Raw genomic sequence first — 269,064 nt, 5'->3', positions numbered from 1 at the left:
GTGGAAATATTGTAGGCACTTTACTTGAGAGCTTCAAAGGACATTCGACAGTGAGGAGACCTTTTCAAGGGGAAAAAGATAGAAAGGGACAGTCTAGGCAAAGAAGTCAGTATTTGTGGAGGGAAAGACTGATGTAAGAGTGTGCCACGTTCATGCAACAGTGAGCTCGTTTTAGCCACGAAGTAGTACACTCCTGGAGTCAATACCAGTACTTGACGTTTGGAAGGAAAAACTCCATCTGTGGTCTCCTGAGCAATGCAAATCTGTAATTTCTACTAGGGACAGAGGATCCCCAAATCACTCCAAGGTCATGGTTTCCTCCTGGCAGAAGGAGGTAATGCTGTAATTGGGAGTATTCAGGAAAAATTAACACTGATGAGTAGAGGCTTTGGACAGCTCACCTGGATTCATGAAAGGCTTAAGCAAACGCAGATGCTAAGCACTCCCATGGGAAGCAACTGAATCCCCATTAGAGAGCAGGATTATCCCAATCACAGACTGGATAGGCCCAAATGTCTCATTGTTTCTGTTTTTTTGTTTCTTGGGAGTTTTTTTTCCAGGTTTGTTGAGATATAATTGACATGTAACATCGTGTAAGTTTAAGGTGTAAATCATGTTGATATGATAAACTTATATATTACTATATTATTACCCCCATAGCATTAGCTACCACCTTCATCACATCACATCACATGATTAACATTTCTCTTTTGTGGTCCTCATTGTTTCTTCACACAGAGACCTCACAACTTCCTTACACTTCCCATTCAATCCATTAGAAGGTAAAGACAGGATAATAGAAAGCATGAGGCTTTAATCAGTGAATCTGAGAATTTGCTAGTCTCTATGAAATGAATGGAATGAGAATGGTGCTAGGAGAAGATTAATCTAAAAATCCATTTGGTATTTTGCTGGGATCTATTGACTTTACTGTACAATATCTCCCATTATGATAAAGCTCAAGCCATAAAAGCTGTCACTCAGGTATTAATCAGACACCTAAACACCATGACAGAAAAGTTCAAAACAGAAGTAGTTAACCACAGTAAAAGTTTATTTAATTCTCATGTCACAGGCCAATGCTGGTCTACAGTAAGAGTTGTGTCACACATTCATTTAGAGAAACAGGCTTCCGTTTCTTCCATCTTTGGCTTCACTTCTCTCCAGAGCCTCACAATGCTTTCCATTCATCCACAAAAAAAGGAAAAAGAGAGAGGATTAAGAATTATGAGGTAAAGAGAGGGATGGTTATGGGCCAGTCATGAAAGTAATGTGTATCACTTTTGACCACATCCACTGGCCAGCTCATAGTCCTATGGCCTCAACTGACTGCAAGGGAGTTTGGAGAATGTGATCCTGCTCTGTTCCCAGTAAAAAGAGGAGAACATGAAAACTGATGAACTCCAGCGATTTCTTCCATACATATAACACATTATTAAGAAATCACAATTGGATTAGATGAGAAGGACTAAGACTTTATCTCTAAAAGGATTCTCTTAATACCTAGAAATATTTGCCGGAAGTGCTACTGGATCATTTGGATTCACAGAGAACCAAACTGAAATGAAGCAGATAAGAGGAAAGAAAATTTAATAGAAAGGATGGAATGGTGATCAAAGTAAGCCTGGAAATAGCATGATAATAGGCTAGAAGGTCAGGATCCAAAACATAGAACACTGGAGGAGAGTGTCCAAAGAGGACTGGTCAAGAAGACAACCCTCACTTAGCCTCATACTTTCTAAAGGCTAGTTGTAAACAAACATCTAATCATCCAGAAGCTCCTATAGAGATAAATACCATCTTCTTTGTTGATTGCTCCTCCATGTGTTCTGTTTTTTGCCCATCACCCAAACATTTTCTGAATTATTATCTAATATGAGACTTACTTGCTCAAGCATAGAATTGAACAAAGACATAGGTTTGTCTTCAGCTGTATCCATCTGCAGACCAAATGACTATTTACTGCCTGGCTCCCTCTTTGCTCTGGCATCATTGTTCTTCAGATCCTACCTACTTTTCACAATGATTCCTCTTTCTTATATTTCTGTTGACTTGACCTTGAGAAAAACCTTTGTGAATGGGCAGAATTTTAAGTAACCAAAGATATATGCAATCAGAGTTTATATTCTCAACTGTAGGACCCTGCAAATGATAGAAACCCAGCAAAATCCACCCAGGAAGTTGCCTTGGACTGTTTACACGTGCAAAACAACCTCATCACACACAGAGATGGAAAGCAATGGAATTCAGGACAACACCATTAAATTTACTTCTCTTTCAACATGACACCAATTAATTATTTGGATTAATCTATATCTTTCTCAAGGTGGAGACATTTTCTTTGGAATTATTAGATATTAAACTGATTCTAGCTTATTCTACACAGGTCATATATACTTGGTCCTACCATCTGATTTTTTTCTATATAAAGAAGGTTGGTTTTAAATCTCCACAACATTTTTCATAAGCAGATAAATGTATCTACATACACAAACTGGCTGGTTTAGGAGTGATCCTGCCATTCTGGACTTGTTTGAGAAATTCCAGAAGGTTCAGGTTGTTGAAGCTTAATTTCTAGGACTCTAGGATAGTCAGCAAAACAGAAACTACATTTAAGCATTCATGAAGTTTCAGCCACAAAACTCTGCCCTGGAGGGATATGCAGAGTTTTGTTGTTGATATTGTTGAGGCATGACTGACATTTCAAGTCAGAAAGGGAATGTTACCAACAATGCTCTTATGCAATAAAGACAACTATTAGTTACTACTTTATTAGTAATCTATTTCTGTGTAACATATTAACCCACAACACAGTCGCTTAAAACAACACACATTCCTTAAGTCACAGTTTGTGTGGGATGGGAATCAGTCAAGACCTAGCTAAATCTTCTGCTTCAGAGTCTCTCACATGGCTATGTCAAGGTGTCAGCTGGGAGCTGCAGTCTCATATGAAAGTTCAACTGGGGAAGGATCCACTTCCAAGCTCACTCACATGACTGTTGGCCAGAACCACAAGCTATTGGACGGAGGGCTCAGTTTCTTACTGGCTGTTGGCTGAAGGCCTTCCTCAGGCCCTAGTCCTATGGGTCTCTCCAACATGGCAGCTTACTTCATCAGAGGGAGCAATCAAAGCAAAGGAGAGTGTGTCAACTAGATAGAAGTCAGTCTTTTATAGCCTCATCTTGGAACTAACATCCTATCACTTTTTTGATATTCCCTTAAGAAGCAAGTCACTAAGTCCACTCTACACACAAGAGGAAGGAATTGCACAACTTCGTTAATATCAGGGAGGAACTGCAAATTTCTAGAAGTAAACTATGAACAATCATTGAAAATCATGAAATAAACCTAAAAGTTATTTATTCAGGAAGGGTTACAAAAGACTAAGAAAAAGAAATAAGTGGTAAGTGAGAGTCTCAAAGATAATTCAGATATACTGAGCCCTTGTGACAAGAAGAATGATAGTATCAGCTAAGAGAAGTATTTAGTTCTTGATAACAATGCTCAAATCGATTTTAGACATTTTAAGTTACAAGTGTGCAATATATGCAAGTGAGAATACCCATAGACCTATGGTTAGACAAGGTTTCAAAAATGACTTTGGGAGTGAGACAAGGGGGAAAATGGAATTCTTTGCTTTTAGGATCTCTGGAACCATAGGGTCTAGAACATGGAGGTGCTCAGTAAATATGTCACAATTAAATACTTGATGAATGAATAGTACCTACACATCATTTGTCTGCTTATATCTCCTCTTCATGTGAGCAGCTTGATGGAAAACAAGAGCAAATGCATTTCTCAGTCTTTATGGTGCTTCTGCTTACATATCTTAATAGGACATAAGCACTCAATCTACCTAGAAATAAAATGGAATTGGCTGCCACACTGGGAGCTCTATTCATTTTCCCTCAGTTCCTACCTCCTAAGGAGACAGACTCTTGTTTGTCCCCTGTAAGCCCTTCAAGCAAAGATATCTGGGCTTTAAGCACAAGGTCCATGAGGATTCATCTTCTCCTCTACACTAGCAGAATTTCAAAACCAAAACATGCATGTCTGCACACATCTTCTAGTGCATCTTTGACTTTTCAATAACATTCAAGGAAGCTTCATCACAAATGGAAAGTTTGGCTATTCAAGTTCAATAATTCCATGAAAATATATTCCGTTTGGTGATTCTTCTACCAGATCTGGGGCTGAGATGCTGATTCTCATGGGGCAGTGTGGCAGGACAATGCATAGACAATCAAGTATAACAGGATGGCACAGACACAAAGGATAGGAAACCTGGAACACTGTCATTGAGAAGGAACACCTTCAGGAAGTTAAGTAGATTGAACATAGTCCTTGAAGAGTAATTGAAAGCAAGAAGGGCACAAATGTGAAATAGAGCAGAAGTTCTTGGGTGTCCATGCAATGGCGTAAGCATAGCACTGTGATGTGCAGACAACCAGTAGGCAGCTGGGACATCTATCTCAACATTGTAGGGATCTAGCAGCTAGTTCCCACTTCAGTAATAGTTACCCTATGTCTACTTATTAAGTATATACTTACATACTAAACACTGTAAACCTTCTTCTCTATTACTTCTGTTGTAAAAGCAACTTTGCAGCTTCTTTTTAATCAACTCACTTATAAAATACACTGGCACAAACCCCCACAACCATTCAGTATGTGTAAAGAGTCTTAACTTTTAAGGATCTCCATTGCCTTTCACTCCCTGTGACTTTGTCCAAATTGGATGTGAACTGGGACTTCTATAGTTGAACTTTGTGTAGTTGGACTTTGTTTGTCCCATGTATAACTACAGCAATGGCCACAATCTAGAACTACAGGTCCTTCTGTTCATACCACTGCCTCAGGTATGAATTAGTTCCACTAGTTGAAGAAAGAAAAGGCTATGTCCAATCCAATAAATAATTGTATTTTTCGTATGTGCACTATTTTGTCATTTCCCTTACAATGGTATATTAAAATACCCCATAAAATTTCAAAGTAGATCTAATTCTCCTCTATATCACCAGTGTCTGGAAGAGTGCCTGACATGCAAGAATCTAGAAGGAAGTGTTGGTTGAATCTGTAGAATGGAAGGAAATGAATGTATCTTAGAAATGATACCAAAATCTACTTAATCTTGGATTTAGTACTTAAAATTGACTGTATCTCTTGAACAGATACCTCCACAAGGAAGCCAAAGGAAAAGGAAAAGATTGAATCAGAGTGTCTGTTATTATACGCAAGACTTTAGCCTCTATGTGGGTCTTTTTGAGATCACCAAATCAAGTGTTAGATCCAAAAACTTTTGTTGAGACTGAGGTACACAATAGAATAGGAACATCCTAGGACAAATGAATGTTTTGCGATATTCATGGCAAATGAATGTACAAATTCAATCACAGTTTTAAAAAACCAGTGCTCTGAGTATGTCCAGACAGACACTTGAAATGAATGGTAATCATATAGAGGAGGATGGGATTTATTTCCACTTTCCTCCTTCTGGAGCATGGGATGTAGTAAGACTAAGTAAACAGAGTCATTGAAATGTAACTATAGTCTAATAATTACAATAATAATACTAATAATACAAGACCATGTTCTCTTATTTTCACTTATTGTAAACAAATAGGTTTGAGAATTTAAAATTTCTTAGATTTTAGAAAGATAAAACAGTGCATGTATTGTATATTATATCATTTCTCCCATGGGGAGCACATGATACCCAAACACCATAATACTTCTTCAGGAAAATGTATGAATATTCACAGTAAGTGCAATTAATAAAATCTAGGCATGGTCTCACATTAATTCAGATCTGATTTTGCCACAAAATTAATTCAGGTCAGATCAGATTTTACCACCAAATGGCTTTCTAAAAATCTTCCAGAATTCAGAGTTTAGAGACTTCAGAATGACTGGCAACAAATATGGACACTGAATAAGAGGGGATTGTAGCAGGCAGAATAATCCCCCAACAAAGATATTCACATCTTGATCCCCAGAATCTGTGAGCGTACTATGTTAAAAGGAAGGGAAATTGAGTTTGCAAATGGAATTAAGGTTGTTAATGAGGTGACCTTTAAATAGGGAGATTATCCTCGACTATCTGGGTGGGCCCAGTGTAATCACAAGGGTCCTTAAAAGTGGAAGAGGTAGACAGAAGAGGAAGTCACACTAAGGCAATGTGAGGAGTACTTGACTTGACGTGGCTGGCTTTAAAGATGGAAGGTTCTACAAGCCAAGGAATGGGGCCAGCCTCTAGGAGCCAGAAAAAGTAAGAAAATGGATTCTGCTGTAGACCCTTCAAAAAGGAATGCAGCCTGCTGACACCTTAATTTTAGCCCAGAAAGAACCATGTTAGACTTCTGACCTGCAGAATTGTAGGATAATGAATTTGTGATGTTTTAAGCCACCAAGTGTGGTAATTTTGTTACAGCAGAAATAGGAAACTAATACAAGGCTAATGCTTCAGTTGGAGATGAAGAGGCTGTTGGGGCTAAAACAGGAAAAGAAGAGAAAGACAGATGCAAGGAAAATGGGTCATGGGTGTGAGAGGGACCAACCAAGGGAGGGTGGTCATAGGCTTCACCCAAGAACCTAAGAATGAGAACCACACCCATGCACAAATCTCAAATAAAGAGCAATCAGCTAGAGAAGCCAGACCCAACCTGTCACCACTTTTTGAACTCTGTATAGGATGGAATAGACATTTGAATCTAAAGTAAAGATCTAATTTAACACTATCTGAAATTCCACTTGTAACTGATGAACAGGAAGACCATTCGATGCCCCTACACTTTATGAAAACAGACCCAGAGATTGAATTTCAAGTGTTTTGGATAGCGAATATACTTAGCATAGTGGAACTGAAAATGTCAAGTGCTGTAAAATGCATTTGCCACTTTAATAACAGCTAAGTAGTAAAAATGAAGCACTACCATATTACATGTAGTCATTGCTTGTAAGACATATCTCAATTTCAGGGACATTAAAATGTGAAAGAAAGAAAGGTTTATCTTTGAACTTAGAAATTCAATTTTTAAAAATAGAGTCATGCACCGGATAACAACATCTTGGTCAATTTGGGCCTCATTGACAACAGTGGTCCCATAAGATTAGTACCACATAGCCGAGGTGTATAGCATGCTGTATCATCCAGGTTTGTGTAAGTACATTCTATGATGTTCACACAATTACAAAATTGCCTAACAACGCATTTCTCAGAACACTTCCCCATGGTTAAGCAATGCGTGACTGTATGAGATAATCTGTCCCTGTCACACTCATGTATACACACAAAAACACACACACTCAAACACTTTTCCAAAGAGAGACAGATAAAAAGCAAACAAGTTTTATTTTTTCAACAACAGGTTTTAGGAATACAGAAGACTGCCATCAACTCACAAGTAGAAAAGAGACTTTATATAATCAAATTCTTATCGTAGATAACATTACATTATTTACATGCAGTTCATCATTGTCTTGATATTAAAAGAAAGTGTAAAACTCCTAGTTTTCCTCACTTTAGGGGACCAAAGATGCTACTGCAACAGTTTGTCACTTTGGAAGCCATGGAGATATTCATCTTATGCCAACCTGATAAGATATTCCCTTCTAGAAACCCTCCTTTTGTTTCCCAAAGATCCAGGTACATTCAAGAGTTACATTTTCCTGGTTGAACATAAAAACAAATGCACTCTGTGGACTTGCAACCTATCAAGAGAAAGAAATAAAGACAGTCCATTGAAATATAATTTTAAAAATTGACAGGATGGGAGCCACTCCCATGCCCTAGTGATTTCATTCAGCCTGCTCCACTTTGGGAGTCCAGATTCATTTCCTGAGCACAGACCTACACCAGTTGTCTGCAGCTATGCGGTGGCAGTGGCCCATATACAGAATAGAAGATTGGCACAGATGTTAGCTCAGTGCAAATCTTCCTCAAGCAAAAAGTGGAAGATTGGCAACAGACATTAGTTCACAGTGAATCTTCCTCAGCAAACAAACAAACAAACAAACAAACTGACAGACTGGAAAAGAGCATATAGTTTTAATGGAATATATACATTACCAAGCGGCTCAAAGAAAGGAAAAAAATCTTAATAGATCAATAATTGTAGATGAATTGAAAAGGTTGTCAAAAATAGACTCTTTGAAAAGGCACCAGGTCTGAATTGTTTTGTGGGTGATTTCCAATAAATATTTCAGGAGCCAGTAACTCCCAATTTGCTTATGAATTTTAAAAGCTTCTTAACTCATTCTATAAGGACAGCATAACTCTATCCATGAATTAGATAATAGCCCATAACGTATGTAATACTATTACATATCTGATATATGTATACACACCAATTACATCTTTGAACATAGTTGTAAGTTCTCACAAAACATTAGTAAATTACACAACAATGAATTAAAACAATGAAAAATCATGATCAAGTAACGTTTTCCAGAAACTCAAAGAGAAATCCAATTCACTAAAATAACAGATTAAGAGGAGAAACAGTAGGATTATCTCAATGATGCAGAAAATACTCTATACAAGTCAACCCAAATTCCTAGGAAACAAAACACCTTAGAAGCCAGGAACTAGAGAAAAAGTGTATTATTTGAAACAATATATATAAGCAAGAACAACATAACAAATATTATACCTAATGATTAACATTAAAATAATTTCCATTGCCATCTATAACTAAACATGGATGGCCATTATCACCACTAATATTAATCTTTAAACTTGAATTCCCTTAAAATACTAAAACACAAGAAAAAAATGAGAAAGTATATAAATTTTTGAAAGCTGGAGGAAAAAAATCCATTATCCTCCATTATTGAGGGTACGTATCCAAAATAATACAATGAAATTTCACTGAAAAATTATAGAAAATAATAAAAGAATTCAGAAAGGTGGTCACATACTAAGTCAAATTACATACATCCTTAGTTTCCTATCCACCATCAATAAGCATGGAGAACATGTGATAGAGCTGTTTCAGACAATATGAAAGGCCACATATCCATGAAATAAAGTCTTGATTTAAACATGCACTCACATTAGAAGTGCTTATAGCAAATATTAACTTAAGTGCATGTCAAAATTCACAGGAAATGAAGGGAAGGACTCAGAACCAAAGGTAGATTTAATGCGGGAAACCAGAGAATTGAATACACCTCCATCAGTGAGAGCGTAAACTGGAAATAAATCCACCTACCAGCAAAGAAGATAGCAGTAAAACTTCTATCCCTCAGTCCAGGCTTTGAATGGAATAAAGATAATCACTTCTAAGAATTCAAAACTTTGACATGAGTTTGGGATTCAAGTTTGTAATGCCTACATGGAATGGGAAGCCCCAAAAAGAAAAATTAACTAAGAGTGATGCAGGGTTAGTAATGCCCTATTATGCCCAAAAGAAACAAATATTTGCCCTCTTAGAAGGAATGCACACTAAACACAAGCTTTCCAAACTTTCCACATAAATAGCTGTGCATAAATTCATAATTCACAATGACAAAAACTGTGCCAAAACAAGCAATTATTAGGAAAAATCGAAAGAGACAACAAAAACACAATCAGACTCTCAAGGAGTTTGAGTACTGGAGTACTCAAATACAGAATATAGTATAAATATAGGAGTGAAAAGAAAAAAATTAAAGTAGATACTTTAAAAACATGAGCAAGAAGCAGGATAATAAGGAAACAAAGGAGATTTATATAAAGAGCAAAACAGAACATCTAAATTACAGGCCAATATCACTGACTAACATCGATGCAGAAATCCTCAACAAAATACTAGCAAATCGAATACAACAATACATTAAAAAGATCATACATCATGATCAAGTGGGTTTCATTCCGGGGATGCAGGGATGGTTCAACATCTGCAAATCTATCAACGTGATACACCACATTAACAAAATAAAGAATAAAAATCACATGATCATCTCAATAGATGCAGAGAAAGCATTTGACAAGATACAGCATCCATTTATGATAAAAACTCTAAATAAAATGGGTATAGAAGAAAAATACCTCAACATAATAAAGGCCATATATGACAAACCCACCGCAAACATCATTCTCAATGGAGAAAAATTGAAAGCTATCCCTCTAAGAACAGGAACCAGACAAGGATGCCCACTGTCACCACTCTTATTTAACATAGTATTGGAAGTCCTAGCCAGAGCAATCAGGCAAGAAAAAGAAATAAAAGGGATCTACATTGGAAAAGAAGAAGTGAAACCGTCACTCTTTGCAGATGACACGATGATTTTATATCTAGAAAACCCTAAAGAGTCCACTAAAAAACTTTTAGAAATAATAAAGGATTACAGTCAAGTTGCGGGATACAAAATCAATGTACAAAAATCCGTTGCGTTTCTATACACTAACAAAGAAGTAGCAGAAAGAGAAATTAAGAATACAATCCCATTTACAATTGCAACAAAAAGAATAAAATACCTAGGAATATACTTAACAAAAGAGGTGAAAGGCCTGTACACTGAAAACTATAAGACATTGTTGAAAGAAATCGAAGAAGACACAAAGAAATGGAAAGACATTCCGTGCTCTTGGATTGGAAGAATTAACATTGTTAAAATGTCCATACTTCCTAAAGCAATCTATAGATTCAACGCAATCCCTCAACAGTTCCAACAACATTTTTTACAGAAATAGAACAAAGAATCCTAAAATTGTATGGAACAACAAAAGACCCCGAATAGCCAAAGGATTCCTGAGAAAAAAGAACAAAGCTGGAGGTATCACACTCCCCGATTTCAAATTATACTACAAAGCCATAGTAACCAAAACAGCATGGTACTGGAACAAAACAGACACATAGATCAAAGGAACAAAATTGAGAGCCCAGAAGTAAACCCACATGTTTATGGACAGCTAATATTCGACAAGGGAGCCAAGAGCATACAATGAAGAAAGGAGAGTCTCTTCAATAAATGGTGTTGGGAAAACTGGACAGCCACATGCAAAAGAATGAAAGTAGACCATTCCCTTACACCATGCGCAAAAATCAACTCAAAATGGATTAAAGAATTGAATGTAAGACCCAAAACCATGAGACTTCTAGAAGAAAACATAGGCAGTATGCTCTATGACATTGGTCTGAGCAGCATATTTTCAAGTGCCATGTCTGACCGGGCAAGGGAAACAAAAGAAAAAATGAACAAATGGGACTACATCAAACTAAAAAGCTTCTGCACAGCAAAGGAAACCATCAACAAAACGAAAAGACAACCTAACAATTGGGAGAAGATATTTGCAAACCACGTATCAGATAAGGAGTTAATATCCAAAATATACAAAGAACTAATACAGCTCAACAACAAAAAAACCAACAATCCAATTAGAAAATGGGCAAAGATCTGAACAGAGATTTCTCCAAAGAAGATATACAGATGGCCAACAGGCATATGAAAAGATGCTCAACATCATTAGCTATCAGGGAAATGCAAATCAAAACTACAATGTGGTATCACCTCACTCTGGTCAGAATGGCTATAATTAACAAGACAGGAAACAACAAATGTTGGAGAGGGTGTGGAGAGAAAGGAACCCTTGTTCACTGCTGGTGGCAGTGCAAACTGGTGCAGCCACTATAGAAAGCAGTTTGGAGTATCCTCAGAAAATTAAGGATAGATCTACCATATGATCCAGCTATTCCACTGCTGGGTATTTATCCAAAGAACTTGAAAACACAAAAGCATAAAGATACTTGCACCCCTATGTTAATTGTGGCATTATACACAATAGCCAAGACTTGGAAGCAACCTAGGGGCCCATCAAGGGACGAATGCATAAAGAATATGTGGTATTTATACACAATGGACTACCACTCAGCCATAAGAAATGATGAAATCCAGCCATTTGTGACAACATGGATGGACCTTGAGGGTATTATGCTGAGTGAAATAAGTCAGAGGGAGAAAGTCAAATACCATATGATCTCACTCATAAGGAGAAGATAAAAACGACAAAAAAAATCCACATAACATTGGAGGTTGGACTGGTGGTTACCATTGGGGAAGGGGGGAGGGGGGAGGGCAAAAAGGGTGATTAGGGTCACATGTGAGGGGATGCACTATAATTAGTGTTCGGGTGGTGAGCATGATGTAATGTATACAGAAATAGGATGTACATCCGAAAAAAATAAAAATTAAAAAAAAATGGAAATGAAAACTATAGCGAACCGAAGGAACTCCCTGAAATGGAAAACATATAGACAAATGGATAGAATACACAAGAAAAGTGGCTAGGAGACATGGAGAAGAAAACGAACAAATTTAATAAATAATACATCTGACATGAGTTCCAGAAGAAGAAATTTCTAAGAATAAGGAAGAAACACTGCTTTATGAGATACAACTGAGAAATTTCCACAATAGATGAAAACTACAAATTAGATTCAAAACATACCATGAGAGAATACATAAAGAGTAATCCACATATAGTCACAATGTAGCAAAACTGTGAAGCACACAGACAAAAAAAGTCATTCCTATACACTAACAACAAACTTTCATAAAAAGAAATTAAGGAAACAATTTCAAACTCTGGGATAACATCAAGCACACTAACATTTGTATTATAGGTGTCCCAGAAGAAGAAGACAGATACAGGGGCAGAGAATCGATCTGAAGAAATAATAGCTGAAAACTTTCCTAACCTTAGGAGGGAAAGAGACATCCAAGTAGAGGAAGCACAGAGAGCATCAAAAAAGGTAAACCCAAAGAGGCCTACACTAAGACACATTACAATTAAAATGTCTAAAATTACAGATAAGGAGAGAATCCTAAAAGCTGCAAGAGAAAGGCAACAAGTGACATACAAAGAACACCTCATAAGGCTATCAGCTGACTTCTCAGCAGAAACCTTACAGGCTAGAAGGGAGTGGCATGATATATTTAAAGTGCTGGAAAGAAAAAACCTACAGCCAAGAATGCTCTACCTGGCAAGGTTATCATTCAGAATAGAAGGAGAGATAAAGAGTTTCCCAGACAAGGAAAAATTGAAGGAGTTTATCACAAAGAAACCAGTTCTACAAGAAATGTTAAAGGGACTTATTTAAGTGGGAGAGAGAAGGCCACAAATAGGAATAACCAAATTATTGTTTTTAAAAGAGGCAACAAAATCACTGGTAAAGGCAAAAATCCAGTAAAGGTGGCAGATCAATCACCTATGGAGATAATATGAAGGTCAAAAGACAAAAGTACTAAAATTACCTAATCAATGATAAAAGGGTAATGGATACACACACGCAAAATAGGAGGTTAGACATGATATCAAGAACTTCAAATGTGGGAGGAGACGAGTAAAAGAGTAGAACTTTTAGAAAGAGGTCAAACTAAAGAGACCATCAACTCAATATAGATTGCTATATACGTAAACTGTTATATATGAAACCTCCTGGTAATCACAAACCAGAAAACTATAATAAAGACAGGAAAACACTGAGAAAGAAACTCGAACATAATAATAAAGAAAGCCATCAAACCACAAGGGAAGAGAGAAAGAGAAAACGTAGTGAACAGAGAAAAACTACTAAAACACCGAGAAAAAAGTAACAAAATGGCAATAAGTACACATTTATCAATAGCTACTTTAAATGTCAATGGACTAAATGCTCCAATCAAAAGGCATAGGGTGGCCAATTGGATAAAAACCAAGACCTATATGTATGCATACAAGACACACATTTCAGACTTAAAGACACTCAAATACTGAAAGTGAAGGGATGGAAAAAGATACTCCATGCAAATGGCAAAAAATAAAGTTGAGGTAGCAATACTTATATCAGACAAAATAGACTTTAAAACAAACACTGTAATAAGAGACAAAGAAGGGCACTACATAACAATAAAGGGAACAACCCAACAAGACGTTATAACACTTGTAAATATCTACGCATCCAATAAGGGGCACCTAAATACATAAAGTAATTATTAACAGACATAAAAGGAGAAATAGACAGTAACACAGTAATAGGACAATGACACTCCACTTACACCAATGGATAGATCATTCAAACAGAAGGTCAACAAGGAAACATTGGCCTTAAAGAACGCATTATACCAGATGGACTTAGTGAATATATAGAGAACGTTCCATTCAAAAACCGCAGAATACATATTCTTTTCAAATGCACATGGAACATTCTCTAGGATTGATCACATATTGGGGACTAAACAAGTCTCAACAAATATAAGAAGATCAAAATAATACCAAGCATCTTTTCTGACTACAAAGCTATGAAACTAGAAATCAACTACAGGAAGAAAATGAGAAAAGCCACAAATATGTGGAGATTAAAGAAAATGCTATTGAACAACATCTGGGTCAATGAACGAATCAAAGGAGAAATCAAAAAGTACCTGGAGAAAAATGAAAATGAAAATATGACATGCCAAAATCTATTGGATATGCAAAACCAGTTCAAAGAGGGAAGTTTATAGCAATACAGGCCTACCTCAGCAACCAAGAAAAACCCCAAATAAACAGTTTAACAGTGCACCTGAAGGAACTGGAAAAAGAAGAACAAACACAGGCCAAAATTGGCAGAAGGAAGGAAATAAGAAAAATCAGAGTAGAAATCAATGAAATAGAGACCAAAAAAAAAAAAAAAATAGAAAAAATGAGTGTAACCGAAAGCTGGTTCTTTGGAAAGATAAACAAAATGGACAAATCTTTAGCTAGACTCACCTAGAACAAAAGAGAGGAGGCTCAAATAAATAAAATCAGAAATGAAAGAGGAGAAATTACAAGAGACACCTCAGAATTACAAGATTATAAGAGAATACTATGAAAAGCTATACACCAATATATTGTATAATCTAGAAGAAATACACAAATTCTTAAAATCATACACCTTCCAAAAGGAATCAAGAAGAAATAGAGAATTTGAATTTTAAAATAAGCAGTAAGGAGATCAACAGTGATCAAAAACCTCCCAAAAAATAAAAGTTCAGGACCACTTGGTTTCCCTGGTGAATTCTAGCAAACATTCAAAGAAGAATTAATGCCTATCCTTCTCAAACTCTTCCAAAATATTGAAGAGGAGGGCAAACTACTTAAGTCATTCAATGAAGCCAGCATTACCATGATGCAAAAACAAGACAGAGACAACACAAAAAAATAAAATTACAGGCCAATATCACTGATGAACATCGATGCAAAACTCCTTACCAAAATACCAGCAAATCGAATACAACAATATTTTTAAAAGATCATACACCATGATGAAGTGGGATTTACTCCAGGGATGCAGAGTTGGTTCAACATCCACAAATCAATCATCATGATACACCACATTAACAAAATGAGGAATAAAAATCACATGATCATCTCAATAGATGCAGAGAAAGCATTTGACAAGATACAGCATCCATTTATGATAAAAATTCTGAATAAACTTAGTATAGAACGAAAGTACCTCAACATAATAAGGGCCATATATGACAGAGCCACAGGTAATGTCATTCTTCATGGAGAAAAACTGAAAGCTATCCCTCAAAGAACGGGAATCAGACAAGGATGCCCACTTTCACCACTCTTACTTAACATAGTATTGGAAGTCCTAGCCCAGAGCAATCAGGCAAGAAAAATAAATAAAAGGGAGTAAAATTGGAAATAAAGAAGCGAAACTGTCAATATTTGCAGATGACATGATTTTATTTATAGAAAACCCTAAAGAATCCACTAAAAAACTTTTATAAATAATAAATGAATATGGTCAAAGCAGGATACAAAATGAACATACAAAAATCAGATGGGTTTCTGTACACTAACAACAAAGTAGCATGAAGGGAAATTAAGAATACAATCCCAGAGTGATGTCAGCAACATGGCGAAGTGAGCAGTTTTCTTTGTCTCTCCCCCTTCAAATCTACAACTAATTGGACATTTGTCAGTCAGCAAAGAATATCCACACAGCACCTAAGGACACCTGAGAGATCAGCACTGCTATACATCAGAAGGTGGACAGACTTCCCCCCAGGAGGATGTGGAGACAGGTGAAAACTCTCTGACTCCTAGACAGCCTTGTACCTGCAAGCAAATCTCTACTGGCTGACAAGCTCATAGCATCGCCACAGCACCAGGGGCGGGCATGCATGTGCATCAGCAGCACAACTGTGGAAACAGGTGACTATAGCCCCAAGACCCCTGCAATTGCTCCTTAGCCCAGTGGTAAAATCCATGGTCCCACAGCAGCCGCAGGGAGAGCCTCTACTCGGCCTTAGCAATCAGACCTCTGGGAGGCCCTGGGGCAAAAGAGGCTTGGCAGCTGAGCAACCCACCAGCCGCATCTAACACACAAAGCCCTGCTGCAGCCCTGAGGAGACAAGGGACATCCAACACACAAAGCCCTGCTGCAGCCCCAAGGAGGCAAGGGAGACCCAGTGGGATGGTGCAAGTGGATGGTGACAAGTTGGAGCCCCAGTGAGACTGCTTCTTGGTCCAGGGGGAAAATTCACAGTCCCACAGCAGCTTCAGGGAAAGCCTCTGCTCAGCATTAGTGGAGAGGCCCCGCCCAGCAATCAGAAGGCTTGGAGGCCCTGGGGCACAAAGGGGCCCTGCTGGCTGAGCAACTGTCGGCTGCATTTAATACACACAGCCCTGCTGCAGCCTGGAGGGGGCAAGGGAGACCCAGCAGGACTGCACGAGTGGGTGGTGACAATTTGGAGCCCCAGCCTGACTACTCCCTTGTCTGAGAGGAAAATCCACAGTCCCAAAGCAGCCACAGGGAAGGCCTCTGCTTAGCCTTAGTGGAGAGGCCATGCCTGGCACTCACAAGGCTGGAAGGCCCTGGGGCAGAAGTGGCACAGCTGGGTGAGCTAACCACAGACTGCAGTAGATACCCATAGCTCTACTGTGGTCCATAGTGGACAAGTGAGATCTTGCGGGACCTGACAGTGGTAGAGCTGCAATTCTAGGTGAACCTGCTCCCGGCCACTGAGAAAGAGCATAACACCACTGCAGACCCGAAGGAGGGAATGTGTCTAGGCAGTCTGTGAGAGTAGGCACCAGCAACCCAAGGCCCCCTTGCGATTGTCCCCACAGTTGATGAAAGACCCCACAGGGCCACTACAATAATGAGGAGGGGCCCAGGCTCAGTCAGGAACAGCTGACAGGGATCCTGGTTAGTGCAGATTAAACAGCTGTGTTCCCTCCCCCCACCCCACCAGGAGAAGCAAGTGGAAGCAGTAAGAAAAGTCTATCTCTATGCAGAGGCACAAATCCATGCCATCAAGCAGTATGAAAAAATATACTAAATCTCCAGAACAGAAGGAAAATGGCAAGTACCCAGAAAACAATCCCAAAGAGACTGAAATCTACAACCTAAAGGACAATGAATTCAAAATAGCCTTCATTAAAAAACTCAATGAGTTAAAAGAGAGTACAGATAGACAAATCAACGAGTTCAGGAGCTATGTCGCAAAAGAACTTGATACTATAAAGAAGAACCAATCAGAAATGTTGGAGATGAAGAATACAATGGAGGAGATTAAGAAAAATCTGGACTGTCTGAACAATAGGGTCAATAATATAGAAGACAGAATTAGCAATTTGGAGGATAGGAATATAGAAATGCTGCAGATAGAGGAGGAGAGAGAACTAAGACTAAAAAGAAATGAAGAAACTCTCTGAGAAATATCCAACTCAATTAGGAAATGCAACATAAGGATTATAGGTATCCCAGAGGGAGAAGAGAAGGAAAAGGGGGCAGAGCACCTGTTCAAAGAGACAATGGCTGAGAAATTCCCAAATCTGGGGAGAGAGATGGGACTCCATGTGACAGAAGCTAACAGATCTCCAAACTTTATCACTGTAAAAAGACCAACCCCAAGGCATATAGTAGTGAAGTTTGCAAAAGTCAACGACAAAGAGAAAATATTAAGGGCAGCAAGGCAGAAAAAAATAACCTACAAAGAAACCCCCATCAGGCTGTCAGCAGACTTCTCAGCAGATACCTTACAGGCTAGAAGAGAATGGAATGATATATTGGAAACTCTGAAGGACAAAAACTTGCAGCCAAGAATACTCTAGTGAAAATATCCTTCAAATATGATGGAGAAATAAAAACTTACCCAGGTAAACAAAAGTTAAGGGAGTTCATTGCCATAAGACCCCCCTACAAGAAATGCTCAGGAAGACCCTAATACCTGAAAAAAACAAGAAAAGGAAATGGGTTACAAAACCCAGAGCAAAGGAGATAAATAGAAAGTTAAAGTAAGAAAGTTGCAGCTCTCCATTAGAACAGGTTAGCAAATGCTAAGTATAACGTTAAAGATAAAAGGAAGGGAAACACCAAGAATAAATATAATCTTGTCATTTTAACCACAAACTCAGAACACAAGAAGGAAGAAAAAAATCTGACAATTATAACCTAGAAGGGGAGAGGAAAGGGATGGAATGGCTTAATCTAAGGAAATAAGAGGCTATGAGAAAATGGACTGTCTCATCTGTGAGATGTTTTTTACAAACCACATGGTAACCACTAAACAAATAACAAGAATAAAGACATAAATTGCCAATAAAATATAGAAAACTTCTTACCAGAATTGGTAGTACAAAAATCTTGGGACGAGAAACAAAGGAAATGCAAGAGAACCAGAAAACAAGCAATAAAATGGCAGCATTAGGACCCCACATTTCAATAATCACTCTAAATGTAAATGGATTGAACTCTCCAATCAAAAGACACAGAGTGGCACACACCAAAATAAACTCAAAATGGATCAAAGACCTAAAGATTAGGCCTGAAACAATAAGTCTTCTAGAAGAGAATATAGGTAGTACACTCTTTGACATCAGTTTCAAAAGAATCTTTTCAGAGACTATAACTCCTCAGTTGAGGGAAACAATAGAAAGAATAAACAAATGGGACTTCATCAGACTAAAGAGCTTCTTTAAGGCAAGGGAAAACAGGATTGAAACAAAAAAACAGCTCACTAATTGGGAAAAAATATTTACAAGCCACTTATCCGACAAAGGGTTAATCTCCATAATATACAAAGAACTCACACTGCTTAACAACAAAAAAACAAACAACCCGATCAAAAAATGGGCAGAGGACATGAACAGAGATTTCTCAAAAGAAGATATAAATATGGCCAATAGACACATGAAAAGATGTTCATCATCGCTAATCATCAGGGAAATGCAAATCAAAACTACACTAAGATATCACCTTACACCCGTTAGATTGGCAAAAACATCCAAAACCAAGAGTGACAAATGTTGGAGAGGTTGTGGAGAAAAAGCAACCCTCATACACTGTTGGTGGGAATGCAAACTGGCACAGCCACTATGGAAAACAGTATGGAGATTTCTCAAAAAGTTAAAAATAGAAATACCCTATGACCCAGCCATCCCATTACTGGGTATCTATCCTAAGAACCTGAAATCAGAAATCCCAAGAGTCCGTTGCACCCCTATGTTCATCGCAGCATTATTTACAATAGCCAAGACGTGGAACCAACCTTCATGCCCAGAAACTGATGATTGGATAAAGAAGATATGGTATAGATACACAATGGAATACTACTCAGCCATAAAAAAGGACAAAATTGGCCCATTTGCAGCAACGTGGATGGACCTCGAGGGTATTATGTTAAGCAAAATAAGCCAGTCAGAGAAAGACGAACTCTATATGACTCCACTCATAGGTGGAAGTTAACATATTGACAAGGAGATCTGATTGGTGGTTACCAGGGAAAAGGGGGGGTGGGGGGAGGGCACAAAGGGGGAAGAGGTGTACCCACAACATGACTAACAATAATGTACAACTGAAATCTCACAAGGTTGTAATCTATCATAACGTTAATAAAAAAAATTAAAATAAATTTAAAAAAAAGACACAGAGTGGCAGGATGGATTAAAGAACAAGACCCAACAATATGCTGCATCCAGGAAACACACCTCAGCCCCAAAGACAAACACAGACTCAGAGTGAAGGGATGGAAGATGAATCTCCAAGCTAATAATGAACATAAGAAAGCAATTGTTGCCATACTTATATCAGACAAAGTAAACTTCAAAGCAAAACAGATAAAGCGAGACAAAGAGGGGCAGTTTATAATGATAAAAGGGACACTCCACCAAGAAGACATAACGCTTATCAATATATATGCACCCAACACAGGAGCACCAAAGAATGTAAAGCAACTATTAACCAAACTAAAAGGAGATATCAACAACAATACAATAATAGTAGGTGACCTCAACACCCCACTAACACCAATGGATAGGTCATCCACACACAACGTCAACAAGGAAATTGTAGAATTAAATGAAAAACTAGAGCAGACGGACTTAATAGATATATATAGAACACTCCATGCACAAACAGCAGGTTACACGTTCTTCTCAAGTGTGCATGGAACATTCTCAAGGATACACCATATCTTAGGGAATAAAGCAAGCCTCAACAAATTCAAGAGGGTTGAAATAATATCAAGCATCTTTTCTGACAATAATGTTATGAAACTAGAAATCAACTACAAGAATAAAGCTGGGGAAGGGACAAAAATGTGGAGATTAAACCACATGCTACTGAACAACCAATGGATCATTGAAGAAATTGAAGAAGAAATCAAATATTTTCTCAGACAAATGAAAATGAAGACACACCATACCAACTCATTTAGGATGCAGCAAAAGTGGTCCTAAGAGGAAAATTCATTGCAATACAGGCTCACCTCCATAAACAAGAAAAATCTCTATAAGCAATCTCAAACGACACCTAACAGAATTAGAAAAAGAAGAACAAACAAAGCCCAAAGTCAGTAGAAGGAGGGAAATAACAAAAATTAGAGCAGAAATAAATGAAATTGAAACAAAAAAGACAGGAGAAAGGATCAATGAAACAAAGAGTTGGTTCTTTGAAAAAATAAGCAAAATTGACAAACCCTTAGCCAGGCTCACTAAGAAAAAACAGAGAGGACTCAAATGAATAAAATTACAAATGAAAGAGGAGAAATCACAACGGATACCACAGAAATACAAAAAATTATAAGAGAATACTATGAAAAACTATATGCCAACAAATTGGACAACCTAGAAGAAATGGATAAATTCTTAGACTCCTACAACCTTCCAAAACTGAAGCAGGAAGAAATACAGAATATGAATAGAACAATCACAAGTAAAGAAATTGAAACAGTAATCAAAATCCTCCCCAAAAATAAGAGTCCAGGATCACATGGCTTCTCTGGAGAATTCTACCAAACATTCAAAGATGATTTAATACCTATCCTTCTCAAACTATTCCAGAAAATTGAGGAAGATGGGTCACTTCCTAACACATTCTATGAAGCCAACATCACCCTGATCCCAAAAACCAGACAAGGACAACACAAAGAAGGAAAACTAGAGGCCAATATCACTGATTAACATAGATGCAAAAATCCTCCACAAAATTCTGGCAAACCGAATACAGCAATACATTAAAAAGATCATACACCATGATCGAGAGGGATTTATACCAGGGACACAAGGGTGGTTCAACATGCACAAGTCAATCAACGTGATACACTACATTAACAAAATGAGAAACAAAAACCACGAGATCATCTCAATAGATGCAGAGAAAGCTTTTGACAAGACCCAATATCCATTTATGACGAAAACTCTCAATAAAATGGATATAGAAGGAAAGTACCTTAACATAATAAAGGCCATATATGACAAAACCACAGCCAACATCATACTCAATGTACAAAAACTGAAAGCCATCCCTCTGAGAACAGGGACAAGACAAGGATGCCCACTCTCATCACTCCTATTCAACGTAGTACTGGAGGTTTCGGCCACAGCAATTAGGCAGGAAAAAGAAATAAAAGGAATCCAAATAGGCAACAAAAAAGTGAAACTCTCACTGTTTGCAGATGACATGATCTTATATACAGAAAACCCCAAAGAATCCATAGGAAAACTGTTAGAAATAATCAACAACTACAACAAAGTTGCAGGGTATAGAATCAACATACATAAATCAGTCGCATTTCTATACTCTAACAACAGACTAACAGAAAAAGAACTCAAGAACACAATACCATTCACAATCACAAAAAAAGAATAAAATACCTTGGGGTAAATTTAACCAAGGAAGTGAAAGACCTATACAACAAAAAAAAACTACAAGACTTTCCTGAAGGAAATTGATGACCACATAAAGAGATGGAAAGACATTCCACGCACATGGATTGGAAGAATAAACATAGTTAAAATGTCCATACTACCTAAAGCAGTCTACAGATTCAACACTATCCCAAGCAGAATCCCAAAGGCGTTCTTTACAGAAATTGAACAAAGAATCCTAAAATTCATATGGGGCAATAAAAGACCCCGAATTGCTAAAGCAATCCTGAGTAAGAAAAACAAAGCCAGAGGCATCGCAATCCCTGACTTCAGAACATACTACAAAGCTACAGTGATCAAAACAGCATGGTACTCGTACAAAAACAGGTGCACAGATCAATGGAACAGAATCAAAAGCCCAGAAATAAAACCACACATCTATGGACAGCTAATCTTTGACAAAGGAGCTGAGGGCCTATAATGCAGAAAAGAAAGTCTCTTTAACAAATGGTGCTGGGAAAACTGGACAGCCACATGTAAAAGATTGGAAATTGACCATTCTTTTTCACCATTCACAAAAAGAAACTCAAAATGGATCAAAGACCTAAAGATTAGGCCTGAAACAATAAGTCTTCTAGAAGAGAATACAGGCAGTACACTCTTTGACATCAGTTTCAAAAGAATCTTTTTGGACACCATAACTCCTCAGATGAGGGAAACAATAGAAAGAATAAACAAATGGGACTTCATCAGACTAAAGACCTTCTTCAAGCCAAGGGAAAACAGGATTGAAAAAAAAAACCCCCACCAATTGGGAAAAAATATTTGCAAGTCATATATCCGACAAAGGGTCAATCTCTATACTATATAAAGAGCTCACACAACTCAACAACAAAAAATAAAACAACCTGATAAAAAAATGGGCAGGGGACATGCATAGACATTTCTCCAAAGAAGATATACTGATGGCCAATAGACACATGAAAAGATGCTCATCATCACTAATCATCAGGAAAATGCAAATCAAAACTACACTAAGATATCACTGTACACCCGTTAGAATGGCAAAAATAACCAAAACAAAAAGTGGCAAATGTTGGAGAGATTGTGGAGAAAAAGGAACCCTCATACACTGTTGGTGGGAATGCAGACTGGTCCAGCCACTAGGGAAAACAGTATGGAGATTTCTCAAAAAGTTAAAAACAGAAATACCATATGATCCAGCCATCCCATTACTGGATATCTACCCAAAAAACCTGAAATCAACAATTCCAAAAGTCCCATGCACCCCTATGTTCACCACAGCATTATTTACAATAGCCAAGACATGGAAGCAACCTAAGTTGTCCATCAACTGATGATTGGATAAAGAAGATATGGTATATATACACAATGGAATACTACTCAGGCATAAAAAAGGATAAAATCATCCCATTCACAACAACATGGATGGACCTTGAGGGTGTTATGTTAAGCCAAATAAGCCAGATAGAGAAAGACAATCTCTGTACGACTCCACTCATATGTGGAAGTTAAACATGTAGACAAAGAGAACAGATTAGTGGTTACCAGGGGAAAGAGGAGGTGGGGGGAGGGCACAAAGGGTGAAGGGGTGAACCCACAATATGACTGACAAACAATAATGTACAACTGAAATCTCACAAGGTTGTAATCTATCATAACCTTAATAAGAAAACTTTTTAATAAGAAAACTCATCTGAGGAGTTATGGTGTCCAAAAAGATTCTTTTGAAACTGATGTCAAAGAGTGTACTGCCTGTATTCTCTTCTAGAAGACTTATTGTTTCAGGCCTAATCTTTAGGTCTTTGATCCATTTTGAGTTTCTTTTTGTGAATGGTGAAAAAGAATGGTCAATTTCCAATCTTTTACATGTGGCTGTCCAGTTTTCCCAGCACCATTTGTTAAAGAGACTTTCTTTTCTGCATTATAGGCCCTCAGCTCCTTTGTCAAAGATTAGCTGTCCATAGATGTGTGGTTTTATTTCTGGGCTTTTGATTCTGTTCCATTGATCTGTGCACCTGTTTTTGTACGAGTACCATGCTGTTTTGATCACTGTAGCTTTGTAGTATGTTCTGAAGTCAGGGATTGCGATGCCTCTGGCTTTGTTTTTCTTACTCAGGATTGCTTTAGCAATTCGGGGTCTTTTGTTGCCCCATATGAATTTTAGGATTCTTTGTTCAATTTCTGTAAAGAACGTCATTGGGATTCTGATTGGGACAGCGTTGAATCTGTAGACTGCTTTAGGCAGTATGGACATTTTAACTATGTTTATTCTTCCAATCCATGTGCGTGGAATGTCTTTCCATCTCTTTATGTCGTCATCAATTTCTTTCAAGAAAGTCTTGTAGTTTTCATTGTATAAATCTTTCACTTCCTTGGTTAAATTTATCCCAAGGTATTTTATTCTTTCTGTTGCGATTGTGAATGGGATTGAGTTCTTGAGTTCTTTTTCTGTTAGTTTATTGTTAGTGTATAGAAATGCTACTGATTTATGTATGTTGATTTTATATCCTGCAACTTTGCTGTAGTTGTTGATTGTTTCTAATAGTTTTCCTATGGATTCTTTGGGGTTTTCTATATATAAGACCATGTCGTCTGCAAACAGCAAGAGTTTTACTTCTTCATTGCCTATTTGGATTCCTTTTATTTCTTTTTCCTGCCAAATTGCTTTGGCCAACACCTCCAGTACTATGTTGTATAGGAGTGGTGAAAGTGGGCACCCTTGTCTTGTTCCTGTTCTCAGAGGGATGGCTTTCAGTTTTTGTCCATTGAGTCTGATGTTGGTTGTGGGTTTGTCACATGTGGCCTTTATTATGTTGAGGTATTTTCCTTCTATACTCATTTTATTGAGAGCTTTTATCATAAATGGAAAATAAAAGAAAGAAGCTGTAATTACTTTTTGAAGAATTCAACCTCTTGTCCTATTATGGGTCTATATATGGGCCTCAAAGGCTGAATGCAGACAGTAAAACTTCCTTTAAGGGCTTATCAACCATGCCACATCCACTATTTTTTAAAATTTGTACATAATAATTTATAAAACATGCAGGGAAATTTCTTAAAAAATGAGAAAGTAACATCCTGGTCAAGTCAATTAGCTCTAAGCTAGCCATTATATATTTTATTGGTGAAGAATTCACATCTCTTATGATTTCTGGGCAAGGTGTGCTACCTCAAAATGTGTGGGGATTTGCATTTAACAGAATCAGAAAAGACTGTCCTGGTTTTAAAGTGACCTCCACTATCTGGCTGGGGCTCTATTTACTATGCAGCACAAAGAAACATTGTTATTGGACACTATTTTTATAAATCTCTAATTCTCTGACTTCATTATTTGTAATAAAATTTACACAGAAGTGGATATTGTTAGTACAAATATGTCTAAACTTCACTTTTTCCCCCAAATATATGTCAAATAACCTGAACTTGTAATTGGGAATCTTAAAATTTGATTCAATTATTTCTTTTTCCCAACTGTATATCTGATGTTTGCACTCAAGTCAGTCTGTATTATTTAAAACCATCCATGTCGGATAAAGAAGATGTGGTATTTATACACTATGGACTACTACTCAGCCATAAGAAATGATGAAATCCAGTCATTTGTGGCAACATGGATGGACCTTGAGGGTACTATGCTGAGTAAAATAAGCCCGAGGGAGAAAGTCAAATACCATATGAACTCACTCATAAATAGAAGATAAAAACAATGACAAACAAACACATACCATCGGAGATTAGATTGGTGGTTACCATAGGGGAAGGGGGGGAGGAGGAAGGCCAAAAGGGGTGATTAAGCTCACATGTGAGGGGATGGACTATAATTAGTTCTCGGGTGGTGAACATGATGTAATCTACACAGAATTCGAAATATATTATGATGCACACCCAAAAATAAACAAATAAATGAGAAAAAAATTTTTAAAATAAATAAATGAAAATAAAATAAAACCATCCATGTTAAACCAAAATATAGATCAAAGCAAAAAAAAAAGAAAAAGAAAAAAGAATACAATCCCACTTACAATTGCAATGAAAAGAATAAAATATCTAGGAATAAACTTAACCAAAGAGGTGAAAGATTTGTACTCTGAAAACTATAAAACATTGTTGACAGAAATTGAAGACACAAAGAAATGGAAAGATATTCCATGCTCTTGGATTGGGAGAATTAACATAGTTAAAATGTCCATACATCCTAAAGTAATCTACAGATTCAAAGTCATCTGTATCAAAGTTCCAACAACATTTTTCACAGAAATAGAACAAGGAATCCTGAAATTTATATAGAACAACAAAAACCCTGAATAGCCAAAGGAATCCTGAGGAAAAAAGAACAAAGCTGGAGGTATCACACCCCCTGATTTCAAAATATGCTACCAAGCTATAGTCACCAAAACAGCATGGTACTGGCACAAACACAGACACACAGATCAATGGAACAGAATTGAGAGCCCAAAAATAAACCCACACATGCACAGACAGCTAATTTTCAACAAGGGAGCCAAGAACATGCAATGGAGCAAGGAAAGTGTCTTCAATAAATGGTGTTGGAAAAAGTGCACAGACACAAAAGAACCAAAGTAGACCACTATCTTACACCAAACACAAAAATTAACTCAAAATGGATTAAAGACTTGAATACAAGACCTTAAACCATGAAACTTCTGGAAGAAAACATGAACAGTACGCTCTCTGACTTCGGTCTTAGCAGCGTATTTCCAAGTACTATGTCTGACCAGGCAAGGGAAACAATAGAAAAAATAAACAACTGGGACTACATCAAACTGAAAAGCTTCTATACAGCAAAGGAAACCATCAACAAAAGTAAAAGACAACCTAACAAGTGGGAGAAGATACTTGCATACCCTATACCTGTTAGGGTGTTAATATCCAAAATATATAAAGAACTCATACATCTCAAGACCAAAAATCTATGAACCCAATTTAAAAATGTGCAAAAGATCTGAACAGAGATTTCTCCAAAGAAGATATACAGATGGCCAACAGGTGCATGAAAGGATGTTTAATGTTATTAAATATCAGGGAAATGCAAATCAATATGAGCATGAGATATCACCTCACTCCAATCAGAATGGCTATAATTAACAAGACAGGAAACAACAAGTGTTGGAGAGGATGTGGAGAGGAGGAAACCCTCATACAGTGCTGGTGGGAGTGCAAACTGGTGGAGCCACTAGGGAAAACAGTATGGAGATTCCTCAAAAAATTAAAAATGGATCTACCATATGATCAAGCCATTCTACAGCTGGGTATTTATCCAAAGAACACGAAAACATGAATGCATAAAGATACATGCACTCCTATGTTCATCGCAGCATTATTCACAATAGTTAAGACTTGGAAGCATCCAAGGTGCCCATAAAAGGATGAATGGATAAAGAAGATGTGGTATGTATACACAATGAAATACTACTCAGCCACAAGAAACAATGAAATCCGGCCATCTGTGACAACATGGATGGACCTTGAGGGTATTATGCTAAGTGAAACAAGTCAAAGGGAGAAAGTCAAATACCATGCGATCTCACTCATAAGTCAAATATAAAAACAATAACAAACACATAGAATGAGAGATTGGATTGCTGGTTACCAGAGGGGAAGTGGAGAGTGAGGAGGGCGAAAGGGGAAATTAGGCACATGTATGTGGTGATGGATTGTAATTAGTCGTTGGGCGGTGAACATGTAATCTACACAGAAACCAAAACACATAATGATGTATCCCTGAAATTTATATAATGTTATAAGCCAATGTTACCATAATTTAAAAAATTAAAAATCAAAATAAGTGAAATATGTAGAAATACCATAAGTTTAAAACCAATTTAAAAAAGGAAAACAATTCAATTTACAATTGCGTCAAAGAGTAAGAAACATAACCAACATAAGCAACAAGGTGAAAGATCTGTTCACTGAAAACCATAAGACATTGATGAAAGAAACGAAGAAGAAACAAACAAATGGAAATATATTCCATGCTTATGGGTGAGAAGAATTAATATTGTAAAATGTCCACAATACCCAGAGATCTACAGGTTCAATGCAATCCATATCAAAATTCCAATGGCATTTTTCACAGAAATGGAAAAATAATCCTAAAATTTGTGTGGTATCACAAAAGACAACTAATAGCCAAAGTAATCCTGTGAAAGAAGAACAAAGCTGGAGGCATCACACTTATGATTTCAAACTACATGCTACAAAGACATAATAATCAAAACAATATAGTACTGGCATAAAAACAGACATATAGACCAATGGAACAGAATCACAAGCTCAGAAATAAACCCATGCATATACAATTAATTATCAACAAAGAAGCCAAGAATATACAATGGGAAAAGAACACTGTCTTCAACAAATGGTACAGGTAAAAACTTGATAACATGCATAATAAAGAAATCAAGCTCCTATCTTACACCACTCACAAAAATGAACTTGGAATGGATTAAAGATTTAAGTATAAGACCTGAATGAGGTATCACCTCACTCTGGTCAGAATGGCTATAATTAACAAGACAGGAAACAACAAATGTTGGAGAGGGTGTGGAGAGAAGGGAACCCTTGTTCACTGCTGGTGGCAGTGCAAACTGGTGCAGCCACTATGGAAAGCAGTTTGGAGTATCCTCAGAAAATTAAGGATAGATCTACCATATGATCCAGCTATTCCACTGCTGGATATTTATCCAAAGAACTTGAAAACACAAAGCATAAAGATACTTGCACCCCTGTGTTCATTGCGGCATTATACACAATAGCCAAGACTTGCAAGCAACCTAGGTGCCCATCAAGGGACGAATGGATAAAGAAGATGTGGTATTTATACATGATGGAATACTACTCAGCCATAAGAAATGACGAAATCCAGCCATTTGTGACAACATGGGTGGACCTTGAGGGTATTATGCTGAGTGAAATAAGTCAGAGGGAGAAAGTCAAATACCATATGATCTCACTCATAAGGAGAAGATAAAAACGACAAAAAATAAAAAACCCACATGGCATTGGAGATTGGACTGGTGGTTACCATTGGGGAAGAGGGGAGGGGGGAGGGCGAAAGGGGTGATTAGGGTCACATGTGAGGGGATGCACTGTGATTAGTGTTCGGGTGGGGAGCAGGATGTAATGTATCCAGAATTTGAGATATGATGTACATCCGAAAAAAATAAAAATTTTTAAAAATTTTTAAAAATTAAAAAAAAAGTATAAGACCTGAAATCATAAAACTCCTGGAAGAAACAATAGTGACAAGTTTCCTAGACATTAGTCTTGGAAACAAGTTTTTGGACATGACACCAAAAGCACAAACAACAAAAGAAAAATTAATAAACATTTCGTTGGGACTACGTCAGACTAAAAATCTTCTGTACAGCAAAAGCAATCGACAAATGAAAAGACAACCTACAGAATAGGACAAAGTATCTGCAAATGATATATCCAGATAAGAGGTTAATATCCAAAATATGTAAAGAACTCAAAGCAAAAGGACAAACAATTCGATATAAAAATGGACAGAGGGGGGCTGGCCCCGTGGCCGAGTGGTTAAGTTCGCGCGCTCCGCAGCAGGCGGCCCAGTGTTTCGTTGGCTCGAATCCTGGGCGCGGACATGGCACTGCTCATCAAACCACGCTGAGGCAGCGTCCCACATGCCACAACTAGAAGGACCCACAATGAAGAATATACAACTATGTATCGGGGGGCTTTGGGGAGAAAAAGGAAAAGAATAAAATCTTAAAAAAAAAAAAAAATGGACAGAGGACCTGAATAGATATTGTTCCAAACAAGACATACAAATGCTCAACAGTTATATGGAAAGGTGCTCAACATCACTAAGCATCAGAGAAATGCAAATCAAAACCACTGTAAGATATTACTTAATACCTGTAAGAAGGGCTATCATCAAAAAGACAAGAAATAATAAGCATTAGCAAAGATGTGGAGAAAAGGAAACCCTTGTGCACTGTTGGTGGGAAAGTGAACTGGAAAAGCCACTACGGAAAACAGTATAAAGGTTCCTCAGAAAATTAAAATTAAAACTATCATATGAGCCAGCAATCGCCTCTCTGGCTATTTATCCAAAGGAAATGAAATCAGGATCTTAAAGAGGTATTGGCACTTTCATGTTCATTGTAACATTATTCACATTATCCAAGATATGGAAACAGTCTAAGCATCCATCGATGGATAAATGGATAAAGACGTGGTATATATATACAATGGAATATTATCGGTCACAAAGAAGAAGAAAATCCTGCCATTTGAGACGGACGTCGAGGGCATTATGCTAAGTGAAGTAAGTCAGACAGAGAAAGACAAATACTGTATTATCTCATATATATTTGGAAGCTAAAACGCTAAACTCATAGAAACGGAGAGTAGAATGGTGGTTACCAGGAGCTGGGGGCTGGGCAAAATGAGGAGATATTGGTGAAAGCATACAAACTCCCAGTTATAAGATGAGTAAGTGCTGGAGATCTAATGTACAGATGGTGATTATAGTTAACAATACTATAATGATACTTGAAAGTTGCTAAGAGAGTATATCTTAAATGATCTCACCAGACACAAAAAAAGTGGTAATTCTGTGAGGAGATGAAGGAGCAAGCTAACACTACAATGATAATCATTTGCAGCATATAAATGTATCAAATCAACCATTGTAGACCTTAAACACCCATAATGATACATGTCAATTCTATCTCAGTAAAGCTGGGGAATAAAAAAAGAATTACCCATCTCAAACACAGAACCTGTGTCACGCGATTTTTAATCTGTGTAGACTAGTTTAATGTACTAAAACAAAGTGGAAAAGCAGGTAAACCCAAACCCATCAGCATTCTGGAAACAGTGGAGGTGAGTTCTACACAAGAACAACCCATTCAATAATCTGAGTTAATCATGAGTAACTATTGTAATATTGTAGACAGTTTTACTAAAGTAACTTAGCTTGCAGTAATCCAAATTGAGAGATCTCATATGAATAGAGTGTTGGAAAACAGGAAAAAATTGCCTTCCTCAAACGTCATCTGTCCTGTGTCTCTACATATGGAGACTTGTAGCAACATCATGAGACTATTACAATTCTGCGTATAATTAGAAATTGGACTAGGAGCAAAGGATTTGAGGTCCAGTTCTCTTCTAGGTGTTTGACAATCAAATTGAAACTCATTTCTATATAGTGTCCTCTGAGCTTTACAAGTGATGAAAATTGGACCCTTAGTAGTCCCTTGGGCACAGTATATGGCACGTTTTAAAATAGTTATGATTGAGCTATAGATAAACAGAAAGATTTCCTCTACTCCTTCTAAGTAATTTGGACACCAACCAAAATGTGTCCATCTGTGTGCGGGTATGTGTGTTTACACATGAGCATGTCTCAGTAGCTTCTTAATAACTCCCACTGAAACTTCATCACCAACAGCAGAATCAGGCACCGACTTCCACTTCCTTGTCCAGTAACACTCCCTTTGTAGGTCTTATATTAAGCCTCAAACTGAGGGATTTGCACGTAAGACAGGGATACAGTGGAAATTCTTGAAGATGTGATTCTTTGAATCTGCCCTTTCTCTCCTGAAAGGGGAGTTAAGACACTAAGATATTTAGTCTTCCAAGAGGCTGTGTCTTCAGAAACAAAGTTTTCAAGAATTAAAGTCACCAGTGTTCTGTCCTGCTCTGTACCCAATAACTTACTGTTTGTAGTTGGAGTTTCAGGATCAAAGGATTAGGTAAAGACGTTGAGCTTTTAGCTAATGTAAAGGTTATGGATAGTGAAATTGAGATGTCTTTATTGATTACGTATAAATAGTTTGACTTTGATATTTTCCAGGTATATTAAATGCTTCAGAGCCAAATGATCTTCTCAGTGACAGAAACAGCAAAGGTGGGTGTTAACTGTTTGGAAGAGAGATGAAGTGGTAAGAGAGATTCAGAAATGTGTTCCACTCAGTGGGAGAGAAGGCATCATGCATTTGTTACATCCTTTGAGCTGCTTATTGGTGAGTCCACCTCAAAACAAGGTGAACGTATATTGGGTTTCCAGAGCCTCTTTCTGCCAAATTCTTGTCTTCAGGCAACATTGTCAAACATCCTTGTTCTGCAAAATTAGACCCTATACATGTAAGATTGAAGGGGGACAAAAACAGTTTATTCCACTCTATTTCCATCGCTTCCTTCCTTTCAGCCAAGTATATATTCATCATACATTCCATAAGAACACAAGTATAACATTAATACTCACTAAAGGATTGTGGGGAAAATTGAATAAATCAGCGTTCATAAGTCTTCAAACATAGTAAATCCTCAAAAACTAGTAGCCTGTGTTACTGCTGGAAATCATGATATCTCCTATCCCCCCAAATCTACCTCTACTTTTCTCATGACACATTTCACATTTTATCCTGCATTATGTCCATCAATTTATACAAATCATCTGCTTGTCTTAGGCTGCAAACCCTTTGACAATGTGGTCCAACTTATCCACATACATTTGAAATTGCAGGAAGTGTGCACTAAGAACAAAGAGGAGCAAATAATAATTGTAAAATTTCCTAAGAATGATCAACAACAGATTCTTGAAAATAGGCGTTATTGGGGCCAGCCCAGTGCTGTAGTGGTTAAGTTCACGTGTTCCACTTGCCAACAGATGTTACCTGAGGGCAATCTTCTTCACAAAAAAAAGGTGGGGGCATTATTCTAATGATACCATTGTCTCTCCCTCCTATCGGATCCCTCCACTCTCTTAGCTTAGATCCACAAAGGGAAAAACACAGAGGAGAGTGTGGTTGGTACAGTATGAACCACCTCTCAAAAGTAGGTCACTATCTTTATTCTCTCCCCGACACTCAAGCAAGATCACGTCAAGGATGACATCACATTATGCAAGATGAACAAGCTCTAGAGAATTGCTGTACAACATTGTAGCTATACTGTATTGTGTACTTAAAAATTTGTTAAAAGGGTAGGTCCCATGTTTAAGTATTTTGATATCAATAAAAGAAAGTAAAGATATTCTGTGAGATTGGGATTTACATATTGTTTCAATGTGTTTCCCAATCATAAATTGTAAATATTTTAAAATAATTATTAATCAAATAATCTGTTTAGTATAAAGAAATCACAATGATGAGTTACCTACATGGAATAATTCTGCAATTTTAAGAAATTCAATGTAAAACAGCCAACAGCAAGGAAACTGACTCATGTCACAGCAAGATTGCAATAAGAAACTGAATGAGATCCTTTTATTCAGAAAAACAAGACCTCTTGAAGCCACCAGAATATTTGCTAATATGAAAATTCAATTTGTGAACAATAAGTTCTCAATGGCTGGAGCCATGTCTTCCTTATCTTTCTATATAGTGCTTTAGAAAATTCCTGACATTCAATAAATTTGCGTGGAATAAAAAATAATAATAAAATTTTAAAACCAAAATAAATTAATTAAATAAAATATGTTAGGCCAATGTGACTACTAGACGTAAATGATATTCTTTTCAAAAATAGATTTATAGGAAAAGAATTATTCAATGACGTTTCATGTGATACTTTGATTTGATCATGAAACTGATCATAATCTTAAAAACTGGGAGAACTCAACAAATTGCAAACACCACAACCGCAGGAGGAACAATCTGAATTGCGTTCTTAGTGCTTAGGAAGGAAACAAAATAAACAGCCAAGTATGATATGAAGTAGCTTGAAACAAAAGTGAGAGAAAGATGACTCAATGGAGCTGAAAAACTGCACCAGGGTAAAAGAATGTGTTTTCCTTGACCAAACCCAGAATCAAGAACTGAACTTGGTCTTCTACTTTTCCTATTGTGGGTGCATGTGACAACTCTGCTGGGAAACCTCCTCATCATGGTCACCATGACCTGGGAATCGTGCCTTCAACCCCCATGTATTTTTTGCTCCGTAATTTGTCTATTGCCGACATCTGCTTTTCCTCCATCACAGCTCCCAAGGTTCTGGTGGACCTTCTGTCACAGAGAAAGACCATCTCCTTCAATGGTTGCTTCACCCAGATGTTTTTCTTCCACCTTGTGGGAGGGGTGGATGTATGTTCTTTGTCGGTGATGGCCTTAGATCGGTATGTGGCCATCTCCAAGCCCTTGCACTACGTGACCATCATGAGCAGAGGGCGATGCACTGCCCTCATTGTAGCCTGCTGGCTGGGGAGCTTTGTCCACTCCATCGTGCAGATTTCCCTGTTGCTGCCCCTCCCCTTCTGTGGACCCAATGTTCTTGACACTTTCTACTGTGATGTCCCCCAGGTCCTCAAACTCGCCCATACTGACATTTTTGTGCTTGAGCTGCTGATGATTTCCAACAGTGGGCTGCTCACCACACTGTGGTTTATCTTCCTGCTTGTGTCCTACACAGTCATCCTAATGACGCTGAGGTCTCAGGCAGGGGAGGGCAGGAGGAAGGCCATCTCCACCTGCACCTCACTCATCACTGTGGTGACCCTGCACTTTGTGCCCTGCATCTATGTCTATGCCCGGCCCTTCACTGCCCTCCCCACGGATAAGCCCATCTCCGTCACCTTCACTGTCATCTCCCCTCTGTTGAACCCCTTGATCTACACTCTGAGGAACCAGGAGATGAAGTGAGCCATCAGGAAACTGAAAAGAAGATTTATACCTTCTGAGAGGGTGTAGACTGTTTGCTAACTCCTTCTCACCACCTTTTAAAATGATTGACCATCAAATAAACCGGATTGACTAAAGGATTTCTAAATAATTTTGATATATCTACTAAGATACACATGACTTTCAAAGATTCTGATTGGCATGCAGTAATAATGTAAAAAGATACATTTCATGTTGCAAAAGAGAAATCAAATTGTTAGCTGGAGAGTTGCATAATGCTTATGCAATACAGCCTTGGAAGAAATAAAGAAAAATGAATCTGTATGCACTCAGACAATTTTATCACATTGGAATTGTTGTGGGGGTTCGTTCAGCTCTATTGCTTATAATTGAGAAATACAAATGTTGTTTATTTCAGATGTACAACTTGATGTTTCGATATACATATAGATTATGAAATGATCATTGGGGGAAAATGGATTAAGGTGGGACCACTCTTGGTTATTACTTACAACAACATGGAAATCTCCAATTGTCTAAATAAAATTAACAATAAGAAAAAGCAAATATATACATACTCAGACATCTCCACTATATTCATGTTGCCAGGAAAGGGGCTGAGACACATATTAGAAACATAACAAAGCTTGGGCATTGGATTACTAAGGTCTTTCACGAAATAATGTCATTTTAATGAAGTAAACACACTCAAATTAAGTTCCTCCTCTGACTTTCTGATATGAATAAATTAAATAACTATTACCTGATGATTTTTCATCTAAAGCCTCAACTCCAGTGGTTGAGTGCAGGTGCCTTGGAGCTAGCACAGTTTGAGTTAGAATGTGGACCCCAATAACTACGGGTTCTGTGACCTCGTGTAGGTCATTGCCCTGACCTTCCTCTGAACCCCACACCTACTGGCCACATTTCCACCACATTGCCTCAGCGACTGGGGCTCAGCTCAAGCACTGCACTCAGGACCTTGTTTCCAATTCCCTGTCCTCCTTCTTCCTATTCCCCCAGTAGCACTATGCTTTCTTTATTCTACCCCCGGCACCTGGCACAGCAACTGATACAGAGAAAACATTCAAAAGATGGTTGAATTGAAAATCTCAGTGAATGGAAATTGCCTCTCACTCATTTCTGTTCCTCAAATCATTGGAGAATAAGGGTAAGAAAACAATTGATTTATTATTATTGTCTGTTAACATGACTAGCTAAAAATGACAGAAACTTGTGAAGCTGCTTCAGATTACACATATACATTAAAAAATGTTGGTATGAAGTGAAAAACATTATTCAATATGAGTTTGGTTTTTATTTGTTTATTTTTCTGCCATTTACAGCTGTTGGGAGGTTTTCTTTTTGGCCTCTTATTTCTGAAGGTAGATCCTAGATCCTAAAATTTTTGAAATAAGAAAAATGTTCATGTCGCAGTACAAATGTCAGTTCAAAAATCAGACATGCAAAGGTCCTCAGTTGGGGCTGTGCCCAGGCCTTCATAAGAAGATGAGAGGAAGCAAGGAGGAGCCAGGTAATGATTGAAGTCAGAGAGATAATGAGGCCATGGGACCAGGTCCTTAGGACCTTTTAGACCATTGTGAGGATTATGACTTTCACTCTAGATAACATGAGATGCATCTGAAGGGCTTTGAAGAGCAGAATAGTGATGCATGTTTCAACAGAATTGCAGGGGCTCCTGTTACAAATAGAATGAAGAGAGGTGAGGACGAAAACAGGGAGACCAATTAAGAGGCTACAACAATAGTCCTATGAAAGAAATAATGAAGACATGACTTAGGGTAGTAACAGTGGAGGTGGTGAGAATGGTGAAAAACTCTGAAAGTCGAGCAAGTAGGAGTTGCTGATGGATCCAGTGTGGATTTCCTGGTGACGTGTGTCCTGTGCGAACTCCATCACCCACTTTCTTCATCTGCCCATTGAGATCTCCTTCACTCTCGTCTACATAATCCTTTCAGGTCCAATGGCTCCTTCCAATACTTGTGTGTCACACTTCAGGAATTACCCTACATGGGTGAAACTGCTAAGGAAGTTGTGCAGAATCCCTAAGAATAGGCATTTATGTCCCAATAGAAAATCTACTAAGAGGTAAGGTAGAATTCTGGTAAGCTGACCTAACAGGATTCTTGCTGAAGGCAGGCCAGGGTGATCAAATATCACTTGGGGGATGGAGAATGGTGAGGAACCTGATAAGATACTGAGGGTGATCAACATGGAGGTTGGGGGATTTTGGCTAAACTGAATTAGCAGAATTCTTGCTAAAATTGGACAATGCAGAGACAAGCATGGAGATCTCAAAGTGGAGGCCTAGTTGAAAAGTTCAGGGGAGTCTGAGTAGAGTTTGGTCAAGGGGAGAATCTTTGTCACTGCTAAAAACTTTTAGATCCTACACAAAAAGTGTGTTCCTAAGGACATGTGCCTGAGTCACATCTTGATTACTCCCACTGAAACCACCTCTCCATCAGTAGAATTTTTCCACAGCCACATCCAATTATATGCCCTCTGATAATTCTCACACTAGTTCTGGGATTGACAAATTGGTACATATGATGGAACACTGTGAATCAGTGTGGAAGAGCCAAGGAAATATTATTCCCTGAGTCTGCCTTTTTCCACGTAAAGATAGATGGGAAGCCACTGAAATCACTGGCCTTCAGAGGGGTATTTAACAAAATTTCCTGAAGCTGAATGACTCCCAAGGTTCATGTGAACATTATTCAAGATGTTTGAGAAGGAGGTTGGAAATTTTAGGTAAGACACATAACTCTACATGAGTGTGAATGACTATGGTGTCTGGGTGTTGATGAATAAGTGTGAGAAGAGAAGAGTGAGAAAAACTGAAATCTAGATGGAATTGTAAGATTCATAAATACACTTTGACTAAAAATAATGAAATATATACACAAGATGCTGCATTCCAAGGTGAACTATCAGTGGCAGACAGCACAGCTAAGAAATATGAACAAAGAAGATATTGTGAAAGGAGAGTCATAGAAATGAGCTTAGTTTGGAAGTAGGCAGAGGAAGCTCTTTTTTTCCAGGATCCTTTGAATTGCACAAACAAGAGATTTTTCTCAGGCTTACTTCCTATAGATGGATCTCTTGAAACTGAAATCTACAGAGGTATTTCTTATGCTAAATTCAAAACTAGAAAGAAAATAAAATATTTCCAAAAAGTTGAAAGAATAATACAGTGAACACCTACATACCCTCCCTTGGATTTATCAAACAATAAAAATTTTGTAACAATGATTTTCTTTTGCATGTCTTTCCGTGCCTACATATTTGGATCCTTTCTTTCCAGCCAAACCTCCCACTCATCAGCAACTGTTATATATTCAACTGGTCCCCTAAAGCCAGATCTCCCATTCTCTCCACTCCCATGTGCCCCAAACAGAAATGTCACCTCCTCCATGCAGCTTCCTCTGAGCCTCTTGGAGAGAAATCACCCTTTTCTCACACACACCTCATCTGTCTTTAGACGGTCCCCATCAATGTCATATTATTAAATTTCAGTTCTTTCTCCACTGGTTTTGGATTATATTAATTTCTCTCAAATAACCTAGAACTCTGCCAACTTTCTATCAATATTTGTTAAATAGATGGAGTAAAAATAGCAGAAACATGGAGCAGAAGGCAGAGGATGCTGTCTGAATTACCAAAAGTATTTTGTGAATGTAGGACCTATTCCTCTCTGACAAACAGTACTGACTCGGGGTCTGAGGTACTGTGCCTTCTACCCTTCTGTGTAGACCATAGTCTACTATTTACAATTCCATAGTCCCTGTGGAAGGATATCACAAGTAGGTAAGACCTCCTCAATATCTTTAGTAAGTATATTGAGTTGGTGTTTTATGGTGATTATTTCCCCACTTTAACTAGTCAGAATTGATAGCTCAGCTACTATTTGGTTCAACACACTCCATTTCCTGATGAGCCTCCCATGTTAAGGTTACCCAACATAGTACTAATCATAACAGATAACCAGTCATGGATGTTGAGACTCTATGTATGTTAATTCACCTAATCCTGATAACTTCCCTGTGAGGTGGGTATTACTATAATCCCCATTCCACAGATGAAGTGGAGACTCCATGAGCTCTCTCACTTAACCAAGTCACACATGACAAATCCAGGACTTGAGCCCAGATGGCTCTCACTGCAGAGACCAGCACTTGACTTCTCTGGTCTGCTAAGATGTTGTCAGATAAGAAACCAAACCAAGCAAGTGCTCTCCTTACTACCAAACGCTGTCACCACCCTCTGGGCCACTCTCATTGACAGTAAAAGAAAAGTACCTCCTATTTTCCCCAAAAAAAGTATGTTCTGATGAAGCTGTTTTAGAATACACATTCTGGAAAACATACAACTCTTCTAAAAGATCGTCAGTACATTTAAGAAGCTGTGTGCCTGAGACAGTTACTAACCCAGCGTTTTACTTTAAGGTAACACACGTATGAGCATACTTACTATTGCTTAGGCAATGCTCTAAGTATTGATGCTTTTGCATATATTAATTCATTTAATCCTCACAAAAATCACATGAGGGAGATGCTATTGTTTCCAGATACTGATGCAGAGCCTGAGGCCAAAGGGGTAAACTAACTTCTCCTGTAGCGTAAGCAGTAAGTACCCAGCTGGGATTGCAACAGGCTGTGCTATGCCAGAGGCCCCCAGGTATCTGCCTGCATGCTCTGATAACTCTTGGTAGCTTTTTTAGTTTTCCATATTAAGTAGACTTTCGACAAAATTGTATACAGAAGAAAGACAACTTGAATGGAAAGTGAGCTAGGTGAAAAGAAATATCTTCATTTGAACTGGAAAACACCCCAAAAAGTGAGAGAAGTGACTTTCACCTTTCTTTTCTTTCTGATTATGGTAAGAAAAAGGAGATAAACTGCAAAGAAAGAAATTAAGTCCATTCCAAGGATTCGCAAAATAAGAAAAGAAAGGAATTCAAGAGCAAAATGATTATATTGTAAGCACACGCCTAACATTTTAAGAAAGTGACAAATTGTTTTCAAAAGTGGTTGCATCATAACATGGATGGACCTTGAGAGAATTATGTTAAGTGAAATAAGCCAGTGAGAGAAAGATAATCTGTGTATGTCTCCACTCATATGAGGAATTTAAAACTATGGACCAAGAACAGTTTAGTGGATACCAGGGGAAAGGTGGGGTGGGGGGTGGGCACAAAGGGTGAAGTGGTGCACCTACAACATGACTGACAAACATTAATGTACAATTGAAATTTCACAAGATTGTAACCTATCAATAACTCAATAAAAAATAATAATAATAATAATAAAAAGTGGTTGCATCATAGCACATTCCCACCAGAGTTACAGTTCCTCTACATTTTTGTCAACTCTGATATGTCAATCTTCTTTTTTTATTGCAGTAACACTGGATCATAACATTATATAGCTTTCAGACGTACATCGTAACATATTTCGAAGACTGTGTAGATTACATCATGTTCCCCACCCAAAAACTAATCATAATCCATCACCACACATGTGAGCCTAAATCATCCCTTTTGCCCTCCCCTCTCCCCTCTTCCTCTGTGGTAACCACCAATCCAATCTCTGTTGCTATGTGTTTGTTTGTCGTTGTTTTTATCTTCTACTTATGAGTGAGTATCTGACTTTCTCCCTCTGACTTATTCCACTCAGCATAATAACCTCAAGGTTCATCCATGTTGTCACAAATGGCCGGATTGCATCATTTCTTATGGCTGAAGAGTATTCCATTATGAATATATACCACATCTTCTTTATCCATTCGTCCCTTGATGGGCACCTAGGTTGCTTGCAAGTCTTGGCTATTGTGAATAATGCTGCAATGAACACAGGGGTGCATGTATCTTTATGCATTTGTGTTTTCAAGATCTTTGGATAAATACCCAGCAGTGGGATAGCTGGATCATATGGTAGATCTATTCTTAATTTTCTGAGGATGCTCCATGTTGCTTTCCATAGTGGCTGCACCAGTTTGCACTCCCACCAGCAGCGTACGAGGGTTCCCTTCTCTCCACATCATCTCCAACACTTGTTTCCTGTCTTGTTAATTATAGCCATTCTGACCGGAGAGAGGTGATATCTCATTGTAATTTTGATTTGCGTTTCCCTGATAGCTAATGACGTTGAAAGTCCTTTCACGCGCCTGTTGGCCATCTGTATGTCTTCTTTGGAGAAATCTCTGTTCAGATCTTTTGCCCATTTTTAAGTTGGGTTGTTGATTTTATGTTGTTGAGATGTATGAGTTCTTTGTATATTTTGGATATTAACCCCTTCTCTCTTATTTTAGCCATTTTAATAAATGTGCACTGTTATCTCACTATAGCTTTCATTTACATTTCCCCACTGATAAATGACATCGAGCATCTTTTCATATGCTTAATTGCTAAACCTGTATCTTCTCGTTGAAGTATCTGTTCAAACCATTTGTCCCGTTTTTTTTTTAATTGGGTGGTTGGTTTTCTTATTGAATTTTAAGAGTTACAGCCATTCCATTCCTAGGTACTTACCTAAGAGAAATGGAAACATATATCTACATGAAGACCTATACAAGAATATTCATAGCAGCTTTATGTGTAATAGCCAAAAAATAGAAACAACCCAAATGTCCACCAACAAGTGAATTGATAAACAAAATGTGGCACATCCGTACAATAAAAGGGAACAAAATATTGGTACACACAAAACATGGATGTATTTTGTAAGTGAAACAAGCCAGACAAAAAGAGAACGTACACCTTTTAGGATTCCATTTATAGAAAATTTTAGAAAATGCAAACTAATGGATAGTGACAGAATGCAGATCAGTGGTTGCCTGAAGAAAGGGGGCAGAGGGGACATATTACAGAGTCACAAGGACACTTTTGGAGTGATATATATATTAATTAACTTATATCTTATTATATCTTAATATATATTAAGACATATTAATTAATTATCTTAAACATATTGATGATTGCATGGGTATATGCGTATGTCAAAACTTATCAAAGTGTACACGTCAAACATATGAGTCTATCGTATGTCAATGATAGCACAATAAAAAAAAATAGCTTTTAGGAAAGAAATTTGACCAGTGAACAGAAGAGAAGCTCTGAGTTACCACTTTTCTTTCATAGCTGAGGAGTTATTCAACATCCAGGGGTTTTGGTACCTAAAGTATATTAAAGAAAGAAACAAACAAATCTCCTTAAGGAAAAATAGAACGATAAAGAAGAATTGTACAGCTTTAAAATTGTCTGATTTTTCATAGCATTAAATCTGTGACCTAAAAAAGAGAGGAGTGCTTCTGTGAAATTCAGTCCAAAGACAATCATTTTGCAGATAGGAGTTCTTAAAGTATTTAAATGGAGCACCCAGTCTGGAAAAAAACCCACATTTGTGTAAAACCTCAAAGGACCCCAGTTGTACCAAATAGGCATTGTCTTATCTACACACCAAACTGCATCCATTTTTGTATCCCTTGTGCCAAAATATTCCCTTTCTGATTATTTACTATTCACCTTTTTATCTTGGATACTTACAACTTCTATTCTGAGAACATTACTTTTATGCATTTTCTAAAATACATATAATTTACAGAAGAAAACAATAATTAACTGCATGCTTATGGAAGAAGATGTCATGTAGGATGTGTTAACAATAACCTTGGAAAGAGTCTTCATGTGGTGATAATGCCTCACTAGTCTTCCGACCTAATACCCAACTGTAAACCTGAATCGATTAAGGGGGAGTAAACCCTTTCTGAAATAACACTTTTAATTTTTTCCAAGCTACACAAAGAAGAAGAAACATGATTCAATGGAGTTGGGAAATGGCACCAGGGTAAACGAATTTATATTTCTAGGACTTACTCAGTCCCAAGATCTCACTTTGGTCTTATTTCTTTTCTTGTGTTTTGTGTACATGACAACTCTGCTGGGAAACCTCCTCATCATGGTCACTGTGACCTGTGAGTCTCGCCTTCACACCCCCATGTACTTCCTCCTCCGCAATCTAGCCATCCTTGACATCTGCTTCTCCTCCATCACCGCTCCAAAGGTCCTAGCAGACCTTCTGTCAAAGATAAAGACCATATCCTATATTACCTGCATGATGCAAATATTTTTCTTCCACCTGCTTGGTGGAGCGGATATTTCCTCTCTCTCTGTGATGGCATTTGATCGCTACATAGCCATCTCCAAGCCCCTGCATTATGTCACCATCATGAGTAGGGGGCGATGCACTGCCCTCATTTTGGCTTCCTGGGTGGGGGGCTTTGTCCACTCCATCATGCAAATTTCCCTATTGCTGCCCCTCCCTTTCTGTGGACCCAATGTTCTTGACAGCTTCTACTGTGATGTCCCCCATGTCCTCAAACTCGCCTGTACAGACACCTCTGCACTTGAGCTCCTGATGATTTCCAACAATGGCTTAGTGACTACCCTGTGGTTTATCTTCCTGCTTGTGTCCTACACAGTCATCCTAATGATGCTGAGGTCTCAGGCAGGGGAGGGCAGGAGGAAAGCCATCTCCACCTGCACCGCACACATCACGGTGGTGACCCTGCACTTTGTGCCCTGCATCTATGTCTACGCCCGGCCCTTCACTGCCCTCCCCACAGATAAAGCCATCTCTGTCACCTTCACTGTCATCTCCCCTCTGATGAACCCCTTGATCTACACTCTGAGGAACCAAGAAATGAAGTCAGCCATGAAGAGACTGAAGAGAAGACTCATGCCTTCTGTGGTGGAATAGAATAAGAGTTTCCAACCTCTTCATCACCAAGGACTCCTTTCATCATTTTTCCCACAGAGTCCTATTTATATACTCAAATATATTATCAATAAACCAACTACACGTATTTTTTTTTATTTTTCTAGTAAGTTAATAGGTTGCTGGTAACCCTAGCTTCTGGTAAGCATAAAGTAACTAGTGCTACAGGATTGAGCTGATTGATGTATTTCCATTCAAAGAACAAAGTAACAATGTGTCAGGACAACTATATCGCAGGTGAAGAGATTGATTAAATCCAACTCCTTTTCCAGAGGTAAGTACACAGAAGCCTAGAGTTGGAGTGATTTGCTCAAGAACTCATATCCACTTAATCACAGAGATAAGTCTTCAGATACCCAATTGATTGCTCTTAAACCATTTGGATGTAATGTATTACATTACTGGACCTGTCTATGCCAAACTGTAATCCTGTTCTAGAAAGATTTCATGATCACTGCAAATGCAGCACCCGTATATGGGGACAAATGGCCCATCACAGATTAAGACATTTTTTTTTGCTTAGTTGAACACCACATGGGCTTGTGACCTCTTGAGAACCTCAAAGGCACACAATGGTTGTCCTCCTGGATTCCTATAAGGAATGAAGAAGCTTTGAAAGACTTCCCATAATGGCCTACAGGGATTTATCTTATGCAGAACTGCACGTGCCAGATTCACATTCTTGTGATAAGTTTAGACAAAGGCAGAACCTCAGAGATCCTACACAACGAGCAAGCCATTCTCATTATTCAAGAACTGATCTTGTAGTCCAGCCTTACCAGGGCCAATCTCAGACTGGGTTCTCCATTGAGAATTTACACTCTTTTCACTTCCCACTTCCTGAGAGAGAGAGAGGAAGGGTTAAAGAAGATAAAACTCTAAACAATCCAGTCTTCAATTTGTTGGTGTTTGTGAAGAAGAAGTAAAAGGTAGTGTTTTTGTCTGGGAAAGCATGGTAAAAGTAAACCATTATAGCTGAATGCTCTAACCTCAGAGTCATACGGCCTTGGGTCCAAATCCTATCTCTGCCATCCCTCAACTGTGTGATCTTGAGCAAATTATTTCATGTCTTCACAGGTCATATGTCACTTATAAAAAGGTACTTATAATATCCATCTCACGGAGTTGTTGTCAGGGTTAAAATGAGATGGTATATGTGAAACATTCAATGCCTGGCAGATAGTAAATTCTCAGTGAAAGGCAAATATCATTATTAATACCATCCAAATTGCTCTACATTATGCACATTCTGACCTGAACCCTAACCCTAACCCCCAATGACCTGTTACACTCTCCTACTACAGGGCCCCTACTCCTCATTATTGGAAAAAACTGATGGGGTAGCAAAACATAGGAATATACATTGAATTCAAAGCATTTTTCATCTTAAAATTTCCAGCTTTCTTGGGCCAGCGCCATGGCCAAGTGGTTAAGTTCGTGTGCTCTGCTTCAGCAGCCCAGGGATTAACTGGTTCAGATCCTGGATGCAGACGTGGCATCACTCGTCAGGCCACGGTGAGGCGGAGTCCCACATTTCACAACCAGAGGCACTCACAACTAGAACCTACAACTGTGTACTGGGGGGCTTTGGGGAGAAGAACAAAAAAAAAAGATGGCAACAGTTTTAGCTCAGGTGTCAATCTAGGAAAAAAACAAATTTCTAGCTTTCTGTCATTAAAACATGACTATAGCTTTGCTGGTTATTTTTATAGCTTAAAAAGTCATCCTGAAGCTGTTGACATAATGCATTGGATAGTTTCATATTAAAAGAAAGTAACAGATCAAATATAAACCCTTGGCTTTTCTGGCAGGGATAAGGGATCAGAACAAGAAGTCAGATCACCCAGGACAGAGAAGAGCCCAAGTAGAGTTAGCCAAAGGATACTGAGCATTGAGGACAAACTTTACTTATGTCCCACTTTGGATCTGGAACGGCACCATAAGCATTGATTAACTAACTGGTTCATTGCCATTTCTTGTCACCTGGTCTATAAATTCTAAATGTTTACCATATTGACCTACTTCCCCTAACATGAAAATTCTAAGAATAATTCACATTTGTCAAGTCACCATTCATAAGGTCCTGCTACCTTTGCTCAGGTAGCACTGGTCACGAGTCTCTAAGCTTTTCTATGTGAAATTGCCTATGAAAAATGCATGCCACAAACCACCTTACAGTCTATTTCATGCCAATTTGTCCTTTTCTGTCCTTCCTATCTCTTGTGAATCACTCAAATCAGAGCTTTATCACTATGTCAGAATTGGATGGCACCAAAGATCTATGGGGACTGAATCACTGATTGTATCTCAGAGGCATAATCCCAGGAGACCAAGGACCAAAGAACTCCTGCCACATCACTGTCCCTGAGACTTTCTCAAGCCATGTTTAAACACACAACACAATCTGATTCAATATTTCAGGAGAAGGAGAAAGAATTACATCTGATTACATAAACATTATCATTACTCTGGATGACATAAAATCTAAAGCTGGGTTGCATTTGTTCCAATTAAATCAGCTTTTATTATTTTTAAGCTCTGTTCCTAATAGCCATGGAAAGGTTGACTGGCTCTGGACACACACACATAGCTTTCAAACTACCCTTTCTTACATTGTTCCCTGAATCGAATATTTCAATGATCAACATCTCTGGGTACCCGTGAACCCAATAACATAAAATTATTCTGAAGTAATTAACCTGATGAATATCAACAGCTGTCACTGTGCTACCTTCCTAGATTCTAAGGGAGCTGTGGATCTTAGAGATGTAGATTAAGATAATTGTATAGCCTCAATGAATATATTGCATTCAACAGAAATTGGACATATAAATCTACACCATTCAGTCTCTAACAGCTGCCCTGACAGTAGCCACAAAGATTTGATTTTTCCCTCACTACCCTTTTATTTAAGCTTTATTTCCCAGCCCCCTAAGCAAAGCAATTTTGGTTAGAAGGAAGACAGCACAGTCCTTGGTGTGGTTTAACACACTTTCTTTAACACACATCTGCCACATTCATTTGGTCAACCAAGTCACTGAGGCTGGCCAAGCTGCAGGGGATGAGACCCCACCTGTCAGTGGGAGGAGCAGCAGAGAAGCTGCAGCCCACGTGAAGTTTTGTCGTACGCCATAGTTCATCAAGTCTAAGATGCCATCGTTTGTAAGACACATCCTGACTTCAAAGACACCAAAATGTCACAAAGGAGTCACGATAGAATGGATGAAACGTAGTGCGTGCATGCTGAGTTGTGGTGTAAAATGGGTGGGCTGCAGTTAATGTTCAAAACTTGGGTAAATTACATTCCAAAGTGAGGACCAAGAAGCAATTTTTCCAGACATCTAAAGACTGAGGGTTTAAAACACAGAGGGTCTCCCTAAAATAACTATTAAAATATTATCATAGAAAATGTCACACAAATGCAAAAAGAGAATACTATGATAAACCCTCATGAATCCATCACCCACCTTCAACAACTATCAACCCACACGGTCAATTTGGTTTGACCCATATCCTGACCTACCCCTCCACCAAGATTATTGTCAAGCAAATCCCAGACACGGTCATTTCATCTGTAAATACTGGGCACACAACACGTGCCCTCCGTTGTAATCATAGTAACCCACTTGGCCCAGCAATGAATAACACCTCCAGCCTTCCTCACGGCAACAGTGAACACGGATTCAGCTCTGCTGGGAGCTGGGGAGGAGAAAGGGAGGTGCGGGAAAGCTGAAATTCTCATCCCCCAGAAGGAGATGCCAAGAGGCAAAGTCCACACTGGAGGAATCGAGAGGCCACATTAAGCACGTGTTATGTAGGAGCCCGGGCGTCACGGCTCCCTCTCTCGGCTCACCATGTTCCCACTGGGGGGTGGGTCCCTTGGGGTAGAGCCAGGTCTATCCATCCGGGTATCTCCCGGGCAGGGCAGCTCTTCTCCAGAATGTCGAAAGGTGGAATGGGGTGAACGGGGGCCCCACAAGCATGTGTCTGTGTGCAAATCGCAGGATCCTGTGAACGTGAGTTTATTTGGGAAAGGGGTCTTTGTAGGTGTAACTAAGTGAAGCGTCTTGAGGTGAGACCATCCCGGATGACCTAGGTGGGCCAGTGACAAGTGTCCTCGTAAGAGACAGAAGATAAGACACAGGGTGGGGCCACGTGAAGACAGAGGCAGAGACGGGAGACCCGGCTCACAGCCCAGGAGGCCAACAAGCATTGAAAGCGGGAAGAGGCGAAGGATGGATCCTCCACGCCAGCCTCCCGAAGGAACCGGCCCTGCTCCTCCCTGCACTGGGTGTGCCCTCGGCGTGTGCCAGGTGGAGGGGCGCACGCAGTGCTGGCCTCGAACAACAGGACTCCAAAAGGTGCCCCACTGAGTCAAGGACACGCGGTTGCAAAACCACTGGCTACTTCCTCCTCCTCACCGAGGAGTTAAGCTAAGGAAATGTCAGAAACAGAAGCCTCTGAGCTATTTGGGAATGCACTCGATGACACGTCAGCGGTTAAGACAGCAGCCACAGCACCCGGACGCCCACCTCGCTATCCACCTGCCGGAGATACAGGGGAGACACGCTCCTCCCCAGACCCTGGGGAGCCCATCCCCATGAGCACAGGACTTAGCCAGCAAAAGAGCAAAGAAAACCCCAAACCCACAATTACCTTAAAGTGCATGATGTGAGACTTGAAAAGAGAAACTTAAGGGCAGCAATTATGAGGCTAAAGGAGGCTCGACAGAGATCTAGCGGTGGGAAGGGTCCAGAGAGTCTTCGGTGTGGCCACACCTGGCCTGCGAATGGCTCCCATCCCCGCCGACTGCGGGCGAGCCCTGGGACACTGCAGGTGGGGCGAGCAGACCCGGGAGGCGCGGCTGAGAGTGCGCCTAGCACAGCAGAGCTACTGCAACACCGGCCTGTGCTCTCTGGGTCGTTCTGAGCTGACTTTTTGTTAAAGGCGTAAACGGAACCACCGAATGAAGTTTTAATCAAACACCTGCAACTTAAAGAGCCAATGATGACCTGGTCTGCTTCCAGAAGCTTCAGGCTACCCAAGGCTTGCCCGGCTTTGGTCAGGCAAACGGACTGGTGGGTGAAAAAGCAGGGAAGCGCTATGTGGTTTTGAGTCTCACGCTTAAGTGAACCCAAGAACGAGGAAATGCCGAGAAAAGGCTGCCCCCAACAAAACTGGAAAACCAGCCAGCACAGGCTCTCAAGAGAACACCAAACCACCGGATCGCTGTGCCCTGATGGACACCAGCTGGAATGTATTCACCCGAATAAAGTAAAGACGTCACTCAGGAGAAGCGGCCATCAGCCCTGGAAGGACAGCAGAACAGGAAAAGGAAAACCGAGGCGACAGTCAGCAGCGCCCACCCAACACAGCGCGAGGCATGGGGTCTGCCTGGGCATCGTGCACCCCCAGACCTGATGACAATACTGTGGTGGCGGGAGGGCGGGCGACAGCACGTAGGGGCTGAGGCATCGGGTGCCCTGCGCCTGGCGCTGCCAGCCACGAGCGCCGCGCCTTGCCGCCCTGCAGCCCCTCCCCTCTCGCGCCGGACTGCTTCATGACTCAGGACTCCGTCTGAGCGCTCAGAGACCAGGCTCCCTGGGAACCGGAAGGACACAGCCCAGGGCGGGAGCAGCAGGAGAGCAGGGCCCCAGTGCGCGCATGGACTGACGCGCCTCCGCGCCTCCCTGTGGCCTGCGGTGCCTCTGAGCGCCAGGCTGCCCGGGCCTGGTCCCCCAGGTCTCAGCGAGAGAGGGTCTGGGCCTCGGGGGCCGAGGCGGGAAGCCCCTGGGCTTCCTGGCGGGGACGCCCCCATCCTGTGCTTCCATCCCCAGCTTTTTCATTCTGTCAACTGATTTCTACCCAAGAAAGTCCACTCGACGACGCTGCCGCCACTGAATCAGCCTGGAGCCGGAGATGAGCCAGCTGCGGCCGATTTGTCACAGAATGACAGCTTATTCTCAGTATCCTTTATTGGCAGTGGAAAACGCCTCAGTACTTTATTGAAAGAAAGCAATAATACTGTGATAAAAATAGTTCAAAAGGAGACTGTACATACTTTGTTACATAATCAGGAAGTTCACAAAAGATTAACAGAAAACAGAATGTAACAACGAATGAATCGTACAGGGAAGTTAAAAGCAGAAACCGAATGTAAACCGTCCACCGACAAAATGAGCTGTATAATAAATAACGCACCGTGGTGGGAACACATTTCCTGCTGGCTCTTTAATGTGCCATTTAAAAAGGAAAAGTTACATCTGCTACTTAGACAGTCCAAAACGGCTATATCGTCAAAAGCTAAAAATGTACCACTAGGTCCCTCCTTTCAACATGTTTACAAACAAATGTAAAAAGATGATTTACATAAGAAAAAATAAGGCCTTTAGTAGAGTCGCACTGCGTGGTTTCCTGGTTTCCGGGAGCCTGCGCCTTCCTCTTCCGGCACCGGCGTCCCTGCGGAGTGCGGTGCTTCCTGCTTGGTCCTCAAAGAGCAGCGGGGCGGGGGCCGGCGTCCACCCGTCGGGGCAGAGCCCAGAGAGCCCCCCAGCCCTTCCTGCGGCCGAGAGAAGTGCTCCCGGCTCGGGCTCGTGCGGGTCCCCAGGGACGAGCTCTGCAAGCTACTGAGAGCCACCAGAGATGCTCACAGTTCTGACGGCCCCTTCAGCCCAAATTTTATCAGAAGCTCATATTTAACACCAGGTACTTTCAGTCTGTTCACGCTGCAGAGTAAAGCATTTCTTGCTAGAAAAAGTAGAGTAAGGTCAGTCATTAAAACGCAATTGCTTGAAATTAAGTCTGCTTGTTTCAAAATGATTGTTGTAGAGCTGGTTACATTTGTCAGGATAACGCCCACCATGTCATGATGATCTTACAAATGCAAATGCAGTAAAATCCTCTTCTCTCTCGCCGATTATTATTAAAAAATTAATGATAATTACAATAAATGCATAATTTACAAAAGCCCTGTATCTTTTCATAGGATTTATACATACAAGCATTACAGTACATTCGTTTGAAAGACTAAAATTAGATAGAAGAACAGAATCGATTTGAAAGGATATTTATAGCCTGGATATACATGAAAAAGTAAGTAACTATATAAATGAAGTCATACGTTTACATAAATATAAGAAACATTAAATTCTAAAATATTTTCTCTATGGTATTCGTGAATTTTTCACTAATTAAAAACTCTGTAATAAAATATCTTAGGGTCCATATAACAAGTATCAACAGATTGCAGATCCACTGAATTCTGAAAGGCCGTCTTCGCCGGGTCCCGAGCGCTGCGCGGTCATCTGTAGAAGTAGTGTGGGTAAACTGGAAAGGAAGCACAAACAGGACAATCAGCCTTAGGACGGGCCGCCCGGCACACACCTGCGTCCTGAGGCCCAGCCCTGCCTCCCTGCCCCTTGCGCTGTAGCTGCTTGAGAACTGAGATGAAACGTCAAGGAGTACGCGTATCAATGAGAAAATTCCTTGCTGACTTCCTTTTGGCGTATGTCTAAAAGTTACCAATTAAAAAGATTAGGAAACCAATCAAACCTTCTGGCGGAGACGTGAAAAGTGGAGAGCGGAACAGAGCCCCCGGCCCTGGCGCCACGAGCAGGGGCTGGGCTCCCAGCCCCACGTCACCCCTTCAGCGCGAGCGGGCTGCTCGTAACTGCACCCCTGAGATGGCAACGCAGCTGTGTGTTTAACACCAGCCGCGAGGCCCTCAGGGTCGCACGACAGCGTGGCCCCAGGAAACCTGGCCGTGCGGGGTGCGGCTCATTCAAGAACGTGTATTTCTAAGAAAGCCAGCGGGCGCCGCTGACGTGGGAGCGACATCAGCGCGGATGCCAGGGTCAAGGCGGAGAGCCGCCGTGCCGGGCGCTCTCAACCACGGGTGGCCGCCAGCCAAGAGCTGAGCTGGTGAGCTCCTGCCACGCGCTGCTCTCCTGCCTCCCCACCCCCAAAAGACATTAGCAGATACTGAAAAGAGTCCAGCACTTTCAGTTTTAAGGAAAAAATGCAAATACACTTTTTTCCTTAATAAATGAGGATACACGAACCCCTCTGTGACCAACTGTGAGCATACAGAACACCAGAACCACGTAATGGGTGCAGCCGGGCTTGCGTGCGTGTTCCTAAAGGCCTGGAGGAACGGAAACGGGCTCTCCGGGCCAGGCAGCGTCCCCGTGCGGTCACCCGGCCGCCTCTGCGGCCTCCGGGCACGCGGAGCCCTCTACTCACCTCGGGGCTTCAGCAGGAGTAAGTCCTGACCGTGGCGGCGTCCAGCCTCTGCGCTCCCGACACGCTGCCTGCTCCGACACCGGGGAGGAAGCGTGCAAACACAGCGTGCGGTTAGTCTTCAGACGTCACACGGGCACACGTACACACACATCTGCACACCTACAACAGCACCTACTGAGGGCTCCCAGGGAAACTTCTAGATGGGAGCGGACGAGCCAGGGAAAGAGAACCTAAGTGTCGCCAGGAGGGGGTTCTCTTCAGCCCCCAGCAGCCCTGGGAGCCACTGGCAGCTAATCTCACGACAGCAAGGACGCGTCAGATGGTACAGACTTCGTGATGTCCTCTGTGTAAGTGACAACTACTTCAGCTGGTAACTTTGTTTCTCCTGAAACTCTCTAGATTTGCAGAGCAACTAGACTTTTCTTCGGGGCCTAAACGTGATATCCCCAAGGCCGGTGTGAGGTAGATAACCCGGGGCAGCGCTAGACACCACGGGGTGCAGGTGACCGGAGTCAAATGCAGGCCTGGCCTGACGGGAGACGCGCCCTCGGGCCACCTGCCCTCCACGACCGTCTGAGGGAGCGTCCAGGGCACTCCTCCCCAGGGCCTGGCTGCAGGGGGTGGGTAGAGGACAATGACTCATCTAAGAACACTAAAACCCAGTCTCAGTTTCTGCCGGAAGTGATGTGTACCACTGATGCCTTGTTCCTGTCGAGAAACACACGGCACGGCCCAAGAGGTGAGCCCCGACTCTCCCTTGCAACCTGGACAGGAAATGTGCGAACACCTGGAGCAGATATTCCCGACTGCCAATTACACAGTTTGCGTTCCCACGGGTCCAGCAGGAACACATTTTATCAAGAAGGTGCCGTGGTTCCAGAAGAGACGGCACGACAGCCGGCACTGTTGGTGAGCATGGGTCATCTTTCCAAATCCTGACCCTAAGGTCCCAAGAGGCCAGCTGCAACTTCCCCGACGCCCCTTATTTAAGAAGGCATTGAGCAGTCCACTCTCCCGGGGTTAGGCCTCAGTTTTCCTACAAGGGTCAACAGCCGTCTTCCCTATAATATATTCCCTACACCTCTCTCTAGGCTTCTTTTTAATTTATCTGAACTCTAATCTCAATGTCGCCGTCAATACTTAACACGGGAAGTGTGACTGATTCTGAGGAAACTGGGCACGAAGCTGTGAAGAAAATCAGAAGGCGCTCCGTCAGCCTATTCAATAAGTGGAGGGCCGAGTTACCGTTAGATTTATACAAATTACCGCGCTCCGGTGACGACCTGCCCAGGCTCACCTTCTTCCTCCTCTCCGTCCTTACGGTGCGCAGTGACAGGGACCAACGCCAGCAGGGGTGGAGGGAGGAAAGGGAAGGCTCACAGAGGGGGAAACTGTGTTCTCTAAGATGGACTCAGTCACCTCTCCAGGGGGAGAGACGTCCCGGGAGCACCCGGCGTGGCCCGAGAGCTGCTGCACCACCTTGCGGCGGAGCCTTCCAGGGCTGCCTGCCACACACACAGGCTACAGGACGTACACTCAGCACGCCGAGAACACACGCGACGCTCAGCTTTATTAGTTGGAAGGATATGCTAAGATTCAACCAGACAAGACTCTAAAAAACCTACATTATTGTTAAACTGTTATGCACAGATGTTAGGATTCATTTTAAAACACTTCACCTGGGCATGCACCAGTACTCAATGCCTTGTAACACATCCAAGAGGCCATTCTGGATCACTGTTAACATTCCAGCCACAAAGCTGCTCATGCCGCCCACAGCGGCTGGCTGCCCCTGCACACCTACCGTCCAGCTGCGTCTTCCTCGGCTGCATGGAGGGTGAGGACAGAGAGGAGGTGACCCGGAAGTTGGCGGGGAGAGTCTCTGCGGACCCAGCAGCTAAGCCACGAACATCCTTTGGTCTAAATTTTTTTCTCCAAGAAGGTGCTCTCCTAAAGCTTTTATCATGGTCCTGGGAAATTAAAGGACAGAAAACAAGACTGATTTTAAAATAAAGGACAAATATAGACAGTCAAGTTACCAGCCTTGAACCTGACTGCTGAACTTGTCACTGCATGTTTGTTCACACCTATTTAACCCGTTCCTGATAACCACAGGATCTACTGTCCCCACCGGGAACTTCTGAGAGTGACGGGCCCAGTAACACTATGTGGGGCCCTCGCTGGGCATCGATGAGGACGGCCCTGGGCCGCCCAGGTGCATGTGCCTCCTGTTCATCACCCCGTTTCCCTTCTTATCTTGGAGAAATCATCTTCTTGCCATGTAAGATAATACATTTCTATTTGTCTTAAAATAGTTTCCAAGCTGTAAGCAGTTCTGCCTTAGAGCTGGGGAAGAGCCAGCGAGCGCTCCTTTAGCTGTCCTCCTAGTCACCAGGCAAACTCACGTTTTCTTAAGGGGCAACGAAGGAAAGAATAAAAACAGTGTGGGAACAAACGAGTCACGACTGTGTGAGGGGAAATTAACATGTTGCGTTTCTCTAATCTCCTTCTAACAGGTTTCTCCAAAGCACAGGGACTCTGGATTGGGGTCAGACATCCAGCGGTCCCCAAACATACCCCATGGACGCCATGCCTCGGCTGCCACCAATGTTGATGGGAACAACATTTTTGAGGGCTATCAAAACTTCAATAGCAAATATTTTAAAAACAGAAAACCTCAGACTGAAAATACGAGTTTCTTACTATCTCATTTGTTAACACATTTTTGAGAGCAAAGCTTAGCTCAGGAGGTAAAATCATCCCCACCCTTAGAAGAGAGACTGCCGACGGGGCTCACGTGCATACAAACAAATAATTCACACTGAATGCAAATTTAAATAAAATTCATTAGGCTGAAAACTCACTTCATCAAACCTTCTGTCCGTCCCCATGACCAAAAGGTTGTGAAATTCTCTTTCCAAGACAGCGCGAGCCTGAAATCATAACAAAACAACAATACCGCAAAGCTTCATCAATCTAATCTGAAGGACGTTAGCATATCACAACTGTTTTTCAAATCAAGACTTTTAAAAAGCTCAGGCTATAAACACCTTGAGCCTTGACAGCATTTAATTTAATCGAATTAATTAATTTATTTGAGGAAGATTAGCACTGAGCTAACACCAGCTGCCAATCCTCCTCTTTTTTGCTGAGGAAGACTGGCCCTGAGCTAGAATCCATGCCCATCTTCCTCTATTTTATATGTGGGACGCTGCCACAGCATGGCTTGCCAAGTGGTTCCACGTCTGCACCCGGGATCCGAACCGGCGAACCCTGGGCTGCCGAGAAGCGGAACGTGCGCACTTAACCGCTGCACCACCGGGCTGGCCCCCACAACCACATTTTAAATTAGGGGATTCCTGCGGAGCCCATGGATGGGCTTTCAGGGAAAGGGACCCATGACCGCTGGCAGACTATCTACGAAAGTGTGCTCTGTGGGTTGGTGCTGGTGGGGGGATGGGGGGTATTGGCAAAAGACATACAATCTTCTGTAGAAGAAGAATAAATTTCCTGATTCTCAGGTGAGCCCGTGTGTCAAAAAGAATCACACAGGGCAATAGAAACAAAATAAACAGAATCTCCATCGGTGTACCTATGAGCATTTCTCTTTCCACGTAAGAACTAAATACACGTCATCACTCCTACGAGCATATGGACTTGAATGAAGTTTCCCCTTGTTTTTTGTATTGCAAGACTCTCATGCTGACAACAGAAAATGGAAGGACAAGCAAAACTAATGAAGAATTAAGCATTGCTGGTTTGGAACCAGTATTTTGTGGATTAGGGATAGTTGTCTGAGGTACTGTGAAGTTTTGTGTCCACTCAGTTAACCAGCTAGACGTCTCCATCAGGAGACCTGACTGAACGCTGAGTGAGAGCCGGGCCGGCTCTGCAGCATACCTGTGTGTTCTGCTTAGGGATCCGTAACAAGAGCGCCAGTGCACTGAAATCGAAGGTTTCATCTAAGGCCACAAGTGCACCGTGAACGCCACTCTCCACCAGATTGTTTGCATATTCTTTAAGACCAATTGAGAGGATCCAGCGAATCACTCGATCGTTGCTCCACACAAGCACGTCTACAGGTGAACAGAAACAATTAGAACGGCGTCTGCACAAAGCTGTCTTCATCATGCACACCTGTAACAGCACACAGAAGGTGGGCAGGCAACCGCTGCTGTATTTAGAGGTCATGCCTCGGCCCTCCTCCATCGAAGGGAAACTGTCCCACTAGAACTCATGCTGCCAAAGAACCCAAGAGCAATGAAGTTCTTACAGACATTTATTTTCTAGAGAACAGAAAATGAGGAGGATCCAGGGTCAGAAACCAGAAGGACAGAGAAGAAGCTGAATGCCCACCAGGCACGAGCGCGCTTCCTCTACAGCCTTCAGAGTTTCTGAAACACTTTCTTTTCGTCAGAGAAGGAGTTGGCGCCCTGCTCGATTCAACACAAATCTCTCATTTGTAATCTTGAAGCTTGTTTCCTTGAAGCCTTTTTTGTTGTCTCATTTTAAAAAGAGAGAAACTTAAAGATACTCTCCAGCATATCAGAGACTGGGGGGAAGATCTTACACCACACAAAGTGATACATTATTAAACTCGCTCTAGTAGAGATCTAAAAATAGCCACTCCATAAAAATATCTCCGGATGCTCACCAATCACTTCCAAAGACAACTTTTGTCAACTATAAAAAGATTTAAAACAGATACAGAAAACAGACAAAACTGATTTACCCATTTTATTTCCAATGCCCTTTTATACTATACACACACACACTATATATATATATATATAGTATAAAATATACGCACTACATATATAGTATAAAGTGTGTATATATATATATATATAGTATAAAAGCTGGCTTACGGTTTTTCTTGTGATTCACGTTAGCTCAATCATGACCAGACTATCCTTTAAACGGGCTGTGTCCTCAACCAGTTTTGTCTTCAGTTTCTTTCTTCGTAAAACCTGGGGAAGAAGACAGCACTCACACGCACGGGGTTGTGGGAAGGATTAAATAATTAACCTCTGAAAGTGCTTCGAGTTCTTAAGTCTTACCTATTATTATGACTGTTGTTAGTGATTTCTTTATTCTGAAAATTCTGGGAGATTTTACTTTGAGCTTAATCGTTAACGTCTTACTTAAAAGCAGACTATTGTAGTCGATGCTTTCGAGGCATGCCGGGTGAGAGGCTCCCATTGCATCTCCCCACCTGCGCTCTCACTGAGCCGCCTCTGCCATCGTCCCCTGCTAAGGAGCTCCTCCTCCACCTCCAAGGCCCAGCTGAACCAGCGCCTCTGTGCTGCCCCCTGAGCCCTGGAGGCAGAGCCACAGGGCTCCGTCTGTGCTCCTGAAGCCCTCTGATAAGTGGCTAGAGCAGAATCGCCACACTGGAGTCCAGTGAGCCGACAGCAGAGTCCTGCCCGTCTGTGCCCTGCTGTTACCCAGCAGTGTGGCAGGGGGTGGCATTTCTGAGTGAAGGAGTACACACGTCAGAACAAGTCACAGGAGGAGTGTTCCCCTTGAGACGGTTCGCGCAGACTGACGTAAGCACAAGAAAGTAGGCACAGGTGCTGTGGCTCAGAGGAGGACCGTGCTTCCTCCCAGAGCCGCAGGGCGTGGTGGCGCACCCTGGTGGTAAGTCACGAGCTGCCCCACAGCACGGCCGCAGACAGACAGGTGCTGTGGTGCTGTGGCCAGGGAGTGAACCTGGGCCGCTGAGTGCTGGGGGCCAGACTTTAACCACCAGGCCATGAGAGGAGGGTCTTCAAAGCACTCATCTCCAACCCTCCCTCCTCTGTAAGGATGCCAGACTAGTTTTCTCCACTTAACAAATTTCCTAATATTTTTAAAAATGGGAAATCACTAACCCACAGCCAGCATCATACTCAACGGGGAAAAACTGAGCGTCATCCCCCTGAGAACAGGAACAAGACAAGGGAGCCCACTCCCACCACTCTTACTGAACATAGTACTGCAGGTTTGGGCCAGAGCAATAGGCAAGAAAAAGAAAGAAAAGGAATCCAAATTGGCAGTGAAGAAGTGTAACTCTCACTGTTTGCAGACGACATGATTTTATATAGAGAAAACCCTAAAGAAGCCATGGCGGGGCCGGCTCGGTGGCTGAGTGGCTAAGTTCACGCGCTCCGCTGAGGCAGCCCAGGGTTCGGATCCTGGGCACGGACATGGCACTGCTCATCAGGCCACGTTGAGACGGCGTCCCACATCCCACAACTAGAAAGACATGCAACTAAGATATACAACTATGTACGAGGGGGGTTTGGGAAATAAAGCAGAAAAAAAAAAAAAAAAAAGATTGGCAACAGTTGTTAGCCTAGGTGCCAATCTTTAAAAAAAAAAAAAAGAAGCCATGGGAAAACTATTAGAAATAAACATCTACAGCAAAGTTGCAGGATACAAAGTCTACTTACAAAAATCAGTTGCATTTCTCTACTCTAATAACAAACTAACAGAACAAGAACTCAAGAATAGAATCCCATTTACAATCGCAACAAAGAGAATAAAATATCTAGAAATAGGGGTGACGTCAGCAACATGGCAGCGTGAGCTCACCCAGGACTCTCTCCCCTCCAAATTACAACTAAAAAGAGCAACTGCTTTCCAACCAAAAAAAAAAAAAATCCCAATAACAGAAATCCTCACAGACCCACAGCAGCCAAACGACGGAAGGCAGAGAGGCTGGAGCCGCCCTCAGAGGAGCTGGAACGGGGTCTTCGCTCCCTCCCCTAGAGACTGGGATCGCTGCCGTGGGTGTGAGAAGGAGCAAGGGAGGGGCCATGCATTGGGAGATCGAGCAGGACTCCCACCGCTGGAGCAGCGGAAACCCTCTAACAGGGGACAGCTTTCGCGTGGGGGAACCCCAGCAAGCCAGGGCCCTGGGAGACCAGAGAGCGAGAGCTGTGCCAATCCAGGTCGGCATGAGAGAAAGTGTCCCTCCTCCCTCAACCCATGCTGGGCGCCACCATCGCGGCTGAAGGCGCAGGGCTCAGAACCAAGGCTCTCGACCCCCATCTAGTGGCGACAGGCTGTCCCTGCAACCAAATAACAGCATCATGCGCAAAAACCTCTCCTCTACCATCCAGCAATTTATAAAAGTTCCAGTCCAAAAGGAAACAATAAAAACACAGAATTATGTCCTGAGGGCTTGGAAATGGGTAAAGTAAGTGAAGAGGAGTTCAAAATAGCTATCCTCAAAATACTCAATGAGGTAAAGGGAAATATAGAGAAACAAGTCAACAAGTTCTGGAGTTACTTCACAAAAGAGATTGAAATTATAAAGAAGAATCAATTAGAAACACTAGAGACGAAAAACACAATGGACCAGATAAAACAGAATACAGATTCCCTGAATGCCCGTGTAGACACCATAGAGGAGCAAACTAGCATAATCAAAGACAGGCTGAATGACTCCAGACAGAGGAAGAAAGACAACTAAGAATTAAAAAAACTGAAGAAAAGCTCAGAGAAATAGCTGACTCAATGAGAAAATGCAACTTAAGAATCATCGGAATTCCTGAGGGCGTGGAAAACGAAAATGGAGCAGAAAGTGTGCTCAACGAAATCATAGAAGAGAACTTCCCAAATCTAGGGATTGAGAGAGAAATGTGTGTGGAGGAAGCTTTCAGATCTCCTACATTTGTCAATGTAAAAAGACCTACTGCAAGGTACATAGTAGTAAAAATGGCAAAAATGAAGGACAGAGAAAGAATACTCAGGGCAGCAAGGCAGAAGAAAAGAACCTACAAAGGAACCCCTATCAGACCTTCAGCGGATTTCTCGACAGAAACCTTACAAGCTAGGAGAGATTGGAGTGACATATTCAAAACTTTAAAGGATAAAAATCTTCAGCCAAGAATACTCTATCCAGGAAAAATATCCTTCAGATAGGAGGGAGAAATTAAATCTTTTCCAGACAAACAAAAGCTAAGGGACTTTGTAGTCACAGGACCTTCACTACAAGAAATCCTCAAGAAGGCTCTCATACCTGAAAAAAGAAAAAAAGGGAGTAAGCGGTCACAAAACACAGAGTAGGGAGACAAATAGACAGAAGCTAAATAGGATAGCAAATATTCAACTATAGCATTAGGATAAAGGGAAGGAAATCACCAAAGCAAAGATAATCTTATCACTCTAACCACAAACTCACAACACAAGTTGGAATAAGAGATGAAAATAATAATTTCGGAGGGGAGGAGGAAAGGGACTGAAACAATCTAGGCTAAGGAAGTAAGAGACCACCAGAAAATGGACTATGTTATACACGAGATTCTGAATACAAACTTCAGGGTAGCCACTAAACTGAAAAACAGAACAGAAACATAAAACATAAATAAGGAAAAATCTAAGAAACCCAGCCTAAGAAACTGCAGAAGTCAATGGGTAGGCTAAAACACACAGGACAAGAAACAAAGGAAACACAGGAAAACCGGAAAACGAGCAACAGAATGACAGCATTAAGCCCTCATGCATCAATACTCACCCTCAACGTAAACGGATTGAACTCGCCAATAAAAAGACACAGAGTGGCAAAATAGATTAAAGAACGAGATCCAACAATTTGTTGCCTCCAGGAAACACACCTCAGCTCCAAGGACAAACACAGGCTCAGAGTGAAGGGGTGGAAGACAACACTCCAAGCCAATAGCAAACAAAAGAAAGCAGGGGTCGCAATGCTTATATCAGACAAAACAGGCTTCAAGATAAGGCAGGTAAAGAGAGACATAGAGGGCCAATATATAATGATCAAAGGGACACTTCATCAAGAAGAAATAACGCTTATAAATATCTATGCCCCCAACACAGGAGCACCAAAGTTCATAAAGTAACTATTAACAAACCTAAAAGAAGCTATCAAAAATAACACAAAAATAGTAGGGGACCTCAACACCACACTCACATCAATGGATAGATCATCCAGACAGGAAATCAACAGAGAAACAGTGGAGCTAAACGAAAAGCTAAAACAGTTGGACTTCATAGATATATATACAATGCTTCATCCAAAAACAGCAGAATACACATGCTTCTCAAGCGTGCATGGAACATTCTCAAGGATAGACCATAGGTTGGGAAACAAGGCAAGCCTCTACAAATTTAAAAAAATTGAAATAATAACGAGCATCTTCTCCGATCATAATGTTATAAGGCTAGAAATTAATTACAAGGAAGAAGCTGAGAAAGGCACAAGGATGTGGAGACTAAACAATACGCTATTGAACAAGCAATGGATCATGGAAGAAATTAAAGAAGAAATCCAAAAATACCTGGAGACAAATGAAAATGATAGCATGCTATACCAACTCATATGGGATGCAGTAAAAGCTCTATTAAGAGGAAAATTCATCGCCATTCAGGGACATCTTAACAAACCAGAAAATCAGCAATCTTAAACTACACCTAACTGAATTAGAGAAAGAAGAACAAACAAAGCCAAAAGTCAGCAGAAGGAGAGAAATAATAAAAATCAGAGCAGAAATAAATGGTATTCAAACAAAAAAGGCAGTAGAAAGGATTAATGAAACAAAGAGCTTGTTCTTTGAGAAGGTAAATAAAATTGACAAACTCCTAGCCAGACTTACAAAGAAAAACAGAGAGAAAGCTCAAATAAACAAAATCAGAAATAAAAGAGGAGAAATAACAACAGACTCCACAGAAATACAATGGATTATAAGAGAATACTACGCAAAAACTATATGCCAGCAAAATGGATAACCTACAGGAAATGGATAAATTCTTGGACTCCTACAACCTCCCAAAGCTCACTCAAGAAGGAGGAGACAATCTGAACAGACCAGTCACAAGCAAAGAGACTGAAACAGCCATCAAAAGCACCCAAAGAATAAACCCCCAGGACCAGATGGCTTTCCTGGGGAATTTTACCAAACTTTCAGAGAGGATTTAATACCTATCCTTTTCAAGCTATTCCAAAAAATTAGGGAGGATGGAACACTTCCTAACACATTCTACGAGGCCAACATCATGCTGATACCAAAGCCTGACAAGGACAGCATGAAAAAGAACTACAGGCCAGTATCGCTGATGAACACAGATGCAAAAATTCTCAACAAAATTTTGGCAACCAGAATACAGTAATTCATCAAAAGGATCATACATCATGATCAGGTGGGATTCATACCAGGGACACAGGGATGGTTCAGCATCCGCAAATCAATCAATGTGATACACCACATCAACAAACTGAGGAATAAAAACCACATGATCATCTCAATAGATGCAGAGAAAGCATTTGACAAGATCCAACAGCCATTTATGATAAAAACTCAACAAAATGGGGATAGACGGGAACTACCTCAACACAATAAAGGCCATAGATGACAAACCCACAGCCAACATCATACTCAATGGGCAAAAACTGGGCACCATCCCCCTGAGAACCGGAACGAGACAAGGATGCCCTCTATCACCACTCTTATTCAGCATAGTACTGGAGGTCCTGGCCAGAGCAATCAGGCAAGAAAAAGGAATAAAAGGAATCCAAATAGGGGCGGAAGAAGTGAAACTCTCGCTATTTGCAGACGACGTGATCTTATAGATAGAAAACCCCAAAGAATCCATTGGAAAACTTTTAGAAGTAATCAACAACTACAGCAAAGTAGCAGGATATAAAATCAATTTACATAAATCAGTAGCATTTCTATACTCTAATAACAAACTAACAGAAAAAGAACTCAAGAACACAATACCATTCATAATCGCAACAAAAAGAAGAACATACCTCAGGGTGAATTTAACTAAGGAAGTGAAAGACCTATACGATGAAAATTACAAGGCTTTTCTGAAAGAAATGGATGACGACATAAAGAGATGGAAAGACATTCCATGCACATGGATTGGAAGAATAAACAGTTAAAATATCCACTCTACCTAAAGCAATCTACAGATTCAACGCCATCCCAATCAGAATCCCAATGACATCTTTACAGAAATAGAACAAAGAATCCTAAAATTCATATGGGACAACAAAAGACCCTGAATTGCTAAAGCAATCCTGAGAAAGAAGAACAAAGCTGGAGGCATCACAATCCCTGACTTCAAAACATACCACAAAGCTACAGTAATCAAAACAGCATGGTACTGGTACAAAAACAGGTGCACAGATCAATGGAACAGAACTGAAAGTGCAGAAATGAAACCACACATCTATGGACAGCTAATCTTCGACAAAGGAGCTGAGGGCCTACAATGGAGAAAAGAAAGTCTCTTCAACAAACGGCGCTGGGAAAACTGGAAAGCCACATGTAAAAGAATGAAAATTGGACCATTCTTTTTCACCATTCACCAAAATGAACTCAAAATGGATCAAAGACCTAAAGGTAAGACCTGAAACCATAAGGCTTCTAGAAGAAAATATAGGAAGTACACTCTTTGACATCAGTATTAAAGGGATCTTTTCGGACACCATGTCTTCTCAGAGAAGGGAAACAATACAAAGAATAAACAAATGGGACTTCATCAGACGAAAGCGCTTCTTCAAGGCAAGGGAAAACAGGAGTGAAACAAAAAAACAACCCACTAACTGGGAAAAAACATTTCCAAGTAATACATCCGACAAAGGCTTAATATCCATAACAGATGAAGAACTCACACAACTCAACAACAAAAAATTAAACAACCCGATCAAAAAATGGGCAGGAGACATGAACAGACATTTCTCCCAAGAAGATATATGGATGGCCAATAGGCACATGAAAAGATGCTCATCATCGCTGATCATCAGGGAAGTGCAAATCAAAACTACACTAAGATATTACCTTACACCCATTAGAGTGACAAAAATAACTGAAACAAATAGTGATAAATGTTGGAGAGGTTGTGGAGAAAAAGGAACCCTCATACACTGCTGGCGGGAATGCAAACTGGTGCAGCCACTATGGAAAACAGTATGGAGATTCCTCAAAAAATTAAAAATACAACTACCACACGATCCAGCCATCCCACTACTGGGTATCTATCCAAAGAGCTTGAAGTCAGCAATTCCAAAAGTCCTATGCACCCCAATGTTCACGGCAGCATTATTTACAATAGCCAAGACATGGAAGCAACCTAAGTGCCCATCAACAGATGACTGGATAAAGAAGATGTGGTACATATATACAATGGAATACTACTCAGCCGTAAAAAAGAACAAAATCGTCCCATTTGCAACAACATGGATGGACCCTGAGGGAATTATGTTAAGTGAAATAAGCCAGATAGACAAGACAATCTCTGTGTGACTCCACCCCTATGAGGAATTTAAACCTGTGGGCAAAGAGAACAGATTAGTGGCTACCAGGGGAAGGGGGGGTGGGGGGGTGGGCACAAAGGGTGAAGGGTTGCACCTACAACACGACTGACAGACAATAATACATAACTGAAATTTCACAAGATTGTAACCTATCATTAACTCAATAAAAATTTTTTTAAAAAATAAAATAAAGTAAAAAATCTCACAACATGAAAAAAAAATACCTAGGAATAAACTTAACAGGGGGAGGGTGAAAGGGGTGATTAAGCACACGTGTGTGGTGATGGCTTGTAATTAGTCTTTGGGTGGTGAACATGATGGAATCTACATAGAATTTGAAACATGCTATGATGTACATCTGAAAGTTATATAATGTTATAATCAAATGTTACTGAGATAAAAAAATAAAAAATAAAAAGATCTATACAAGGAAAACTATAAGACATCACTGAAAGAAATCAATAATGACAAAAGAAATGGGAAGATATTCCATGCACATGGATTTGGAAGAATAAGCATAGTTAAAATGTCCATTCTAGGGGCCGGCCCGGTGGTGCAGCGGTTAAGTGCGCACGTTCTGCTTCTCAGCAGCCCGGGGTCCACCGGTTCGGATCCTGGGTGCGGACGGGGCAGTGCTTGGCAAAAGCCATGCTGTAGAAGGCGTCCCACATACAAAGTAGAGGAAGATGGGCATGGATGTTAGCTCAGGGCCAGTCTTTCTCAGCAAAAAGAAGAGGATTGGCAGTAGTTAGCTCAGGGCTGATCTTCCTAAAAAACAAAAAAGTCCATTCTACCTAAAGCAATCTATAGATTCAATGGAATCCCAATCAGAATCCCAATGACATTCTTCATAGAACAAAGAATCTTAAAATTCACATGGGTCAACAAAAGACCCTGAATAGCCAAAGCAATCCTGAGAAAGAACAACAAAGCTGGAGCATCACAGTGCCTGACTTCAAAACGTACTACAGACCCATAGTGATCAAAACAGCATGGTACTGGTACAAAAACAGGCACACAGATCAATGGAAGAGAACCGAAAGCCCAGAAATAAAACCACACATCTACAGACAGCTAATCTTCGGCAAAGGAGCTAAGAATATACAATGGAGAAAGGAAAGCCTCTTCAATAAATGGTGCTGGGAGAACTGGACAGCCACATGCAAAACAACGAAAGTAGACCACTACCTTTCTCCATACACAAAAATAGACTCAAAATGGACCAGAGACTTGAAGCTAAGAGCTGAAACCATAAAACTTCTGGAAGAAAATACAGGCAGTCCACTCTTTGACATCAGACTTAAAAGGATCTTACTGAATACCATGTCTACCCAGACAAGGAAAACAAAAGAAAAAAATAAACAAGTGGGACTTCATCAGACTAAAGAGCTTCTGGAAGTCAAAGGAAATCAAGATTAAAATGAAAAAACAACCCACCAAATGGGAGAAAATATTTGCAAATCATATATCCGACACGGAGTTAATCTCCATAATATAGAAACAACTCACACAAATGAACAACAAAAAAAACAAACAACCCAATCAAAAAGTAGGCAGAGGATACGAACAGACATTTTTCCAAAGAAGATAGATGGATGGCCAATAGGCACATGAAAAGATGCTCAACATCACTAATCATCAGGGAAATGCAAATCAAAACTACATTTAGGGGCCAGGGCCGTGGCCGAGTGGTTAAGTTCCCATGCCCCGCTTTAGAGGCCCAGGGTTTCGCTGGTTCAGATCCTGGGTGGAGATATGGCACCGCTCATCAAGCCATGCTGAGGTGGCATCCCACATAGCACAGACAGAAGGATGTGCAACTGGAGGATACAACTAGGTACTGGCAGGCTTTGGGGAGAAGAAGAAGGGGAAAAAAGAAAAAAAAGATTGGCAACAGATGTTAGCTCAGGTGCCCGTCTTTAAAAAAAAACCCAAAAAGCAAAAAACTACACTTAGATATCTTACACCCATTAGAATGGCTATAATCACCAAGACAAAAAACAACAAGCGTTGGAGAGGTTGTAGAGAAAAGGGAACCCTCATCCACTGCTGGTGGGAATGCAAACCGGTGCAGCCACTGCAGAAAACAGTACGGAGATTTCTCAAAAAATTAAAAATAGAAATTCCATACAACCCAGCTAACCCACTACTGGGTATTTATCAAAAAAACCTGAAATCCACAATTCAAAGAGACTTAGGTACCCCATGTTCATCGCAGCATTATTCACAATAGCCAAGATGTGGAAGCAGCCCAAGTGCCCATCGACGGATGATTGGATAAAGAGTATGGGGTATATAAATACACAATGGAATACTACTCAGCCATAAAAAAAAAGATGTAATCGTCCCATTCGCAACCACATGGATGGACCTTGAGGGCATCCTGTGAAAAGAAATAAGCCAAATGGAGAAAGACAAACACTGGATGATTTCACTCCTATGTAGAAGATAATCTAACTTACGGACAAAGAGAACAATTTAGTGGTTACAAGGGGCAAGGGGTGTGGAAGGTGGCCACAAGGGGCGAAGCGGCACACTCACATGGTGTCTGACAAATATTAATGTACAACTGAAATTTCACAATGCTATAAACTACTATGACCACAATAAAAAAAATATTTTTTTTAATTTAAAGAAACTAGGAAATCACTTAGGCTGCTAATACACTGGGAAGCAGAAATATGCTAAATCAATTAAACGTAATGTACTAGCCTTTTATTTCATTCTGGCTTTCTTCTCTTTTTCTTTCCAGTTCTTTCCGGTCATAATTCAGCCTTCGCAGGCACATAATTCCACACTGGAAGCTCTTTCTATTTACAAAAAAAACAAAATTACAGATGGAAACAGTCAAAAGCCTCCTAGCCAACGAGCAGGAACTGTGTGCAACGACTGACCTGTGGAAGCTGTCCGCCATCTTCAGCTGCCCACGCAGGTCCTTCTTGGTGAGATAGTCCAGCATGCGCGCGTCCACCAGGCACTCCAGGAAGTAGCTGCGGTATTGCGGGAGGCCCAGGCTGGGCAGCCACTCGTTCCCGATCCAATCATGGTTCATGTCCCCGTAGGCGAGCGTCTGCTTTCAACAAGCAAGTACGATCAGTTCAGGAAAAAGAACACCCAAGAGGTCACAAGGGCAGTTTAAATAATCTTTAAACTGGATTTTTAACCTATTACATATCCTTAAAGCTTAAATGAATGACAACACTGTTCTTTATCATTTCAAAATAATTTGATCTCCTATGTACTACCTTTTAAATTTGTCAGTAGAATTTTAACAGAAGGTATTATACCACTGAAAACCTATGACTCATTCGTGTTTATAAATTTAACCTATTTCCCCAACCACAATAAAAATGTAGCTGATAACACATGATCTTTCTGAAGTAATTTTTGTGTATAATAATATAACAACAAAGAATGATCACGACTCATGAACAAGTTTGAAGGATCAATCCAACTGTACACAAAAATATCTGTGGCTGGTTTTAATTTTAACACTTTGTTTTCCAAATTTCCTCAACAAAAAATCTGTTAATTTCAAAATCCGTGTAAAAAGTGAACTGAAGGGGCCGGCCCCGTGGCTGAGTGGTTACTTTGGCGCACTCCGCTTCAGCAGCCCAGGGTTTCACCGGTTTGCATCCTGGGCCTGGATATGACACTGCTCATCAAGCCATGTTGAGGTGGTGTCCCACATGCCCCAACTAGAAGGACCCACAACTAAAAACATACAATTACATACCAGGGGGCTTTGGGGAGAAAAAGGAAAAATAAAATCTTAAAAAAAAAGTGAACCGAAAAATAGTTTTAAAAGAAGAGAGAAGCAAGACCACAACTGACAGAACTGAAAGGAGAAACAGAAAAATCCACAGTTACAGTCACAAGACCTCAACCCTCCTCTGACTCAGTCACTGATTGAACAAAGAAGCCAAAACAGGCAGACAGACCCCCTCAGTAAGGATCCAGAAGCCTTAAACAACACTATTGACCAGCTTGACCTAAGTGACGTTTCGTGGAACACCCCACCCAATAATAGCAGAATACGTTCATTTCAAGTGCGTATGGGATTCTCCAAGACAAATCTCAACAGATCTAAAGGGACTGAAATCATACAAACTATGTTCTCTGACCTCAACAGAATTAAATTAGAAATCAATAATAAAAAGATATCTAGAAAATTCTCAAGCGTTTGGAAATTAGCATACGGCTAAATAACCCACGTGCCAAAGAAGAAGAAAAGAGAAATGGGAAAATATTTCTAACTGAATGAAAGTGAAACACGATCTATTCAAAAATTGCAGGACATGGCTAAAGCAGTGTCTTGAGGGAAATTTATAGTATTAAACACTTATGTCGTAAATGAAGGAAGGTCTCAAAACAACAATGTAGGATTCTACCTTAAAAAACTTGAAAAAGAAGAACAAATGAAATCCAAAGCAAGCAGAAGGAAGAAAATAAAAGAGCAGAAATCAATGAAACAGAAACAAGAAAAATAAAACTATGAAACTAAAATCTGGTTCTTCATAAATATCAGTAAAATTGACTAAGCCCTAGACAGAGTGACTAAGAAAAAAGAAAAGATGTACATTACCAATATCAAGAATGAAAGAGGGGATGTACGATAGGACATAGACACTGAAAGGGAAAACTGTGAACAACTGTAAGCAACTTAGATAAAATGGGCAAAAGACATCATCTATGAGAGCAACTCATAAGAAAGAGATAAGTTGTATCTCATCAGGACTCAAATTTGCAGTTATAAACTTTCTCTCACATACACATAAAATATTTACCTTAAATGTCTTCACTGGTGAATCTTACCAAATATTTATGGAAAAAATAACAATTCTACACTATTATTCCAAAAAAATGGAGAAGAAATGCCTAACTCATCCTATGAAGCCAGCACTATCCTGATACCAAAACCAGACAAAGACATTACAAGAAAACTACAGACCAGTATCTCTCATAGACACAGATGCAAAATTCCTGGACAAAATATGAGCAAATTAAATCAATAATAAATTAAAAGAATAAGCTATCACGACAAGTGAGATTCATCCTAGGAACATAAGGTTGGGTCAACATTTGAAAAATCAATGACATTCATCCTATCAATGGATTCAAAAGAAATACCACTATATCATCTCAAAAGATGCAGAAAAAGCATTTGACAAAATTCATCATTCATTTATGGAAATCTCAGCAATCTAGCAATGGAAGAAAACGGCCTCAACCTGATAAGGGGCATCTACAGCAAACACAGGGCTGACATCACACTTAAAGGTGAAAGACAATGTATTCTTCCTGAGATCAGGAACAAAGGGTCTGTTCTCACTAATTTTATTCAGCGCTGCGGTGCAACTCCTAGCCACGGTAACAAGGCAAGAAAAAGAAATCAAAAGCATAGGAATTGGAAAAAAAAAACCTGTCTTTATTTGCAGATGACCTGATTAGCAACATAGAAAATGCACCTACAAACTGGCTGTGAGAACTACAGCGAGCTTAGCAAAGCGGCAGGACACAAGGCCAGGACACAAACACGAGCTGGGCTTCTAAATACCAGAAGTGAACTGGAAACTGAAATTTACAAAATGCCATTCACAATGTCATCAAAGTCATGAAATCCTTAGGGATAAATCTAACAGAACACAGCCAAGCTTTGTACAATGAAAAATAAGTACACACATTATATGTATCTACAGACATATCCAAAAAAGGCACTCGCTGCCCCTCTGTCCAAGACCAGCTGCGCCCGCAGGCCTTCTGCAGTCCCATCACGGAATCCTTGGACACAGTCCCTCTCAACTACCACCGTGCTCTGCCTTGAAAACACGGCCTCTGGTCTAATTTATCACTTACACCAATCAAGCTGGAAGAAATGACTCACACTCCAACAAGAATGCTCAAATTCGAACAGAAAAAAACATTTTCACTATTTTCTCTAAGCAACCATGAGTGGGAAAAACATCAAACATTTTCGGGAAATCATCACACTGTCATGTTTTTCACTCTTTCAAACCTTACTCTCATCTCATATGCCTGAGACTTACGCATGAGCATCTGGTCTCATTTCCTTGCCTGTGATTACGTATTCTTAAATGGGCACACAACGCAAAGATTTCTAAATAAGAGAATTCCATGGAAGCGGAACCCTCCTCCTTTTTGTTTACTCATCATACACTCTAGTCACACTTCTTAAGTGGTCAGCGTCAGATAACGTAGGTCAGCGACTGAGGATCAGGCCCAGTCCAGGGAGCCCTCCATCTCCCGGGCCGCCATCAGAGCCTTCCGAAAAAGCCCTTGACACGGATCTCCATCATCGGACAACACCTGGGCCAGAAGAGGCAGCCACTGCCCAGGGCCTGCTAATCCACCACTGAAATGATCACAAACACACTTCTGTGATCTCTGTAAACTGTGAGAGCCGGCGGCAGGGACTGTGGCTGTCCCGCTCACTCCTGTGTCTGCAGCAAGCAGCACAGCCTCCCACAGACAGCCCACATGTGCCACTTGCTAAATGAAGGCACCCACGGCTCTCACCACACCTTGATGCTTTCTTCCCGAGGGCCCGAGGAAACGTTGAACCTCCCCTCGGCTTCAGAGCTGGCCACGAGGTAAGGGCACAGGAGAGGAACACTGTGTGACCGCGGCCCTCAGCAGACCGGGCGGCCTCACAGAGCCCAGGAAGCCTCTTCACTCCTCTCATCTAGGGGAGGCGACAGCGAGAGCAGCTCTTGCTTACTAGGAACACTGAGTGTTGGCTAACTCTGCTGCCGCGGGCACAGCTCACCCGTGTTTGCATTTCTACTGCAGAGAGCAAACATTCCGCTTATTTAATTTACACCTCGTGCCCCTGACACAGGGAATTTCCTACTCAAGTGCTGACAAAGTTCTGCTTCCTAGTGTGAAATACACCGACATTTAAGTAATTACGAAATGCACCCTTTTTAATTCACTGATGGTCATTAGTGGCCTTGTAAAGAGCTAGCTGCCCAGGTTAAATCATTAATGAGGATATTTATCTGGCGTAGCAGCACAGAAGGCCCAAATCAGGAGCAGAGGGCTCACACCATCATATTATAGCTTCTCTCTTCTTTTGTTAAAAAGAGAGAGAGAATTGGCTTTACGTTGGGAATACAAACAGAGGGAAACTGGCATTTCAACCAACAACTTGTACTCAGGAAAATTCTGATTTGAAACTATCCTGATTCTTTTCAGACATACAACGATCCCGTGAGGACCCTGAGCGCTCCGCCCTCAGCAAGAGCCTCGGGAGACGCCGCCTGCTCACACCGCGCGGCTGTGCGGGTCCCTAAAGTGCGGCATGTCACACAGCAACGCTGGTGGGGTCACAGGCAGGGACATCGCTGTATTAGTCGAGCTGTCTCAGAGGAAGGCTGCAAGACACGTGTGGCAGCTTTTTGTGAGCTGAAGAGCTGGGGAGCTGAAAACGGAAAAGTACATTAAGCAAGAAGAGGCTTAATTTCTGAGAATTCCATTAGTAAGAAAGCCTTTTGATCAGCACTTAGTAAAACACCAACACGAAGACCCGGACGTGACGTCTCCACAGCAACTCCTGTGCTGGAAAGTTCTCAGAATTCAGTTTTCCCACCGGCAGACCTTGTGGTTAAGTTACCCAAGCGGGTACTTAAATCCGCAATGTCAGGAGCCGCCGAAGCCCCAGGACCGCGTCCAAAAGCCGGTCCTCTACACAGAGCTGTCTACGCTAACCAGAACTGACACCACGGCCCCACAGAAGAGAGGTTCAAAATTGTCCATGAGACGTGCTCTTTAACTCTACGCTCTGCTTCCGACTAATGCTTTCAAATCGTTAACAATATTCTGAAAAAGTTAAGATGTTAAAAATGTCAAGAAAAGTAAATTACGAGTTTTCATACGCCAATTCTTTTTGTTGCTGTACATATAGTGAAGAATATAGTATAGAAAGTCTCCAACCTGAGCCCAGCTTCCCTCCTCATCCTCCTGATGTTACGTGGTTAGGAATGAAAAGAACACAGCTGTTAGTATCGGTGAGCTTAGTAAGGCAAGCAGATCAACTTCAGAAGGTGCAGCGAGACGGAGGGGAAAGTTCGAGAAATCAAGGTATCATGCAAAAGGCATGCAAAACAACAATCCCAGCTTCTCATGCAGGAGCCGAGGCCCCCCCCGACCCCGGCAAGCACACTCAGCGAGGGAGAAAATGGGCCAGACCCTCAAAATGGAGTGTTCGGCCGAGGCCTCTCCCTAAAGGAGGTGTGAATTCAATCTACTCTAAAGAGAGAGGGTCTACCAATGTAAAGTTCCTGGAAAAATCGAAAATAAGACAAAATACGGATCCTATTTTATACATTTGACTAATACCTAGCGGCAATACTTATCAGGAACTGAGTGTAAAATGACCTTTCTGTTTCCCACAAAAAGGCCGGGAATGGCGCCGCTTGTAAGTGGGGTGCCCTGGGAGGAGGACAGGCTCGGGGCGGGACTGACCGTTTGTGGCGAGGCCGCGAGTGTTTCCATCTCCTCATGCGTTAACCAGACATTTCCTGTGGTCTACGGTGACCCAGGGACCACCACATCCAGGGCGAGGGAAGCAGTGACAGAGAGGAAGGTGGCAGACACGTGAGCCACGGGCACACAGGAGGAGCAGGGGAGGCGAAGCCCGTCTCCCCCTCTTCTCATTTGAGATGCCCACGTAGAAAAGGAGAGAACATCGACCAGCTCGCCCTTCTTAAAGAGTGACCACACCTAATTAATGCTGTGTGGTCAGCCACACGAGAAGAGCCCATGATTCCTAGAGCTGGATCTGCCCTGCTGACCCCCTGAGGTATGTGAAATATAAAGAGAAGAAAATACATTTTGCGCCTCTCAAAGTGTGAGTAATTCTCCAGTGCCCATCAACCCGCCCCATGGGAAAGGGCCTCAGCCCAGGAAGCCCACGCAGCCGAGCTCCGGACTGGGGGAGACGGCTCGGGGCAGGCGCTCCCAGGACGGGGCCTCTCGGCCTGCACAACCTCGCCGGGGGGCTCAAGAGGCAGGGAGCAGGACTGAGTGTGTCCAAAAGAAGGCCCAATCGCAACTGTACCGGAACACCGGCCCCACGTCCCGTCCCCGTCACTGCAGCCGCGGACAGCCAGGCCCCGCGGCTCTCAACGCAGAGCTTCCAGGGGGACGGGCTCTTCACCACTGGCCGTTAACCTCAGCTCGCAGGACGCGAGCTTTCTCAAGACAGTTGATAAACACTTGGGGAAAACCACCCCAGCGCCTTCACTTGCAGAAAGGCCACTCTCATGTGAAATGATGGGGGAACAGGGACCAGATCGGATACTGCGACAAAACTTTCCACTGGGAGAAGAGCTGTCTGTGCAACAGGTGAGAACACAGGCTGACTGTCGCTACCACAACTCTTTACTAAGAGACAAAATCAAACAAACAAACAAAAAAGGCTCTTAACACTTTTTGTGCAAAGGAACTGAGGCCTGAATCGGGCCCTGACCTGCTACTCAGAGAAGCATGCCTGTGAGGCTCTTGGTTTCTTAATCAGGGTTTTTCTCTCGAGAGTAAACCAAAAGCTAAAAGCAGAGAGTGGGCACTGGGCCAATGAAAAGAGTCTGCACTTTAGAAATGAGGCGTTGGCCTGCCCTTATCTCCCAGTAACCGCTAATGTTTTCATTAGATTAGTTTTTAACGTTTCAAATAGGAGGACCCTCTTTAAGGACGTTCGAGGTCTCCCCACGGGGAGCAAACCGGATGAGCACAGGTAATGCCTGGTGCCTGCGCACACATAGGCTAATGGACTGCTCAGAACCCTGAGCTCCCAGGGCCCTCAGTGCCCAAAACGGAAGCACCGAGGGGCCCAACGTCACATTAGAGTAAAACACTGCTTATAGCGCAACTGGGGATCGAGGCTTTTTTCCCTTCACTTTTCATGAATTTATGTCTAAATTTGTGATCGCTACTGTTGTTTTCAGAAACTCCTACTTCTACGTTACAATGCAGCCACTGAAGCCAGGCTGTTAAAAAAGCATTCAATAAAGTATTTTTAACCACTCAGTTTTCACCCGTTAGAAGCTGTGACGTTTCTGCAGGCTGAAATTTTAAACCGGAGCCCTGGGTGTGTTTACGAAGACTTGGAGAAGCAACGTCAGGAGGGGATAAACTGCTTTCAGGGAGACGCACCGTTCTTGACGTAGGAGGGGCTGACGGACTCGTGAGGGACGTGATCGCCTGAATGGCCAGCCTCAGCTTCAGCCTGTGCAGAGGGTTGCTGATGCCGATCTCACGCTGGATCTCCGTGTCTGACAGGGTGGACATGATAGCCCCGCTTTTCATGTTGGCCCGGCAAGCGGCCACATACCAGGCTGGCATCCCAACCCAGAGCTAGAGACAGGAAATGTTGAGGCCAGAAGGTTATGCACACTGTGTGAAATGGATTAACACGTTCACATGAGTCACATACTTGATCCAGGATCGAAAGACGGCTATACCTCCAGCCAGACGACAACAGTTGGCCCATCCCATTGTGCAAAAGGTAAACCTTGTCTCCGGGCTTCCTCGAGCAACTCATGCCTACAAATAACCAGACAGTCACAGTGAAAGACTCGATCACACGCATACAGGAAGCAAGTTAGCAGAGTACTCGCTCTATACACTTTCACAAGCACAGTAGCACATATCTCATTATTTCCCTTTAATCTTCTAAACCATCCACTTAACGGTAGTTTGGTACACGTCAGGAAGAACTCCTGAACAATGGAATGCTGATGGACTCGACAAGGTTCTCTGTAGAATCATCTCCTCGCAGAATTAAAGAATTATTACCCACTTTAAAAAAACCCAGCAGAGCCTTTGTATCCAAGCTAGGACATTCAAGCGAAAACATACTCGCTCTTCTCTTTCTAAACGATGAGGGAAAATATGGAGAAAGAGGAAACTAGACCGGGTCTGAACAGAGAAGCCTGCCTCCGTGGGAGCTTCACAAACGTTCAGCGTTCACACCACCAACACCGAGAACAATGTGGATTTTTAACACTAGGAATGGTCTACTGTAGCAAGCAAGTAGTGGACTGGATTTTGGCTGTTTCTCTTCCACGTTGCTAGTTAGCTAACTAGGTATTTGCTAAATTCAGACATTGGGTCATTCTGTGGTTTAACCCACAGGCTTCAAATCCAGAAAATTTCAACCCGGACAGTTTCTACCAGGACCCCAGACGGAGTGTGAGCCTAAGATGCCCTGCGCTGACAGCTACCGTGGGGCAGGAGGCAGGGAGGAGTCCCAGGGCCCTCGTGAGATCAGAAATATTCTGTAGGCCTGATTTTAAAATAGGCGAACTGGAACTTTACCACATTACCATCTTTGCAAATGATTCTGTCTACTGGGAACATGGCTATGTAAGAGAGAACAAAGAAGCTTCACGAATCTTATCTTACTGCTTTGTGCTGTTTACCTCCAAGCCTTTCTAAGACACCCTATTACTTTGACAGGGAGAGCCTCGGAGAGGAGACGGGGCTGCTCACCGCACGCGCCCCGACACCCCAAGTCATTTTCCATAATCATTTCTACAGAACACGTCGTCGAATCTTTTACTTCTAAAGATACGTAACAGCTCTTCAACATATTGAAATAGTATTAGACTTTTCTTAAGACTATGAAGTCTACGGACAATTAAAGCTCAAAACGTTTCACACAGGATCTCAAGTAAGTGTGCCTTAAGTCACCCTGAGGCTTCTGGGGAATAACAGATATCCTGGATAGCAACTATCCAGGATAATTCTACCAGAGGATGCAACAAATATCTTAATAGCTCAAGTAGAGTTAACAAGGGGCAAACTTCTCTAGTTCAAATAAGCAAAGCTACTCATAAATAAAAAAGCAGCCAAGTCCACTGGAACTGCCGTCCCCCTGACACAGGAGGCCAATGCTGGACGGAGGGGAGAGGAGGGCCTCGCTGGGCGGGACCGACCGCCAGTGTGCTGAATTAAGTGCCACTTTGTGTTTCCTGGGGACAAGTTCTCCTCGAGGACAGCGGCTCTATCTTATGCAAACACGTCTGTGAGCCATAGGAGCCATACGAGCAAGACAGACACCTCCTCGGCAGACAGAGCAGGGAAAGACCTGAACCCTGACAGCACGGTCAAGGCCCAAGTCCTGCCCGCCTGGCCCGGCAGAGGGGCGGGGATGGCACTGGTGCCGGGCCAACAGGGCTTTCCGATCCCCACACTCTGAAGTGAACTAAACAGGTACTGAGTCCAGGGCACTTGGCAGAGAGTTCGTTTTTCATATGAAACAGACACTCACTGTACACAGGAACATAGGGTTAAAAATAGTCTGGTAATTCCATCATCTGGGGACTGGTGCACACCCTTCTGACTTCACCTGCAATGGTCATTGGCTTTTATCAACAGCTTTCTCTAGTATGGATTACTTCTGGGTTTCACAGTGCAGGCCCAGCGCCCTGCTGAAAGGGCGATAAGGCAATGGAGGGAGAACGATGCATCTCTTAGATGCCGCCGAGAGAGACGCGAGAAGTGAGCGTGAGGGCAGAGGAGACCCCAGCTGGGCGGCCGGCCCAGGTCTCTGTCTGCTTCCAGCTCCCTCCCCTATCAGGCTAGTTGGTGACCTTGAAGACCCCACACGGAGCCAGATCCCTGCGTTATCACCCCAGGCAGGAACACCAGCACCCCCTTCTTCTCTGGGGGTGACTGTTCTGTCACGTGAAGAAGGCCCCTGCCCGTGGGAGAGGAGAGGGCAGCGCCCCTGGAAGCTGTGCAGGGCAGGGCGAGCACAGGATGCGGAGACCAGACTGGAGACGCCGGGGCCAGCGCCACTCCTGCCCTCTCTGGAGCTCGGTTTCTCGAACAAATATGCTCCCTTCTTGCTCGGTCTAGGAACTGCCTTTCCCTGTTGGCCACTGAGAACGGCCTCAGGCAGACGGCCGCTCTCCTTCGTTTGTGACTACTCATCAGAGCACTTTCTAAGAATCAACAGAACCACCGTGTGGTTCGACTTCACCGCAACCAGAGATCACCACGATAGCTGCTGAGTCCTCGCGACAGCTAACCGCCAGGGCACGAGGTCGTCTTCTACTGGCCCTTCGCTCCAAGGCCTGAAACCCGAGAGATCGAAGGCGGCGGGCCTCTCAAGTGCCGTGCGTTTCTCTGCATCCTAAGTCTACCCGAGGCACCCAGCTCTGTTCTGCAGAGGCTGAGGCAGAAGCTGATATCCTGGGGCAATGAGGTGTATTCTGTGTGCCCAGATTCTACGGCCCCAAACCACTGCCCAGAAGCAAACAGAAGACTCGTCTGCTTTCTGTTGTTACGTATTTCCCTCCTCTGCTTGGAGATACTGCAATCTCTGTCATCGCTTTGTCCACCCTTGGGATCTGCGATCTCCGTTTACAGAGAGCTACTCGAGAAACAAGGGCGGGGCTGCCGTCCCTGCGGAGTAAAGGGACGAGCGCTGGGCCCGCCATGGTCAGCCAGCAACTCGCGGCTGCTTGGCTGGGACTTGACCTCCTCCCTCGAAGATCATTCTAGACCCCAAGGGCAATTTTTTAAATACCTCTATACCAGGAAACTGATGTGCCATGCTTCCCAGCCTTAAAATTAGAGTCAGAGGAAAAAGACATTCAGAAATATGCTAAATCCCCTGGGGAACAGGCACACGGATGAGACAAAGGTCATGTAACCCGTGAGTGACGGCGTGTGTTTTATAACTAGGACAGGACACGATGATGAAGTTATCTTTCATAACGAGAAGCGGTGTGGGCTTTGCTGACCAGACCCCAGATAAGGTGTACCATCCAAGCGACACACGCACCTCGTTTCTCTGAGGCCGACACGTTCAGTACCATGGCACCTTGCACCAACACCTGCTGGGCTCACGTCACAAACACGGCTCCACGGCCCACACAAAGCACTACTCCCGCCATGGGGTGCAGCTCGCTGTCAGAGGCTGGGGGTGGGGGGCGGCCAGGGTGAGGGGACCCGGCACAGCTCTCAGCAAAGCAGCACGACTCTCCCGGAACCTCAGTTCAGAGCCTGAGGCTGGTGACCGCCAACGCCACAGGCTGTAACACACGCTCAGCACAGCACACCCTCCGCCTCAACTTACCCTGTGACCACACTAGAGTCAACCAGGGAGAAACGGGAAAGAGAGCATTAGAACACCAGGTTACTTAAGGCGACGGAGTTCAGACAGCACCAGGGACGCCCGGCAACGCTGTGGGAGCACCGCCAAGCGGACGAACACAGTGATGTCTGATTTCACGCCAGCGGTACCCTCCACGGATTCATTAAGCATGTCCAGCACCGAACGCGCCCACCACTCTCTTTTATGTACCTTTGACAAAACCTGAAAGTCAGCTCTCCACCGAAGTCACCAGGTTCTTGAAAACTCTCTAAAAGTGGATGTGTTTGGCTGTGTGACTTTGGCAGCTAAAGGCACACTTTTGAGGTAATAAAAAGAAATATTTCTGAGGACCGTATTTTGATTCTTACCTCTATAATGCCATAAACGTAAAGCTGTATTCCAATAATACTTTTTCCGGATAACTCAAACATTTTCCCACAATTATAAATAAAGCATTTTTCCTAAAGTCAATTTTATTTCTGGTTAACTGACAGAACTAAAATTACCCACTGTAGTCAGACAAATAACCTCCATACTTTCAATTTTTCCCTACTAACTTACTAGTACATCCTAGAACTTGCCGTGCACGACCACAGAGTTCAGAGAACGGCCTGCCCCTGGACAGTTACAGCTATGGTGACACAGAAGTGCAGAGCCAATGCCATCACGGGGAACCCGGAGCTCCAGAGAAACCCGCCTACCACCCACCCCCACACACGCTCCCCACGCAGCGGGAAACGGAGTCACGTGGCGGGACAAACAATAAAGGCTGTCTCCACACAGCCAAGTGCTCAAGCATACCTCCTGCGAATTACAAAATAAATTTAGAAAACAAGGGTGACCCAAACTTGGGCCAATTTGAATAGTCTGTGACCCTACAGGAACCATGAACTTCCGGGGACGAGGACCGAGGCGCACTGCCACAAACCTTACGGATTTTATTCCAGCATGTGCAAGCGTGTGCACTAGAACACGTCAGCAAAATCTAACGGACACATTTTTCCTGGCAGGGCTCCAGGAGGCAAAAGGCCTGGCTGGGATACGTTTCACAAAGGCAAATGGCAATTACCCAAGTTACTTTAAAACATTTTTATACAGTTCAAAGACAGCAACGTTCAAAGCACGTTTTGCTGTTCAATGGTGTCTGCGGATTTCCATTCACGGGGACCTGAAAGACTGAGTATTCCTAGGGCATGGTGAGCAATAACAGAAACAACGGCACTTCGCCTGAAATAAGACCAGCAGTGGGCCAGTCACGAAGATCAGCACGATTCTGAGAAGAGAACGAAAATGAGGCAGGGTTCACAAAAGGGAACCCAACCGGCAACTCTACAGCTAAAGGCACGTGGCCTCTAGGGGAGAGGGTCCCCGGGCCCCAGCGTGGTCCTCGGGGCGCACTGTAGGCCCGGGTGCCACACCAATGAGGGTGTCTCAGGGTACTTGAGTGGCCAGACGACCTTTCCTATCGTCAGAGTGACCACAGAACCTACCAATCGTCAGCCTGTCCCAAGGCCCAGCTTTGCCATCTGACCACTGGCTCTCGCCCGTCTTCCCCATTCTCAAGGTCAGCGCTTCCCTCTGGGACTGCTAACTGCCCCTTCTGTCGTAGAGGGCGGTTCAGTTTCAGTTTTCAGTCACCAGTTCACTGGGATACTGTCTCTCCCTACCTCATTCATCTACTTAATTCTGGTTGACATACGGTCAACCAACACACAACCTGCTCCCGATCAGAACGAAGCCAGAGAAACACGCACACACTATTCCATGCCCCTACCCCGGGGCTTCGCAGCGTCTGAGCACCTTTGCAGAAAATGATCACCCTGCTATCACCTATTTTCAGAGTCAAGACAAATCGGAATCAAAATTTAATAAACAGACCACAAAATCACGAGTCTATTGAAGATAAAAATACAAAATCTACCGGAGGAGGAAAAAAGGGGCAACACAGCGAATATTTCCTGACAGATCATAGCCCGCACGGCAAACTCTGAATGCTGGTGATCAAGTCGGAGCGGTGGCTGCAATTACACACTCAGTTCTCCCTATTTTAGGATGGCTGGCACTGTTGCCAGTGCTTTACGTGTGTTTATGTAGCGACAGATGTGTGTCTAACACTCACAAAGCCGTGTGAGGCGCATACCGCTGCACTCCCATCTTAGAGGAGGAAACTGGGAGCGCAGCAAGGCTAAGCGGCCCCTCCCCCTAGAGCTGACGCACCGGAGCCGGACTCGGGGCCCCACGCCTGGCGGGGAGCCCTCCTCGTCAGACAGCTCTCCAGGGGACGGGAGCCTCCCCTGAGTCCTCTCCCCCTTCCTGAGCAGAGGCTCTCAGCCCCCCAGGAAGCACAGTCTGTTAAAAGCTTTAGGTTAACCTTTCAGAAGGTAATATAGACACATAAATAGATACTACATTTATTAAATAAACGTTAGTTAAAAATCAGGCACAACTGAGAAGTGTTCAGTGAGATGGACGAATAACGAAAAGCTTACTTTTTTTGAAGTTTTTGGTTTTTCTCCGCCTGTCCTCCCAGTTTGCTGAGTCCCAAGGCATCCTGAGCTGAGTTTTCGGTCTCTGAAACGCCAGCTGTGAGGGCCCAGCGGTTGAAACAGCGAGAGAAATCAACACGGCCACATTAGGTGAGTTCAGAAACAGGTGGAAGAGCACTTGCAGGCAAAGAACACCTCTAAAGGCTAAGTTTCTGACTAGGCAACCAAGGCACGAGAATGCTCGAGAGACAGTGAGCCCCTTCTGTCTGGGACGCCAGGTTGTTCAGGGCCAAAGAACGTCCACCGTGGCTCTCTGGGTCGCATGTGTCCCAGAGAAAACATACGCCTCCTGAGCTTTCACTCCCTGAGAACGCCCAGCGTCTTCGACAGACCGCCCGTGGGAACAACCGGGGGCACACAGTAGGCACACACACGGCAGGCCCCCCGCCTCCATCCTAAGGGTTAAGAATGTTTGCTGGAAGCCACCCACCTTGTCCTAATGCCTCCTTGCCGGCATGTCCAGGTCGGCCCTTTTCTTTCTTGCCAAACAGGCGGCCAATGGAGGACTTGATGCCCTTCTTCTTGGGGGCTTTGTGGAGCGAGTCCTGGCTACTATTACTACTGCTGGGGTTGCTCACGGGGCCGTCCTGTGAGCCTGTGGAGCTTTGGGGACAGAAAACGATCTTGAATGAGCGCCCTCGTCCCAACACAACGTTCCATTCACAGGCACTAGAACACTCCACGCTTTTAATACTTGCTCTTCCAACTACACGAGCATTCCAAGTCTCCTCCAGGCATGTCTCCTTCGCAAAATGCATCGCGTGTAGAAACGAAGGCTCCTAGCCATCCCACCACGGAGAACCGTTTCTGAGGAGCTGAGGCTCTGAGCCGGAGCTCTCCTTCTGAGAAGGCTTCCAGTCCGAACCATGGAAGGCAGAGAGCACCATGAGCCCACCTGAGGGCTGCCCCTCGGCTGTGAAGATGCTCTCCCAACCGGAGGCCTGACCCCAGCGCCCCAGCAACCTCCCCAGTGCCACCGTCCCTGCCGCGAAACAAGAGCCACAGGGCCTACTGCAGAGGCGGCGAGGATGGACACCTTCACCCGCCACCGAGGGCTGCCAGGGCGGGACAAAAGCACAGCCCGTGGTAGTTTGACATAGGAGCACACTAGTCACCCACTGGCTCTCATGGTCCCTGTGGGGAGGCGCTTGGAGCGCTGGGGACGAGGTGGGGCTCTCCACAACTCAGAGGCAGAGAGCGCGTCCCAGTGGCAGGACACGGACGGTCCTGCAGAGCAACGGTCAGAACACGCCACATGCTTAGCAAATGCTCCACAAGAAGAGAAAGTTCTCACAATAGTCAATTTGCAGACTCTGAAGAAATGAAGGCTTTCTAAGATTGCTGCTATCACTGAACTCTCTTTCTAAACTCACGTCGCCCAAACAGACAGCATCTTCTGCTGGGCTCACCTGAGCTCCCAGGGCAGCCCGAGGGCATCATCTAAATCAACTCAACTCAATTAACCGGTATTTCTTTAAAGTCATCATTCTGACTTTTTTCCCCAAGAAGAGAGCAATGGATTTCTGAAAGCTGAGCATGGGAAGGCGGTCTGTTTGGAGCCGGGCTAGGGTGGGACGCTGCCCTCCTTACTTCTGTAAGTCCCTGAGGTCCTCGTGGCCGACCGTGTGCAGCGCCCCTTTGTGCAGCCTGTCCAGCCGAAGGGACCGCAGGGAGGGCAGGGGCGAGGTTTCACATTTTATTGTCGTCTTGTCGTCTCGTACCTCTTCTAGGGAGGTTGGCAACTGAGGGGTTGAGACCAGTGTAAAATTAGTGAACAACACACTGTGACCAAAAAAACCCCACAACACATAGGCTTTAAATTATAACCATAAACTTATGTGGAAATCCATGAGCTATGCTTTCTGCTGAGTACAACCAGCCTCGTTTTAGCCCAACGCCACGTTAAAGGACCGTCTTACTTATCAGGAGCAGGAGCACAGAGCAGAGCCCGACTCCTGGCCTACGAGCACCAGAACGAGTGCAGAGACCCGGGCAGGACACACGGGCACTCCTCCTCCTGAGCCTCCTCGCAGCCCGAGGGCCCGCCCGCCCTAGGATCCTAGGCCACCATGAGGACAGCCACTGAAGGGCACCGAGATCTGAACCACGCCCAAAACCTCGTCCTCACACAGCACGCACGGCACTCACTGTCCCTGATGAGGAGCTGAAGATGAACGTGTTTATCTCCTGATGCATTCAGAAGAAACACCAGAGAGGGCAGAAACCTCTTGGGTAAACTGTCCAGAACTTTTTGTTTTGGGAGAAAAAGAGAAATAGCTTGTACCATGATCCACTATCATTTTGAGTAGTGATGCACCTTCCTGGACTCTGTAACAAGTGGAAAAGCGAAAAGGGATCTAACTCCTCCATCCCAGACACGCCTGTCTGTCTCATACGTCTCAGCGTGCAGAACAGATGCTATAAACTGAGGTCTTTCTACGCGGTTTAAAAGCAATTTGTTCAAGCCGGCTCAAAGCAGTCCTGGCCTTCCACTGGAAGATCCTCTCCTTCAGACTGCCAGTTTTCCCGTGTCGGGGAACGTGAGGACAGGAAGGAGGCGGTGGGGAAAACGTTAACCCCGGCAGGTCTTACTGATCCATGGGGCTCCGTGGTTAAGGCAGGGCTCGAGTTCTCAAAACGTGCGTGGCAGGCGTTTGTACAAACAGCAAGACCTGAGCAGCCAACTTGGGCTTTTTTAATGCGACTGTGTAGACTATCGCTCCACTGCAGCCCCACAGTGGCTCAGTGACAACCAAGGGGCTTAGTGCAAAACGGAGTCGAACTCATTTAAGATAGAACCTTAAGCCGTAGCTGGATAGATTCCGCATGCTCTCCTGATTTCAAATTACAATCTGCAGACAACCAAAGGCTACGACGGCTAGAAACTATCAATACGAAACTGAAACAGGGAGAGATTTCAAACTGAGGTTAAAACAATCACCTATAAAAAACAAAAAAGAACAGGACAGGGAGCAGTCCACGGGACTGAGTTCACTGTCCTCAGCGGAGACAGAGCTCAGGAGGAGAGGCCCGCCCCGGCCGGTGGCTGCTCCCATTGTGCCCCCGTGCTGAGGGGCCCTGCCCAGCCCGGGGCCCGCCAGGCTGGGGCCTGCACGCTCTTTCAGAGCTGACTGGAACGAAGCTCCCCGACAGCTGGGGGGTCACGGCGGCGTGGGCCAGGGATGCTGAGGAGGAGGACAGTGCGCGGCCCATGCCGCCCGTGTCTGCACCATGCCTGCACTCCTGCCTTTCATCCTCACCACAGCCCCACAGCAAGGCCCTCGAAGGAGCCAGCCAGCCAGCCCACAGTGCCATGAGCATCAGGGTCAGGCTGTCCTGCCTGGACGTCAATCAACACGCTCCTTCCTTCCCTGAGAAAGCCTTCCCACCGAGGGAAACACGGATGCGAGTCGGCGGGACTGAGGGCGTGCTGTGCGCCGCGGGGCCGGTTATAAGCTCTCAGCTCCTTGCAGATCGTGCACAGATGGCACCGTCTGCGGCCACCCCGAGGAGCGCGCTTCTGTCGTTGTCTTCACTTAAACAGGAGGGCAAACCAAGGCGCAGAGAGGGCGAGCAGCACACCCGGGTCACAAATCATCACTGACAGCGGGGACTTGAGCCTGCGTTTCGCTGAATCGCCACGGTGCTCTGCGCAGCGGAGGGCTCCCACGGCTGCCGCCCAGCTCATGTGCTGTAAGCGCTGCGGTCAGAGGACAGCTGCCCGAGCATCCGAAGGGCGGCCTACGAGCGCAGGCTCAGGCAGCTTCTGGGTGGGGGTGCAGGCTATGCACATGGCGTGAAGGTTAGGAGGAAGGCATTCTGGTCCACAGATCTGCTCCCCAGTGCGTGCACGTCCTCCAAGAACAGGGAGGCCCGATTCACGACTATCTATAAGGAGAAGAGGCCCGCTGGCCCCCGCTGTCAGGGACGAGTGAGGAGGTGAGAGAATCTGCAGAGAAGTCAGGCCGTGGGGGAAGCGACTCAGTGTCCTGGTTTTGAAATCAGACCAGTCCACACTGCAGCGTTCCCTAACTGTGTGCCCCTAGGCACAGCATGTGGCCTCTCGGAGCCTCTGTTCCACATCTGTCCATGGGGATAACAACAGTAACCTGCATCTCACAGGAAGTCCATGAGGACGAGAGAGCAGACTGGTAGAGCACTCAGCACAGGGCCTGGCATACAGTAAGAGCTCATGACAGCTAGCTATGTTTTTTTTTTTTTTTGAGGAAGATTAGCCCTGAGCTAACTACTGCCAATCTTCCTATTTTTGCTGAGGAAGACTGCCCCTGAGCTCACATCCGTGCCCATCTTGCTCTACTTTATATGTGGGACACCTCCCACAGTATGACTTTCGCAAAGGGGTGCCAGGTCCACACCCGGGATCCGAACCGGCGAACCCCGGGCTGCCGAGGAGCAGAACATGCGAACTTAAGTGCTGCGCCACCAGGCCGGCCCTTCTAGCTATGCTTATTAAAATTAGTTTTTCCCCAAACTAAAATCTGTGGCTCTGCTTCAATAATTTCTCATTGAAAAAATACTATAGCCATTATAAATAAGCATGCAACGATGAGAAGGCAAATGAGTGGAAGAAAGGCACACCCTTACGCCTGTCCCAGCATTCTATGCAAACCACCAGTGACCTGTCTCCAACAGGACAATCGTCATTTGTGAAATGCCAGGTGAGTGTCAACATGTCCATTTAAATGTCAGTGATTCACAGGGCTGATTCATGCCAAATGACAGGTGCCCGTCAATACTTCAGAGAAACAAAGGTATGTTAAATTACTAAACACTTGACCTTTCTACGATGTTTCCTTAAATCACTAGGCTGACGGACGCATGCAAAGAAATGAAGAGAAACCAGATTTACTGCATACTCTGAAGTTAAAAATTCAAGGATCAGTACAGGTAAATATATTAAAAAGAGAATGACAAGACAGATATAAGCGAGCTGAGATTCAGAGAAAACGTAACTGGAAATGGAACATCTTTTTCACCATGAAATTTAAACAGTAAGTTACTCAAGATTTACTAGAGAAACACTATAAATCGTTACTCAGGGAGATAAAATTCTATTACAACATATACAATTTATTAAAATACGGCATTTTATAGAACAAAGGGCCCTAACAGTTGTCTATTCTAAGCCAAACTTCTCTAGAACTTAGTTTGCCCTAATGAAAAACATGTCTCTAAACATCAATTTAGTTGATGAGGAAGTTATTGCAAGACTTACTATAAAACTGAACAAACCTACTTTTAGTTATTAATCACCTATTGGTCATTCATATAAAATTCTTACCTAGAAATTGATTTAAAATTTCTCAAACATAAATTTTTGGATTAAAGCAGGGTACCCTGTGAAAATACGTAAGGATAAAAGCTAGCAGAATAGCAGGTGGAATCTTCACATTCTATGATTCCTATGAGATATACGAATTTAAAAAATAGTCTATTAAAGGCATTAATTGTTTATGTCCAACAAGTTGATGAAATTTACAGTCTTGAATATAAGCATCAAAACCAAAAGGTATACTGTTTGTGTCAAGTTTCCGTTAATTCTATACTTGGTGGATTATCTCTGTATATATCAAAGATTTCATTTCTGAATTACACAAACCCTACACAGTTTGAATAAAAGCACTCTGATCCAGCGATATCATGCCTGTATCCACATCTGTTGTACAGTGACACAGCAGTAAAAACGTATCACTACTGAGGGAAAAAGACACTATTTCATGAGAAACGAAGATAACGCAGAAACCCCACTAATGAGCCCCAATGGCCCCCACACACACACCATGGCCCCCACTATGGCGGTTCCCTGAGCACCCCATGGAGGGGGTGTCACAGCGCGAGCTGAGGCCTGGACTAACAGTGACAAAATAAAGAGAAGGATGACACAGGAAATCAAAACTAAACACGGAAGCAGACACAGCATCAGCCGGCACACACAACTACAAAAACAAGGAAAAAGAAAAACAGAACTGTTTTTACAAATTCTCTGAAAGGAAATAAGCATGAAATTGTCAAAGAGCTTAAAATATCAGCTAATGAGCTAACGATGTAAATTATAAAAATACTATGTCAAAACACCGCGAAATGGACTAGTTACCACTTCGGACGCTACTAAAGCGATTCACGGTTCATTTAATTACGTGCAGGCTAACAACGCAACTAAAAACGAAAATGGGTGGTAGCAGAAGAAATGAGAACGGAAGCGCAGTTAGAAAGCAGAACGCTGTCAACATGATTTCATGCATTCACAAAACCCAGACTAAACACGTGAGAAAGCTAGGCACTATTCTTTAGAGCAGCACGCTGTCGCGGTCCCTGCACTTTCAGAGGCTGCGCACGAACGCAGCCCAGCGCTTCCCGGGGAGGCCAAGCGGCAGCGCGCTCTCACTCACGCCACCCTGGATTCACCTGCAGAACCGGTGCCAAGCATGCCACCGAGGGCATTATTAAGAGGACCGATTTAGCTTTTTCTTCAGTTTTGTTTTTGACGGCATATTCTGTACCCTCCAGTCAGGCATCCCGAACGTAAAGACAGACAGCACTGACTCTCTCTGCACATTTTCCTATATGTTACGATGGCTGCTGTATTTACTTTTGTTACACTGTCTATCGCTGGAAAACAAAAATACCCCCCTAGCTGCCGAACCCTGCAGAGCTGACCACGCTCAGAGCTGAACAAGTGAAAACTTCTCTGGAGTTCAGGCATCACCCCAATATTAAAATTAATTTGTCACCATGCTATTGTTGAATGATTAAATATGAGTTGGTTTTAAAAATCTCAAACCTCTGAGCATAACAAGTGTACCTGATTTTCTTCCAGGTTAAAAATAAAGCATATTCGTGGTGTCCAAGACTTAAATCAGGTGTATCGGGGGCGAGGGGAGACAGCACAAGAAAAGACAAATCCTTACCGGAGTCATGATACCTAGTCTGTCCACCTCCCGAGCTGGGCTGTGCGGAATCCTTCGCGGGGTGGACCGGCCACTGTTCGGAGGAGAGGAGCCGGCGAGCGAGGAGGCAGGGTAGAGGGGAATGGAGCTCACTGATCTAAAACGACGAAGATTGCCAAAACTCCCACTGCCAACTCGAGACTCAATCTCCTCCGCCCGCTGCTCTGTGTTTTCCTTTTCTTCCTCTATCAACCTAAAGTAAAAACAAAACAGTCATCCTTCCTTCATTAGCAGACAGATTAACGGGTTCAGATGAAAAAATCGGTGCTTGCATTACTGTAAGGAAACTCCAATGACGGTTGCTCCAACAATGAACACTTCAGCAAAAACGTTCTACTTTTTCTCTCTTTAACACACACGGCTTCGGAACAGCACAAAGTACACCTTCCACTGAGTCTTACCAACTATCTCTGATCACTCGCGTTTGATTTTATTTACGTACCCCACAAGTCTGGAGGGGCTAGTTGGCAACTCTCTTACCACACAACGAGATGTTTGAATTTTACAGCTCCGACATTCCCACTTCTCAGGGCACAGCTGCACATTTACCTATCGGTTTTTTTGACTGGAAACTGGGAACTCTGATATAATCAAAAAATCAATTTACAAAGCAATCAGGAGTTTCCCAACACTTAAGTCTCTAGACTAGACGGAAACATTGATTTTTTTTTTTAAAGGTTGAGTTCGAACAAAAGTATTTTGTTTGTATTATTTGACAGAATTCTCCACCAGCCTCATCTGAATGAATTCACGTCAACCATGCTGCATTAATTTGGAAATTCGTAATTAAAGCTCTTCTCTCCTACTGTATAGTGGATGCTTAAACAGCAGTTTTAATATTTGACTATGCAAATCATTACTCTAATATTAAATTAGTAGTAACCTTGCAGTAACCTGTCCAATTAAAGTTCTACTTATATATTCTGAAAGTACTTTCTGTTATTGATACCAAGGCAGTGGACAGAATTTACCATTTATATCAGGTCAACTTGCTACCTAAAGAAGAACCCATTTTACTTAGCAATACACTGTGAAAAATAAAAGCTGACGTTTATAATCCTTTCGTGTTTCCCACAGCGATGGGGAAAGGCAGTCTTCCGGGCTCTGCCGGGTTGAACACAGCACACGAACTGTGGTTTACGGAGGCAGACTGCAGGCCGCACACCCCTTCCTTGCAGAGCCTACAGCTCTCCCTGGGTTAGTTCTGCCCCTCCTTCCCTCCCGCAGGCTCTGCGCAGGAACCGGCACTTGGCGTCTGTGTCAGCTTGACAAGAACAAAATGTTGGCAGCAACTCTGCCCGGACCTCCTGCAGGGTCCCTGGCACACGGCTGGTCTCTGTGTGCATGCAGGACCGGACCACGGCTGCCTCAGGCCTGACAGGGCAGATCTTGGGCTCCCTGTCACCCTGCACCCCAGACCTAAGGCCTCTTAATCCCCCCTCGGACGGGCAAGTCTTTGGCTTGATGAGCAGTGCCATGTCTGCGCCCAGGATCCAAACCAACGAAACACCGGGCCGCCTGCAGCGGAGCTCAGGAACTTAACCACTAGGCCACGGGGCCAGCCCCCCAGGACGGGCAAGTCTTTGGATTGAACCCAACAGTCGGCCCTTTGTCTTGTAAATTTACTGTTATAACTGCTAAGAGGCTTTCGAAAGAAAACACCTCTCAAACACTGAGGAGGTTACGATTCAAACCATTCTTTGACCACTGTCTTTTTTTTTTTTTAAAGATGGGCGCCTGAGCTAACAACTGTTGCCAATCGTCGCCTTCTTTCTTCTTCTTCTTCTCCCCAAAGCCCCCAGTACATAGTGCTGGATTCTAGTTGTGAGTGCCTCTGGTTGTGCTATGTGGGATGCCGCCTCAACATGGCCTGAAGAGCGGTGCTGTGTCAGCACCCAGGATCCAAATTGGTGAAATCCAGGGCCGCCAAAGCGGAGCGCGTGAACTTAACCACTCGGCCATGGGGCCTGCCCCGACCACTGTCTTGTAATGAACCAATTTTCACATTCTATTAGTTTAACAGAGGAAAACGCAAGTAGGAGTGGGAATTTGCCAATCTGAAAACCTCGGCTTTCTGTTCCAGGTGGTTGGGTGACACACCTGAAAACGTGAGGCTCTGAAAGACACACAAGAGGGCCCTCTTCAGCGCTGGAGGAGGCACAAGCGGCAGGTGGACGCTGCCCCAGCTCCCTGCCCCCCGCAGGGTTCAGAGTTGGGGGACACTCAGGCTGGAGGGGGGCAGGAAACTCTCCCTCCCGCTTCCTACTGCATGTTTCACCTTCGCTTGCCAGTGGACTGAACTCTGGCGTTTCTCCTCGTAAGTCACCCGCCACCTGGCACTGCCCGTGAAAAGAGTCCTGCTTCTTACCCACAAGGGCGCCAGGCCAGTCCACCTCCTCCTGGCTCTCCATGGTGCCCTGCCCCACACCACAGCTCCCCTCTGCACTTCGGAGCAGGGAGGCCTCCTCCGATGTGCGCTCAGCTCTCTGCACCCCGGCCGTCTCTGGAACCCGGCCTGGGATCCAGAGCGGCACAGGTGGACACTGAGCTCCCCGGCAACGCTCTCCAGCTGTGTCATCGGCTCGTGGGGGAACGGACCGAACCCCTTTCACCCTTCTGCAAGATCTTGTGTACACAAGTGTACCCACACCACAACTGTGGCGAGAACGCCCGGTCAACTGAACTTTCCAATCAAGGGCAACCTCAGAACTTAAAACTATTCAAACAGGATTGAACCAAGTTTACTATCATGGGACGCGTAGAATACGTCCACAGTATTTCTTCCAGACTGTCCTAGGTAGCATACAATTCTTTAGAGACATGCACGGTGTCTGTGGTGCTATGCACAAGCCCACGTACCTGATCTCCTTGTTGATGGCGTCCAGCTGCTCCTGAAGCATCATGGCCAGCGTCTGGGCATCGGCCTGCCCACTGGGGGACAAGAGGCCAGCTGGGCTGAAGATGGTGTCCCTGTCGTCTTCGCCGTCGGACGCGTCCACATCACTCTCGAAGGCCTGCGCCACGTTGGCCAGGACACTCGCTTGTTGGGCACGTTCCCAATCCTGTTCATTAAGAGTCTGTACCTAGAAACAAGAAAATCAAATCTCAGCAAAGATGGAAAATAACAACCAAGTTACAGCAACTTACAGTAAACCTAGCAGAAACTTAAATATTTTTTAAATAGAAGCCCAAAAGATTTTGGAAAAATAGGCCATGCTTGTAAGTTGCTGACACGTATCAAGCAGGCAGTATTTCAGGGGCAGGACAGTCGATTACTTAGACTGCCTGGTAACAGTCACATCTCACTGTGGACACAAGGCATTTCCATGACGTTATTCACAATGGTGACAAGACCGAGTGCAAACAAAAACTGAAAATTAGAAAAATACACCACGGGGGGGCCGGCCCTGTGGCATAGTGGTTAAGTTCGGTGCACTCTGCCTCGGTGGCCTGAATCCACGGGTTTGGACCTACACTGCTAGTTGGCCACGCTGTAGCAGCAAACCACATATAAAACAGAGGAAGACCGGCATAGACGTTAGCTCAGGGCTAATCTTCCTCAGCAAAAACAAAAACCAAAACCACACACACACAAAACATGGCACGATCAGCCACGCTAATGGGAAGTAAAAAGTTCACTAGATCCACGGCAGCTGTGTTCACTGCAGTTGCCACACCACTGTACTAGTGTTATCGAGTAACACACCTCACTGGAGTTCCCCAATCCTCCCTCTTCTGAGCCCGGTGTGAACGAGCACAGACAGCAGCAGGCAGGGGCAGAAGGAGACAGCAGGGCAGCCGTTGGACGCACTCTTCTCAACACCCAGGGAAGAGCGAGCTGGCAGACCACGTTCTCTAGAGAACTGAGGCTCTCGGAGAAAAGCCTCCTCTGTGCCGAGCCACTCCTCTCTCGCGTGATGGAGGGGTACCGTTTGCAATCAGAATGCGCACAGAGAAGGCATGCGCGCCGGGGCCACGTGACCCATCCTGTGCCGCTGTCTCAGCCCCTCTCTCGAAGCCTCCATCTCTTCCTCTCCCGTCCTCACTGAGCCCAGGGCCCTGCCTCCCACTTCACTGACACGACATCAGAGCAACCACAAGACTTGAGATGCCCTGCTGGCTTATCTCCCCGTCCCCCGGGCCTTTACCCATGCACTCCACCTCCCCTCCCAAGATCTGAGGTCGCGGCCAGGTACCTGGGCCCCCACCCAGGCCAGCCCCACCTCTGGGCACGAGGCGCACCCCCTCTGGCTGACTCCAGGCTCGCCTGCTGTGTTCCCTTCCTCTCTCGGGGTAATCGATTCTCTACTGGCCCACTCCCATCAGCCTGAGAAGGTTTGCTCCCTTCTCCCTCCTTCAGATAACACACCAGAACCCAGGGAACCTGGATGCCACGTCTCCTTCCAGCCACCACTGCACTTCCGTCCCGATGAGTAAAAGGTCTCCAGAGCCGCCTCGACTCCGCCTCCACCTCCTCGCCTCCTGCTCACCTCCCCTCCCGCAGAGCTGCTCCAGGATCAAAGCGCCCACCTTAAGAAGTCTGCCACTGACCTCCACTGCCCTCTCGTCTGGCCCATCGGCAGGCCCAGGCCTGCTGCTCTCCCCTCTTCCCTGAGCATCTCGCTCACTCGGCTGCAGGCCCCGTGGTCCCGGGTTTCTGCCTACCTCCTTGTCACTCTTTAGTCTCCTGCCGGTCCCTTCTCAGTCTCCCCAACCTCTCAATTTTGGAGTGGCCCACGGCTCTATCCTGGAAGCTCATCTCTATCAACAGGCACCCACTTTGGACTTGATCTCATCTTACACCTTTAAACACCATCTGTATGGTCATGACCCCCACATCTTTATCTCTAGTCGAGACTTCTCTCTTGGGTTCCAGGCCAGAATATCCAACTGCCTACCTGACACGTCCACCTGGACAGCAGATAGGGCTGTCGACCTGATCAGGGCCAGGCTCCACTCGTCGCCCCTGCCCCGCAGTCTTCCTCATCGCAGGAGACAGCCTCCAGCCTCCAGCTGCTCAAGCCCGGGCCCTCGGGGGCCTCACTCGCCTCTTTGTCTCATACTCTATATTCAACCCATCAGCACATCGTGTTGGCATGACCTTCTAATATCTCCAAATGGTTCCTTCCCTTCCTTGGCTCAAATGTCACCGTCCCTGTGAGACCTCGCTGGCTACCCTACTTAAAACTATCATTCCCCTCCTACAGCTCAGGGTACCCCGGGTTTCCTTTCCCTGCTTATGACCATCGGAAACCCTGTGGTGGTTTAAATATACGTCCACACTTCTCTAACACTCCTCCCTTGGCCCACAGTGAGGGCAGGACTCGCTAACTCACTCTAACGCACCGAGTGCAGGACAAGTGAAGGTGTGCTGCCTCCAGACCAGGGCCTCAGAGGCTGGGGCTTTCTCCTGGCTCTCTCTCAGAATGAGCCCGGAGCAAAGCTGGCGGTCATCTTTCCAGGACACTCAAGCAGCCCCCAGAGAGGGCCCAGGCAGAGCCAGGCGAGTGAGCCTGGAAGTGCACTCTTCAGCCCCAGGTGAGAATCCGGACGGCTGCAACCTCAGGAGAACTGAGCCTGAACCGTCCTGCTCACAGCCCCGAGCCCACGGAACCTGTGAACTCTAACTGCTCCTTGCTTTAGGCCACTGAGCTCGCAGCAGCCTGTGACCGCAGTGAGAGGAAACTGACACACAGCCCGTACTGTACTTCTCACGCACGCTGGCTCCTCACTAGAACGTGCGCCCTGGCGGTGTGGGCATCTTCTCTGCCTGTATTCACTGCTGGAGCCCTAGTCTATAATGACGCCTGGCCCAAACCAGGTGTGCACTGAATACGGGTGCTGTAAATAAAAATACGCAGAAGTAGATAAAGATGTGCTGTTAAACAGACAGAAGTAGGAAGGTATTTAAACTTCCCAATGTGAATTCTTCTCACTAAAAGATGACGGATACACGCATTCATTCACGCTTATCGCTGCTTCCAAACCGTACTAATTACATTACGTTGCACTTAAGAGTAGGTCATATTCTATCAAAACTTGTTCTTCAGAGAAAAGCATGCCTAAAACGAAACTCTTAGCCAGAAAAAGGAAAATGGGGGGAGGGGATGAGAGAAGGCGACCTATGACCATTGGAATCCCCAAAGTCTCAAAGTCACGGGACGAGCAGGAGACGCGCCCGAGGGCCGGCAGCTCACGGGCAGCGAGGACGGAGGGCCTTGCCTTGGATGGCTCATCCCGCAGGGCTGCCACGCGGCCTTTCTGGGGGCGCCGCAACACCGCGCTGCTGCTGGAGGCGTCTGCGGGACCGTCTGCCACAGGGAACCTGAAATCCGAGACACTGCCCAAGTGGGGTCGGCTGAAAGATGGAAAACAAAAGGTCATTATTAGATAAGAAAAGTGAACTAAGTTTGTTAGTCAAGCCAGAAGCTGTCAATTTGGAAAACACGTAATTTCACAGAAAAAGGACTCCAAGGAGGGCACCTCTGTCGTCGCTCCCGCCAGCGTTGAGCCTTTCAGCCCCGCCAGCGGGGACACTCCATACCTAGGAAAGCCAATGCTGCCACTGCAGACCTGGAAATGAGAGGATGGGGTCCAGCTGTCTGGGCCGTGGAAGAGGCATCCGTCACCCATGTCAGGGCCCGCAGAGGGGTGCTCAGCCCTGCCTCTGCTCGGCCTTCTCCTCGACCCACCAGGAAGCACCCCACCCCCACCTGCGGCCTTCCACGGTCACTCTCCCATTTGTGCCAGGCGCCGCAGTGTGAGGCTGGTGGACACCGACACTCCTCTCTCTGCGTGGCACTGTCTGAAGCGCTCCCACAGGCCCCTCGGAGGGAGCGGCTGCAGAAGCCCTTCTGACCACAGCTCGGGCTGGTATGAACCGGGCTGGGCAGGACGCTTTGAGGATTCCGAACCAAAAGCAGAGACTGCGTGCAATCAGACTGACAGACAATCAACACGCCCGGCTAAAACAGTCCCCTGAACCAGTGACTGGGGCCCTGAGCACCCGCGAGGGAGACGCTCAAGAGAGTCACTAGGAGAGGCCCTGGAGAGGAACTGGTGAGCAGAGGCGAGGAGGGCACAGCCCAGCCCAGTGCTCAGCCCTGACCGTGGGCACCCCAGCCACACCTCAGTCCTGGCCCGCCACCGAGGGCCTCCCTGTTCTCTGGAAAGAAGGCTGGCTGCCTTCATTTTCAGGAGGCCTTACGATCTGAGAAGACAGAGTCCATTCATCTGATTAAAGCCAGTTAGACAGGGGACCCCTCGAGCCTCCCCACCCGATCGTGGACAGGGCCAGGCTGACATGCCAACTCATCTACTTTTGGTACACACCTCTCGACATCTTTTTAAAGAAATCCCTTCTTGTAGCGTTACACGAGATTTCCTGCCTGTTCGAAGATCTCCAAGTCTGGAATTCCCCTTGGAGCACACCCAGCCCTACTTCCTCTACCCCTTACTCCTCACGACACTGTCTCTCCCTCAGGGTGACTTCCAGCCCAACTGCTCTGGGGCCGTGAGACGGTTCAACGGCAGATGAAAGCGATGCACCTGAAATCCTGCGTGTACCTCTGGATGGTTCGGGAAGCACAAATGCTTCCCGATTCTGACACCCCTTCCCAGGCTTACCTGCCTCCCGACACGCCACCACCCTGCAGCTGATCACTTGCTGAAGCCTCTCTTCTATATGGCCAATCTGTTTATGGAAGGCCACCCATCACCGTGCTTTTCCACTCCTCAATCTAGACTACCTTTTCTCATGGAGAAGATCACAAAAACAAGATGACCGATCTCACCGTGGAGTCACACCAAATGAGCTGAGCCTGCCCTGCCTGCCAGACCCCTTCTCCTCAGTCCACCCAAGGCCCTTCCACGCCTACTGTGATTGGTCTTCCCCCCGTTTCTACAGCTCCCAACCACCTCTCTTCTAGGCCACTTGACATGCAGCCTCTAGCCTTGCCTCCCTGAAACAAAGCCCTTCCCTCCGCATGCAGCCTCTCCTGCCCACTGTCTTCAGACCACTCCGCCCCAGGTGACCTTGGCCATCCCCTCCTGCCACCTCTGCACTACCAGGGCAAATAGCTCCTTTCTCTCCTTGTCTTTCACCTCTAACATCACACCTGGGACCGGCAAACATGTCAAGACGTCTCCATCGGAAAAACTGCCCCCAGCTCTGCCACCCCCTCAAGCTCCTACACCGGCTCCCTTCCCTTCAGGACTCGACTTCCACAAGAGTCACACACGCGTGTCCACTTCCTCTTCACCCACGTGCCTGTGAGAGCCTCCTCGCACACACGCCTGCAATCCCGAGCAGCGGGTCCGCCTGCAGCGCTCTAACAACACGAGCCTTCCACCAGCGAGGACCTGAAGCAGAAAGCAAGTGCCTGTTCCCTGCACTGGTCCTCCTCTGCACCTCGCTCTCTGAAGCGCACACTCTCCTCCTCGAAACTCCACCTTCCAGCGGGTTCGGCGTCAGGGGAAGCTTCTGGCTCTGCCTCTCTGTCCTCGCTGATTTCTCCTCTAGTTTCTAGGAGTGGGTTAGGCAGGGACAGCCGCAAGATACCCTAAACCTTCAGGATGTCCTAACTTGGCAAATGCCGTAACACCTGCAGAGGTTGGGAGCTTCCTCCTGAGTCGTGTTGGAGGCAGGGGCCCGTCTCCTGTGTTTCAGTCACTGCCACCAGGTAAGCCCTTCGATAACTATTGCTAAAGCGTAACTCTCACTTGATGACCATTTTCTACAAAGAAGTAAATCACCTAAATGAGAATTACCGCCTCTACCACGATGAGGAAGAAAAACTCAGGATGCCGGGCAACTTGGTAGATTCACGCCGAGCCAGGGGGCTCACTCCCGCAGCAGCCGGCCCAGTCACGCCTCGAAAGATCTGCGAGCACCACGCCGTTAACTCTCAGCCTCTTAAAAACATACAGACTCCAAGTGCCGCACCAGACACGCGAACGTCAGGGCATCCTCCCGCTCCAGCAGCGCAGGCTCTCCGCAGCCTTCTCTTTCACCTCAAGGATGCGACCGTCACTCCCAGGTGGATGGGGCTTCCTCTGGCACCCTGGGCTCTGTCCTCCGATCCCGACACCATCATGCCCACACTCTGCCGGGTGCCTCAGACTCATATGCCCGACACTAATCAATCGTCCCCGGCCCCACCTCCTCCTGCAGTTCTGAGTTGAGTCAAGGACGTGACGGGAACCTCCAAGGTACCAGAACCTAACCTTCAGGATGATGTTGTCCTCTGCCCTCCGGCCTGCTCTGAAGCTCCAGGCTCCCTGAGCTCAGGCCAGGCAGTGTGTTCAGTTGGCTGCCCCTGTGGCCTGCATGTGTTCCTGTACACACACGGCAGGGGCTGGAGCGTGTCTGTGAGTGCGTGAGCTCCCCGTACACACACAGCAGGTGCTGGAGCGTGTCTGTGAGCACGTGAGCACCCTGTACACACGTGGCACGTGCCGGAGTGCGTCTGTGAGCATGTGAGCGCCCTGTACACACACGGCAGGTGCTGGAGTGCGTCTGTGAGCACGTGAGCACCCTGTACACACATGGCACGTGCCAGAGTGCGCCTGTGAGCATGTGAGTGCCCTGTACACACACGGCAGGTGCTGGAGTGCGTCTGTGAGCATGTGAGCGCCCTGTACATACATGGCAGGTGCCGGAGCATGTCTGTGAGCGTGTGAGCGCCCTGTACACACACGGCAAGTGCTGGAGTGCGTCTGTGAGCATGTGAGTGCCCTGTACACACACGGCAAGTGCTGGAGTGCATCTGTGAGCGTATGAGTGCCCTGTACACACATGGCAGGTGCCGGAGTGGGTCTGTGAGCATATGAGTGCCCTGTACAGACATGGCAGGTGCTGGAGTGCGTCTGTGAGCGTGTGAGCGCCCTGTACACAGGTGGCACGTGCCGGAGTGCGTCTGTGAGCATGTGAGCGCCCTGTACATACATGGCAGGTGCCGGAGCATGTCTGTGAGCATGTGAGCGCCCTGTACACACACGGCAGGTGCTGGAACATGTCTGTGAGCACCCCGGACACACACAGCAGGTGCTGGAGAGTGTCTGTGAGGGTGTGAGCGCCCTGTACACACACAGCAGGTGCTGGAGTGCGTCTGTGAGTGTGCGAGCACCCTGTACACACACGGCAGGTGCTGGAGAGTGTCTGTGAGCGCATGAGTGGCCTGTACACACACGGCAGGTGCCAGAGGACGTCTGTGAGCATGTGAGCGCCCTGTACACACACGGCAGATGCCAGAGCACGTCTGCGAGCGCCCCGTACACACACAGCAGGTGCTGGAGAGTGTCTGTGAACGCGTGAGTGTCGTACCCGTGGTGAAGGGACGCGCCTCTCAGCCTCGCTTGGTCCAGCTCAGCCCTCAAGGCTTCGATGTCCAGTACGAGCTGATCCTACAAAACAGCAAATGACACATACTGCAGCTGTCTCCTTCAGGATTTAAAATTATTTGCATCAAATGTTGAACATAACCATAATAGGTTAAATTAGCAGTTATAAATATCAAGTATTTTAGTTCTGAGAACGTTTTCTCCGAGAGTCCTATAGTAAACATAAACACTCAGACCACCAAATTAGCTTTATAAACCCTGATGAATAAAAAGTCATGTCTTAGTCAAAGAGAAGTTTTTAGAGGCGAAACACCGAGTCATTAACAATTATTAATTCTGTAGAGAGATGTGGGGACGGGGAGAGGCGAACAATACTCACCTTCTACTGCACATACTTCCCTGTGTTGTCTTTTTCCTTTCTGTATTGTCTTTGTCTCACATCGAGCACACATTCATTCATTCATGAATCATTTGTTCATTTGTACATCCAATCTCATTTTTGTACACGTCAAAACAGTAAGGAAAACTGACAAAAAACTTTTTAAGTCACCTATAACCTTCTAGATCTATGCTGTCCCATACAGCAGCCACTCGCCACACGTGGCCATTGAGCACCTGAATGGGGCTGGTCCAAACTGAGATGTCCTGTAACTATAAAGCACACAGCGGGTTTCAAAGACCCACTATGAAAAAGTGAATGTAAAGCACCTCATTAGCTTTTATATTAATGACATGATAAAATAACATTTGACTCTATCAGGTTAAGTAAAACTAATTTCACCTGTTTCATATTACACTTTTAAATGTGGCTACTAGAAAATTTTAGATTATACATGTGGCTCCCTTTACATTTCTGTTGCACAGCACAGTTCTAGAGGACAGGTTTGTGCTAAGGTTTTAGCTTCCAAATGAACCCAGAAAGGACTCAGAACTCTGATCCCTACCCGCTGCCAGACTTAACATCCACCGCCAACACAAACGCATTCACGCACAACTCTAGGAGTGCCATAAATCTTACAGCAGGAAAGTTTGACTCCACTTCACCCAACGTCTGTAGTAGTTATAGCAACAGTGAACTCGCTCAATTCACGGATTTCTCAATGATTTAGAGATTTAAGTACCTTATCATGTTGCGTTTCTTCTAACTGCTTTTTTGCATTTTCAACTTCTCGTAATAGAGAATTCTGCAAAAGATGAAGAGTCCTTTAGTGTTGATTCTTGAAAACGTTTCACATAATAGTATGGCTACATTTCTGTCTAAGACAATAAAGTACCACGGAAAAGGGGCCACGTGAACGTACTCATGAGCAGTATTAGAGTGAAATGCAACAGTGAGACCATCGCAACTTCTAATGATAATTTGTAAATACAGAACCTACTACCTCCGTGATGGATTTTTCTAAGTAAGCATGTCAAGCCCATGGTGTAGGCCTATCTGCATCCGTTAAACTGGTCTATAGTAGCTTTTAGATTTTACAATTCATCGGTCACTTGGGAAACCTGACATAAGTTTCAAATGTACAGTTTAAATCTAAGGTAAAAGTATTCTTCCCTTAAGGTTGGCCCACTGATCAAGGAGGAAAGGGGGAAGCGCCCTGTGTGGTCTCTGATAACGCCTTTCCTGACGGGCTCTGTGTAACAGGACCCTCACGTCATTAGTAATGACCACTGGTCTCTCTCGAATGAGCGTGACCACGGTGCCCACCTCAGGGCAGGCTCTGGCCGTTATCTTTAGGGACACCCGTGTAGTCGGGACAGGTCGTGCCAAGGCCCAATGCAACTGTCGCCCATGAGAGCTTCTCTGACAAATTCTAGGGCTCTCCTTCACCCTGGGGATGGCTGAAGTGTCCCCATGATGAGAGGAGCATGAGTCCTGCTCAGACGTTTTCCAAACCGAATGGAGGGAGAGAGGGAGGAGCTGGAACACTTTCAGTTGATCCAAGCCTTTATTTTACACCATTCTCCTACACCGTTATGTTTATAAATGAGACAGAAATTAACTTCCGACGCAGGAGCAACGAAGGGGTGAGGGCTGGGCCCAGCAAAAGATTCCAGTGCAGGGGCTGGCAAGCGAGGGCCTGTCCCTGTCAACAAAGTTCTACTGGAACACAGTCACTCACTCACATGTCATCAACGGCTGCTTTCATGCTCATTATTAGTAGGCATGAAATTATTTTGCTCAATTACTCATAATTAGTAAAAGCCTAAAATTTTTACTATCTGGCCCTTGATAGAAACAGTTTGTCAACTCCTGCTCTAGAGAATAAGAATGGTAAACAAGCTTCCATACACACCAATTGGGCAAGAACATAACAAACGAGAAGTTAATTCAGCGAGCGGTTAACAGTTGGCACTTTTTCCTCCTTACGGAGTCATTTCTACTTCCTGTAATGGCTGTTAACCACCATTATGCAGCATTCCCGGGGAGCAGAACATGGGCGATCTCTTTGTAAAGGATGGGAAACCTTCGGCGAGGTGTGTGACATCCCACCTTGTCTTCCAGGGCAGCCATCCTCTCTTTGAGCTGAAGCTGGAGCCTCTCATCAGACTCTGACAGAAGCTTGTCGACGGTGTCGGACAGGCGTTTGTTATGCTCCTCGTTCATCTTCTCTCTCTGCCTTGCCTGGAACAGGAGAAACAAAAACCTGGCCACTGCGAGCAAAGGCAGGATCGTTTCCCCCACCGTGGAGTCACCCGTGCCGCCATCCCTGGGCTGTTCCGGCCCTCCGCCATCAGTGGACGTCTACACGATGACCAGGACTGCCTCACAGGCGCAGAGAAAGGCAGGGCCAAGTCTGCGAGAGCGTTAATGAGAACGTCCACTGCTCCTTAAACGAGGCCCTCACGGGGCCTCAGCAACGTCACCCATCACTGACTGTCGGGTGGGCTCCAGGAGCAGATTTACACCCAGACACAGCAGAGTTTCAAGGGGATCAGCTTATCCACACACCAGTGGAGGAATCTGCCCATGTAAACAGAAGCTTGCGTCTGGATTCAGGAGAAAAAATGAACTCAACTCACAAAGCAAAAGGTAAAGAAATTCATCTGGGGAAAAAACAGTGGAGACAGAGACTTTCACCTGTTCTTTATACTCCTACATCACTTGAATTTTTTGTAATGAATGTTTATGTTGAAAAATTACAAATAATCACGAGTAATTTTAAAACATAAAAATAAAGTTGCTAAGTCTGTGTTTTATAAAACTATCATCAATTTCATGGCTTAAAAAGCTTGTTTTCACCCCTTATTCTGAACAAATACAAAGGGCACGTGGAGGGGACAGGAAGGGCTAACAGGCGGCACCTGTCAGGGTGGGTCCCCCGGGCCGGTGGGCAGCTCCCGGGCAGAGGGCAGCATGGCTCGGGGGCTGAGACCTGCGCTCAAGCCACGCTGCCTGGAGGAGCAGCCCACAGGCAATCGCCAACACAGTCAAGCCCTCCGTGCTTCAGCGTCCTCAGCTGACCACCACGGGTGCCAGCATCTCCCTTTTCTCATGGGTCACGGTCAAATCAAACAGAAGGCTCTCAGAATCATGCCCAACACACAGCAGCTACCACCATCTGGAGAGACCCAGCAGACCACACAATAAGGCACCGGTGTTCAAATATTTTTAAAGCAAAGCAACTTAAACGTTTACTTGGAATTGCCTTACTTATTAATGGCACCCCTATCTCAACACTGGTCCTTCCAAATTCTATCAACAGTTCTGAAAGTAAGGAAGTGCATCCCCAAACGGATAAAAATCTCTGCCTAAGAGCTACGCGTGTGCGTATGGGGGGCAGGCAGAGGACTAAGACACAATCTTCTGAAGGGAGTCAGAATGTTTGAAAGTCTGCGGTCCACGCCCAAGAATACGGGCTTCTGGTGAAAATAAAATCTGACGGCCTTGAATTGGTGTCGTAAGGTTGGGTGCCAGCCGGACGCAGGACGGCCACTCGCTCCATTGCCTGGATGCTCCACACTGACACCTGACCAACTCCTCAGGGAAAACTCTCTCAGGATTCAACTGACACGAGCCTCCACTGCACACTCTCTTCACAGCTCACAGCTCAGTCACGGTCTCCTCTTCCTCGCCAATACCCACCTCTGCACACACCTGTGTGTCTGCAGTCATACTTTGGTACTTTGGGAGACAGTCAGGCCCGTGACCTGAATTTGGGCTTTCGGTGCCATATCCTAAGCAAGTGGACCTGTCATCTAGGACAACACGCCTCACTCTAAGTTTCACGGGGACCCCAGGCCAGCACCTCAGGTTTCAGGGGCGCCTGGAGCAGGTCCCCTGACGAGCTGGTCAGAGAAGCAAGTGGCCTCCTCGGGCTGGGGACCCACCTCCCTGCAGGGCCTACGGGCACCAAGCTCTTCCCCTGCTGCAGTGCTGGCATGACTGTCCCCGGGGTGGATGCACCTGTCAGCAGATGACTCGTACATGAGGCCACAAACGAAACACACATGACAGGATGGAGAAGGGACCGGTGTCCGCGTCGGGACAAGTGGAATCACGAGGTGTTGCTTTCCTCTGCCTGAGCACATCCCCCCGCACCGGGCTCGGCGCTCGGCCTTGTGCCTGGACACGTACCCGCTGCAGCTCTTGATTCTTTTCCTCCAACTGTGCCTCCATCTGGCGCAGCCTCTCCTCAATGTTGCCGTGTCTCTCCTCGGCCTGTCAGCAAACACAGTGTAAGTTCAACCAGTGTCTCCGCTTCACTGGCAGCATGTTGTACGCCACTGCGGCGGCAGCCAGCGGAACATGCTCTGCGTGCACCACTGTCAACCACGTGAGATGGAAAGCGTCTCCTTACATCTCCCGACACAGCCTACGTGGCTTCACGTGCTCATCTGGGAAGCGGTTAATCCTCTCACGTTGGTGACGCTGAGGCAGGACTGGTGTTGGTGACAAATGTGGTGAGAGAAATGTGTTTCCCCGACCCTGTGCCCAATTTCAGTGGATCGTATGCTCCCCACCCTCACATCGCGTTTGGTTAGTCAGCAGGGAAAGCAGGAAGCAGCAAGCGCGAGTGAGAGCAATGCACACGTTCTACCTTCCTGAGCTGGGAAGTAAGTTCGAACAGTTTAGCTTCCTTAGCAGCAGACATTCCAGAAGACAAAGGGTCAGACTATAAGGCCAACCAGGGACAGGAGAGATGACAGGGGAGAGAAGAAACCGACACTTTAAACGCAGATCACGAAGGAAGAGAAGCGGTTCTGCGACAGCTGTTAGCAATGAACTTGCTCTGAGGGAGGCCTGTGGGCACTCGACAGCATCTGACCCACCCAAGGCGAGTTTTCACCAGCAGCAGCCTGTGCCTGTCCTGCCCTTTTCCCACGGGTGCCCTCCCCAGCAGCTCACTAAGCTCGAACCAGGCGACATGAAACCACTGACGGAGGCGCCCACACAGGCCTCTGCCAGGAGGCCCCCTGGCCCGGGGCCGCTTCTCTGCCTGGCTGACTCCCACGGGCACTGGAGGCTAAGCCTTCCCTAGGCCCAGGGAGGCTGGGCTCTCTGTCATCACGTGCTTCCTCCTCCCGTACGGGCCACCTGCTTCTAGTACCTACAACATCATTCTGAAGGTGCCTAGTCACCTGTGGATAGAGAGGGCAGGGCACGTGTCTTGCATACGCCTAGTCAACATTTGTTGAACAGATGAATGAATAAATTGCTTAAAAATTTGTTTATTACAAATTTATTTTCATTGTCTTTAAAAGAAAATGGCAGGGCTAGCCCTGCTGGCCTGGTGGTTAAGTTCGGTGTGCTCCGCTTTGGCAGCCCGAGTTCAATTCCAAGGAGCAAACCTATACCACTCATCTGCCAGTGGCCATGCTGTGACAGCAGCTCACATACAAAAAAGGGGAAGACTGGCAACAGACGTTAGCTCAGGGTGACTCTTGCTTAGCAAAAAAAAAAGAAAAAGTAAAACAAATGAGAATGGTGTTTTCCTATTTCTGGGACCAAGTCTATCCTTCTACACAAAGCTTCCATCCTACACTTTGAGTTGCTGACTAACTCTAAGCAGCAGTGACTCTTAGATCAAGCAGCCTGGGGATGAACAGCACACACCTGACAAAACTGGAGAGAAATTAGTTCAGGGATAACAAAAGAGGAGGCTCACACTGGACATTTAAAAAGCGGTCCAATCTCAGACAACGCAAGACTAAGAACCAATCTGAGCTCTTTCGCGGGCGGAGGTGCACCGACATAAGAACAAAAGGTAAACAAGGCACACAGGGAAATCATCTCAAGATCAAAATCCCGACATTGGCCCCAGAAGGGAACCCAAGGCGGCACCTTGGAGAGCGCGGCCACCCTCTGGGCCAGCTCCGCTTCCACCTCGGGGAGCGTCTCTGCTTTCCGCAAGGTCTGCTGCAGCTTCTGCTCCGCCAACTCCAGGCGCTCTTGTAACCGGCGGTTCTTATCCTCAGTCTACGAAACGAGAGCAGAGCATCAAAATGGACCAAATCTTCTGGCCATCTCCATACTGACAAACTGAGGAAAACTCTAAACGCAGACATCTCCTAAACCAGCTCTGACAGAAGCAGCACTGTGCTGGCAGGCACTTCAGAGTGAACCTCGTCTTCCACTGTTTGGGCTTGATTTCAATGTGCAAAGCCCCTCTGCCAAAGTAGTTGCTTTACCTAAATATCTTTGAAGAAGTCTTTTTTCTTAAAAAAAAAACAAAACAAAAAACAAAGTTCCTATACATGAAAGAAAACCCATTTTCTGTAGAAGCTTGCTCATTCTTATTGACAAGTTAAGGAAGAAGAGTCATTATTAACCCTTTTTAAAAAATAACCAGACCCATGATTTGAAGGTAACACTACTTCCAGCCAACTGCCAGGGGCAGGTAAGCCAAAAGATGGCCTTCTCCTTTGAAACAGAGACCTTCGAAGAGTCGGCCTAAGGAAAAGCTAGTCAAGCTATTTTTGTAAATGTATCATTGTTCTTTTAAAAAGTCCTCCTACTCTAAAAAAAAACTTCAATGTAGGAAATTTAGACAAGAACTTCTTAAAAAAAGAAAATTTTAAAAATCATCTGTAAGTTCAGGTTCCTGAGAGGCGGACATTTGCTCCTAAGCAGCTTTCTCCTCTTCCTGTGTGCACGTATCTCCGTAGACATACAGACAATATATTACGCTTGAAAACCTTTGGAAAACGCATCACACTGTCCACAGTATTTTGTGGTCTGCCCTTTAAAGTCATCCCTGTGAACAACTCCCAAGCTCTCAAACAGTATTCCACAATAAAATTGTTAATGGCTTCCTAGTATTTTATGTTTTATTTTTATTTTGGGTTTAATGATACAATTTATGATACACCAGATGAACTCACTTTATTTTCAAGAAGCTGAATTGGGGTTTCCTGGTTAACTCGATTCTCTGGGGCTACAGAGAAACAGGAGCAAGCGTGGCTCAGCAAACCGCAGGAGGGGCAGACTCTCCCTGCAGGCTGCATTTCTAAACGCGCCATGTATTACACTGACCCAGCTGTTAACAAGCAGCCACTGCCTTGCAGCTCTCTGCCACTCTGCTCCTTTGGTAAAAACGCTAACAAGCAACAGATTAACATTCACTTAAAACAAAACAAAACAGGAGAAAGAAGCAAGGAGTGCAGTTCCATAAAATGGTTAAATCAAATCCTAAGTAATTAAAACTGGCCAGTTGAAGTCATTCACCCTTTTGAACACAGTAGTCTAAGATTACAAAAACTTTACATTGGGCCTTGGTTTCCAACATGGAAGTCACAGGAAAAAGGCCTTTAACTGCCTTAGTAATTATTCAGTGAAAGCCAGACAGAGCTCTGTAAGATCCCCTACCTGGCGATGCACGGAGTCTTTGTGCGCGATTTCGTTTCCGAGTTTGTCGTTGAGGTCGTGCACAGAGGTGGCCTCCCGCTGCGCCGCGAGGTAGCGCTTCTCCAGAGCAGTGATTCTCTCTTCCATGTCTTCCTTTTGGGCCATGGCCTACATTAGGTGTTTCAGACGGAAAAAAGGTGAATGCTAAAGAGAGAAAAAACTGGACTAAACTCTAATTTTGAAATCAAATATAAAATTAGTGTCCTCAGAATTAAGTTGATAGAGATGCCAGTTTCCTTCAAGGTGAATGGCAATGTACCTATCTCAAATATCATAAATATTCATAAATATTCACCTACTCTGTTTGGCCACTCAGTTTACGAAGCTTATCCTTTTCTACATAAGATTACCCAGAAAAATGGATAATAAAATAGCCCAATCTTGCAAGAATCCCAGGAGGTGAAGGTCTTGACAATGAAGACACGACCTCTGTGTGCCTCACAATGCAAGTGCGCTCCTGCAGGACGGGGCGAAGCCCCTCAAGGACACAATGCTGAGACACTAGTCTCATTTTCTTGGCTAGAAGTTGGATGAAACCTCATGCAATTACCACAAAATTAAAGCAATAACATTAACAAATGGGAACAGAAGTAAAAGTTCAATTTAATTGGATGCAACCTTCTGATGCCTCATTCAGCAGCAAAATTCTATTACACAGTATCGAACACTGAAACCAGGACCAGAACTTTCTGATAGCGCCATTCCTGTCCCCAAACCTAAAAGTCCATTTCAGGTCCCTCTTTGTTTACTAAGGAACTCATGTTAGCCACGTCTTAATATTCAAAGTGACGGGTCTTAAAGAAGTTCGAAATCCTCTGCATATTAAACTCCGCCACATAAATAATCTCCTCCTGCTGCCAAAGAACAATATAACTAAACAAGTTCTGTAATAAATGCAGTCTTTTTCTTTGTTTTGAATTCCTACAGAAAACTGCTCGCACCGAGTTGCTGAAGGGGCAGTGCGGCTGCTCCGCACCCACGTGAAAAGGTCTGAAGGGTCTTCCCGACAGGCTCTCTGAGATGGTCTCGCAGGGGTGTGCGCGCGTGTGTTCTGTTTGTTTACAAAGGACGGGCTGCAGTGACAGGAGGAAGCACCAGAGAAAGTATCCAGCCCTCATTTGCTCTTATAACGATGGTTAGACAGATTCTCGTAAATAATTCTACGTGCAGAAACATGTGCTGGAAACGAGTCTATTTCTGCATATTGTTCCAGCACGCTCCTCACGGCACAGTGTGAGCCAATTCCACTCTCGCTGTGGTACGACCTCTGACATTCAATACCGTCACCCATCCCTTCGCAGAGCAGAAGGTCAGAGCGCCGGAAGACTGCCAGGAACGCGCCCTTAACGGTCAGCAGATCACGCTCACATCACTTTCAGGGAACAAGCAGACAACCGATACCAACATTCCCCTTAAGCAAGAAGGAAACCTGAGCATAACGAAGAATAAATTCAGACAGCCTGGAAGCCGTGGACGTTGAGGGACCCACAGACCAGGGCACTACAGCCACACCGCAGCACGGCGGGGAGCCGCGGCCAGCAGGCTAACAGACCAGCTGGACCGGGGGTCCTCCAGCTCTGAAGACCTCAGGGAAAGGAGGCCTCACCACAGAGATGGGGAGGCGCCTACCACAGCCTCACAGTGCTGTTCTGTTTGGCCGTCACTTATACAGTAACCCAAAGGCTGGAGGGTGCTGGGAGTGTGAGGGACAAGATGAGCGAGGATCAAACCCAAACCGCCCAGCCCCGGGACTCCAGGGCAGCGCCGTCTCCACCACCACTCACTTCGCGGACGTCCCGCTACAACTTGGTGTTCATTTCCTCAGATTTGATGAGAGCTTTCCTAGCGGTGTCCAGGTCTTCCTCCAGCTCCGTGACGTGACTGGAAAGGGCGGCCAGACGCTCCTTCATCTGGCTCTGCTCTCTCGACTGCTTATCTATGACTTCCTGGAGCTTGATGACTTTAGCAAGGTCCTCCTCGTGGCTTAAGGAACCATTGGAAGATCGCTGCTGGGGGAAAAAATCCTTAAATAGGCTTGTTTGGTGAGCTAGGAAGTAAAGGACTTCCAGGAGGAAGGTAAAACCAAAGCTGATTTACGAGACCTGCTGGACGGCACAGCGCTCACGACACTCAAGCTCGAAGCGGGGCTCGACAACAGTTGTCAAACAGTGCCGCACGCACACTGCGGGCAGATGGAACTAGGAGACGACAAAGAGAAAGCCCACGGACTTGCCTTTCCATTAGTGCTCCGTGTATTTTCTTGTTTGCGGTTTACGTCAAGCACCCCATCTTTGAGTGTTTTTTTCTGATTATTCTGTTCCTTAAGAATCATTAGCTAAAACCAAAAAAAATTGGATAAGAGCAAAGAAATAAGTAAAGATAGCAAACTTCTTTTGGAAAAACATAACTATAAACTGTAACCATAACACAAAAAGAAAACACATGGTGGTGTCACCCACCCTGAGGGGAACCATCTCTGGCCAACCGGGTACTTAAGAGACTTTTGCAACTTGGAAATAAAAGTCTAGTTTACGAGTCATTCAAATGACCCAGATTCAGAAAGATAAAGAACATGCGATATCCACCACTAAGGCATCATACTTTTTTCAAAATTAAGAAGTAAAAATTAACACCCCTCAATTCCAAGCACACAATGATTTAGCAAGCTTACCTCCTCGTGTGTGGCTCCTAATTCTTCTTCCAACAAACTACATCTTTCAAGTGCTACTCGTAACCGCTCTCTCACCTGAAAACAGCAGGGGTGGAGTGTATGGGTGCACACTTCTCCGAGCCTTCGCGTACAGTGACCCTATCACTAGCAGAATATAACACAGAACACCTGGAACGTCTCTCATTGATGTTACCGTCATGGAAACTTGCTATTAACAGCTTTAAATTTTAAGTTTGAGAAAAATCTTCTCCCTAAATAAATTACACTACCCAATTCTTAACAGCAAATCTATAAACAGGATATAATAAATTTTAAAACATTTATGTCAGGGGCTGGCCCCGTGGCCGAGTGGTTAAGTTCGCGCGCTCCGCTGCAGGCGGCCCAGTGTTTCGTCGGTTCGAATCCTGGGCGCGGACACGGCACTGCTCATCAGACCACGCTGAGGCAGCGTCCCACATGCCACAACTAGAAGGACCCACAACGAAGAATACACAACTGTGTACCGGGGGCTTTGGGGAGAAAAAGGAAAAAACAACAAACAAAAATCTAAAACATTTCTGCCAACTAATACTTTTTAACCATATAGAACTGTCTTCTTACAGAAGAACTTTGTTGACAAGAATTCCAGAAGCTACTAAGAGTAAACTGAAGCTGCACACGCACAACGCCCGCCGGGCGCACAGCGCGCAGCCCAAGGCTGGCCCCGGGGCCGCCGGTACCTTCTCATCCAGAGCTTTGTGGTGCTCGAACAACAATTTCAGTGCCTTCAGCACTACCACCTCACTGGACACGCCAGCGGGGGACTGCGCCTGCCTCTTCACCACCGTCATCCTCAGGGACTGCTCGTGCCTGGAGACGAGGTACTCCAAGTGCTCCAACAGCAGCTGGGAGAAAAGGCCAACACAGACGCAAGTTTAAACAACACCTTCAATTGCACATTGGGATTCGGGGCAAATCAATCCTTTCCATCTCATGCTGAACCAGTGTGAATGCTTTCAATCCAGTAGAAAGTTAGAGAAATTCCTCCTCAAATGGATCAAAATACTAATTCTTAACTATGAATTTCAAGAAAAGCATGAGAATGCTGAACTGATCGATCAGTTAAGTCGTGGGAAAATGTCGAAAATGTGTTTGAAACCAGGTAGAGTGGACGTCTTTCGAGTTTAAAGCCAGCCAGAGTGACTGATAGTGGCCCAGAGGCTCAAGTTCCGGCACCTACTGACCCTGGTGTTGTTTCTCTCTGCCTTCAGTTCGGCAATTTCTTCCTCCCTTTCAAGGAGCTGTTCCCTGCACGTACTGAGGTCTTTACTGAGTGCTGCAAACTCCTAGAAAATAAGGGGGGAAAAGAGATCTTTTAAGGAAAGACTCCCAGCAAGCCACCCCAGTCCTCACATAGGCAACCCCAGCCGGAGGCTCTAAGGGACCTCCGTGGGGGGTCGAGCCACCAGCCCAAGACCGCGCAGACGCCGTAACTCAGACGCCACCCTCCCTCCACCCCTGCACCTGGGCACACGCACAGCGGAGGAAGAAGGGACTCCAAGTCCACCTCCTCAGACCCAGAGAAGCCCTCGACACGTTCCTGAGCAGGAATCCTGACACCAAGTGGACACAGACATCTTTAAAAGACTCGCACCCCGGTGACCTGGAGCCACCGGAGAGTAAAGAGGCCTCGAAGGCCGCCGCCCTGCGCCCAGCCTCCTGCTCTACGCGGATTCTCCCCTGTGGAAGAGCATCCCCAGGAAAAGGCTGATGGCACTCCAACGCTAACGGATTGGCCAAGTAATTACTCAAAGCCAACTATCTAATGTGGACTTTTCACAAATGCCAGTAAGCCTTTGGTAGGAAGGGGAAGTTTAAGAAGACTTATTTCTGGGGCCGGCCCCGTGGCCAAGCGGTTAAGTTCGCGCACTCCGCTGTGGCGGCCCAGGGTTTCACTGGTTCGGATCCTGGGCGGGGACATGGTACCGCTCATCAGGCCATGCTGAGGCGGCGTCCCACGTGCCACCATACAAGGACCTGAAACTAAGATATACAACTATGTACGGGGTCGGGGGGGATTTGGGGAGATAAAGCAGAAAGAAAAAAAAAAAGAAGACATTTCGTTAGCTAAGTGGAAAAAGTTCCTTGACGACATCACTGAGAGGAGAGGTGCCAGGTGCTCCCCTTGTCAACCGTGGGTCACTTCTAACTGCAACACTGAGCACCCTCACACAAACACGATGTCATTAAGCTGGGGAGAAAGGAAAGGATTCACATTCTCCTGTCAGTTTTTCAATGGAGCAAAACTCCTCTGAAATAATTAAAATTATCTGCCAACTGCCAACGTTTCTCAACATTTTAAGAGTTTTCTCTTTACTGGACAAAGGAACGGATAGAGGTTCACCTAACAAATAATCGAGCTGCCAGTCAAAATACGAAAAGAGGCTGATTGAGGTAATTCTAGAAAATCAATTGACAAACAGGTGGCGTAAAGCTCATTCCTAAATTAATCATTTGCAACTCAAAGTCAGCATTACCATCTGTGGTCAATTAGAATTTGACTTTATAAGGCTAGCCCACAAAAGCCTATTTGAGCCATGATGCAGAACTGAAATACTTACCCCTGGGGGATGAAAGGAACCAAGCCACATTGTTACATTCAACAATGGAAAAGAGTAAAGTGAAAACATTTATTTTTTTCTCGAATGCTGTTATTTCAAGGGTAACAAATAGAAGGGGATGGGCATGGAGACAGTTTACAGAGATCTTGAAGGACACGTGAACATTTTTGTGGTTATAGTCAGCTAACGCCCATTTTATCTAATTTCTTCTTCAAGAATCTATGACTGTGGGTGATCAACTTCCAGCCTGACAGCATGAGGAGCTCTGCTGACCTGCTCCCCAGTGAAACTCGTGAGATTAATAGATAAAAACAACTATTCGTGGGGCCGGCCCGGTGGCACAGCAGTTAAGTTCACACGTTCGGCTTCAGCAGAGGAGGACTGGCAGTAGTTAGCTTAGGGCTAATCTTCCCCCAAAACCCAAAAAACAGCTATTCAAAGCCTCTGACCTGGTCCTAAGGGCAAATAACAAATGAAGAAACATCTATTCAAGAAAATCTATGAAGATTCCGTGGAAAGGGACGAGTCTGCGGCCTCTGCACCAAGACTGCTCCCTCCCCCACCCCAGCTCCAGGAGGTAGAGACTCCAATCTAGAGGCTGCAGCCAAGAACACAGGCTTCCTGTCCCCTCGCCCCCATCTCCCCTGGCCCCCATCGGAAGGACTTCCTGGGAGGGGCAGGACAGCAGCATTTCCCACCTGGGCCCCCAGCTACCTGGCGCAGAGGGAAGCATGGTGGAGATGTGCGGGCTCCCAGGTTCTGCCCAACTTCCACTCAAGGAATAGAGGCTCACGCCACACCTTGGGTGGCGCGTGCTGAGAATCCTGGCCCTGATCATCCCCGCCCTCGCTCTCTGAGGCAGTGGTTCCAAGGCTGCAGAGACCCCAGGCTGCTGCCCACCCCTGCCAGTGCTCAGCTCCTAGAGCACAGGTGTCACTCAGAGGAGCCTGCCATTGTCCGCACCAGGCTCCAGAGCCCTAGTTCAGAGATTTTCCGGTGGGGGGGGGGGCGGGGGGGAGGCAGTAAGAGAGCTCCTAATCTCGTCCAAAAGGAGCTGACTCCAGGGGTGAAGTTTAAGCCTAAGGGCGCTCTCAAGAACAGTGGGGGTCAGGTGACAGGCAGCTGGGAGGAGATGACCGGCTTTCCCCAGACACAGCCCAGACAGTACCCCGCTGGTGTGCAGGAGGGAACTGGAGCTTCGGGGAGCTGGGAGGAACCCTCTGGGGTCAGGGCAAATACCAAACTCTGACCTGGAGACAACTCCTAGAAAGGAGGCAGGATTTGACTGGGTTCCTGTGTAGGGGAATTTATGCCCCAGGGCACTGCTGGAACTAGAGCAATTGGCTGGCAATTAGTGGAGTTAACAGCTGGGTGGGTCAGGGACAGAGGGGAAGAGGGCCCCTACCACTGCCACTACCGCCCAGGGTGACTGGGGGCCTGTCCAGAGCCACACCTCCCCCCCCCCAGGAGCACAGCCGGGGGCCACAGACACAGGCTTCACTGAAATCATCCAGCTACTCAATAAACTGGTTAAAATGGTAGGTATATACGTTTTCATTGTACAAAATTAAGGTTTAACTTTATTTTAGTTCAAATGGATAGACAACAGTTTCAACACCAATAGTTACTCAAGTCATCCTTTCCCCTGCTGAAACGAATCGCTTTACTCCATATGGTCTGTATATTTTATCACAATTTACACACACACGGTGCCCTTGGAGAAAAGGCTGCTCCTGAGAGCACAAGACTGGCTAAAGAACACGGACGACTCTGTACTTCAGTATTCCACCGCAGACCTGCAAACAGAAAGAAACTCCGGGAACACTAAAAGAAGTCATTCAATGTGTCTTGAAGCCTGACACACACTCCCTCAAGGGAGATGCTGTGTTCAGAAGAGGTGGTAAGAGGGTGAGGCCAGAAGTGGAGGGACCAGGCAGGTATTGCAATGACGCAGGCAAGACGAGGTGAGCGAGCGCACTGTAAGAGAAGTCGGTGGGCTCCGAAGATGCCCTGGAGGAGAGCCAACAGGATGTGCTGACAGACCCAACAGATCTGAGAGGAAGAAAGGCCCAAGACCATGCCAAGGATTCCGGCAGGAGCAAGGGAGGGACGGAGTCACTACGTTCCGAGAAGGGAACGAGCATGGGAAGAGCACGTTCTGAAGAGAGGGGCGGAAGTCCAGTGTGGACTGCTCCATTTGAGACAGCATCAGACACTCACGCGGACTGGGATACCCAGTGCAGAGCTGCAATTCCCTGTCTGGAGTTCTCGGGAACGTTGGCCAAGACGGGATAGCAATTGCATTCCACGCAAATGGACAAGGCACTGAGCGCAGACAAGAAGAGATGAGGTTCCAGCCCTGTGACAACCTAACATTGGACGGCTGGGAGATGAGGGGCATCAACAAAGCAGACTGGGAGCGGGCAGAGGGCAGGAGGACATGCCGGAATCCAGCGCTCCCAGCAGGAATCAGCCCTATCTCTGATGCTGGCTGACCGATCACTGATAGGTGGATCTGCTGAAAGGCAGGTCAGCGGTGACCGTGAGAACAGCAGTTCTGGCGCAGCGGCAGGGCCGAAAGCCTGACTGGGCTGAGGTCACTAGAGAGCAGGAGGAGAAGCGAAAACTCCTTTGAGGAACTGGGCGGTAGAGGGGGAAGAGAAACAGGGCAGGGGCTGCAGCAGACATGGGTTTAGAAAGACCTTCTGGAGGACGAGACAGTGTGCGTGCTGACTGGCAGGAAGCCAGGGGAGCGGTGGGACCGACAGAGTAACTCCCCTGAGTAAGCGCGAGCAGATCGGGCCAAGCGGCCAAGTGCACGGGTGGCCTTTCCTGGGTGCACACAGTTCGCCCACAGTAAGAGGAAGGGCAGCCGAATACACGGGCACAGATCCAGGTAAATAGGTAGACATGTGGTGAGAGTTTACGCAAAACCTCTTCTGATTTCTTCCAATTTCACTGAGGAAACAGAGGACTTGGCGTTAAGTTTAAGGGTGGGTGAGGAGCGCTGGGGAGGGGAAAGGGGAAGGAAGAAAACAGCCACCTAGAAGAGAAGAGTCGCTGTTTGACAGTCACGTGACTGTGGCGGCATGCGGGTCCACTTCCGGTCACTGGTCACGACAGCGGACGGAGAACGCACTTACTGGATGCAGGCTTCTGCCGGTGAGTACAGTGAAGCGAAAGAGGCGAGGGAGGGGCAGGGCGTGCAAGGCTGTGATGATAACGGACCATGGGATTTCAGGGGGGTGAGGAAGAAGGGAGAGGGGAGAAGGGCGAGGGACCATGACCAGTGGCAGGGGACCTGCAGTCCCAGGAGGGTTGAGTATCAGCGTTTTATTTTTAAGTCTTACTAGCTGTCATGGACAAATTTCGCCACCTTTAAATGAAACGCCTAGTCGAAGCACAACAAGGTGGACACTGGACGCTTCAGGGGGTGCGTCGAAGCTCCCCTGCGCACCGGGACGAGGAGCTGGTTCCTACACGGACTCACACCGCCTGGAAAGAGAGAGCTCCGCCCCGGAGCCCACTTGCGCTCCCATCGAGCCCCTATGCTGGATGCCTGTCACCTCGCTTTCCCGTGACCTCCTCCCGCCCCCCTCCCCGGGCAAGCCTCTGTCTCTTTCATGCAGTTCCCGTAAGTTCTTCCTAACAGCCCAGACTGTCTTCGTTCACCTGTAAAGAGAATATGCTTCATTCCTATCGCTGGGTTATATCTCAAAAGAAATCTGTGACAGACTGCTTTGGCCGTGGTAGAAAACACATTTACAGAACTTGACAATTATTTTTACTCCTTAAAGGAAAACCTTTTCCCTTGGCTCAAAAGAATTCGACAACTGAAAAAGCATCGAAGCAAATTTAAACTTAGGAGTTTAGATAAACATTAGACAGGAAATTCCAAAGTTTAAGATTCCAGAAGCACGTTCATATGTGCACTGTGTATCATTATTGCAGAAAAAACTAGCACAGGCTGAACAAACCCCAAATATGTGCAGTAAATGATCTCCCCTATTACCATCACAGGAATCTAATTGTCAGCATCTACCTTTTTCCTCTTTAGAAAAAAAATGTTTCTCTAAAAAATACTGTAAGCCACATATACTACTAGTCTAAAGTGTCATTCTATTTACTATAATTAAAGTATCTCTGAAACTGAACAGATCCAATAATCACTGGGATATTTTCATTTAAAGTATAAGTCTGAGCAATACAGATTTGCATTTCCCTTTGACACTTTCTAGGATTGAGAACAGGGAAGGTAACAGCCATTAACACCAGCTCAAGAACTTGGTTTCACATAATGCTCAAAAATGCTGACATTTAGCATTTCTGGACAAAAGGTTCAGATCTGGATAATAGCTCCAGATTATGCAAACCAGACATTATTTATCAAAATCCGCCATGAGACCAATTTTAAGTTACGTCCTATGGATCAGATGCGACATTTAGCTCCGAAAGCAAAGAACATTCTTTCTTCCCAGTCATTCCAGTAGCTCCCAGCAACTGCAGGACTCTGGGCTGGAAGCAGCGGCCCTTCCCACTCCCCCAGCCCCACGTGAGTCCTGACCCCTGCCCCCCCCCGCCCTCCCCCAAATTCTTCACTCGGCCATCCCATGCTGCGCTTCAGCATCTTTCACTCTCTATCATCTCCATCAGTAGTTTCGTTTTATTTTTTAGCTACTCTTCATTATTTTCGCTAACCTGCTGAAACAGGAGCGAAGCTTCAGTGGAGGCAAACAGTACCCGTCCTCTTGGTGTGGGGACGGGGAGAGTAATAAACAAATAGAAACAGGGTCTAATTGTTAGCACACCAAACGAACCCCTGAAAAACTGACTTGCAGAACTGACAGATTATCTTGTGTCAGCAGAAGCTACCCGCTTCAGCCTTAGGTTTTAAAGCATGTCAAATTGTGAAATAAGGGAAATTGGAAGTTTATTTACGAGTCAGCAAATCATATGTTTCAAAACTCCAGCATCTTGATTAAAAGTGTGCTTAGAAAGGATATTACAACTATCTATTCCTGTTAACAGACTATGTCTAACTGTCTGTTGATGTCGCATCTAACGATGGGAGGAGAGGGACACTCAGAAGACAGCAAACTTTACGCCCTTGGAAAAGCTGACCATCAGCTCACTGGACTTGTGGAAAGCCACTTTTAAGGCAACAGCACGGGATTTTCAGTCACTGAACGTCATTTGCAAGCAACAGAGTAAAATGCATAAGCAGTTACAAAGTCCCAAAACATCTAATTTCTTTTCTCTTGTCGGTTTCTCTTTAAGAAACGGATACTGACACAATTTATGCTGCTGCTCAACATTTAGGGATTCATAGCAGAGACTGTATAATCCGAACCGAAAAAGACAGTACAGCACAGTATTTCAGCGTCATCTCAACTTGGTTCACAGCAAACACACACCATGCGTATTTTTTACGTCTTTAAGATAACACAGAGACAGACACCCAGCAAACAGCTAATGCAGGTTACCCACCGGGACTGGGAAAGGGGGCTGAAGCGAGACTTCGTTTTTAATTTATATTCCTTTTAAAATTTTTAACTATGTACTTGCCTTGTATTTAAAAAAAAAAAAAAAAAGACCAATCCTCCCTTCTCTTTTTGTCTCCCAAAACCATGCTAGAGCACAAGACGCGACCAGAATATGGACTGTCCACGTGGACACAGAACTTGTTCAGAAACACCTGCCCCCTCAGCCACCACACCCCAATCCTGAATCCTGTTCTTGCTCTCTGCAACCTGGCCTCAGGCCCCGCTGCTGCCCTGAAAGCCCTCTGGCTCAGACACAGCAATCCCCTCGCCTGCGCTAACCCCAGGCAGGCTTCGTGCTCCCTGACCTCGCCAACCACCATCAGGGAGCATGCGATCCCACTTTCCCCTTCTCTTCCCCTCGTCCTTTTCCCTGCTCATCTCGTAACTGCTGAACAAAAGGTTCCTGGGTGCCCTGTTCACTCTCCACACCTGTGTCCTGTGTCCAAGGCTTTAAGCCCCCACCCCGGCAACTGTCCAACTGCCCGTCAGACATCTCTACTTGGACGCTTAAACCACCTTCCCCAAACGGAGTTCATCACCCTCCTCCCTGACCCAGCCCCCAACTCCTCCCAGGCCCTCACTCAACTCAGCAGAGGACCCACCCATGCAGTTGTCCAAGCCAGACTCCCGGACGTCACACCACCCACTTCCTCTCCCCCCACATTAACCAGCTGCTGGGTACTAATTCTGCCTCCTACCTGGATCTTCTGGAGGGTCCTCGCTGCCTCCGCTCTGCCTAGGACACCAGGTCTCCTTGGTCTGGAGGGGTGGTTCCAGAAGTCCGCTCCTGGAGCTCTGACCCTGCCTCTCTCTCCAGCCTCCTCCCTCATCACTCTGTGTCTCCTACTCGGCACGTCAGTCCCAACTCATCTACAGTTCCTAGAACACGTCTGTGCCTCGGCTGTGCCCTCTGCCTCAGGTCTGTGAATCGGCCGGTCTTCCCCTGGCCACCACTCGCCCTGCTCAGTTCACGGCCTAAGGGCCGTGTGCTGCAGAACAAAACACCCGTCCACCTCAGAGGTTTGCAGGCGGCACAGGGAACCGTGCTGTCCAGACCAGCTGCCTAAAAACCACCTGTGCAGCTGATGAAAATACAGACTCCTAGGCCTCAGCCTACTGAATCAACATTTCTGGGGTGGAACCTGGAATATGTATTTTTAAAGGCTTCCCAGGGGAATTCAGTAGCCATGCTGGGAAACAACTGACCTTTATGACCTTGGACTGGTCACTTAGTTCTCCATCTTGACCACTCATCTAAAAATACGGGGAGCAATATCTACGTTCTACCACGGCCACAAGTGTGACATCAAATGAGGACGCTGGAAATGAGCCACTCTGCTGAAAGGCCTCACTGTCAGCCCTCAAACACAGGCGATGGCCGCCACCTGGCCCCGCTGAGCTCCTTCCACAGCATCTCCGGGCGTTTCCACCAGGAGCAGGTGGCTAACAGGGTTCTGACGGGCTGATTTTTGCAATATTGCTAAAACGGATGTCACTTAAGTACCTTCAAACGTTAGCTCAGCTCTTAACAGAAGCATTCCCACCCATGATGGGGAAAACGATCACACGTACACTCACCTTCTTCCAACAGGGACCACTGGCTGGCTTTCCAGCCCGCCCTGTCACCTCCCATTACCTTCGCCACCACACTTCAGAGGCGGTCTGCACTCCGCCCCGCGTCCCCGTGCTCATGCCTGCCCAGGTTCTCGCTGTCCGCCCCCTCTCCCTGCCACTCACTGACCTACCACTCTCCAAGATCAGCAAACCTGAGCGCCACCCAGCCCTCCGCTCTCCCTGCGCTGGACCCTTCGCCAGCTGTCGGCCCCGGGGCCTGCTCTCGTCTTTCAAAACTCGTCTCTGCTAAGTGCTGAGCAGCCACTGCTCCGAACAGCAGCTCAAACCTGTTCTGCCAAAAACCGAACGTGACTTCCATTTGGAGGAGGAAAAAACTACCTTAGTGTTTTTTTTTTTAATGTATGTATGGACCAGGTCAAAAATACACTGTGCCAGATGTTTACAGATTTACCCATAATTGCCAAAACCTGGAAGCAACCAAGAAGTCCCTCAGTGGGTGAGTGGATGAACTGTGGTCCATCCAGACAATGGAGTACTCTTCAGCACTAATAAGAAGGAGCTATTAAGCCGTGAAAAGATACGGAGGAATCTTAAATGCACATTCCTTGGCGAAAGAAGCTAATCTTGGTGAAAGAATCACATACTGTATGATTCCAACTATATGACATTCTGGAAAAGGGAAAACTATGGAGATGCTGGAAAGATCAGTGATGGCCAGGGCTGGGGGAAGGGAAGGATGCACAGGGGGAGCACGGGATTTCAGGGCAGTGAAACTACTCCGGATGACCTATAATGGTGGACACAGGTCCTTACACATGTGTTCAGCCCACAGCAGGTCCAGCACCAAGAGCGAACCCAGACGTCAACCGTGGACTCTGGGTGGTGACGATGCATCAACGTAGGTTCAAGGACTGTAACCAATGTGCCACGCTGGTGGGGGGTGTGGACAGTAGGGGAGGCTGGGGGAGTGGGGGGCAGGAGGTATACGGGGAAACCTCTGTATCTCCCCCTCAATTTTGCTGTAAGCCCAAAATGGCTCTAAAAAATAAAGTTTATTGAAAAAAACCATCCTGTGCCTCTTTCCTAACTGTTGGCTTGGCAACTAGGGAGGATGCATTGTGTGGGAGTCTAATTCCAAACGAGCATCCTTTAGAGCCAAACCTGAGCATCTCTGTAGGATGCGGTCTGTCCACCGGCTGCAGGGGCACTGCCAGGCGGCAATAACACAAACACAACTCACAACTTGGTCTGCCCACTCTGACATTTGATCATTTTTGACATCTTAACTTTTTTTACTCTTGAGAGAACTGCATTACCTCACAGTAATTGAAACACTGATGTGAATTTCTTTTCCCCCCAAGACTGGCACCTGAGCTAACGACTGCTGCCAATCTTCTTCTTCCCTTTTTTCTTTCTGCTTTTTCTCCCCAAATCCCCCAGTACATAGTTGTATCTCCTAGTTGTGGGTCCTTCTAGTTGTGGCATGTGGGACACTGCCTCGGTGTGGCCTGACAAGTGGTGCCATGTCCATGCCCAGGATCCGAACCAGTGAAGCCTCGGGCCGCCGCAGCAGAACGCGGGAACTTAACCACTCGGCCGTGGGCCGGCCCCTGATGTGACTATTTTATAACACTATTTTCAATCCACATCACTCAAATTCATAAAAAATGGGACCACACTGCTTTTCTTTTCTTTTTGAAATTTTTTACTATGACAAAAGTCACTAACATAAAATTCACCATCTTAACCATTTTCAAGAGTACAATTCAGTGATTTTCAGCATATTCACAATGTTGTGTTACCATCACCAGTAATTCCAGAACATTTTGGTCACGCCCCAAAAGCTGATCCATTAGCAGTCACTCCCCATTACCTCCCCCCCAGCCCCTGGCAGCCACAAATCCGCTGAGTCTACGGACTCGCCTGTTCTGGACGTTTCGTATAAATGAAATCACACAATATCTGTCCTTTCGTGTCTGGTGTCTTTCAGTCAGCAGCACATATTTAAGGTTCATCCACATCGTAGCGTGTGTCAGGGCCTTGTTCACTTTTATGGCTGAATAATATTCGACCGCACGGATGGACCACGTTTTGTTTATCCCTTCATTCGCTGATGAACATGTGGGTTGCTTCCACTTCCTAGCGATCACGAATAATGCTGCTATGAACATTCCTGCACAAGTTTTTATGTGGATTTATGCTATGTTTTCTCTCGGGTGTACACAGGGGTAGACACATTTCTTTACAATGGAAATGAGTGAATTATTCCTTTTTTTTTTTTTAAAGATTTTATTTTTTCCTTTTTCTCCCCAAAGCCCCCCAGTACATAGTTGTATATTCTTCGTTGTGGGTCCTTCTAGTTGTAGCACGTGGGACGCTGCCTCAGAGTGGTTTGATGAGCAGTGCCATGTCCGTGCCCAGGATTCGAACTGACGAAACACTGGCCCACCTGCAGCAGAGCGCACAGACTTAACCACTCGGCCACGGGGCCAGCCCCGAATTGTTCCATTTTTGTTCCTCATTTCCAATTTAAATTTCTAGCTATGTTAGCCATCACTCCTTTCTTCTTTGGAAGGCATCTGCTTTTAAGCAAAAATGGGGATTTACTCATGGGCAGTGAGTATAAGTTTTGCTTCACGTATTTTTACCTTTCTGCTAAATAGTAAACCAAAATGTTTTCGGTTGTTACAAGCATGTTGTATTTAAACACAAATAATGTCTCACAATTAGTCAAGACAATGTGAAATATGAATGCACACGTATATTAGTGTGAAAGTATATTTCAGAAGCATAACATTTCAGTGCATAATAACAGCGAAATACTCACAGGCAAAAACATTCTGATTAAATTTTTCAAACTGAGCCTGAGCGGCAGGGGAGAATCAAACCAATGAAATAAAAAATCAAGGGCAGAAATCCTTAATTCAAATAGGAATGAGTGCCTTCTGGAATCTTCTAGGTAGGTTTTGTTTTTAATCATTACTTTTTTACAAAAGACGACTACCTTAAAGAGTTTCAGATAAATTAACAACACTAGATAATAATAAAATGAAAACACAATATGAAGCATATTAATGTCCAGTTTATATTCACACCATGTTTCAAACTTTCCAGTAAAGCAAGTATGTGATTTTTGGCGCTGCTCGTGCTTACTGGAGTATAAAATAGTTTTCATTTTCGAATACTTCATTTCATAGATCTATGCACGTGCCAAAAAACTACTGAATCATAAGGAAACTGTCTTTAAAGTATGAGACCAGAAACTGCCTGCCTGACCTTCACAGCCTAAAGCCACCATTAGGAGCAGCGTAAAATCCACATTTCCACGGAGATGTTTTGGCCATCACAAACTTTTACAAAACAGGGATAGCAGCAGCAACGGAAGGATGCTCAGGACAGAGCTTTTTTTCACACCAACTTTTAAAACTTTGTTTTTTACAAATGGTAATAAAGGTATCCATGGAGGCCTCCCTTCCAGCCCTGGTGGCTCTTCAACTCGGCAGGCAGCTGAAGGCAGATGCTCCCCGTTTATCCCGAGGTTTGACGCGCGGAGAATCCAGTGAGACACGCATTCCCTCTAGTGCCTCTCCAGCAGGGACACAGCCTGAGGAGGGCCGGCCCGCTCGCAGCGTCCTCCTCCTCTCACAGCCGCACTGACACAAAAGCCGTAACGTATTTATTCTTCTCCTACCGATGGACACTTACGACTGTGCTTCCGATCTTTAGCTCTGACAAACAGCATGGCAACAAATAACCTTGTACATGTATCATTCTGCACGTGTGCCAAGTGCATCTGCAGGATAATACCTTAGAATTTCTGAGTCAAAGGTCAGTTGCAATTTTAATAGCTACTGCTAAATTATTCCTCCTGGGCCAGCAGCTTATGAAACACCTGCTTCCTGTAGCTCTGCCACCCTGGTGTGTTATTACACTTTAGGGCCCACTTTCTTCTTTGGATCCATCTTCCATTCCCTGTCGCCCATCAAATAGGGGTCTCCAAAATCTTCTCATATGACAGAGACTGAACGCATGCCTGGGCATTTGGTGAGAGTTCCAGAGGCAATATGTTCTTCGTGACCCTCCGTCACTCCCCTGGCCCTCTCATGACCAAGGGAACTATTCTGACATTTCACCTGCAAAGAAGGCTCAGCTCGTATGCGAGACTGTTGTACTTGCCCAGGTCTCTACTTGACAATCTGTGATACGAACGGCACGCTGTCCTTATTTCAGTCACGGTTATTCATTTTTCTCGGATCAAATACAATTGAGATTGGTCTGTGTTTACTTATCCTAACACACTTTTATGGAGTGGCCACCTCTTCTTTCACATTTCTATATTTTTCTATGGAATGGCTTCTGATCATCTTCTCTTAAACTCATTCATCAGCACAAGGTACAAACATCTGACTTGCGTCTTCGGTGCAGTCATGCCCAAACATTTACAGAATGAAATGTTTCACCGTAAACTAACTTTTTAAATTTACTTTATTTTATAATTAGGATATTGTACTGATTTTTTAAAATTATGTACAAAAAGGAGGTACTGGATTGCTCTGAGGGACAGACCCAGAAATGGACCTGCTGGCTCAAAGAGCTATGGAATTTAATTCTCAACGTTTCTAATGTTATAAATTGCAGTGTACTAAATAAAGATTAGTTTTACTGTTCTTGTCATTTCCTCATACATTTATAATTTAAGAGAGTTTGCAATGTCTCGAAAAAAACGTAACAATCACAAACATAATCATCTCCATCAATGATTAAGATTGCTTTGTAGCGGGCCAGCTGCATGGTCATTTTTATAGTCCCATGCAAAGTGAGGACTGTCTTACTACTTTTTAGAAGATAAAACATTATTTGCAAAAATAATGTTTTATTTCACTGCAATTTCTCTATGTAGAATCTTTGCCCTTTTTTTTGGCCAGGAAGACTGCCCCCGAGCTAACATCTGTTGCCAATTTTCCTCTACTCGGCATGTGGGTTGCTGGCACAGCAGGGCTGACGAGTGGAGTAGGTCTGTGCCCAGGATCCAAACCCGAAACCCAGGCCACTGAAGTGCAGTGCACCGAACTTAACCACTACACCAGGGGGCTGGCCCCAAATCTTTGCCTTTTTTAACCTCCCATGGCAATAAAGGACAGATTAAAATATTACGCTATTACATAACAGTAGAAATAATCACAAACCTGTGATTATTCAGCCTGACACCCCAGTTATGAAGCTTATGTAAACATCACATACATAGTCTGTGTGCCTAAACACAAGGCGACTTCAAGGGGCCAGCCCCCCATTTCCCTACGAAGACGCTGCCCGAAAGCTTGGCCACGTTAACACACCCTTCCAGGAAAGTAGAGCACCAGCCGACTCTGACTCCGACTCAGCCCCACAAATTTACTACAATAAACAGGCAGACAAAAGTGTTCGTGCCAGCTGCACGCTAAGTTACCACATCGGACATGCTTACTCTGCACTTACATCACCAGGCTTTAAAACATCTCCGCGAGACCCTTAAACTATGTTTCCTAGTCTTCCTTGCTTGACAACAGCAGCTCATCTTTTAGTGAGCCCTTGGGGACTCATCTGACACCATCTACCACGAGGGAGTCCCTACGTTAGGACGCTCCACCTGCGAGTCACTGCTCCATCACTCACACTCCGCCACGTTCCAGAACCACCGGTGGTCCCGCCTTAGCATGTGGTGGTATCCCTCCCGGCAATGATGGCTCCACCAAAACACGGAGCCAATAAAGGCATGGAAGTGATGGAGGGTGCCAGTGTTCCAGGCATCCTGACCCTGAGAGGGGAGGACAGTAACCTGATTAACGCCCCCGCTCCTCGAGTAAAATGACGTCATACTGGTCTCCCCAGCCCCTCTCAGGAACAGCTTTAGAGTTCACAGGTTAGCAATTCTCCTGAAAAGTCTTAGGGTATGAGCAAGGTTTCCCCGATTCAGTTACAATTTTAGCATTTTTCAGGCTTGTCAGTAGTTCACACTAGCACTTCAATTCTGCAAAGAAAGCCACAATCCACTCTTTTGCGTGTGATGAAGCACTCTGTGAAGTTATTTCATGACCTTTATTACATGAGGACGTCCGAGATGTGGAAGAGCGTTTGGACACCACCCCCTAGGCCTTCATAGGTACCACCGAGCACAACGGCACAGAAAGGGATCTAAGACAGGACCTGCTCTGTCACACTTTGAGACGCCACTACTGACGGGAACAGAAATGTCAAACAAGACCCCCGCGGGTACTATTCAACAGCCCCACTCTGACGGCAACTGGGTCCCCGCACACTGCACCTCACTGCCCTAGAGCCACCCGCAATTCCCAAGGCAGGCAGGAAACGAGCATGGAGAAGCTGGGCCAGCACTGCAACACATACGGGGAGACCACGCCTGGAAGCTCCAGCTGAGCGCACAGGACACCGAGGACAAGCGAGCAGCCTGCTCTCCTTTCCGTCTCTGACGAGCGTTTTGGACACACGGGACAGGAGGGCATCTCGGGCTGAGGCAGGGGTCTCGACATCAGCCGTGCCTGAAAGTGCTCCATGCGGGATTCCTCCCGCGGCTCCATCACGCCGGGTCAGCAGAAACACAAGTTTAGAAGGAGCACCTACGGCTACCTGAGGCTACACTGACAGCAGCTCCTCACCGCCTGCTAACAAGTCAAAGAAACACAGGAGCTGCGGCGTGCAAGGCCACGCAGCCTCGGCTGACAGTAGTGAGGACAGGTGAGCCCGAAGACGCTGTTGACCCCCTCTCCTGCAGTGTCCACAGCAGGAGTGACAACGGCCCCCGGAGCACACACAGCTGGCTGGCAGATCTCAGGTAAGGGTGCAGCGTCAACAAAGGCGGCCTCTCGGCACCTGCAGGGCCCCCATCACGCTGCCCCACCAGAGCGCTCTCGGAGAACTGACTCCAGCCCTCGGGGACCGCCCTGCCGTGAGCTCACACCCTCGGTGCCCTTCTGTTCCTCTGTCGACCCTTCTCCTCCCACCCGGCGTGCCTGGCACACCACACCCCTCCGCAGCCAACCACCCGACACGGAGCAGGCCCGCCCAGCCGGCCCACAACTGCGCCCTCTGCTCGTGCTCGCGCGCCCGTGGCAGCTCCTCCTTCCCACTGCCGCCCCAGCCCCGCGCCTCCCGCATGCCCAACACGACGTCGCAGCCGGACCTCAACCCTGCCGCTCTGTACAGGCTCCGCCGGCCCCTGAGAAAGACAGCACCTGTCCCTTCCGTGCGGGACCACACTCACACGAGTCTGCTCGAGGGAAAGAACGGCTCTCCTCACTGTTGCAAAATCCCCAGCCCGGGCGAACAATGTAGTGTTCAAACAACAGGTCCCCGTGGATCTGAACCAGCAACGACTACGTCTGACTGTGAATATTACCGCGTTGTAACCTTCTTAAACTGTCATGGCTCCGTGTATTCACGTCTTGCAAACCAGTCTCACACGAGCCTTATATTATAACCAGTTTTACCTACCCTCTAACTTAACAAGAAGGGCGTCTCAGAAAGAACCAAAGGTCTAAGTACAAAACTGGAACGGAAGCTACTTTATTAGGGATTTCCTCTCGAGGCTCCAGCAAGCTCAGGAGACAGCAATACCAGCTGGAGAAGGAGCCGCCCTATTAATTTCGACAATTTACTGAACAAAAAAGTTGGGAGGCACGATGCTAAGTACTCCTAAGACACAAATATTCATTGTAATAACTTTATACGTGCTTAATGCTTGACTGGTTTTCAAAATATTTTCCAGTATTTATCACATAAAAGTAGATGTCACATACGACAGGAAGGCATACATAATTAGCTCACTTCACAGACTGGAAGACAGGCCCGGGCAGGTTAGTGACCTACAAAGGTCACTTGGCTGATAAGCAGCTCGGGACTCAGAGCTCAAGACGATGTCATCTTCAGGGGGAGATCCCACGGTGAGCACCCAAACCAAGCCCCTGCAGGCTGTACGCCCTCCCAGTCACCCGAGTCGGGGTTACGGGCTCTGCAGACAGACACCTCGGATCTAATGAAGGCCCACCTTGTGCAGGGTACAGCGGTGGATGCTTTATTTTAGTTCTCACTAAATCTGCCTATAATATTGGGAAATAAATAGTATCTCTACTTTACAGACGACAAAACGGTCTCAGAAGTGAAATATCTTGGCCAAGATCAGAAAGTTCGTTAGCAGAGGATCCAAGATTTGACACGGGTGTGGAGGGGGAGGTAGAGGAGGAGGGGAGGGTGGGAAAGAAGAGGAAACCACTCAGCAGTCAGTGAAAAAGCAGACTGTTCCACGCTCACCCAGCAAGCCCACCGCCATCATCCCATGGGAAGAAAGAGGCTGGCCACACGCCCCACAGGAGATCTTTTAGTGATTTCTTTTGCCCCCTCAAGAATGACCTTGATCCTACTCTTTCATCTGCGTTTTTCTTAAAGCTGGTGGCATTTTGAAAAACTGGAGAAAAGATAAAAGGAATCACAGTAAAACCAGCCCCAAGCACCAAATCTGTCGTCTCCTAGAGATGGGAGCGACTCTGAATCCCAGTAGGAATCGGAGTTGGTCCGAGCAGACCTCATAGGGTTGACCTCGGCCTGGAGAGGCAGCTGGGGTCTGATGAAAGGGAGGAGAGGGAAAGGCAGTTCCCGAGCAGGGAATCGCGCCGGACGAGGCGTCAGGGAAGGGGAGCAGAGTGAACAGACTGGTTGGGCAGAGTGAAGGGGCATTTACAGAGGGAAAGATGTGGGAAAGGTGAATAAAGCCAGAACACGGAGCCATGAATGCCAAACTGCCAAACACCTGCTGCCATGGATAGGCCCTGCCAAAACCTTCTCATGCCAGAGGTCTGGGTTACCCTGGGAGCTAGCTGGCCTGGAAAGGAAGAAAGCACAAGCAAAGCCACCTCATGTAGACACCGAGGCCCCACGAACGGCCCAAGCTAGGGCACCAGAGCACAAAGGAAAACAGAAACGACGTGAGAGCAGAAAACACCGGACAGAGCTGCGGACTGGCCCTGCAGGATGAGCGAGGAAGGGCAGAGGAGGCGCGTGAAGTGGGGAGGGAGGCGGGGAGACTCGAGGCTGACCAAGGAGGAAGGCGGAGCAGGACCCTGGACTGAGACACAGCAGGACGTCTACGGGCCGTCTAAGGGATACGGCAAAACTCGGGGCTGGGCATGCAGGAGCATCCCAGATGTGGAGCTCCAGACAGAAACGTGGCGATCATCTTCAAAAAGGGGACGGGTGACCCCACAGAGACGAAGGAATCTCCAAGATGACGACTAGAGCAGAGGGAGCAGAGGGCTAGGATTTAACGTATTTCCTAGTCATTAGCACAAAACTTTCGTTCAAATGAAAATAATTACCCAAGAATGTGTGGATAGCAAGTGCTTCCTTTCCCTCCGTCCTTCCCGCAGAGGTTTTCCAACTGGAACGAACCTAATGCCCGCCAGCGAGCGCAGCAAACAGAACCACGGAGACCCGAGCACAGGCGGTTCAGGAGCTCCCTGGAAATTAAACTACTGGCAATGCTTAAAGTTACTGTAAATTAGCACTACGTGTGTCACTATCTCTTTACACGGCATTACTATAAAACTTCCCACCAGAGGCTCTTCAGACGAATTTACAACTGAAGCAACACCGGCAGCGTTTCACAGCACAGAGAAACCCGCATCCCGAGTCCCAGACACGGTGGGCAGCGACGCCCTGCCCTCCACCGCTTGTGGGTTTCCAGGCCAGGCGGGGGCACGGGCTCGCAGCCTGGAAGCCGCGGAAAGAGCGGCTACTGTATTAATGCTTTCAGGTCTGCTGGAAACGGCTCCCTTCCCGCAGCACCCAGCCCTTTGGACACAGTTGGGGAACATGAAGGGGAACGAACTGCACGTTAAGGGTTTGTACAAACTACGCAGAACCTATAATCAGGAATCTGCTTCCACACAATCTCTTAATTCATCGTCAAACTTCGTTAGGAACAACTATTTCTATGGTTAGCACAAGAAAACAACCTCGGAATGCACATTCTCTCCAACTTAAACCCTTTATTCTAACCACCTACTACTTTGTCCTGCATGGGCCTTTCTCCCACTCTGGTGACTGTCAGGCACCCACCATACACACATCAAAAAGACACGCTGTCCAGTTTGTGAAACTTTCTCACAGAAATGGAGTCAAGATCATCAGGAAGGAGAATAAAAGTAAGAAACGGGGGCGGGGGGGCGGGATATAACTCCAAATCCCTAATCCCCGTCTTTATTTAACACGTGTTCTCTTCCCTTCTCGGGGAAGTCAGGGCAGGGGAGGGGGAGGCGGCAGTTGGCCCCGATAATCCCAGCCAGGAGGAGCGTTCCAGCTGCCATGTAAGTAAACACTAAACTGCCTTCTCCAGCTGCAGAGGCACAGCTGCAGTGATTTCAGGCACGCTGTCACAATTTGTCACCTGTTTTGGCTGCCTGGCCTCTGAGCCCCTCCCCAGGCCTGGGAACAGCACCGGGCCAGAGGAGCTGAGAGCCCCAGGCACTTACTCTCCCGGCCTCTCCTGCATTTGGGGCAGCGCAGGACGGCCCCAGGCCTGCCAATCTCAGACTTGAGACAAGAAGCGAGCAGTGTGCAGAGGCATCCTTTAATCGCGGGCCCCGCCGGGCAAGGATGCGGCAGGGGGGCAGCACTGGACCGAGGCACGCCTGGTGAGGATGCGGCAGAGGGGCAGCACTGGACCACAACACACCCCGGGGGGGCCCTCCAGAGCACTTCTCCCACCCTCCCATCGACGCGGGGAACCAAAGGCCTTAGAATAATTTATTTCTCTGCACGGATCACCAGGCAGCTTGTCACTAAGCCCCCTGACTCAGCAAGCTTATTCTACTCATTACTTGTATTCTCACAATGTAGAACTTCACCCATCTTTCTCTACGAAAACGATGAACGCACAGTAAAAACACCACCGCCTTTCAGATAAAATACCCCAGACTGTGGACATACGGGGTGGAGAGAGAGACTGTCACTCCGTCCACCACACATTTGCATACCGTTTGCACTTTTTCTTCGTCATTCTCCTTTTTTCCCTATTGGTCACGGTTAACTGTGGGAGTCAGAGGAAAGCACTCTTCACCACAACCAAACTCCACACTCATTCGCTACCGGCCTCTGAAGGGGCTCCCAAACCTCTCCGTGCCTCAATTCCTTCACTGTCAGACGGGCTGCGGAACAGTCCCCTGCCTTCTAGTACTATTTATAGTAGAGAGCATACTCTACAGTATTGTTACGAGGCTCAGGGAGATAACTCACAGAAAGAGGCTTAGAAGCAATAAATGCTGGCTATTATCTCATTTAATCCCCCAAACATCTGTCTACCCAGCCCTTGGACAGACAGTGCCTAACACATGGCAGACAATCAATATTTGCTGAAGCAAAACTGACAGTTACCGTCCCTAACTGACGGATGAGAATTCCGAAGGCTCAGAGACGAGGTAACTGACGCAGGGAACTCGGCGAGGATGGGGCGCGAGTCCGCCGACTGCCCACCAGGCTGCTTCCTCCGAGCCTTGCCCACTGGGACCGAGGGAGACGGGGGTCTACCTACAGAGACGGACGGCAGCACAGGAGACAGGGCGGCACACACCCACACACCCACACACCTGCTGCCACTGTCCTCTGCAGTCAGTCTGTCCGCCGGAGGAGGGACAGGCACTCAGCACGTTGCGTAAAGCGCCTTCAAACAGCACGAAGAAGGAGACGCCAGCTTGCTGACGGTCTCCCTTCCGTGTGTATCTCTGCCGGAGCTACAGGAGCTGAGCCACAAAACAGCCAAGTAAAATTCTATACAGGACTTCTTTAACTCTGTGCATCAACTGCATTTCACACTCAGTCAAAAATGAAGTCTTTCATATTTTCATTTGCATGAAAATGACACAACAGACTATCCTAGAATTAATACTCAAGACTCTTCAAAATACCCTTGCCCTGCCACAGCTGTTTCTATTGCAGGGCGCGCAGGCTATCGCGACCTCACCTGTCACTCACGTTTTCCCCATGAACTATTTTTAAGGCGGGAGCAAGAGTGTGTCCTAGCTTCTTAGCAGCACCCCGGGATTTCCAGAGATGTTAATGGCTCAGAGATATTGATTAGTCTTCTTCAGCATGGCGCTACACGAAATCAATTTCCATATTACTACTGGCAAAGTTTTAAAAATACATAGGCAGGAGGGATAATTACCCATTTGCAAAGCAGAAAAACTTGGACAGCAGGGATGGAGTGTGTGGGTGCACACTTCTCCAAGCCTTCGCGGACAGTGACCCTACCACTAGCAGGATATAACACAGAACACCTGGAACGTCTCTCATTGATGTTACCGTCATGGAAACTTCCTATTAACAGCTCTAAATTTTAAGTTTGAGAAAAATCTTCTCCCTAAATAAATTGCATTACCCAATTCTTAACAGCAAATCTATAAACAGGATATAATAAATTTTAAAACATTTATGCCAGGGGCTGGCCCCGTGGCCGAGTGGTAAGTTCGCGCGCTCCGCTGCAGGCGGCCCAGTGTTTCGTCGCTCCGAATCCTGGGCGCGGACATGGCACTGCTCATCAGACCACGCTGAGGCAGCGTCCCACATGCCACAACTCGAAGGACCCACAACGAAGAATACACAACTGTGTACCGGGGGCTTTGGGGAGAAAAAGGAAAAAACAACAAACAAAAATCTAAAACATTTCTGCCAACTAATACTTTTTAACCATATAGAACTGTCTTCTTACAGAAGAACTTTGTTGACAAGAATTCCAGAAGCTACTAAGAGTAAACTGAAGCTGCACACGCACAACGCCCGCCGGGCGCACAGCGCGCAGCCCAAGGCTGGCCCCGGGGCCGCTGGTACCTTCTCATCCAGAGCTTTGTGGTGCTCGAACAACAACTTCAGCGCCTTCAGCACTTCCACCTCACTGGACACGCCGGCGGGGGACTGCGCCTGCCTCTTCACCACCGTCATCCTCAGGGACTGCTCGTGCCTGGAGACGAGGTACTCCAAGTGCTCCAACAGCAGCTGGGAGAAAAGGCCAACACAGACGCAAGTTTAAACAACACCTTCAATTGCACATTGGGATTCGGGGCAAATCAATCCTTTCCATCTCATGCTGAACCAGTGTGAATGCCTTCAATCCAGTAGAAAGTTAGAGAAATTCCTCCTCAAATGGATCAAAATACTAATTCTTAACTATGAATTTCAAGAAAAGTATGAGAACGCTGAACTGATCGATCACAGTTAAGTCGTGGGAAAATGTCGAAAATGTGTTTGAAACCAGGTAGAGTGGACGTCTTTCGAGTTTAAAGCCAGCCAGAGTGACTGATAGTGGCCCAGAGGCTCAAGTTCCGGCACCTACTGACCCTGGTGTTGTTTCTCTCTGCCTTCAGTTCGGCAATTTCTTCCTCCCTTTCAAGGAGCTGTTCCCTGCACGTACTGAGCTCTTTATTGAGTGCTGCAAACTCCTAGAAAATAAGGGGGGAAAAGAGATCTTTTAAGGACAGACTCCCAGCAAGCCACCCCAGTCCTCACACAGGCAACCCCAGCCGGAGGCTCTAAGGGACCTCCGTGGGGGGTCGAGCCACCAGCCCAAGACCGCGCAGACGCCGTAACTCAGACGCCACCCTCCCTCCACCCCTGCACCTGGGCACACGCACAGCGGAGGAAGAAGGGACTCCAAGCCCACCTCCTCAGACCCAGAGAAGCCCTCGACACGTTCCTGAGCAGGAATCCTGACACCAAGTGGACACAGACATCTTTAAAAGACTCGCACCCCGGTGACCTGGAGCCACCGGAGAGTAAAGAGGCCCCGAAGGCCGCCGCCCTGCGCCCAGCCTCCTGCTCTACGCGGATTCTCCCCTGGGGAAGAGCATCCCCAGGAAAAGGCTGATGGCACTCCAACGCTAACGGACTGGCCAAGTAATTACTCAAAGCCAACTACCTAATGTGGACTTTTCACAAATGCCCGTAAGCCTTTGGTAGGAAGGGGAAGTTTAAGAAGACTTATTTCTGGGGCCGGCCCCGTGGCCAAGCGGTTAAGTTCGCGCTCTCCGCTGTGGCGGCCCAGGGTTTCACTGGTTCGGATCCTGGGCGCGGACATGGTACCGCTCATCAGGCCACGCTGAGGCGGCGTCCCACGTGCCACCACTAGAATGACCTGCAACTAAGATATACAACTATGTACGGGGTCGGGGGAGATTTGGGGAGATAAAGCAGAAAGAAAAAAAAAAAAGAAGACATTTCGTTAGCTAAGGGGAAAAAGTTCCTTGACGACATCACTGAGAGGAGAGGTGCCAGGCGCTCCCCTTGTCAACCGTGGGTCACTTCTAACTGCAACACTGAGCACCCTCACACAAACACGATGTCATTAAGCTGGGGAGAAAGGAAAGGACTCACATTCTCCTGTCAGTTTTTCAATGGAGCAAAACTCCTCTGAAATAATTAAAATTATCTGCCAACTGCCAACGTTTCTCAACATTTTAAGACTTTTCTCTTTACTGGACAAAGGAACGGATAAAGGTTCACCTAACAAATAATCGAGCTGCCAGTCAAAATACGAAAGGAGGCTGATTGAGGTAATTCTAGAAAATCAATTGACAAACAGGTGGTGTAAAGCTCATTCCTAAATTAATCATTTGCAACTCAAAGTCAGCATTACCATCTGTGGTCAATTAGAATTTGACTTTATAAGGCTAGCCCACAAAAGCCTATTTGAGCCATGATGCAGAACTGAAATACTTACCCCTGGGGGATGAAAGGAAGCAAGCCATATTGTTACATTCCACAATGGAAAAGAGTAAAGTGAAAACATTTATTTTTTTCTCGAATGCTGTTATCTCAAGGGTAACAAATAGAGGGGGACGGGGATGGAGACAGTTTACAGAGATCTTGAAGGACACGTGAACATTTTTGTGGATATAGTCAGCTAACGCCCATTTTATCTAATTTCTTCTTCAAGAGTCTATGACTGTGGGTGATCAACTTCCAGCCTGACAGCATGAGGAGCTCTGCTGACCTGCTCCCCAGTGAAACTCGTGAGATTAATAGATAAAAACAACTATTCGTGGGGCCGGCCCGGTGGCACAGCAGTTAAGTTCACACGTTCCGCTTCAGCAGCCCGGGGTTCGCCGGTTCAGATCCCGGGTGCGGCCATGGCACCGCCTGGCATGCCATGCTGTGGTAGGTGTCCCACATATAAAGCAGAGGAAGATGGGCATGGATGTTAGCTCAGGGCCAGGCTTCCTCAGCGAAAAAGAGGAGGACTGGCAGTAGTTAGCCTAGGGCTAATCTTCCCCCAAAACCAAAAAAACAACTATTCAAAGCCTCTGGCCTGGTCCTAAGGGCAAATAACAAATGAAGAAACATCTATTCAAGAAAATCTATGAAGATTCCGTGGAAAGGGACGAGTCTGCGGCCTCTGCACCAAGACTGCTCCCTCCCCGACCCCAGCTCCAGGAGGTAGAGACTCCAATCTAGAGGCTGCAGCCAAGAACACAGGCTTCCCGTCCCCTCGCCCCCATCGGAAGGACTTCTTCCTGGGAGGGGCAGGACAGCAGCATTTCCCACCTGGGCCCCCAGCTACCTGGCGCAGAGGGAAGCATGGTGGAGATGTGCGGGCTCCCAGGTTCTGCCCAACTTCCACTCAAGGAATAGAGGCTCACGCCACACCTTGGGTGGCGCGTGCTGAGAATCCTGGCCCTGATCATCCCCGCCCTCGCTCTCTGAGGCAGTGGTTCCAAGGCTGCAGAGACCCCAGGCTGCTGCCCACCCCTGCCAGTGCTCAGCTCCTAGAGCACAGGTGTCACTCAGAGGAGCCTGCCATTGTCCGCACCAGGCTCCAGAGCCCTAGTTCAGAGATTTTCCGGTGGGGGGGGGGGGCGGGGGGGAGGCAGTAAGAGAGCTCCTAATCTCGTCCAAAAGGAGCTGACTCCAGGGGTGAAGTTTAAGCCTAAGGGCGCTCTCAAGAACAGTGGGGGTCAGGTGACAGGCAGCTGGGAGGAGATGACCGGCTTTCCCCAGACACAGCCCAGACAGTACCCCGCTGGTGTGCAGGAGGGAACTGGAGCTTCGGGGAGCTGGGAGGAACCCTCTGGGGTCAGGGCAAATACCAAACTCTGACCTGGAGACAACTCCTAGAAAGGAGGCAGGATTTGACTGGGTTCCTGTGTAGGGGAATTTATGCCCCAGGGCACTGCTGGAACTAGAGCAATTGGCTGGCAATTAGTGGAGTTAACAGCTGGGTGGGTCAGGGACAGAGGGGAAGAGGGCCCCTACCACTGCCACTACCGCCCAGGGTGACTGGGGGCCTGTCCAGAGCCACACCTCCCCCCCCCCCAGGAGCACAGCCGGGGGCCACAGACACAGGCTTCACTGAAATCATCCAGCTACTCAATAAACTGGTTAAAATGGTAGGTATATACGTTTTCATTGTACAAAATTAAGGTTTAACTTTATTTTAGTTCAAATGGATAGACAACAGTTTCAACACCAATAGTTACTCAAGTCATCCTTTCCCCTGCTGAAACGAATCGCTTTACTCCATATGGTCTGTATATTTTATCACAATTTACACACACACGGTGCCCTTGGAGAAAAGGCTGCTCCTGAGAGCACAAGACTGGCTAAAGAACACGGACGACTCTGTACTTCAGTATTCCACCGCAGGCCTGCAAACAGAAAGAAACTCCGGGAACACTAAAAGAAGTCACTCAATGTGTCTTGAAGCCTGACACACACTCCCTCAAGGGAGATGCTGTGTTCAGAAGAGCTGGTAAGAGGGTGAGGCCAGAAGTGGAGGGACCAGGCAGGTATTGCAATGACGCAGGCAAGACCAGGTGAGCGAGCGCACTGTAAGAGAAGTCGGTGGGCTCCGAAGATGCCCTGGAGGAGAGCCAACAGGATGTGCTGACAGACCCAACAGATCTGAGAGGAAGAAAGGCCCAAGACCATGCCAAGGATTCCGGCAGGAGCAAGGGAGGGACGGAGTCACTACGTTCCGAGAAGGGAACGAGCATGGGAAGAGCACGTTCTGAAGAGAGGGGCGGAAGTCCAGTGTGGACTGCTCCATTTGAGACAGCATCAGACACTCACGCGGACTGGGATACCCAGTGCAGAGCTGCAATTCCCTGTCTGGAGTTCTCGGGAACGTTGGCCAAGACGGGATAGCAATTGCATTCCACGCAAATGGACAAGGCACTGAGCGCAGACAAGAAGAGATGAGGTTCCAGCCCTGTGACAACCTAACATTGGACGGCTGGGAGATGAGGGGCATCAACAAAGCAGACTGGGAGCGGGCAGAGGGCAGGAGGACATGCCGGAATCCAGCGCTCCCAGCAGGAATCAGCCCTATCTCTGATGCTGGCTGACCGATCACTGATAGGTGGATCTGCTGAAAGGCAGGTCAGCGGTGACCGTGAGAACAGCAGTTCTGGCGCAGCGGCAGGGCCGAAAGCCTGACTGGGCTGAGGTCACTAGAGAGCAGGAGGAGAAGCGAAAACTCCTTTGAGGAACTGGGCGGTAGAGGGGGAAGAGAAACAGGGCAGGGGCTGCAGCAGACATGGGTTTAGAAAGACCTTCTGGAGGACGAGACAGTGTGCGTGCTGACTGGCAGGAAGCCAGGGGAGCGGTGGGACCGACAGAGTAACTCCCCTGAGTAAGCGCGAGCAGATCGGGCCAAGCGGCCAAGTGCACGGGTGGCCTTTCCTGGGTGCACACAGTTCGCCCACAGTAAGAGGAAGGGCAGCCGAATACACGGGCACAGATCCAGGTAAATAGGTAGACATGTGGTGAGAGTTTACGCAAAACCTCTTCTGATTTCTTCCAATTTCACTGAGGAAACAGAGGACTTGGCGTTAAGTTTAAGGGTGGGTGAGGAGCGCTGGGGAGGGGAAAGGGGAAGGAAGAAAACAGCCACCTAGAAGAGAAGAGTCGCTGTTTGACAGTCACGTGACTGTGGCGGCATGCGGGTCCACTTCCGGTCACTGGTCACGACAGCGGACGGAGAACGCACTTACTGGGTGCAGGCTTCTGCCGGTGAGTACAGTGAAGCGAAAGAGGCGAGGGAGGGGCAGGGCGTGCAAGGCTGTGATGATAACGGACCATGGGATTTCAGGGGGGTGAGGAAGAAGGGAGAGGGGAGAAGGGCGAGGGACCATGACCAGTGGCAGGGGACCTGCAGTCCCAGGAGGGTTGAGTATCAGCGTTTTATTTTTAAGTCTTACTAGCTGTCATGGACAAATTTCGCCACCTTTAAATGAAACGCCTAGTCGAAGCACAACAAGGTGGACACTGGACGCTTCAGGGGGTGCGTCGAAGCTCCCCTGCGCACCGGGACGAGGAGCTGGTTCCTACACGGACTCACACCGCCTGGAAAGAGAGAGCTCCGCCCCGGAGCCCACTTGCGCTCCCATCGAGCCCCTATGCTGGATGCCTGTCACCTCGCTTTCCCGTGACCTCCTCCCGCCCCCCTCCCCGGGCAAGCCTCTGTCTCTTTCATGCAGTTCCCGTAAGTTCTTCCTAACAGCCCAGACTGTCTTCGTTCACCTGTAAAGAGAATATGCTTCATTCCTATCGCTGGGTTATATCTCAAAAGAAATCTGTGACAGACTGCTTTGGCCGTGGTAGAAAACACATTTACAGAACTTGACAATTATTTTTACTCCTTAAAGGAAAACCTTTTCCCTTGGCTCAAAAGAATTCGACAACTGAAAAAGCATCGAAGCAAATTTAAACTTAGGAGTTTAGATAAACATTAGACAGGAAATTCCAAAGTTTAAGATTCCAGAAGCACGTTCATATGTGCACTGTGTATCATTATTGCAGAAAAAACTAGCACAGGCTGAACAAACCCCAAATATGTGCAGTAAATGATCTCCCCTATTACCATCACAGGAATCTAATTGTCAGCATCTACCTTTTTCCTCTTTAGAAAAAAAATGTTTCTCTAAAAAATACTGTAAGCCACATATACTACTAGTCTAAAGTGTCATTCTATTTACTATAATTAAAGTATCTCTGAAACTGAACAGATCCAATAATCACTGGGATATTTTCATTTAAAGTATAAGTCTGAGCAATACAGATTTGCATTTCCCTTTGACACTTTCTAGGATTGAGAACAGGGAAGGTAACAGCCATTAACACCAGCTCAAGAACTTGGTTTCACATAATGCTCAAAAATGCTGACATTTAGCATTTCTGGACAAAAGGTTCAGATCTGGATAATAGCTCCAGATTATGCAAACCAGACATTATTTATCAAAATCCGCCATGAGACCAATTTTAAGTTACGTCCTATGGATCAGATGCGACATTTAGCTCCGAAAGCAAAGAACATTCTTTCTTCCCAGTCATTCCAGTAGCTCCCAGCAACTGCAGGACTCTGGGCTGGAAGCAGCGGCCCTTCCCACTCCCCCAGCCCCACGTGAGTCCTGACCCCTGCCCCCCCCCGCCCTCCCCCAAATTCTTCACTCGGCCATCCCATGCTGCGCTTCAGCATCTTTCACTCTCTATCATCTCCATCAGTAGTTTCGTTTTATTTTTTAGCTACTCTTCATTATTTTCGCTAACCTGCTGAAACAGGAGCGAAGCTTCAGTGGAGGCAAACAGTACCCGTCCTCTTGGTGTGGGGACGGGGAGAGTAATAAACAAATAGAAACAGGGTCTAATTGTTAGCACACCAAACGAACCCCTGAAAAACTGACTTGCAGAACTGACAGATTATCTTGTGTCAGCAGAAGCTACCCGCTTCAGCCTTAGGTTTTAAAGCATGTCAAATTGTGAAATAAGGGAAATTGGAAGTTTATTTACGAGTCAGCAAATCATATGTTTCAAAACTCCAGCATCTTGATTAAAAGTGTGCTTAGAAAGGATATTACAACTATCTATTCCTGTTAACAGACTATGTCTAACTGTCTGTTGATGTCGCATCTAACGATGGGAGGAGAGGGACACTCAGAAGACAGCAAACTTTACGCCCTTGGAAAAGCTGACCATCAGCTCACTGGACTTGTGGAAAGCCACTTTTAAGGCAACAGCACGGGATTTTCAGTCACTGAACGTCATTTGCAAGCAACAGAGTAAAATGCATAAGCAGTTACAAAGTCCCAAAACATCTAATTTCTTTTCTCTTGTCGGTTTCTCTTTAAGAAACGGATACTGACACAATTTATGCTGCTGCTCAACATTTAGGGATTCATAGCAGAGACTGTATAATCCGAACCGAAAAAGACAGTACAGCACAGTATTTCAGCGTCATCTCAACTTGGTTCACAGCAAACACACACCATGCGTATTTTTTACGTCTTTAAGATAACACAGAGACAGACACCCAGCAAACAGCTAATGCAGGTTACCCACCGGGACTGGGAAAGGGGGCTGAAGCGAGACTTCGTTTTTAATTTATATTCCTTTTAAAATTTTTAACTATGTACTTGCCTTGTATTTAAAAAAAAAAAAAAAAAGACCAATCCTCCCTTCTCTTTTTGTCTCCCAAAACCATGCTAGAGCACAAGACGCGACCAGAATATGGACTGTCCACGTGGACACAGAACTTGTTCAGAAACACCTGCCCCCTCAGCCACCACACCCCAATCCTGAATCCTGTTCTTGCTCTCTGCAACCTGGCCTCAGGCCCCGCTGCTGCCCTGAAAGCCCTCTGGCTCAGACACAGCAATCCCCTCGCCTGCGCTAACCCCAGGCAGGCTTCGTGCTCCCTGACCTCGCCAACCACCATCAGGGAGCATGCGATCCCACTTTCCCCTTCTCTTCCCCTCGTCCTTTTCCCTGCTCATCTCGTAACTGCTGAACAAAAGGTTCCTGGGTGCCCTGTTCACTCTCCACACCTGTGTCCTGTGTCCAAGGCTTTAAGCCCCCACCCCGGCAACTGTCCAACTGCCCGTCAGACATCTCTACTTGGACGCTTAAACCACCTTCCCCAAACGGAGTTCATCACCCTCCTCCCTGACCCAGCCCCCAACTCCTCCCAGGCCCTCACTCAACTCAGCAGAGGACCCACCCATGCAGTTGTCCAAGCCAGACTCCCGGACGTCACACCACCCACTTCCTCTCCCCCCACATTAACCAGCTGCTGGGTACTAATTCTGCCTCCTACCTGGATCTTCTGGAGGGTCCTCGCTGCCTCCGCTCTGCCTAGGACACCAGGTCTCCTTGGTCTGGAGGGGTGGTTCCAGAAGTCCGCTCCTGGAGCTCTGACCCTGCCTCTCTCTCCAGCCTCCTCCCTCATCACTCTGTGTCTCCTACTCGGCACGTCAGTCCCAACTCATCTACAGTTCCTAGAACACGTCTGTGCCTCGGCTGTGCCCTCTGCCTCAGGTCTGTGAATCGGCCGGTCTTCCCCTGGCCACCACTCGCCCTGCTCAGTTCACGGCCTAAGGGCCGTGTGCTGCAGAACAAAACACCCGTCCACCTCAGAGGTTTGCAGGCGGCACAGGGAACCGTGCTGTCCAGACCAGCTGCCTAAAAACCACCTGTGCAGCTGATGAAAATACAGACTCCTAGGCCTCAGCCTACTGAATCAACATTTCTGGGGTGGAACCTGGAATATGTATTTTTAAAGGCTTCCCAGGGGAATTCAGTAGCCATGCTGGGAAACAACTGACCTTTATGACCTTGGACTGGTCACTTAGTTCTCCATCTTGACCACTCATCTAAAAATACGGGGAGCAATATCTACGTTCTACCACGGCCACAAGTGTGACATCAAATGAGGACGCTGGAAATGAGCCACTCTGCTGAAAGGCCTCACTGTCAGCCCTCAAACACAGGCGATGGCCGCCACCTGGCCCCGCTGAGCTCCTTCCACAGCATCTCCGGGCGTTTCCACCAGGAGCAGGTGGCTAACAGGGTTCTGACGGGCTGATTTTTGCAATATTGCTAAAACGGATGTCACTTAAGTACCTTCAAACGTTAGCTCAGCTCTTAACAGAAGCATTCCCACCCATGATGGGGAAAACGATCACACGTACACTCACCTTCTTCCAACAGGGACCACTGGCTGGCTTTCCAGCCCGCCCTGTCACCTCCCATTACCTTCGCCACCACACTTCAGAGGCGGTCTGCACTCCGCCCCGCGTCCCCGTGCTCATGCCTGCCCAGGTTCTCGCTGTCCGCCCCCTCTCCCTGCCACTCACTGACCTACCACTCTCCAAGATCAGCAAACCTGAGCGCCACCCAGCCCTCCGCTCTCCCTGCGCTGGACCCTTCGCCAGCTGTCGGCCCCGGGGCCTGCTCTCGTCTTTCAAAACTCGTCTCTGCTAAGTGCTGAGCAGCCACTGCTCCGAACAGCAGCTCAAACCTGTTCTGCCAAAAACCGAACGTGACTTCCATTTGGAGGAGGAAAAAACTACCTTAGTGTTTTTTTTTTTAATGTATGTATGGACCAGGTCAAAAATACACTGTGCCAGATGTTTACAGATTTACCCATAATTGCCAAAACCTGGAAGCAACCAAGAAGTCCCTCAGTGGGTGAGTGGATGAACTGTGGTCCATCCAGACAATGGAGTACTCTTCAGCACTAATAAGAAGGAGCTATTAAGCCGTGAAAAGATACGGAGGAATCTTAAATGCACATTCCTTGGCGAAAGAAGCTAATCTTGGTGAAAGAATCACATACTGTATGATTCCAACTATATGACATTCTGGAAAAGGGAAAACTATGGAGATGCTGGAAAGATCAGTGATGGCCAGGGCTGGGGGAAGGGAAGGATGCACAGGGGGAGCACGGGATTTCAGGGCAGTGAAACTACTCCGGATGACCTATAATGGTGGACACAGGTCCTTACACATGTGTTCAGCCCACAGCAGGTCCAGCACCAAGAGCGAACCCAGACGTCAACCGTGGACTCTGGGTGGTGACGATGCATCAACGTAGGTTCAAGGACTGTAACCAATGTGCCACGCTGGTGGGGGGTGTGGACAGTAGGGGAGGCTGGGGGAGTGGGGGGCAGGAGGTATACGGGGAAACCTCTGTATCTCCCCCTCAATTTTGCTGTAAGCCCAAAATGGCTCTAAAAAATAAAGTTTATTGAAAAAAACCATCCTGTGCCTCTTTCCTAACTGTTGGCTTGGCAACTAGGGAGGATGCATTGTGTGGGAGTCTAATTCCAAACGAGCATCCTTTAGAGCCAAACCTGAGCATCTCTGTAGGATGCGGTCTGTCCACCGGCTGCAGGGGCACTGCCAGGCGGCAATAACACAAACACAACTCACAACTTGGTCTGCCCACTCTGACATTTGATCATTTTTGACATCTTAACTTTTTTTACTCTTGAGAGAACTGCATTACCTCACAGTAATTGAAACACTGATGTGAATTTCTTTTCCCCCCAAGACTGGCACCTGAGCTAACGACTGCTGCCAATCTTCTTCTTCCCTTTTTTCTTTCTGCTTTTTCTCCCCAAATCCCCCAGTACATAGTTGTATCTCCTAGTTGTGGGTCCTTCTAGTTGTGGCATGTGGGACACTGCCTCGGTGTGGCCTGACAAGTGGTGCCATGTCCATGCCCAGGATCCGAACCAGTGAAGCCTCGGGCCGCCGCAGCAGAACGCGGGAACTTAACCACTCGGCCGTGGGCCGGCCCCTGATGTGACTATTTTATAACACTATTTTCAATCCACATCACTCAAATTCATAAAAAATGGGACCACACTGCTTTTCTTTTCTTTTTGAAATTTTTTACTATGACAAAAGTCACTAACATAAAATTCACCATCTTAACCATTTTCAAGAGTACAATTCAGTGATTTTCAGCATATTCACAATGTTGTGTTACCATCACCAGTAATTCCAGAACATTTTGGTCACGCCCCAAAAGCTGATCCATTAGCAGTCACTCCCCATTACCTCCCCCCCAGCCCCTGGCAGCCACAAATCCGCTGAGTCTACGGACTCGCCTGTTCTGGACGTTTCGTATAAATGAAATCACACAATATCTGTCCTTTCGTGTCTGGTGTCTTTCAGTCAGCAGCACATATTTAAGGTTCATCCACATCGTAGCGTGTGTCAGGGCCTTGTTCACTTTTATGGCTGAATAATATTCGACCGCACGGATGGACCACGTTTTGTTTATCCCTTCATTCGCTGATGAACATGTGGGTTGCTTCCACTTCCTAGCGATCACGAATAATGCTGCTATGAACATTCCTGCACAAGTTTTTATGTGGATTTATGCTATGTTTTCTCTCGGGTGTACACAGGGGTAGACACATTTCTTTACAATGGAAATGAGTGAATTATTCCTTTTTTTTTTTTTAAAGATTTTATTTTTTCCTTTTTCTCCCCAAAGCCCCCCAGTACATAGTTGTATATTCTTCGTTGTGGGTCCTTCTAGTTGTAGCACGTGGGACGCTGCCTCAGAGTGGTTTGATGAGCAGTGCCATGTCCGTGCCCAGGATTCGAACTGACGAAACACTGGCCCACCTGCAGCAGAGCGCACAGACTTAACCACTCGGCCACGGGGCCAGCCCCGAATTGTTCCATTTTTGTTCCTCATTTCCAATTTAAATTTCTAGCTATGTTAGCCATCACTCCTTTCTTCTTTGGAAGGCATCTGCTTTTAAGCAAAAATGGGGATTTACTCATGGGCAGTGAGTATAAGTTTTGCTTCACGTATTTTTACCTTTCTGCTAAATAGTAAACCAAAATGTTTTCGGTTGTTACAAGCATGTTGTATTTAAACACAAATAATGTCTCACAATTAGTCAAGACAATGTGAAATATGAATGCACACGTATATTAGTGTGAAAGTATATTTCAGAAGCATAACATTTCAGTGCATAATAACAGCGAAATACTCACAGGCAAAAACATTCTGATTAAATTTTTCAAACTGAGCCTGAGCGGCAGGGGAGAATCAAACCAATGAAATAAAAAATCAAGGGCAGAAATCCTTAATTCAAATAGGAATGAGTGCCTTCTGGAATCTTCTAGGTAGGTTTTGTTTTTAATCATTACTTTTTTACAAAAGACGACTACCTTAAAGAGTTTCAGATAAATTAACAACACTAGATAATAATAAAATGAAAACACAATATGAAGCATATTAATGTCCAGTTTATATTCACACCATGTTTCAAACTTTCCAGTAAAGCAAGTATGTGATTTTTGGCGCTGCTCGTGCTTACTGGAGTATAAAATAGTTTTCATTTTCGAATACTTCATTTCATAGATCTATGCACGTGCCAAAAAACTACTGAATCATAAGGAAACTGTCTTTAAAGTATGAGACCAGAAACTGCCTGCCTGACCTTCACAGCCTAAAGCCACCATTAGGAGCAGCGTAAAATCCACATTTCCACGGAGATGTTTTGGCCATCACAAACTTTTACAAAACAGGGATAGCAGCAGCAACGGAAGGATGCTCAGGACAGAGCTTTTTTTCACACCAACTTTTAAAACTTTGTTTTTTACAAATGGTAATAAAGGTATCCATGGAGGCCTCCCTTCCAGCCCTGGTGGCTCTTCAACTCGGCAGGCAGCTGAAGGCAGATGCTCCCCGTTTATCCCGAGGTTTGACGCGCGGAGAATCCAGTGAGACACGCATTCCCTCTAGTGCCTCTCCAGCAGGGACACAGCCTGAGGAGGGCCGGCCCGCTCGCAGCGTCCTCCTCCTCTCACAGCCGCACTGACACAAAAGCCGTAACGTATTTATTCTTCTCCTACCGATGGACACTTACGACTGTGCTTCCGATCTTTAGCTCTGACAAACAGCATGGCAACAAATAACCTTGTACATGTATCATTCTGCACGTGTGCCAAGTGCATCTGCAGGATAATACCTTAGAATTTCTGAGTCAAAGGTCAGTTGCAATTTTAATAGCTACTGCTAAATTATTCCTCCTGGGCCAGCAGCTTATGAAACACCTGCTTCCTGTAGCTCTGCCACCCTGGTGTGTTATTACACTTTAGGGCCCACTTTCTTCTTTGGATCCATCTTCCATTCCCTGTCGCCCATCAAATAGGGGTCTCCAAAATCTTCTCATATGACAGAGACTGAACGCATGCCTGGGCATTTGGTGAGAGTTCCAGAGGCAATATGTTCTTCGTGACCCTCCGTCACTCCCCTGGCCCTCTCATGACCAAGGGAACTATTCTGACATTTCACCTGCAAAGAAGGCTCAGCTCGTATGCGAGACTGTTGTACTTGCCCAGGTCTCTACTTGACAATCTGTGATACGAACGGCACGCTGTCCTTATTTCAGTCACGGTTATTCATTTTTCTCGGATCAAATACAATTGAGATTGGTCTGTGTTTACTTATCCTAACACACTTTTATGGAGTGGCCACCTCTTCTTTCACATTTCTATATTTTTCTATGGAATGGCTTCTGATCATCTTCTCTTAAACTCATTCATCAGCACAAGGTACAAACATCTGACTTGCGTCTTCGGTGCAGTCATGCCCAAACATTTACAGAATGAAATGTTTCACCGTAAACTAACTTTTTAAATTTACTTTATTTTATAATTAGGATATTGTACTGATTTTTTAAAATTATGTACAAAAAGGAGGTACTGGATTGCTCTGAGGGACAGACCCAGAAATGGACCTGCTGGCTCAAAGAGCTATGGAATTTAATTCTCAACGTTTCTAATGTTATAAATTGCAGTGTACTAAATAAAGATTAGTTTTACTGTTCTTGTCATTTCCTCATACATTTATAATTTAAGAGAGTTTGCAATGTCTCGAAAAAAACGTAACAATCACAAACATAATCATCTCCATCAATGATTAAGATTGCTTTGTAGCGGGCCAGCTGCATGGTCATTTTTATAGTCCCATGCAAAGTGAGGACTGTCTTACTACTTTTTAGAAGATAAAACATTATTTGCAAAAATAATGTTTTATTTCACTGCAATTTCTCTATGTAGAATCTTTGCCCTTTTTTTTGGCCAGGAAGACTGCCCCCGAGCTAACATCTGTTGCCAATTTTCCTCTACTCGGCATGTGGGTTGCTGGCACAGCAGGGCTGACGAGTGGAGTAGGTCTGTGCCCAGGATCCAAACCCGAAACCCAGGCCACTGAAGTGCAGTGCACCGAACTTAACCACTACACCAGGGGGCTGGCCCCAAATCTTTGCCTTTTTTAACCTCCCATGGCAATAAAGGACAGATTAAAATATTACGCTATTACATAACAGTAGAAATAATCACAAACCTGTGATTATTCAGCCTGACACCCCAGTTATGAAGCTTATGTAAACATCACATACATAGTCTGTGTGCCTAAACACAAGGCGACTTCAAGGGGCCAGCCCCCCATTTCCCTACGAAGACGCTGCCCGAAAGCTTGGCCACGTTAACACACCCTTCCAGGAAAGTAGAGCACCAGCCGACTCTGACTCCGACTCAGCCCCACAAATTTACTACAATAAACAGGCAGACAAAAGTGTTCGTGCCAGCTGCACGCTAAGTTACCACATCGGACATGCTTACTCTGCACTTACATCACCAGGCTTTAAAACATCTCCGCGAGACCCTTAAACTATGTTTCCTAGTCTTCCTTGCTTGACAACAGCAGCTCATCTTTTAGTGAGCCCTTGGGGACTCATCTGACACCATCTACCACGAGGGAGTCCCTACGTTAGGACGCTCCACCTGCGAGTCACTGCTCCGTCACTCACACTCCGCCACGTTCCAGAACCACCGGTGGTCCCGCCTTAGCATGTGGTGGTATCCCTCCCGGCAATGATGGCTCCACCAAAACACGGAGCCAATAAAGGCATGGAAGTGATGGAGGGTGCCAGTGTTCCAGGCATCCTGACCCTGAGAGGGGAGGACAGTAACCTGATTAACGCCCCCGCTCCTCGAGTAAAATGACGTCATACTGGTCTCCCCAGCCCCTCTCAGGAACAGCTTTAGAGTTCACAGGTTAGCAATTCTCCTGAAAAGTCTTAGGGTATGAGCAAGGTTTCCCCGATTCAGTTACAATTTTAGCATTTTTCAGGCTTGTCAGTAGTTCACACTAGCACTTCAATTCTGCAAAGAAAGCCACAATCCACTCTTTTGCGTGTGATGAAGCACTCTGTGAAGTTATTTCATGACCTTTATTACATGAGGACGTCCGAGATGTGGAAGAGCGTTTGGACACCACCCCCTAGGCCTTCATAGGTACCACCGAGCACAACGGCACAGAAAGGGATCTAAGACAGGACCTGCTCTGTCACACTTTGAGACGCCACTACTGACGGGAACAGAAATGTCAAACAAGACCCCCGCGGGTACTATTCAACAGCCCCACTCTGACGGCAACTGGGTCCCCGCACACTGCACCTCACTGCCCTAGAGCCACCCGCAATTCCCAAGGCAGGCAGGAAACGAGCATGGAGAAGCTGGGCCAGCACTGCAACACATACGGGGAGACCACGCCTGGAAGCTCCAGCTGAGCGCACAGGACACCGAGGACAAGCGAGCAGCCTGCTCTCCTTTCCGTCTCTGACGAGCGTTTTGGACACACGGGACAGGAGGGCATCTCGGGCTGAGGCAGGGGTCTCGACATCAGCCGTGCCTGAAAGTGCTCCATGCGGGATTCCTCCCGCGGCTCCATCACGCCGGGTCAGCAGAAACACAAGTTTAGAAGGAGCACCTACGGCTACCTGAGGCTACACTGACAGCAGCTCCTCACCGCCTGCTAACAAGTCAAAGAAACACAGGAGCTGCGGCGTGCAAGGCCACGCAGCCTCGGCTGACAGTAGTGAGGACAGGTGAGCCCGAAGACGCTGTCGACCCCCTCTCCTGCAGTGTCCACAGCAGGAGTGACAACGGCCCCCGGAGCACACACAGCTGGCTGGCAGATCTCAGGTAAGGGTGCAGCGTCAACAAAGGCGGCCTCTCGGCACCTGCAGGGCCCCCATCACGCTGCCCCACCAGAGCGCTCTCGGAGAACTGACTCCAGCCCTCGGGGACCGCCCTGCCGTGAGCTCACACCCTCGGTGCCCTTCTGTTCCTCTGTCGACCCTTCTCCTCCCACCCGGCGTGCCTGGCACACCACACCCCTCCGCAGCCAACCACCCGACACGGAGCAGGCCCGCCCAGCCGGCCCACAACTGCGCCCTCTGCTCGTGCTCGCGCGCCCGTGGCAGCTCCTCCTTCCCACTGCCGCCCCAGCCCCGCGCCTCCCGCATGCCCAACACGACGTCGCAGCCGGACCTCAACCCTGCCGCTCTGTACAGGCTCCGCCGGCCCCTGAGAAAGACAGCACCTGTCCCTTCCGTGCGGGACCACACTCACACGAGTCTGCTCGAGGGAAAGAACGGCTCTCCTCACTGTTGCAAAATCCCCAGCCCGGGCGAACAATGTAGTGTTCAAACAACAGGTCCCCGTGGATCTGAACCAGCAACGACTACGTCTGACTGTGAATATTACCGCGTTGTAACCTTCTTAAACTGTCATGGCTCCGTGTATTCACGTCTTGCAAACCAGTCTCACACGAGCCTTATATTATAACCAGTTTTACCTACCCTCTAACTTAACAAGAAGGGCGTCTCAGAAAGAACCAAAGGTCTAAGTACAAAACTGGAACGGAAGCTACTTTATTAGGGATTTCCTCTCGAGGCTCCAGCAAGCTCAGGAGACAGCAATACCAGCTGGAGAAGGAGCCGCCCTATTAATTTCGACAATTTACTGAACAAAAAAGTTGGGAGGCACGATGCTAAGTACTCCTAAGACACAAATATTCATTGTAATAACTTTATACGTGCTTAATGCTTGACTGGTTTTCAAAATATTTTCCAGTATTTATCACATAAAAGTAGATGTCACATACGACAGGAAGGCATACATAATTAGCTCACTTCACAGACTGGAAGACAGGCCCGGGCAGGTTAGTGACCTACAAAGGTCACTTGGCTGATAAGCAGCTCGGGACTCAGAGCTCAAGACGATGTCATCTTCAGGGGGAGATCCCACGGTGAGCACCCAAACCAAGCCCCTGCAGGCTGTACGCCCTCCCAGTCACCCGAGTCGGGGTTACGGGCTCTGCAGACAGACACCTCGGATCTAATGAAGGCCCACCTTGTGCAGGGTACAGCGGTGGATGCTTTATTTTAGTTCTCACTAAATCTGCCTATAATATTGGGAAATAAATAGTATCTCTACTTTACAGACGACAAAACGGTCTCAGAAGTGAAATATCTTGGCCAAGATCAGAAAGTTCGTTAGCAGAGGATCCAAGATTTGACACGGGTGTGGAGGGGGAGGTAGAGGAGGAGGGGAGGGTGGGAAAGAAGAGGAAACCACTCAGCAGTCAGTGAAAAAGCAGACTGTTCCACGCTCACCCAGCAAGCCCACCGCCATCATCCCATGGGAAGAAAGAGGCTGGCCACACGCCCCACAGGAGATCTTTTAGTGATTTCTTTTGCCCCCTCAAGAATGACCTTGATCCTACTCTTTCATCTGCGTTTTTCTTAAAGCTGGTGGCATTTTGAAAAACTGGAGAAAAGATAAAAGGAATCACAGTAAAACCAGCCCCAAGCACCAAATCTGTCGTCTCCTAGAGATGGGAGCGACTCTGAATCCCAGTAGGAATCGGAGTTGGTCCGAGCAGACCTCATAGGGTTGACCTCGGCCTGGAGAGGCAGCTGGGGTCTGATGAAAGGGAGGAGAGGGAAAGGCAGTTCCCGAGCAGGGAATCGCGCCGGACGAGGCGTCAGGGAAGGGGAGCAGAGTGAACAGACTGGTTGGGCAGAGTGAAGGGGCATTTACAGAGGGAAAGATGTGGGAAAGGTGAATAAAGCCAGAACACGGAGCCATGAATGCCAAACTGCCAAACACCTGCTGCCATGGATAGGCCCTGCCAAAACCTTCTCATGCCAGAGGTCTGGGTTACCCTGGGAGCTAGCTGGCCTGGAAAGGAAGAAAGCACAAGCAAAGCCACCTCATGTAGACACCGAGGCCCCACGAACGGCCCAAGCTAGGGCACCAGAGCACAAAGGAAAACAGAAACGACGTGAGAGCAGAAAACACCGGACAGAGCTGCGGACTGGCCCTGCAGGATGAGCGAGGAAGGGCAGAGGAGGCGCGTGAAGTGGGGAGGGAGGCGGGGAGACTCGAGGCTGACCAAGGAGGAAGGCGGAGCAGGACCCTGGACTGAGACACAGCAGGACGTCTACGGGCCGTCTAAGGGATACGGCAAAACTCGGGGCTGGGCATGCAGGAGCATCCCAGATGTGGAGCTCCAGACAGAAACGTGGCGATCATCTTCAAAAAGGGGACGGGTGACCCCACAGAGACGAAGGAATCTCCAAGATGACGACTAGAGCAGAGGGAGCAGAGGGCTAGGATTTAACGTATTTCCTAGTCATTAGCACAAAACTTTCGTTCAAATGAAAATAATTACCCAAGAATGTGTGGATAGCAAGTGCTTCCTTTCCCTCCGTCCTTCCCGCAGAGGTTTTCCAACTGGAACGAACCTAATGCCCGCCAGCGAGCGCAGCAAACAGAACCACGGAGACCCGAGCACAGGCGGTTCAGGAGCTCCCTGGAAATTAAACTACTGGCAATGCTTAAAGTTACTGTAAATTAGCACTACGTGTGTCACTATCTCTTTACACGGCATTACTATAAAACTTCCCACCAGAGGCTCTTCAGACGAATTTACAACTGAAGCAACACCGGCAGCGTTTCACAGCACAGAGAAACCCGCATCCCGAGTCCCAGACACGGTGGGCAGCGACGCCCTGCCCTCCACCGCTTGTGGGTTTCCAGGCCAGGCGGGGGCACGGGCTCGCAGCCTGGAAGCCGCGGAAAGAGCGGCTACTGTATTAACGCTTTCAGGTCTGCTGGAAACGGCTCCCTTCCCGCAGCACCCAGCCCTTTGGACACAGTTGGGGAACATGAAGGGGAACGAACTGCACGTTAAGGGTTTGTACAAACTACGCAGAACCTATAATCAGGAATCTGCTTCCACACAATCTCTTAATTCATCGTCAAACTTCGTTAGGAACAACTATTTCTATGGTTAGCACAAGAAAACAACCTCGGAATGCACATTCTCTCCAACTTAAACCCTTTATTCTAACCACCTACTACTTTGTCCTGCATGGGCCTTTCTCCCACTCTGGTGACTGTCAGGCACCCACCATACACACATCAAAAAGACACGCTGTCCAGTTTGTGAAACTTTCTCACAGAAATGGAGTCAAGATCATCAGGAAGGAGAATAAAAGTAAGAAATGGGGGCGGGGGGGCGGGATATAACTCCAAATCCCTAATCCCCGTCTTTATTTAACACGTGTTCTCTTCCCTTCTCGGGGAAGTCAGGGCAGGGGAGGGGGAGGCGGCAGTTGGCCCCGATAATCCCAGCCAGGAGGAGCGTTCCAGCTGCCATGTAAGTAAACACTAAACTGCCTTCTCCAGCTGCAGAGGCACAGCTGCAGTGATTTCAGGCACGCTGTCACAATTTGTCACCTGTTTTGGCTGCCTGGCCTCTGAGCCCCTCCCCAGGCCTGGGAACAGCACCGGGCCAGAGGAGCTGAGAGCCCCAGGCACTTACTCTCCCGGCCTCTCCTGCATTTGGGGCAGCGCAGGACGGCCCCAGGCCTGCCAATCTCAGACTTGAGACAAGAAGCGAGCAGTGTGCAGAGGCATCCTTTAATCGCGGGCCCCGCCGGGCAAGGATGCGGCAGGGGGGCAGCACTGGACCGAGGCACGCCTGGTGAGGATGCGGCAGAGGGGCAGCACTGGACCACAACACACCCCGGGGGGGCCCTCCAGAGCACTTCTCCCACCCTCCCATCGACGCGGGGAACCAAAGGCCTTAGAATAATTTATTTCTCTGCACGGATCACCAGGCAGCTTGTCACTAAGCCCCCTGACTCAGCAAGCTTATTCTACTCATTACTTGTATTCTCACAATGTAGAACTTCACCCATCTTTCTCTACGAAAACGATGAACGCACAGTAAAAACACCACCGCCTTTCAGATAAAATACCCCAGACTGTGGACATACGGGGTGGAGAGAGAGACTGTCACTCCGTCCACCACACATTTGCATACCGTTTGCACTTTTTCTTCGTCATTCTCCTTTTTTCCCTATTGGTCACGGTTAACTGTGGGAGTCAGAGGAAAGCACTCTTCACCACAACCAAACTCCACACTCATTCGCTACCGGCCTCTGAAGGGGCTCCCAAACCTCTCCGTGCCTCAATTCCTTCACTGTCAGACGGGCTGCGGAACAGTCCCCTGCCTTCTAGTACTATTTATAGTAGAGAGCATACTCTACAGTATTGTTACGAGGCTCAGGGAGATAACTCACAGAAAGAGGCTTAGAAGCAATAAATGCTGGCTATTATCTCATTTAATCCCCCAAACATCTGTCTACCCAGCCCTTGGACAGACAGTGCCTAACACATGGCAGACAATCAATATTTGCTGAAGCAAAACTGACAGTTACCGTCCCTAACTGACGGATGAGAATTCCGAAGGCTCAGAGACGAGGTAACTGACGCAGGGAACTCGGCGAGGATGGGGCGCGAGTCCGCCGACTGCCCACCAGGCTGCTTCCTCCGAGCCTTGCCCACTGGGACCGAGGGAGACGGGGGTCTACCTACAGAGACGGACGGCAGCACAGGAGACAGGGCGGCACACACCCACACACCCACACACCTGCTGCCACTGTCCTCTGCAGTCAGTCTGTCCGCCGGAGGAGGGACAGGCACTCAGCACGTTGTGTAAAGCGCCTTCAAACAGCACGAAGAAGGAGACGCCAGCTTGCTGACGGTCTCCCTTCCGTGTGTATCTCTGCCGGAGCTACAGGAGCTGAGCCACAAAACAGCCAAGTAAAATTCTATACAGGACTTCTTTAACTCTGTGCATCAACTGCATTTCACACTCAGTCAAAAATGAAGTCTTTCATATTTTCATTTGCATGAAAATGACACAACAGACTATCCTAGAATTAATACTCAAGACTCTTCAAAATACCCTTGCCCTGCCACAGCTGTTTCTATTGCAGGGCGCGCAGGCTATCGCGACCTCACCTGTCACTCACGTTTTCCCCATGAACTATTTTTAAGGCGGGAGCAAGAGTGTGTCCTAGCTTCTTAGCAGCACCCCGGGATTTCCAGAGATGTTAATGGCTCAGAGATATTGATTAGTCTTCTTCAGCATGGCGCTACACGAAATCAATTTCCATATTACTACTGGCAAAGTTTTAAAAATACATAGGCAGGAGGGATAATTACCCATTTGCAAAGCAGAAAAACTTGGACAGCAGGGATGGAGTGTGTGGGTGCACACTTCTCCAAGCCTTCGCGGACAGTGACCCTACCACTAGCAGGATATAACACAGAACACCTGGAACGTCTCTCATTGATGTTACCGTCATGGAAACTTCCTATTAACAGCTCTAAATTTTAAGTTTGAGAAAAATCTTCTCCCTAAATAAATTGCATTACCCAATTCTTAACAGCAAATCTATAAACAGGATATAATAAATTTTAAAACATTTATGCCAGGGGCTGGCCCCGTGGCCGAGTGGTAAGTTCGCGCGCTCCGCTGCAGGCGGCCCAGTGTTTCGTCGCTCCGAATCCTGGGCGCGGACATGGCACTGCTCATCAGACCACGCTGAGGCAGCGTCCCACATGCCACAACTCGAAGGACCCACAACGAAGAATACACAACTGTGTACCGGGGGCTTTGGGGAGAAAAAGGAAAAAACAACAAACAAAAATCTAAAACATTTCTGCCAACTAATACTTTTTAACCATATAGAACTGTCTTCTTACAGAAGAACTTTGTTGACAAGAATTCCAGAAGCTACTAAGAGTAAACTGAAGCTGCACACGCACAACGCCCGCCGGGCGCACAGCGCGCAGCCCAAGGCTGGCCCCGGGGCCGCTGGTACCTTCTCATCCAGAGCTTTGTGGTGCTCGAACAACAACTTCAGCGCCTTCAGCACTTCCACCTCACTGGACACGCCGGCGGGGGACTGCGCCTGCCTCTTCACCACCGTCATCCTCAGGGACTGCTCGTGCCTGGAGACGAGGTACTCCAAGTGCTCCAACAGCAGCTGGGAGAAAAGGCCAACACAGACGCAAGTTTAAACAACACCTTCAATTGCACATTGGGATTCGGGGCAAATCAATCCTTTCCATCTCATGCTGAACCAGTGTGAATGCCTTCAATCCAGTAGAAAGTTAGAGAAATTCCTCCTCAAATGGATCAAAATACTAATTCTTAACTATGAATTTCAAGAAAAGTATGAGAACGCTGAACTGATCGATCACAGTTAAGTCGTGGGAAAATGTCGAAAATGTGTTTGAAACCAGGTAGAGTGGACGTCTTTCGAGTTTAAAGCCAGCCAGAGTGACTGATAGTGGCCCAGAGGCTCAAGTTCCGGCACCTACTGACCCTGGTGTTGTTTCTCTCTGCCTTCAGTTCGGCAATTTCTTCCTCCCTTTCAAGGAGCTGTTCCCTGCACGTACTGAGCTCTTTATTGAGTGCTGCAAACTCCTAGAAAATAAGGGGGGAAAAGAGATCTTTTAAGGACAGACTCCCAGCAAGCCACCCCAGTCCTCACACAGGCAACCCCAGCCGGAGGCTCTAAGGGACCTCCGTGGGGGGTCGAGCCACCAGCCCAAGACCGCGCAGACGCCGTAACTCAGACGCCACCCTCCCTCCACCCCTGCACCTGGGCACACGCACAGCGGAGGAAGAAGGGACTCCAAGCCCACCTCCTCAGACCCAGAGAAGCCCTCGACACGTTCCTGAGCAGGAATCCTGACACCAAGTGGACACAGACATCTTTAAAAGACTCGCACCCCGGTGACCTGGAGCCACCGGAGAGTAAAGAGGCCCCGAAGGCCGCCGCCCTGCGCCCAGCCTCCTGCTCTACGCGGATTCTCCCCTGGGGAAGAGCATCCCCAGGAAAAGGCTGATGGCACTCCAACGCTAACGGACTGGCCAAGTAATTACTCAAAGCCAACTACCTAATGTGGACTTTTCACAAATGCCCGTAAGCCTTTGGTAGGAAGGGGAAGTTTAAGAAGACTTATTTCTGGGGCCGGCCCCGTGGCCAAGCGGTTAAGTTCGCGCTCTCCGCTGTGGCGGCCCAGGGTTTCACTGGTTCGGATCCTGGGCGCGGACATGGTACCGCTCATCAGGCCACGCTGAGGCGGCGTCCCACGTGCCACCACTAGAATGACCTGCAACTAAGATATACAACTATGTACGGGGTCGGGGGAGATTTGGGGAGATAAAGCAGAAAGAAAAAAAAAAAAGAAGACATTTCGTTAGCTAAGGGGAAAAAGTTCCTTGACGACATCACTGAGAGGAGAGGTGCCAGGCGCTCCCCTTGTCAACCGTGGGTCACTTCTAACTGCAACACTGAGCACCCTCACACAAACACGATGTCATTAAGCTGGGGAGAAAGGAAAGGACTCACATTCTCCTGTCAGTTTTTCAATGGAGCAAAACTCCTCTGAAATAATTAAAATTATCTGCCAACTGCCAACGTTTCTCAACATTTTAAGACTTTTCTCTTTACTGGACAAAGGAACGGATAAAGGTTCACCTAACAAATAATCGAGCTGCCAGTCAAAATACGAAAGGAGGCTGATTGAGGTAATTCTAGAAAATCAATTGACAAACAGGTGGTGTAAAGCTCATTCCTAAATTAATCATTTGCAACTCAAAGTCAGCATTACCATCTGTGGTCAATTAGAATTTGACTTTATAAGGCTAGCCCACAAAAGCCTATTTGAGCCATGATGCAGAACTGAAATACTTACCCCTGGGGGATGAAAGGAAGCAAGCCATATTGTTACATTCCACAATGGAAAAGAGTAAAGTGAAAACATTTATTTTTTTCTCGAATGCTGTTATCTCAAGGGTAACAAATAGAGGGGGACGGGGATGGAGACAGTTTACAGAGATCTTGAAGGACACGTGAACATTTTTGTGGATATAGTCAGCTAACGCCCATTTTATCTAATTTCTTCTTCAAGAGTCTATGACTGTGGGTGATCAACTTCCAGCCTGACAGCATGAGGAGCTCTGCTGACCTGCTCCCCAGTGAAACTCGTGAGATTAATAGATAAAAACAACTATTCGTGGGGCCGGCCCGGTGGCACAGCAGTTAAGTTCACACGTTCCGCTTCAGCAGCCCGGGGTTCGCCGGTTCAGATCCCGGGTGCGGCCATGGCACCGCCTGGCATGCCATGCTGTGGTAGGTGTCCCACATATAAAGCAGAGGAAGATGGGCATGGATGTTAGCTCAGGGCCAGGCTTCCTCAGCGAAAAAGAGGAGGACTGGCAGTAGTTAGCCTAGGGCTAATCTTCCCCCAAAACCAAAAAAACAACTATTCAAAGCCTCTGGCCTGGTCCTAAGGGCAAATAACAAATGAAGAAACATCTATTCAAGAAAATCTATGAAGATTCCGTGGAAAGGGACGAGTCTGCGGCCTCTGCACCAAGACTGCTCCCTCCCCGACCCCAGCTCCAGGAGGTAGAGACTCCAATCTAGAGGCTGCAGCCAAGAACACAGGCTTCCCGTCCCCTCGCCCCCATCGGAAGGACTTCTTCCTGGGAGGGGCAGGACAGCAGCATTTCCCACCTGGGCCCCCAGCTACCTGGCGCAGAGGGAAGCATGGTGGAGATGTGCGGGCTCCCAGGTTCTGCCCAACTTCCACTCAAGGAATAGAGGCTCACGCCACACCTTGGGTGGCGCGTGCTGAGAATCCTGGCCCTGATCATCCCCGCCCTCGCTCTCTGAGGCAGTGGTTCCAAGGCTGCAGAGACCCCAGGCTGCTGCCCACCCCTGCCAGTGCTCAGCTCCTAGAGCACAGGTGTCACTCAGAGGAGCCTGCCATTGTCCGCACCAGGCTCCAGAGCCCTAGTTCAGAGATTTTCCGGTGGGGGGGGGGGCGGGGGGGAGGCAGTAAGAGAGCTCCTAATCTCGTCCAAAAGGAGCTGACTCCAGGGGTGAAGTTTAAGCCTAAGGGCGCTCTCAAGAACAGTGGGGGTCAGGTGACAGGCAGCTGGGAGGAGATGACCGGCTTTCCCCAGACACAGCCCAGACAGTACCCCGCTGGTGTGCAGGAGGGAACTGGAGCTTCGGGGAGCTGGGAGGAACCCTCTGGGGTCAGGGCAAATACCAAACTCTGACCTGGAGACAACTCCTAGAAAGGAGGCAGGATTTGACTGGGTTCCTGTGTAGGGGAATTTATGCCCCAGGGCACTGCTGGAACTAGAGCAATTGGCTGGCAATTAGTGGAGTTAACAGCTGGGTGGGTCAGGGACAGAGGGGAAGAGGGCCCCTACCACTGCCACTACCGCCCAGGGTGACTGGGGGCCTGTCCAGAGCCACACCTCCCCCCCCCCCAGGAGCACAGCCGGGGGCCACAGACACAGGCTTCACTGAAATCATCCAGCTACTCAATAAACTGGTTAAAATGGTAGGTATATACGTTTTCATTGTACAAAATTAAGGTTTAACTTTATTTTAGTTCAAATGGATAGACAACAGTTTCAACACCAATAGTTACTCAAGTCATCCTTTCCCCTGCTGAAACGAATCGCTTTACTCCATATGGTCTGTATATTTTATCACAATTTACACACACACGGTGCCCTTGGAGAAAAGGCTGCTCCTGAGAGCACAAGACTGGCTAAAGAACACGGACGACTCTGTACTTCAGTATTCCACCGCAGGCCTGCAAACAGAAAGAAACTCCGGGAACACTAAAAGAAGTCACTCAATGTGTCTTGAAGCCTGACACACACTCCCTCAAGGGAGATGCTGTGTTCAGAAGAGCTGGTAAGAGGGTGAGGCCAGAAGTGGAGGGACCAGGCAGGTATTGCAATGACGCAGGCAAGACCAGGTGAGCGAGCGCACTGTAAGAGAAGTCGGTGGGCTCCGAAGATGCCCTGGAGGAGAGCCAACAGGATGTGCTGACAGACCCAACAGATCTGAGAGGAAGAAAGGCCCAAGACCATGCCAAGGATTCCGGCAGGAGCAAGGGAGGGACGGAGTCACTACGTTCCGAGAAGGGAACGAGCATGGGAAGAGCACGTTCTGAAGAGAGGGGCGGAAGTCCAGTGTGGACTGCTCCATTTGAGACAGCATCAGACACTCACGCGGACTGGGATACCCAGTGCAGAGCTGCAATTCCCTGTCTGGAGTTCTCGGGAACGTTGGCCAAGACGGGATAGCAATTGCATTCCACGCAAATGGACAAGGCACTGAGCGCAGACAAGAAGAGATGAGGTTCCAGCCCTGTGACAACCTAACATTGGACGGCTGGGAGATGAGGGGCATCAACAAAGCAGACTGGGAGCGGGCAGAGGGCAGGAGGACATGCCGGAATCCAGCGCTCCCAGCAGGAATCAGCCCTATCTCTGATGCTGGCTGACCGATCACTGATAGGTGGATCTGCTGAAAGGCAGGTCAGCGGTGACCGTGAGAACAGCAGTTCTGGCGCAGCGGCAGGGCCGAAAGCCTGACTGGGCTGAGGTCACTAGAGAGCAGGAGGAGAAGCGAAAACTCCTTTGAGGAACTGGGCGGTAGAGGGGGAAGAGAAACAGGGCAGGGGCTGCAGCAGACATGGGTTTAGAAAGACCTTCTGGAGGACGAGACAGTGTGCGTGCTGACTGGCAGGAAGCCAGGGGAGCGGTGGGACCGACAGAGTAACTCCCCTGAGTAAGCGCGAGCAGATCGGGCCAAGCGGCCAAGTGCACGGGTGGCCTTTCCTGGGTGCACACAGTTCGCCCACAGTAAGAGGAAGGGCAGCCGAATACACGGGCACAGATCCAGGTAAATAGGTAGACATGTGGTGAGAGTTTACGCAAAACCTCTTCTGATTTCTTCCAATTTCACTGAGGAAACAGAGGACTTGGCGTTAAGTTTAAGGGTGGGTGAGGAGCGCTGGGGAGGGGAAAGGGGAAGGAAGAAAACAGCCACCTAGAAGAGAAGAGTCGCTGTTTGACAGTCACGTGACTGTGGCGGCATGCGGGTCCACTTCCGGTCACTGGTCACGACAGCGGACGGAGAACGCACTTACTGGATGCAGGCTTCTGCCGGTGAGTACAGTGAAGCGAAAGAGGCGAGGGAGGGGCAGGGCGTGCAAGGCTGTGATGATAACGGACCATGGGATTTCAGGGGGGTGAGGAAGAAGGGAGAGGGGAGAAGGGCGAGGGACCATGACCAGTGGCAGGGGACCTGCAGTCCCAGGAGGGTTGAGTATCAGCGTTTTATTTTTAAGTCTTACTAGCTGTCATGGACAAATTTCGCCACCTTTAAATGAAACGCCTAGTCGAAGCACAACAAGGTGGACACTGGACGCTTCAGGGGGTGCGTCGAAGCTCCCCTGCGCACCGGGACGAGGAGCTGGTTCCTACACGGACTCACACCGCCTGGAAAGAGAGAGCTCCGCCCCGGAGCCCACTTGCGCTCCCATCGAGCCCCTATGCTGGATGCCTGTCACCTCGCTTTCCCGTGACCTCCTCCCGCCCCCCTCCCCGGGCAAGCCTCTGTCTCTTTCATGCAGTTCCCGTAAGTTCTTCCTAACAGCCCAGACTGTCTTCGTTCACCTGTAAAGAGAATATGCTTCATTCCTATCGCTGGGTTATATCTCAAAAGAAATCTGTGACAGACTGCTTTGGCCGTGGTAGAAAACACATTTACAGAACTTGACAATTATTTTTACTCCTTAAAGGAAAACCTTTTCCCTTGGCTCAAAAGAATTCGACAACTGAAAAAGCATCGAAGCAAATTTAAACTTAGGAGTTTAGATAAACATTAGACAGGAAATTCCAAAGTTTAAGATTCCAGAAGCACGTTCATATGTGCACTGTGTATCATTATTGCAGAAAAAACTAGCACAGGCTGAACAAACCCCAAATATGTGCAGTAAATGATCTCCCCTATTACCATCACAGGAATCTAATTGTCAGCATCTACCTTTTTCCTCTTTAGAAAAAAAATGTTTCTCTAAAAAATACTGTAAGCCACATATACTACTAGTCTAAAGTGTCATTCTATTTACTATAATTAAAGTATCTCTGAAACTGAACAGATCCAATAATCACTGGGATATTTTCATTTAAAGTATAAGTCTGAGCAATACAGATTTGCATTTCCGTTTGACACTTTCTAGGATTGAGAACAGGGAAGGTAACAGCCATTAACACCAGCTCAAGAACTTGGTTTCACATAATGCTCAAAAATGCTGACATTTAGCATTTCTGGACAAAAGGTTCAGATCTGGATAATAGCTCCAGATTATGCAAACCAGACATTATTTATCAAAATCCGCCATGAGACCAATTTTAAGTTACGTCCTATGGATCAGATGCGACATTTAGCTCCGAAAGCAAAGAACATTCTTTCTTCCCAGTCATTCCAGTAGCTCCCAGCAACTGCAGGACTCTGGGCTGGAAGCAGCGGCCCTTCCCACTCCCCCAGCCCCACGTGAGTCCTGACCCCTGCCCCCCCCCGCCCTCCCCCAAATTCTTCACTCGGCCATCCCATGCTGCGCTTCAGCATCTTTCACTCTCTATCATCTCCATCAGTAGTTTCGTTTTATTTTTTAGCTACTCTTCATTATTTTCGCTAACCTGCTGAAACAGGAGCGAAGCTTCAGTGGAGGCAAACAGTACCCGTCCTCTTGGTGTGGGGACGGGGAGAGTAATAAACAAATAGAAACAGGGTCTAATTGTTAGCACACCAAACGAACCCCTGAAAAACTGACTTGCAGAACTGACAGATTATCTTGTGTCAGCAGAAGCTACCCGCTTCAGCCTTAGGTTTTAAAGCATGTCAAATTGTGAAATAAGGGAAATTGGAAGTTTATTTACGAGTCAGCAAATCATATGTTTCAAAACTCCAGCATCTTGATTAAAAGTGTGCTTAGAAAGGTTATTACAACTATCTATTCCTGTTAACAGACTATGTCTAACTGTCTGTTCATGTCGCATCTAACGATGGGAGGAGAGGGACACTCAGAAGACAGCAAACTTTACGACCTTGGAAAAGCTGACCATCAGCTCACTGGACTTGTGGAAAGCCACTTTTAAGGCAACAGCACGGGATTTTCAGTCACTGAACGTCATTTGCAAGCAACAGAGTAAAATGCATAAGCAGTTACAAAGTCCCAAAACATCTAATTTCTTTTCTCTTGTCGGTTTCTCTTTAAGAAACGGATACTGACACAATTTATGCTGCTGCTCAGCATTTAGGGATTCATAGCAGAGACTGTATAATCCGAACCGAAAAAGACAGTACAGCACAGTATTTCAGCGTCATCTCAACTTGGTTCACAGCAAACACACACCATGCGTATTTTTTACGTCTTTAAGATAACACAGAGACGGACACCCAGCAAACAGCTAATGCAGGTTACCCACCGGGACTGGGAAAGGGGGCTGAAGCGAGACTTCGTTTTTAATTTATATTCCTTTTAAAATTTTTAACTATGTACTTGCCTTGTATTTAAAAAAAAAAAAAAAAAAAAAGACCAATCCTCCCTTCTCTTTTTGTCTCCCAAAACCATGCTAGAGCACAGGACGCGACCAGAATATGGACTGTCCACGTGGACACAGAACTTGTTCAGAAACACCTGCCCCCTCAGCCACCACACCCCAATCCTGAATCCTGCTCTTGCTCTCTGCAACCTGGCCTCAGGCCCCGCTGCTGCCCTGAAAGCGCTCTGGCTCAGACACAGCAATCCCCTCGCCTGCGCTAACCCCAGGCAGGCTTCGTGCTCGCTGACCTCGCCAACCACCGTCAGGGAGCATGCGATCCCACCTTCCCCTTCTCTTCCCCTCGTCCTTTTCCCTGCTCATCTCGTAACTGCTGAACAAAAGGTTCCTGGGTGCCCTGTTCACTCTCCACACCTGTGTCCTGTGTCCAAGGCTTTAAGCCCCCACCCCGGCAACTGTCCAACTGCCCGTCAGACATCTCTACTTGGACGCTTAAACCACCTTCCCCAAACGGAGTTCATCACCCTCCTCCCTGACCCAGCCCCCAACTCCTCCCAGGCCCTCACTCAACTCAGCAGAGGACCCACCCATGCAGTTGTCCAAGCCAGACTCCCGGACGTCACATCACCCACTTCCTCTCCCCCCACATTAACCAGCTGCTGGGTACTAATTCTGCCTCCTACCTGGATCTTCTGGAGGGTCCTCGCTGCCTCCTGCTCTGCCTAGGCCACCAGGTCTCCTTGGTCTGGAGGGGTGGTTCCAGAAGTCAGCTCCCGCAGCTCTGACCCTGCCTCTCTCTCCAGCCTCCTCCCTCATCACTCTGTGTCTCCTACTCGGCACGTCAGTCCCAACTCATCTACAGTTCCTACAAAAATGTCTGTGCCTCGGCTGTGCCCTCTGCCTCAGGTCTGTGAATCGGCCGGTCTTCCCCTGGCCACCACTCGCCCTGCTCAGTTCACGGCCTAAGGGCCGTGTGCTGCAGAACAAAACACCCGTCCACCTCAGAGGTTTGCAGGTGGCACAGGGAACCGTGCTGTCCAGACCAGCTGCCTAAAAACCACCTGTGCAGCTGATGAAAATACAGACTCCTAGGCCTCAGCCTACTGAATCAACATTTCTGGGGTGGAACCTGGAATATGTATTTTTAAAGGCTTCCCAGGGGAATTCAGTAGCCATGCTGGGAAACAACTGACCTTTATGACCTTGGACTGGTCACTTAGTTCTCCATCTTGACGACTCATCTAAAAATATGGGGAGCAATATCTACGTTCTACCACGGCCACAAGTGTGACATCAAATGAGGACGCTGGAAATGAGCCACTCCGCTGAAAGGCCTCACTGTCAGCCCTCAAACACAGGCGATGGCCGCCACCTGGCCCCGCTGAGCTCCTTCCACAGCATCTCCGGGCATTTCCACCAGGAGCAGGTGGCTAACAGGGTGCTGACGGGCTGATTTTTGCAATATTGCTAAAACGGATGCCACTTAAGTACTTTCAAACGTTAGCTCAGCTCTTAACAGAAGCATTCCCACCCATGATGGGGAAAACGATCACACGTACACTCACCTTCTTCCAACAGGGACCACTGGCTGGCTTTCCAGCCCGCCCTGTCACCTCCCATTACCTTCGCCACCACACTTCAGAGGCGGTCTGCACTCCGCCCCGCGTCCCAGTGCTCATGCCCGCCCAGGTTCTCGCTGTCCGCCCCCTCTCCCTGCCACTCACTGACCTACCGCTCTCCAAGATCAGCAAACCTGAGCGCCACCCAGCCCTCCGCTCTCCCTGCGCTGGACCCTTCGCCAGCTGTCGGCCCCGGGGCCTGCTCTCGTCTTTCAAAACTCGTCTCTGCTAAGTGCTGAGCAGCCACTGCTCCCAACAGCAGCTCAAACCTGTTCTGCCAAAAACCGAACGTGACTTCCATTTGGAGGAGGAAAAAACTACCTTAGTGTTTTTTTTTTTAATGTATGTATGGACCAGGTCAAAAATACACTGTGCCAGATGGTTACACATTTACCCATAATTGCCAAAACCTGGAAGCAACCAAGAAGTCCCTCAGTGGGTGAGTGGATGAACTATGGTCCATCCAGACAATGGAGTACTCTTCAGCACTAATAAGAAGGAGCTATTAAGCCGTGAAAAGATACCGAGGAATCTTAAATGCACATTCCTTGGTGAAAGAAGCTAATCTTGGTGAAAGAATCACATACTGTATGATTCCAACTATATGACATTCTGGAAAAGGGAAAACTATGGAGATGCTGGAAAGATCAGTGATGGCCAGGGCTGGGGGAAGGGAAGGATGCACAGGGGGAGCACGGGATTTCGGGGCAGTGAAACTACTCCGGATGACCTATAATGGTGGACACAGGTCCTTACACACGTGTTCAGCCCACAGCAGGTCCAGCACCAAGAGCGAACCCTGACGTCAACCGTGGACTCTGGGTGGTGACGATGCATCAACGTAGGTTCAAGGACTGTAACCAATGTGCCACGCTGGTGGGGGGTGTGGACAGTAGGGGAGGCTGGGGGAGTGGGGGGCAGGAGGTATACAGGAAACCTCTGTTATCTTCCCCTCAATTTTGCTGTAAGCCCAAAATGGCTCTAAAAAATAAAGTTTATTGAAAAAAACCATCCTGTGCCTCTTTCCTAACTGTTGGCTTGGCAACTAGGGAGGACGCATTGTGTGGGAGTCTAATTCCAAACGAGCATCCTTTAGAGCCAAACCTGAGCATCTCTGTAGGATGCGGTCTGTCCACCGGCTGCAGGGACACGGCCAGGCGGCAATAACACAAACACAACTCACAACTTGGTCTGCCCACTCTGACATTTGATCATTTTTGACATCTTAACTTTTTTTACTCTTGAGAGAACTGCATTACCTCACAGTAATTGAAACACTGATGTGAATTTCTTTGTCCCCCAAGATTGGCATCTGAGCTAACGACTGCTGCCAACCTCCTTCTTCCCTTTTTTCTTTCTGCTTTTTCTCCCCAAATCACCCCAGTACATAGTTGTTATGTCCTAGTTGTGGGTCCTTCTAGTTGCGGCATGTGGGACGCCGCCTCAGTGTGGCCTGACAAGTGGTGCCATGTCCATGCCCAGGATCCGAACCAGTGAAGCCCCGGGCCTCCGCAGCGGAACGCGGGAACTTAACCACTCGGCCGTGGGCCGGCCCCTGATGTGACTATTTTATAACACTATTTTCAATCCACATCACTCAAATTCATAAAAAATGGGACCACACTGCTTTGCTTTTCTTTTCTTTTTGAAATTTTTTACTACGACAAAAGTCACTAACATAAAATTCACCATCTTAACCATTTTCAAGAGTACAATTCAGTGATTTTCAGCATATTCACAATGTTGTGTTACCATCACCAGTAATTCCAGAACATTTTGGTCACGCCCCAAAAGCTGATCCATTAGCAGTCACGCCCCATTACCTCCCCCCCAGCCCCTGGCAGCCACACATCCGCTGAGTCTACGGACTCGCCTGTTCTGGACGTTTCGTATAAATAAAATCACACAATATCTGTCCTTTCGTGTCTGGTGTCTTTCAGTCAGCATCACATATTTAAGGTTCATCCACATCGTAGCGTGTGTCAGGGCCTTGTTCACTTTTATGGCTGAATAATATTCGACCGCATTGTTTATCCCTTCATTCGCTGATGAACATGTGGGTCGCTTCCACTTCCTAGCGATCACGAATAATGCTGCTATGAACATTCCTGCACAAGTTTTTTAGGTGGATTTATGCTATGTTTTCTCTCGGGTGTACACAGGGGTAGACACATTTCTTCACAATGGCAATGAGTGAATTATTCCATTTTTGTTCCTCATTTCCAATTTAAATTTCTAGCTATGTTAGCCATCACTCCTTTCTTCTTTGGAAGGCATCTGCTTTTAAGCAAAAATGGGGACTTACTCATGGGCAGTAAGTATAAGTTTTGCTTCACGTATTTTTACCTTTCTGCTAAATAGTAAACCAAAATGTTTTCGGTTGTTACAAGCATGCTGTATTTAAACACAAATAATGTCTCACAATTAGTCAAGACAATGTGAAATATGAATGCACACGTATATTTCAAAACAACCTGAAATATTAGTGTGAAAGTATATTTCAGAAGCATAACATTTCAGTGCATAATAACAGCAAAATACTCACAGGCAAAAACATTCTGATTAAATTTTTCAAGCTGAGCCTGAGCGGCAGGGGAGAATCAAACCAATGAAATAAAAAATCAAGGGCAGAAATCCTTTATTCAAATAGGAATGAGTGCCTTCTGGAATCTTCTAGGTAGGTTTTTTTTTTAAACATTACTTTTTTACAAAAGACGACTACCTTAAAGAGTTTCAGATAAATTAACACTAGATAATAATAAAATGAAAACACAATATGAAGCATATTAATGTCCAGTTTATATTCACACCATGTTTCAAACTTTCCAGTAAAGCAAGTATGTGATTTTTGGCGCTGCTCGTGCTTACTGGAGTATAAAATAGTTTTCATTTTCAAATACTTCCTTTCATAGATCTATGCACGTGCCAAAAAACTACTGAATCATAAAGAAACTGTCTTTAAAGTATGAGACCAGAAACTGCCTGCCTGACCTTCACAGCCTAAAGCCATCATTAGGAGCAGCGTAAAATCCACATTTCCACGGAGATGTTTTGGCCATCACAAACTTTTACAAAACAGGGATAGCAGCAGCAACGGAAGGATGCTCAGGACAGAGCTTTTTTTCACACCAACTTTTAAAACTTTGTTTTTCACAAATGGTAATAAAGGTATCCATGGAGGCCTCCCTTCCAGCCCTGGTGGCTCTTCAACTCGGCAGGCAGCTGAAGGCAGACGCTCCCCGTTTATCCCGAGGTTCGACGCGCGGAGAATCCAGTGAGACACGCATTCCCTCTAGTGCCTCTCCAGCAGGGACACAGCCTGAGGAGGGCCGGCCCGCTCGCAGCGTCCTCCTCCTCTCACAGCCGCACTGACACAAAAGCCGTAACGTATTTATTCTTCTCCTACCGATGGACACTTACGACTGAGCTTCCGATCTTTAGCTCTGACAAACAGCATGGCAACAAAGAACCTTGTACATGTATCATTCTGCACGTGTGCCAAGTGCATCTGCAGGATAAAACCTTAGAATTTCTGAGTCAAAGGTCAGTTGCAATTTTAATAGCTACTGCTAAATTATTCCTCCTGGGCCAGCAGCTTATGAAACACCTGCTTCCTGTAGCTCTGCCACCCTGGTGTGTTATTACACTTTAGGGCCCACTTTCTTCTTTGGATCCATCTTCCATTCCCTGTCGCCCATCAAATAGGGGTCTCCAAAATCTTCTCATATGACAGAGACTGAACGCATGCCTGGGCACTTGGTGAGAGTTCCAGAGGCAATATGTTCTTCGTGACCCTCCGTCACTCCCCTGGCCCTCTCATGACCAAGGGAACTATTCTGACATTTCACCTGCAAAGAAGGCTCAGCTCGTATGCGAGACTGTTGTACTTGCCCAGGTCTCTACTTGACAATCTGTGATACGAACGGCACGCTGTCCTTATTTCAGTCACGGTTATTCATTTTTCTCGGATCAAATACAATTGAGATTGGTCTGTGTTTACTTATCCTAACACACTTTTATGGAGTGGCCACCTCTTCTTTCACATTTCTATATTTTTCTATGGAATGGCTTCTGATCATCTTCTCTTAAACTCATTCATCAGCACAAGGTACAAACATCTGACTTGCGTCTTCGGTGCAGTCATGCCCAAACATTTACAGAATGAAATGTTTCACCGTAAACTAACTTTTTAAATTTACTTTATTTTATAATTAGGATATTGTACTGATTTTTTAAAATTATGTACAAAAAGGAGGTACTGGATTGCTCTGAGGGACAGACCCAGAAATGGACCTGCTGGCTCAAAGAGCTATGGAATTTAATTCTCAACGTTTCTAATGTTATAAATTGCAGTGTACTAAATAAAGATTAGTTTTACTGTTCTTGTCATTTCCTCATACATTTATAATTTAAGAGAGTTTGCAATGTCTCGAAAAAAACGTAACAATCACAAACATAATCATCTCCATCAATGATTAAGATTGCTTTGTAGCGGGCCAGCTGCATGGTCATTTTTATAGTCCCATGCAAAGTGAGGACTGTCTTACTACTTTTTAGAAGATAAAACATTATTTGCAAAAATAATGTTTTATTTCACTGCAATTTCTCTATGTAGAATCTTTGCCCTTTTTTTTGGCCAGGAAGACTGCCCCCGAGCTAACATCTGTTGCCAATTTTCCTCTACTCGGCATGTGGGTTGCTGGCACAGCAGGGCTGACGAGTGGAGTAGGTCTGTGCCCAGGATCCAAACCCAAAACCCAGGCCACTGAAGTGCAGTGCACCGAACTTAACCACTACACCAGGGGGCTGGCCCCAAATCTTTGCCTTTTTTAACCTCCCATGGCAATAAAGGACAGATTAAAATATTACGCTATTACATAACAGTAGAAATAATCACAAACCTGTGATTATTCAGCCTGACACCCCAGTTATGAAGCTTATGTAAACATCACATACATAGTCTGTGTGCCTAAACACAAGGCGACTTCAAGGGGCCAGCCCCCCATTTCCCTACGAAGACGCTGCCCGAAAGCTTGGCCACGTTAACACACCCTTCCAGGAAAGTAGAGCACCAGCCGACTCTGACTCCGACTCAGCCCCACAAATTTACTACAATAAACAGGCAGACAAAAGTGTTCGTGCCAGCTGCACGCTAAGTTACCACATCGGACATGCTTACTCTGCACTTACATCACCAGGCTTTAAAACATCTCCGCGAGACCCTTAAACTATGTTTCCTAGTCTTCCTTGCTTGACAACAGCAGCTCATCTTTTAGTGAGCCCTTGGGGACTCATCTGACACCATCTACCACGAGGGAGTCCCTACGTTAGGACGCTCCACCTGCGAGTCACTGCTCCATCACTCACACTCCGCCACGTTCCAGAACCACCGGTGGTCCCGCCTTAGCATGTGGTGGTATCCCTCCCGGCAATGATGGCTCCACCAAAACACGGAGCCAATAAAGGCATGGAAGTGATGGAGGGTGCCAGTGTTCCAGGCATCCTGACCCTGAGAGGGGAGGACAGTAACCTGATTAACGCCCCCGCTCCTCGAGTAAAATGACGTCATACTGGTCTCCCCAGCCCCTCTCAGGAACAGCTTTAGAGTTCACAGGTTAGCAATTCTCCTGAAAAGTCTTAGGGTATGAGCAAGGTTTCCCCGATTCAGTTACAATTTTAGCATTTTTCAGGCTTGTCAGTAGTTCACACTAGCACTTCAATTCTGCAAAGAAAGCCACAATCCACTCTTTTGCGTGTGATGAAGCACTCTGTGAAGTTATTTCATGACCTTTATTACATGAGGACGTCCGAGATGTGGAAGAGCGTTTGGACACCACCCCCTAGGCCTTCATAGGTACCACCGAGCACAACGGCACAGAAAGGGATCTAAGACAGGACCTGCTCTGTCACACTTTGAGACGCCACTACTGACGGGAACAGAAATGTCAAACAAGACCCCCGCGGGTACTATTCAACAGCCCCACTCTGACGGCAACTGGGTCCCCGCACACTGCACCTCACTGCCCTAGAGCCACCCGCAATTCCCAAGGCAGGCAGGAAACGAGCATGGAGAAGCTGGGCCAGCACTGCAACACATACGGGGAGACCACGCCTGGAAGCTCCAGCTGAGCGCACAGGACACCGAGGACAAGCGAGCAGCCTGCTCTCCTTTCCGTCTCTGACGAGCGTTTTGGACACACGGGACAGGAGGGCATCTCGGGCTGAGGCAGGGGTCTCGACATCAGCCGTGCCTGAAAGTGCTCCATGCGGGATTCCTCCCGCGGCTCCATCACGCCGGGTCAGCAGAAACACAAGTTTAGAAGGAGCACCTACGGCTACCTGAGGCTACACTGACAGCAGCTCCTCACCGCCTGCTAACAAGTCAAAGAAACACAGGAGCTGCGGCGTGCAAGGCCACGCAGCCTCGGCTGACAGTAGTGAGGACAGGTGAGCCCGAAGACGCTGTCGACCCCCTCTCCTGCAGTGTCCACAGCAGGAGTGACAACGGCCCCCGGAGCACACACAGCTGGCTGGCAGATCTCAGGTAAGGGTGCAGCGTCAACAAAGGCGGCCTCTCGGCACCTGCAGGGCCCCCATCACGCTGCCCCACCAGAGCGCTCTCGGAGAACTGACTCCAGCCCTCGGGGACCGCCCTGCCGTGAGCTCACACCCTCGGTGCCCTTCTGTTCCTCTGTCGACCCTTCTCCTCCCACCCGGCGTGCCTGGCACACCACACCCCTCCGCAGCCAACCACCCGACACGGAGCAGGCCCGCCCAGCCGGCCCACAACTGCGCCCTCTGCTCGTGCTCGCGCGCCCGTGGCAGCTCCTCCTTCCCACTGCCGCCCCAGCCCCGCGCCTCCCGCATGCCCAACACGACGTCGCAGCCGGACCTCAACCCTGCCGCTCTGTACAGGCTCCGCCGGCCCCTGAGAAAGACAGCACCTGTCCCTTCCGTGCGGGACCACACTCACACGAGTCTGCTCGAGGGAAAGAACGGCTCTCCTCACTGTTGCAAAATCCCCAGCCCGGGCGAACAATGTAGTGTTCAAACAACAGGTCCCCGTGGATCTGAACCAGCAACGACTACGTCTGACTGTGAATATTACCGCGTTGTAACCTTCTTAAACTGTCATGGCTCCGTGTATTCACGTCTTGCAAACCAGTCTCACACGAGCCTTATATTATAACCAGTTTTACCTACCCTCTAACTTAACAAGAAGGGCGTCTCAGAAAGAACCAAAGGTCTAAGTACAAAACTGGAACGGAAGCTACTTTATTAGGGATTTCCTCTCGAGGCTCCAGCAAGCTCAGGAGACAGCAATACCAGCTGGAGAAGGAGCCGCCCTATTAATTTCGACAATTTACTGAACAAAAAAGTTGGGAGGCACGATGCTAAGTACTCCTAAGACACAAATATTCATTGTAATAACTTTATACGTGCTTAATGCTTGACTGGTTTTCAAAATATTTTCCAGTATTTATCACATAAAAGTAGATGTCACATACGACAGGAAGGCATACATAATTAGCTCACTTCACAGACTGGAAGACAGGCCCGGGCAGGTTAGTGACCTACAAAGGTCACTTGGCTGATAAGCAGCTCGGGACTCAGAGCTCAAGACGATGTCATCTTCAGGGGGAGATCCCACGGTGAGCACCCAAACCAAGCCCCTGCAGGCTGTACGCCCTCCCAGTCACCCGAGTCGGGGTTACGGGCTCTGCAGACAGACACCTCGGATCTAATGAAGGCCCACCTTGTGCAGGGTACAGCGGTGGATGCTTTATTTTAGTTCTCACTAAATCTGCCTATAATATTGGGAAATAAATAGTATCTCTACTTTACAGACGACAAAACGGTCTCAGAAGTGAAATATCTTGGCCAAGATCAGAAAGTTCGTTAGCAGAGGATCCAAGATTTGACACGGGTGTGGAGGGGGAGGTAGAGGAGGAGGGGAGGGTGGGAAAGAAGAGGAAACCACTCAGCAGTCAGTGAAAAAGCAGACTGTTCCACGCTCACCCAGCAAGCCCACCGCCATCATCCCATGGGAAGAAAGAGGCTGGCCACACGCCCCACAGGAGATCTTTTAGTGATTTCTTTTGCCCCCTCAAGAATGACCTTGATCCTACTCTTTCATCTGCGTTTTTCTTAAAGCTGGTGGCATTTTGAAAAACTGGAGAAAAGATAAAAGGAATCACAGTAAAACCAGCCCCAAGCACCAAATCTGTCGTCTCCTAGAGATGGGAGCGACTCTGAATCCCAGTAGGAATCGGAGTTGGTCCGAGCAGACCTCATAGGGTTGACCTCGGCCTGGAGAGGCAGCTGGGGTCTGATGAAAGGGAGGAGAGGGAAAGGCAGTTCCCGAGCAGGGAATCGCGCCGGACGAGGCGTCAGGGAAGGGGAGCAGAGTGAACAGACTGGTTGGGCAGAGTGAAGGGGCATTTACAGAGGGAAAGATGTGGGAAAGGTGAATAAAGCCAGAACACGGAGCCATGAATGCCAAACTGCCAAACACCTGCTGCCATGGATAGGCCCTGCCAAAACCTTCTCATGCCAGAGGTCTGGGTTACCCTGGGAGCTAGCTGGCCTGGAAAGGAAGAAAGCACAAGCAAAGCCACCTCATGTAGACACCGAGGCCCCACGAACGGCCCAAGCTAGGGCACCAGAGCACAAAGGAAAACAGAAACGACGTGAGAGCAGAAAACACCGGACAGAGCTGCGGACTGGCCCTGCAGGATGAGCGAGGAAGGGCAGAGGAGGCGCGTGAAGTGGGGAGGGAGGCGGGGAGACTCGAGGCTGACCAAGGAGGAAGGCGGAGCAGGACCCTGGACTGAGACACAGCAGGACGTCTACGGGCCGTCTAAGGGATACGGCAAAACTCGGGGCTGGGCATGCAGGAGCATCCCAGATGTGGAGCTCCAGACAGAAACGTGGCGATCATCTTCAAAAAGGGGACGGGTGACCCCACAGAGACGAAGGAATCTCCAAGATGACGACTAGAGCAGAGGGAGCAGAGGGCTAGGATTTAACGTATTTCCTAGTCATTAGCACAAAACTTTCGTTCAAATGAAAATAATTACCCAAGAATGTGTGGATAGCAAGTGCTTCCTTTCCCTCCGTCCTTCCCGCAGAGGTTTTCCAACTGGAACGAACCTAATGCCCGCCAGCGAGCGCAGCAAACAGAACCACGGAGACCCGAGCACAGGCGGTTCAGGAGCTCCCTGGAAATTAAACTACTGGCAATGCTTAAAGTTACTGTAAATTAGCACTACGTGTGTCACTATCTCTTTACACGGCATTACTATAAAACTTCCCACCAGAGGCTCTTCAGACGAATTTACAACTGAAGCAACACCGGCAGCGTTTCACAGCACAGAGAAACCCGCATCCCGAGTCCCAGACACGGTGGGCAGCGACGCCCTGCCCTCCACCGCTTGTGGGTTTCCAGGCCAGGCGGGGGCACGGGCTCGCAGCCTGGAAGCCGCGGAAAGAGCGGCTACTGTATTAACGCTTTCAGGTCTGCTGGAAACGGCTCCCTTCCCGCAGCACCCAGCCCTTTGGACACAGTTGGGGAACATGAAGGGGAACGAACTGCACGTTAAGGGTTTGTACAAACTACGCAGAACCTATAATCAGGAATCTGCTTCCACACAATCTCTTAATTCATCGTCAAACTTCGTTAGGAACAACTATTTCTATGGTTAGCACAAGAAAACAACCTCGGAATGCACATTCTCTCCAACTTAAACCCTTTATTCTAACCACCTACTACTTTGTCCTGCATGGGCCTTTCTCCCACTCTGGTGACTGTCAGGCACCCACCATACACACATCAAAAAGACACGCTGTCCAGTTTGTGAAACTTTCTCACAGAAATGGAGTCAAGATCATCAGGAAGGAGAATAAAAGTAAGAAACGGGGGCGGGGGGGCGGGATATAACTCCAAATCCCTAATCCCCGTCTTTATTTAACACGTGTTCTCTTCCCTTCTCGGGGAAGTCAGGGCAGGGGAGGGGGAGGCGGCAGTTGGCCCCGATAATCCCAGCCAGGAGGAGCGTTCCAGCTGCCATGTAAGTAAACACTAAACTGCCTTCTCCAGCTGCAGAGGCACAGCTGCAGTGATTTCAGGCACGCTGTCACAATTTGTCACCTGTTTTGGCTGCCTGGCCTCTGAGCCCCTCCCCAGGCCTGGGAACAGCACCGGGCCAGAGGAGCTGAGAGCCCCAGGCACTTACTCTCCCGGCCTCTCCTGCATTTGGGGCAGCGCAGGACGGCCCCAGGCCTGCCAATCTCAGACTTGAGACAAGAAGCGAGCAGTGTGCAGAGGCATCCTTTAATCGCGGGCCCCGCCGGGCAAGGATGCGGCAGGGGGGCAGCACTGGACCGAGGCACGCCTGGTGAGGATGCGGCAGAGGGGCAGCACTGGACCACAACACACCCCGGGGGGGCCCTCCAGAGCACTTCTCCCACCCTCCCATCGACGCGGGGAACCAAAGGCCTTAGAATAATTTATTTCTCTGCACGGATCACCAGGCAGCTTGTCACTAAGCCCCCTGACTCAGCAAGCTTATTCTACTCATTACTTGTATTCTCACAATGTAGAACTTCACCCATCTTTCTCTACGAAAACGATGAACGCACAGTAAAAACACCACCGCCTTTCAGATAAAATACCCCAGACTGTGGACATACGGGGTGGAGAGAGAGACTGTCACTCCGTCCACCACACATTTGCATACCGTTTGCACTTTTTCTTCGTCATTCTCCTTTTTTCCCTATTGGTCACGGTTAACTGTGGGAGTCAGAGGAAAGCACTCTTCACCACAACCAAACTCCACACTCATTCGCTACCGGCCTCTGAAGGGGCTCCCAAACCTCTCCGTGCCTCAATTCCTTCACTGTCAGACGGGCTGCGGAACAGTCCCCTGCCTTCTAGTACTATTTATAGTAGAGAGCATACTCTACAGTATTGTTACGAGGCTCAGGGAGATAACTCACAGAAAGAGGCTTAGAAGCAATAAATGCTGGCTATTATCTCATTTAATCCCCCAAACATCTGTCTACCCAGCCCTTGGACAGACAGTGCCTAACACATGGCAGACAATCAATATTTGCTGAAGCAAAACTGACAGTTACCGTCCCTAACTGACGGATGAGAATTCCGAAGGCTCAGAGACGAGGTAACTGACGCAGGGAACTCGGCGAGGATGGGGCGCGAGTCCGCCGACTGCCCACCAGGCTGCTTCCTCCGAGCCTTGCCCACTGGGACCGAGGGAGACGGGGGTCTACCTACAGAGACGGACGGCAGCACAGGAGACAGGGCGGCACACACCCACACACCCACACACCTGCTGCCACTGTCCTCTGCAGTCAGTCTGTCCGCCGGAGGAGGGACAGGCACTCAGCACGTTGTGTAAAGCGCCTTCAAACAGCACGAAGAAGGAGACGCCAGCTTGCTGACGGTCTCCCTTCCGTGTGTATCTCTGCCGGAGCTACAGGAGCTGAGCCACAAAACAGCCAAGTAAAATTCTATACAGGACTTCTTTAACTCTGTGCATCAACTGCATTTCACACTCAGTCAAAAATGAAGTCTTTCATATTTTCATTTGCATGAAAATGACACAACAGACTATCCTAGAATTAATACTCAAGACTCTTCAAAATACCCTTGCCCTGCCACAGCTGTTTCTATTGCAGGGCGCGCAGGCTATCGCGACCTCACCTGTCACTCACGTTTTCCCCATGAACTATTTTTAAGGCGGGAGCAAGAGTGTGTCCTAGCTTCTTAGCAGCACCCCGGGATTTCCAGAGATGTTAATGGCTCAGAGATATTGATTAGTCTTCTTCAGCATGGCGCTACACGAAATCAATTTCCATATTACTACTGGCAAAGTTTTAAAAATACATAGGCAGGAGGGATAATTACCCATTTGCAAAGCAGAAAAACTTGGACAGCAGGGATGGAGTGTGTGGGTGCACACTTCTCCAAGCCTTCGCGGACAGTGACCCTACCACTAGCAGGATATAACACAGAACACCTGGAACGTCTCTCATTGATGTTACCGTCATGGAAACTTCCTATTAACAGCTCTAAATTTTAAGTTTGAGAAAAATCTTCTCCCTAAATAAATTGCATTACCCAATTCTTAACAGCAAATCTATAAACAGGATATAATAAATTTTAAAACATTTATGCCAGGGGCTGGCCCCGTGGCCGAGTGGTAAGTTCGCGCGCTCCGCTGCAGGCGGCCCAGTGTTTCGTCGCTCCGAATCCTGGGCGCGGACATGGCACTGCTCATCAGACCACGCTGAGGCAGCGTCCCACATGCCACAACTCGAAGGACCCACAACGAAGAATACACAACTGTGTACCGGGGGCTTTGGGGAGAAAAAGGAAAAAACAACAAACAAAAATCTAAAACATTTCTGCCAACTAATACTTTTTAACCATATAGAACTGTCTTCTTACAGAAGAACTTTGTTGACAAGAATTCCAGAAGCTACTAAGAGTAAACTGAAGCTGCACACGCACAACGCCCGCCGGGCGCACAGCGCGCAGCCCAAGGCTGGCCCCGGGGCCGCTGGTACCTTCTCATCCAGAGCTTTGTGGTGCTCGAACAACAACTTCAGCGCCTTCAGCACTTCCACCTCACTGGACACGCCGGCGGGGGACTGCGCCTGCCTCTTCACCACCGTCATCCTCAGGGACTGCTCGTGCCTGGAGACGAGGTACTCCAAGTGCTCCAACAGCAGCTGGGAGAAAAGGCCAACACAGACGCAAGTTTAAACAACACCTTCAATTGCACATTGGGATTCGGGGCAAATCAATCCTTTCCATCTCATGCTGAACCAGTGTGAATGCCTTCAATCCAGTAGAAAGTTAGAGAAATTCCTCCTCAAATGGATCAAAATACTAATTCTTAACTATGAATTTCAAGAAAAGTATGAGAACGCTGAACTGATCGATCACAGTTAAGTCGTGGGAAAATGTCGAAAATGTGTTTGAAACCAGGTAGAGTGGACGTCTTTCGAGTTTAAAGCCAGCCAGAGTGACTGATAGTGGCCCAGAGGCTCAAGTTCCGGCACCTACTGACCCTGGTGTTGTTTCTCTCTGCCTTCAGTTCGGCAATTTCTTCCTCCCTTTCAAGGAGCTGTTCCCTGCACGTACTGAGCTCTTTATTGAGTGCTGCAAACTCCTAGAAAATAAGGGGGGAAAAGAGATCTTTTAAGGACAGACTCCCAGCAAGCCACCCCAGTCCTCACACAGGCAACCCCAGCCGGAGGCTCTAAGGGACCTCCGTGGGGGGTCGAGCCACCAGCCCAAGACCGCGCAGACGCCGTAACTCAGACGCCACCCTCCCTCCACCCCTGCACCTGGGCACACGCACAGCGGAGGAAGAAGGGACTCCAAGCCCACCTCCTCAGACCCAGAGAAGCCCTCGACACGTTCCTGAGCAGGAATCCTGACACCAAGTGGACACAGACATCTTTAAAAGACTCGCACCCCGGTGACCTGGAGCCACCGGAGAGTAAAGAGGCCCCGAAGGCCGCCGCCCTGCGCCCAGCCTCCTGCTCTACGCGGATTCTCCCCTGGGGAAGAGCATCCCCAGGAAAAGGCTGATGGCACTCCAACGCTAACGGACTGGCCAAGTAATTACTCAAAGCCAACTACCTAATGTGGACTTTTCACAAATGCCCGTAAGCCTTTGGTAGGAAGGGGAAGTTTAAGAAGACTTATTTCTGGGGCCGGCCCCGTGGCCAAGCGGTTAAGTTCGCGCTCTCCGCTGTGGCGGCCCAGGGTTTCACTGGTTCGGATCCTGGGCGCGGACATGGTACCGCTCATCAGGCCACGCTGAGGCGGCGTCCCACGTGCCACCACTAGAATGACCTGCAACTAAGATATACAACTATGTACGGGGTCGGGGGAGATTTGGGGAGATAAAGCAGAAAGAAAAAAAAAAAAGAAGACATTTCGTTAGCTAAGGGGAAAAAGTTCCTTGACGACATCACTGAGAGGAGAGGTGCCAGGCGCTCCCCTTGTCAACCGTGGGTCACTTCTAACTGCAACACTGAGCACCCTCACACAAACACGATGTCATTAAGCTGGGGAGAAAGGAAAGGACTCACATTCTCCTGTCAGTTTTTCAATGGAGCAAAACTCCTCTGAAATAATTAAAATTATCTGCCAACTGCCAACGTTTCTCAACATTTTAAGACTTTTCTCTTTACTGGACAAAGGAACGGATAAAGGTTCACCTAACAAATAATCGAGCTGCCAGTCAAAATACGAAAGGAGGCTGATTGAGGTAATTCTAGAAAATCAATTGACAAACAGGTGGTGTAAAGCTCATTCCTAAATTAATCATTTGCAACTCAAAGTCAGCATTACCATCTGTGGTCAATTAGAATTTGACTTTATAAGGCTAGCCCACAAAAGCCTATTTGAGCCATGATGCAGAACTGAAATACTTACCCCTGGGGGATGAAAGGAAGCAAGCCATATTGTTACATTCCACAATGGAAAAGAGTAAAGTGAAAACATTTATTTTTTTCTCGAATGCTGTTATCTCAAGGGTAACAAATAGAGGGGGACGGGGATGGAGACAGTTTACAGAGATCTTGAAGGACACGTGAACATTTTTGTGGATATAGTCAGCTAACGCCCATTTTATCTAATTTCTTCTTCAAGAGTCTATGACTGTGGGTGATCAACTTCCAGCCTGACAGCATGAGGAGCTCTGCTGACCTGCTCCCCAGTGAAACTCGTGAGATTAATAGATAAAAACAACTATTCGTGGGGCCGGCCCGGTGGCACAGCAGTTAAGTTCACACGTTCCGCTTCAGCAGCCCGGGGTTCGCCGGTTCAGATCCCGGGTGCGGCCATGGCACCGCCTGGCATGCCATGCTGTGGTAGGTGTCCCACATATAAAGCAGAGGAAGATGGGCATGGATGTTAGCTCAGGGCCAGGCTTCCTCAGCGAAAAAGAGGAGGACTGGCAGTAGTTAGCCTAGGGCTAATCTTCCCCCAAAACCAAAAAAACAACTATTCAAAGCCTCTGGCCTGGTCCTAAGGGCAAATAACAAATGAAGAAACATCTATTCAAGAAAATCTATGAAGATTCCGTGGAAAGGGACGAGTCTGCGGCCTCTGCACCAAGACTGCTCCCTCCCCGACCCCAGCTCCAGGAGGTAGAGACTCCAATCTAGAGGCTGCAGCCAAGAACACAGGCTTCCCGTCCCCTCGCCCCCATCGGAAGGACTTCTTCCTGGGAGGGGCAGGACAGCAGCATTTCCCACCTGGGCCCCCAGCTACCTGGCGCAGAGGGAAGCATGGTGGAGATGTGCGGGCTCCCAGGTTCTGCCCAACTTCCACTCAAGGAATAGAGGCTCACGCCACACCTTGGGTGGCGCGTGCTGAGAATCCTGGCCCTGATCATCCCCGCCCTCGCTCTCTGAGGCAGTGGTTCCAAGGCTGCAGAGACCCCAGGCTGCTGCCCACCCCTGCCAGTGCTCAGCTCCTAGAGCACAGGTGTCACTCAGAGGAGCCTGCCATTGTCCGCACCAGGCTCCAGAGCCCTAGTTCAGAGATTTTCCGGTGGGGGGGGGGGCGGGGGGGAGGCAGTAAGAGAGCTCCTAATCTCGTCCAAAAGGAGCTGACTCCAGGGGTGAAGTTTAAGCCTAAGGGCGCTCTCAAGAACAGTGGGGGTCAGGTGACAGGCAGCTGGGAGGAGATGACCGGCTTTCCCCAGACACAGCCCAGACAGTACCCCGCTGGTGTGCAGGAGGGAACTGGAGCTTCGGGGAGCTGGGAGGAACCCTCTGGGGTCAGGGCAAATACCAAACTCTGACCTGGAGACAACTCCTAGAAAGGAGGCAGGATTTGACTGGGTTCCTGTGTAGGGGAATTTATGCCCCAGGGCACTGCTGGAACTAGAGCAATTGGCTGGCAATTAGTGGAGTTAACAGCTGGGTGGGTCAGGGACAGAGGGGAAGAGGGCCCCTACCACTGCCACTACCGCCCAGGGTGACTGGGGGCCTGTCCAGAGCCACACCTCCCCCCCCCCCAGGAGCACAGCCGGGGGCCACAGACACAGGCTTCACTGAAATCATCCAGCTACTCAATAAACTGGTTAAAATGGTAGGTATATACGTTTTCATTGTACAAAATTAAGGTTTAACTTTATTTTAGTTCAAATGGATAGACAACAGTTTCAACACCAATAGTTACTCAAGTCATCCTTTCCCCTGCTGAAACGAATCGCTTTACTCCATATGGTCTGTATATTTTATCACAATTTACACACACACGGTGCCCTTGGAGAAAAGGCTGCTCCTGAGAGCACAAGACTGGCTAAAGAACACGGACGACTCTGTACTTCAGTATTCCACCGCAGGCCTGCAAACAGAAAGAAACTCCGGGAACACTAAAAGAAGTCACTCAATGTGTCTTGAAGCCTGACACACACTCCCTCAAGGGAGATGCTGTGTTCAGAAGAGCTGGTAAGAGGGTGAGGCCAGAAGTGGAGGGACCAGGCAGGTATTGCAATGACGCAGGCAAGACCAGGTGAGCGAGCGCACTGTAAGAGAAGTCGGTGGGCTCCGAAGATGCCCTGGAGGAGAGCCAACAGGATGTGCTGACAGACCCAACAGATCTGAGAGGAAGAAAGGCCCAAGACCATGCCAAGGATTCCGGCAGGAGCAAGGGAGGGACGGAGTCACTACGTTCCGAGAAGGGAACGAGCATGGGAAGAGCACGTTCTGAAGAGAGGGGCGGAAGTCCAGTGTGGACTGCTCCATTTGAGACAGCATCAGACACTCACGCGGACTGGGATACCCAGTGCAGAGCTGCAATTCCCTGTCTGGAGTTCTCGGGAACGTTGGCCAAGACGGGATAGCAATTGCATTCCACGCAAATGGACAAGGCACTGAGCGCAGACAAGAAGAGATGAGGTTCCAGCCCTGTGACAACCTAACATTGGACGGCTGGGAGATGAGGGGCATCAACAAAGCAGACTGGGAGCGGGCAGAGGGCAGGAGGACATGCCGGAATCCAGCGCTCCCAGCAGGAATCAGCCCTATCTCTGATGCTGGCTGACCGATCACTGATAGGTGGATCTGCTGAAAGGCAGGTCAGCGGTGACCGTGAGAACAGCAGTTCTGGCGCAGCGGCAGGGCCGAAAGCCTGACTGGGCTGAGGTCACTAGAGAGCAGGAGGAGAAGCGAAAACTCCTTTGAGGAACTGGGCGGTAGAGGGGGAAGAGAAACAGGGCAGGGGCTGCAGCAGACATGGGTTTAGAAAGACCTTCTGGAGGACGAGACAGTGTGCGTGCTGACTGGCAGGAAGCCAGGGGAGCGGTGGGACCGACAGAGTAACTCCCCTGAGTAAGCGCGAGCAGATCGGGCCAAGCGGCCAAGTGCACGGGTGGCCTTTCCTGGGTGCACACAGTTCGCCCACAGTAAGAGGAAGGGCAGCCGAATACACGGGCACAGATCCAGGTAAATAGGTAGACATGTGGTGAGAGTTTACGCAAAACCTCTTCTGATTTCTTCCAATTTCACTGAGGAAACAGAGGACTTGGCGTTAAGTTTAAGGGTGGGTGAGGAGCGCTGGGGAGGGGAAAGGGGAAGGAAGAAAACAGCCACCTAGAAGAGAAGAGTCGCTGTTTGACAGTCACGTGACTGTGGCGGCATGCGGGTCCACTTCCGGTCACTGGTCACGACAGCGGACGGAGAACGCACTTACTGGATGCAGGCTTCTGCCGGTGAGTACAGTGAAGCGAAAGAGGCGAGGGAGGGGCAGGGCGTGCAAGGCTGTGATGATAACGGACCATGGGATTTCAGGGGGGTGAGGAAGAAGGGAGAGGGGAGAAGGGCGAGGGACCATGACCAGTGGCAGGGGACCTGCAGTCCCAGGAGGGTTGAGTATCAGCGTTTTATTTTTAAGTCTTACTAGCTGTCATGGACAAATTTCGCCACCTTTAAATGAAACGCCTAGTCGAAGCACAACAAGGTGGACACTGGACGCTTCAGGGGGTGCGTCGAAGCTCCCCTGCGCACCGGGACGAGGAGCTGGTTCCTACACGGACTCACACCGCCTGGAAAGAGAGAGCTCCGCCCCGGAGCCCACTTGCGCTCCCATCGAGCCCCTATGCTGGATGCCTGTCACCTCGCTTTCCCGTGACCTCCTCCCGCCCCCCTCCCCGGGCAAGCCTCTGTCTCTTTCATGCAGTTCCCGTAAGTTCTTCCTAACAGCCCAGACTGTCTTCGTTCACCTGTAAAGAGAATATGCTTCATTCCTATCGCTGGGTTATATCTCAAAAGAAATCTGTGACAGACTGCTTTGGCCGTGGTAGAAAACACATTTACAGAACTTGACAATTATTTTTACTCCTTAAAGGAAAACCTTTTCCCTTGGCTCAAAAGAATTCGACAACTGAAAAAGCATCGAAGCAAATTTAAACTTAGGAGTTTAGATAAACATTAGACAGGAAATTCCAAAGTTTAAGATTCCAGAAGCACGTTCATATGTGCACTGTGTATCATTATTGCAGAAAAAACTAGCACAGGCTGAACAAACCCCAAATATGTGCAGTAAATGATCTCCCCTATTACCATCACAGGAATCTAATTGTCAGCATCTACCTTTTTCCTCTTTAGAAAAAAAATGTTTCTCTAAAAAATACTGTAAGCCACATATACTACTAGTCTAAAGTGTCATTCTATTTACTATAATTAAAGTATCTCTGAAACTGAACAGATCCAATAATCACTGGGATATTTTCATTTAAAGTATAAGTCTGAGCAATACAGATTTGCATTTCCGTTTGACACTTTCTAGGATTGAGAACAGGGAAGGTAACAGCCATTAACACCAGCTCAAGAACTTGGTTTCACATAATGCTCAAAAATGCTGACATTTAGCATTTCTGGACAAAAGGTTCAGATCTGGATAATAGCTCCAGATTATGCAAACCAGACATTATTTATCAAAATCCGCCATGAGACCAATTTTAAGTTACGTCCTATGGATCAGATGCGACATTTAGCTCCGAAAGCAAAGAACATTCTTTCTTCCCAGTCATTCCAGTAGCTCCCAGCAACTGCAGGACTCTGGGCTGGAAGCAGCGGCCCTTCCCACTCCCCCAGCCCCACGTGAGTCCTGACCCCTGCCCCCCCCCGCCCTCCCCCAAATTCTTCACTCGGCCATCCCATGCTGCGCTTCAGCATCTTTCACTCTCTATCATCTCCATCAGTAGTTTCGTTTTATTTTTTAGCTACTCTTCATTATTTTCGCTAACCTGCTGAAACAGGAGCGAAGCTTCAGTGGAGGCAAACAGTACCCGTCCTCTTGGTGTGGGGACGGGGAGAGTAATAAACAAATAGAAACAGGGTCTAATTGTTAGCACACCAAACGAACCCCTGAAAAACTGACTTGCAGAACTGACAGATTATCTTGTGTCAGCAGAAGCTACCCGCTTCAGCCTTAGGTTTTAAAGCATGTCAAATTGTGAAATAAGGGAAATTGGAAGTTTATTTACGAGTCAGCAAATCATATGTTTCAAAACTCCAGCATCTTGATTAAAAGTGTGCTTAGAAAGGTTATTACAACTATCTATTCCTGTTAACAGACTATGTCTAACTGTCTGTTCATGTCGCATCTAACGATGGGAGGAGAGGGACACTCAGAAGACAGCAAACTTTACGACCTTGGAAAAGCTGACCATCAGCTCACTGGACTTGTGGAAAGCCACTTTTAAGGCAACAGCACGGGATTTTCAGTCACTGAACGTCATTTGCAAGCAACAGAGTAAAATGCATAAGCAGTTACAAAGTCCCAAAACATCTAATTTCTTTTCTCTTGTCGGTTTCTCTTTAAGAAACGGATACTGACACAATTTATGCTGCTGCTCAGCATTTAGGGATTCATAGCAGAGACTGTATAATCCGAACCGAAAAAGACAGTACAGCACAGTATTTCAGCGTCATCTCAACTTGGTTCACAGCAAACACACACCATGCGTATTTTTTACGTCTTTAAGATAACACAGAGACGGACACCCAGCAAACAGCTAATGCAGGTTACCCACCGGGACTGGGAAAGGGGGCTGAAGCGAGACTTCGTTTTTAATTTATATTCCTTTTAAAATTTTTAACTATGTACTTGCCTTGTATTTAAAAAAAAAAAAAAAAAAAAAGACCAATCCTCCCTTCTCTTTTTGTCTCCCAAAACCATGCTAGAGCACAGGACGCGACCAGAATATGGACTGTCCACGTGGACACAGAACTTGTTCAGAAACACCTGCCCCCTCAGCCACCACACCCCAATCCTGAATCCTGCTCTTGCTCTCTGCAACCTGGCCTCAGGCCCCGCTGCTGCCCTGAAAGCGCTCTGGCTCAGACACAGCAATCCCCTCGCCTGCGCTAACCCCAGGCAGGCTTCGTGCTCGCTGACCTCGCCAACCACCGTCAGGGAGCATGCGATCCCACCTTCCCCTTCTCTTCCCCTCGTCCTTTTCCCTGCTCATCTCGTAACTGCTGAACAAAAGGTTCCTGGGTGCCCTGTTCACTCTCCACACCTGTGTCCTGTGTCCAAGGCTTTAAGCCCCCACCCCGGCAACTGTCCAACTGCCCGTCAGACATCTCTACTTGGACGCTTAAACCACCTTCCCCAAACGGAGTTCATCACCCTCCTCCCTGACCCAGCCCCCAACTCCTCCCAGGCCCTCACTCAACTCAGCAGAGGACCCACCCATGCAGTTGTCCAAGCCAGACTCCCGGACGTCACATCACCCACTTCCTCTCCCCCCACATTAACCAGCTGCTGGGTACTAATTCTGCCTCCTACCTGGATCTTCTGGAGGGTCCTCGCTGCCTCCTGCTCTGCCTAGGCCACCAGGTCTCCTTGGTCTGGAGGGGTGGTTCCAGAAGTCAGCTCCCGCAGCTCTGACCCTGCCTCTCTCTCCAGCCTCCTCCCTCATCACTCTGTGTCTCCTACTCGGCACGTCAGTCCCAACTCATCTACAGTTCCTACAAAAATGTCTGTGCCTCGGCTGTGCCCTCTGCCTCAGGTCTGTGAATCGGCCGGTCTTCCCCTGGCCACCACTCGCCCTGCTCAGTTCACGGCCTAAGGGCCGTGTGCTGCAGAACAAAACACCCGTCCACCTCAGAGGTTTGCAGGTGGCACAGGGAACCGTGCTGTCCAGACCAGCTGCCTAAAAACCACCTGTGCAGCTGATGAAAATACAGACTCCTAGGCCTCAGCCTACTGAATCAACATTTCTGGGGTGGAACCTGGAATATGTATTTTTAAAGGCTTCCCAGGGGAATTCAGTAGCCATGCTGGGAAACAACTGACCTTTATGACCTTGGACTGGTCACTTAGTTCTCCATCTTGACGACTCATCTAAAAATATGGGGAGCAATATCTACGTTCTACCACGGCCACAAGTGTGACATCAAATGAGGACGCTGGAAATGAGCCACTCCGCTGAAAGGCCTCACTGTCAGCCCTCAAACACAGGCGATGGCCGCCACCTGGCCCCGCTGAGCTCCTTCCACAGCATCTCCGGGCATTTCCACCAGGAGCAGGTGGCTAACAGGGTGCTGACGGGCTGATTTTTGCAATATTGCTAAAACGGATGCCACTTAAGTACTTTCAAACGTTAGCTCAGCTCTTAACAGAAGCATTCCCACCCATGATGGGGAAAACGATCACACGTACACTCACCTTCTTCCAACAGGGACCACTGGCTGGCTTTCCAGCCCGCCCTGTCACCTCCCATTACCTTCGCCACCACACTTCAGAGGCGGTCTGCACTCCGCCCCGCGTCCCAGTGCTCATGCCCGCCCAGGTTCTCGCTGTCCGCCCCCTCTCCCTGCCACTCACTGACCTACCGCTCTCCAAGATCAGCAAACCTGAGCGCCACCCAGCCCTCCGCTCTCCCTGCGCTGGACCCTTCGCCAGCTGTCGGCCCCGGGGCCTGCTCTCGTCTTTCAAAACTCGTCTCTGCTAAGTGCTGAGCAGCCACTGCTCCCAACAGCAGCTCAAACCTGTTCTGCCAAAAACCGAACGTGACTTCCATTTGGAGGAGGAAAAAACTACCTTAGTGTTTTTTTTTTTAATGTATGTATGGACCAGGTCAAAAATACACTGTGCCAGATGGTTACACATTTACCCATAATTGCCAAAACCTGGAAGCAACCAAGAAGTCCCTCAGTGGGTGAGTGGATGAACTATGGTCCATCCAGACAATGGAGTACTCTTCAGCACTAATAAGAAGGAGCTATTAAGCCGTGAAAAGATACCGAGGAATCTTAAATGCACATTCCTTGGTGAAAGAAGCTAATCTTGGTGAAAGAATCACATACTGTATGATTCCAACTATATGACATTCTGGAAAAGGGAAAACTATGGAGATGCTGGAAAGATCAGTGATGGCCAGGGCTGGGGGAAGGGAAGGATGCACAGGGGGAGCACGGGATTTCGGGGCAGTGAAACTACTCCGGATGACCTATAATGGTGGACACAGGTCCTTACACACGTGTTCAGCCCACAGCAGGTCCAGCACCAAGAGCGAACCCTGACGTCAACCGTGGACTCTGGGTGGTGACGATGCATCAACGTAGGTTCAAGGACTGTAACCAATGTGCCACGCTGGTGGGGGGTGTGGACAGTAGGGGAGGCTGGGGGAGTGGGGGGCAGGAGGTATACAGGAAACCTCTGTTATCTTCCCCTCAATTTTGCTGTAAGCCCAAAATGGCTCTAAAAAATAAAGTTTATTGAAAAAAACCATCCTGTGCCTCTTTCCTAACTGTTGGCTTGGCAACTAGGGAGGACGCATTGTGTGGGAGTCTAATTCCAAACGAGCATCCTTTAGAGCCAAACCTGAGCATCTCTGTAGGATGCGGTCTGTCCACCGGCTGCAGGGACACGGCCAGGCGGCAATAACACAAACACAACTCACAACTTGGTCTGCCCACTCTGACATTTGATCATTTTTGACATCTTAACTTTTTTTACTCTTGAGAGAACTGCATTACCTCACAGTAATTGAAACACTGATGTGAATTTCTTTGTCCCCCAAGATTGGCATCTGAGCTAACGACTGCTGCCAACCTCCTTCTTCCCTTTTTTCTTTCTGCTTTTTCTCCCCAAATCACCCCAGTACATAGTTGTTATGTCCTAGTTGTGGGTCCTTCTAGTTGCGGCATGTGGGACGCCGCCTCAGTGTGGCCTGACAAGTGGTGCCATGTCCATGCCCAGGATCCGAACCAGTGAAGCCCCGGGCCTCCGCAGCGGAACGCGGGAACTTAACCACTCGGCCGTGGGCCGGCCCCTGATGTGACTATTTTATAACACTATTTTCAATCCACATCACTCAAATTCATAAAAAATGGGACCACACTGCTTTGCTTTTCTTTTCTTTTTGAAATTTTTTACTACGACAAAAGTCACTAACATAAAATTCACCATCTTAACCATTTTCAAGAGTACAATTCAGTGATTTTCAGCATATTCACAATGTTGTGTTACCATCACCAGTAATTCCAGAACATTTTGGTCACGCCCCAAAAGCTGATCCATTAGCAGTCACGCCCCATTACCTCCCCCCCAGCCCCTGGCAGCCACACATCCGCTGAGTCTACGGACTCGCCTGTTCTGGACGTTTCGTATAAATAAAATCACACAATATCTGTCCTTTCGTGTCTGGTGTCTTTCAGTCAGCATCACATATTTAAGGTTCATCCACATCGTAGCGTGTGTCAGGGCCTTGTTCACTTTTATGGCTGAATAATATTCGACCGCATTGTTTATCCCTTCATTCGCTGATGAACATGTGGGTCGCTTCCACTTCCTAGCGATCACGAATAATGCTGCTATGAACATTCCTGCACAAGTTTTTTAGGTGGATTTATGCTATGTTTTCTCTCGGGTGTACACAGGGGTAGACACATTTCTTCACAATGGCAATGAGTGAATTATTCCATTTTTGTTCCTCATTTCCAATTTAAATTTCTAGCTATGTTAGCCATCACTCCTTTCTTCTTTGGAAGGCATCTGCTTTTAAGCAAAAATGGGGACTTACTCATGGGCAGTAAGTATAAGTTTTGCTTCACGTATTTTTACCTTTCTGCTAAATAGTAAACCAAAATGTTTTCGGTTGTTACAAGCATGCTGTATTTAAACACAAATAATGTCTCACAATTAGTCAAGACAATGTGAAATATGAATGCACACGTATATTTCAAAACAACCTGAAATATTAGTGTGAAAGTATATTTCAGAAGCATAACATTTCAGTGCATAATAACAGCAAAATACTCACAGGCAAAAACATTCTGATTAAATTTTTCAAGCTGAGCCTGAGCGGCAGGGGAGAATCAAACCAATGAAATAAAAAATCAAGGGCAGAAATCCTTTATTCAAATAGGAATGAGTGCCTTCTGGAATCTTCTAGGTAGGTTTTTTTTTTAAACATTACTTTTTTACAAAAGACGACTACCTTAAAGAGTTTCAGATAAATTAACACTAGATAATAATAAAATGAAAACACAATATGAAGCATATTAATGTCCAGTTTATATTCACACCATGTTTCAAACTTTCCAGTAAAGCAAGTATGTGATTTTTGGCGCTGCTCGTGCTTACTGGAGTATAAAATAGTTTTCATTTTCAAATACTTCCTTTCATAGATCTATGCACGTGCCAAAAAACTACTGAATCATAAAGAAACTGTCTTTAAAGTATGAGACCAGAAACTGCCTGCCTGACCTTCACAGCCTAAAGCCATCATTAGGAGCAGCGTAAAATCCACATTTCCACGGAGATGTTTTGGCCATCACAAACTTTTACAAAACAGGGATAGCAGCAGCAACGGAAGGATGCTCAGGACAGAGCTTTTTTTCACACCAACTTTTAAAACTTTGTTTTTCACAAATGGTAATAAAGGTATCCATGGAGGCCTCCCTTCCAGCCCTGGTGGCTCTTCAACTCGGCAGGCAGCTGAAGGCAGACGCTCCCCGTTTATCCCGAGGTTCGACGCGCGGAGAATCCAGTGAGACACGCATTCCCTCTAGTGCCTCTCCAGCAGGGACACAGCCTGAGGAGGGCCGGCCCGCTCGCAGCGTCCTCCTCCTCTCACAGCCGCACTGACACAAAAGCCGTAACGTATTTATTCTTCTCCTACCGATGGACACTTACGACTGAGCTTCCGATCTTTAGCTCTGACAAACAGCATGGCAACAAAGAACCTTGTACATGTATCATTCTGCACGTGTGCCAAGTGCATCTGCAGGATAAAACCTTAGAATTTCTGAGTCAAAGGTCAGTTGCAATTTTAATAGCTACTGCTAAATTATTCCTCCTGGGCCAGCAGCTTATGAAACACCTGCTTCCTGTAGCTCTGCCACCCTGGTGTGTTATTACACTTTAGGGCCCACTTTCTTCTTTGGATCCATCTTCCATTCCCTGTCGCCCATCAAATAGGGGTCTCCAAAATCTTCTCATATGACAGAGACTGAACGCATGCCTGGGCACTTGGTGAGAGTTCCAGAGGCAATATGTTCTTCGTGACCCTCCGTCACTCCCCTGGCCCTCTCATGACCAAGGGAACTATTCTGACATTTCACCTGCAAAGAAGGCTCAGCTCGTATGCGAGACTGTTGTACTTGCCCAGGTCTCTACTTGACAATCTGTGATACGAACGGCACGCTGTCCTTATTTCAGTCACGGTTATTCATTTTTCTCGGATCAAATACAATTGAGATTGGTCTGTGTTTACTTATCCTAACACACTTTTATGGAGTGGCCACCTCTTCTTTCACATTTCTATATTTTTCTATGGAATGGCTTCTGATCATCTTCTCTTAAACTCATTCATCAGCACAAGGTACAAACATCTGACTTGCGTCTTCGGTGCAGTCATGCCCAAACATTTACAGAATGAAATGTTTCACCGTAAACTAACTTTTTAAATTTACTTTATTTTATAATTAGGATATTGTACTGATTTTTTAAAATTATGTACAAAAAGGAGGTACTGGATTGCTCTGAGGGACAGACCCAGAAATGGACCTGCTGGCTCAAAGAGCTATGGAATTTAATTCTCAACGTTTCTAATGTTATAAATTGCAGTGTACTAAATAAAGATTAGTTTTACTGTTCTTGTCATTTCCTCATACATTTATAATTTAAGAGAGTTTGCAATGTCTCGAAAAAAACGTAACAATCACAAACATAATCATCTCCATCAATGATTAAGATTGCTTTGTAGCGGGCCAGCTGCATGGTCATTTTTATAGTCCCATGCAAAGTGAGGACTGTCTTACTACTTTTTAGAAGATAAAACATTATTTGCAAAAATAATGTTTTATTTCACTGCAATTTCTCTATGTAGAATCTTTGCCCTTTTTTTTGGCCAGGAAGACTGCCCCCGAGCTAACATCTGTTGCCAATTTTCCTCTACTCGGCATGTGGGTTGCTGGCACAGCAGGGCTGACGAGTGGAGTAGGTCTGTGCCCAGGATCCAAACCCAAAACCCAGGCCACTGAAGTGCAGTGCACCGAACTTAACCACTACACCAGGGGGCTGGCCCCAAATCTTTGCCTTTTTTAACCTCCCATGGCAATAAAGGACAGATTAAAATATTACGCTATTACATAACAGTAGAAATAATCACAAACCTGTGATTATTCAGCCTGACACCCCAGTTATGAAGCTTATGTAAACATCACATACATAGTCTGTGTGCCTAAACACAAGGCGACTTCAAGGGGCCAGCCCCCCATTTCCCTACGAAGACGCTGCCCGAAAGCTTGGCCACGTTAACACACCCTTCCAGGAAAGTAGAGCACCAGCCGACTCTGACTCCGACTCAGCCCCACAAATTTACTACAATAAACAGGCAGACAAAAGTGTTCGTGCCAGCTGCACGCTAAGTTACCACATCGGACATGCTTACTCTGCACTTACATCACCAGGCTTTAAAACATCTCCGCGAGACCCTTAAACTATGTTTCCTAGTCTTCCTTGCTTGACAACAGCAGCTCATCTTTTAGTGAGCCCTTGGGGACTCATCTGACACCATCTACCACGAGGGAGTCCCTACGTTAGGACGCTCCACCTGCGAGTCACTGCTCCATCACTCACACTCCGCCACGTTCCAGAACCACCGGTGGTCCCGCCTTAGCATGTGGTGGTATCCCTCCCGGCAATGATGGCTCCACCAAAACACGGAGCCAATAAAGGCATGGAAGTGATGGAGGGTGCCAGTGTTCCAGGCATCCTGACCCTGAGAGGGGAGGACAGTAACCTGATTAACGCCCCCGCTCCTCGAGTAAAATGACGTCATACTGGTCTCCCCAGCCCCTCTCAGGAACAGCTTTAGAGTTCACAGGTTAGCAATTCTCCTGAAAAGTCTTAGGGTATGAGCAAGGTTTCCCCGATTCAGTTACAATTTTAGCATTTTTCAGGCTTGTCAGTAGTTCACACTAGCACTTCAATTCTGCAAAGAAAGCCACAATCCACTCTTTTGCGTGTGATGAAGCACTCTGTGAAGTTATTTCATGACCTTTATTACATGAGGACGTCCGAGATGTGGAAGAGCGTTTGGACACCACCCCCTAGGCCTTCATAGGTACCACCGAGCACAACGGCACAGAAAGGGATCTAAGACAGGACCTGCTCTGTCACACTTTGAGACGCCACTACTGACGGGAACAGAAATGTCAAACAAGACCCCCGCGGGTACTATTCAACAGCCCCACTCTGACGGCAACTGGGTCCCCGCACACTGCACCTCACTGCCCTAGAGCCACCCGCAATTCCCAAGGCAGGCAGGAAACGAGCATGGAGAAGCTGGGCCAGCACTGCAACACATACGGGGAGACCACGCCTGGAAGCTCCAGCTGAGCGCACAGGACACCGAGGACAAGCGAGCAGCCTGCTCTCCTTTCCGTCTCTGACGAGCGTTTTGGACACACGGGACAGGAGGGCATCTCGGGCTGAGGCAGGGGTCTCGACATCAGCCGTGCCTGAAAGTGCTCCATGCGGGATTCCTCCCGCGGCTCCATCACGCCGGGTCAGCAGAAACACAAGTTTAGAAGGAGCACCTACGGCTACCTGAGGCTACACTGACAGCAGCTCCTCACCGCCTGCTAACAAGTCAAAGAAACACAGGAGCTGCGGCGTGCAAGGCCACGCAGCCTCGGCTGACAGTAGTGAGGACAGGTGAGCCCGAAGACGCTGTCGACCCCCTCTCCTGCAGTGTCCACAGCAGGAGTGACAACGGCCCCCGGAGCACACACAGCTGGCTGGCAGATCTCAGGTAAGGGTGCAGCGTCAACAAAGGCGGCCTCTCGGCACCTGCAGGGCCCCCATCACGCTGCCCCACCAGAGCGCTCTCGGAGAACTGACTCCAGCCCTCGGGGACCGCCCTGCCGTGAGCTCACACCCTCGGTGCCCTTCTGTTCCTCTGTCGACCCTTCTCCTCCCACCCGGCGTGCCTGGCACACCACACCCCTCCGCAGCCAACCACCCGACACGGAGCAGGCCCGCCCAGCCGGCCCACAACTGCGCCCTCTGCTCGTGCTCGCGCGCCCGTGGCAGCTCCTCCTTCCCACTGCCGCCCCAGCCCCGCGCCTCCCGCATGCCCAACACGACGTCGCAGCCGGACCTCAACCCTGCCGCTCTGTACAGGCTCCGCCGGCCCCTGAGAAAGACAGCACCTGTCCCTTCCGTGCGGGACCACACTCACACGAGTCTGCTCGAGGGAAAGAACGGCTCTCCTCACTGTTGCAAAATCCCCAGCCCGGGCGAACAATGTAGTGTTCAAACAACAGGTCCCCGTGGATCTGAACCAGCAACGACTACGTCTGACTGTGAATATTACCGCGTTGTAACCTTCTTAAACTGTCATGGCTCCGTGTATTCACGTCTTGCAAACCAGTCTCACACGAGCCTTATATTATAACCAGTTTTACCTACCCTCTAACTTAACAAGAAGGGCGTCTCAGAAAGAACCAAAGGTCTAAGTACAAAACTGGAACGGAAGCTACTTTATTAGGGATTTCCTCTCGAGGCTCCAGCAAGCTCAGGAGACAGCAATACCAGCTGGAGAAGGAGCCGCCCTATTAATTTCGACAATTTACTGAACAAAAAAGTTGGGAGGCACGATGCTAAGTACTCCTAAGACACAAATATTCATTGTAATAACTTTATACGTGCTTAATGCTTGACTGGTTTTCAAAATATTTTCCAGTATTTATCACATAAAAGTAGATGTCACATACGACAGGAAGGCATACATAATTAGCTCACTTCACAGACTGGAAGACAGGCCCGGGCAGGTTAGTGACCTACAAAGGTCACTTGGCTGATAAGCAGCTCGGGACTCAGAGCTCAAGACGATGTCATCTTCAGGGGGAGATCCCACGGTGAGCACCCAAACCAAGCCCCTGCAGGCTGTACGCCCTCCCAGTCACCCGAGTCGGGGTTACGGGCTCTGCAGACAGACACCTCGGATCTAATGAAGGCCCACCTTGTGCAGGGTACAGCGGTGGATGCTTTATTTTAGTTCTCACTAAATCTGCCTATAATATTGGGAAATAAATAGTATCTCTACTTTACAGACGACAAAACGGTCTCAGAAGTGAAATATCTTGGCCAAGATCAGAAAGTTCGTTAGCAGAGGATCCAAGATTTGACACGGGTGTGGAGGGGGAGGTAGAGGAGGAGGGGAGGGTGGGAAAGAAGAGGAAACCACTCAGCAGTCAGTGAAAAAGCAGACTGTTCCACGCTCACCCAGCAAGCCCACCGCCATCATCCCATGGGAAGAAAGAGGCTGGCCACACGCCCCACAGGAGATCTTTTAGTGATTTCTTTTGCCCCCTCAAGAATGACCTTGATCCTACTCTTTCATCTGCGTTTTTCTTAAAGCTGGTGGCATTTTGAAAAACTGGAGAAAAGATAAAAGGAATCACAGTAAAACCAGCCCCAAGCACCAAATCTGTCGTCTCCTAGAGATGGGAGCGACTCTGAATCCCAGTAGGAATCGGAGTTGGTCCGAGCAGACCTCATAGGGTTGACCTCGGCCTGGAGAGGCAGCTGGGGTCTGATGAAAGGGAGGAGAGGGAAAGGCAGTTCCCGAGCAGGGAATCGCGCCGGACGAGGCGTCAGGGAAGGGGAGCAGAGTGAACAGACTGGTTGGGCAGAGTGAAGGGGCATTTACAGAGGGAAAGATGTGGGAAAGGTGAATAAAGCCAGAACACGGAGCCATGAATGCCAAACTGCCAAACACCTGCTGCCATGGATAGGCCCTGCCAAAACCTTCTCATGCCAGAGGTCTGGGTTACCCTGGGAGCTAGCTGGCCTGGAAAGGAAGAAAGCACAAGCAAAGCCACCTCATGTAGACACCGAGGCCCCACGAACGGCCCAAGCTAGGGCACCAGAGCACAAAGGAAAACAGAAACGACGTGAGAGCAGAAAACACCGGACAGAGCTGCGGACTGGCCCTGCAGGATGAGCGAGGAAGGGCAGAGGAGGCGCGTGAAGTGGGGAGGGAGGCGGGGAGACTCGAGGCTGACCAAGGAGGAAGGCGGAGCAGGACCCTGGACTGAGACACAGCAGGACGTCTACGGGCCGTCTAAGGGATACGGCAAAACTCGGGGCTGGGCATGCAGGAGCATCCCAGATGTGGAGCTCCAGACAGAAACGTGGCGATCATCTTCAAAAAGGGGACGGGTGACCCCACAGAGACGAAGGAATCTCCAAGATGACGACTAGAGCAGAGGGAGCAGAGGGCTAGGATTTAACGTATTTCCTAGTCATTAGCACAAAACTTTCGTTCAAATGAAAATAATTACCCAAGAATGTGTGGATAGCAAGTGCTTCCTTTCCCTCCGTCCTTCCCGCAGAGGTTTTCCAACTGGAACGAACCTAATGCCCGCCAGCGAGCGCAGCAAACAGAACCACGGAGACCCGAGCACAGGCGGTTCAGGAGCTCCCTGGAAATTAAACTACTGGCAATGCTTAAAGTTACTGTAAATTAGCACTACGTGTGTCACTATCTCTTTACACGGCATTACTATAAAACTTCCCACCAGAGGCTCTTCAGACGAATTTACAACTGAAGCAACACCGGCAGCGTTTCACAGCACAGAGAAACCCGCATCCCGAGTCCCAGACACGGTGGGCAGCGACGCCCTGCCCTCCACCGCTTGTGGGTTTCCAGGCCAGGCGGGGGCACGGGCTCGCAGCCTGGAAGCCGCGGAAAGAGCGGCTACTGTATTAACGCTTTCAGGTCTGCTGGAAACGGCTCCCTTCCCGCAGCGCCCAGCCCTTTGGACACAGTTGGGGAACATGAAGGGGAACGAACTGCACGTTAAGGGTTTGTACAAACTACGCAGAACCTATAATCAGGAATCTGCTTCCACACAATCTCTTAATTCATCGTCAAACTTCGTTAGGAACAACTATTTCTATGGTTAGCACAAGAAAACAACCTCGGAATGCACATTCTCTCCAACTTAAACCCTTTATTCTAACCACCTACTACTTTGTCCTGCATGGGCCTTTCTCCCACTCTGGTGACTGTCAGGCACCCACCATACACACATCAAAAAGACACGCTGTCCAGTTTGTGAAACTTTCTCACAGAAATGGAGTCAAGATCATCAGGAAGGAGAATAAAAGTAAGAAATGGGGGCGGGGGGGCGGGATATAACTCCAAATCCCTAATCCCCGTCTTTATTTAACACGTGTTCTCTTCCCTTCTCGGGGAAGTCAGGGCAGGGGAGGGGGAGGCGGCAGTTGGCCCCGATAATCCCAGCCAGGAGGAGCGTTCCAGCTGCCATGTAAGTAAACACTAAACTGCCTTCTCCAGCTGCAGAGGCACAGCTGCAGTGATTTCAGGCACGCTGTCACAATTTGTCACCTGTTTTGGCTGCCTGGCCTCTGAGCCCCTCCCCAGGCCTGGGAACAGCACCGGGCCAGAGGAGCTGAGAGCCCCAGGCACTTACTCTCCCGGCTTCTCCTGCATTTGGGGCAGCGCAGGACGGCCCCAGGCCTGCCAATCTCAGACTTGAGACAAGAAGCGAGCAGTGTGCAGAGGCATCCTTTAATCGCGGGCCCCGCCGGGCAAGGATGCGGCAGGGGGGCAGCAGTGGACTGAGGCAAGCCTGGTGAGGATGCGCCGGGGGGCAGCACTGGACCAAGGCACGCCTGGTGAGGATGCGCCGGGGGGCAGCACTGGACCAAGGCACGCCTGGTGAGGATGCGGCAGGGGGGGCAGCACTGGACCGAGGCAAGCCTGGTGAGGATGCGGCAGGGGGCAGCACTGGACCGCAACACACCCGGGGGGGCCTCCAGAGCTCTTCTCCCACCCTCCCATCGACGCAGGGAACCAAAGGCCTTAGAACAATTTATTTCTCTGCTTGGATCACCAGGCAGCTTGTTGCTAAGCCCCCTGACTCAGCAAGCTTATTCTACTCATTACTTGTATTCTCACAATGTAGAACTTCACCCATCTTTCTCTACGAAAACGATGAACGCACAGTAAAAACACCACCGCCTTTCAGATAAAATACCCCAGACTGTGGACATACGGGGTGGAGAGAGAGACTGTCACTCCGTCCACCACACATTTGCATACCGTTTGCACTTTTTCTTCGTCATTCTCCTTTTTTCCCTATTGGTCACGGTTAACTGTGGGAGTCAGAGGGAAGCACTCTTCACCATAACCAATCTCGACACTCATTCGCTACGGGCCTCTGAAGGGGCTCCCAAACCTCTCCGTGCCTCAATTCCTTCACTGTCAGACGGGCTGCGGAACAGTCCCCTGCCTTCTAGTACTATTTATAGTAGAAAGAATGCTCTACAGTACTGTTATGAGACTCAGGGAGATAACTCACAGAAAGAGGCTTAGAAGCAATAAATGCTGGCTATTATCTCATTTAATCCCCCAAACATCTGTCTACCCAGCCCTTGGACAGACAGTGCCTAACACACGGCAGACAATCAATATTTGCTGAAGCAAAACCGACAGTTACCGTCCCTAACTGACGGATGAGAACTCCGAAGGCTCAGAGACGAGGTAACTGACGCAGGGAACTCGGCGAGGATGGGGCGCGAGTCCGCCGACTGCCCACCAGGCTGCTTCCTCTGAGCCTTGCCCACTGGGACCGAGGGAGACGGGGGGTCTACCTACAGAGACGGACGGCAGCACAGGAGACAGGGCGGCACACACCCACACACCTGCTGCCACTGTCCTCTGCAGTCAGTCTGTCCGCCGGAGGAGGGACAGGCACTCAGCACGTTGCGTAAAGCGCCTTCAAACAGCACGAAGAAGGAGACGCCAGCTTGCTGACGGTCTCCCTTCCGTGTGTATCTCTGCCGGAGCTACAGGAGCTGAGCCACAAAACAGCCAAGTAAAATTCTATACAGGACTTCTTTAACTCTGTGCATCAACTGCATTTCACACTCAGTCAAAAATGAAGTCTTTCATATTTTCATTTGCATGAAAATGACACATCAGACTATCCTAGAATTAATACTCAAGACTCTTCAAAATACCCTTGCCCTGCCACAGCCGTTTCTATTGCAGGGCGCGCAGGCTATCGCGACCTCACCTGTCACTCACGCTTTCCCCATGAACTATTTTTAAGGCGGGAGCAAGAGTGTGTCCTAGCTTCTTAGCAGCACCCCGGGATTTCCAGAGATGTTAATGGCTCAGAGATATTTATTAGTCTTCTTCAGCATGGCGCTACATGAAATCAATTTCCATATTACTACTGGCAAAGTTTTAAAAATACATAGGCAGGAGGGATAATTACCCATTTGCAAAGCAGAAAAACTTGGAAATGCAAGATATGCTTCAAGCTCCCACATTTATTTTCAGAGAAAAAGGAAATTTCCTCCTCAGAATGAGAATGAGCCTCTGGAAGCCAGAAAGAACTCCCTGGGCGGACCTTCCCTGCCAAGCGAACCACGATCCAAGTCAGCAGAACTCGGCCAAGAGCTTCCTTCCAGCCACAGGGAAAAAGCTACAAAGTGGAAACATTTTGTCCGCTCTCTCATGAGCATTAGCAAGCGCCAACAAGGCTTTCCCTATGCTTCATTTCTGAGAGTGAAAGGGGCACGACTGCTAATTGCCTGAGCATAAGAGGCAAAACCCAGGCCTACCCTCAGGCAAACCGGACCGTGGTCCCCCACCTAGAAGGCGTGAGTGGGACAGGGACGGGAGGAGCAAGACTTCCGACTATGCCTTTTTCTATAGTTCTCGTTTTTGAATCACGTAAAAGCTTTATGTATTTGAAGAAAAATTAACTCCAGAAGAACAATGTAAACCCTAAACTTAAGAAGCAGCAGAAACAAATGAACTTTGCAACTTCCAATAGAAGGCCCGATTTGGGCAGGAACACCAACGGGCACTACAACTGTTTATCAAATGTTGTGTGGTTATGTTACTTCACATTGCTTTAAAACCCATTATTCTAGCTATGTATTCTTAAGATAGGTTTATTCTAAGATCCAAAAGAACTACAAAGAAGCTCTAAAACTTCACTCAACAGGATGATTATAACAATATGATATTCAAAGGTTTAAACTATTTTATGTGTATCATAGGATAAAAAAATTAAGGATAATATCATTAGAAATGAAAATTGTTAGTGTAAGACAAGAAATATAAAACAAGGGCCGGCCCCGGGGTCGAGTTTTTTAAGTTCATGCGCGCCGCTTCGGGGGCCCAGGGTTTCGCGGGTTTGGATCCTGGGAGCAGACATGGCACTGCTCGTCAGGCCACGCTGAGGCGGCGTCCCACGTGCCACAACTAGAAGGACCTGCAACTAAGATATACAACTATGTATCGGGGGGTTGGGGGAGATCAAGCAGAAAAAAGAAAAAAGAAAAAAAGAAAGAAAGAAATTAAGGGGAAAAAACTAGGTTTAATTTGTAAAGGAAATACCAATATGAAATCCAGGTTTTTCTTTTTGTCAAGATTTTTGTCCAGCTCTGTCCCGAAAAGAACCTAGATGTGAACCTCTGTGACAGTGAGCACACCGAGCCCCCAGATACTGATTTCTAAACAGCATTTCCCCACCAAAAGGAACCAGGGCTCCTCAGAGGAACGACTGCAGATCTGAGGCAGGAGAAACACAAAGTGGGTCTGCGACAAATTCTGTGTCAGGAAACAACGGAGCATTCAAAGACTAATAGGGCCCTGGCTAAAGGACACAGGAGCCCAGCTGAGGGGACAATCTGAGTATCCAAAGGAATAATGATGATAACTGACTGCGATACACTGAATAAATACAAATGCAAGGGGCCACAGCAACTGAGAGAGAGAAAGAGAACAGAAAGGGACGCTCCTTACTGAAGAGCAGCAGCTAATAAATGAAGGAGGATTGAGTCAGAAAAATCACCACTTCGCAACTTCCAATACAGGACCCGATTTGGGCAGGAACACCAGTGGGCACTACGACTACTAGAAGGCCCCAGCTGACCAGGAAGGTCGCTGGGAATGGGCTCCCTGTCTGTGGCCCTCCGCAGACGCCCGAGGAAGCTCCGGGAGAGTCCAGCGTGGTCTGCAGTCACAGCCAGGGCCCGCTGCCCCACCTCCAACCACAAGAACGGGCCCACCGGAAATCATGTCCCTCCCGAGGTGATGCCAAAACCAGGGGGAAGGAGGTGAGGCTGGGAGGCAAAAGCGAGAGATGTTAAACCCATGGAGTGGGAATTACACATTATTTATGCTTTAAATGGTATCTAAAAATAAATAGATGCTGGCATCTATTACTCTTCTAACTTCCTCAGGAATAAAGGATGTAAACACTCTAAGTTGTTATGGTGAACATCCTTATGCCGAAAGTCCCCTCCAGAAAGCAACCATTTCCGGAGCAGAAGTAAAACTGCTCGGGCAGAATACCAGCACTTTTGAAGATCTTTATTCACAGGGCGAAACTGGTTCTCCAAAAGAGTTAGTTATCAAATTACTTAGCAGTCGTTAGCACGAAGAATTAGCAAGCAGAACACAGGGTGAGTGAAAAAGACCGCCTTCTCTGAGAACAGCATATTTACAAAGAAGTTTCCAGAAAACAACACATCTGCATGTGAGGAACTGCCCACAGCTTAGCGCGGTGGGTGCCAGACCACAGGGGGCCGGGGCGGGAGAAGCCCCGGGAGCCAACCGCTCCTCGAATCACCCTGACGGAAAAAACGGTCCAGCTCTTGCCAGTGGACCTCAGAGGCGGGCTCCGACAGGGCAGGTACACGCCTCAGGACCTGCAGACTGCAGGCTGAGGAAGAGGCGAAGCGGGCTCCCTGGTTTCTGAGCCCCTGGCCGGGAGGAAACCGCACTGTTCACAGGAGGAGGGACAGACGAGGGGAAAGGATGGTTGTGGCTGATGTTGAACTGAAGGAACCCAAAGACCGCCCAAACGGAGGTAGAGAGCGTGGCGCTGAGGCAGGTCTCTGCAAGACAGAGCAGAGGGCGTGGCTGAAAGTACAGGGATCACGGCCTCCCCAAGTCCGCCTGCACAGACACCCAGGACAAAACAGCCACGGCTGCAGCCACCGCACCGTCCACACATTTCACGTGCTCCAGCTGAACCCACACAGCCCTTCCGTCCTCTAGCTCTCCTTGCACAACTGAAACATACCTGGGTTATGCGCCCCTTACTACATCCTGACTCTTCGGCACCTAGAACAGTGCCAGCCCCGTAACAGGCACTCGGGAAGTATCTGAACACAGTGCTGTGCACGTGACAGGCGTACACACACAGCCGTTACACACCCGCCACTGAAACATTCTCTATCTCTGCAACATCATACACATGCACACTGCTCTGCGCTCTGTGGGGTGGGCGATGTGAAGGGGACTTTAATGCTGGCCCAAAGCACTAACTTCACAGCTCAACCCAGGCATCAGGAGTGCCTTCTTGGACCAACGGTTCCTACTCCCCATCCGTTCTTGCCTCCAGCTCAACCCATTCTCCACACAGCACCAGCGTCATAAAAACTCACCCAAATCACCTCAACCCCTCCCTGAGAAGCCACAATACCCTCGGGCCCTCAGAAGTCCTTAAAAACAAAACAAAAATCCCAGCTCTGCTGGGGAAGGCTCCACCTGACTCCCAACTCCCTGGTCCCCCTCACCTTGTTCGTCTTTTCCCTCCGCCTCCGGTCCAGGAACCTCCGCAACAGCTTCATGGCTTGACGCGGCCAAGTTGTTCCTTGCCCCTGGCCTTGGCCCCAGCAGGCCCAGCACCGGGAAAGCGCTCAGGCTGGCTCCGCTCAGCTTCAGATCTTGGCTCAAACGTGAGCCCTCCGAAAGGCCTTTGCTGGACCACGGTGTGCACGCAGGCGGCCTGCCCACACACCGGGTCGTGTCTTTCCTCTTAACTACTTCCTCCTGTCAGGGTGCGCTCACAACCTGTACTGATTCTGAGAAAGGATCCGCTCTGTCAGCTCTCTGAGGACTGCGATCCTGTGTGCCTCCACCACTGTCTCCCAGGAGCACGGAACCTGGAACCCGGAACCAGATATAGTCACAGAGGGGCTGGGGGTGGCGCTGGCTCCTGCAGACGATTAAAGGGACAGAAACAGGAAGACAAGAAGGCAGAGCTGGGGGCCGGCCCGGTGGCACAGTGGTTAAGTTCACACTCTTCACTTGGGCGGCGTGGGGTTTGCTGGTTCGGACCCCGGGGGCGGACCTGCACACCACTTGTCAGGCCAGGCTGCGGCAGGCATCCCACACATAAAGTAGAGGAATTACGGGCACGGATGTTAGCTCAGGGCCAGTCTTCCTCAGCAAAAAGAAGAGGATTCACAAAAAGAAAAAAAGAAGGCGGGGCCAGCCCCGTGGCACAGCACTTAGGTTTGCACGTTCCGCTTCTCTGCGGCCCAGGTTTCGCCAGTTCGGAACCCGGGTGCGGACATGGCACCGCTTGGCATGCCATGCTGTGGCAGGCATCCCACATATAAAGTAGAGGAAGATGGGCATGGATGTTAGCTCAGGGCCAGTCTTCCTCAGCAAAAACAGGAGGACTGGCAGTAGTTAGCTCAGGGCTAATTTTCCTCAAAAAAGAAAAGAAGGCAGGGCTGCTTTCAAAGAGATGGCAAGTTGAGTGTGTAGAAAAGAGAGAAGATACAAATAATCCAATACTACTTTGAAGGGCTATATTTAACTGTTTCATAAACCAAACACAACAGAAATAAGCCTGATCTTCTGGGGGGTCTGCCACCTCCTCCTACAAGAGCAGCAGTCAGTAACGGCCGCCAGAGGGGCACTATCTAAACTGAAGGGGACGTCTAGAATGGACCCTCAGTCAGCAGTCACTGAGCTAGTCTCACCTCATGCGGACTACGAGGTCAATTCTCCCTCATTTACTCACCAGCTTAAGCCCAGCAAGGGCTTGATGAAGCCTTGCTAAGAGCACTCAGGATGAAATGACAGGAGCGCGCCGCACCCCACTGGAGATTAGAGCAGTCCCCGGGAGAAGCCTGGGTTCCTCCACCAGAGCCTCTCCACTTGGCACCTGCTTCCTGAATAGTAGTAACTCCTCGTTGTGGGGGCCGCACTGCAGAATGTGTAGGAGCACCCCTGCCCCTAGCTGTGACAACCAGAACACCCCAGACACTGCCCAGTGTCTGCACCTTCCTCGGTCACCCCAACCACCCGAGCTGTCCCCCGCATCATCTTTCGTCCTTTCTCCTCCTGCCGACCGGGCTGCACCTGCACCTTCTTCCTTTCCAGCCCCCAGCACACCTCATACCGCTACCAGTTGAGCCTCGACCTGTGCTCTGACAACCAACACACCCGACACAGGTCGACTCAGGCGTCACGAGGTCGTGGCTTTAAGACCTTACTCCCGAGGGCGTTCTGAGTCCTACAGACACGCCCCGTCTCAGGCATTGGTGGACTCTGGGGGACCCACAACTGGGGTCCCACCCACAATTCAACCCAAATAGATTCTCTTTTCTCAGTCTTACATACTGGAGCTCTCTGAGTGAGACGTCTTATTAAAATCTCATTTGTTGCTTTCAAAAACACTGTAAAATCACTGCACTAGATTTCAAGAACAAAATCTGCATTTTCAACTTTAAAATGAAACTGGAGGGAAGCTTAAAAGCAGTAATTTGTTTAAACACTCAAAGTGAAGACTCACATGTGATCAATTCACAGAATGTCACTTAACCCCTTCCAACTCTTAAGCCTTCTCCTCTGCCACTGCCAGCCTGTCATCACAGAGCCTGCCCTGGGCTGGCTCAGGGCAAGGGGAAGAGGAGGGAGCAGTGCCAGGATGGAGCGTCCGCGCAGCAGCTGAGAGAGGAGCCAGGAGCGGAGGTGCTGCCTGTGTGTCCTGGTGGGGTGGGCCACCTGCTCCGTTTTTCCCTGTGTAAGTGGCTGGGCCAGGGCAAATGGGATGCTGAGTAGAAAAAGAACAGGGGGTACTAAGCAAGGACTAGTGGGTTTAGGTTGCTCTCATAACAATAACGATCACTATACTTACTAGGACTCTGACATCTTGCTTCAGATGGAGAGGGAACACCGATTTGTTTGCCCACGTCCAGCTACATACACGAACAGCCTGCAGGAGATCCACTCACCAAGAACTAGAAAAGCTGGATACACTTTTAAGACTGTTTGAAGGCATCAAGGAGATTCTGAGGCAGCCAACTGGAGGGGCAAAGATTCCAAACAAAAGGACAGCCCACTGAGGCCAGTCTAACATTCCGACAGCCACTCTCTCCCTCAGGGCATCGGACGATCAGGTGTTCCTCAGGGATTTGGGGAAATGCACCAATAAGCTGGGAAGAAAACAGCAGAAAGCCAAGCAGAAAGTACTGGCTAACAGAGCTCTGGAGAGTTCCATGGGGCTGGGAAGACAGAAATTCAAATACAGGCCTGACAAATCAGACAGGACTTAAGGCGCCAAGATCTCTGAGAAAAGGGAGGCAGAGAAAATGAGCCCAGCACTGTGCAAAAACTGCCTGAGAGGCTGAGCCTTCAGGAACCTCATCGTCTTCAGCTGACAAAAATTGGGCTTCAGGACCTGCCAAGGAGGAGGGGCCCCGGGAAACACTTCAGGCTTTCAGATGGAGACCCAGGAGGCTACACCCTGGGTGAGAGGGCAGATGAAGGCAGCTTATAAGGACTGAGGCTTACAAAGACCGAATCCAGCCTAGAGTCGCTCAGAAGCTGGCTGAACTGAGAGGGTCTGTCCTCTGGGTGCATGTTAGAGGAAGCTCTGAGGGAAGACAGCATCACCTAGAGTCTCCACAGGTTTTCATCCATAACGCCCAAGGTTCACTGAGAAAAATAACAACAAACAGGACCAAGAGAAAAAAGGAAAACAGAAATAGAAACAGACCCTGAGGTGCCCCATACAGTGTAGTTATCAGATGCAAACTTCAACTGGTCAAAAAATAGACTTGACAAAATGAAAATTTTCACCAAAGAATCGAAACGGATTCTAGAACTGAAAAATAGGGTAAGTGAAATTAAGAACCCAATCTATGGGTTTAAGCTCAGGTTGAACACAACTGAAGAGAGGATCAGTGAACCAGAAGACTGGTCAGTAAAAAATAGCCAGATAGAAGTCACAAGAAAAAAGTCTGGAAAATACAGAAGGAGCCCAAAAGACATGTAGGACACGGTAAAAGGTCTAATGTCCATATAAATGGGGACTCCCAAAGTGAGGAAAGACACAACAGGGAGTAAGAAATATCTACAGACAATGGTCAAAACTTGTCTGAAATTGATGAAGGAATCAAGCCATTGACTCAACAAAGAAAACCACACATTGGTTTTCAGCAGTCCTTCGGAGTGTGCCTAAGGCAAGAACAAAGTGTCAAAAGGAGCCAGACGAAAAAAGGCACCACCTTCAGTGGGACAACAAGAACACTGAGAGCTGACTTTTTAAGGAAAGGGAAGGAAGCCAGATGACAATGGATTGGCATCTATAAAATGCCGAAAGAAAATAACCAGCAACCTGGAATCCTATACCCAAAAGAAAGTCAAGACAAAATACAGACTTTTCACTTCAAAAGTGAAGACAAAATATAGACTTTTCAGGAAACAAGAATGAGACAACTCATTGCCCACAGACGTGAACTAAAAGGATTATGAAAGCAGTTCTTCAGGGAAAAGTAGTCTCTGACAGAAATACGAAAAAACAAGGAGTGAAGAGCAACAGAAAGGGTCACTACGAGAATAAACCTTCATAAGCACTAACTGTACAAAACGATGATAATGCCAAAAATGTATCTAAAATTCAAAAGTATGATAATGACACAGGAGGCGGGAGGGAGTTCAATGCAGTTCAAGTGTCAAAGGAAACAGCAGTGTCAGGAGGTAGTAAAAGCAGTAAATAAGGCTCAAATGTAAAATGCACCCTGTATCTAGGAACGTACACAGCCAACAACCTAAGAGAGAAGTACCGAACTAAACACCACGATACGTCTAACAGAAGGCCAGAGAGAAACACAGCACAGCATAGGTGGCACAAACAGAGAACAGATAGTAACATGGTACCTACAAACCAAAATACCAGCAATTATATTTAAATGGAGCAAATGCTCTAATTAAAAGATAAAAATTGTCAAACTGATTAAAATCAAACTAGCTGTCTACTCTCCACAGAGGCACGCTTAAAAATACAAGATCACAGACAGGTGAAAGCAAAACATCCCCAGGCCAACGCTACCTAAGAGAACACCGATGTGGCAAAGATCACTATCAAATAAAGCAGCCTCGACAGCAAGAAGCCTGACTAACGAGGAGCATTTCACAATGATAAAAGTGCAATCCACCAAGAAGATAAAAACGCTAAATCTGAATGCACCTCACAACACGATCTCAAAAGACAGAAAAATTGATAGAAATAGAAAAGGAGAAACAACCAAAGCCAACATCACAGTGGGAGGCTTTAAGACACATCTCTCAGTAACTGATAGAAAAAACAGACCCAAAAATAGTACGGGTGTAGGGGTCGGCCCAGTGGCGCAGCAGTCAAGTTCCCACGTCCCACTTCGGCGGCCCGGGGTTCGGCGGTTCAGATCCTGGCTGCAGACCTACACACCGCTCATCAAGCCATGCTGTGGCAGGCGCCCCACGTATAAAGTAGAGGGACACGGGCACAGGTGTTAGCTCAGGGCCAGCCTTCTTCAGCAAAAAGAGGAGGACTGACGGTAGATGTTAGCTCAGGGCTAATCTTCCTCAAAAAAAAAAAGTAAGAGTGTAGAACTGGGCTGCCCAGTAAACAGTCACATGCAGCTATTAAGTACCTGAAACGTGCCTACTTCAAATTGAGACGTGTTGCAAGAACGCACACCCAATTTTAAAGACTTATCACAACAAACAGAAGGCAAAATATTTCAGTAGTCTTTTCATGTGGATTACACATTGAAATTATAATATTTTGGATATTTAGGTTAAATAAAATACATTATCAAAATTAATTTCACCTATTTCTTTTTACTTTATGTAATGTGAAGAATCTAAATTATATGATTAACAAACTTGATCTAACTGGTATACATAGAACACTGCATTCTCACCAATAAATAACATTTTCAAGGGCCCAAGGAACGTTTAACAAAAATGAATGTATGCTGGGCCATTAGGAAAGCTCGACTCATTTCAAAACGTTGAAATAATGCAGGGTGTACGTAGAGATTACAACAGACTGACAGTTTACGTCCCCCTAAAATTCGTCAGCCCCAAGGTGATGGTATCAGGAGGCGGGGACTCTGCGAGGTGATTAATCTGGAGTTGAGAGAGCTCCCTCGCCCCCTCCGCCATGTGAGGACAGTGAGAGGCTGGCCGTCTACGATCCAGGAATCGGCCCCTCACCAGGCACGGAATCTGCCGGTGCCTTGATCCGGGACTTCACAGCCTCCAGAACGATGCGAAATAAACTTGTGTTGTTCATAAACCAGTTAGTCTATGCATCTGATTATAGCAGCCCCAAAAGACCAAGACAGGGATCTTCATGCAAGGAAGGTAGAAACCAACAAAAAGCTAACCAGAGAATCCCCACAAACATTGGGAAGTTAAGTGACATAATTCTTTAAAAACTTTATGAGTAAAAAAAGATACCACGATGAACATCAGAACATGTTTTCACACAAGAGATAACGAAAATCTGGCTTTCAAAACTGGCGGGATGCAGCTAAAGGTGCACTTACAGGGCCAGCTGGAGCCTCACATACATAGACTGGAAAAGACGAAAGAGCCAAAATCAGTTAAGCATCTATCTCAAGAAACTAGAAAAAAGAACAGCAAACAGAACACAAAGCAAATGGAAGGAAAAAAGCATAAATTAACAAAATAGAGAACAAATAGTAAACAGAAAAAAATCAATAAAGCCAAAAGCTGTCCTTTGAAAGGGCTACTACAATTCATAAGACTCTAGGCAAGACCGATGAAGAAAAAGAGAAAAGGAAAAATTACCAATATCAAGAATTTTTAAAAGGGGATATTACAAGAGATCTTGCACCAAATAAGGATATTATGAACCATATTACACTTAATAATTGGAAAGTTTGGGTGGCCTGAACAAATTCCTAGGAAAAAAGAGCATCTTACCCAGACACAAGAAGAAATATAAAATCAGAAAAATCCTATTTCCACATGAATAACTGAATCTGAAACTAAAAGCCTTCTCACAAAGAAAACCTTACACCAGCTGGTTTTGCTGGTCAATTCTTCCAAAACTGCAAGGAAGAAAACACCAGTCTCACAGGGGCTCTTCCGGGAATCAACAAGGAACGCTTTCCACCTTGTGTTAGGAGACGAGCACGAGCCAAACCTAACAAGGACAACACAAGACAGCAAAGTTACAGACCAAGCTCTCACGAACACAGACCCAACAATCTTAAAATATTAACAAACAAAATCCGGGGAAAGCAGAATACATCAAGGTCAGGTTGGGATTCTTCTAGAATTGCAAACTAAAAGGTAAATCACCACATAAAAGGAAAAAAACTGGACTGTCTCAAAAGATGCAGAAAATGCACTTAAGAAAATTTAATAATTTAATTCATGATTTAAAAAAACACTTAGCAAACTAATAGAGGAGAATTTGGATATTTTGATAAAAATATTTATGGAAAAGCTACAGCCAACATCAGATATAACAGTGAGATACCGAAAGCCTTCCCTCTGACACTGGGAGGGAGACGAGGATCCCTACCCTCACCACTTCTACTCAGCACTGTGCTGGAGGTCCCAGCCAGGCCAGCGAGGCAAGAAAAAGAAAAACGAGTACAGCACTTGGAAACAAAAAAAGAAAAGAAACTGTCTCTTGCAGACATAGTTGTGAACACCTAGAAAATACAAGAAGAATTACTATTAGAAATAAATGGATTTAGCAAGTGAATACGCAAAAATCAATTCTATCACTATATAACAGTAATAAACAATTACATAATATAATTTATAATAAAATAAGAAATGTGAAATATCTATGAATAAATGTAATTAAACATGTAGACGATATATATACAGAAAACTGTATAGTATTAAGACAAATTAAAGAAGAGCTAAATAAATAGAAGGCTATATTGTGTTCATGGATTTTAAAACCCATGTTTTTTCCCTCCGAGGAAGACTAGCCCTGAGCTAACATCTGCTGCCAATCCTCCTCTTTTGGCTGAGGAAGACTGGCCCTGAGCTAACGTCCATGCCCATCTTCCTCCACTTTATACGTGGGACGCCTGCCACAGCACGGCTTGATAAGTGGTGCGCAGGTCCACAGCCGGGATCCAAACCTGCAAACCCTGGGCCGCCAAAGCAGAGCGCAAACTTAACCGCCGCACACCGGGTGGGCCCCTGTAAGACCAATAGTAAGAAGCTGTCATTTCTCCCCACACTAGTCTACAGATGAAACGCAATCTCAGTGAAAATCAGAGCACGTTTTCCGGGGAGAGGCGGCCACGCAGACTCTACATTTTAACTGAGGATGTAAAGGGTGAAGATTAGCCCAGCTAGCCTTGCACAAGAACGAGGCTGGGGGACTCAAATTACCAGATGCCAGGACAGGCTAAATCTACAGCAATTTACACAGCGTGCTGCTTGTGCAAAGACGACAGAAAGACCAACGGGGCAGAGCGGAGTCTAGATCCAGGCCCGTATATTTACGGTCACTTGACTGATGACACAGACGACACTGTAGTGCACTGGGGAGAGGAGGGTCTGTTTAATAAATTATTCTCGGTCAACTGTATAGCATACACTTAAGGAAAAAAGGGAACCTTGGCCGTTATCTCACACCACAAACAAAAATCACTTTCAGATGGATTACAGGTCTAAATGTGAAAGATAAAATCATAAAGCTTTTACAGGATAATATCTTCATGATCTTTGTGATACTATCTTCCAGTGAACACAAAGAGCATTCAATATTACTGAAAAGATTGATCCATCGGGCTAGATTACAATTAAAACTTCTGCTTATCAAGACACCACCGAGAGCGAAAGGGCAAACATACACAAGAATGTAAAAAAACCTGCCACACACACATACTCAGAATATATAACTTGTACCCAGAACATATGAAAAGAACTCCTTCAACTCAGTAAGAAACAACACAGAAAACCCAATCGAATAACGGGCAAAGGACAAGCAGTCACGAGAGAGGATCTCGAAACCGCCAACAGACACACACAAGGAGGCTGCTTCTGCGCGCCACCGGGCAGCGGCCAGCCCACAGCACACTGAGCCTCCTCCACTCGGTGCCCACCGGACAGCCGGAACGAACGAGCTGACGACACCAAGCGCTGGGGAACGGCGGATGGTTCACACACGGCCGGCGGCAGCACCGCCACTTTGGGCAGTGTCTACCCAGGCTGGACAGACGCAGACCCTGGCCCTCTGCAGTGCCACTCCTGTGAACACCAACAGAAACGCATACACACCTGCACAAGAGAAACAAGCACGAATACGCAGGGCGGCGTTCGTCTGAACTAGGAACATCCAGAATACCCAAGAATGGCAGAAAGAATAAATGACGGTAAATTCAGAGACTGGCTTCCTGGGCAGCAGACAAGAAAGAACAAAGCTACGAGACAACGCGAGTGGATCCCACAAGGATACTACTGAATGAAAGAACCAAGAAACCAAATGTACGTATAACTTTATTTCACTTAGACAGTCAAGCACACGGGAAAGTCATCAATGGTGGAAAGCCAAGACCACCACCGGCTTTGGGGGACAGTTCCTGGGAGTGGGGACGAGGGGGCTTCTGGGAAGCTTGGCCATGTTTCACTCCTTAATGTAGGCGGTAGTTACGAGAGTGTGTTCACTTAGTGAAAAAGTCACTGAGGTGCACACTTACGCTTGGGGAAGTTCTCTGATGTATGCTACAGCTAAATCTTTTATAAGTACAGCATTACGTGCCGACATAACGTGCCAGGAAGACAAATGCATTTAGTTAAGCACACGCCTCTCTGGTCACACTATTAGCCACGAAACATGAGACAGGCACCAGGAATCGGAAGGGTCCTGAAAGTGTTCACTCAGTGGTTCCTGCGTTTCTGAAACGCTGGGCTCAGGGACCGCTGACGTCACCGCCTTCTCCACCCGGCGAGGCATTTCCAGGCTACAACACTGAGCAGTGGCTGGAAACAAACCACTGAGCGACCGGCTCCCCCGCCGCTGCGACGGCCTCCGCTGCTCCAGACTGGACTGCACACACTCCTGTCCCTTCCCTGCGAGGGCCCCTGAGCCCATTCTCTCAAAAACCACCTTATCAAACGTGCGGTATCTGACACACACTTCAGTGTAAGTACCCCAAATTACATGAAAACAAACACAGTTATAAAACCAAACAAACAAAACTACTGAAAAGATAAATACATGAAAATCCCAGTAAAACATAATTTGGCCAATCCTTCTAAGCTTGTGGTAATAAAATTTGACTTAAACGAACTTGGTAATTTATAAGATTCAGAGGACAAAAAACTTAATGATTCTCTAACCCAACAGAGAAGGAGCATTATAGCCCTGCATAGCGCGAATTAGTTGTTAAAAAGGAAACCCAAATGTTTGGCTAATCAATCTTTCAGAAGGACTGACTAAGCCAAGAAGCGCATTAAGCTTGTCATTACTCATCTCCTAGCTCAGTGCTGCAGACCCATCACGAGAGTGTAAGTGTGCACCCACTCGGTCCACCTGAAAGCACCACAGAGGCACCTGTTACGAGCAAGTAAAACGGCACCAAGACAGCCCAGAGGCCCCCGGAACCCACGTACCCTCCACTTTCCTAGGTGCCACTTTCCTCCTTCACCTGCCATGACACCCTCACTCAGCTCCCGAAGGAAAGGCTCTACACCCTGGTCCCAACGCCAACACACCGGGACTAACAAGTTCAGTGTGACTCTAAGCTTTGTAACTCTCATCCGCCAAGGACAAAGTTCCAAAGGGGTCAACCTCCAGTCTTCCACCCCCTAAAACAGATTGGATTTACAAAACACAGGTGTTCTAATAAAGGTGGTGTGTAAAAATATTTTCTCTGTGAAATCCATCCTATTTGTCCACTAAATTTCATTAGGAAATTGGAAATATATGATGAAACCCATGGGAAATACACATTTAGCGAGAAATGGCTTAAGACGACAGGTCAGAAGGCACCACACAGCGGGGGGCAGATCAGTCATCGGAGAAGGCGACTTTCACAGGGCAACTTAACAGGGGCACCCTCTGCCCGGGGAACACCACAGGGGCCCCCCCCGTACCTGCAGGATAGTGGCCCTGGGCCTCCGTGCTTTCATAGACGGCCTCTGGGGCGTAGGCCAGACCCTGCTGGCTATGGGCGTCCTGGTAGTAGGCGGCCTCGGTGCTGTACACGGGTTCCAGCTCGCTCACGGGGCCTCTGTAGCTCGGCTCGGCCTTGAACGAAGCCGCATCCTGGGGAAGAGCCAGGGAGACAGTTCACACGGGCCAGGCGGGTCGCTGCCACGGCCAAGGGAAACACACGGACCACTTCTCGGTCCAGCTGAGACCGAGCAAATGGACACGGAGAAGAGGAGGCAACACCTGCCGACGTGTGCAGACGGCTTCGATTCTAACCGTGCTAAGTGTGTTCAGAGGGACCACGTGGCACTTCTTCCTGAATAACCCCCATCCTCACCGCCCCCCAGCGCCCGCAAATCCTGCAGGAACTGGAACCCGCACGGCTGTCACGAGCTGAGCGCTTCTCAGGCTGTCGCCTGGGGCAGGTCTGGCCTGTTTCTTTTTCAGGTCCCAGCCCTCCGAGGGCCACCCAGCAGCTTCATAATGTCACCCCATCACACGGCCAGAGCTGGCAAGGCCGCGGACGGCCGGGTTCTGTCCTAACCAAGTCCTCTGGCGGAGGGGCGGGAGGGAGTGAGCACCAGGTCACGTGCAGGAGGAAATCACCAACTCCCTGGTCACAAGCACCGGGACTTCCAAGCTCGAACCCAAGTCCTGAACTCCTGATCATCAACGGTGGCTTTCATCAGTGTTTCCAACGAGGGTCCTCCTGAAGGCGCCCTCGGGAGCCAGAGGCAGCGGGGCATGGGGAGAAGCTCCAGGAAGGGCAGGCGTTCAGGCACCAGCTCTCGATGGAGGGTGAGCAGCACAGTGCATGCTGCCTGGGAGAGGTGCTATGAAGGCCACAGAGAGGGCACTCCATCTCCAGGCCAGGTACCAGGAGTCACTCAAGGGTTAAAGAGGGAGGGACAGAGCCAGAGGCTCCTTTTGGCAAGGTCCCCCTGGATTCAAAGGGAACGGACTGGAGGATTAAAGGCCAGGCCATGGTGTGGGGGCACGAGCTGGCTGCCCGCACCCTCAGCTTAGTCATGTGGGGGCACCGTGAGCAGGTGGGCACTACGGCAGGCATCCCACACTGGCAGCACCCTAGTCTCCTATCTTCCAGCAACGCCACCTCTGCCCCACCCATCACAGGGTTCCAGCAGGGCTGCTGATCTAGGACCCACCTCCCATCCCTGCCAGGGACAGCATGCCATCTTGGCCTTCTCAAGAACCAACTGCTCAGTGACGGGCCAGTAGTGGAACATGATGGGGGGGTGGCTCAAGGCCCCCGTTTTCCATTGGATTACGAATTATAAGGCCACATCCAACACACCCGTCCAGAAGTCCAGAAGGACACGGCCGCCACACAGAGGGAACAGCAACACAAGGAGATGACCCTGGTGGTGATGAGACTGTGGACCTGAGGCCAGGCCTGCTGCCCCGGCCCACAGCTCTCCCCGCATCCTCGTCCCTTTATGCCTCAGCTGATATGAGTTAGTTCTCATCCCCTGCGACTCAATGATCTTTGAGGGCTAATGTCCAGGGAGAGAAGACAGGTGTGGGAACCAGGACAGTGGCCGCAGGGCCAGAGAAGGGATGGAATTCGGGGCTCAGCCGGGTATGGTCATGGACGGTGGTGGCAGGGGTACTCCCGAGAGAGGGAGGTGCGGAGACCCCGTGACGGAGCGAAGGAGAGCTGAGGCGGGCAGCTCAGTAACTCAGATCAGGAGAGAGCATGGGGATCCGTGTTAGCAGGCCCTGGGGAAACAGGCAGGCACAAGGCACTGACGACACAACTGAGGAGAAAGGGCCAAGGACAGAGGCTCTGGAGCAGACACGTTCAAGAGGGGCTGAGGGAGGGGAGAGCTGCAGAGGGCTCCAGTGAAGCGAGGCCACGCGGGAGCGGCAACTGGGTGCCGCAGGATGCGGATTCTAGAAGAGCAGTGTCAGCGCAAATGCAGCATGACCACGTGAGCTCCAGACCAGAAGCCATCCACTCAGTGTTCGGAGACCCCACTGGGGGGCTGCGGGCTGGCTGAGGAAGGGGGCCTCGTCCAGGAGCCCAGTGAGGACGGCCGACAAGGTGAGAAGCAGGCCGTGTGCCCGGGAGCGTCCCCCAGCACCAGGAGGCTGCTCGCCAAGCCGCCCTCTGTGGATGGGCACCTAGCAGAGCTGAGGAGGTAGCCCACGCCGTCCGCGGTGGCGGCACTGCCCCAGGAGGGATGGCTTCAAGAAGCCAGAGACTCACTCACAAACAACGGAAGACCCACCTCATAGACGGGGCTCGAAGGCGGCCTCTCCTGTGCCGGCTGAGGAGCAGGGGACGCGGGCGGGGTCTGCTTCTGGGCTCTGGCCTGCTCCTGTGATCGACAGACACGCAGCACTCAGAACACGCCTAGGACACTCTGGGTCACCAGGCCGCCTCCGCGGCAACACGGCTCCAGCAGAAAGAGCAGAGAGTACCAAGCACGGAGACCGAACACCAGCAGGTCTTAAGGGAAGTTTGCTCTGAAGCGAAGGTCACGCAGTCAGTCAAGTATTCTCAAGAACTAGGACCTCGGTGGCCCGTAATACTCCTGCTGCCACCACATAAGCCACAGGATTTACTCACTGTGCAGTCGGCAAGGCAACAGTACCACTACCGAGCTACAACCCCCGTCCCACCCAAACCCAACTCAGACTTTTAAAATGGGCAGAATGTATTCTGTACGTAGTACAGACATGAATCTTTGGGGCTCAGAGCGAGGACTGTCATGGACAGAATACGGCCCCCAAACAAGCTGACATCCCAGGCCCCAGATGCTGTGAACATGTGACCTCACAGGGCAGAAGGGACCGCAGATGCGATGAAGTTAGGCATCTGAGATGGGAGACAATCCGGGATTATCTGGGTTGGCCCATGTCATCACAGGGTCTTACAAGAGGGAGACAGCCATGTGAGAGAGAGAGCAGGAGGTGTGGTGACGAAAGCAGAGGGTGCAACGCGGACGGCTCCAGAAACTGGAGAAGGCCAGGGAACGTCGTCCTCTCCAGCCTCCAGAACGGACGCAGCCCTGCTGACCTGTTAGGACTTCTGCCCTCTAGCACTATAGACAGGAAACGAGTGTTGTTTTAAGCCACTAAACTTGTGGTCATTTGATCCAGCAGCTACAGGAACGAGTTCTGCCAGCTGGAAGGCTGGATTTTTCTCCAGGTTTCAGACGAGGAGACTGAGCTCCTGGAGAGGGTAAGTCACACACCCAGGGACGCATGCCGGCGAGGGGCAGAAGCAGAATCTGAGCCCTCTCCTCCCCACCCCACAGGAGAGTCCCAGCACCACAAGTCACTTGGACCCACCCACAAGTACTTGAGGCAGGAGAGCGCCTCCTCGAAGGGGCTGTGCCTGGGCTGGGCGGCCGGGCTGAGGGTGGGCTTGCAGAGAGACCGGGGCCTGCAGAGGCACAGGGCCACGGATTCGTCTATGAATCACTTCTAGAAACATGTCTCCAGGCCACGGGCTCTAGGACAGCCCCTCTCAAAGGTGGCAGGGTACAGGCAGACTCCTTCCCAGAGGCGGGCTTCCAGGATCTGAGAGTCAGGCGTACGTGACCCACATCAAACTCTCCTCGCCTGCCAGGAGGGAGCACTCAGAAGACATGTGCTGTCGGGGAGCCGAGTGCTCCAGCGCCCTTCCACAGCCCAGGGGGTTCTGCTGGGAGCAGTACTGTGCCGACGGAGACTCGCTCTCACTGGGGAGGAGGAAGAGAGCAGATGGGTGGCAGGGGCTGGGGACAGAGAAGGACAACACACCCGAAGGGACAGCAGGAGACCCTCAAAAGGAGAGAGGTTAGGTGACGATGATCAAAAGTTTTCTTCTTCTCAAGCAGCCCATCCCTTCTGCATCTTGTGGATGCTGAGGCGACTTAGATGGCAGGGGTCAAACTTCTAAGGCAAAAAATGAGGAGGGCAGTTTGAAAAGAAGACCAAGAGAGCAGGAAAAAATGCCTCGTAGTCTGTGAGTGTGTGTTCTGCAATGAAAGAAGGCTAACTTACAAGCAGCTTACTAAAAACTTGAAGGAGACATGTCTAAAAGTTTTCCAGCAATTAAGGAATAGTAAATGGTAACCGTAAAACTTACTCTTATTCCGACTTCGCCGCACGTGGTAAGACAGCAGGGCTTATTTAACTCACGTCCTCCGCGTCGGCATTTTCTGTCTATTGCATGTTAATTTCCTTGATTATGCACGTTCTCGACATTCCCCCCCATGATTTGGGGCAGAACGTCCACAGAGTTAAACACACCTTTATGGTTTATCAATGTTGCATGCATGACTTCAGACTCTACCTCGTTAACTACCCCAAAAAGAGTCATGATGAGTGTCTCCACCCCCATTTCACGGACCAGAACATGAGGCACAGAACAGCGAGCTCATCTGTCAAGGGTCGCCCAGTTGGTAGGCGAGAACGTAGGGACCTGAGCCTTCAGACACCAGCCCACCTAGGACAGGTTGAGGAAGGAGGAGCCCACCCCTCCTGCTCACCTCCCAGGCTCCCGCTCCTACCTTCTCTGGTGGGAAACACTACAAACACTCACAGGAAAGGGCAGCAGACCCAGGCTGCAGAAGCGAGAGCTGCAAGAGCAGATCCGCTTCCTCACAGGGGATTCCTCTGTATTCTCAAGCTCCTACCTGGGAAGGGCGCGTCCCAGAGTGTGACGGGTGGGAACAGAGACGCTAGGAGACCATCTGGACTGGAGCTCAGCGGAGGGCACGCGGGCTGACAGCAGGACAGAGGGAGACCAGGCTCGAGGGCTACCGGGCTCTGAGCCAGCAAGGGCGACTGTCTAGAATCTGGTGGTCAAAAGACCTGATTCTACGGGCAGCTGAAAGCTAAAGTCCCTCAGAGGACAGCCCAACGGGAGTTCCACATGTTCTCTATTGAAAACCTTCTGGACCACCGGGGAAGGAGTAAACCAAACCCATGGGCCCAAGAGTTCCCAGTCCCCTCGCGCCGCGCAGGAGAGCGCGGCGGCCGGTCCTCACTCACGTCCAGCTGTCTCCGGGGTTCCTCCTGCTCCTGCCTTTCCTTCGCCACGCTCTGCGCCCTCTCCGCTTCCGCCTTCCGCCTGTCCTCCTGCTCTTTCTCCTTCGCGAGGTTTTTGAAGTTAGCTCTGATGTTGCTTGTTTTGCTGTTCACTGCAGACGGAAGCAGAGATTTAAGTGTGATGTCAGAACACAACTACCATCTCCCCGGACCACCGCCCCATGTCAGCGTGACCTCTCCCGGGGGAACCCGTCGGTCCCGCCCGCCATGGAAGGGAGATGTCCCCCAGCCGCCACCTCAGCCCGCCCCCCCATGAACTGGCCTCCGTGCCTTCTGCCCATTGCACACTTTCGGCAGGACCAATGAACATCATAAGCCATGGAATAGTTTAAATTCCAAACATCATTGTATTCTTTACCACCATATACTCGGCGGGGGGAGTAGCCAATTTTCCCTCAGGACGCCCTTGATAAAGCAGTAAAAAATACTAATTTTTAGTAAATCTCAACCCTTGAGCATACGTCTTTAATGTTCTGTGCGACAAACGGGAGGGACACAGACAGCACCACTGCCACACACCAAGCTCAGCGGCTGTCTCGAGGAAGGACACTTGTGCGACTGTCTGCGTCGCAGGTTGAACTGACTTCTCACGGAGCATGATTTGTCCCTGAAATAACTGACTGGCTGTAGTTAAGCACACTGGGTACTCAGCACGCATTTCCTCCAAAATAAACGAACCAAGCCTATCGCGTCAAGAACAACCGCACCATTTGTTGTCAATGGGAAAACATAAGCTTTCAAGCAAAATCAGAATTTTGGAAAACCTGTATCTGCTCCCGTGCACATGACAATTTCCCCGTTTTACTTAAAGACTCTGTGCTAGCACTGATGACAGTATTCACAAACACGATTTTTTTTGGTATTACAGAACGACACGGCAACATCGGGGCGGGGGGGTCTCCGTAACTCAGTGATCCGATATTTTCCAACGACCGATGCATCATGTTACAAAATCATGCTGTGCAAGGAAGAACAAGCCTCAAGAAAACCACTAAACCACAGCCTGTTCTGAGTGTCACATCAAAGAGCATCCACGACGACCTCACACGGCCTTCCCTCTCCGCTGCAGATCTGGGCGAGCCCAGACTTTCTCCATCAACAGGACTTAGCATAGACGCAGAAGCAGCTGGGAGAAGTCGGCTGTCTTATACCACAGGGACTGACAGAAACAAAACACCACCCTTCTGCTTTTTAGTTTTGAAAATGTTATTTTTTCATAAAAGTATTATGCTGATATGTAATGGCTTTATTATTTTTAAATGAATTATAAAATGTTAACTTCTCTGTTTTAGTTTCCAATAAGTAAAGATCAGTAGACGTAACCCACATAGTTCTTTGGGGCCCTCGATAACTCCTACGAGGTCAAAGTCTGCTTGGAGCACCAAGTCCGAGAACTGCAGGCCCAGGGCGTCCACAGTGAACCGACGGTGACTCTCTGCGTCCTATTTGTAACGCACTCCCTTCTAGCACGTATATTTTCCTGACTAAACAATGCTCTCCTTAAGTGCGTGGCCCACATGACCGAACGTGTGCCCTGCAGACAGCTAGACTAGAAGAGGCCCTCACACGAGCAATCACCTGAAAGGACAGACTGCGGCAGCCTGGACCAGGCCCAAGGAGGACAAGGAGCGAAGGAGAGAACGCCTACTCCAGCTCGCACACAGGCGCTACAACACATCCCTCGGGTCACAGCCAGGGCCGACCGTGTCCAGGGGCACCAGCGAGCGTGTCTGAGCAGCAGGTGCCACAGGACCCTCCCAGAACGCGGTTCCAGCAGCGAGAAGGGCCCTCACACACGTGCAGTTAACCCAGCTCTACTTTGGGAGGCACCCACCAAAGCAGATCCCCACGGCCGGAGAGCACAACACGCTGTGTGGGAAAGCTGCCTCTGACCCTCTGCAGGAACAAAGAGGATCTTCCCTCAAAAGGGAAGTCAATTTCTTTCCTGAAAATACACAGGAACGACTCTGCTCCCCATTCAGCTCCATCGCCCCGTTCAGCTCCATCTCTCCACTCATGCTCCATCTGCTCCCGGTGCACAATCTGCCAACTACCCTTTTTTTTGGAGGAAGATTAGCCCTGAGCTAACATCGGCCACCAATCCTCCTCGTTTTGCTGAGGAAGACTGGCCCTGAGCGCACATCCGTGCCCATCTTCCTCCACTGTATATGTGGGACGCCTGCCACACAATGGCTTGCCAAGTGGTGCCATGTCTGCACCCGGGATCCGAACCAGCAAACCCCGGGCTGCCGAAGCAGAACATGCGAACTCAAGCGCTGTGCTACTGGGCCAGCCCCCCAACTACCCTTTGCCCTGAGCATTTTCCTGGGACAACCAAAGAGCGTGGAATTTCCTCCTGGAAAAACCACAGTGCCGGTAAGGGGTCCGCCAGGACTCACCTGCTTCGACAGGGACAGTCTTCTGATACGTGGAGGCCACCTTCGCGACATCCTCAAAGGTTGAAGCATTCTATCGAGACAGGAAAGGAACATCAGGAAGGCACTGTTCTCTGCTCCTCACACCCCGTGACGGCTGCCACCTCACCCAGACGGCAAAGCCTGCCCTCGACCTTCCCAAAGAGCCCACCGGGGAGCCCAAAGCTTTCGTATCTCCTTCTCTGTTCTGCAAGTTAACTGAGGCATGAGAAGGGTTACGACACACACTTGCTGGTGATGACACGGGTCAGCGTGAGAAGAAAAAGTACACATGTGAGGAGGGATGGACAGGCGGAGCACAGAGGATTTCTAGGGCAGTGAAAATACTCTGTAGGGCAGTGCAAGGGGGACACATGTCCTTACGCACGTGTGCAAAGCCACAGAACGTCCAGCACCAAGAGTGGACGCTAAAGTCAACCATGGACTCTGGTGACGACGACCTGTCAGCGTAGGCTCGCGGACTGTACCCAACGTCCCAGCTGGCGGAGGATGCTGATGGTGGCGGAGGCTGTGCGTGGTGGGGGCGGGGGGCATATGGGAAATCTCTGTACCATCCTCTCAAATTGGCTAAAACTGCCCCACAAAAAAGAGTAGGAAAAAACCCAAAAGCATATCTGCACCTGCGCAATCAGAAACCAGGTGCGGGTTCTGCTCTAGCCCTCGCCCCGGGAGGGGACACAGTGCCGCAAGCCTCGCCTGGCCTGACCGTCCACATCCCCCACAAGCGTGACTGCGGGGGCCCAATTCTGTCAGACGACACTTTGAGCGACAGCTGCTCCTTCAAGGCTGATGCTGACGCAGACACTGATGCAGACAGGCTCTGGGAACCACGGGCCATCCTCGGTTTCTTCGTGAGCAACCACTTCCCAGTGACACACCTGGGGTGTGGGACAGTCACTGCCTTCCTGACACAAATCAGGGGAGCAGGGCCCCGAGGACGTGGACCTGAAGTTAGCGGGCACTATCTGAGGATGACTGTGAGTGGCAGCTCCCTCCCGTCCAGGCACAGGCTGACCCCTGCGCTGAGTGTCGCACACACGGGCCAGGCCCCCACCCTCCCCCAAAGCCCCGTTCTCCCTCCACAGCCACCCCGCTCGGCCAGAGCACGGCTGTCCGCCCACCCGTCTGCCACACCCAGCCACAGCCAGCCTGAGAGCCCGGCGCCCGGGCCACCCTGGCCCCCCTGCCCCCCTCTCCGAGTGCAACCGCTCAGCTGCCCTGACCAAGCACTCTCCCTTCCCAGACCACCGGCCCACCAGACCGGGCCTCTGCCACCTCTCTCCAGAACAATCTCTTCTCACACTCACTCCCTGCCCTGCCCCCCGGCTGCCCTCCGGCTGTCCCATCAGGCTCCTGCCTGCCCTGTGGCTTCAGGGGCAGAGGCGTCAGCACCCTCCCCATGGGCCCCTCCTGTCGCCCCCATCTGCCCGGCCCAGCCAGTTCTCCAGCATGCTGCCCAGAGCCAGTTCTCTGCCGTCACCTGGGGGCTTCCAGCAAACACGGCCCCCAACCTCTCGTTCTCGCTTGCAGCGTCCCCACCACACCGCGCCCCACCTCCTCCACAGCACACCCCCATCACCAAGACCCGCTTGCCGACTAGAAGCTTCTCCCTCTCACCGCCCTCCTCTACGCGGCGCCTGCTCCTCCCTCCCCTCGGTCCAGCCTGGCAACTCAAGGTCACGACCTCTCCCAGGTCCCACCTGCTGGACACCCCTCAACCCGTTTCCATCCCCTATAGGGACTTCACACCCGAATCCCTCCACACGCAGCTCACTGGGACCCCGCACAGCTCCCTCACCTTCCTAAGCCTCAGGCCACCAACTGTACAACGTGGACGCCGTCACACCACCAACAGGAACCACAGTCACCGTCAGACACAGGCTCACCCAACCTCTGCGCCAAGCCACCACCCTGCCTCGGTCGCAGGCCCCCTCGTCAGGCTCTACCGTCCACGGCTGCGTCTCAGTGACCCCACATTCTCCACCAGCACCACCTCACGGTCTCCCTCCACATGCCTGTCTACGGCCTGGGCTCCCCTACATGTTCTGGTCTCTTCCATCTTAAACAGAACCATCCCCTCGGCTGACCGCTGCCCAGCTCACAGGACCACAGTGGGCGGAGCGGGCCCAAGCTTGCCGACTCTACGACTGACCCTCCCCACACGGTGCAGGTCCCCGCAGGCCAGCTTCCCCCAACCTGCCCCCCAACACCCACAACAATGCCCTCACCAGGACTCCCGGGGCTACCACGTTACTCGCCCAGACGTGACCCCCACCAGCAGCACTGCTGGGCACAGGTGACCCCCCCCGCCCCAAAGCTCTCTACCCTCAGACCAGCACCACCAGACCCTGTGGGCTCCCCCCACCTTGCTGGGTGCACTTCCCAGTCTCCTCTACCAGCCTGACTGCTGCCATCCCCAGGTGTGTCCCTGGGCCCCGCTCACCACTCTGCAGGCTCTCCTGGCCTCCGACTTGACCCCGGCTCCGTCCACATCTGTGCAGTGGCCGTCTGCCTCTGGTCCAGCCACACTCTCGTCCACCTGCCCTGCTGGGTAGCCCACCCCGGACACACCCACAGCCGACTCAGCTACCCACCCCTGCTCCTCCCAGGCGCCCCAGCTCAGCAGAGGCCCACCGTCCACCTGGGGCAGTCCTGCCTGCCCCCCCAGCCCTTGAAGCCAGGTGCTTTACCTCCCGCCTCGCTGAGGTCAGTGCCGCTCTCCCTCTGCCACGAGCCCCTGCCCAAGCCAGCACTGCACCCTGCTCACACCACTGAAGCCACCTCCTAACTGGGGCCACAGCCTCGCTGCTTCTCCACAATCCACTTCCACACTGTGACCAGGGTCGTCTCAACACAGATCCCGTTTGTGTCACTTGCCTGCCAAACCCGTCGAGGGCCACTCAGGACTCATCTGATGAAGAACGAAACCTGACGTACGTAGTCTGCAGGGCTCCCCGAGATGGTCCCTCCCAGCTCCTCACCCCTCGGCCCTCCTCTGCAGTGAGACCCTAACAGTCTTTGCGGCGTCACCCCCACCCCCGCACACACGCTATGCCCCTGCTCTCCAGGCTCCTGGCCCATCTTCCCGGCATGCTCCACCCGTCAAAGCTGAGCCCAGCCTCTCACTTCCCCAGGACCCTTCTGGCCCCTCAGCCTGAGCCCTGGGCCTGCCACATGCTCCCAGGGCCCATGCGTGGTCACGTGGTGGAGCCCCTGGGTGACGGCCTCTGTGTGGTCAGCTGTGAGCCTGACAGCAGCAGAACTCCGTGAGGACTGGCCCTGCTGTCCTTGACCACAGGCCGGGCACAGGACCAGGCAGGACAGCCTCCGTCTTCGCTCAGGAGATACAAGCCACATGTGTCCTCGTGTGGACAACTCCACACCCGCTCTAAGTGTAGACTCTGCTATGGCTGGACCGTACGCTAGAAAAACGGCCGTCTGATACACTTAAGACTGACTCTCAGAGATCCGACACCGTGTGACAAAGTCCCCAGTGAGAAACAAGCGTGTTCCCCGGGACACCCGTGGGAGGCGGTGCTGTGGGCAGGACCTGCCTCGAGACGGTCCCTGTCCCGTGGACCTTCCACCATGAACCATGATACAGATGTTCTAGACCCGCGCGCTCCCAGAGCCGCCGCCGCCACACGTGCCTACTGAGCTCCTGACATGGACAGTGTGACCAAGCTCAATTTCCAACCGGTTTACCGCTAACTACTTTGGATTCAAACAGCCACATGTCCTCAAGGGTCTCGTGTTGGCCCCAGAGCCTAATGCCTGGCTTCCAAAGGTGGCCCCGCCACTTGCTGCTATGCTGTGGCCAAGCACTGAGCCTGCCTGGCCAGGGACCCCCAAATGCAAAAGGGGACAGGGACAGTCTCTCCCCCACAGCACGACCATGTCGGGTACCGGAGAGGATGTCCGTGACCGGTAGACGAGGCCTGGCATACAGGTCAGCAATCGGCACCATCAGTGATGACACGTGCCCGACTTAAACGTTCGTGCTTCTGAAAACCTGAGCCACACCCCACCCCAGACCATCCACGGAGCCGTGCGCTGACACACCAAGAGCTCCACGAATTCCCGGACCTCCTAAATTCCCGAACACGGCAGCAGAAGACACTCAGGCCTGGATCTGGAATCCTTACCTTGTCCATCCGGTCCTTCTGGACCCCGTACTTTCCGCCGAATCCTTTGGAATAGTCTGCAAAGTGGCACAACACAACACTTACACTTAGGCTGAGGACCAGCGAGGTGCCCGGGGCAGAGGCATGCAAACACACCCAGAAACAGCCCAAGACGACGCACCCCGAGCAGAAAGAGACCAGAACCGCACCCCACGCGGTCCTCACTTGCAAGCTGAGTTGGTTTCTACCCGTGGTGTTCAGCACACAGGCGGGGGAGAAGCAGAAAAGGGGTGTGCGCATGCGTCCCGCGCTCTCCTGAGGGACAGAGGGTGCCGTGTGGACTGGCAGGCCGTGAGCCGAGGGCCCAGCACAGGCGCGGGGCAGCGTGCCACTCCAACAGCACAGTCCTCCACCTGGCACCGCTCCCGCCCTACTAGGACTAGGCAGAGGCTCGAGGCAGCTGTTTTCTTGCTTTTTAAAAGAAAAAAAAAAAATTCCATGGGGAAATTCTACCAGCCAACTCTTAGGACGTAGCAACACAGATCTCCATGACAGTCACACCGTCACACGGCGTTAAGGCCACGCAGAGCCAAGGCCATCTCCGCGCAGGCTGCCGGATCAGCACCAGATCAGCTGCGTCCGCCGTCCCTCGCCTGAACACGGCCGTGTGTTCCCAACCAGGGGACAGAGCCTACGCTCTGCCCTGGCAAGGAGGACCGTCCTTGTCTTCCGCTCGTGTGTCCAGGTTCTAACGGCCAAGTCCGAATTTGGACAGCAATTAAATAACTGCTCTAAGGAGAAATGTGTTCACCGTGTGGACTCCCAACAGATACACCTAGAAATTTCCTGTGTCTTCTTAGCTTCCTGTACATACCGTTTAGCTCTGTGTGAGGAAGTCATACGTAGGTGGTGTCGTCAAAAAAACCAAAACAAACGAAAAACACCTCCCACCCCTGGTCAAAAAAACACCACCATGATGAAACAGAGACCACACAGAACACGGCTGCCCTGCCCCTGCCCCTGCCCCTCGGTGTCCCGCGCCTCTGGCTGAACTAAACATGGTTCTCCCCGTCTCAGAGGCAGTCAGGTGGCTTACTCAGTAGGTAAGTCACGGTCAACAGCAAGAGCTCCAGCAGAAGGCTGCTGGGAGACCAGGGACACCCCACTCCAGGACGGAGCCACGTTATGGGTTTAGGGCAACACACCCTGCAAACTACGGCCATGTCTTGCCAAGCACAAACCCCATGGTGCCAGGGAACAAGTGAATGGGGGTGGGAGGAGTGCAGGCGACCATGGCTCCAGCATACACCTGGGTTTCAACGCCCGAGTGCCCCTCGAGGGCACAGAGGGTGCTGGCAAGGCTGAGGCTGGAAGTCTGTGCTAGAAGTGGCCGCACTGGAGGGGAGGCGGGGGCGGGGGGTGGTGAGCAACTGTGCCTTGCTGGGACTCGTGCTTGGCCAGTCTCTCCTTGTAATCAAACCCCACAGCACAGGAGTCCTGCCTCTCGGACTGAACACCAAATCTGCCTCCGAAACCAGTCTTATAACCTGGAAATCCACAAGCAACAGTGGAGAAAACCGAGAGAGGAAACACAGTTTGGTTAGAATCGTGGGAGCATGGGCAAGAATCAAGTACATCGTTTAGAGAAAGGAAAAGCTCTGCCAGGCTCAGGGGCTGCAGAGCCAGCTCGCAGGCTCAGCAACAGTCAAAACTGGGCTCAAAGGTTAGAGGGCAAACTCAAACTCTTAACACTCCAGCCAAGATCAGAGACCAGGTTAGGAACTGTATTTCAAGTAATTCGGGAAAGCCACTCCACGCTTTGAGGTTTCTTTCTAGGTCCTACCCACGCTGCAGACAAGAGAACGCATCTCTGCGCATGTGAAGAAAGAGACACGTTATACACGAGGTTACTGCACGGCAACGCGTACCAGCCCCACCTCCATCTGTGCTGGCTGAAAGGACGGGGTGAGTCTGGGGCTCACTCAGAGGTCTCCCGTCCCCACGTGCTACTTTCCCAGGGACATGGTTCTGTCGTGGAAAGCACACACTCCTGGGCAGAGAGGAGGCATCCCCTTCCACAGCCTACAGCACGCTTTATCAGCACCAATTCATGGACTGGATCGCTGTCGCCCCTCTGGCCGCCCCCTCAGGGCAGAAAACAGCGTTCCCAGAGCTGCTGCAGGCAGTGACCAGCGCTCCAGAAGCCCAGTGACATGGGGCCTTCTCGCGGGAGCCCTCCCGTGGGAGGGGACGGGGGTTCCTCACTCCTCTAGCTGAAGGGCTGTCTCAAATCACGGGAGGGCTACGACAACCTCCCACACTGAAGACACAACACCACTGCTACAGAGACACGGCAAAAACACGGCACAGTGACGGACCTGGGAAGGGAAATAAACTCGGGAAACGATCCCAAGTAGGAGATTCAAAATGAAGGTACCTTTTTGAGATTCGTGCAGCTGCAATTTCTCCTGGTGATCCCGGCCAAGAGCACATTTGTCTTGTCTGTCTGTCAGCACACCAAATTTTCCTCCAAACCCTTTCACGTAGTCTAATGGATTAGAAAAAGGACACAAACTGGTATTAACAGATAGCCCGGGCAACAGAGAGAAAACATGTTTTTCAATGCACGTCAATACACACAATTCGCTCAATTCATCCCTTCTCTCTCAGATCTTCGGTAAAACTTTAGGTAACACTCATCAAGAGGCCCTCCTCATACAGCGTATGGAAACTGACCCCATCTGTAATCCCAGCGTTCCGAATAAACGCAGACGGGACCCCACAGAAGCAGCGCCAAGCGATGCAGCTTAAGCAGCAACCGGAGCCCCACAGTCCCACCACTTACACACGCGACACTATTAGCACAAGCGGCACTGCTGGGGTGTTAGAGCCAAAAAAACTGGCAAGAGTCGATCTCTCATGTAACAGCTGTGTTTCTGCTTTGCTGTTTTAAAGCTGGCTGCTTAACTGAGAGATGTCCGTATTAAGGGCTGCTGGTTACGCTCCGTCCCTGTCTGCTGCTCTGGTTACCACCCGTCCCGATAATGGTCACCGGCTGGAGAGCTGGTAAGATGCAGGCACCTGTCTGGGACTCGTGCTTCTCTGTTTTGCCTTGATACTCAAAGCCGACGGCACTTTTATCCACCTTGTCCTTGTCGATACCGTACTTGCCACCGAAGCCTTTGGAGTAATCTAAAAACAAGGAAAGCAGTTTACAGGCCAGCAACACAACCAGTGAGCAAGCTGTGGATTCCAGCAGGCTTCAAGAAAATACTTTTAACACTCAATTAAAAAAAATATAAACCAAAAATCTTTTAGGCTCACTATAAGATCACTGATACAGAAAATATCTAAAAGTCTTGCTCGTATGTAATAACAGGACTAGGAAGAGTCCTATAAAGACAGCAGATTTATAACTGTAGCATCTTTCCTTCATTCCAAAAGACAGCATGGAGTAACAGTTTATTACAAAGCTTCTGGAGCAGCACGAGCCGAGCAGCCGGCTTTTAATGGGTCCCTCTGCTTCATGGACCAGCACAAGGAGAGGCATGCAGGGGTGCCTGCAAAGACAGGATAAACCTGGAACGCCCTCCAGAAACATCAGCTCTCAAAGCTCCGCCAGTGGAATGGTTCTCTCTGCACTAAAGGAGGACTCCATCGTGGGCACGTCAACGCACGAGCGCGCGGAGCAAACCCCTTCCGCAAAGGCCTGGGGCTGCCGAGGAGCCTGCCTGCCCAGGCACTTGGGGCTGTGCCCCCGACCTCCCAGAGTGGCATTTCCTCTGCCCCAGAGGCCTCTTGGGGAGAAAGTCAGTGCAGACTGCAAGGCATCCAGCAGCAGGTCCTGAGGAACTGGGTGCGCGTGGGGCAGAGGAGCACAGGTCTGCTCCAAGGAGGGAGGGAGAGAAGGCAGTGACAGCGACCCCGCACCGCACGCCACCTGCTGTAACGGAAGTGACACCTGCGGCAAAGGGACACTGGGCTGGCCCACGGCCAGCTCCTCGGAGAAACGCCAAGCCAGTGGGGTTTCCAGTGCTGGGTTTTGGTTTTGTTCTTTAAAGAAACCTGGGATTTTTTTAAATACGTGAGCTCTCAGTTTTTATATGTTGGCAATCATTTTAAAAAATCTAAATGTACAGGCCAAACAAAACAATGAGGAGAACCAACGGTTCATGGCCTCTGCAGGAGGGGCTGAATCTAACGCCCTCCACCTACAGCCCTCGCCGGGTGACGGCAGTAAGTGACCCGCGAGGCCGCCACAGCGAAGGAAGCCAGCACGGCTTCTGAGGACAATCTGGCAATCTATCGAAATTTTAATTCAGTGTTCTCTGACCCAATTATATTTCTAGGAATTTACTCTTGAATAACCACTTACGTACATAAGACACAGGGAGAAGAATACTCATGCAGTCGACTTTTAACATCGAAAATTGAAAATAACCTAACTTGTACATTCCACAGAGGAATGGTTACGTAGACTACGGGATCTTCCCACCACAAGGACTGAGCAGTCACCAAAAACGCGACAGACCCCTACGCTGACCTGAACGGAACAACAACGGCCAAACGTTTGAGTTAAAAAACCGTGTAACTATAACGTGACCCGCCGTACACAGGGGAAACGCCCCAGTGCGCATGTCTGTAAGCGTGTGGGAAGCAGCGGCGAGGGGGCAGGCCGCGCGGTGCACGGGCTGCGGGGCGCCGCCCGGGCGGACCTTTCTGCGACTCGTGCTTCTCCGTCTTGCCCTGGTAGTCGAAGCCCACGGCGCTCTTGTCCACCCGGTCGGCCTGCACGCCATACTTGCCGCCGAGGCTGCTGGAGTAGTCTGTGGAGACACGCAGCAGTGGGCATGGGAGCAGATATGAGCTAACCCGGCGCTTGGTTGAACCAGAACAGAAACGACTCGCGGTGTGACTCAGCAAGAGATCAAGCACACATTCTAAAACACATGAGCCACCCACTGTCACCCACGCGTGCCACCCACTGTCACCCACGCGTGACGCTCGACTCAGTCTACAGCGTCCCTTTCACCTGTTAGGGGCACTTCGTTCATGATGGCAGACGTGAACTGCGTTCCCACCTCGGAAGTTCACCGTTCAGACACTTTCTGAGCACCGACTGCACGGCAGCGAGCAAAGGTCTGAATCACCACTTACATACACTCAAAAGTGTTTCAAGAATAAGTCTAACAAGATGCTTCCACTACAAGTCAGCTGTGGGGCGGGAACGGGGTGGGGGTAACTTCCAGTTCCTGGGGGGCAGAGGATCAAAACCAACTCTGCATCCCCTTGGCTCCTTCTTCCAGCGGGTCTGAAAGTTGCCTCTAGGACTCTGCCCGGCTCCCTGAGCATCTGGGAGCACTTTTCCAACCAGAGGAGAGTCAGGACTGCGCCAGGGGCTCAGCCGCGCTCAGCCACGGGCAGGGGGGCCCACCGACCCACAGCCCTGGGATCTCAGCCCTCGCCAGCCGGCGCCCGGCTGAATCCCGCGGTCAGGGCCTGGGGGATTAGCCAGGCAGAGCGCCGCGGGGCCCACGCAGCCCTGCGCCAAGCGGCGCGCTCACTGGGGATGCCGCCAGCGCTGCGATCAGCGGGAAACGGAACCCCCCCATCCCACCCCCGCCCCCAGGCCCGACACGTCCACAGACCGCGGGCGGAGGAAGCCCCGCACCCGCTCCAGGGAGGCCGCCCGCGGGGATCGAGTTCCTGGTGCAACACTCAGGCGATTCAAACAGAGGAACCAAAAACCCAGAAGCACCTTTCTGCTGATTTCCAACACAGCCAGAAGAGGGATGGCTCCAAATTTAGAGCCTCTCGGCCGTCTGCAGCTGCGCGTGTCGCTGCATTTCCAGTGACCTGATTGCTAAACCCCTCTGTAGGTGGGGGCCGGGCCGCAGGAGCCGCGGCTGCGACGGCCCCGCCCGGGCGCCAGGGAGACCCCGGCCCCTCTCGGTCCTTCCCCGCAGGGCCCCGCTCCTACCTCGCCCCGCTTGGACCCAAGCCCCTCCCCGTCGGCCCTCCAACTCCTTCCCCTAAACCCCAGGGCCCTGATCCCGTCGCCCCCGATCCCGGACCCCTCCCCGCAGGGCCCCTCTCCTACCTCGCCCCGCTTGGACCCCAGCCCCTTCCCCTCGGCCCTCCACCCCCCTCCCCTAAACCCCTGGGCCCTGAGCCCCTCCCCCCGAACCCCACCCCCTCCCAGCATGGCCTCTCTCGCACCTCGCCCCCCTCCGACCCTCGGCTCCTCCACTCTCTCTTCTCCTAGCCCCCGGGTCCCGGGCACCCTCTCAGACCCCAGACCCCCTCCCCGTCTGGCCCTCTCCTCCCCTTCCTCCCTGCAGCCCCGGCCCCTCCCCTTCGGACCCCTAAACCTCAGAACTGCCCTTCCCTCCCCGACACCAGGCCCTCCCCACCGCTCGGCGCCCCGCCCCTCACCCCGCGGCCCCCCGGCCCCCACCCCTCGGCCCCCGGCCCCGGCTCCCCGGCCTGGGGAAGCCTCGCCCGCGCTCCCCCCGCGGCCGACCCGAAACCGCGAGCGGAAGAGCGGCTAGACCGCTGCGGCCGCCGCTTCCTTCCCTTTTCGGGGCCCGGGGGCGCCCCAGGAGCGCCGCGGAGGGGCCGGCCCCCCCCGCCCGGCGAGAGCCGCGCTCGCTCACCGCCGCCTGGCTCAGTCCGGCCCCACTCGACTCCGGCCCCGGCCCCTCCGCGCCCGCCGCTCCCAGGCGCCCGGCTCCACTTCCGGTTCCTTGGGCGGGGGCGGGGCCTCATCCAGGTCCCGACGAGGCCCCGCCCCTCCCCGGCACGTCCCGCCCCTCGCCCGGCCGCCTCCCTCGCGCGCGTGCGCGGGCAGCGCGGGCCGAGCTCCGCCGGGGTGCGAGCCTGCAAAGCGTGCCTGGAAACACTCTGTTCCTACACGCAGAGTCAATGTACGGAGCGCCCACCGTGTGCGCACGAGAGTGTGCTCAGATGCAGGCGATCCCAGGTGGGACTCGAGGATTGACAACTCTGCCCGGGGTGAGAAAGGGAAAATGAGCCAGGCCTGGGGGTCAGTGCCCAGTGCATGAGCCCTGAGGACTCCCAAGAGGTGAATGTGACCGCCAGTCAGCTGGAGGGACGAGCGTCTTCATCATCCACCCCTCCATCCATCCATCCATCCATCCATCACCCATACATCTATCCGTCCATCTGTTCTCTATTCATCCATCCATCATCCATCCATTCATTCATCATCCATCCATCATCCCTTTTCTTCCATCCACCCTCCATTCTATCCGCCCATCCATCCGTCATCCATCTGTCCACCCAGCCTCCATTCATCCACCCATCCTTCTATCCATCCCTCACCCACACATCCATCCATCCATCATCCATCTTCTCTATCCACCCATCCACCCTCCATTTACCCACCCCACCATCCATCTATCCATCATCCATCCATTCATCATCCATTCTTCTGTCCATCCAGAGAAGGTCAGGTATGCATCAGAGATAGAAGGTCAGCAGAATAAACACAGCCCTTGCCTTCAGGAACCTTCCAGCCTAGAAGGGGAATCAGGCGTTAATCACATAGATAGATAATTAGGAAAAAAGATAAATGCTGTGAGGAAGAAGTCAAAGGTGTCATGAAATTATACTGGGGAAAAGGTGGGACATGAAGTCATCCAAGAGATCAGACAAGGTTTCTTTGAGCAATTCACCTTTGTGCCAAGATCTGAAGGCCAAATAGAAGTAAACCAGGTAAGGAGCGAAGAATTTTCCAGGTGAGAAAACAGCACGTGCACAGGCCCTGGGATCGGAAAGGTCTTGCCACAGAGGAACTGAAGGCAGTTCAGTGTAGCGGAAGTGTGGTGATGAAGCAGGGAAGTGGGGTGGGATGGGGCCGGGTCATGGAGAGGTTGGAAGGGCACAGCAAGGACCTTGGTCTTTATTCTAAAAGAAATGGGAAGTCCTTGGAGGAAGTTAAACAGAGAAGAGACATCATGCAGTTTGGACGGTAGTGAAATCCCTCTAACAGCTGTGTGGAGAACGGATGGGAAGAGGGCCAGGCAGGAGCTCGGACAGCCAGTTCAGGCAGACTGGTGGTGGCGGGTAAGAGGGAGAGAAGCGAGTGGATACAAGAGACATTGAGAAAGTTAAATTGTCAGGCTTGAGGATGGATGGGGCTGTGGGGTGGGGAAGGAGATGTCAGGTGTCAAAGGATAATTTTTTTCAAAAAGAAAACTATTTTCATGCGTATATAAAATGAACACATCAAAGATTTTATTTACCTTAATAACGAATGAAGTGATAAAATGTTACAACTTATTCAAAGGAGAAGTCAAAGGAATGCTGAAACGAATTTGCAAAAACTGGTCTGCCCGTAGGGCAACAGTCACTCGTATGTCACTGGACACAGCTAATTTGAGCTTCTATAGACAAGAATTACTTGCACTGCTGTCTGTTTTCCAGAGGTATGAAATAGATTAGGCAAGAACAGAGGCACACATCCCACGGAATGAGATGATCATCGGAGGCTCCGGCGTTCTGTTGAAAGAATATCCAGTGATAAGTTGTGCCCATGCTGAAGTCTGAAATTTTTCCTTACAAAAGGGTGACTCTGAGCATCTGAGTAGGCGCCTAGATGGGGAAACGGGCAGCGGTGGGGCAGAGAGGCATCAAGATGGAGTGGGGAGAGTAAGAATAGAGTTTTGGACTTGGTCCATTGGAGGGGCCGTGGCACATCGAGGTGAGGTCCAAGAAGTGATGCTGGAGACGTGGCTTGAGTTGGGGCTTTGAGAGTAAGCAGGATGAGGTCATAAAAGGTAGGAAGGCGTCCCGGGAAGAGGAAGAAATTCAAGCAAAGGCGCAGAGATGGAAGAGAATGGGAAACATCGAGGTCAGATTGATAGAAGTGTTTTCACGCCCATCGCTACTACCCACAGTGAGCGGAGCGGGCGGTGACGTGTCCAGCTCCCCATCTGCGCAGCTAGCACCTGCACCCTGGAGCTGTAATACGGCGACCGCATGTCGTTGGATTAGCCCAGGGCCAGGCACACAGAAAGTGCCCCATAAGTGTTGCCCCTTAGTTGGCTGTAAGGGGAACCGAAAGCCCGCGAGGCAGGCAGGCAGGGTAAGGTATCTGCATTTTACTAAAGCAGAGATGCAGGAGATCAGAGAGGCTGGGTGCCCTACCTGAAGCCACATAGCAAGAGGGCGAGACCCCAGTTGGGACCCACACCTGTGGTCTGGGAGACATTATTCAGAGCACCCTCTTTCAATGGGAAAACTGTGGACACCTCAATTCTGCCTCAGGTTTCCCCACCTTTCCTTCCATGACCTGCCGTCCAACTTGCGGAGGGAGCCTCAGCCTGAGCCCCAGGGAGCATCCGGAGACCTAGGCCTCAGCCAATCAGCTCACTGCACTCCTCTAACGCTGATTGGCTCAGGAGCAAGCACGTGCTTCAACCGGGTCCAATGGGACTTGGCGGAGGCTTCCAGGAGACCCGGAAGTTGTGTTCTCCCGGCAGCGAGGGCGGGATGGAGGCCCGCCGGCGGTCCACGTGTCTCCTCGCTGAGCTGAGAGCCCGCGGGGGCGGAGGAGCCGGGCCTGGACGGCGCCTGCGGTCCCCAAGGCCGGGTCCTCCTTACTCCGTTCCCTTCCACGAGCCAGCACGTTCCCTGGCCGCCCCTGCCATGATGGTCCTAACGGAATACAAAGGGGACAGTGCGAGAGGCAGGGACGACGAGCGGGGACATCTCTGGGATGCGCCGGGGACCGGGTCCCTGCGGCCCGGATGCCTGTAGGGCTATGTGCACTTTCAGGGGCTGCTGGACCCAGTTACCGTGGTCTAGGATTTATACAACAACCGAAAGTTATTCTCTCCCCACCTGGAGATCGGAAATTGGAAACCGAGGTGTGGGCAGGCGTGCATCCCTCCTGGACGCTGGCGGGGAGAAAGCTTTCCTGTCTCTTCCAGCTTCTGGTGGCTGCCGGCTAGCCTTGGCTTGCGGCTGCATCGTCCAGGCGCTGCCTCTGGCTGCACGTGACCTTCTCTTCTCCTCTGTGTGTCCCTCTGAAGCCCCCACTGCCTCTCTCTCAGAAGGAGACACGGGACTGCATTTCGTGCCCTCGGGAGAATCCAGGATAACTCCTCAAGTCTTTAACTGAACCCTCTCTGTGGCCGTATGAAGTAATATCCCAACGCAAGGGATCAGGAAGTGGACGCATCTTTTTGGAGGCCACCATCAGCCCACCACAAAGGCCTACGAAAGGGCTTTATTTTAAAAGCAGAAGAAGAAAATTAACATTTAGGTTGGAGAAAGTATGTATGTTCTATAAATGTGATGTTACTGGAGTCATCTTTGTATCAATGCTATTGTAAAATATAATGTTTTTTCCCCATAGAGGAAGGAGCCCACAAAGGCAGAAGTGCCTAGGGCCCCTGAAAATCAGAATTCCCACCTGTTCACAAGGAACCTGAATACGAAAGCCAGGTGGTTAAAAAGACTCTGGAGAAGGCTCCAGAAGGAGGTTTCTTTTCTTTTCTTTTCTTTTCTTTTTTTTGAGAAAGATTAGCCCTGAGCTAACATCTGCCACCAATCCTCCTCTTTTTGCTGAGGAAGACTGGCCCTGAGCTCACATCCGTGCCCATCTTCCTCTACTTTCTATGTGGGATGCTTGCCACAGCATGGCGTGCCAAGCGGTGCCATTCCACACCTGGGATCCGAACCGGCGAACCCCAGGCCTCCGAAGCAGAACGTGCGAACTTAACTGCTGCGCCACCGGGCCGGCCCCCAGAAGGCGGTTTCTTGACTGAGTGACTGGGAAGAATGAGGGGTTTTAGGCTAAATGAGGAAGTCAGAACTGGAAGGAGGGGAGCTAACACTGGGGAGGCAGCCTGCGGGCCACGTGGCTTCTGCCCCTCAGGAGAGCGTGTGGCCCAGACCAGCTGGCCACATAGCGATTGTGGATACAAGGTAATCCTTTTAATACAGGATGGTTCATTTTTCCCTGGAAACAGCTTTATGAGTTGAAAATTATTTTTAAGAGCATCTTATTGAGATGTAATTTACATAAAATATAGTACACTCAAAGTGTACAATTCTGTGGTTTTTAATATAGTCACAGGGTGGTGCAACCATCTCCACGACCTAATTTTAGAACATTTTCATCCCCCCCAAACAAGCCCACCTCGTTAGCAGTCAACCCCTGTGCCCCGCTCCCCCCCACCCCCGCAAGCAGCCTCTCATTACTTTCTCTCTGTGAGGTGGGTATTGTTGCTTCCATTTCCCAGATGAGGACAGCCAGAGCTCACTGGGGCTTTCAGCGGGAGGGGGGGCGTGAGCCGTTTGTGACACCCAGACCCATCCAGCGTCTCTGTGGAGAACAGACTGCTTCAGAGTCACTGCTGGTGAAAAGGCAAAAGGCAGGGCCCGTCTCCCCTTTGACACACCGTGTCGGGAGAGTGTGTGGCAGAGACTGGCTGGCCAAGTAGCAATGACAGATACAACGTCAAATTTGGAAAGCGAAAAGGTTTAGCCGTGCTCAAAAACAAGTTGAATGTCTCTATGGACCGGAAGTGAATAGAAATGTGACGTGGGGGGCTGAGGCTGCAGGCCTGCTGGGCCCGGGGTGCCCACCCTGGTCCAAGAAGCCGAAAAGGCAAATGCAGTGAGGACAACCTGCCCAGCCCACAACAGGACTCGAGCAGGTCAGCTCCTGCCTCAGGGCACGGACAGCCTCCATGGCGTCCACACCACCACATAGGGCGGGATAACTCGGTGTGGCAGAGAGTGGATCCCCAGCCCTCCTTCTGGACTCACTGGGCCTCTGGCTGCCCAGCTCCACATCTCCCAGCTTCTTTGGTGACGGCTGCGGCCACATAACCAAGATCTCACAATGGAACATGAGAGAGGAGGATATGCACCGCTTTCTGGCCCGTAAAAACACCCACACGGCTTCCCCCTTACCGTAGGTTGGGATGACGGCAAAGATGGATCCGTGCCCGTTGCTGCTGGGACGAATTACAACCAAGGTCGTGGCTGAAAAATGCAGATACTTACAGTTCTGGAGGCCGGAAGTCTGAAATCAGTTTCGTTGGGCCAAAGTCAAGGCCAAAGAGAGACCCCAAGGAAGAGCCCGCTGCCCCTTCCAGCTTCTGAAGGCCACCTGCACCTGCATTCCGTGCCTCGGGGCCTCTTGCTTGAGTCACTGAGACTCAGGCTTCTGTTGTCACATCTACTTCCTCTCTGTGGTGGAATCTCTCACTGCCTCCCTGTTGTGGGGACCTTGTGATCACACTCAGGACCCAACCGGATAATCCAGGAGAATCTCCAGAGTCCCTTTTTCCATATAAGGTAATATTCACATGTTCTGACGATTGCCGAATGGACATTCTCGGGGGCCGTTATTCAGCCAGCCACATTAAGGTGACAGGTAGACCTTGGAAGCCATGTGCTGGAGACGGCAGAGCCCCCACTAGCCTGGGTCCCTGCGAGACTGAACGGAACAGATCTTCCTTACCATCCCCTCCTCCTCCTCTGTCTGACCGGGAACATACACCCTGGCCTGTTGCATGAGATGGAAATGAAATCCTGTGTTTAAGACATGATCTGCGCAGTCAATTTGTTACAGGTGTCTGGCCCACCCCAATACAGAGAGCTTGGAGGCGAGTGCAGAACAGGAAGACGGGCAGGGCCCCACACCGAGGGAGGAAGAGAAAAAGCAAAACAAAACGCTTCCCACTTGTTATAAACCAATGTTACCTCAATTAAAAAAAATAAAGTAGGGGCTGGCCCCGTGGCCGAGTGGTTAAGTTCTCACGCTCCGCTGCAGGCGGCCCAGCATTTCGTTGGTTCGAATCCTGGGCGCGGACATGGCACTGCTCATCAAACCACGCTGAGGCAGTGTCCCACATGCCACAACTAGAAGGACCCACAATGAAAAATATACAACTATGCACTGGGGGGGTCTTTGGGGAGAAAAAGGAAAAAAATAAAATCTTTTTTAAAAAAATAAAGTAAAAAATATTTTAAGAAACACTTCCCACTTAAAAGGGAAAAGAGTTAGAGGGAGAAAACTCCCCAGGCTCTTGCTCTCTGGAGTCATGTTTACCATGGAATTATTCCCCTGCTAATTTTTCATGCCCCACTTTGCCATGTCCCTTCTAATTCAATTCCACACTTCCTCATGGTCCTACTATGATCTCATGATTATAGCTTTTCTTTTAATGAACTTGGAATCATTTGTGGTGGAAAGGACCTAGTGATCATCTGTTTCAATACCATTAATTTCCAGGTGGGGACTAGAAGCCAGTGGATCTAAGAGATTTGCCCAAGATGACACAGCTGGCTGGTAATATAACCTGACAACAGTAAATTAGATATGTGGACACTTTTACAAAGCACTTTCATTTTAGACAAATACATACATGCACTTTCTCAAATACCTAACCTGAATCAATCATCTCAGCAGTCCTATGAGGCATACATGGCGTGATTTACTATGCATAAGTGAGGAAATCACAGCAAAAAGGAATACAATAAAACTAATTCATGATAGAGCCATGACTTATTGTGGTTAATACCATGGGCATTGGTGTCAGCCAATCTGGGTGGAATTCCAGCTTTCCATTTATTGGTTGTGTGACCTTGAGCAAATTAACCTCTCCAAGCCTAAGTATATATCACCTATTAAATGGGGCTAATAATAGTAGCTACTTCATACAGCAGTTTTTCATAGAATCAAATCAGATAATGCTCATAAAGCACTTAGCCTGTGAGGTACACAGCATGCCTCCCATTAATAGCAGGTTTAATTTGTGTGTTCTGAATTGGAGTTCTTTACAACATATTATGCTGCATTACTAATCCTTCATTAAAAAATATCTGTTTAAGATCATTCTCACAAACGTTTCTTGTCTTTTTTTTTTTTTTTTTTTTGGTGGAGATCATCTACCCTGCCATTACTAGGGAAACAGAGATGTTTTAGGAAGGTCTCATTCTTGGTTTGCTCTATTTCAGTTAATATTAATTCTAGAGAGAGAGTGGTGGGTGGGGCAATGAGTTAATTATTTAATTTAACTCTTCCTAATAGGTTAGTAGTCAGATATTCCCACAAGTAAGAACTGTAATAGATTAATCTTTTAAATTGAACAGATTCTTAAGATGTTTTTAAAAATATAACACCAAAAGTATAGAATTAGGGCACCCATTCAAACCATGGAGAGCATGTTTCTGGTCAATAAGAAGCATCTATGCTCCACAAATTAAATTTTGTGAGACTTAAGATGAATTGTGGCTACTCTGGGAAGAACATGGAAGACCTCAATATGCTCAAAGCTTCTATCTGTAAAATGTGGATAATTTCTCAACTGCCAACTTCATATGGTAATAGAAAAAAATCACATCCATGCAATTTAACTATATGAAGTGTAGAGTACTGTATAAATACTAATGTAATATATGTGAAGCTTACTATTTAAATTCTCCTCTAGGGGCCAGCCCTCTGGCCGAGTGGTTAAGTTTGTGCACTCCGATGTGGCAGCCCAGGCTTTTGCTGGTTTGGATCCTGGGCATGGACGTGGCACCACTCATCAGGCCACGCTGAGGTGGCGTCCCACGTGCCACAACTGGAAGGCCCCACAACTGAAATATACAACTATGTACTGGGGGGATTTGGGGAAAAAAGCAGAAAGAATAAAATATAGATTGGCAACAGTTGTTAGCTTAGGTTCCAATCTTTAAAAAAGTAAAAAGTAAAAAAATTCTCCTCTAAAAGTATATGTCCATTTAAATGTTCTTTAAATTCTCTTAGTTGGACTCGAGTCTACATCGTACCCCCAAGTAAACTGGCTTTGCTGCTCCCTGGTCAAACTTAAGGTCCAGGAATATTTGGGAGACTCGGATCTCTGGAACTCAGATCCTGTCTCCCTAGACACACCATGACAGCCTGCATTTCTGAGGTCTTGCATGGTCTCTGGTAAGCTACCATAGAGCAGGCTACAGGCCAACTATGACCAGAAGTTGATGACTTTGACTTCTTTCTAGCCTCTGAGAATCTCTCTAACTCTTGACCTTATTGTGCCCCTTCTTTCTACCATTCCTTTCACCCATACCTTTTTCAAAATTCACTTCACAAGGAGGCTCAATGAGTAAGATGGAAGGAACAAGCTTATTTGGGAATAAAGCCAGATCAATCTTTCTTCTTCTCCTCTCCTGTCATATTTTATCTTTCTCTGTCTTTCCTTCAGTCTTTCTATCTCTCTCTTTCTGTGTCCCTCCCTCTCATACTCACTCTCTCTCCCTCTTTGAGGTGGAGATTAAAAGTACTCATTTTAAAATAATTTTTAAGTTTCACAACTTGATTTTATACATTATTTTATTTTATTGAAATACATATAAAAGCTTAACAGTTGAAAATGAATAAAAGACATTTTAAAAATCATAGGAGAAAGACTGTGTGGATTCCTAGGTTCTTGTCTATCTCTGCATATAATGTCTATCAGAACCTCTGTCCTCAAAATATGGGGTTTACCTACGTGGGTATAATCCTGGGAACAAACCTTTTAAACTAGATTCAATGTTCATAACACTGCCTCAAACTGATCGCTTGGTAGTGTGAGCTAAATATGGTGGCACCAGGAATCAAGAAGTGAGTTTTTCACTTCTCTCTATCTAGCTGTTGTATGACCTACAAAAAGTTCTTACATGTTCTTATCTCTATTTTCCTTATAGGGGAAATAACACCTGCCCAAATATTGTTTTTATGGAAATAAATGTGTTACTCTCTTTGTCATCCTCTTGAGGGCCTCTTTGATCTCCTTGTTCCTGAAACTATAGATAACAGGGTTTAACATGGGGATTAGGATAACATAGAACACTGACAGCACCTTGTTTTGCTTCTTGGAGTGGCTAGAGTTAGGATGCAGGTACATAAAGAGGCTTGTGCTATAGAAGATTGTCACAACTACTAGGTGGGAGGCACAGGTATTGAAGGCCTTGGCACTACCTTTGATGGAAGATAGTTTCAGGATGGAAGCTACAATGATTGCATGAGATAAGATGATTACCAAGAAGGAACCAAACCCAACAAAAATAGATTCGAGAGACAGAATCATTTGGCTGATGTGGGAATCAGAACAAGACAAAGAAATAATCTGGGTTACATCACAGTAGAAATTTGGAATGATGTTGGGCCCACAGTAGTAGAGACGAAAGCAAGAAACTGTTTGAACTAAGCTACCAAGGAAACCACTCCCATAGGCCCCAGCAATCAACTTATGACAGAGGCCAGGAGCCATGATGCTCGAGTACTGCAGAGGCCTACCGATACCAACAAATCTGTCATAGGCCATGGTGGCCAAGATGCAGCATTCAGCCTGACCCATCCAGCACCCAATAAAATACTGGGTGGCACAGGCAATGAAGGAAATGTTTTTTTCATCTTTTAAGAAGTCTGAAAGCATTCTTGGGCTATTTGAAGAAGAATAACAGATGTCTAAAAATGATAGGAAACTGAGAAAAAAGTACATAGGCGTGTGCAGGTGGGAGTTCATCCTGATTACGATGATAAGACCCAGGTTCCAGATTAGAGTCATAAGGTAGATCCCTAGAAAGACTGGGAATAGTACACGCTGCACCTCTTTTTCATCTGAAAGTCCCAGGAGGACAAACGTGGACACAGAAGTCTCATTTCTATTCCTTTCCATGGACATGGTTAGTGTCATCTACTGACAAAAAAGATGACAGATGGAAATTATTTCATTCTCAAAAAACAAAAACAAGTATTCTTCGTCTTTTTTCAGTCATGCAGCTGACTAAATATACAACTTAAATCATCATGTTGAGTTAATCTGTCCTCCACGCATGATTACTAAACTTAAATGAACAATTCCCTTCAGTAAACATTCTCATTCTCTTTGGGGACAAAAGACAGTAAATTGGCATTATGAGTACATTATCCTCTGAAATGTCTTAATTTCATGTTTTAACTTCCTAGAATTCACAAATATATGAGAATCAGAAATAGACAAAACTGGTGAAAACTGCTATCTCTCAATATGGTGAAACAAAAATTCTCCTCACACATGGCTCTGATGTTAATCAGTGCTTGAAGAAGTCCCTGAATCATGAGGCTTCATACACCAAATGAGGATGCTGGAGTACATGTCTTTTAAAATCTCCTTCGGGGGCAAGCCCTAGGGGCCTAGCGGTTACGTTCAGTGCCCTTCACTTAGGGTACCTGGGTTTGAATCCTAGACACTGACCTACACCATTCTTCTGTTAGAGGCCATGCTGTGGTACAGCCCACATAAAAAGAAAAAAAGGGGAAATATTGTAAATGGCTGTTAGCTCAAGGCAAATCTTCCTCAGAAAATAAATAAATAAATACATAGAATCTTTGGAACCAAGATTCCACTAAACTGTAATCAGGGAGGGTGGACTATCTTGTAACTGCCTTTCTGTTTTCATAAAACCATCTGAGATCTAAAAATAATGCCATAGAATAGTGGGAAGAGTCAGAGACAAGATATAGTTTGGAAATGGATGTGAGTTGAACAACTTAATGATTCTAGGAAAGCACCTGAGAAGTTAGATAAGATAAGTTTGAAAGAGCCATTATGCTCCTTTCTTTGCAGGTGCAGCTTTTTCTTTCTTCAAATCAGAGATACTTATAAGTTAAATTATCTAAGACAGTGACTCTTGATCTTCTTTGAGTCAGTGATACATTTGAAAATCTGTTACAAAGTCTGAACCCTGTACCCAGGAAACTGCAACCACTTATCACCTCTGCATATGGTTTTATTGGATTCTCTGTCACCCTCAAGTCTATTCATGGTTCCTAGATTCAAGACTTCTGTAGAAGTAGAGTGATTTGAACTCATGTAAGGATGAGGATGCTTAGGCAAGGGACATGGGGATTAGAAAACTGAGGCAGGATTTCTGGAAGTCCTTTCTCTTTTTCTCCTTGGAGCCAGTCCAGAGAAGTTAAGCACTAAGTCTTCAGGCCAAACAGTAAATAACCAAAATAATATTTTTGCATAAGACACTGCATGCCCTCTTCAAGATGCAATAGCTGTCATCTCTTCAGGTGGTCATTAGAACATCTCCAGCACAAGTATATTTTTATTCAGATGAACTCAAACTAGAAAGAAAATCATGGGAAGCCATGAAACCTAGAAAATATATGTCACATGTAGCTGAGAGTTTTGTGTTTGCGTAAAGCAGAAGTCTTGGAGATTTCCCTGGAGAAAGACTGCAACATTAGTGGAATAAACTATGTCTATGAACTACAAATACCTGTCAGTATTAGCCATCCAGAATGACTTTCTTTTCGCCAATCATTTCCCAGCCTTCTAGGACCAAAAATGAACAATATGAGAAAATCCCCATTGAAGCATAAGGCTGTAGTCTGAGAAGTGAGGCAGAAGGGTTCATTTCCCAAAATTAGATCTGTCTTTGCTTCATGGTGAACTCTTTTGAAAAGTATTCTGAAGGAAGGAAGTTACTAATTAGAAAATAAATGCAAGATTTGAGATCAATGTGGAAGGAAAAATGGGAGCAGACAGAATATGTACAGTCATGTGCCACGTAACAACATTTCAGTCACCAACAGACCGCATAAATGATGGTGATCCTATAAGACTAGTACCATATAGCATAGGTGTGTAGTAGGTATACCAAGGAGGTTTGTGGAGGTACAGTCTATGATGTTCAGACAAAAACGAAATTGACTAATGATTCATTTCTCAATGTTTCCCCACAATTAAGTGATGCATGAGTGTATTGATCGTGCCAGACTTAGGTGTGGTTCTGTCCACAGTGAGACTGAATAGAAAGAGAATTTTGTGAGAACAGAGCAGAAAACTACATTCTTCATCATCATCACAGTCATCATCTTAACCAACAATCATGACAACAAAAAGATTGATTTTACATCTACGATATATTCTGTTCATCTTCTACTCACGGAGGTATTCACAGCTTCCTCTAATGTCCATTCATTCAATAAGGTAAACTTAAGCCTGATGTGCTATCTATCAAACACAGGTAATATTCTGAAATTGTCTTTATATTTCTAGTATATGCCTCTGGAACCACAATTAAATGTCTGTCATTGAATCTTCTTGCTCTCCCCTCCACTTCACTCAAACATCCATTATTTGTATTTATCTCCTGTGTTCTGTTTAATTTTTACAGATCTCTCTTCCAGATAATTTATTCTATCATAAGTTTTGCTAACTGGTTGTTTAATGCATCTGTTTAATTTCACATTTCAGTGATAATATTTTGTTTTCTCTCTAAAGGTTTCATTTTGTTCTTTTCCTGAGTGGTCATCTTTGATAGTCTCTTATTCTTTCATCATACTTTCCATAGCATCCATTATTTAAACATATTAAACATATTTATTTCTTATTAATATCTAATAATTTAACTACATAGTTTTGCAAATCTGATTTTATAGTTTGATGTTATAGCTGACTCTCAGCAAGATATCTTGTATTTTTGTCTGCTTAGTGATTTTTTTATCTTAATTTAGCATTTTAAAAAAATTTATCTGTGGGAATCACTGAGGCTTGAGTTTAAAATGTCTTCCTTCAGAAATGCTTTATATTATTTCTGTCAGATACCTTAGGGGCAACACCAACACAGAATTCCTTTAAACAAAAATTTTGACTTGGTGTCTTTTGGTGTCACAATAGTCAAAGATATAAGCTGCATATCTACATGAGTAAGTGTATGAGATTAAAAATTATCAGAGGAAGGAGGAATGTTAGCATCTTAGCAGTAAAAGACAGTCCTTCTTTTTGTCCCACTTTTGTAAGAATGAATTAGACATCCATTCTTGAGCAAAAACATCTTGTGGGAGTTGTGGTATCCAGGGCCATAGACCAAGGGACCCAGGAGCAATCTTGCCTACCTGTGTATCCCATAATAGTCAAACAGACCTCAGAATGGGCTGCAGAGCCAGCAGGAGTCAGTGAGCCTACCTAAGTCCATCTGGGTTATGATCAGGTAAAGTCTGGAGAGTGCTGTCTTTGGCAGACACCCATGAATGAGAGAGACTTTGTGGAAGCCCAGCCTTCTTGAGAGTGGAGTACAGTGAACTATTGGAACAGAAAAGAAGCATGAGTTGGTCACAGTGGGGAAGGTGAGAGGAGCATTCCAAGGACCACTCATTCAAGGCAACAATGCACAGTCTGAAATATTCAACGGTGGTGAACTATGCCACAGGGGAAAAGAACAGTGAGTGAGTGCCCAGCCACTTCAGTAGTGTTGGACACAGCTGGAGAAATCTGTGTCTCTAAAAAGAACCTAGTGCACTGAGACAGGTAGTTGGTGATGGAGGGAGGGGGAAGATCAGGAAATAAACAAATGATAATATCAAAAGACATTAAATGAGCATAGTTCCTGCCTACTGCACTCAGGATTTCAGCTGAAATCCTCCGTGAGCCTCCAGGAGTACCTCACCCAAGAATCTCCCCCCCAGATCAGTGGGAACCACAAGGCCCCAGTGCCAAACCCACACCTCTCCCCACTCTGCAACTGGCTTCTTGTGAATATTTCTAAGGGAAGCAGTGACAACAAAGCTGGTAAACTGGGTGGTCTCAGAAAAATAAACCTGGGTCTATGGCAAGAGAGAACACACAAACATGAGCTATAGCACTAGCTTTGAGAAAACAAATAAGAGGTTTCCAGTAGCCATCCTCGTGAATTGTAACGAGGAAGACACAATAGCCTAAAAATTCTGCCAACCATGGTAGCAAGCAGAGTGGAGCACATTCACCCATATAAAGTCAGAGAAAATCTCAGATATAACACCACCAGTGACAGTAAACCCCATAGGAAGGCAATTAGTAAAGATTTTAGGAGGTCTTTTTTAATTCAAATGTAAAAGCAGCAACCAAAACCTACAAGAAATATGAAACATCAAGGAAATATGTTGTCACCTAAAGATGACCATAATCTCCAATTTCAGAAGTTTAAAGGTACATAATTTTGTGACCAAGCTAATAAAGAATTCAAAATAGCTTTTTGAAGAATCTCAATGAACTACAAGGTAACTAAAAAGACAATAATGAGGTTAGGAGAAAAAAATGAACAAAATGATATATACACACACACACACACACATATATATATATATATGTACTAAATAAACCAAAACTATAAAAAAGAAACAATTTCTGGCACTGAAGAATTCAATGAATGAAATGAAAAATGCAATAAAGAGCATTTGCAGTAAAGAAAACTGAAGACAAATAAGTGAGCTAGAAGACAAGAAGTTTGAAATAACCCAGTCAGAGCAAGGCAAAGAAAAAAAGGAAGACAATAGAGCAAAGAAAGCCTATACAATCTATGGGATTTCATCAAAACAAAATTAAAAGAATTGAAGTTTGAAAGGAAAAAAGAGGAAGAAGGCAGATGAAAATTTATTTAGGGAATAATACTACAGACTTCTCAAACCCGGAGACACTTGGACAGCCAAGCTCACAAAGCTTATAGACCACCCAATTATTTCATGCCAAAAGACTTTCTCCAAGACATATTATAATTAAACTTTTAAAAATCAAAGATAAACACAAAATCCCAAAAGCAACTAGGGAAAAATGATGGTAACCTACAGAGGAACCCCCATTAAGTTACCAGGAGTTTCCTCAGCCACATCCCACAGACCAAGAGAAAGTGAAATGACATACTTAGTGTTGAAAGAATAAACTGCCAGTCAAGAATACTCTATCAGGCAAAGTTATACTTCATATATGAAGGGAAAGTAAAGAGTTTCCCAGAAAAACAAAAGCTGAGATTGTTCATCACCACTACATCTTCCTTCTAAAAACTGCTGAAAGGAGTTTTTTGAGCTGAAATGAAAAGACACTAATCAGCAACATGAAAACATACAAAAGAATACAGCACAGTGATAAAGGTAAATATAAAGGCAGACTGAAAAGGCTAATTCTGTAAGAGGATGGTGGGCTAACCACTAAATTGTAGTATAAAGACTAAAAGTGAGGCGTATTATATAATTATAGCTACTATAATTTGTTAAAGAATACAGAATATAAAAAGAGGCAAAAATAACATAACAATGTGAAACAGAAGAGTAGAAGGGTCCAGTTTTTGTAGAAAATTGAAGTCAAGCTGCTATGAGCTTAAAATGGACTGTTTTCCTTATGAGATTTCTATACAACCCTCATTGTAATCACCTAGTGAAAATCTAGACTAGGTTCATGAAAGATAAGAAAGGGGAAACAGAGCCTACCACCATGGAAAAAAACACATGTGCAAAGGTAGGTGCACACAAGAAAAAAGGAAACAATGGAAATACAAACAACCGGATAGCAATGAATAAGATGGCATTAGTAAGTGCTTACATATCAATAATTACAATAGATGTAAATGAATTGAATTCACCAAAAAAAAGGGCAGAGTCCTAGATAGATGAAAAATCAAGACCCAACTATATGCTGCCTACAAGAGGCTCACTAAGCTTTCATGAGACCCATAGGCTCAAAGTGGAAGAATGGAAAAAGATATTTCATGCAAGTGGAAAACAAAAGAAGGCAGGAATAGCTATATTTATATCAGATAAAATAGACTTTAAGCCAAATATTGACACAAGAGACAAAGAAGGTCATTATATAATAATAAAGGGGTCAATTCATCAGGAAGACATAATAAATGTAAATATATATGCACCCAAAATCAGAGCACCTAAATATATTAACCAAATATTAACAGATACAAAGGGTGAAATAGACAACAATGCAACAATAGTAGGGGACTTTAATACTCCATTTTCAGAAATGGGTAGATGATCCAGAGAGGAAATTCCCACAAAAATGTTCAACTTGAATCACGTTAGACCAAATGGATATAACAGACATTTATAGAACATTCCATCCAATAGCAGCAGAGCACACATTCTCCTAAAGTGCACAGAAAACATTTCCAGGATAGATCACATGAGAGGACACAAAATGTGTTTTAGAAAATTTAAGATTTAAATCATACCAAGTATCATTTCTGACCACATTGGCATGAAACTAGAAATCCATTAGCAGAAAGCTGAGAAATGAACAAATATGTGAAAACTAAACAGCACACTACTGAAAAATCAATGCGCAACTGAGAAATCAAAAAACATCTTGAAACATATAACAATGGAAATATGATACACCAAAACCAATACTATGGTACAAAAGCAGTTCTGAGAAGGAAGTTTACAGCAATAAATGCATACATTAAGAATACAGAAGAATCTCAAATAACAACCTAACCTTACACTTCAAGGAATGAGAAAAGAAGAACAAAGACCAAAGTGAATAGAAGGAAGGAAATAACAAAGACCAGGCTAGAAATAAACTAAATAGAGACCAGAAAAACAATAGAAATAATAAATGACATTAAGGGCTAGTTTTCTAAAAGATAAACTATATTGACAAATCTTTAGCTGCACTAACAATAAAAGACAGGAGACTCCAATAAATAAAATCAGAAATGGAAGGGGAGACATTACAAGTGATAGTAAAAAATACATAAGATTATAAGAGACTGCTATGAACAATTACAGCCCAGCAAATTGGATAATCTAGAAGAAATGAATAACTTCCGAGAAATATACAAACGGTCAAGATTGAATCAGGAAGAATCAGAAAATCTAAATAGAAAAAAGTCAAGTAAGGAAATTGAATCAGTAATTGAAAACCTCCTAACACAGAAATCCCCAGAACCAGATGGCTTCTTTGGCAAATTCTACCAAACGTTAAAAAAAGTATTAATGACAATCCTTCTCAAACATTTTCAAAAAATTGAACAGGAAGGAATACTTCCTATTGCATTTTGGAATTGAAAGTATTACTCTGACACCAAAGCCAGATAAACACACAAGAAAAGAAAACAAGAACAGCACACAGGAAAAGAAAACTACGGACCAATATCCATCTTGAAAAAGATGCAAAAATTCTCAACAAAATATTAGGAAACCAAATTCAACAACACAGTAAAAGGATTATACACCACGAACAAGTGGGATTTATCCTAGGAAAGGAAGAAAGTTCAATGAACAAATCAATAAATGTGATACACCACATTAGTAGAATGAAAGGTGAAAAACATGATCATCTCAATAGATGCAGAAAAAGCATTTGACAAAGTACAATATCCTTTCATGATTAAAACCCTGCAAAATTGGATCTAGAGGGAATGTTCCTCAACATAACAAAGAACATATAAAACAAACCCAGAGGTAATATTATAGTCAACAGTGAAAAACAAAGCTTTCCCTCTAACATTAGGAACAAGACAAGGGTTCTCACTCTCACCACTCTTATTCAATATAGCAACTGAAAATCTTAGCTAGAGCAAAAAGGCTAGATAAAGAAATATAAGACATACAAATGGGGAAATAAGAAATAAAATTAGCATTACTTGCAGATGTTATGAGCTTGTAGACAGAAAATCCTAAAGATTCAACCAAAACTGTGTTGAAAGTAATAAATGAATTTGATAAAGTTCCAGAACAAAAAGTCAACATTCAGAAATCAGTTGTGATCCATGAGCATGAAATATCATTTCATTTCTTTCTGTCTTCAGTTTCTTTCAACAATCCCTAACTGTTTTCAGTGTGCAGGTCTTTCATCTCCTTGGTGAAATTTATTTCTAGGCATTTTGTTGTTTTTATTGTGATTATAAATGGGATTTTATTTTTGATTGCTCTTTCTGCTGGTTCATTGTTAGTATATAGAAAAACAACTGGAGCTGGCCCCGTGGCTGTGTGGTTAAGTTTACGTGCTCTGCTTCAGCGGCCCAGGGTTTCTCCGGTTTGGATCCTGGATGCATACGTGGCAACACTCGTCAGACCATGCTGAGGTGGTGTCCCACATAGCACAACCAAAAGGACCTACACTTAGAATATACAACTATACACTGTGGACTTTAGGGACAAGAAGAAGAAGAGAAGATTGGCAACAGATGTTAGCTCAGGTGTCAATCTTTAAAAAAATAAATAAATGAAATGGGTATGATCTTTGCCTTTAAAAAAAAAAACAACTGATTTTTGTATATTGACTTTGTACCCTGAAACTTTATTGTATTCGCTTATTATTTCTGATAGTTTTTTGATGGATTCTTTATGGCTTTCTAAGTATAAAATCATGTCAACTGCAGATAGTGACAGTTTCACTCCTTCTCTTCCAATTTTGTTACTTTTTATTTCTTTTTATTGCTTAATTTCTCTGCTTAGAACTTCCAGTACTGTGTTGAATAAGAGTGATGAGAGGGCCATACTTAGACAAAGATGTTTTGATATTAGTTAAATCCCCTGGAATTCAGCAAATTATTATTTTTCATTCAATGCTTTATTATTAATTTCTAGAGTGTGCTGGGCTTTATAGAAATTGTCTCATTAGATTCTAAATGTTTCTATTTCTCTCATTTTACAAGTGAAAAACACAAGTTAACTGAGTTAAAGACCACATCATTAAGAAATTGCAGAACTAGAACTCAACATCATCCACCCCTCACTCCATAGTAATATTGACATTTTAGATTAGAGATTATTCTTTTCACTGAAGGTGAGAGAATTTGGGTAGGGAGAAAGAGAACCCCAGGAAAAGCCCTAAGTGGAGGGTGTGGAAGTGAGGGAGAGGAAAGAGATAAAGAAGAGAAGAGAGCATAAACCTCATAAAATGTATGAGGACCACAAATCTTACTCCACATAGGTTTTACTGGAAGAATCACTTGGATATTGAGATAACACGGAATCCACTCTTTTCTATAAATCTTGCCCTCTTACCTTGACCGACATCCCCCAGGATAACAGAGCTCTTGCCAAACTTGAAATTGCTCATTTGCTTTCAAAAGATCTATTCAGGTGGGCCCTACTGCACTCCAAGATTGGTGCTTTAGGTCATGAAATTGGCTGTCCATTCACAGCCAAAGAAATACCCACAACTGGATGGGTATTTCTTAAATGTGTTATTAGGGCAGAGGTGAAAAGAGAAAAGACAATGAGGGAGAAAACACTCCAGGTGCTTATTCTCTTGGGTCATGGTTGTCATGGAATTTTACTCCATCTAATTTCATGCCCCACTTTGCCGTGTCCCTTCTGATTCAATTCCCCACTTCCTCATGGTCCTATTATGGTCTTGTGATTATAGCATTTCTTTTAACAACCTTGGAGGCATTTGACATGGAAAGGACCTGGACATCTTCTAGTCTAATACCATCATCATTTTCAAGGTGAGGAGCTAGAAGCCAGAGGAGCTAAGAGATTTGCCAAAGATGACACAGCTAACTGAGAATACTGCTTGATAACAATAAATTAGATATGTGGACATTTCCCTGTTTACAAAGCCTTCCATTTTAGATATATATTTTTTCTCACTCCGTGACCTGAGCTAATTATCACAGCAGCCCTATGAGACAGATATTGCATGGTTTCCTAGGCATAAGTGAGGATATTGAAGTAATAAGGAATACAGTAAAACTAATTCTTGACAGAGCCACAGATCATCATGGTTAATACCATGGACATTAGTATCAGCTAATCTGGTTTGAATTCCAGCTTTCCATTTCCTGGTTGTGTGACCTTGAGCAAGTTAACATCTTCAAGCTCCATTAATATCACCCATAAAATGGGCTTATAGTATCAGCTACTTTATAGAGTAGTTCTTCGTAGAATCAATTAGATAATCCTTATAAAGCACTGAGAGTGTGAAGTACGTGGCATGCCTTCTATTAAAAGTAGGTTTAATTCATGTGTTCTGAATTGGAGTTCTTTACAACATATTATGCTGCATTACTAATCCTTCATTAAAAATATCTGCTTAAGATGATTCCCACAAAATTTTGGTTTTGTTTTTTGGGTTTTGTTTTTCCCTTTTTTTTAAGATGGAGCTCATCTACCCTGCCATTACTAGGGAAACACCTGATTTAGGAAGTTCTCATTCATGATTTGATCTGCTTCTGCTAATCCTACTTCTAGAGAGAAAAGGATGGATGGGATAAGGAGTTAATTATTCAGTTTAACACTTGCTAATTGGTCAGTAGTTATATAGTCACTCTGATAAGAACTGTAAAAAAATTAATATTTTAAAAGGAACAGATTCTTAAGATAGTTTTAAAGCTATAACATCAAATGTACAGAAATTTGGCACCATGGACAAGTAGCAGTAGAAATGTTTCTGGTTAGTAAGAACCATTTTGTTCCATACATGACACTTTGTGAGCTTCAAGAAGAATTGTTGCTACCCTGGGAAGAATGTGGCAGACCTCAATATGACCAAAGGTTTTATCTGTAAATGGGTCTAATTTATCCCCTGCCAACTGAACATGGTAAGAGAAAAAAATCAAACCTATGCAATGTAACTATGTAAAGTGTAAAATATTGTGTAAATAGTAACATAATATATGCAAAGCTCAGTCCACAACTCATGCATGAGAAAACATCTCTTTTCAAAATTTTCTTTAAATTATACCAGCTGGACCCTGAGTCTCCATGGTACCCCACATCTGATTGCTCTGCTGCTCTCTGGTCAACTTAAGGCCTTGAAATTCCATGCGCTTAGATCTCTGAGATTCAGAATCTGCCTTCCTAGACATACCATGACAGCCTTCATTTCTGAGTCTGGCATGGTCTCTGGGAGGCTACCACAGAACATGCTTCAGGCCACGTATGCCCGGAAATTGATGACTTTGACTTCTTTCTAGCCTGTGAGAATCTCCCCAACTCTTGACCTTAAAATTGCCCCTTCTTTCTACCATTCCTTTCTCCCATCTGTTTTTCACAATTCAATTCACAAGGAGTTTCAAGGAATAAGATAGAAGGAACAATGTTATTTGGGAATAAAGCCAGAACACTATTTTTTTCTCTTTTCCTTTAGTTTCCTCTCCTGCTTTCTCCTCCTTCCCCTCCCCTTCCCTCTGTACCCATTTTTTCTGCTCTCTCTCTCTCTCTGTTTTTCTCCCTCTTTCCAATTTTCTGATTCTGTGCCATCTCTCTCACACTAGATTTCTCTCACTCTCTTTGGAATTAATAAGATAAAGTATTCACTTTTAAATTATTTTTAACATTCACATATGCAATTTTATACATTCTTTTTAAAAATTTTATTGAAGTACAAATAAATTCTCAACAATTGAAAATATATAAAAGAAAAAATCAATGAGGAAAGAACTGTCTGTGTGGCTTTCTAGATTCTTATCATTTCTCTACATGAAATATATATCAGAACTTCTATTCTCAAAGTGTAGGGTTTTATCGACCTGGGTCTAATCATGGATACACGCTTTATAAACTGAATTCAATGGTGGTGACACTGCCTCAAATAGATCACTTGATGGTGACAGCTAAACATAATGGCACCAGGAATCAAGGAGCCAGGTTTTCATTCCATCTCTCTACCTAGCTATTCTTGTGACCTACAAAGGGTCACACGTCTTCTTACTCTTGTGTTCCTCATAGGGGAAATAACAGCTGCAAAAATGTTGTTCTCACTGAGGTAAATGTATTAGCCTCTTTACCACCCTCTTCAGGGCCTCTTTGAAAGCCCTTTTCCTCAAACTATAGATAAGAGGATTTAACATGGGTATAAAGATAACATAGAACACTAACAGCACGTTGTCCTGCTTGTTGGAGTGGCTAGAGCTGGGAAGTAGGCACACAGAGAGGCTTGTGCCATAGAAGATTGTCACAACTACCAGGTGAGAGGCACAGGTATTGCAAGCTTTGGCACTACCTTTGACAGAAGATATTTTCAGAATGGAAGGTGAAATGAAAACATAGGATAAGCTGATAACTAAGAAAGAACTGAACCCAACAAAAATACATACGAGAAAAAGAATGGTATGGCTGATGAAGGGATTAGAACAAGACAAGAAAATAATTTGGATTATGTCAAGGAAGAAATTTGAACTGACATTGGGCCCATGGTAACAGAGATGAAACCAAGTGGCATAGTAATAGCGATGACAGCAAGGAAACCACTCCCATAGGCCCCAGCAACCATCTTCTGACAGAGGCTGGGAGCCATGATGGCTGAGTACTGCAGAGGCCTACCAATAGCAACATATCTGTCATAGGCCATGGCAGCCAAGAGGCAGCATTCAGTCAGACAAATCTAGGACTCAACAAAATACTGGGTGGCACAGGAAATGAGCAAAATCATTTTTTGTATCTTTTAAGAAGTCCGAAAGCATCCTTGGGCTGGTGGAAGAAGAAGAACAGATGTCTGTAAAGGACAGGAAACTGAGAAAAATGTACGTGGGTGTGTGCAGATGGGAGTCCATCCTGATTAGGATGATGAGACCCAGTTTCCAAATTAGGATCACAAGGTAGATCCCTAGGAAGAGTGGAGAGAGGATAAGCTTCACCTTTTTTCATCGAAGAGTCCCAGGAGAACAAACACGACTGCAGAGGTTGATTTCTATCTCCTTCCATGGACCTGGTTGGTACCATCTGCAGGGAAAAAGATGGGAGAAGGAAATTATTTCATTTTCAAAAGACAAAAAGAAATACTCTTAATTTCTTTCCACTCTGCAGCTGGCTACATATATATCTTAATCATCAACTTTGAGTTAATCAGTGTCTTCCATTTATAATTACCAAACTCAACTTAAAAAATTCTCTTGCGTAAATACTGTAATTCTCTTTGGGGACAAAGACAATAAATGGACATCATTAGTACATTACCTTCTAAAATGCCTTAATTTCATATTTTCCCAATCCATAGTTTACGAATGTATGAGGATTGGAAACAAAGTAATTAAGGAAAATACTCTCATCTCTTTATATGGTAAAAGAGAAAGAGTCTGATCAGTCATGGCTCTGAAATTAATTAAGTGCTTGAAAAAGCCCCTGAATGATGCTGGACCATAGTTAAATGAGGATGGTGAAGTAGGTGCTCTTTAAAATCCCCTTGGGAACTAATACTCAATTAATTTGTAATCAGGGAGGGTGGAAAGTTCTGTAACTGCCTTTCTGCTTTCACAGAGCCAAGAGAGATATAAGAAAAATATAATGAAATGGTAGAAAGAGTCACACGCCAAGACACAGCTTAGAAATGGATGTGACTTACCCAACTTAATGACACTAAGAAGGCTCCTGAGGAGCTAGGAAAGATCAAGTTGTAAGAGCCATTATCCACCCATCCTTGCAGGTACAGATTTTTATTTCCTCTAATCAGAGATACTTATGAATTAAACTGTCTAAGACAGTGATTCTTGATCTTCTTTGGTCAGTGATACTTTCAAAAGTCTATTGGAAACTCTGGACCCTCTACCCAGCAAACTGCAACCTCTTATCACTTTTGCATATGGTTTTATTGGATTCTCAATCACCCTTGGTTCTATTCATTGTTATTATGTTCAAGGCTTCTCCTACAAAGTAGAGTGACTTGAATCATGAAAAGGTTACGATGCTTAGGCAATGGACACAGGGATGGGAAACTTAGGCAGGGTTTCTGGAAGTTCTTTCTCTTTTTGTTCTTTGGAGCCAGTCCAGGGAAGGAAAGCACTAGGCCTTCAGGCCAAATGCTAAATAACCAAAGAATATTTTTCATCAGGCACGGTAAGCCTTCTTCAAGATGTTATAGCTGTCATCTTTCCAGATGGTCACAGAACATCTCCCATCAAAAACACATTTTTATTCAGATAATCTCAAAATAGAAAGCAAACCATGGGAAGCCATGAAAAGTAGAAAACAGATGTCAAATGTAGCCTGGCAGTCATGTATATGGGTAATAGTAGAAGTCATGGAGATTTCCCTGGAAAAGGGCTGTGTCTTTAATGGAATAAACTTTGTCTATGAGCTGCAATCACTGGTCAGCATTAGGCATCCCGAACTTCTTCCTACTTCCTAAACATTTCCCATTCTCCTTGTTCCAAAGATGAATGAAAAGAGAAAATCCTTATAGAAGTATAAGGTATAGCCTGATAAATAAGGTAAAAGGGTTCCTTTCCCCAAATATGGATGCAGCTAGGAATTCCTTGCTCTCTAGAGATACTTAGACTACTGAGGCAGATAGACCATGAGCAGAGGGAGAAGGGAGATCAGGTTAAAAGGCAGATAGGAATATCAGAGAGAATTAGAGGAGTGCAAGGGCTCATGATTTCAGCAGGAAGTCCTCCCATGAGGCCCCAGGAGTACCTCACCAGAGGATTACCCCACCACATCCACAGGAATGCCCAAAACTCCAGTGCCAAACCCACACTTCTCTCCACTCTGCAACTGGCTCCTTGTGCACATTCCTGAATCTGGCAAACAGACTGCTCTCAGAAAAACAGAACTGGCCTTTGTACAAGGGAGAAACTGCAAACATGAGCTAGAGCACCACCTTCTGGAACAGAAAAGAGGTTTCCAGTAGCCAGCCTAGTGAGTGGTAACAACCAAAGACACAATAACTTAAGAATTCAGCCACAAGAGGGAACAAGAAGAGTGAACCAGGAGTACCCAAAGAAAGGCAGAGCAAACTCTAGATCCCTTACTCACAAAACTCACAAAACTTAACTTGCAATGAACTAAAGATTTAAACATAAGACCTAAAACCATAAAATAGAAGAAAAGATAGAGGAAAACTCCTTGACATTGATCTTGCAATGATTTTTTCTGTATGACACCAAAAGCACAAGAAACACATGCAAAAATCAACAAGTGGGACTAGATCAAACTAAAAAGCTTCTACAGAGCAAAAGAAACAATCAAAAAAATTAAATGCAGCCAACAGAATGGAAGAAAATATTTGCAATCCGTATATCAGATAAGGGCTTATTATATTCTATATTTAAAGAACTCATACAACTTAATAACAAATAATCTGATTAAAAATGACATTGAAAATAAATAGACATTCTTTCTATAGAAGACATTCAACTGCCAAAAGGAACATAAAAGATGGTTGATATCACTAATCATCAGAGAAATGAAAATGAAAACCATGAGATATGATGTCACACCTGTTAGAATGGTCGTCATCAAGAAGACAAGAGAGAACAAGTGTTGGCGAGAATGTGGAGATAAGGGAACTCTCATATGTTGCCTTGGGAATGTAAACTGGTCCAGCCACTAAGGAAAAAAGTATGGAGATTCCTCAAAAAATTAAGAATATAACTATCATATGATCCAGTAATTCTACTTCTGGGTATATATCCAAAGGAAATGAAAAAAGGATATCAAAAAGATCTCTTCATTCTCATGTTTATTGCAACATTATTCACAATAGCCATGATATGGAAACAACATAAGTGTTTGTCAATGCATTAATAGATAAAGAAGATGTTACACACACACACACACACACACAGTGGAATATTACTCAGACAAGAGAAAGAAGGAAATTCTGCCATTTGCAGCAACATGGATGGACAGTGAGGGCATTACACTAAGTGAGATAAGTCAGACAGAGTAAGACAGAACTATATGATAGTAACATGTGGATTCTAAAAATGCCGAACTTGTAAAAACAAATGGAATGGAAGTTACTAGAGACTGGGGGCTAAGGGAATTGGAGATATGCTGTTTAATGGTACAAACTTTTAACTTTCAGATAAATCCTAGAGATCTAATGCACAGTATAGTGATTACAGACAGCAATATTCTATCTTAAACTTCAAAGTTCCTAAGAAACTAGATATTTTATTTATTTATTGAGGTGACATTGGTTTATAACATTATATAAATTTCAGAGGTACATCAGTATATTTCAAAATCTGTATAGGCTAGATCTTAATTGTCCCCACCACAAAATAATAAATATAATTATGTGATATGATAGAGGTGTTAGCTAATGCTAGAGTGGTAAGTGCATTGCAATATGTAAATGTATCGACACATCAAACACCTTAAACTTACACAATGTCATATGTCAATATTATCTCAATAAAAATAAATTTTAAAAACAGAATTATCAAGGAAGACTCTTTTACTTTTTCTCTTTCTCTCAAACTAAAGCTGAGGGAGGTGTGCTTATCACTGTCTCATTTTGTGCATAGTTTTTTCTTTTTCCTAATAGTTTGCCTTCTGAGAATGTCACTCCTGGAGAGTCCCTGTTTTCAGTGGCATTGAGGGGAAAGGGTGTTGTCTCTAAGTCAATCTCACACATTGTCTTTTTCTCCTAACTCTTATATATTTGCTCATTAAAACCCATAATGAGGCTACCAGAGATTAGCAGATCCTCTGGGGAAAATACTGGCCCCAGCTCACTACCTCTGAGGTTTGTGCTTTTTCTTCTCATTTCTGAATCTTTATAAGTTTATTTGCTTTCTCACTGACTCAGCCTTTAAAAAATTCTTTTAAATTTTATCTGGCATTACTAGTTTCCTTGAATATATAGTCCACAGTACTAACAGTAACATCTTTACAAATAATATTTCTGTGAAAGAGTTGAATACTGCAGCTTACTCCTGGCCATTTTTTTCCTAAAACGCAAAGCTACTTGATTTGCTTCATTTTTTTCTGCTTCTAATATGATTGAATTTGCCAGAAGATCAAGTATATTTTTAGGTAACTAATATTTATTGAGTATGTACTATGTTCCAGGTGCTATTCTGAATACTTCTACGTTTTATCTTATTTTAGTTTTCAACTAAAATTTATGAGATATGTGCACTTGTTATTGCCATTTTACAAATGAGAAGACCTTGGGTCAGAGCAGCAAAGAACTTAAAGGACACACAACCCATGAAAGGCCAAACTGGGATTCAAATCCAGGCAGTCTAACTCCAGAGCCACGTTTTAAATATCTGCACTAAAACTGCACACTAAAATATGTTAATTGCTGCATTAATCTTGTTTCTAAACACTGGAGAGTGTAAAGGACTATACTTGGTGCGTTGGATGATGTAAACGATCCAATACGGAGCTTATAGCCCAGGAAGAGAGATGAGAAATGTACCCATAGAGACATAGCACAAAACGAGAGATGATGTGTGGCATGGGAAAGACAGAGATAAATTCTTGTAGGTGATCACTGACAGGATGTGGGCAGGAGATTAGAGATTGGGGAATGCCCCCGCATAGTCACTGCAAGAATTTCTCACAAAAGATCTCTAGAATGACAGACACCATTTCAGATGCATTATTATAAAAATGGACAGGGCAATGAAAACGTAATTGAGCATGCTTTCAATAACATGATCACCACATCTTTTCACATAGATGCACTTTCAGGAAATGAACAGAAAGGCTGTAATGGTGACTGATTGCCAAGTCAGTGAGATAAACTGAAGGAGAATTTATCTTCTTTCAGGAAGAAGAAATAAGGGGATATTAAAATGTTTTGCAATATGTGCTGGTATAACTGCCAGAAAGGGAAATCTCAGGTTTAGATGGTGAACACTGCAAAGCTTGTACCCACAGATGTCTAAGATAAAATTACCGAGGCCAATTGTACCACACACAGAGAACTATGTCAGACTAGTGATGCTATTCTTTATCCCAGAGCACCTTTTAATTGCCACATTGCTTTTCTCAACCAGCCCAGATTCTATCATTTCTAATTAAACCTTATTTTTAGTTTCCTCTTCTTTATTAAGGACTCCTAAGCTTTCTACCTTTTGTTTTGGATAAAGTTTATCTTGGGATAAAGCTTATGTGGATTCTCTTCCTTCAATTTTTCTCAAGTCATTTCTGACATCAGATAGTCCCCTTCCACATACTGACCTCCATTTTACTCTGCTTAGTAAATTAAAAAAAAAACAAAGGAAATGGAAGGAGACTATTAAAAAGTGGCCCATTTGACAAGCTCTGCTTCTTTAAGATATTTCATCAATAATCCTTCCTAATATTTAGTTAGCTGACTTTGGAAAAGTTCACCATATTTGTAGAGCAGGAAACAAAATCTGAAGAGCTTTGTTTATCAGGAACAATATGGGCAGGATCACTGTCAGAAAACCAAGCATTGCATTTATTCTCAACTGGTGGTCCCTCACTTCCTCAAGAACTGACCTGTTCATCAAAGTTGAACTGAGTCCACTCAGTTAGGGAGACTTCTGTAGAATGCTCAAATTTGACTTGTTAGTGGAACAAATCAGGAAGTATAGGCCTCTCAATAATTACCCACACCTTTTCTTCTGGCTCTTTGTTTTCTCCTTTTAAATATGAACAATAGTCTCAGAGGGGTTCCAGCTCCCCATTTTATGCCAAAGTGTATTGACACAGCCTATAAATTTAGATCATCCCTCTACAGATTTGTCTGTTCAGGCTAAATGAGCCACCATAGAAGAAGACTCCTTATAAAAATTAGACTTGAAGTACAATGATATTGAGTTGTTTGCAAACCTTTGAGATTCTTCCTGGGTCCTAGGCCTTCATATTCCTTAGAGCAGAGTCCCTAATTACTTACGTAAGAGTGCTGTAAAGATTTACTCTTCTTTTTATTGTGTGTGGTGTACCCAGGTATTCAGAAAGAGCCCACACATATTTCAACTTCCAGGTTCTGTGAGTATCCTACTCCATCACTACTCTGAGATGAGCGCATGGTCTTTTGTTAGTAAGGTTTGACTCACTCAGCTTCCCTCAAGAATGATCCAGCTGTGGGAGAAGAGGACCTTAAAAGCTTATGAGGTTTCTCTCACATCTAAGAGAGGACTTGGGAACACAGCTTGCAATAAAAAAGGAGCAATTAAAATCATGCAAGCTGTAAATAACCTCCCTCCTGGGTGATAGAGGGGAGACCAACTCTGTTAATGGGTTCCTTTTTTAGGCTCCGAGATCTTGCTTCAGGGTGTTCAAATTTTGAGACATGTTTATGTCAAGGAACCCTCCATTCACCCTGGAAGAATCATGGAGTTCATTTAGAGATCACTTCCATCCTACGCCCAAAGCATAGGAACAATCATCAGAGACCTCTGTCTGGGAAACATGCCAGGAAGTAGTGAACCTCCAGCAATGCTGAGTCAGACTCTCTGTGGTATAGGGAATCTCAGCTCTCTACTTTCTTGTTTTGGACCTTTTTTTTTGTTTTTACTTTTAGATGGGACTTCTTGGGAGGGTTATATTCAGAAAGACCTTCCAGAGATTTGGAGTATGGAAGTAGAAACATAAATGATTCTCTTCTTCTCTCCCATGGCTTTGACTGCTTGTTTTGAAGGAAGAAGTGAGTAGAAGAGTGAGAATGAGAGAAGAAGAAAATTATTTTATGGAGAATGGCAGAGACAGGGAGGAAAAGAGGGATAATGGGGTAAAGTATGTATAATATTTCACCTAACATTTCCTTCCCCACATCTCTGATCATTCCTTTTTCTCAAGTACGTAAGTTATTAGGTTCTCAAGCTTCAGAGAAGGGATGTGGCAGCGAAAAGAAATCGAAGCAGAGATGATGTGGCCAAAAACATAAGTAAGTCTCAGAATGGCTTAGAGACAGCACAACTATCAAATAAGTTTAGAGACACCAAAAACAGAGGGACCCTAACCAAAAGATTGTTAGGGCCTGAGTTGGCAGGCCAAAACTTAAGAAAATGTGGTCATGGGAGTCCAGGGAGATAGCAACTGGGCACTGAGGGCTTACACTCTACAGAATTTTCTGTGCCGTAGTCAAAGATGGGAGCAACAGAACAATTCCCATTTAACCAAGACTCGCTGTGAGCAGCAGAATCATCAGATCTTACAAGTCTTTAGGATGAGGATAAATGGAATTCAGTAGCAATTCATTTGTGATTTGACAGCTGAGGATCTGTTGAGGTAACATATTTCACAAGATGCTGCTATGGAGGGAAGTCAAGGACCCGATTCCCCTGTTGCTGTGGTATCATTCAGCCCTCTAGAACTTAGACACAAATGTAGAGAAAAGAAGAAACGATCCTTTAATTACTAAGCTTTTTTCACAGAGGAGAAATAAGAAGAGTGCAAAGTAGGAATAGTGTGATGGAAACATAATGAAAATTGTATTTCTTGAATTCCTGATTTTGTAGATTGATTTTTAAAACCTGTCACATGCATCATAAGTATTATTTTCCTTCATGTGTATTATAATAGATCAATTCATTATATCCTAATGTATTTAACCTTTTTCTTCATGTAGCATATGGGTTATTTCCAAGATGTCAATGAATATTTTTGAATATATCTACTCTGAAGCATTTCTACCATCTGAGTCCCTCCAAAATGGTTCCCAATGACCCTAGCTTCCTGGTATTCATAGGCTTGTGTATAACCCTACAATATTTAATAGGGCTATCCCATGTAACCAAGAATATTGGCCTCCTGTCATAAGCCAGCTCCAACTTGACAGCTATGTGAGAGATCTACTTTGGAAGTGGATCTTTCAGCCTTGATCTAGCTTCAAAGGACTTCAGCTTTGACCAACTACTTGAATGGAACCACATGAGGCTCCCTAAGCCAGAATTACACAGCCAGGTTGCCCCTGAATTTCTGACCCACTGAAAATATATGAGGTAATAAATGAATATTTTTGTTTGAAACCACAAAGTTTTGTAGTAATTTGTTGTGCATCAATAGATAACTAATACTACAGGAAGAGACCAGTTACTCAAGGAGAGTCACATTTTTGTGATTCTTGGTATAAATTATAACATTTTTTTCAGAATTAGGAATCTTTCATGTTTAATGACAAAAGAAAAGAACTGAAACTGGTTAAAACAATCAAGTGAATCTATTAGCTCATGAAATTGAAGTCGTCAGAGAAAATTTGATCCTGTGGCTCAAACAATATTATAAATAAATGTCCAATTTCTTCCACAATATCTTCTTTAACTGAGTGTTTTAATTTTGGAGTTTTAGTTTTTTGAATACCCTAATGCTCCCTGCATCACCTTTGTGTCCTCTGAATTCTTTTCCTTTTATTACTCTTTGTTTATTTTAGAGCCTCTGTGTGGTTGTTCTTTGCTGTCCTTTCCCATTGCAAAGTGAGGCACTAAAAAGCAACATTTCAAGCATGGTTTTTCTGGCCAGATATTGTCCTCTGGTGGGGTTTCTGCTGGGCAATCTGGGGAGGACTTCACAATTTCTTTGATGGGCCCCAGCTTTAAGCATCAGGAGATATATATTTTATCTTGGGCGGGTCTTTCTCCAGAAAGGAATTCTCCAGTCTCCTGCCAAAGAGAAATCATCCCAGCTGGGAGTGTTCTGAGAGTTGAATGAGTGAATGCAGTAGGTGTGTGGTGGAAGGAGGGGCTCAAGCAGGGAGAATCTCCTTTTTCACTGTGCGTTTATTATCTTAATTCCTCTGTTTTTAGCATCCCCCCTTAGATATGTGTGATGACTCTAAGCCCATACTTCTTGGTTCAATTCTCCAGAGAATAAACCTTCAGTCTTCTGTTAGAGCAAGGGAAGGATTAGGAGGGAGGGGCAGGAGTTTCTTGGATGCAAAAGCGGGGGAAGGCCTTGTCTAGTAGTCTAATTGTTCTTAGCAGATTTTTTTCAACCAAATATCCAGTTTTAAGCCCCACTCACTGTGCAGGTCCATAATGCCTTCAATTACTGATCCTTATTGAGGTCTTACAAGGGGAAACAACTTGCTGCTTCTTGTTTTTTGCTCTCCACTCTACCCAGGACCCATAGCTTCCTGATTTCTAGAATCTGAGTTGGTTATTCTTCATAAATCTGCCTCGCAGTTTCCAACCTTTGTTGTCACATTTGCTGTTATCCATATCTTCATGACTTTATAGGTTTTTTCTAAAAAACTTTTATTATCATTTTAGGTGGCCTCCAAGAATGAGCAAGACAAACATTTGGATTCAGCCCACAAGGTTTAACCAAATATCACAACCACATTTTCAAATTTCTTAAACCATTTAATATTTCCACCAGAAATAAGTTACAACATACTATTGCTCATTGTACTGTCCCCAGCATTCATATACTGTAATATTTAAATTATTTCAACATTTATTTTTTACTGATATTTCATTAGGTAGAAAAATTGATTTAACTTCCCTTTATTACCTTTGATATGAAACTTTTTGTATTTATGTTTATATATTTTTAGTCATATTTATTTTCATCCTAATTTCTATTTATCTTATCTACTCATAAAAATGTAATTAGCTTATGCTATTATCTTACTACTGTCTATAACCTACTGATTATTCACTATCATATTTTCTAATGTTCCTAAGGCCTTATATCTGAGTAATAAATATATATACATATAAAAATGTATGTTATTTAATATATGATAAAAGCACATTTTGCTGTCATTCAGAAACTATAATTAGGCCATAGTTTTAAAACTTAAATTGCATATGTCAGGGTTGACTGAAAAACTGAGAAATTCTGTATTCCATGAATAAAGTCAAAAATAAATAATTTTACTTATATATTTTAATAGATCTGAAAAACAGTTTTGTTGAATCACAGTTTTGGTTAATTTTACTATAAAAGGTCAGTTATTTTTATTTTTTATTTTTTTTGAGGAAGATAGCCCTGAGCTAACCGCTGCCAATCCTCCTCTTTTTGCTGAGGAAGACTGGCCCTGATCTAACATCCATGCCCATCTTCCTCTACTTCATATGTGGGATGCCTACCACAGTAGGGCAGGCCACGTGGTGCCATGTCAGCACCCAGGATCTGAACCAGCGAACCCCAGGGCACCAAAGTGGAATGTGGGCACTTAACTGCTGTGCCACCGGGATGACCTCATAGGTCAGTTATTTTTAAAACAAAAAAGTAAAGCATATTGTCACAATATAATATAGTCTAATATTTAAATAGTCATGATCTCCATGTTTCTCTCAGAAGAAGTCTACTGAGAACTTATCTGTAATGTGAATTATTCATTTTATTTTTGTTAAACACTTTCAGAAACTTTGTAGAAGGTTTGTTCTTGAATTATTGTACCGTACTTACTGACTTAGTAAGAACCAAAATGTTAAGATTTGTGCTAAGACACAAGGTTAATTCATTTGACAAATATTGATTAGGGGCATACAATCTACCAGGAATTATTCAGATACTGGAATATTGAGGGTTCTGGTAAGTGTAAGTGATAGAAGCCAAGATAACTAAGAGTGTGCTGTGAACTAATCTTCCCCTCTTTCTTAAGAACCCAAAACAGACAGGTAGATAATGTCACAGAAAGTTTTATTGAAGCAAGTCTCCTCCATATCCTACTCTGAACTCATAACAACTCCTAGAAGAGGCAGGCTACCCTTTGAGGGTGGAGAAAAGATATTGTCAAACACAACTTTAAAGAAACATGCTCAGGACATTCAAATGGTCAACAGGTGCATGAAAAGACGTTTGTCATCACTAATCATCAGGGAAATGCAAATCAAAACCACAATGAGATATCACCACACCTGTTAGAATGGCTATCATCAAGAAGAGAAGAGATAACAACTGTTGGTGAAGATATGGAGAAAAGGGAACACTTGTACTCTGTTGATAGGAATGTCAATTGGTTCATTCACTAAGGAAAACAATAAAGAGATTCCTCAAAAAATTAAGAAATAGAACTAAAAGATTATCCATCAATCCTACTTCTGAATATATACCCAAAGGAGAGGAAAATAGGATATCATAAATATATATGCACTCCCATGTTTATTGCACCATTATTTGCAATAGCTGAAATATGGAATCACTGTAAGCGCCCATCAATGGATGAATGGATAAAGAAGAAGTGATACACACACACACACACACACACACACAATGCATTATTATTCTGCTATGAAAAAGAAGGAAATCCTTCCATTTGAGACAACATTGAAAGACTTTGAGTACATTATACTAAGAGAGAGAACACACACAGAGAAAGATAAACCCTATATGATATCACTTATATGTGGAATCTAAAAAAGCTAAACTTGTAAAAACAAAGAGGAAAATAGTGGATACCAGGGCCTTGGTTGTGGGGGAATATGAGAGAAGTTGTTTAAGGGTACAAATTTGCAACTAGTAGTAAATACGTCCTAGAGATCTAATGAAAAGTACAGTGACTATAGACAATAATATTGCCTTATAATATTCAAACTTAAGAGATTAGATCTTAATTATTCCAAACACATATTAGACATGATAATTATGTGATGTGATAGAGGTGCTAATTATCACTACAAATGCAATAATATCACAATATATAAACATACCAAATCAACATGTTGTAGAATTTAATTTAACACTTGTATATCAAATATATTTTGATTTAAATTTTGTTTTTATTTTGAAAACAGACACAAGCTGAATATCAAAAAACAAAAGGATAAGAAATTAATGGTGAGTTGCCCCCAATTGTAATTGTAAAATAAAAGTAAATGAAATGCAATGACATCATCATCATGGCAGAGTAAGTTATTCTCTTTGTCTTTCCTTAAGTTACAAACCATTGGAATACCATAGACCAACAGAAGATCCCCTACACAGCATCACAGGAAAAATAACAGATCCACACCTATATACAACTGAAGGCAGGTGGCCTGGACCCACAGGAGGCAATGGAACCAGAGTAGCAACACCCTCCTCCTCCCTTGGTATCAGTAATCCAGGGAACGGACCCCAGGATGGAAAGTGTAGGATCTCAAATACAATAAGAAGCAGATCAAAACCAAAGTAATCAAAGCTATACCCAATTAAGAATGGTAGTACTATCACAAGTGCCCCAGCAGAGACTTAACTCACCAAATACTGTGAATAACTACAGTAACATGGTACAAGAGAATGAGAAGGAAAACTCTCCAGAAACCAAATTTGAAGTCACAGAAGAATATAATCTAACTGAAAGAGAATTCACAATAGCTCTTCCACAGTAAATCAATGAGTTACAAGAAAACTCAGAAATATCGTTCAATGAGCTCAGGATTAAAAAAACAAACAAAAAACAAACAAATGTTGGAGATGAAGAACACAATTATGAGATTAAAAATAAGTAAGAAAGCATTAAAGATAGAGCAGAACATATGGAGGGGAGAATTAGTGACCTCAAAGATAGAAACTTAGAATTGATTCAGGTGGAGGAAGAGAGAGAATGAAGATTTTAAAAAGTGAAGAAATTCTTCAAGAAATATCTGACTCAATTAGGAAAAGTAACATAAGGATAATAGATATCCCAGGAGGAGAAGAGAGGGGAAAAGGAGAAGAGAGCTTATTCAAAAGAACAGTAGCTGAGATCTTCACAAACCTGAGGAAGTAACTGGACTTACAATTACTTGAAACCAATAGAACTCCTAATTACATCAAGGCAAAAAGATCTTAGCCAAGGCATATAATACCAAAGCTGTCAAAATTCAATGACAAAGAAAAAATATTAAGGGCCACAAGACAGACGAAAATAACCTACAAAGGAATATTTATCAGGCTTTCAGCAAATTTACAAGTAGAAATCCTACAGGCTAGGAAAGAGTGGAATGATATATAATACTGAAATACTGAAAAATACTGAAAGACAAAAACTATCTGCCAAGAATACTCTATCCAGCAAAATTATCCTTCAGATATGATAGGAAAATAAAAATTTCCCAAACAAGATCTGAGGGAGTTCATCATCGCTAGGCCTATTGTAGAAGAAATGATGAAAGGGACCCTCCTACCTGAAACGAAAAGGAAAAATTATACAAAGCTTTGTGAAAAGAGATAAATAGAGAGAAAGAATCAAAATATTGCAGTTCTATATCAGAATAGGTTTGTATAAACAATTATAACACAAAAAATAAAGGGAAAGAAAGCATCAAAAAACAACTATTGATACTTCAATTTGGTCACAAACTCACAACACAGAAAAGAATAACTCATGACAAAAAAAAAACATAGGAAGGTAAGAGGAAAAGGGCTGAATCTGCATAGGCTAATAGAGACAAGAGGCTATCAGAAAAAGTACTAGCTCAATTATGAGATCTTTTATACAAATCTCATGGTAACCACAAAACAAAAAATCAGAGTCACAATTCAGAAATAAAGAGGAAACTGAGAAAAACATCACAGAAAAGCACCAAACTGAAACGGCAGAGAGAAATACAAGTAAAAAGAAACAACTTAAACATAAAACAACCCGAAAACAAAAACAAAAGATAAAATGACAGCAGTAAGCCCTCATAAAGCAATAATCCTTCTAAATGAAAATGAATTGATTCACCAATGAAAAAATGCAGAGTGGCTGGATGGATTACAAAAGAAGACCCAACAATATGGTGTCTCCAGGAAACACATCTCAGCTCTAAAGACAAACATAGACTCAGTGTGAAGGGATGGAAGATGATACGCCAAACAAATGGCAAGCAAAATAAAGTGGACAGAGTCATTCTTATATCAGACAAAACAAACATCAAGACAAAAAATATAACAAAAGACAAAGATTGGGATAATATAATGATAAAAGGGACATTCCACCAAGAATACGTAACACTTATTAACATAAATGCACTTAACGAAGGAGCACCAAAGTACATAAAGCAACTGCTAACAGTCTGAAAGGGAGAACTTGACAGCAACACAGTAATGGTAGAGGATCTTAACACTCCACTTATTTCATTGGATAGGTCATCCAGACAGAAAGTCAACAAGGAAACAATGGCCTCAAATGAAACTCTAGGTCATATGGACTTAATAGATTTATATAGAACATCCCATTCAAAAACAGCAGAATACACATTTTTCTCAAGTGCATATGGAATATTCTCAAAGATAGACCATATGTTGGAAAACAAAGCAAGCCTCAGTGACTTTAAGAAGAATTAAATTGTATCAAAAGACTTTTCTGACAACAATGCTATGAAATTAGAAATCAACTACAAAAAAGGCCAGAAGTCACAAATATGTGGAAACAAGCAACATGCTACTGAATAACTGTTGAATCAATGAAGAAATCAAAAAATACCTCAGGAGAAATGACAGTAAAACACAGTGTACCAAACCTTATGGGATGCTGTGAAAGCAATACTAAGAGGGAAGTTTACATAACTACAAGCTTATTTCAAGAAACATGAAAAATATAAAATAAATAATTTCAAACTATACCTAAAAGAACTAGGAAAAGAACAAATGAAGCCCAAAGTCAGTAGAAGGAAGGAAATAATAAAAATCAGAGCAGAAATAAATGAAATAGAGACTAAAAAATCAATAGAAAGGATCAATGAAACTAAGATCTGGTTCTTGGAAAAGTTAAACAGAATTAATAAACCCTTATCCAGACTCAGTAAGGAAAATAGACAGAAGGCTCAAATAAATAAAATCAGAAATAAAAGTGGAGAAATTCCAATGGACACCACAGAAATACAGATTATAAGAGAATACTATGAAAAGCTGTATGCCCACAAAACTGGGTAATCTAGAAGAAAGGAATATATTCTTAGAAACATGCAGCCTCCTAAAACTGAATAAAGAAGAAATAGAGAATCTGAATAGAGCAATCACAAATAAAGAGATTGAAACAGTAATAAAAAATCTCCCAAGGAACAAAAGTCCAAGACAAGGAAGTTTTACTGGTGAATTCTACCAAACATTGAAACAAGATTTAATACCTATCCTCAAACTCTTCCAAAAACTTGAAGAAGACAGGCTGTATCCTAGCTCATTTTATGAGGCCAAAATTATTCTGATTCCAAAATCAGACAAGGAAAACGAAAAAGGGAACATTACAGGCCAATATTGCTGATGAACATAGATGCAAATCTCCTGAACAAATGTTAGCAAATCAAATACAACAATACATTGGAAGGATCATACACCACTATCAAGTGAGATTTATTCCAGGGACACAGGGATGGGTCAACATCTGAAAATCAATTAATGTGATACACCATATAAACAAAGAAGAACAAGAATCACATGATCATCTCAGTAGATGCAGAGATAGCATTTGACAAGATTCAAAATACATTTATAATAAAAAAAAACTATGAATAAAATGGGTATAGAAGGAAAATAACTCAACATACTAAAGGCCATATATGACATACCCATAGCTAGCACCATAGTTAATGGTGAAAAACTCAAAGCTATTTCTCAGAGGACAGTAACAGGAAAAGGATGTGCACTCTTGCCACTCATTCAACATATTAATGGAAGTTTTGGCCAGAGCAATTAGGTAAGAAAAAATAATAAAAAACGTCCAAATTGGAGAGCAAGGTGCAAAACTGTCATTATTTGCTGATGACATAAATCAATATATAGAAAATCCTAGCAAATCCACCAAGAATCTATAAAAAACAATCAACAAATACAATAAAGTTGCAGGGCAAAACATCAACATAGAAAAATCAGTCACATTTCAATATGCTAACAGTGAACTGTCAGAAAGAAAAATCAAGACTACAATAGCAATAAAATATCTAGGAATAAATTTAACCCAGGAAGTAAAAGACCAATACGCTGAAAACTATAAGACATTATTGAAAGAAATCAAAGAAGATATAAAGAAATGGAAAGATATTCCATGTACTTTCAGTGGAAGAGTAAACATAGTAAAAATATCCATATTACCTAAAGCAATCTACAAATTCATTGCAATTCCAATCAGAAACCCAATGACACTCCTCATGGGAATAGAGTAAATAATCCTAAAATCTATATTGAACAAGAAAGGACCCTAAATAGCCAATGCAATCCTAAGAAAAAAGAACAAAGTCAGAGGTATCACACTCACTGAATTCAAAATGTATTGCAAAGCTAGTAATCAAAAGAGCATGGTATTGGCACAAAAACAGATACACAGATCAATGGAAGAGAATTGAGGGCCCAGAAATAAAACCACACAACTATGGACAGCTAATCTTCAACAAAGGAGTAAAGAATGTGCAATGGAGAACATAAAGTCTCTTCAATGAATTGCATTGGAAAAGCTGGACAACAAAATGCAAAGGAATGTAAGCAGGCCATCATACTACACCATATCCAAACATTAACTCAAAATGGATTAAAGGCTTCAATACAAGACCTAAAACCATAAAAGTCCTAGAGGAAAATATAGGCAGTAAGCTCTTTGAAATCGGTATTAGCAGTGCCTTTTTGAATACCATGTCTACTCAGGCAAAGGAGACAAAAGCAAGAATAAACAGATGGGACTGATCAGACTGAAAAACTGCATTGCAAAGAAATTACCAACAAAAGGAAAATATAACTCACCAACTGGGAGAAAATATTTGCAAATCGTGTATGAGACAAGGGGGTAATCTGCAAAATATGCAAAAGAACACATACAACTCACCAACTTGGATACAATATTTGCAAATCATGTATGAGACAAGAGGGTAATATGCAAAATATATAAAAGAACGCATACAACTCAACAACAAAAATACAAACAAGCTAATCAAATAATGTGCAGAGGATATGAACGGACATTTTTTTCAAAGAGGATATATGGATGACCAACAGGTATATGAAATGATGTTCAATATCACTAATCATAAGGGAAATGCAAATCAAAACTACAATAAGATATCACCTTACTCCTGTCAGACTATCTATAATTACCAAGACAAAAATAACAAATGTTGGAGAGGATGTGGAGAAAAGGGAACCTCATACATTGCGAGTGGAAATGCAAACTGGTACAGTCATTATGGAAAACAGTATAGAGATTTCTCAAATAATTAAAAATAGAAATACCATATGATCCAATTAGTCCAATCCCGGGTATATATCCAAAGAACATAAGAACACTAATTCAAAAAGATATATGCACCCATATGTTCATTGCAGCATTATACACAAAAGCCAAGACATAGAAGCAACCTAAGTGCCCATGAGTGGATGAATGGATAAAGAAGATGCAGCATATATACACAATGGAACACTACTCAGCTATTAAAGAAGATGAAATTTTACCATTTGCGACAAGATGGATGGACCTTGACTATATTATGTAAGCAAAAAGTCAGACAGAGAAAGTCAAATATCGTAAGATTTCACTCATAAGTGGAAGATACAAGCAGTAACAACAATAAACAAACACAGGGAAATACAGATTAGATCAGCTGTTACCAAAGGGGATGGGTTGTGGGGCAAGGGGTGAAAAGAGTAAAAGGGCACATGAGTACAATGACAAATGGTAACTATTCTTTGGGGGGTGAACATGATGTAGTCTACATATAATTTGAAATGTAATGATGTATACCTGAAATTGATATAATGTTCTAAATCAGCATTACCTCAAAAAAATATAAATAACAAGCCAAAAATAAGAATTCAATGAAACTCTAAGAATAATATGTAAATGTAATGACATGTTTTGTACCAGTTTGTTCAAGTCAGAGCAATCTCAAAAGTCAACATTCAGTGTTGCTACACATCTTTTTTTTAACCTGACCACAACTTTCTCTCCTACTTCACACAGCAAAAACTGTTCAGAGTTGAGAACCTTGCTTGTACCACCATCTATCTCCTTTCCTGGCCCTTGAAGTTTGCTGGAAATATCAGCATTAGAGTAACACAAACCATTCTACTTCATCTATAATATC

General features: G+C 46.4%; 3 protein-coding genes and 2 pseudogenes across 3 annotated transcripts; 2 read left to right on the top strand and 3 right to left on the bottom strand.

Moving 5' to 3' along the window:
- The first annotated feature begins 33,860 nt into the window (after positions 1-33,860).
- Positions 33,861-34,794, top strand: LOC123277923 (olfactory receptor 4D10-like; annotated as a pseudogene).
- Positions 34,795-42,566: 7,772 nt separating this feature from the next.
- Positions 42,567-43,502, top strand: LOC123278054 (olfactory receptor 4D11-like). Its single transcript, XM_044750347.2, has one exon. The coding sequence runs from the start codon at positions 42,567-42,569 to the stop codon at positions 43,500-43,502; it is 936 nt and encodes a 311-aa protein (XP_044606282.2).
- A 5,987-nt stretch (positions 43,503-49,489) lies between these two features.
- LOC106846401 (liprin-alpha-1) lies at positions 49,490-228,540 on the bottom strand. The gene is given in 39 exon segments (XM_070503739.1): positions 49,490-50,846; positions 53,566-53,731; positions 54,626-54,694; positions 55,662-55,837; positions 66,745-66,842; positions 66,927-67,102; positions 74,206-74,406; positions 74,514-74,595; positions 80,647-80,740; positions 81,134-81,306; positions 82,294-82,445; positions 87,633-87,864; positions 90,531-90,754; positions 93,894-94,029; positions 97,996-98,075; positions 99,134-99,196; positions 100,504-100,635; positions 102,589-102,672; positions 104,296-104,430; positions 105,820-105,966; positions 107,643-107,864; positions 108,092-108,193; positions 108,530-108,604; positions 109,249-109,413; positions 109,753-109,854; positions 131,121-131,285; positions 131,627-131,728; positions 153,125-153,289; positions 153,631-153,732; positions 174,906-175,070; positions 175,412-175,513; positions 215,118-215,266; positions 217,574-217,643; positions 221,755-221,810; positions 223,577-223,603; positions 224,171-224,281; positions 224,815-224,925; positions 226,449-226,559; positions 228,390-228,540. Coding segments are annotated over 39 exon segments (4,860 nt in total). The 5' UTR covers positions 228,502-228,540; the 3' UTR covers positions 49,490-50,820.
- Positions 228,541-237,476: 8,936 nt separating this feature from the next.
- On the bottom strand, positions 237,477-238,439 carry LOC139044307 (olfactory receptor 5A1-like). The gene has a single exon (XM_070503734.1). It carries the CDS (start codon positions 238,437-238,439, stop codon positions 237,477-237,479), a length of 963 nt encoding a protein of 320 aa, XP_070359835.1.
- An 11,770-nt stretch (positions 238,440-250,209) lies between these two features.
- Positions 250,210-251,173, bottom strand: LOC139044306 (olfactory receptor 5AN6-like; annotated as a pseudogene).
- Between the last annotated feature and the right edge of the window lie 17,891 nt (positions 251,174-269,064).

The sequence above is a fragment of the Equus asinus genome, unplaced genomic scaffold (assembly GCF_041296235.1).
Source record: "Equus asinus isolate D_3611 breed Donkey unplaced genomic scaffold, EquAss-T2T_v2 contig_800, whole genome shotgun sequence".
NCBI lineage: Eukaryota > Metazoa > Chordata > Mammalia > Perissodactyla > Equidae > Equus > Equus asinus.
The sequence above is the reverse complement of the archived record's forward strand: the minus strand, read 5'-3'. Positions and strand labels throughout refer to the sequence as shown.

Bases quoted from the DNA above. Each gene is read 5' to 3' on its own strand.
- LOC123278054 (XM_044750347.2), top strand. From the start codon at position 42,567: ATGGAGTTGGGAAATGGCACCAGGGTAAACGAATTTATATTTCTAGGA.
- LOC139044307 (XM_070503734.1), bottom strand. From the start codon at position 238,439: ATGACACTAACCATGTCCATGGAAAGGAATAGAAATGAGACTTCTGTG.